Source organism: Felis catus, chromosome E2, assembly GCF_018350175.1.
Source record: "Felis catus isolate Fca126 chromosome E2, F.catus_Fca126_mat1.0, whole genome shotgun sequence".
Taxonomy (NCBI): Eukaryota; Metazoa; Chordata; class Mammalia; order Carnivora; family Felidae; genus Felis; species Felis catus.
In genome coordinates, this window is record NC_058382.1 from 18,282,941 (window position 1) to 18,538,697 (window position 255,757).

The 255,757-nt window shown below is 48.0% G+C and overlaps 7 protein-coding genes, 6 long non-coding RNA genes, 1 other non-coding gene and 2 pseudogenes across 44 annotated transcripts; 7 read left to right on the forward strand and 9 right to left on the reverse strand.

Annotated features, from left to right (window-relative positions):
- Nucleotides 1-15,054: 15,054 nt before the first annotated feature.
- HPN (hepsin) lies at nt 15,055-32,399 on the reverse strand. Of its 5 annotated transcripts, none has more exons than XM_045046038.1 (13): nt 32,229-32,399; nt 31,606-31,675; nt 25,820-25,921; nt 25,690-25,731; nt 20,467-20,596; nt 20,271-20,393; nt 20,136-20,176; nt 19,717-19,882; nt 19,437-19,627; nt 16,303-16,398; nt 15,967-16,109; nt 15,620-15,808; nt 15,055-15,401 (listed from the first exon to the last, which is right to left on the reverse strand). In XM_045046038.1, the coding sequence occupies exons 2-13, from the start codon at nt 31,619-31,621 to the stop codon at nt 15,363-15,365; spliced, it is 1,278 nt and encodes a 425-aa protein (XP_044901973.1). In that variant the 5' UTR covers nt 31,622-31,675; nt 32,229-32,399; the 3' UTR covers nt 15,055-15,362. The 5 variants fall into 5 exon arrangements, with proteins under 5 accessions (XP_044901973.1, XP_019674370.1, XP_044901975.1 ...); XM_019818811.3 differs by having other exon boundaries at nt 15,620-15,784; nt 32,229-32,398; XM_045046040.1 differs by lacking the exons at nt 31,606-31,675; nt 32,229-32,399 and adding an exon at nt 30,364-30,593.
- LOC111558048 lies at nt 31,591-38,729 on the forward strand. Its single transcript, XR_002738542.2, has 2 exons — nt 31,591-31,832; nt 37,925-38,729. It is a non-coding gene; the product is annotated as an uncharacterized LOC111558048 (long non-coding RNA).
- Nucleotides 33,718-42,506, reverse strand: SCN1B (sodium voltage-gated channel beta subunit 1). Of its 2 annotated transcripts, none has more exons than XM_023245493.2 (6): nt 42,300-42,506; nt 40,425-40,591; nt 39,396-39,636; nt 34,861-35,002; nt 34,441-34,517; nt 33,718-34,358 (listed from the first exon to the last, which is right to left on the reverse strand). In XM_023245493.2, exons 1-5 carry the CDS (start codon nt 42,337-42,339, stop codon nt 34,451-34,453), a joined length of 657 nt encoding a protein of 218 aa, XP_023101261.1. In that variant the 5' UTR covers nt 42,340-42,506; the 3' UTR covers nt 33,718-34,358; nt 34,441-34,450. The 2 variants fall into 2 exon arrangements, with proteins under 2 accessions (XP_023101261.1, XP_023101260.1); XM_023245492.2 differs by having other exon boundaries at nt 34,446-34,517; nt 42,300-42,504.
- A 3,067-nt stretch (nt 42,507-45,573) lies between these two features.
- On the reverse strand, nt 45,574-70,145 carry GRAMD1A (GRAM domain containing 1A). Of its 8 annotated transcripts, none has more exons than XM_023245428.2 (20): nt 66,443-66,631; nt 59,734-59,944; nt 59,625-59,645; nt 59,076-59,160; nt 58,834-58,937; nt 58,661-58,756; nt 57,845-57,925; nt 54,532-54,644; nt 54,211-54,361; nt 53,435-53,633; nt 52,410-52,553; nt 50,698-50,816; nt 50,474-50,616; nt 49,668-49,771; nt 49,409-49,582; nt 49,225-49,312; nt 48,378-48,389; nt 47,941-48,048; nt 47,737-47,857; nt 45,574-46,031 (listed from the first exon to the last, which is right to left on the reverse strand). In XM_023245428.2, the coding sequence occupies exons 1-20, from the start codon at nt 66,448-66,450 to the stop codon at nt 45,939-45,941; spliced, it is 2,175 nt and encodes a 724-aa protein (XP_023101196.1). In that variant the 5' UTR covers nt 66,451-66,631; the 3' UTR covers nt 45,574-45,938. The 8 variants fall into 8 exon arrangements, with proteins under 8 accessions (XP_023101196.1, XP_044901745.1, XP_044901740.1 ...); XM_045045810.1 differs by lacking the exon at nt 66,443-66,631 and adding an exon at nt 65,838-66,141; XM_045045805.1 differs by lacking the exon at nt 66,443-66,631 and adding an exon at nt 60,951-61,082.
- Nucleotides 66,913-69,348, forward strand: LOC105261258. The gene is made up of 3 exons (XR_891167.4): nt 66,913-67,193; nt 67,329-67,478; nt 69,158-69,348. It is a non-coding gene; the product is annotated as an uncharacterized LOC105261258 (long non-coding RNA).
- Nucleotides 70,146-72,194: 2,049 nt separating the features above from the next.
- On the forward strand, nt 72,195-76,969 carry LOC123382209. Of its 2 annotated transcripts, none has more exons than XR_006590239.1 (2): nt 72,195-73,283; nt 75,759-76,969. It is a non-coding gene; the product is annotated as an uncharacterized LOC123382209 (long non-coding RNA). The 2 variants fall into 2 exon arrangements; XR_006590240.1 differs by lacking the exon at nt 72,195-73,283 and adding an exon at nt 73,292-74,785.
- Nucleotides 76,970-91,418: 14,449 nt separating this feature from the next.
- On the forward strand, nt 91,419-92,362 carry LOC101080598 (annotated as a pseudogene).
- A 6,033-nt stretch (nt 92,363-98,395) lies between these two features.
- Nucleotides 98,396-110,452, reverse strand: LOC109494622. Its single transcript, XR_002149613.3, has 3 exons — nt 110,295-110,452; nt 100,739-100,801; nt 98,396-99,289 (listed from the first exon to the last, which is right to left on the reverse strand). It is a non-coding gene; the product is annotated as an uncharacterized LOC109494622 (long non-coding RNA).
- Nucleotides 110,453-111,205: 753 nt separating this feature from the next.
- On the forward strand, nt 111,206-147,536 carry ZNF792 (zinc finger protein 792). Of its 8 annotated transcripts, none has more exons than XR_006590791.1 (7): nt 111,207-111,617; nt 114,795-114,921; nt 115,404-115,526; nt 116,405-119,159; nt 131,003-131,100; nt 146,651-146,742; nt 147,262-147,536. XR_006590791.1 is itself a non-coding variant. In XM_019818735.3 (4 exons), exons 1-4 carry the CDS (start codon nt 111,582-111,584, stop codon nt 118,018-118,020), a joined length of 1,860 nt encoding a protein of 619 aa, XP_019674294.3. In that variant the 5' UTR covers nt 111,206-111,581; the 3' UTR covers nt 118,021-119,868. The 8 variants fall into 8 exon arrangements, 2 of the variants coding, with proteins under 2 accessions (XP_019674294.3, XP_003998036.3); XR_002149582.3 differs by lacking the exons at nt 146,651-146,742; nt 147,262-147,536 and adding exons at nt 145,656-145,745; nt 145,991-146,254 and having other exon boundaries at nt 130,955-131,100; XR_006590789.1 differs by lacking the exons at nt 146,651-146,742; nt 147,262-147,536 and adding exons at nt 145,656-145,768; nt 145,991-146,254.
- LOC123382416 (zinc finger protein 30-like) lies at nt 140,053-141,062 on the reverse strand (the record flags this gene model as incomplete). Its single annotated transcript, XM_045047013.1, has 1 exon — nt 140,053-141,062. A coding segment is annotated over one exon (672 nt), but the record flags the coding sequence as incomplete, so codon positions are not given.
- On the reverse strand, nt 141,767-161,502 carry LOC123382428 (endogenous retrovirus group S71 member 1 Env polyprotein-like). 4 transcript variants are annotated; one of them, XR_006590793.1, is made up of 9 exons: nt 160,702-161,495; nt 158,605-158,751; nt 157,507-157,657; nt 156,318-156,457; nt 154,839-154,989; nt 149,463-151,110; nt 147,532-147,579; nt 146,943-147,041; nt 141,767-142,370 (listed from the first exon to the last, which is right to left on the reverse strand). XR_006590793.1 is itself a non-coding variant. In XM_045047123.1 (6 exons), exon 6 carries the CDS (start codon nt 150,138-150,140, stop codon nt 149,193-149,195), a length of 948 nt encoding a protein of 315 aa, XP_044903058.1. In that variant the 5' UTR covers nt 150,141-151,110; nt 154,839-154,989; nt 156,318-156,457; nt 157,507-157,657; nt 158,605-158,751; nt 160,702-161,499; the 3' UTR covers nt 148,356-149,192. The 4 variants fall into 4 exon arrangements, 3 of the variants coding, with proteins under 3 accessions (XP_044903058.1, XP_044903059.1, XP_044903060.1); XM_045047123.1 differs by lacking the exons at nt 141,767-142,370; nt 146,943-147,041; nt 147,532-147,579 and having other exon boundaries at nt 148,356-151,110; nt 160,702-161,499; XM_045047124.1 differs by lacking the exons at nt 141,767-142,370; nt 146,943-147,041; nt 147,532-147,579; nt 160,702-161,495 and adding an exon at nt 159,140-160,236 and having other exon boundaries at nt 148,356-151,110.
- A 4,703-nt stretch (nt 161,503-166,205) lies between these two features.
- Nucleotides 166,206-187,261, forward strand: LOC111558049. Its single transcript, XR_002738547.2, has 4 exons — nt 166,206-166,360; nt 166,668-166,993; nt 168,603-168,727; nt 180,580-187,261. It is a non-coding gene; the product is annotated as an uncharacterized LOC111558049 (long non-coding RNA).
- On the reverse strand, nt 186,789-221,144 carry ZNF599 (zinc finger protein 599). 7 transcript variants are annotated; one of them, XM_045047121.1, is made up of 6 exons: nt 221,122-221,144; nt 219,382-219,499; nt 216,416-216,519; nt 197,695-197,821; nt 197,249-197,344; nt 186,792-189,338 (listed from the first exon to the last, which is right to left on the reverse strand). In XM_045047121.1, the coding sequence occupies exons 3-6, from the start codon at nt 216,461-216,463 to the stop codon at nt 187,813-187,815; spliced, it is 1,797 nt and encodes a 598-aa protein (XP_044903056.1). In that variant the 5' UTR covers nt 216,464-216,519; nt 219,382-219,499; nt 221,122-221,144; the 3' UTR covers nt 186,792-187,812. The 7 variants fall into 7 exon arrangements, with proteins under 7 accessions (XP_044903052.1, XP_044903053.1, XP_044903056.1 ...); XM_045047120.1 differs by lacking the exon at nt 221,122-221,144 and adding an exon at nt 220,312-220,914; XM_045047119.1 differs by lacking the exon at nt 221,122-221,144 and having other exon boundaries at nt 219,382-220,914.
- On the forward strand, nt 205,206-205,369 carry LOC111558156. Its single transcript, XR_002738749.2, has one exon. It is a non-coding gene; the product is annotated as a U1 spliceosomal RNA (small nuclear RNA).
- Nucleotides 221,145-227,325: 6,181 nt separating the features above from the next.
- Nucleotides 227,326-230,876, reverse strand: LOC123382410 (annotated as a pseudogene).
- A 12,391-nt stretch (nt 230,877-243,267) lies between these two features.
- LOC123382326 lies at nt 243,268-254,764 on the reverse strand. Of its 2 annotated transcripts, XR_006590547.1 has the most exons (4): nt 254,709-254,764; nt 254,199-254,237; nt 253,061-253,183; nt 243,268-245,970 (listed from the first exon to the last, which is right to left on the reverse strand). It is a non-coding gene; the product is annotated as an uncharacterized LOC123382326 (long non-coding RNA). The 2 variants fall into 2 exon arrangements; XR_006590546.1 differs by lacking the exon at nt 243,268-245,970 and having other exon boundaries at nt 250,221-253,183.
- Nucleotides 254,765-255,757: the final 993 nt, after the last annotated feature.

The following is a 255,757-nucleotide window of genomic DNA, read 5'->3' on the forward strand; positions in this document are numbered from 1 at the left end:
TTGCCTGCTGTTGGCCCCAGCCCAGCATTTCCCCCAACCCAGGCCTCCCTGGCCCAGCGTGGCCACTCACCTAGGCTCTCTGTTCTGGGTCTTCCAGGCGTTGCTGACATTGGTATTTCTGGGGACAGGTGCCCCACTAGAGAGTGACTTGTCATCACTGCGGCCTCTGTGGAAAATTGCCCCAGAGGCCACGGAGGCAGCCGTAGTATTTGGGCCCCACCCACACAAACAGTATGTTGTGGCCTTTGAATCAAACCTGTAGCTGGGTGCCCACCCGCAGTAGCATCTGGTCTGCCTCCCACCACATTCAGACCTCAGAGCACTGGGTGTCCTACCCCCAGGTCCTCCACCAGCGCACGCGGTCCCTCTCCTCCTGCCACGCCCTCCCCTGCCCAGTGCCAGGCACACATCCCTTTGTAACCCCCACAATAGTCACAGGGGGACAGAGAAGGCACTAAGGGACATCTCCAAGTGCACATGTCCAAGTCTGAGCTCCTCAAGCCCTGTCCCCTCACTTCCTCCATCACAGGCAGGGGCAGCTCTACCCTTCGGCCTGCAGAGCCCAGCACTCAAGTCCTCCTGGAACCCACTCTCTGTCACCCCACGTCTGATTCTTTCAAAATATTTCCAGAATCCTACCACTCCTCCCCACCTTCTACTACCCTCTCCCCGATTCCAACCACGGCCACTTCCCGCCTGGACTGTGCATCAGCTGCCTCTCTGTCTACCTGCTCCCACCTGCCTCCAACAGTCTGTTCCCCACATGAAGCCACAGGGAACCTCACCCTATTTAAAATTATAACGCCCACCCCATACATACACGCACTCCCAATGTTCCTTTCATGTTTTATTTTTCTAGGACTTATTACCATCTGATATGTATTTGCTTTTTCATGTTTGCCTTCCACTTTATAATCTGAGGGGACCTGTCTGCTTTGTTCTCTGCTGTGTCCTCAGAGCTTAGAACAGGATCTGACACAAAGTCAATGTTCAGTAAAGTCTTGTTGAAAGATGGATGGATGGATGGATGGGCAGGTGGATGGATGGATGGATAGATAGATACGTGGATGGATGGATGGATGGATGCATGGATGGGTGCATGGATGGACGGATGGGAGCATGGATGCATGGATGGATGGATGTAGAGATGAATGAATGGATAGATAAATGGAGGAGTGAATGGAAGAATAGAAAACTGGATGGATCAATGGCACGCTACATCATTGGAGATGGTTTGATGCAGGGGAATTTCAATGAAGGGATGGATTGATGAAGGGGTGGGTCAACTGAGGCATGGAGGGATGAAGAGGTAGAGAGTTGGAAGGATCAGTGAATGGGTGGAAAGGTGGATGGATGGGTGGATGCAGCACGGGCTTGACTGGATGAGGGCAAGATGAGGGAGCGGCCTGGACAGAGCTGAGTGGGCTTGCCTTTTGCCCTCTCAGCTGGACTTGCAGCCCTTCGGGGCCACGTGCATCTTCGGTCCCGGGCTGCTGAGCTCCGCCTCCACAGTGTAAAGAAGAAGGACACACACTGACAACAGTAGTTGCTGTTGGAAGCATCCGCACTGAAGGAAGGGCCCGGGGAAGGGACGTGGCCCACCGGGGTGGGCCAGGTGGTAGGTGCAGGTGCTTCGGAAGTGGACCGCAGCCCCACAGAAGGTGAAGTAATGAGGGTCTCCGGTGACCATACAGGTGCCTAGAGGGCTCTGGCAGCCCCACCGGTCACCCCACAGCCCGCAGACATCCCCAACAGGGCAGCAAGCTGGGCTGTCGTGAAAACACTCTGCTCTGTCCCTGCTGCAGCAGTGGGGGTATCATTCCAGCCAGCCAAGGTCTCCCACCTGGAGAGAGAGAGGCCACATGAGCATCTCCTGCCCAGGCGGCCGGACCTGACCGGGCACGGTGGAGCCCTGGAGCAGGCAGAAGTGTGGGCCTGGCAGCTGGACCCGAAAGAGCAGAGATTGAGGAGCTGGCTCAGCATGAGGATGGTCAGGAAGGGAAGGTGATGCTCAGAGGCAACCACAAGGCAGGCCTGGCACCCGTGACCGGCCCAGGCAGCAGCAAACTGTGAAACCTGCTTCCCTCCGCACAAAGCACAGCCCATCGGGAGAGTTGTTGGGAAAAGGATCTTGGCATCTCTGGGCATCTCAGGTCAGGCTCTCCAAGGGTGGGAAAGGACAGCCAGTCCCCTTGACAGGGAGGCAGGGAAGAACACAAGGAGTCATAGAGTCCGCCCAGAGGTGGGATTAAAACGTATGCCAGTCAGTAGAATGCCAGCTCCAAACCCATCAGCACGCATCCAGCTGGAGCCTGGAAAGGGGGTCTGGAAGCCCCTGCGACGCCAGGCTTCGGAACACGGCAGGAGGTGGGGGCAGTCAGGAGTACAGACGCGTTTCTGTCTGCTAACAACGGGCTCGCAGATGAGTGCCCACCCCGCTCAACCGTGACTCACCACAGAGGGAAGGATTCTTCCAGAGCCCAGTGGTGAGCCCGGCATGCGTCTGCGGGGCCAAGCAGAGGGTGCGGCCACCGCCCTCCGCGACGCACAGATCCCTGACACAGCCGGACACTCACGGGTCCGGGGTGCGGGAGCCAGTACCTCCTCCCCGCTGACGCCGTCTGCCCCCGGTCCCCTCGCGCTGGACAGGCAGCCCACAGTCATCCCCATAAGCCTTGCTTGGCAACCTGGGCCCCGGTGTCAGCACTGGGGTCATGGTTGAAGCTCCCGCAGAGCCCACACGGGTGACCCGCATGGGGCTGTGGCAGGGGGAGGGGAAGGGGGAGGCTGTGGGTGACATCGGGGCTGAGCCACTGGCCACAGTAGGACTGCAGCACAGGGCAGAGGTCGTTCTCGTACACAAGGCTGCCTCCGTTCAAGCCCACGGGGAGGCTCACCGTCTCGCTGTTAGCCTGAGGGGCGGACAGAGGAAAGGAAGGTTCAGGACAACAGGGCCAAGTTCGTTTGGGCCCAGTACCGCTTGGCACATGGTAGGTGTTCAAATGTTCAAATACATGTGAAATATTCCTCAGTGAGGGGGGCAAAGACAAAAGTGTAATGGTGACCATCTCTCGTCCAGTCCTGCTCAGCCTTCTTTGCCCTTTCTCTGGGTTTCCTCGGGGAACCACCCCGCCAATCCACACAGTGGGGAAGTTCACCCCCCCTCCCCCCCCCCCAGTAGCTTCCAGCACCTGACCCAGGCCCAGCAGTCAGCTAGTCCACGTGACTGGGCCGGAGATGGTCACATGACTCAAGCCGGGCCAATGAGGGACAAGCCCTGGGGCTTCAGAAAGCGGTCCTCTGTCCACCAGCACTTGCTAAACTGGCCACCCTCTTCGTGGGGCCGCATGCGCTGAAAATGAAGCCCCCGCAGAGGAGAGTAGGGCCCAGAAATGGGCACAGATTCTAGACACATTGTTTGAGCACTTGAATCCAGCTGTGCCTGAAGCCAGAGACTTTTTTTTTTTCAGTTATATAAACCAACAAATTCCTTTTTCGTTCTTAAGCTGATTTGAGGTGTGTTTCTATTTTTTTTTTTTTTTACTTATTTTAATTCTTTTAATGTCTATTTCTGAGAGAGAGAGACAGAGCATGAGCAGGGGAGGGGCAGAGAGAGAGGGAGACAGAATCGGAAGCAGGCTCCAGGCTCCGAGCCGTCAGCACAGAGCCCGACACGGGGCTCAAACTCACAAACTGTGAGATCACGACCTGAATCGAAGTCAGACACTTAACCGACTAAGCCACCCAAGTGGCCCCGTTTCTGTTATTTTAAACTGAATGTGTTCTGGTGGATATAGACAGAAGAGTAAGTATCGTCAGAATAGAGGTAAAAATGAGGAAACATTGGAGGGAAAATTTTTTCCCAAGGGCCTGGGATTCCTAGAACCCACAGGTCCCCAGCCAGGCCTGGGCTGTCCCTCTGGAGGTGGACCCCGTTCTCGTTAACCTGGATAGACACCTTTCAGATGAGCATGATGGGGCTCTGGACCTGCTCCTGCCTGCCCCACCCCCACCCCCTGGCGTCGCAGGGGGCAATGAGCCAGAGGAGCCACAGGACTCAGCAGATAGATACATGGGTGCCCGGGAACTCAACAGTCCCACCGTCGAAGACGGTGATGTGTGAGTGCCCAGATGCCAGAGGGGAGCAGGTGGCCCGTGAAGATGCCCCTCAGGGTCCCACACTTCTGCCCGGACCCACAGGAGGAGGGGGAGCCCATGGTGTGGTTGGGCAGTGGCAGAATCGCTCCCAGTGCTCCCCAGCCCAGACGGCCTCCCCGGCCACGTGGTGCCTGTCCCTGCCTCCCATGGAGCAGCCACACTGGACAGGGGACACACACTCAGTGACATTGAGCCTGAAGCTCGTGTCACGCTGGCGCAGAGTCAGGCAGCTGTCGGGCAGGGCAGGCTTGGCGTAGGAGCTGGGACATGTGAGAAGCCACAGACCTCGTCGTGGCTGTTGGGAGGGCAGGCCAGCTCTGGAGGGACACAAGTCACAAGGACACCGATTCACTGCCCCAAGATCAAATTCTGTTGCCTGCTGTCTCTCCAGCACCCAGCACAAGGCAAACCTCCGTCAATATTTGTTGAGTCAATGAACGTATCGAGGCCCCTCTCTGTAGTATTTATTTGTTCAACTTCGAGTACCTACTATACGCCAGGTGCCAGCCTCTGCCCGAGCTTACCTGTACCTTCCCGGACTCTGAGCCTCCGTCGTCACCTTTACCCCACCTGATCTACGGCGTCCCCGTCATACCAGCCGTGGGGCTTAGGTGCTCACTGTCCTCCCGCCCCGTAAACACCGGTGCCCCGCCCACTCAACAGGTGCGGCCCAGCACATAGCAGCAGGCCCCCCGCGGGTTGTGAGGTTTGCGCCATCAAAGGTGCGGTGGTGGCGGTCCCCTGACACCCTCTTGGCACTCCACGGTGCCAGGCCCCAGCGTGCAAGGGGCATGGAGCTCCATCTCTGCCAGCTCGGGGGCGACAGTGACGTGGTCCCCTTTCCTTGTACTCACACAGCTCGCAGCAGAGGGGGCTCAACTCTTGAGCCCCTACGGGCAAGACGTGGCCTTGCTGGGGACAGCCACAGAGAGCCCGGTACCTGCACAGAACAGGTAGCTGGTGTCATACATGCAGCCCCCACGACACAGGCTGTGGCGGGCCAGAGGCACCTCCGTACAGGGGCAGCTTGCCTCACAGACACCGGCATGTGTCTGCCAGAGGCTGTTTTCAGGGCAGGATTGTTCTGCAGTTGGATTCAAAGCATTCTCCTCACCCCTCACTCTGACTCAGGTCAGGGTCAAGACCCCTCAGAGTCGCAGTACTGTGTTTTCCTCAGAACCACCCCAACATGTACACCCACACACACACGCACATGCACACGGGGTAGGGTTGTGTCCTCTCAGACCCCAAAGCAAGAACAGGTGTTTCTGTGCAGTGCACAGCCTGTGCAACTGTACACAGTAGTTCTAGACACAGCGCCCACCCTCTTCTTCACTATCTCCCTCCAGCTCACCACCAAAGCCAGGACAACACCAGGCACCCCCAGGGATGTCAATAGTTTGACAGGCCCAGGCAAAGGCAGCCAGAGCTTGACAGCCAGGCTCCCGTTGGCTGCGCGCTGCTTCTCCACACAGCTGTCCACGAATGGGCCCACAGAGGTCGAGGCACAGGCTGCAAAGGGGCCCGTCAGCTCTGAGAGCTGCCACAGGCCCTGGGGCCTGCATACGTAGCCTTCCTTTGGGCTGGGCGTCTGGACCATTCGGAGCTGCAGCGTCCCACCTCCTGTCAGCTGGCCTGGAACAGCCCAGGCTCCAGCTGGGGTGTTCCCGGGGAGGGGGGTCAAGGCCTTGGGCCCACACGAACCCCCCCACCCCCCACGACAGCGACCTCAGCTTCGGGTCCCACAAGTTCCAGGCGCACATCCTGGATCCACAGTTCAAGGCCGGTGCCCGTGGTCAGGTGGGTGACTGAGTACCGTGCGTGGACAGCAGGCCCAGCCTCAGGGACAGAGGGGGCGGAGGAAGCAGACACCCTTCCAGCTGTGGGACAGGACACAGCCCGGGGTCAGGGGACCTCAGCAGGTTCACTTCTGGGGGAGGCGTGGGCGTTAACAGCAGACCATGTGAAAGCGTCGCTCTGGGGAGTAGGTGCAGGTGGGCAAGGAGGAGGCTGAGCTGAGTCCCAGGCAGGCACTCAGTGGGTGTCCGGGTGGCGACTGCCGGAAGGTGGGAGGAGAACCAGGAGCTTGGGGTCCTGGACTCAGGGAGAAAGTGCTTCAGGGAGGAGGGAAGGGTTGGGGTGTCTCAAGCCACGGATGGCCAAGCAGGATGTGGGCTGAGGATGGGCCGCTGGGGGGATGGGGGGGCTCATCAGGACCGGTCTGGCTGGTGTGAGCTTGAAGGCGGACTAGAAGCCCCAGCAGAGAAGCTTCACAGAATGGAAGGGGAGGAATCGGAGGCACTGAGCACAGGTAACCCTGTGGGGGGTTTTGCTCTAAAGGGTTTCGAAGGCAGGGGGTAATCGCTGGAGGGGCTGAGGGATCAAGGCAGGTTTGTTTGGGTTTTTTTTTAACAAACGTAAAGAAAATGTTTAACGTTTATTTATTTTGGAGTGGGGAGAGGTAGGGGCAAAGAGAAAGGGAGAGAGAATCCCAAGCAGGCTCCACACCGTCAGCACAGAGCCTGACGCGGGGCTCGAACCCACGAACTGTGAGATAACGACCTGAGCTGAGGTCAGAGGCTCAACCGACTGCGTCACCTAGGTGCCCCTAGGCAGGCGGGACAAATCGCAGCCTGTCGGAACAAGGTGAGAAGGATCCAGCAGAAAGGGGCCAACTGTGGGTGGACTCAGACCAGTGTGCATCAGAGTCCCCAAAGTCTGGCTGAAACAGACTGCTGGGCCCCACGGAGTGGTGGCCCGGGGTGGGACCCAAGAGCTCCCATGTCAACAAGTCCCCAGGTGTTGCTCATGCTGCGGTCTGGGGACCCCAGTTCGAGAACCATCGACGCAGAGGCGAGAGAACAGAAGGATCTCTGGGTGAGACCCGGGAACAGTCGCAGGGATGGAGCTTAGTCAGGGACCAAGGCCACCGTCACCACAGCTGCTGGGACTCAGAGGGGGCCCCAGAGGGTTCCCACGGTGTTTCCCAGCGAAACAGGAGGCGAGACTGGGGCAGCGCAGCTGAGAGTGGGGTTCGGGAAAGGAGGTGTGAGTGCTCATCCAGGAGAGGCAAGTGAGGGTAGCCGGGAGCTGGGCAGGTGGCCCCTCAAGTTCACGATCACAGATGTGAAGCCGGCCCAGGGGCGAGTGCAAGAGGACAGGGGAGCCTTCTGAAGTGGGGTTTGCCTGATGAGTGGGAGGGAGGGGAGGGTGCCGGCCGGCCGGAGTCACAGACAGAGCCCGGAACCGGAGAAGGAAGGGCGCGGGGAAGCAGCAGTAGGGTCAGTGGGTCCGTGGGCTGGATGGCCAGTGAGGTCGGCCAGTGGCTAGACTCAGGGGCAGCCAGAGACTGGCTTGTGCAAGAAGGAACATGGCGGTGAGTAGGGGTGAAGCTGAGGCCTTGGAGGGCTGCCCCTTGGGAGGGGCCGCGAGAGGCCTGTGGTGAGGACCCAACCCTGGGAGGCTCCACGTCTCCCGTGACCCTCTGCTTCGGGAGAGTCCGCCGCGCGACTCGCCATCCGCCCACCGTTCGTCCACCTGTCCGTCTGTCTCCCCGACTTCCGTCTCACCACTGCTTCCTTCGGCCCAGTATCATTCCGGCTTTCCGTTTTTCCGTCAGCCTGACACTCTCTTGGTCCACCTGCCCGTCCGTCTGCCTGACGGTCTGTCTTCTCATCCCTCTCCCTCTCGGCCCGCCTGTCACCCTGCGGCTCGCTGCCTGCTGCCAGGCTCTTTGACGGTCAGTCCCTGTGATGCCCATTTTCCCACTGTGCCCGTGGCTCCCCGGGTGCCCCTCCTTGCTCCACTCCTTGCCCAGCCCCCAGCCTCACTCATTCACCAGCCCGTGTCCTGTTGGGCCTCGGGGTCTCACCACCACGTCCTGGCCGTGGACCACCCGCCCCACTTCCACATGGACGTGGACGCCAGGAAAGCAGGGCCGGGACAGCCTGACAGGGCGGGAGCTCGGCCGCTTCTCAGCAGTGTGTGTAGACGGCCCGGTGGGGGGGGGGGGGGGAGGGGAGGGCACCCAGGTGGCGGGAGGGGCCGGCAAGGGAAGGGCTGTGCAGATGCGCTTTGCCGACCTGCCCGCTTCAGCCGGCAGTGCACCCGGCCTTCCCGCCCACAGTGGCACCGGTGGCTACAGGCATTACTGTTCCAGAAAGAGGCACAGAGAGGCAGGAACTGGACTGTGGAGAGAGTGGGGCTGGGGCCTGGACTCCAGGTCCTGAGAGAGGACAGGACAGGGGCACCCTGACTCCTGGATTGGAGAATGGAATGGGTGGGGGGTGTGGACCCCTGGTCCTGGAAGAGGAGAGGGCTGCGGCCTCGGGCTCCTGGTGCCCGTGGGCTTGGACCCGGGAGCAGGCAGGTCTGGGATAAGAGCCCCCACCGCCTCACCACTGTAGGCACAGCCATCGGGGACCACAGAGGTGTCGGGGCGGCAGGCCCAGTACCCGGGGAGGCCACATTGCTGCTGTCTGCCACCGGCGGGATGTCGGGGGTCCCGGATCCTGGGATGGTGACACAGTCCCTCTGCTGGCCACTGTCGAAGCCCACGTGGTGTGGGATTCAGGACAGGGTCAGCCAGGCCATTTCCTCACCCTGAGGACCCTGGGCAGCCGCTGTTGGTTCCCCACCCACGTGGGCAGCCATGCCCAACCCCCCCGCCCCGGGCCATCGTGGGGCTCCCACCGCTGGCCACAGCCACGGCCTACTGGATGTCCTTGTAGAGAAATAGCGCCCGGGAGGCACCGCTGGCCATGGAGCACCACCTGGAAGGTGTTCACCTGCAGGGGGCACTGCGGCCTACAGCCCCGCTCCTCAGCTGGGCTCCATCTGCCCCACGGAGCTGGCTTCTTCCCGGCTCCCCGCTGTCCCAGTCCCCTGTCCACGTGGGCCTCCCTCTCGCCTACACTCCTTCTCTATTTTTCTATCTCTCTTTTTGCTTCAACCCTCCCTTCCCCCAACCATCTATCTTTCACATTTTCTCACTCTCTGTCTCCCTGTTCTTGCTCTCTCTCTCCTTCCTTCCCTATCCCTCTCCCAGTCTGTGTCTTTCCATCTCTCTGCCACCCATTTTCTCTGTCTCACTCTGTCTCTGCTTGTCCTCTCTCTCTCCATCTCTCCCCATGTCCCTCTCGCTTTTATCTCTTGCTCTCGCCCTCTGTCTCTGTCTCCCACTTGCCAGAAATTGGACTCTTTCCCCTGGGGGTGGGGCCAGAGAGCCCCAGCCTGGGCCCTTCTCCCCTCCCCCATCCTCACCTCCATCCATCCCCAGAAAAGGGAATCGGGTCCCAGGTGGCCACGAGCAGGGCTCCTGGGCTGGGAGACACGTTGGGGAAGGCGTAGGCCAGATCTTGGGGGCCCGCTATAGTAACTCTGCCTGTGATTCTGCAACATACACAGCCCTGACTCGACGTGGACCCATCTGCCCAGGACGGGGCCACAAAGGCCTGGCCCAACTCCCAGGGAAATGCCTCAGGTGGGAACAGGGCCACAGCCTCCCCAGAGGACACCAGCCCATCGAGGCAGACCTGGGGGAGGCGGGAAAGGAAGAGTTGGGCTGGGGATTGTCATCAGGTCAGGGATTGGAGGGACAGGGCCCAGGGCCCAGAAGGACAGAGGAAAGGAGCAGATATAGACAGGATCAGTCAGGGACCTGTGGTCAGGGGTCAGGGCGCTCACACTGGCCGTCCCGTGCATGACCTCAGAGAAGCCATCATCTGTCCTCTGCAGGGAGGGCCTCATCTCCATGCTTCAGCCCGTGCAGGGGCAAGGCTGGGGACATCGTGACCTCTCAGAACTCCCAGGGAAGGGTCATGTCCCCTCATGTCCCTCATGACATGGGGGCCCTCAGTCCCCAAGGGCGGGGCTCACCAGATTGGGAGCATGTCCCACCTCACCTCTGATCGCCTGGCTCCAGGTCACCTGGCTCTGCGTGACTGAGGGGAAGGGGGTTCGGCCAAAAGCTGGGGTCCACCTGCCACAGCTGACCTACCTCCAGAGCCCTCACTGCCCCCTGCCCACCAGCAGCAGCCAGAGCATCCCCATGGTGGCCTCGTGTACTGGGTGGCTGCAATGGCTTATCTATCCCCAGGGCTGAGGTGGGGGCCCGGGAGGGGGCCGAGGTGGGGCTGGGGGGACTGTCAGTTCTGCTATCCGTGGTTCATGGACCCAGCAGGCCTAGGAAGCTCCCGGGGATCCTGGTCCTCATCGGGTCTGGCCGGGGCTGGGCCAGGCCTGTAGGTGGGGGTGGGGCAAGGAGAGCCGACAAGATGGTTTCCAGGCCCTCCCCGGGAGCAGGGTTGCCCCAGGCCCCAGGGTGCAGGAGGGGCTCCCCACTCCATTAGCAGGCCTCGGCATGAGTCAAGCGATCCGCAGACAGAGAACTGGAGCTCTGCTGCCTGGGGAGCTGACGATGCAGGGGCCTTTCCCTCCCTGGACCCCGCCGGCAGTAGGTTACAGACCGTCTCGCAGCCTCCCGGGACCGGAGCCAGCAGGTGCGGACAGAGTGGTCAAGATGTGCACCTGGGGAGATGGAGCGGCTGCAGGCCCGACACGGGGCCCACAGGGGGCGTCTGCAGAGAATGATGGGGGATTCTGTGGTAGAAAATCTCAGTTGAGCATTTGGGAGCATGGCTGGGGGACATACCGGCCGAAGGAGAGGTGCACCTGGAGGGGTGAATGAGGAACCAGCAAAGGGGGCTCGTGCTGTGCACCTTGGAGACCGGTGGGGGCTGCCTGGCAGGGGAGGTTCTGAGTTAGGCAGTGGGGACCCCATTGTCAAAGTGGGGGGGTCCCTGGGACACTGCTGTAACGCCCCAAATCCAAGCCAGCCTTCACCTAGTCAAACCAGGTGGGACAGAGGGGTACTTATACAGGCCCTGATATGAGTGGACCCCTCACCTTCCCCCCTCTGAGGAATCTCGGTTAAGGCCTCCCATCTACATCCCCAGAACACCCCAGCATGGGGCCCAGGGGACCCCCTGGGAGCAGTGTCCAGGCCTGGTCAGCGGTGGGGGGGGTGCTGGGAGTGGGGGCACTTCTGGTCACATTCCCAGCTTTGCCCCCTCAAATGCACCACCTAGTAGAAGGTCAAACCCCACAGCCCCTGCCTCCTGGCTTGTACGAGGATTAAGCCAGCATTTCCCAACGTGTGACTCCTGGGCTGCAGTCCGTGCAGGAATTCTGGGAGTGCATAGGAGAAAGTGAGGAAGCATTGGTTATTATTTTACTCGTATTTTTCAATCTAATATTTTGTATTTATGTTGAAAAACATATGCCACTGCCACGTGAAGCCTACAGTTTTAGAAATATCGCCACTAAAGTCAAGGCTAAGTTGGAAAAAGAGAAAGACAAAAAGAAGAAGCAGAAAGACATGATCTAAATAAAATAATAATACAATACAAATAATAATAATAATACAAGTGGGACCAGTGGCCCAGGACTTGTTGCTGGCCTGCCTCCCCCAAGACACCCCCAGAAGAGCAGGGTTTTGTCTGGTCTCCAGTTGTGTCCTCAGTGCTTAGAACCGCGCTTGCTTGGCACGTAATACGTGCTCAATAAATACTAGTCGAATGAATGAAGGAAGGAAGGAAGGAATAATACAAATTAAGAAATCCACACTCAAATGTCTGACTTTGAGGAAATAATGAGAGAACATACATAAAACCCTTGGAAGCACCCAGACATAAGTGCTAAAAAGTATTCATACATACACTTATTATAAAAAATTATTATTATGTACAAGTGCACCAAATAGACATTCTGGGAAAATGCTGACTGGCTGAGCATGAAAATCAAGATATGGCCAGGGCACCTGGGTGGCTTAGTCGGTTGAGCATCCGACTTCGTTTGGCTCAGGTCATGATCTCACAGTTTGTGAGTTCGAGCCCTGCATCGGGCTCTGTGCTGTCAGCATGGAACCCACTTCAGATCCTTTGTCTCTCTCTCTCTCTCTCTCTCTCTCTGCACCTCCCCCACTCATGCTCTCTCTCTCAAAAGTAAATAAACATTTAAAAAAAACTTTTAAATAAATCAATCAAATCAAATCAAGGTATGCCCAAAGCTGAATACCCCCATCCTAGGACAAACTTTTGAGATGTAAAAGCAAATCTGAAAATGTATTAAACATTTCTTGCTGTCACAGCCTCATTTTCCACAATCACAACAGGCAAATCTTTCAGGTTGAACACTTCAGGGAGGGATAATTTCCCCACTTTGTCAGCTGCCAACATGCTCCTCCGGTCAATAAGTTTCTGTGGCGGTTCTGGAATGCGGGTCCCGAATTCTTATCAACGGACTGAGAGTTGGGGTCGGTCTCTCTCTGCTCTTCTGAGTCTGGATAGGTTTGTGATGGCTTCGACCAACTGAGTCGAGCAGAGGGGAGGCTGAGGTGTAAGAGGCAGTGTTTGTGGAAAGGCTCACTGCGGAGCCCGAGACACCTGGGAAGTCCAAGTGTCCTGGGGCAGCCATGCTCAGAGGCCAGCGAGCTCATAGCTGAGCCTAACCTCTGAGCTGTTCCAGCCCCGGCACCAGACATGGGAATAAAGCAGCTCTCCTAGTCCAGTCTCTGTCCACCGACTCCTTCCTTCCCATAGATCTTCCAGCTGAGGGTCTGGACGTCACAGAGCAGAAATAAGCTGTCCCTGCTGTTCCCATTAGACCTTCTGAACCACGGACTCCATTAGCATGACGAGATGGTTGCTACTTAACCCCCCCCCCCCCCCCCCGCGATGGTTGGGGTGTTTTGTTATGCAGCAAGAGGACGGAACAGCTGCTCACTTAATAGCTGACGCATTTAAATAGTATTACTTCTTCTGCAGAAACTAAAATCCGCTCCCGACTCCCACCACGCCTTGAACGTTCACAGTGATTATTTCCGATCATCGCAATCATTGTTAATCAGGGTGGCATTTTCCTTGTAAGAGAGCTGTTGTGGAAGTCTGTACGTTCCTCCTTCCGCTGGACGGGGAGGAAGCCAGCTTACAAACCACACGCGGGGCTTTCCACCCCAAGTCATCCAGAAGGCTTTTCTATATTTGAAAGCGAATATTCAGATAAAAAGTCTATGAGCGCAAACCCCTGCTTGTGTCCCAGATAGGCTTGCACCCGGTGGGCCGAATAGTTCTGGCTCGGAGATGCGTGCCAATGACACGGAATTAAGAGTGTTGATCTTCGACTTTTCTGAAGACCAAGACCTCAGCAGAACATCAAAACAGTCCTGTGTTGTCATTAGTTTTCTCATATCTGCGTGGCTCCTTGGGGAGGGGGCGAGGTGGGTGGGGACAAGAGGAGAAACTGAGGCTCAGCGACCCTCAGCAAACAAAGGAAACTGGTAAATGGCTATTGAGTGAGCGGGCGCAATAATGGTCGCAGAAGCCAGCGCCGCCCCATGGCTGGCATGTTTTCAGTACACCTGCTATCGGCTTTTAATGCCCAGACGTCCACTAGATCCGCGAGAGCAGGGCTGTGTCCCCTCAGAGCCCCAGGGCAGGCCGTGCCCTCTTCAGTCCCTTGCGGAGCAAGGTCATGTCTGCTCTGCCCAGCCCCTCGTGCCAGGGTAAGCTCCTCCAGGACTTGGCTCCACCTGCTCAGGACCCCTACGGTGGGCCATGTTCTCTCAGAAGCCCTGAGCTTCATAAAACACACGTACGGGTCATTTCTCAGCTAATTGCAAAAGAAAATTTATGTTCACGATGTGCAAGTCGAGGCCCAGATGGGATGGGTAGGATGGTCCGTTCACATGCGGACATTTGGAAAACCTGCCTGGAGCTTGTGGATGAGACGGGAGGAGGGGGTCGGGCGGGGCTGAGGTGTTCCCAAAGGACAGAGCAAAGTGATGGTGAGGATCAACCACACTAAGGGTTTGGTATCCAGGGAGTGAGGCTCGAAGCATTTTCCAAACGCTCAGTTATCCAAAGGCACTTTCCTGTGTCTATTCATGTTTTAGGAAATTGCTCGGATGGACAACACATTATAATTTTTATCACCGAAAGTCATGGGAAGCAGGCACCCGTGAGCATTTTCCTGCAGACCAGCTGGTTGTCAGCAACACATGGATGAGACCAGGGCAGAAAACACTGGATTTCTCCCAGTTTAGGGGCAGCAGCACCCCCTGGTGGCCGGCAGGCCTCCAAGAGATCTGCAGATGCTCTAGGGAACCCCGGGGAAGCTGGGACCCGACCTCCAGCCCAGACCAAGGAAGGGGTGGTTGTCTCAAGTTCTGCTCACAGGGCCTGGCACTCCTGTCTCCATCCTACAGGGACCCAGTTTCCTGTGTTGGCCTATGATGAATGTCTTTTTTCCCCCACTGGGTATCCACATCATGTTTTTAGAAAAAGCGCCCCATTTTCCATTGGGGAACCCCCTATACTCAAGTCATATAGTTCTTGAGGGTCAACCTTCCTGACTCCATGCACTACGTGCACAGTGATTTGATGAGGGATGAGGATATGACCCGAATCTGTCCAGAGAGAGCCAGGCCTGGACCTTGCTGTAGCTACTGGTTAAGAATTCCCTTTCCACTGGGGCTGCTAAGTGGTCTGTGAAGATAAGCCTTGTGTTTGGGTTGAGGGGGGGACATCTCTGTCTCTGGTTGTAGTGGAGTCTTCTTGGAAATAAAGCTGGCATGGAGAAAAGTAGATGTGAGAGAAGAAATGAGGCACAGTCCCGATAAAAAAGTATATGAGCAGCTGGATCCAACAGTACCTGAAGCCGATTGCTCCAGGGCAGTTTCAGTTAAGTGAACCAATTATTTTTTTTTTTTTTCTCTTAAGCCAGTGGGGACTGGAGGATAATGCTCCCTGCCTGATTTGTGCCAGTCCCTAACTTCTCTCTTCCCTCCCCCACAAATGTCCTCATTGCTGTTGCCATTTGCAAACTCAAGAGGCCACGTTAATCAAAACCATCTTTATTATTTAAAGAGCATCCTGTCATCAGGGGCACCTAGATGGGGGTCCCCGGATGGCAGAACAATATTTACATGGGGGTCAGGAGGGTGAGGCTCGGGTGGTCCCAGGGCTGAGTGGGCCCGCCACTGTGGAAGAGAGGAGCCTGGAGGGAGGGTATCCTTGGACCTGTGGGCTCAGCCCAAGAAGAAAAATGTCCCATTCCAGGCCCAAGGTGAACCCCACCAGGTGGGGCTGGAGCCACCTAGGCGAACTTGGGCCCTGGAGGCGTGCACATCAAGGAGAAGCCGCAGGTCAGAGCTGGGTCACCATGCCGCTGGCTTCGGAGTGAGTCTGGGGAAAGACAACTGGGGGCTTCTGAGGACTGAGAGGTTTCCCCAGTCCCACAGCTCACCTCCCCTCCCCAGAAGCCCTCTGAAATCCATCTGTTCCCTAGGCCGCCCTCTTCTAGGCCTGAGCATAGGTTTCCAGAAAACCCCGCCTTCTCCCTTTTCCCCATTAGAGTCCCAAACACTCCCGCCCTCTGGCTCCCATCTGGGCCCAACGTTCACCTTTATGGCCTGGAAGATCCACTCCCGGAAGTCACTGACTTTGGTGTAGACACCTGGCTTCTGGGCCAGGGCACAGCCAGTGCCCCAGCTCACGATGCCACACAGCCGCCAACGTGGCGTCCGAGAGATGCTATCCTCACACACGAAGGGGCCACCGCTGTCACCCTGGTGGGGGAAGGGGAGGCCTGGCTGGAGGCCGAGAGGGCATCCAGGAGGCCCTCTTGAATGGCCAGCGGCTGTGGCCACAGAGCCCCCTGGGCCTGAGATAGGGAGCCCGACCGCCCCCTGCCCTGGGTCTCCATATCCGGAGTGGCAGGGGCTAGGGGCTACCCCACACTGTCCCTCACCTGGCAGGCGTCGATGCCACCCTCAGGGTAACCGGCACAGAACATCTTGGGCTTGATCTGGTTCGCGTAGAAATCGGGGCCATTGCAGACATCGTTGCTGATTATGGGGACTCGGGCCTCCTGGAGTACCCCAGCCTGTTGGCCTGGGGGTGTGCGGGCAAGGCTGGCCAAGGCTGGGGAGCGTGCGCGGCCCCCTTCCCTCCTGGTGCCCCCCGCCCGGGCTCCTCAGCGTCCCTGTGCCCCGGGGCCCAGAAGCATTTGACCAGCCGGACTGCTTTTTCCCAGCCCAGCTCAGTCTCCCTGACGGCGGCCCCGCAGACAGAGGACAGGACTCACCGTAGTACTGTGTGTTGCCCCAGCCGGTTACGGTACAGATCTTGCCATCCACCAGGGCCTGGCCGGCAGCCGGGAGGCACACGGGCTGGATGTATTCTGTGAGAGAGACCACGCGGTACAGCCTCTGCCAGCCTGGCCCACCTTGTACCAAACCCCTGTCCGGCGGCCTCAAGCGCCCCGGTACACCCTTTCCTCGGTTCTTTTTTTTTTTTTTTTAATTTTTTTTTTAACGTTTATTTTTGAGACAGAGACAGACAGAGCATGAATAGGGGAGGGGCAGAGAGAGAGGGAGACACAGAATCAGAAGCAGGCTCCAGGCTCTGAGCCATCAGCCCAGAGCCCGACGTGGGGCTCGAACTCACGGACCGTGAGATCGTGACCTGAGCTGAAGTCGGTCGCTTAACCGACTGAGCCACCCAGGCGCCCCTCCTCGGTTCTTTTAAAATAACCACGGGAAGAGTTGCCATCAACTGAGTTAACCGTGTACGAGGCACTTTCCTGTATCCTCCAAACTCCCATCAGCCCGGGGGGAGGGGAGGGGCACCGTTAGCCCATTTCCAGAGGAGGGACATGAAGCCCAGTCACTTGTCCAGAGTCTCATAACGACTCAGTGACAGAGCTAGAACTGGAACCCAGGTCGGCCTGATTCCGGAGCCGGTGTTCTTAACCCCAGCCCACAGGGCCAGCCCCTGCCGAGAGGGTGCCTTTGTGAGAAGTAGGAAAAGGCATCCCTATCTTTACATACTTGACTTCCAACTGCCAGAAAATCATCACAGTAGATACACAGGTCTACGCCCACAACAGTGACAATGGTGCCCCTGAGACGCGATGTCCTTGTGCCGTGCACAACACGCACAGAGGGTTTGTCTGCTCCCTGCTGGTGATTTCACGGGCCTCAGCCTCGGAGCTCTACGCTATAAAATGGACAGAATAATCTTTTCCCCCAGAGGGTGTGGTGAGAAACTGGCGAAGCACTGAGCAGCCCACCTGACACATAGGAAATGCTCACATGAATGAGTCACAGTAATAAACGACAAAAGCGGTGACTGCTCACACGAACTGGGTGCTCACTGTGTGCTGCCATCGCTCGAAGCTCTTTACTCACATTCCCCTTTTAATCGTCTCAAAAACCCTAGGCGGTCATTTAATGGATCAGGGAAACTGAGGCACAGACAGAGGTGAAGCCACACACTCAAGATCCCACAGACGGCAAGCCCCGGAATCTGATCCCAAATCCTATGCTGTTACCCCCTCGGCCTCGTGTCTCGAACCGAAGCCACTCCCACCCCCTCCTCCTGTGCTTCCACAGACACTTCTTTACTTCAGTATTTGTAACCCCCAAAGACAAGGCTTTGTTTTTTTAAAAAAAAAAGTGTATCTGGGGCGCCTGGGTGGCTCAGGTCACGATCTCATGGTTCGTGGGTTCAAGTCCCACATGCTCTGTGCTGTCAGCGTGGAGCCCAATTTGGATCTCTCCCCCTCTCTCTCCTCCACTGGTGCATGCTCTCTCTCTCTCTCTCTCTCTCTCTCTCTCTCTCTCTCAAATAAATATAAAAGAAAAAGGCAAAATGTGCATCATCCCCTTCGATGGGAAAACCAATAACACGGACCATTCAAAAGAAAATAGGCATAAAAATAAGTATAATAGAAACCACAAAACAGTCCCAGCAGCACAGCCTGGGGGTTACACGCACAGATTCCCACGCCAGGCGGGCTTGGCTCGGATCTTTGCCATTCTCCAGCTGCGGGACTTTGGAGCAGAGTTCCCTTCTCTGTGTCGGGATCTTTCCCCATGTGGGAACGAAGGATCAGAGGAGGACCCACCCTCCCCAGGCTGCCGTGGGGGCTAATTGTACTATTTCATTATCATTGTACCGCTGCCTGACGGAGGCTCATCGTCGTCATTACTACGACTTCGTGGCCATTGTTTTTATGATTCGTGTCACCACACTGTGGCCTGCTGAAAGCGGAAGCCCAAGGTCTGCTCTCAATCCAGAGGTGGGCCCTGGAGAAGCGTCCTGGCCCCCAAGGGGAGTCTTGCCCCCTGACAGCAAGGAGATGCCCCAGAGAACTGCAGAGGGGCTAACTTCTCAGTCCCTCTCTGATTCGTCTGTGTATTTTAAAAGCCTTCTTCATTTCATCTTTTTCATTTTAATTTTTTTTTATGTTTATTTATTTTTGAGAGAGAGGGAGAGACAGACTGTGAGCAGGGGAGGGGCAGAGAGAGAGGGAGACACAGAATCCGAAGCAGGCTCCAGGCTCTGAGCTCTCAGCACAAGAGCCCGATGCGGGGCTGGAACTCACGAACCACGAGATCATGACCTGAGCCGAAGTCGGACGCTCAACCGACTGAACCACCCGGGCGCCCCTCTTCATTTCATCTTAACTATATTTGTATATAGTTATGTACACTATGGTGTGTTATAGTAATGCACACACCATGCACACACCATGCAGGTCGCCCTCTTCGAGTGTATGAGTCAATGGCTTTTTAGTGGGTTCACATAGAGTTGGGTGCCTGGCGATCCATTTTAGAACAAAAGAGATCCTGTATTCTTGACTCATCCCCTCCCAATCTCCCCACCCCAGCCCCGCCCCTACCTCACACCTCCCTTACCCCCTGGTAACCACCGATCTTTCTCTGTCCCCACACCTGCCCATTCTGGAATTTCATTTTAACGGGATCATAGAGCGGCCTTTTGTGTCTGACTTCAGTTTAGCACAGTGTTTTCAAGGCTCATCTGAGTGTGTCTTGTGTCGGTACCCTGCCACTCCTTTCGTGTGTGGATGGACCACGTTCTGTTCATCCGTTTGTCAGACGTGTGGGTTGTCATCTTTCGCTTGTCGTCAACCGAGCTGCCTTGAACATCTGTGTATGAGATTCTGTGCGGACATGTGTTTCCACTTCTACTGGGCGCGTACCCTGGGGTGGAATTTGCTGGGCCCAATGCTAACTCCATGTTTGACTTTTCGAGGAATTGCCGGGTGGTTTTTCAAAGTGGCTGCACCAGTCGTCCCTGTTTGACGTGTGCCCGTCAAGATCGTTTCCCTTACCCCCACGGATTTCTATGGCTCTGTCCTCTCTCCTCCCAGCCTCTGGAGTCCCCAAGGCCAAGGCTCATCTCCAGACTTACCCGTGAGGGGCAGGGGGCTGGACAGGTGGACCAGGGCGATGTCATTGCTGTTTTCCTCGCTGTTGGGGTCTCGAAAGGGGAGGTAGCCCCCGTGGTACACCACCGCCTGCACCCCCAGCTGCAGGCCATGGGGGGAGGCCTGGGCCACAGCTCCGGCAAACACCCGCCATCGGGACAGGACCCGGTTCCGCCTGCCAGGGGACAGGAGAGGAGGATGGCAGCTGCCTGGACACGGCCCGTCCCACGTCGCCTCTCCCCCTCAGCGCTATGGGACGCTCACTCAGGGAAGCAGTGGGCAGCTGTCAGCACCCAGTCTCCAGAGAGCAAGGACCCTCCACAGAGGTGAGCTCCATCGTAGCGAAGACTGACTTGCCACGGCCACCTGCCCAGGCTGGTGTCTCGGCCTCCCACGATGCGATCCACAGGCAGTTTCCGACGGCCACAATCTGTGGGAGAGGCGGGGTCACAAGGGCCCCGGGAGGGCCTGGAACCTCAGGACACAGCCCCATCCTTGGGGATCTATGGAGACAAGGTCCTGCCATCCTGAGGGAGTCTGAGAGGACACAGCTCTATCCTTGTAGGGTTGGATATGGCCAGTGTGGGGGGCGGGGGCGGGGGGGGGTGCCTGATGGGACATGGCCCTGCTCTGGGTTTGGGGGGAGGGCCTAAGGGAGAGGGTTCTGAGTTTCAGGGTCTCACCTTGGCAGACAGTAGCCAGGAAACGGCCCCTGGGACAGTCACTGTGAGGCAGAAATAAAAAGAGAGGCCAATTAAGACGGAAGAAAGGGCACCGACCGCGGGCGGGTGGGCGCCCCTGCCCGCTGCCCTCCTCACCACACGGAGATGACCTCGAGCAGCCTCCGGGCCAGCGGCAGCCTCCCCTCATCCACGCAGAAGAAGCCCGACGTGCCGTTGGCGCCCGCCGTCCGCACGTCCAGCTCCGAGTGGCCCAGGGCCCTGGGCAGGCAGGGGTCAGGCCTGCTCCTCCCGCCCCACGCCGCCCGCCCACCCCCCGAGGGCCGCCCGCTACCTGAGGAAGCCCATGTCCTCGCAGCCCAGGCCCGCCACCCCAGCGTTGGAGCGCGAGGAGCACAGCAGCCGCCACGTGCCCTCCGTGTCGTCGAACACCATGAGCCGGGAGTCGGCAGGGCTGACCTGCACTGCAGGGCGACAGGACGGCCGCCTGGGTCACCTCCCCGCCGTGCCCACCCGCTTGCCCGCCCGACCCTGCGGGGCTCCAGGCCAGGGTCTCCGCGGAGCCAATAGGAGCTGGGGCGCACCTATGGGCTGGGAACCCGGGGACCTTCCTGTGGCCGCCGGGCTGCCTGAGCCGGCTGCACAGGCACCGCTAGTCTGACCCTTTGCTCGGCCATTTGGGAAGAGGGAAGCGGTTTCCAGCGAGCTCCGGAGAGGATGGGCGTGTGCGGCTGGATCTCCCGGGGCCATCTTTACCCCCAGGAGGGGAAAACTCAGCCAACGTGGAGGAAAGCCAAGATCTGCCCCTTGATGAAGCCAGGCTTGCCAGACCCCCAGAACTGTTGGAGAAGTAAGTTCATCATTTCCCTTTCTGTTTAACCAGTTTGTTTCTTTTTTCCTTTTGTCTTCTGCAGCCTGAAGGCCCTTGACACATCAGATTGCCCAAGTATCTAGAGACCCTATAGTTTTTTTGAAAGAAAGAAAGAAAGAAAGAAAGAAAGAAAGAAAGAAAGAAAGAAAGAGAAAGAAAGAAAAGCTATCTTTTCTGCACGACTTGTCCAAGCCTTGAATATAATAAAATGCATATGGCACTTCTCCAAGTAGTATCCATTCATTCATTCATTCATTCACCAGATAAGTTTTAACTAGACGTATACTCCGTACCCAGTCCTGTGTGGGGTGATGCTGGGGGCACAAAGATGACCTAGGCAGCCCTGGGTTGTGCCCTCACCAAGCCCAAGTCCAGGGGTGGGAAAGACAGACAGCAGAAAAAAAGTCACTCAACCAAACACCTCATCACAGGCTGTGAGAAGAGGTGGGGTGGAGACGCAGTAAGGCTGGAGAGAGCCCATGGGGGGTTCCTCATGTCTGGGGCCGGTTGTGTTGAGAACTGAAGGCCCTCTGAGCCCCTCCCAGGCTGCTCCCCACATGGCCAGAGGACCCCTTTTCACATCTAAGCCAGGTCACAGGCCTCAGGCGTATTTATTTACATTTACCCCTCAGCACGGCCAGGCTCTGTTTTGGGCAGTGGACAAATTGCCAAAGCAGTAAGCGAATCAGACAAAACCCCTGCTCTGTGGAACTCAAAGGCCAGTAGGTGAGACGGGGAAGGAAAGGGACAAATGAGTCACAAAAGGAGCCGGGGAGACAAATCAAGCCTGACAGAGGCAGGGGTGTACCGGCGTGCGGGGTGAAGCTGCCATTTTCCATAGGCGGGCACAGAGAGAGCTTCGTTAAGGAGGTGGAGTGTGAATGTAGATCTGAAGGAGGGGAGAGAGTTGTGAAGGCAGGTGAGGGAACAGAGAACTAGGCCACAGGACCTGCGAGTACAGAGAACCCAAGGCTGGTGGGGGGTGCGGTGGGGGAGGACCAGCAAGGAGGCCGGAGCGGAGTGAGCGAGAGGCAGAGGAGCTGGGAGGCAGGCTGGGTCAACACCAGGACTTTGCTTCTCCCCGAAGAGAGGGGCAGCCAGGGGAGGCTCTGAGCCGGGAGGCCCTGACCCGACTCGGGGGTTCACAGGCTCCCTCTGCCTGCGGGGCCGGGAGCAGAGCAGCGGGGGACCTGGGGAGGGGCTGCTGTGGTGTCCAGGAGGGGGTGGATGGAAGCTGGGCCAGGGCAGGGACGGTGGGGGCGAAGGGTTTAGACTCTGGGTCGCAGGGACAGGGTTTGCTGGCAGACTGGGGTGGCAGGGGTCAAGGACAACTCCACGGTGTTTGGCCTGAGCCATAGAAGGATGGAGCTGCCACTGACCAGGCTGGGGAAGGGGGCCGGGGGAGCAGGTCTGGGGAAGGACCAGCTGTGACCTCCTGGGTCCTTTTCTCCTGAGCTTCCTGCATTGCTGCTGCTCCAGAGCACATTCTAAGAAACCAAATCTGGGGCAAACTCAGTTTGCCAACCTCTCAGGAGGAAGCCGGCGAGGCCGTACCCAAGCTGAGTGGTCTTCCCATAGCCCCATGGATCTGGACAAGGTCGTGCTGAGACCCTGCTAGGTGCCCAGCACTATGCCTCGTGCTCTCCCTGACCACCAACAGCAGGGCCTTGCCACACCACCCCGAAGCCACAGAGATCCCCATTTTGGTCAGAGGAGGGGCTCAAGCTCGGAGAGACAGGGTGACTTGTCCAACATCACCGGGTGAGTGAGAAGCAGAGAGGGTTCGCACCCAGGCTTCACCACTCCAAACCCCAAGCTGTGAATGTTGCCCTAGGCGGCCTGTCCATCCACTTCCCCTTCTGAGGGTCAAACAGTGACAGCGGGGGGACGTCAGTGGGTTGGACCATGTTATGCTATGTCATATCTGGTGGGGGGGGTGGCTTTTGAATCTCACAACCATCCTAGGGCATAGAGACCCCTTCTATGCCCATCTTGCAGATCGGGAAACTGAGCCTCAGAGAGGACATACTTGCTCAGGAACCTACCGCTAAGAACCAGCAAAGAATTTGATTCCAGGCCTGCCAGCGTACATACTCACTGCTGCTTCTGAGGGTCTCACCTGGACTTTCACTGGCCCCACCCTGGGCACACTTCCCCCAGCTAGCACTAAGAGCCTCCTGGCTGTCCTGCCTTAATTATGGCCTCCTGCTCTGAGGTGGGGGCAGGCGATGCCTGGTGCCTCTGCTGGATGGCGCCCACCACCCCACATTCCAAGACCAAGACCTGGGGTTCAAACCGTCAGCTGGGGGTGAAAAGTTTCCAAGTGTTCCAGATAGGGTGAGGCCTTAGGGAAGAAATGATCACTTTATGGATATGGGTTGGGGGAGATGCGGGGAGGGAATATCAAATGCCCCCTCCAATTATTTTTGAAGCCACGTTCTGTGCCACCGTTTCTCACTTTTCAACTCTTTATTCTTGTTTGAATTATTTGAAAAAAAAAAAAAATGTGTTCCGGGTCACCTGGCTGGCTTACTAAATTGTGTGATATAGTTAGAGGTGTGAAAATCCCAGGAAAATGAGGTGGGGATATAGTTTTGCGTCTGTTTTTGTTTGTTTGTTTGTTTGTTTTGTAATTTCCCAGCAGTTTTGGAAAACCCAAGTATAACTTGAGCAGTAGTGCTGACGTTGGCCGGAGCTCGGTCTGAATCACGGCCTAGTTACTTTCCAGCTGAAGGCCAAGAACAAGGTGGTTCATTGGCAACTTGTGTGGTTTCATTTAAGCAAAGACTCCCTGAGCACCGACTTAGATGCAGGACACCGTCTAGGACAGCAAACAACGTGCCCCTGCCCTCCTAAAATGCACCAGAAGTACATAATTATCAGTGTGAGGAGAGTTTTACTGCGGCAACACGGATGGTGGTGGGGTCGGGGGGAGCATGAGGTCTGGGGTGCAGGAAGGCCTTGCTCAGGAACGTTAAAGCCTGAAGGTGAGACACCAAAGCAGTATTTACCAAGTGGCTGAGAACCAAGCACTGTAAGGACCTGTATCATTCTCCCCCGCGCCCCTCGCCGCTTACAGATGAGGCTATTGGGACTCAGGTGGGGCGGGACCGGTAGGAGGCCCCAGAGCTCAGAGTGACGGTGCGGAACCTTGAAACTGCTTCTAGGTGTGAGCTGGAAAGAGATGAGAAGCAAAGACTGCGGGACCGGGAGGGTTCTTCAAGGGCATGAGAGTGGACCCTGGCGAGTGCCGGGCGCAAGCGTGAGGTGCGGGCGGAAGAGGGGGATGGACCCTAGGAGCCTTGGAGCCGCAACGGGTTGAGATTTTAGCCCAGCGGCAGTGGGGAGCTATGGAGGGGTTTTCGGCAGGGGCACGATCCCTGTGTCCTGCCGCTTATTCGATGTGTGGTCTTCACTTCACTGGGCCTCAGTTTCCCCCATCTGAAAAATGGGGATGATAACAGCTCCAAATTCACAGGGTATGGTGCAAAATTTACAGCCAGGGCCTGGCAGATGTTAGCCGTCACTATGGCCAGTTGCTTGGCTATTTCTCGAGAAACAACAGAGTGTAGTTGTTCTGCACAAAAGCAGATCTAGGCTACCTGGGTTTAGATCCCAGACCCCGCCGCTTACTAGCTCTGAGACCTGCAGTAAATCACTGGGCCTTTCTGTGCCTCGGCCTCCCCACATTAAAATGAGCTTTAGGGGAAGGTTAACGAATTGACAGCATAGAGCCCAGGGGCCTGCGCCCGGCACCTGTAAATGCCAAGTGCTGAGATGATGACCAACATGGACGTAGGCTTCCCTTGTCTGGATTTTCATTTCTTCTCTTGACGTGAGCAGAGCCCTTTATGGAATTGATGAGGCTCACGGGAGTGAAAAATACATGCCGACACTTAAGTTCCCCTTTCTTCCTACTGCTCTGGGCCACAGAACGGCAGCCTGGGGCTGGCATCTGGGAAAATTCATCCATTCATTCCACATTTAGTGTCTGTATCTATTATTAGTGTGGCCGTTCATTCTCAGCTGCCTGCAGACACAGCTCTAGCAGGCAAGTCTAACAGCTATTCCTGGCCTCATCATCTACCAGCTGTGTGCCCTCTCTGGTCTCATTTTCCACATCTGTAAATGGGGGTCATAACAGCAGCCGCCCCCCCAGAAGAACTAGAATGGGTCGCCGAATTCATACGGCACCCCTCAGACAGGTTTTGACCTCGCCTCGCAGTAAGGAACACATTTTACATCACAGCGTAGCCCTGAACCTGTGCTTTCTGGGGCGAATCATTGCGTTGCTCCGAGCCTCAGTTTCCCCATCTGTAAAACAGACTGATAAACGGTACCACTCTCGTAAAACCAAAACAGAAGATTAACAAAACTTTTTCTTACGGAGAGAGGTACACTGTGGTATTTTCTAATCTTACCTATTTTTTAAAATGCGGTTTTCAACTCCCTAATTTAATTTCACGATGCACCAAGCGGGTAATGCACTTAGAGTCTAAGAGACACAAGACAAGTGAAGTGCTTAGAACAGTGCCTGGCCCAGAGCAGGCCCTCCACACGGCACAACATCACTGCTAACTTCTCTGCACAGGCTCCCGCAGTCACTCAGGACCTTTTTTCTGGAGCTCCCACCAGGTACATGTGTCCTCCAGGGCTTCCCAAAGGGTCCCAGCCTGCTTTACTCACCCGGATACAGCGGCTCCTGATCACTCTTGAGTAGAAAGGTCACTGCAGAGAAGGTAGAGGTGAGGGCAGGCAGGCGGCCGGGGGGGCTGCAGGGGGCAGGGGAGGGTAGAGGCCCAGGGGCCACTCTCACCAATGGCCCAGGATGCTGCCCCGATGGCCGTCAGGAGCAGCAGTGTCCCCGCAGCGAGAGCTGCCACCTTGGGTCCGGAACAGCATGGCACAGTCCGGCCACCTGCAACAGACACCGTGCTGGAGCCACCGCCAGGCCTGTCCTCGTCATGGCAGGGTCTGGGCACGGAGCCAGCTCTTAGCCCCCAGGGCTAACTTAGCACGCCTGAGCCTGCCATGCCCTGGGCCCAGTTTCTCAGGGCCGTCCCTCCCCTACAGCGTGGACAAACAGGTGTCCAGCTCCACAAGGCTTCCCGCTGGGAAGGGGCGTGGCCGGGACAGCCGCACTCCTGCCACGTAATGATCTCTCCTCCCCGGTGTCGGTGACACATGACAGGCGCTTCCACACTTTGCTATCTCCTTCATCGTGTTGCACCCTTTTCTCGAAACTCTCACTTCTGATAACTCTCTCAGAGGTTCTTGTGACCCTTGACCTTTGCCCCCTTGGCAGCTCACTTCCCTCCTGTTTGGCATTTCCTCACCACCAGTCTGCTCCGGTCCCTCCGTCCTTGGGTATTCTCCCAAAGCCAGACCTCTCCCGCAGGACCCAGCTCCAAGGTCAAATGTGCCCCTGGAGGGTAAGAACCTAAGTTTGAAAATTCGCAAGCCCCACTTTGAGCTTTGTGCTGACAGCTCGGAATCTGGAGTCTGCTTCCGATTCTGGGTCTCCCTCTCTCTGCCCCTCCCCCGCTCATGCTCTGTCTCCCTCTGTCTGTCTCTGTCTCTCTCTCAAAAATAAATAAACATTGGGGCGCCTGGGTGGCTCAGTCGGTTAAGCGGCCGACTTCAGCTCAGGTCATGATCTTGCGGTCCGTGGGTTCGAGCCCCGCGTCGGGCTCTGTGCTGACTGCTCAGAGCCTGGAGCCCGTTTCAGATTCTATGTCTCCCTCTTTCTCTGACCCTCCCCTGTTCATGCTCTCTCTCTGTCTCAAAAATAAATAAACGTTAAAAAAAAAAAGAGTTAAAGAATCCATGCTATAAACAAATAAATAAATAAATAAACAAACATTAAAAAACATTTTAAATGTCGGCCTTACCCCTCCCTCCCTGGGACCTTGGACAGGTGGCATCACCTCTTTGAGCCTCAGCTTTCTCATCTATTTAATGGGCATCCTCCCAGCACTCACCTAAAAATAATACTTTCAAGTTCTCTTAAATAATAGCCAAACTCTAATCACAGGCCTATTTTCTCAAGCACTGCTCTAAATGCATTCACTTACTCAGGCCTCATTTCAATTATGGTTCCCATTCTTCAAGCAGGAAGCACTAAGGCTCAGAGAAGTGGAGTCACATGCTCAGAGTGACTCAGCCAGCAAGAGGCAGTGCTGAGTCCTGAACCCCGGGCACGTTTGGTGCTGGGGCCCAAGTGTAGAACCACTAAGCCATGCTACCTCTCCCCGTGCTATAATGCCCGGCATAGAACAAGTTCTCAATAAATGCTTTTACATCATTAGAGCTGTGTGGTCCTGGGCAATACCCTTCACCTCTCTGGGCCTTATTTTTCTCATTGGTAAATGGAGCTCTATTCATTCATTGTCCTGTTGGAGCAGCCACTGTACCTGGCCCCATTCTAGGCTCAGGAGACACATCCCAAAACCAAACAGGTGAGATGCTCGCTCTCGTGGGGCTCACATTCTCATATGTGTAAGGTTGAGGGGAAAACATAAACAAGTAAGCAAACTCGATCATTTCCAGACTGTGACGAAGTCTATGAAGGAAATAATGCAGGTCAGGGCAGCAGGTGGCCTCAGGAGGGTGCTGAGGGAAGGTCTCCCCAAGAGGGGACTTTTGAGCAGAGACCTGAAGGGTGACACCAGCCACGTAAAGATCTCAAGGAAGAGCGCTGTGGGCTGAGGGAACAGCACAGGCAGAATCCTTGAGGCAAATATAAGCATATGATCTGTTTGAGAGAGGCCACTGATGTGGCCAGAATGGCATGAGCTTGGGGCAAGGCAGGCACCGAGGCTGGGACCAACTAGGGAGGCCAGTAGCCTGAGGAGAAGGTGGGTTTCATTCCCAGTGTGACAGAGGCCCTGGGGATTAAGAGCCAACCCCTTTTGCTAGGGATCGCGGGAGGGCCGAAGATGCAGGGCTGCTAAAAGCCTTTGGCAGGGCCTGGCGTGTGCCCAGCTGTCCCAGGCACCTGCAGGCCGTCCCCAGGGCAGCAGGAGCTCCCAGCTCTCCCCTCCATGTCGTGGTAGTACAGCTGGTGGGCACAGGGCCAGACCAGCACCCAGAACGGAGCAAGGCCTGGTCCAGGATCCTCCTGGGACGGCCGGCGTCTGGGTGTCTTAAGAATTTGAGAAGCCAGCAGTTCCCGTCAAGGCATGAGAAAACAAATACTCCCTCCCTCCAAAGAGGCCACAGTGGGCCAGGCCAACCCTGGCCTCCCGCCCACGCCCGCCTACCGGCGACTCTGCCCCCAACCATCTTCCTGGTTCCGGTGGGAGGTCTTGACTCCCTGCAGCCATGAGGCTGGTCCTGGTCCCTTTGTTTTCAGGTGCCTGTCAGGGCTTTGGGCCCGGCCCGGAGGCTCTGGTGTGCCTGCCGGGGTGCCGAGCGCTGCCACCCCGTGTCTCTTGGGGTGGGAAGAACCTCCTTCCACGCCTTCTGGATCTGGGGACTTCGAGTAACCCCAAAACAGGTGCCCCTGGTGGGACAGGAGGCGTCTTCACTCTGGGTCCGCCTGTGTGAGAGGCCTCCTCACAGCTCGTCTTTGCGGAGGCAGGAAGTGTCCTCACTGTGGGCGTGAGGCAGCCTCCTTGCCCTGATTCCCGGGAAGCAGGGGAGCCTCCGGGCCTGGGAGGCAGCCTGCCCAGCCTCTGCCGCAGGCACTGCTCTCTGCCCCCCAAGGGCACTAAGGCCGCCCTACCTCAGGTCTTCTGCCCCCACCATTTGGCTGCAAACCCTCACAAGTGACATCTTTGGTTCCTTGGCTTGGAACTCAGGCTCGTGGCTCAGCCCTCACCCTACCCAGCTCCCACTTCCTGAATGGAGGGCCCTCCTTTGGCCTCCGGGATACGGCACGTGCCCGATTTTCCTTCCATTTCTCCAATGGGGCCTTCCCCATCCCCTGACCCTCTTCTTACTCCCTGAAACCTGGGGTCCATAGGGTGGCACATGGCCTCCCCCCACTCAGGCCCCCTGCTCCCATATCTGTCTCACACACCTCCACAGCCTCAGTTTCCCTTTTCTGTCCTGCAGCCTCGTAGATGTCCCCGCCCACAGGATCCTCCTGGCCTGACACGGGCCTCGATGTCCTCCCAACCCCCAGGCTCCGTCAGAGGCTCTCATCCTCAGGACTGTCCCTCATCTGCAGGATGCTTCCCCCTGCCACACACACAGCTTGCCAGCTCACAGTCTGCAGGCCTCCTGAGCATCTCCTGTCCACCCTCTCCTTCCCTGCTCCCAGCCCCACCTGGGCTCAGCCTCCCTTCTAGTCCAGCCTCCACACAGAAGCCCGAAGATCTTCCTCAACACAAAATCCATCCTGTCCCTTCTTTACCTAGAACCCTCCATGGCTCCCCAGTGTCCCCAGGACAGAGTCTTAGACCTTCAGCCCTGTGGTGCAGCTGTTAGAGACTCGGGGATTGAACATGTTTCCCCAAATTCCCAGAGAGTCTTATGGGGCTTTCTTTATCAGACACCCAATAGTTTCCAAAGAGCAGTCAAAGCCCCAGAACTTGTAAAACACAAGTCAGTATAAGAGAAACGAAGACTAACCACCAGCGCCATCTTGCGGAGAGACCCAGCACTGCCAAGGCATCAGCCAGCCCTTCAGCAGAAATAGTCCTAAGAGACGTGGCTCCAGCTTGCTCACCTCACCGCTGCCCCAGCTCCACTTCCGGTATTACCTCCAGAAATAGCCGAATTACCCATGTGCCACTGCACACCCAGCGCCTTGTCAGCCCCTGCCTTTAGCCGCTCTCCCCTCTGCCTGGCACACCCTACCTATTCCCTACTCGTCCTGAGTGTCAGCCCAGGTATCGCCTCCTCCAATTCTGAGTCCCCAGGGAGCACCAAGAAGCCTGCCTTGGGCGCACTTCAAAGTAACACAGATGTAGCAGCCACAAGGCAGGGATGGCTCTCAGCCCCGTCCTAGCCCCGTCCTGAACTTCCCTTACATCCTTGCACCAGGTGTTAATAAGGACGGTATCATTATCCTCGTCCCCAGTGTACAGATGAGGAAAGGAGGCCCAGAGAGGCGCAGCCACCTACCCTGGGTCACCCAGCAAGTCGGCGCAGCACCAGAACCTCTAAGCATCTGTATCCAGGTTTGACCGCCGGCTCCAGCCCCGCCAGCAGGACCCCGCGACGGGACCGGCTTGAGCTGCCCGGGGGTGCACCGGAGCCCCACTCTGCCTTGCTTCTCTCTGTAGCCAGACCATCTCCGGCCACCCCTCTGGGCATGACCTGTTTTTCTCCCCGGTTCATTCACACATGGGCCCCGGGCCCGGGGACCCCAGGAGAGATGCCGTCCCTGAGGTTCCAGGCTCCGTCACCCACCTGCTCAGCCAGGACAAGTGCCCCCTCCTGAGCCACTGCGAGCCTGGGCTCGCTCTGGGCCACAGCCGTGCGGCTTGGGGCTTGATCTGCCAACGGTGCTGAGACCCCACAAGGGCAGTGTCCACACTGATGGTTTCAGCCAACACAGCCAGCCCTTCCTGCCGAGCGTGCCGTTCAGACCCTCATGCCACCCTGCGAGGCGTGCCTTCGTATCATCTCCATGCTACAGATGAAAGTTTGAGGACCAGAGAGGATAAATCCGGGGCCTCCCAGCCAGAAAGTGCCACCACCTGGGACCAAACCCAGCTAGCCTGGTCGCAGGAGGAAGAGAGGGAGCCGGCCCCCACTGGAGAGGCAGGCAGGAAAGGCCGTCCCCTGATCGGGCCCCTCCAGCTGGCCCCCAAGCGTGGAAGAGGTTGAGGGAGAGGCGGGCTGTTTGGAGCCCCCACCGGGGCCTGCCAAGAGCCCTTCAGTGCCAGCCACTCGGGCACGTGTTTTCCCCCATCGTTCCTGGAGTGCTTTCTCTGCGACCTCTCCCCTCTCCATCCATCCTGGCCGAGTCCAAAGTCCTCCCTCTGCTCTTTTGCCCACAGTGCGGGGAGGTGGGAGGAATGTCTGGAATCGGTGGGGGTCTCGGGTCCCGGGGACGCCAAGTCGGCCGACCTCTGTCATAACCGCTCCAGTTCATGGCATGTGTCTCACATGCTAAGCCCCACAGTGGTGCCTTGTGTGTGCTCCGAGCTCCCAACAACCCCCGTACATAGGCAGGTAGGTAGGTTGGTAGCATTAGGATCCATGCTTGACCCAGGGGTAAAATGAAGCCCAGAGAAAGGATGTCAGTTGTACAAGACCACACAGCAAAAAAGTGGCAGGTTCAAGTACAGGCCTGTGTGTTTAGCTCCAGAGTCTGTGTCCTTAACCATGATAGCTGGTCTTCCCACCTTAGCCCCAAGGAGAAGACGGTCCAGGGTTCGCTGAGACATCACTGGGGTGTGAGGGGAAACTGAGGCATGGAGCCAGGCAGGTCATATGGGGTAGCGGGAAGGCGGGTGGTGGCACAGCCCCACAGAAAATTTGGTTAATAGTTAATCAGGTGGAAGAGACTTCCTAAGGGGCTGGGGGTGGGCCCAGGAGGGGTGCCAGAGCAAGGGGGCTCTGAGGGGGTGGAGGGCTGGGAACAGAGCACAGAGGGAGGGGCGCGAGGCAGAGCCAAGGTTGGGACTCAAGGAAAAGGGGACTCACCCTCTTTCTCCGCCATGTCACGGCCTCTTGTTAATGATTCCCCGGCTGACTTCCTGGGCCGGGGAGGGACCTGTGGGGAGATGAACCGAGAGGCAGGGCCTGGGGGAGCTGAGCCCAGCCCCGGTGCCCCCAGTCCCAGGCGCCCATCCAGGGAGGCTGGAGGGACTGGGCCCTGGCCAGAGCACGCCGTGATCAGGGACGCAGATCGGGCCGGGTTCAAGGATGGGGTCAGTGTCTGACCAGCAGCCAGGGGACGCCTGATTTGCAGGGTTGGGGGCCCCCCGTGCCTGGGCCTTGGTGAGGAGTGGGCTGAAGGTCTGAATTCCTGGGGCTGAGGGAGTAGATGAGAGCTGGGGACCTGAACTCCTGGGTCCTGGGGAAAAAGGCATTCGGGGGCTCTGAACTGCTGGGTATGTGGGAGGAGGGGCGTAGGAGCCCAGACTCCCGGGTCTGAGGGAGGCGGAGACTGGGGCCCCATCCCTGTGTCTGAGGGAGACGGGGTTGGAGCTCCAAGGTCCTTGGAGGGACGTCTGGGAGCCCCTCTACTGGGAGGTGGGCGCTAGGTAGGGTGAGGATGAGGGGACCCGTGTCCCGGCCTGGGAACTGAGGGCCCCGGTCCTTACCCTGGGGTCCGGCAGGTGGGGGCGGAGCTGAGAGATAGTGCCCTTGTCGGGTCAGTCTCCAGGCCTGGGCAGGAGCATGGTGGCCCCGCAGCAGCGGTGGCCCGGAGGCAGAGGCAGCCGCGTGGGGCCTGCTAGGCCTGGCTGCCTCACCTGAGGAGGAGGGGGGCTGGGCCGGAGGCGGGGGAAGGGGCGGGGAGGGGCAGGGCGGAGGGATCGGCAACGCTGGAGGCCACCTGGCTGGTGGGGCAGGGTTTGCAGGGGCTGGACCTGGCCGGCCTGCCCCCGCATCGCCTCCTTCCGGCCTGGAGGGGGCCCAGGTGTGCCAGTCTGAGGGGACATGGAAGGGGGGGGTTGGGCAGACAGACAGAGCAGGCCGGGGATGGGGGGTGGGGCTGAGGGGGTGCCCGCAAGGATTGAAGGATGGGCCTTTGAACTGGAGGCAACCAGACAGAGGGCCCCGGCTGCCCCAAGCCCACCCTGCCCCTGCCTCTGCCCCTACCTCTGGCCCAGCCCCCGCCCTACCCGCCCCCCCCCACCTTGCCCCAGCTCAGGCCTAACTCCCTCCCTGTCCTCCCCTGCTTCCTCTAGCACCTCCTGCCCAGCCCCAAGCCTGCCACTGCCCCTGCCACTTCCTGCCCCCCATGTGCAGCTCCTGAACAAGGCAGTCCGGGTCCCTGCCCCAGCCCTGGCCTCGGCCCCCTCCCCCCAGCTGCCTTCCTACAAGTCACGGGGGCTGGTTTGCTTTGGCAGCTTCCCTGCTGCCTGCAGCAGTGACCTCTGGAGCCTGGAAGTCCTACACAGGGGGGATGGGGGGCTTGGCCCGGAAAAGGCAGCACTGAGTGCTGAGGCCCAGGCCAAGTGGCCGGAAGTGTCCACAGGCAGATACACACTGTCCCGCCAGCAGCCAAGAGCGATCCACGTCAGACCCCAGCGCCAGATAAACACCCAGACACACAAGGGTCACCATCAGACACCTGCTTGTGGACAGCCATGCACCCAAACACAGACCACAGCTGCTCGCCCCACACACTGGCTCCACTCAGAGCCACAGCCTCTCACAGGGGGTCGTGCTGGCGGGGCCCCGCTGCTGCCCAGCCCCTCATCTCCCTCTCCCTCTCCCCAGCTCCCATCACAGCAGAGACTCACACTGCTGGGAAGAGACGGCTGCATTCCCTCTCTTCTCTCCAGAGCACCTTCTCTGCCCTGCTGCCCCCTGCCCTACCCATGGCTCCCCTCTGCCCTCCCCCACCCTCCCATACCACTCACGGTCCCCACTGAGCTAGTGACCCCCCAACCCCAACTAGTCAAGTACTAAGTGGCTGTCCCCGGGGAGGGCGAGACCCACCCACCTGCTCCTTCCTCATCCTTACCCCTGAACATGCGCAGAGAGGTCCCACTGCCTGCCCGGGAGGGCGGCTCCCCAGGAGAACTGAGGCTTTGGGATTTGAGGGGTGTAGAGGGTGATGGGGCTCACGAGAAAGACTATGAATCAAGTCCAAGAACCTTTATTTCATGAACAAAACTACTTGTGTGAAGAGAGACGAGGCTGAATGGGCCCCTTTCTAAGTGGCCACGATCCAAGGCTGGTGAGAGAGGGCAGGGTTGGGCCGGGGGCAAGAGTGCATCACAGGGAGAGGGGACCCCAGGTCCAGCCAGAGGAAGGAGGGGAAATGTTGCTGGGGGTCGGGGTGGGCCCCAGAACCCCCTGCCCCAAACCGTGCCAGCCCATCACGACCCCCCACCGGGTGGGGGCTGGGGCAGGGAGGGGCTGGGCCCCAGTAGTGTGCATCTGAAGCGGCCAGTGTGTGCAAATCAGCAAGGAGGAGGGGTGCGGAGCCGCTGCCCCCACCTCACCGCCCCCCCTCCCAAACAGGCAGCAGAAGCAGGGGTGGGGGCAGCGGCAGTATTGCTTTACCCATCATGCATGGCGTGGGTGGGCAATGGAGCAGGAGGAAGTAGGCTGGATTGGGGGTGTGAGCCAAGCCCCCTGCCCCCTCCCACCCTGGCGGCTCCGTTGGCAGGACTCTGAGGCTCGTGGAGGCCCGGGAATGGCCAACCCCCACTGGGGGCAGGCTGTGCCCAGATGTTCCCCATTTAGGGCTGGCTCTTCCTTGAGGTGGAGCCCAGGGCCTAAAGGTGAGGGAGAGACAGGTATCAGGGACCTAGTGGGCGACACCCTCCCGGGCGCTGCGGTCCCTGCCCACCCACCTACCTTACCAGGGCTATTCGGCCACCTGGACGCCCGTACAGTTCTCTTTGCTTTCTGAGGTGATGGCCAGGTATTCCGAGCTGTGGGGGCAAAGGCCAGAAGTACAGCGACCCCCATCATCAGTCTGGCCCACCCCCAGGAAACTGAGGCGGGTTGGGGTCTCTGCCCCAAGTGTACAGGGTTCTGGAGCTAGAGAGAGGAAGAGACTCAGGGAGCAGGCTGGGCTCCCAGGATCCACAAGAAGTCCAGGCTGGGGCCCGGAGTCCTGAGTCTGAGGGAAGAAGAGTCTGGGGGTCCAGACTCCTGGGTCCTGGGAGGGGAAGGGGCTGGGACCTGACCTTATCCATCTCTGACAACAAACATCCCTCTCGGGGAAGCCCTGGTCTGGGTCGCCTGACCCCCCTCCCTACCGACCCCACTCACGCATTCTCTTGTGCAGCAGCCTCCGTGGCCGCGGCGATCTTCTTGTAGCAATAAACCATCTCTGCCACGAGCCATATGGTCAACACCACGATGAGCACATACATCATGATCTCTGACACGATGGATGCCATGTCTCTGTTGGCTGCAAGTGCCAGGCAGGGTTAGGTGGCAGTCAAGGCTAGGCTCAGGAGGCATGACAGCCTGAGGCGCCCCAAGCCTGCTGTGTGAGCCTGAGCAAGTGGCTTGGCCTCTCTGGGCCTGGTCTGCAAATAGGACCATGCAGATTTCCCTAGAGTCATCATCGTTACCGTGATTCTTAATAACCAGCCTCAGGTGGGCCTTGAGGTCCCCCTCACCCTGCCTCCCTGTGTGGCTTGAGGGGGTACCTGTGTCATTCAGGTGACCGTAGGTGCCCAAGAGCCGTGGCTTTGCAACCAGAAGGCTCGGGTTCAAGTCCCGGCTCTGCCACTTGCCAGCTGTGTAACCTTGGGCAAGTGACTCATCCTCTCTGGGTGTGAGTTTCTCCATCTGTGAGAAGCTGATAATGACAATAGCTCCTTCTTGGGAGTGCTGTAAAAATAAGTCCGCTTCAAAAATCCTTAGAACAGTGCTTAACCTATAGATAGCATTCAATAAATGCTTACTATTATTAATACTATTATTACTGTTAAGAGTGGGGGCTCTGGGGGCAGACTGCCAGGGTTCAGATCCTGCCTCTGCCTCTTATTAGCTGTGTGACCTTAGGTAAATGACTCCGCCTCTCTGGGCCTCAATTCCCCCTCTGTGAAATGGAGATGATGAGACTCATGCCTTCTCTCAGGGTGGCTGGGAAGAGAAAACAAGTTAATATCTGTATTAAGCACACGCTTAAAATCCAAGCACACGCTTGGATGTGCTCCCAGTCAGCACTGCCTAAATGTTGGCTATTCACTGACATTTTCCGGAAACCTTCTATCCTTTCCACGGCACTGCCTCTTGCCATTGCCAGCTTCCTTTCATTGAGCCTAAATTTAAACTATGAGGGGGATGCGTTCAGCCAGGGAACTAGAGGTGGAGGCCACTGTGGCGTCATCGGCCGGATTTCACGGGTGTCCAGTCCGTATCCCCGGGCCTTTCCTTCCTGATGGCCGGGACCTCGTTTCCCCCCTGTCCTCACATGGTCTTTCCTCCCCTGTCCGTGGGCACTTTCTGCTGCTCCAACCGGTGCAGATGGCACCGATGCTTTCTGGGCCAGAGTGAGGGAGGGTGCGGGCCGGATGCTTCTCCCCTGCCTCTCTGCCGGAAGGAGCTGGGGAAAGGGTTCCACACATCATTCGTTCGTTGGTCCTTTCGTTCATTCATTCATTCATTCATTCAAAAGATACGAGTGTATCTCATATGGTGAATGCACACTTTCAGCCAGGCTCTGTGCTAAGTTCCTTATCTGGGCATCTCTCTGAGTCTTTGAAACACCCTGAGGATAGAGAGAGTTCTGGCTTCCCATGTCAGCTGACCTCAGGAAGCACACTGAGTTGGATATATGTTGGATAAAGCTTACACCATCGGGTTCTCATCCCTGCTCCTGGAACTCAGTGCCCAAAGGGATTTAGGTAATCTGGTGTCTCCTGCCCTCCCAATCAGATTAGGACAGTGACAGGCACGGCTCTGTAACCCGTTTTCCAGACAAGGACACTGAGGCTCAGAAAGTGGACGGTGCTAGGCAAGGAGGCACAGCCAGGATTGGACTCGGAGCCAGGATTCAACCCCAAGCGTTAGCAGCTGCAGGGTCTGGGCTCTTATCTGCCCTGGGAACTACTACAGCCGAAGAAAGACTTGGTAAAGGCTGCTGTATATCAAGTGCAGTTCCCATCAAGCTGTATAGACATCCCAGGAGGTAGGACTGTGGTTCCCCCACTTCACAGATGAGGAACTGGGGCAGAGGGTAATAGGCACCTTGCCTGGGGAGAACTCTGATTTCTTCAAAACCCCCCAAGTCTTCTAAAAGCTTCACCTGCCTGCCCCCAGTAGAAGCCCCCAGATCTGAGGCCCCCGCCCGCATCTGTGCATGCCTGGTTTCTCCCTCGCCTCAGATGCTGCTCTACCTCAAGACATTCTCCACCCATGCTGGGTATATCCAAAATAGAATTAGCCCTCTGGTCCCTGTTTGCTGGCTCCACTCCTGGTGGGGGACTCCCGGGTGCTTCTCTGGTCTCCTGCAGCTCTGCCAGCTCGGCAAAGGTCCCACCACCAGCACCCATGGGCCCTCCTTTGGAAATGACTCCTTGGAAAACCCTCCTTGGGGTTACTACCAGGAGGCAGTATTGGCTGATGGGTCATGTTGAGAATGCAGTACGATTGTGGATTATAACAAAAAAAGAATATGGTAGGTGCCTGGGTGGCCCAGTCGGTTGAGCCTCCGACTCCTGATTTTAGCTCAGGTTATGATCTCGAGGTTTGTGAATTCGAGCCCTGCATTGGGCTCTGCACTGATGGTGTGGAGCCTGCTTGGGATTCTCTCTCTCCCTCTCTCTTTGCCCCTCCCTTACTTGCTCTCTCTCTCTCTCTCTCAATAAACTTTAAAATTTTTTTAAAAATTAAAAAAAAAAAAAAGAAAAAATATGGTATGGCCAGCAATACTAACAATGCAATATAATGGGTAATGAAAGACATACTGTGGTGGGATGAGTAATGTTAAAAATACTACAGTATGCTGGGTAATGCTGACTATATTATAGCATAACGAGTAAAATTTTAAAATACTACAATGTGATTAATTTAAAGTACTACAGCATGGTGGGTAATGTTAAAAATACTCTTGTATGATGGATTATGACAAAAACGTTGTATGTTTGGTAATGTTAAAGAGTATAGTATATAGTAACACAAAATACTTTAATACGGTGGTAAAAAACACTAGATCCTGTTGGATAATGAAGAAACCACAGACTCTGGGAAAACAACATAGCTCTGCCTATGGTAATTGTTAAGAACACCGGCTCTGGTGGGGAGGAGAATATGGTAGATAAAGTTTAAAAGAGGCTCTGCTGGGACGTGGGCGCACCTGACCCCCGCCTCCCCCTTACAGGTGAGGACAGCATCCCGAGCAAGGGCCAAGCCACAGGATGGAAGAAACCCGGCTGCCTGAACGGTATCATGGAGCCTCCCTGCCCTCCTGACCCCTGGCGTCGGCGCCGATTCAGGAGACAAGACTGACACAGATTTTGTTCAGCTACAGTGTTTGGGGGCGTTCTTGCTACAGCCACTCCCTCGGGCGGGGCTCCATCTTCTACATCCGTGGGTGGCCACCCACCCAGCATCGTGACCTACACCAGCGAGTAGCTCCGACACGTCTCCTGTGTTGAATCCTGCGGGATCACTTTGATAACAAGCGTAAAAATGCTAATTATCAAAAGAAACCCACAGGCTCTGGCTGACAGCAGAGTATAGTGAATCATGCCAAGAACAGAAACGGCAGTCACACACGCTTAGTTGCGTTCAAATCCGGGTCCCAGCTCTGTGATCTCGGCCACATAGTCTTAGCTCCCTGAGCCCGGGGTTTCCCATCTGTAAAGTGGGGGGTAGTAAGAGCCCCTAGCCAGGAGGGTGGGTGGGAGGGTTCAATGAGGGACTGCACGTAGGCTCTGAGGCTGGCACCCCCCTGGGGGAAAAGGAAGGACGATGCACGGTCCCCGTGACAATGCGCGTGCGCCGTGGGCCCCACGGGGCGTACTTGCCATGGCTCTCGGGTGGCTCAAGTTCTGGGATATCTTCCTGACTCTAAGCCAATGGGCCACTGTGCCCTGGAAAATTCCAGTTTGCACCCATCAGAAGATGGTTCAGAGAAGGGATCCAAGGCAGCTGGAGCCAAAATGATGAAATGTTCAAAAACACCTTGCATCCTTGCTGTTCAGTGTGGCCCCAGACCTGCAGCGTCGGCTTTGCTGAGAGCTCGTTAGACATGTGGCCTGAGCCCCCGCCCCAGGCCTGCTGGCTCGGAGTCTGCACATTAGCAAGACTCCCAGCAGGTCCACGCACACAGCAGAATTTAAGGAGCTCTGCTCCAAGGGACACACTCTTAACTCTTCCCTCACGGTCACAAAGGGAGGAGGGGCTGAGGCTCTCCGACAGTCAGAACCTCCACCGTCATCCCCACTGCTGAGGCCCCACTGCGGGCCAGGCACGGGGGCAGCTGACACCCAGCACACCTCCCCATAGAACAGTTCAGACAACGCCCTGGGAGGTGGATACCATTATCGACCTGCATCCTACAGGACAACCCTTCCTCAGAGAGGGGAAGGCACCTGCCGGAGGCCCCACAGCACAGGTGGCAGAGTTTGGCACCCAGAACGTCCAGAGGAGAGGCCTGCCGTGGCCCTTGCCTGGGGTTGAAAGGAAATGGAAGCCGGAGCTGGGGAAGGAGGTGCGGCTCCCCCCACCGCCGTGGGCGTTTGCCTGGCCCAGGCGTGGAGCCAGCCTGTCCCCTACCTGCCATCTGTCCCGCCATCTGGCTGCCAGTGGGCAACAGGGGTGAGGGGGGGAGGCAAGGTCTGACTCACCTTTGTCCACCACCTCAAGGTGGATCTTTTTGACGACGCTGGTGTTGTGCTCGTAGTTCTCAAAGAAGAGCAGCCGGTAGACGTGGCACTCGTAGTCGCCCGAGTGGTTGTAGGTGACGTTGGTGATGAAGATGGACAGGTCCTGCAGGTCCTTGGTGCCCCGGCTGCCGTTCCACACCACGCGGCCCTCGAACCGCTCGTCCTCCTCCAGCTGCAGCACCTCGTTCTCATAGCGCAGGATCTGGGGGCGGCAGGGCCGGTCACTGCCTGCGCCCGGCCCCCCACCCAGAGTATTCTGTCCCTTGCCCTGACACTCAGACAGTCAGTGGACACACACACGGGCACCGTGACCTCAGGCAGGGAGGGCGCAGGGGAGGCTAGGATCAGGCCCCGGCCCGCCCCCAACGCCGAGTGTGTCCCTGGAGCTGACACGCACACACACGCACACTCACACACATATTCCTCAGGCGTCCTCCGGAGTACCCCTCACCCCCCCTTCCGCTTTCCTTCCTGGCTTTCATTCTCTAAAGTTCTTCCCGGCCACCAGGCACACTCCTCAGGCAGGGACAGAGGGGTCCCATCTCAGCTGCGGCAGACCCCAGCTCTCCAGCAGGCGCCCCCTCGTGTGTAATTCAAAATACGTGTAACACAAAGGAGGCCAAAAAAGTTCTGCTTGTCTTCCATAATGACCGCCTGAGACATTCTTGCTGGCACTAAATAGTTCCAACAACACTCACTCTGTGCCACCCATGTCCCAGGAGCAACAGCCACGTGGACCCTCACACACACCTCGGAGCTAGAGACCATCACCCTCCCATCTTTCCAGAGGAGGGAACTGAGGCTCGGAGAAGCTCAGCGCCTTGCCCAAGGTCACCAGCTGGTCACTGGGGGAGCCGGAGCTCGAATCCAGGCCACCAATAGTGGCACGTTATTGAAAACAGACAAGCTACCCCCTCCTGGCCCCTGGCCCCTGCCCGCCACCAACCCCCACACAAATGCCCACCCTCCCGCAGCCGTGCGCCCGCACACCTTGACAAACTCCTCCGTGCCCTTCTGGCGGAAGGTCCACTCGGTGAAGGTCTCGGCGGTGGTCTCGCTGCGGCGCTTGCAGGAGATGCACAGGATTTTGAAGGTCATCCCGTACACGGCCTCCGTCTCCGAGTCCACCTCCACACAGCCCCCCCAGGCTGAGGACACTGCGGGGACAGCAGGCTCAGGTCGCACAGGGCCACCCATCGCCCTAGGCAGTGCCAGGCTCACTGGTTGTTGGCTCTCGGAGACCATCTGTTTCCCCTCAATAACATTATGAATGGACAGACCCAGACACTAAGCCTGGCCCTGCCACTTGCCGTGTCCCCTTGGCGAGTCTCTCAGAATCTGTGGCCTCAGTTTTCCTCTGTGAGGGGAGGGAAACCATCGTCTCTGCTTCTGGGCGTTGCTGGGCAGATTCCGTGAGTTAGGTAAGGCCCCAGCAGGGGGCCTGCCACACAGGAAGCTCCCCCCCCCGCCACCCACCCCTTAGCAAAATAGGGCTGTCACTATGGTCAGGAACTTCGAGTCTTTGCTCTCTACCCAAGTAGCCACCCAAGTAGCCCTTCTTAAGAAATCCACTTGCCCAGGGTGCTGCAGCATTTGGGTGGTGGGACTAGAATTCCAGATGGGTTAGAAGTTCAAGGTGGCAGAGTCTTTTCTACCATTACTGCTCTGCAAAACCAGTCAGTCCCAGACAGTGGGCCAGGAGAAGGCAAGGCCTCGGGGGGCTAGGTGGGCACTGGAAGCAGGGCCGACCTGCGCTCCAGCCCTGTTCCCCAGGTCCCCAAGTTCTGGTGTCATCCACTCCCTACCCAACTTCGGCCTCTGGCCCCTCTGCCCCCAAGGCTCCTCACCTCCCGACTCCTGTCCTACCTCCTGTCAGCTTCTCAAAACTCACTGAGCTCTCTGCAGCCTCAGGGACTTTGCGTCCGCACTGGATTCCAGTCCCTTTGGGTGCCTCCTCCACATTCTTACCTGCCACCCCCTTCCCAAGGCCCAACGCTCATCAGCGAATGCTATGCCTCTCCCCCTCTAGCTCTGGGTGTTCTGTTGTTTGTTCGTTTGTTTTCCCCCTGAGTGTCTTCGTCTAGGAATCCTGGGAACTTCTTGTCCTCCTTCTCTTCGGTCTCTCTCCAACTCCTTACGCACCTCTGTGTCTGTCTCCCCTACTTTATATCTCTCAGGGAGTCTCTCTGGAGGGCCCACGCCTCTTCCGGTCGGTCTCTCCATCTTTCCCTGCCTCTTTTACACCCCGTCTCTTCCTGTGTCTACCTGTGTCTCCGTCTGGCCCTGCCCCTCTCAAGTTTCTCTCTCCAGCGCTCCGATTTCTAACTCGCTTCTCGGCCTCTCTCTGGCACCCTCTACATCCCTCTCGGTCTCCGTCTCCCCCCTTACTCCCGATCCCCAGTCTCCGCGGAGCAAGCCCGAGTACTCCGAGTGGCTGTGTCTCTCGCGCCTTTCCTTCCGTCCCCATCTCTCCCTGTGTCTCGGTCTCCCCCGTCCCAGTCTCCGGGCGCCGCCTTCCCCCACCCCCTCCCGCGGCTGTGGGTGTCACATTGCAGCCTGCGGGGCTCCGAGAGCAGCTGACTCCGCGTTTCCTCGCCCCCGGCTGGGCGCCCGCAGCCGCCGAGCTGTGCCAGCCCGGCCCCCGCCCTCTCTCGCCCACCCGCACCTCCACCGCCCTCCCCCGCCCCGCGCCCGGCGCTCCGCGCTCACAACTTCGGAAGCGGACTTAGCCGCGCCGGGGAATGGGCCGGGGGCGGCCCTCGCCCCGCTGTCCCGGGTCCCGCGCGCGAACACCGCCGCCGGGCCGCTGCCCGGGCTGTGCCCTCCGCCGCCCCCCCCCCCCCGCCCAAGCCACCGCGCACTCACCCAGCGCCGCGCCGACCACCAAGGCCAGCAGTGTCCCCATGGCTGCGCTGCGCGCGCTGCGCCCCCCTCCCGGGCCGCCGGTATTAATAGCGGGGCAAGAGGCAGCGGGCCCGGGCGGCGGTTAGAATGTCCCCGGGAGCGCGCGGGCGCAGCAGCTGCGGCTCTGGGACCGGCAAGGGGGGGGGGGCGGAGGGGGGGCGCGGCCCCCCCGCTCCGGTTACCGCCGGGGGCCCAGCCCCGGGGCCCGGCGTCCGGGCATCCCCGCCGCGCGGGCGGCGGCCGCTCCTCGGGCTCCTGCGCTGGCGCGCGCGGCCGGGCGCATTCGCCAGGTGCACCGACCCCGGCCCGGCTCCGGCTCGGGCGCGCTGAGGCGCGGGCCGCGGTCTCCTGCGCACTGCAGCGGCGGCGGCGGCGGCGGCGGCGGCGGCCTGGGGAGGGAGGAGGGAGCGGGAGGGGGCGGGATGAATCACCGCGGGGGGAGGGCGCGGCCGCCCAGCCTTTGCCGCAGCGGCCCGGGAGGCGCCCGCCGCACCGGCCTCTCCCGGTGGCGCAGGGACCGCGGCTTCTGGGCATGGGCGGATGGCCTGGGTGTCCCCTACCCTTCCCGACGCTGGGGACCCCCAGCTTCGGAGTCTGGAAAAGGTCACCCCCAGAGTCCCAGGAGGGCTTAGAGGGCGTTTGAGGGGCAAGGCTTCCGACTTCAATTTATGGAGGTCATCCTCCTGGGATGGAGGGGGACTTGGTTGGGACCTCCAAGTGACCTCCCTCTCAGATCCCTGGCATCTGGACCTGAGGGGTCACTGTGCAGGAACCCAAGTGGGCGTGAGGTGGGGGGGTGTCATGCTAGGGCCACGAGAATACTTCAGACTCCACCCAAGCAGGAGGGAGGGAGGGAGGGCCATGCCGGATCTACACCACAGAGGCTTCTCTGGGGGTTTGGGGGTACCTGTTTCAGGGGGTAACTTGGTCTCTGATGTCATTCACCCACCTGCGCCTCCCGCGGCTCAGTCCCCCCCCACCCCCACCCCAGGCCCCTGCTGCTGTTCCCAACACAGCAAACTTATTCCTGCCTCAGGGCCTTTGCCCTCTTGGCTCTTCCCTCTCTGCCTGCTCTGCCTCTGCTCTTCCCCCTGGTAACCAAAAGGCTCACTCCCTCTTCTCCAGCACCTCCTGGCTCCAATGTCACCTTCCTCAGGTCTTCTGTCCGTTCCCAGGAAACTGCCTCCCCTGTCCCTTACTTGACCGCAGTTGTCACTACCTGACATTTTTGTCTTCCTTTATTTAGATCTTCCTTTCACCCCCTGTTCCTTCAACCCTGGGATACAAGATCCCCCCAGGTGAGGACTCTGTCCTGGGCACCACTGTATTTCCAGCACCAGAACTGTGCCTGGCACATTATAGGTGCTCAATAAATATTCATCAAATGAATAAATACATGCCAAAGCTCTAGCCCTTCGCGTACGCTGGATCCATTTCTACCTCCCCAACATTGGCAGTAAGTTCTACTATTATCCCCATTTTACAGAAGAAAGGGAGGCTGAGAGTGGCTCACACCCTTGCCTAGGGTCATGTAGCTAGCCTCAAGTGGAAGGATCTGGAATCCTGCCCCAGCAATAGTGGGTGGCTTGTCCTTTTAGTAGGTTCTGCCAAATGGAGAGGTTGGGGGTGGGAGCTCTGGGCTGTCAGGACCAGGGTGGGAGTGAGACTTTTGGCTGGCTGCTCAGGTCCCGGCCTCTGGTTTTGGGTGGGGTGAAGTTCCAGAATCCCCCTGACCCAGTCCTGCAGAGGAAGAGGAACAAGGATGTGGGGCAGGCTCAGGGCAGAGGAACAGGAAGCCAGGGACACTGGACACCTTTGTGGTCTGGGCCTCTGTGCCAACACCTCCTGGGCTGTGAGATTCCTCTGCAGAAAATAACTCTCTTGCCGTTCCGAGCCCTCCCTCTGGCAGCCCGTGACAGGCAGAGAGGCAGTGAGGACAGGCCTTAGGCACTGGGCAGGGGCATCTGCTCACAGCCCTATAAGCCGGTGTTCACTGAGCACCTACTATGGGCTTGGTGCTATTCTAAGCACTTTACTAATAGGAACTGAAATTCTCCCCACATGATGGGTATTACCATTATTCCTAATTAACAGGCACGGTAAACTGAGGCCCACAGTGGGTGGGTAACCTGCCACGATCACATAGTTAGAGGAGAGCCTGGCTCTGCCCTTTGCCACTTACGGCCCCTCCTGCCTCCATCCAACCCTTCCTCCAGTCCTCTCCCTCAAGCCCTCAGTCAAGAACTTTCTTACAGGCTGTGTCTGACATGTCAAAGGTCTCTCCTACCCCTCACTATGGAACCAGAACAGGGCTGTGTGAGACAGACCTGGGTTCTACCTGGACCAGAGACTTTGCCTCTAAGCCCATTTCTTCATTGGTAGGTTAGAGGTCCGGATGGCCTCAGCCTGGACAGGCTGTTGTGGGGTCCCGCAGGGGTAGGACCTTGCATCTAAATGTGGAGACACCATGGACTGGGCCTGCAGCCCTCGTCTTCTGCAGAGTGGCCTCAGTCATGTAACTATCCGTCTGTGTCTCATATGGAGTCGCCGGGAGACTTAAAGGAACACCAGACCCTGGCATGGAGCCTGGTGCACACTTGGTGCTTCCTACAGGACTTACTTTTTTCTCCCCCCAATTCTTCCACGATGAGTAACATTATTGGAAACTTCCTGAGCCAGGCCCTGTTGTAAGCGGCCACGTTTATGAACTCCTCGACTGTTGTAGTAGTCGTGGCTCGCAAAGCAAGGTCCCTGAACAAGCACCATCAGCATCCCTGGGAACTCGCTGGCGGTGCAGACCCTCAGCTCACCCCAGATCTGCAGGCTCAGAAACTCTGCGCGTGGGCTCTGGCACTCTTTCAGTAAGCCTCCAGGAGATTCTGGTGCAGCTCAAGTTGGAGAACTAGTCACTTCCAAGAACGCTGGGAGACAGGTGCCACTCTTATGCCCGTTGTACAAAAGGGGAGACCAAAGCTCAGAGGGCTTGACCCCGCTCCATGTTACATGACTGCTAAAAATCAGGGGTAGAACTTGAACTCGGGCCTCCAGGCGCCTGACTCTGTCCTCACAGCCTGGCACTGGACTCTGATGACACAAGGCTTGTGGAAGATGCTAGAGAATCCCAGATCGTGTCGGTGACTTAGGCCCCAGAAAATGGACCAACCCCCACCCCCCGCCCTTCTAGTGCAATGGGAGGCTCCCACCCGCTCCCAGGGACCTCACAGGCACAGCCACAGCCATTTCCAACCCTTTATTGGGGCTCTGTCAGCCCCAAATAAATATAATACATTAAACCCAGAGCTGAGGGCATCGTGCACCCCAGAGGCACCCCCCACAACCCCAGCTGGGCAAAATAAGTTAGCGAGGGGCCTGCCGAAGGCCAGGCCAGCTCCCTGGCTAGGCAGGCGATGGCAGCTGGACTCGCACACGCTGATCTAAAGTGCATCTCGGTTCTGTGGTCCCCATGTCTGTGTGGCCCCTGGCTGGGCCACTGGGAGGGGCGGGCGGGAGGCTCCCGGCGCTCACACCGTGCCAGCAGTGGCCGCCGAGGCTCTGTGTCCATCTGTCCGTTAGGGGGGTCGGCCACATGGCTGGGTGTCCTCAGGAGAAGCTGTCGTCGGGCCGTGGCTGGGAGTCAAAGGGCGGGTCTGAGACCGTGATGCCTTGATGCAGCTTCTCCAGAGAGAACTTCATCTGGAAGGAGGAAGTGGGCAGGGTAGGGGGTGAGTACCGGCAGGGGTGACGTTCCTCCCCTTCATGCAGTTGAGGGACTGGACAGGGTCCAGAGAGGCCACATCCCCTGCCAAGGTCACCCTGTGACAATAGCGGAGCCACACTCCACCCAGTTTAACTTCCAAGGTGCTGGAGATAGAAGGGGCCCAGGTGGCCCAGGTTCAAGTTGCAGCTCTGCTACTTACTGGGTAGCCTCGGGCAAGCCCCTTAACGGTCCCAAGGTCCCTCAGCTGAAAGACAGGTCAGTCACAAACCTGCTTCACAGGATTATTTCAGGGATCCGATGGGCAAACACCTGGCACTTGGCACACAGGAAGTGCCTGATGCACATCAGCTACTCTTGTTCCCCGCTGTGTGACCTTGAGCAAGTCTGAACTTCTCAGACCTTAGCACCCCCATCTAATAGATGGGGAATAACAAGAGCATCCCTCTCATAGGCTGGCCACGAAGAGCAAATCAGTGGGTCACAGCAGCACATGGAACAGTCCAAATCAATCTGTGGCTGCTGCTAACAAGTCTATGAAGTTGACCCTGTGCCCTCGGCAGTTAAGGGAGGAAAATAATGGGACTTTAACTCGGGACGGGGAGGCCCTGCCATCCCTCTCTGTGAGTGACGTGACCCCAGCCTCAATGCCTTTCCACCCTGTTCTGCACGGCCCTTCCTAGCACGAGCGTCTCCCCGCAAGTATGACCTCAGGGTGCAACGAGGCCCCTAGACGCGACTCCATATCACGGTCTACGGTGACCACACGTGATTTCACCATTACCCACCAACTTGGGCTCTGATACCCTTGGGCGTCCAGCCAATGCCAGCCAGCTCTCAGCTGCCCACACAGCCCCCTCCCACCTAAGGCACTAATCCAGGACCTGACATTTATGTTGACCCACCACCACATGAATTGGGCACCTACTGTGTGCAGGCACTGGGTTCACACTAATGACAGCAAACGCGTGTACAGCGTTCACTCTGAGCTTGACGTTGTTCGTACGTGAACTCACTTGATTTTCACAACAGTCTTTGAGGGAACAGCAATCATTGTCCCGCTCGCAGAGGAGGAAGCCAAGGCTGGCAACGGTGAAGTCACTCGCACAAGGTCACACACCAGAATTCGAACCTCAACATCTGAATAGATGCTGCCACCGTACTACAGACAGTGTCTGGAGCAACCCCTTCTGGAGATCTGACCCCAGCATCCTCTGGAGAAACTCTTTCCCACCTTCACGTGACCCTAGTCACCCCACAGCGGCCGTGGGGTTCAAGGACCAAGCCTCGCCTACCCCCGGCCTCTCTGACTGGCTCAGGGACAGGCCTGTGACCCTAGCAGCCAGTGAGAATGAATGCTTTCCTTTACATGTCAGCCTAGAGCTGCAGGTACCACCCTGGTCAAGGGTGGGAGAGGAGGATGCCCAAAACAAAGCCAGCCCTGGGGGTGAACAGAGTCAAGACATGGAATGAGGGTGGCTGGATCCAGCCATGCCTGAGGTCAGACACCCGTGGATATTTTTCCTGGGACGAGGGCCAATTCTTTCTCCGATTTGTCCAGCAACCCCGGGAGCTGGGGACTATGAATGGCTTCCTCATTTTACGGAGGAAGAAACTGAGGCCCAGATGTGTCTGCCACATGGTGGGATCTGACCACAGGGCCCTTCGGCCCCAAAGCCGCACCTCGTCTAGGAGCTCCACGGAAGCCCTCAGGATCTGCCTCCACTTGTGCACCTCGACGCTGTGGAACTGCTTCTGCAGGGCTAGGATCTCCGCCCACTCCGTGGCCGTCTGGGGGAATTTGCTGTAGGGAATGCAGGGCTTGAGTGGGGCGGTCGCCTTTCCCAACCTACCCAAGTTCCCAACCCCCTCAGGCCACCCACTCACCCCTTGGCCAGGGCCAGACTGTGCCAGGACTCGAAGGTATGGGCCGTCCTTTCCAGAGACCAGAGGCGGTAAAAGAGGAGGACATTGAGGGCGATGAGGACGATGAGGCTGAGGGCAGGGGTCAGAGGTCAGAGGTCAGAACCAGCACGCAGACACTCCCATAAGTCAGCACCCACACAACCCCACCTCGAAGGAGCACCACAATTACCCCCTTCTCAGAGGAGAAAGTGAAGGTTCAGAGAGGGTGAGAGACACGCCTAGGGTCACACAGTCCACAAGCAGCAAAGTCAGGGTTCAAATCCGGGCCTGACACCCACACCCCCTAACTTGCACAGCAGGCTGCCTCACTGGGAGAGCTGGGGGCACTGAGTGGGGAGAAGGGGCTGCGGCTGGGACTGAGGCGAGGGGTGCCACAGATGCGGGATGCGGGGCCCTACCTCACACAGATCCTGAGGCGGCAGCAAGGGGGAGACAAAGAGGTGAGAGCCGCCCAGCCCTGAGAGCCGCCCCCGCCCCTCCGGAAGCATGCTGCGCTGCCCCGCTCTGGACTGCCTGTGCTGGGAAACTGAGGCCCAGAGTGTGTGACCAAGTTGACTGTCACTCCCCAGGGTCTGCTGGGAGCTCGGACCTCACTTCCAGGTCCTCGGAGTGCCCTGCCCCCCACGTCCCCTACCGTCCCCCACGTCCCCTACCGCCCCCCCAGGCCTTTGTGCACGTTAGCGTCCCCGCCTCGGCTCTCTGGGGTCTCAGCTCAGGAATCCTCCACTGTCCCAGGAAGCCTTCCCCTGCCTCCCACAGCTTTCCCGTCCCGGCCCTGTCCCCCAGCACTCTGGCCTGGTGTGAGGTCCGTTTGTCACTACCGTGTCCCCAGTGTCACCCAGGTTAGGGTTGGGTACAGAAAGTAGGAATGAGATGTTGTCAGTGACAGTGCTCCTTTTCCGTATCTCTCCTGGAGCACCTCATTCCACCTCCTTTGGGTGCCTGCTCCCCCAGAATGCCCTCCCTGCCCTCTGGGTGAGGGCAGGCCCTTCCGACCTCCCAGAGCCCCCAGGGCTTCCCTCTTCCGGCAGGACACGCTTCTCCACGACCCACTGAGCAGTACACCGTGTAAGGAGCTCTGGGCACCTTCCAAACATCCTCTCCTTTCGTCTTTGCCCGGCTAGGAGGTGTGCCCATGCTCCCGCTTCAGGAGAGGCCCAGAGAGGCCCGGCACCTGCCCGACGTCACACAGCCAGAACACAGATCCAGGCCTGGGTGACCCCAAAGCCCGGGCCCCTTACTCACACGACGCTGATGAGAACAAGGGCGCTGGGGATGCCTGCCCCGGGGCCCTGGTCCACGGACGGTTCCGAGAAGCGCGAGCTGAGGGAGCCTGAGGAGAGCACCATGGAGTCAGACAGACCCATCCCGGCATGACCCCCCGAGCCCCGCTCCTCCGCCTGCCCTGCCCAGGCCTGAGGGGACACACCCGAGGTGTGCATGCCAGCCCGGGCACAGGGGTCAGGGTCCGGGTGCTGGGGCCCATCGCCGTGACCCCTCCAGCTCAGGGGCCGCTTCCGCCTCCGCAGGCCTGACAGCAATCCCCGGGCATCCTTCCCGCCTTCCTCCAGGGACAGCTTCTCGGCTTTGGCAAGCTCTCGCTCTGTGGACACAGGAGAGGCCTCTGCACGGCTGCCCCTCGCCAGGCTCCGAGCCCGTCCCTGCCCTGGCCAACCTCCGGCCCCTACCCAGGTGGTGGAAGTAATCTTCGATGCCACTCCACGAGTTCTTCTCGATGAGTGACTTCACTAGGCTCCAGGGCTGTTTCCGGTAGCGGATCTCAGAGGACACTCTGGGGTTGGGGAACAGGGCGAGGGGGTCGGGGTCTGACTCCAACCTCGCAGCCCCACTCCCCAGGGGGAGCTCTCCTTCCGCCAATTCAGAGAGGGCCCGTCGTCACCCATAGACACACACCTTGACAAGTCTCCCGACCTTAGCAGCGCCCACCCACGCCGGCAGCTGACCCCGCACCTCCTTCCCGACTTTTCCATCCTGCCGCTGTGCCCCAGCTCCACAGGGAGTCTGAGACAGCTCAGCACATCCCACTCCTGATCTTCCCCTGAAACCTATTCCTCCCCACCTTCCCCATCGCAGTCAATGGCAGCTTCATCCTTCTATTGGCTCAGGCTGGACACCCCCAGGTGCTCCTGACACGTCTCCCCGAGAGAAGGGATTGTCTGGTTTGCTGCACCCCCACCGCCTGGAACAGTGCCAGGCACAGAGCACATAACCCACAGCCAACAAACAACTAAACCGATCACCGTGCACTCAGTCACTCGCCTCCGGCTCAAACCCCTTCCACGGATGGGGGAGAGGTCCCCGGGGCTGCCCTCATCTACCCTCCACTGTTCAGGGTTCAGAGAACTCAGGGACCCAGAACGTCTGCTCCTCTGCGGTGGTAACCCACGTCGTGCTGCGGGCTCGGGGTGGGGACAGAAGGGCGGGGACCCCGGGAGCAGCAGGGTGGCCAGTGAGGGGCCAGGCCGCCGCTTACCGGAGTCGGGCCTTGTTCCGGGCAAGGCCCAGGATGCAGTAGCGGTGGGCAGTGTAGAAGTAGTCCTGGTAAGGGATGCCCTGCGTCAGCACCTCGGAGTCCACCACACATGCGCCTGCCTGCGGGCCGCGCCGGAACAGCGTCTGCGGGGACGAGGAAGGAGGAAGCGGTCAGGGGCACGCCACCCGGCCACGGCACCCAGCCCGCCGCTCTGCCTGGCCCACCTGTGTCTCCACCACAGAGGCGCTCTTGGGGCCCAGCGGGTTGCTGATGGGAATGGTGTAGGTCAGCACTCGGCGCTGGTGGCACTTGCTGTCCCCGCTCCAGGGACTCAAGGTCACATCTGGGGGAGGCAGGAACAGGATGAGGAGACCATTCTCCAGTTTCTGCCCACAGGCCATAGGAGAAAGCCTTTTCGGGTAGTTCCGGTTCTCTCGGGACTTGCCCCCAAACCCACCCCACCTCCAGGCCCCCCACCTTGGTGTCTGCCCCACCTTCCTTCTAGACACCTAAAACTTCAGATGTCGGTAATTCAGAGCTGGGACTTCTCCCTACGCTTCTCACCCATCCTGGGGCCTTCTTGTCCACTCTTGCAGCCTCAGCTTCCCTCTCTGTACCAGTCCAGGCTTCTCCCCTGAGCCTCAGACCTAGGGTCCTGTGACCTCCTGAACACCTTCTCTTGGAAGTTCTCCAGATATCTCACACCCACCAGTTCCCACGCTGGCTTCCGCATCCCCCTCAACCTCCCCTCCTCTCGGGGTGCCATCGCAGGGGCAGCCCCACCATCCCCCACGTTCCCTCCGGAGGCCTGGGCCTGCCCTGGACACTCCCTCCCCTGGGTATCCACTTGACCTCCTGAGCCTTGCTCCTGCTTCGGCCCACCCCTGCCCACCCAGAGTCCCGCTGCAGCCCCCGGGAATTTCTGGCCTCAGTCTCCACCTCTGAGGTCCAGGGGGGAGCTTCTTAAAGCCAAGCTTGTGCCCTGCCCCTAACCTGCCTAGAATACTCCCTGGCTCTCCAGGGCCTCTGGACAGAATCGGAGTTCGTCAGTCTGATGTGTCAGTCTCTCCGGGACATAAGCATAGTTTTGAAGACCGTGGGGCCCCAACTCAAGGCATGGTCTTACTCATTCTGCAGGGGATTTACATGGTTCATTTCCATGGACAGAGGAAAAAGAAACAGAGAGAAACTACCTTCTGACTAGCCCCTCCCCGGCCTGAATCTTTCAACTGGTCCCACAGTCAACCCTCCCACCCGGCACTGGGGCTCCACCTCGCCACACCTGGCCACAGAGGCCCGGCCTCAAGGGACTCTCCCGGCGCCTGCCTCTGGTCTCAGGACCTCTGCAGATGCCTTGCTGGCCTCCTGGGTTTCTCCTCCATCTGCTCCCCCTTCCCCAGAAGAGTTCCTCCTTCAGGCCTTGGTCTCAATTTCACATCCTTCCAGCTGCTTTTCTGGATACCCCTCAGATCACAGCTACCCCTCTGAACTCACAGTCTCGGCACATCTGTGACTTATTTTGTGTACCTATTTACCTTCGTTCTCACGAGATTCTCGAGTTCATCTGGCCTGGCCTCTGCACAAATCTGACAGACTAGGCACTAAAGGTGTGATCGTGAACTTGTATTTATTAAGCGCTTACTATATACTACCGTTCTAAGGCACTTTTCTAGCATTAACTCACGTAGTTCTTAGGAGACCTGGATACAACAGGTACTATTATCACACCCCCAACGTACACGAGAAGAAACCGAGGCAGAGAGGCTCGAAACCCGGCGCAAGGTCACTCAGCTAGTTAAGAGGCAGAGCCAGTCCGGTCTCACGGCATCTGCTTCTAAGCCCGCAAGGGCGCCACATCTGCACAGCAGCCACCCGCTGTCTCCTGCTTCCTCCTCCCCACCCCCGCCCCGTGCCTGTGCAGCCTCAGCCCCCTGACCTGTGAACTTGCACTGCTGCAGGAAGCCCTGCAGGAAGGGCGAGTCCGAGAAGAGCATCTGCTGGAGCCGCTCGGCACCCACGTGGAAGACTGAGTTGATGAGCAGACGGCCAGAGAGGTCAGGAAGCAGGGCGGCCAGGTCAGCTGGGTGACAGAGAAGGGGCAGTGGATGACGCATTCCTCCCACCTCGGAGCGGCTCTGGGTGGCTGCCCCCTTCCACTCCCAGGCCTTGTACGGTGGACGGACAGACCCACCCTCCAGGGCTGAACGCAAGTGGAGCGCCCACTGCTCGGCCCCTTTCAGCCACAGGCTGGCTTTAGGGTGGGCATGTGCCCCAGGGTCAGCCAGTCAGAGCCACCAGGATTGGTTCAGGGGTGGGCCTGGGCTCTCAGCCACAGTGATTGGCTCTGGGCTGGGCTTGTTGCCCAAGTTGGACCAAACAGAGCCAACCCTAGAGCTTCTGGTGCAGCCCCTGGGAAAAGCGTGCTTCTTCTCAACCTAGGCTTGTCTGGGGCGGGGCTGGGGCTCTCTGTGCCCCCACAAACACAGAGGCTACCTGTGAACGAAGCTGGCACAGAGAAAATGGAAATAGTCATAATAACAACAACGACAGCAGCCAACACTAACGGGCCTGAGCTCTCTACGGATGTTAACCCATTTTAGCGTCCTTAACACCAACCCTATGAAGTAGTATGATTATTGCCAACCCCACTTTTCAGGTAAGTAAAATAAGTCTTGAAAGAGATTAAACAATTCGCCCAAGTTACACAGCCAGGAAGCCGTGTAGCCAGAAATTGGACCTTGGCAATCTGGCTTCAGAGTCTGCGTTCTTATCTGCTCTGCTCTGCTGCCTTCAAAGCACCGCTAAAGACACACAGATTTCTAACACCGCCATCTGTGTGCCTTACCTGCCTGCCCACCCCCTGGATTTCAGTCCCATGAGCCAGCAAATCCCTTGCTCACGCAAGCCTGTGTAAGGTTTACACACATAACCGAAGAGAAGGACTCGGGCCACCTGTCTCACCTTCCTCCCCTGTGGACGAGGAGGAGTTACTCGTGTCTGTCAACAGTTCCTCACTGGGCAGCAGGTCCAAGGGGCCCAGGGAGGTGGGCCCATCAGGCGGGGTAGGCTCTGTGCTCGGGGGTTCAGCCACCGGGGTCACTGTCTGGCTGGAGGAGGCGTCGGGCTGGCTGTCTGTCTGCTCCTCCTTGTCCTCCTCTGCCTGCAGAGAAAGGGCTTAATCCAGCTTTGTCCCACCGCCATTCCAGCCCGAGGGCCCCCGTGTACCCACATTGGCCATAAGGACACAGCGCTGTAGGGAAACCAACGCTGGAGAGTCACGTGGGCACGTAAAGCTTCCAGCTGAGCATGTCACAAGGGGCCTGGGGCTGCCCGGATAAGGGCCCCCCTCAGTCCCGACCAGGCCCATCTTGGGTGCCTGGGCCATAAGCCTTCTGATGCCCCTCCTGCCCACTGGTCCATCCTGTCCATGCCTTGTCTCCTACTTCATCTGTCCATCTGTATACCCATCTGTCTGTCCATCCGTCCATCCATCCCTTGCTTTTTCTGTCTCTTAGCTTTTCCCTGTCTGTCTGCCCTTGAGCTGATCGCTCTCATTCCCCGTTTTCTCTGCCATCTTTTCAGGTCCATCCCATCCCTCCATCCATCCCCTCCCCACCGCCCCCCTCAGTCCGTCCCTCTCCCTGACCCCGCCACCCGCCTTCCCCTCTCTCGTCCCCACCACCCGCCTTCCCCTCTCTCGCCATCAGCATCCTCTCTGTCCCCCATCCTCCGCTCACCCCGTGGTCTGCATCGCTGCTGGCCCGGGAAAGGTTGGGGGTGATGCGGCCACGGCGCGAACCCACAGGGCTCGGCTCCTGGCTATTGTCAGCTGCCCCAGAGGGGGTGATGTCACTCAGGGCGATCACATCTCCCACTTCCTTGGGGTTCCTGTGGGGTAAAGGAGGGTGTGAGATGGCTGTATCTCTGAGACCCCCGACACCCTCCTGGTCGCCCGGACCGTACACCCACCTCAGTCCAGCCAGGACTCCCAGGAGCTCTGCACACAGCCCCTTCTGTCTCCCCCTGCCCCAGGAGCCAGCCACCAGCCCCTGACTCACCCCAGACCGTTCAGCTGCAAGGGGCAGACGTAGTCCTCATCCTCGCTGGTGAGGCCCAGCTCTGAGCCGTAGCACTGATGCACCAGGTGCCAGAGCTCGCGGGGACTCAGCGTCTGGGCAGGCAGGACATGGGGTTGGCCTGAGTTTCCCTGGGCCCAGAACCCTTGTTACCCCAGTCCCCACCAGCCCTCTGACGCGGCGCTCCCCCGGCGTCCACAAGGGGGCAGCCCTCACCCAATCTGGCTCCAAAAGGTCCGGCACCAGGAGCCAGGGCCATCTGGACTTTCCCCCTGGGTCCTCACGATACTCCCGCGTCTACAGGTTAGCATCCCCAGACTTACAGAGGAGAATATGGGGGCCCAGGGAGGGGAAACCACGCGCTGAGGTCACACAACTGACTGGGGGCGACCCAGGGATTCAAACCCAGCCCGACCCCAGAGCCAACGCACCCTCCGCCAGGCCATCCTGCCCCTATCTTCCTTAGTGCTCCTGGCCAGAGCAGCAAGGCCGGCGACGAAATGATAGTAAAAAGTTAAGAGCAGCAGCAGCAGGGGCGGCCATCCACTGAGTTGTTACCAGGCGCCAGGCACTCTTCCAACCCCCTCCCGCGCACTCACTGAATCTTCAAAAACAATTCTGTGAAGCGCTAACGCCGTCAGTTTAAGGCAGTGACGCTGAGGCGCAGAGGTGCTCAAGTGGCGGGGCTGAGATGGGTCCCGGGGAGGGGCCGGTCTGGCACCCTGGAGCTCACCATTGGACGGGTCTGCCCCACAAGAGCTGACCCGACTGAGCACGGATTCTGGGCTCAGCCCTGGAGCTCTGAAGTAGGGAATGTCCCTATCTGAAGGGATTCAGCGACCTGCTGGTCACTCAGCTCCTCAGGGATGGGGCTGGAATCCCAGCGCTGGCAGGCTGGCTCCAGGCCCTGAGCTTTGAAGCCTCCTCTGCCCCCACCCTCCCTGGAGACCCTGCCGCTGCACTGTCCCTCCCCAGGCTCCTACTCCAGCACCCTGGCCCCTGAGGACGGGTGTGGCTGGAGCCGCCCCAAGGGGACAGGACAGGAGTGCAGCCAGAGAAGCAGGCTTGGCCTTCTGGGGTGCCGCAGGCCAGCAGGAGCAGCCTACCCGACACCTATCCGCCCTCCCTCCCTGCCGGCAGAACCCCAATGTGTTTGGGGGGAGAATCTTCCCCACCCCTAGGGATAAATTATAACTGGCTTACATCAAGTTTTCCATCTTTCCTTTGCAACTGAGGGTGGTCATGTCACCCAGTTCTAGCCAAAGAAGTGCAGAGCCCCCCTTTAAAGGGGGTTTTCCCTCCCTGATAAAGGAAAGTCCCCTTTCTATCCACCTGTTTCTCCTTCACATCTGGGACACTCACGTGAGGGCATGATGCCTTATAGCTGTAGCAGCCATCTTGCAACCACGAGGCAAAAAGCATGTGGACAAAACATCAATATGCAGAGGGTGATAGTACGGAGGAACAAACAAGAGCTTGGGTCCCTGATGACATGGGGGAGCCCTCAAATCCACCCTGGACTGCCTGCCTCCAGACCTCTAGTTACATGAGCGTCAGCTGGAGATAGAACCTAACCGCAACAGGTCAGAACCCCAGCTCTGCCACACAAAAACCCTTGTGGCCATGGGCAAGTCTATCGCTCCATGCTTCGCTGGTGAAACAGGTAATAACCACGCTGCCTCGTAGGGTGGTTGTGAAGATAAGGTGAATGAAGTCATGTAATGCTCAGATCGGCGCCTGCCACCCAGTAGCACCATAAGTATTAGCTGTTATTATTACTTTATGAACTCAGTATCTGTTTGCTTAAAGCATGTTTGGTTGAGTTTTCAGTTACTTGCAGTCGACCGTATCCTACGTAAACTCATGCAACCACGGTGGGCACTGTGGGAGGGTCTGCTCAGGCTGGCGCACAGCAGACCATCAGAAGGCGGGAAGTCCAAGGGCACCTGGGGGGCTCGATCGGTGAGGCGTCCGACTCCTGATTTTGGATCAGGTCATGATCTCACGGTTCGTGGATTCGAGCCCCACATCGGGCTCTGCGCTGACAGCTCAGATTGGGATTCTCTCTCTCCCTCTCTCTCTGCCCCTACACCGCTCTTATGTGCTCACTCTCTCTCTCAAAAATAAACTTTAAAAAAAAAAAAAAAAAGGGATGGGGTCAGTCTAAAAGCCCTTACTCAAAACCTGTGGGGCAAGATGTAATTCAAAATTAAGCAGTTTGGGGGTTTAAAAAAGCTAATACAGTGCCTATACTGTATATAGCAATACGGTATCAATAACGGTTAACTGTATTATGTTTAGTATTCAGTGCGGTATATACCAAAGGTTCTCAAAGTGTGGTCCAAGGATTTCTGGGGGTCCCCAAACCCTTCCAGGAGATCCATGACACCAAAATTATTTTCGTAAGAATGTTAAGTGCTACTAGCAATATGAGATGCTACTCGCTTTTGTCACTTTTATTCTCATACTGGTACACGGTGGAATTTTCCAGAGGCTACATGACATGGGATGCTGCCTTTTTCCAGGGGCCAATGCAATATGTGCTCCTGTATTCTTGTGTCTGAGAATTCCCCAGTTTCAATTTCTAATACAGTAAATATTGGTAGACATAGCCCACCTAAACAAAAGCTCTTTGGCGTCCACAATTATTTTAAAAGAGGATAAAAGGTTCCTGAAGCCCTACAGTTTGAGAATCACTGGTATATTCTATATTGGATAGATATTACAACTTTGTATTGAATTCCAATTATACCTAAGGTGTATCTCAGTCATGCATATTGATATTTTTTGTCCTGAAACACATGAACAGTCACACTGAGATAAATGGAGGCCTGAGCTATACAAGAAGCACATGCGGCCATTTAAGTATAAATGAATTAAAACTTAAAATGCAGACATTCACCTACACTATCCACTTTTCAAGAGTTCAACAGGCACATGTGGCCAGTGGCTACCATATTTTGACAGCATGGATGGAGAATACTTTCATCTTAGCAGAAACTTCTATCAGTGCTGATACAGACTACAAATAACCATGCTAGCTCAAGTGAGGTTTTGCAGCCACACATACAAAGATACCTCCCTCAGCTGAGAGCAGTTTTGATTTGTGGACAGTGAATAAAAGGCCATGGATACACGTACATGTGGACAGGCCTGGCACTAGGGCCCGTGGTGGCCCCCTGGTGGAGTCCATAGATGCTGCAGGTACGGCAGGCCTGTGCCCATTCCCCAAGTTCTGGCCCTCCCGGCTCCATGATTTCCCCTAATCCCCCATCCAGGTCCCGTCCAGACCCACCTTCTCAAGCAGCGCATTCTGCCAGAGGCGGAAGATAAGGAGGAAGCAGCGGTCCCGGGCCCCAAAGGAGGTGAAGAAATGCTGCAGGAAAGAGAGGGGTGTGATGGGGTGGGGGACAGACATGGCCTGGATCTCCATCCTGATGCATCCGTTCATTCACCCCTTCATTCACCCCACAGAATGTTTATCCTATGCCCAGCCTGGCAGCGGACGATGCTGGAGTCACTGTGTTGAGGACACGGCCCCCGGCCCTGCCCCCAGAACTCACAGTCCAGGGCGAGAGACAGGTATGACCCAAAGTGGTTGCGCTGTGATGGGGTGAAGCCCAGGGCACCTTCCCAGTCTCCTTCGGCCAGTAGGGGTGGTCACCCAATCCATGTTTGACCAACAAAACACAAAGGGGAGTCTTCCCACCGTTCCCTTCTCCCTTTCTGTGTCATTAGTGAGAGGCAGCCATCTTGGGACCATGAGGCAACAATCATCAGGACAGAACGGAGTGTCAGGGGAGGCTTCCAAGGAGAGGGGGCATCTGAGTTGACAGATATGGGAACTCACGAGGGAAGAATTTTACTAATAATATTATCTCCGAGCAGCTGTGTGAAAGGACAGACTGACTATAGGGACTGAGACGAGGGGCTGGTGCGGGGGTTCCGGGTCGGTGGTGATAGGAGCCCAGGCCAGGCCGGTGGAACGGCAAGGGGGTAAAGAGAAAGCGAGGGATCTGAGAGTTCTGGGTGCAGACTAAGCAGGGCTTGGGGCGGGAGGGGCTGGCTAAGACCAGTGACCACAGCCCCCCGAGCAGGTGGTCAGGCTCACCTTCTCGCTCTCAGTGCAGATCTGGATGGCATTGGGGATCAGCTTAGCTGTCTTTTCCTTCTTCAGACACGTCACTTCCTTCAGCTGGATGGAAATCTGAGGACGACAGGCCAGTCAGAAGAGGCCAGGGCCCAGACCGCCCGGAGCCCCTCCCTGACCCTGAGTCGGCTCACTGTTGTTTCCCAGCGGAAGATGTTGCTGTAGAAGCAGATCCAGTTCTCAGAGAGGTAGAGGCGGCCCTGGAGGAGGATCTCGCGCTGCAAGGCACAGGAGTAATCTGAGGCGGCCGAGGGGAGAGACGGCAGACACCCGAGTCACACACGCTGTGCTGGCCAGCGAGGGCGGGGAGAGGCGGGAGGGCAGAGCTGGGAACCCAGGGCCCGGCCCAGCCCTGGGTCTGGGCGTCAGGACTCACCCACAATGAGGCGTTCAGCCTCAGGGAGTTTGCTAAACAGTTTCCGGAAGTCCTCGTTCCGCTGTTTGTATGTGGGGCTCAGCATCTGGGGGAGTTTGGAAGGTGAGTACCCGGATGTGGGTTCACACCCCTACTTCTGCCCCACAAAGCCCCCAGAAGCCCCTGAGTCTCCTCATCCCCAGACAAGCTCTCTGCGGTTTCAAGTCTAGCTCACGTCTGGCCTCCGCTGCCCATAACCCAAAACTAACCATGACGAGAGCTGTCATTCGTGGATTTCCACGTAAGCCAGGCCCTGCAGCAAGTACCCACCAGCACCACGGACTCTTAGGGCGTGTTCCCTCCAGCCTTGAAAGGTTGGGACAGTTGCTCAGGAAACAGGCCCGGAGACGTTAAACAGCTCGCTCAAGGTCACACAGGAAGTAAGGAGCGGCACAGAATGTGACCCTAGGTCAGCTGACCCCCCACCCACTGCTACAGCCTGGGGCTCCCGGCCCAGCACCTGCCCCCCTCCCTCGCTCCCCTCCAGCAAGCCCCCTGCCCCGCACTTACACTGTACCAGCTCTGCATCTTCTGTAAGAGAAAGGAGCGGCGTCAGAACGAGCCCCTAACTCCCCCACCCTTCCACTTCTCTCCCCACCCGACCTGGGCTTGCACCGACCTTGCTATTGCGGATGAAGTTCCTGCTGCCCAGGCTCTGGGTGCTGGGGGTCCCAGGCACGCCGCCCTTCTCCGAGGAGCTGTCTGACCCCTTCTCCACCATGGTGCCTGGTTCAGGCTCGGGTGGGGGCCGGCTTGAGGGCAAGAGCTGCAGCCGCTTACGGAGAGACGGGGAGCTGCTCGGCGTGCTCCGGCCGGAGTGGGGGGTGGTGCTGGGGGAGGAAAAGAGGGGCATCAGGGGGGAAAACAGGCTAGGTGCGGGCACAGGCTTATTTTAGGAGGCCACACAGGGGCCCGCTGATCCCCACCCACAAATTTCTCTCCCCTTCTCGCAGGGTGACCGAGCAGTTCCCTAACTCTGCAACTCGGTGACTTCATCCGTGATCCAGGGGAGATAATACTTGTCCTCGTCTGCTTGTTTGGACAGTCAAGTCAATCAACACGTATAAAGTGCTTTTAGTAGAACCTGGCATATAGGGAGGTCTATTTTTAAAATTAACTTATCAATTCATTTGTACGAACATTTATGGAGTAGCCCGTTTCCAGTCCGTTGGCTTCAGCTAAAAAGCCTAAGCGTCTTATGTTTCCTGTTCACTCTTCATTTCTCATCTATCAGCAAGTCCCACCTGCTCTACCTCCAAAATCTACTTCCGTTATTTCTATTATGCCCATTTCCCCTGCTCCAGCACCCTAGCCCAGCCTCCACCCTCCCCCTCCCAGACACCACAGCAGCCCCTCCCTGGGCCCCCTGTCCCCATCCCCACCCCCCTGCAGAGGGTGAACCCGAGTCAGGTCAGGGACCTCCTTGTAAAGGCCGAGCCCCCCCCCCACCCCCCCCCCCGCCTTGGCACCCAAGGCCCTGCTGTGGCCTGTCACACCCTCCACTCCAGCCACCCCAGCCTCCTTTTTTCCCTAAGCATCACTGACAGCATTCCCACATCAAGGCCCCTGCACTTCCGTTCCCTCTGCCCAGAACATCATTCCACAGCCCAGCCTAACAGATTCTGTCTTATTTGGCTCAAATGCTCCTCCTCCCCTGGGGGCCCAGCCCCCCCGAAGCCCACCTCACACTACCTCAACTCTTCCTGTTGGCTTATTCGGTTTGCCTATTGTTGCCTCCAACTGTGTGGATTAAGGAGGTCTTGGTTGCCGCTGTGTCCCTGGCACCCAAAACTGTACCCAGCACGCAGTGAACTCCCAACAAACAATGGTGACTACCCGAACGATCCGTGCACCGGCTGGAGCGGGAGCAGCAGAGGGACACTTGGCTCTGTACCAAGACTCCGGCAAGCTCTCTGTATCATTACTTATTCCTCCGGCAACCCTGTGCACGTGACACTATCACCATCCCTGCTTTACAGAGGAAGAAGCTGAGGCATAAAGCAGCAAACCACTTGTCCAAGGAAACACGGCTGCTTCTTTTAAAAAAAAAATTTGGCGGGGGTGGGGGGAGTGGCAGAGAGGGGTGGGGGCAGGGAGAGAGAGAATCCCAAGCAGGCTCCACACTGTCTGTGCAGAGCCCAATACGGGGCTCGACCCCACGAACTAGATCATGACCTGAGCTGAAATCAAGAGTCGGACACTTAACCGGCTGAACCACCCAGGGGCCCCTTGCACAGTTGCTTTAAGTCAGGGCAGGGTTCTACCTTGGGGGCCTTCTATCTACTCCATCCCAAGTCCCTGGACCACTCAGGGCTCCTCAGACTTCCCTCTCTTGCCTCCAAGCCTCGGCACACGCTGTTCTCCCAGTGGAGACTGCCCTTTGCCTTCTTCGCCTAGTGAATTCAAGTGCATCCTCCAGGATTCTTGCTCACCACCCCTCCCTCCCGGACAGAGCCTCCCTGCTGTGCGTCCCCATTCCCACAGACCCCTGGCAGCTCCCATCCTTTCCCGAACCACTGCACCACCGCCACTCTGCCTCTGCTTCCCCCATCCCAGCCCTGACTACTCCTGGGCTGTCACTGCCTGGTGACAGCTCCATTTCCCCCACAGGTCCGTGAGCTCCCTGGTGGCCAGCCTGTTGTCCCGGTCACTGCTCTGTCCCCAGGATTGCTTGGACCAGGACCCAGGGTAGGCATTCATGTCACACTTGTGAATTTGTGGAAGAAAATTGTAAGTAAATAAATGAGATAGGTGGTGACCCAAGTGACTGCCGTTCCCCCTGGACTACTGGAGCTGGCTTCTCCCAGACCTCCCTGACCCCTATCCCCTTCCCGTGTTCTGCTCCCCACCTGCAGCCGGAGGGGGGCCTGTGAACACCTGAGTCAGGTGGGAACCCCCCCCCCCCCGCTGTACCTGACTCCAGCTAAAAGCCCAGGGCTGGACCTTGTCATCAACCCCTTGCTCACTCTTCCCCAGCTCCTGCCTTGGCTGTTCCCTCTGCCCAAACGCCCTTCCTCCCAGATGTCTGGAGGGCTCCTGAGCCTCCTCAGGTCTCTGCTCCTTGGATGCTTCTCCAAGTCTCGACTCTCTATTGAAATCACACTCCCCGCCTCTCCAACCTCCTCCCTCTTCCTCTTTCTCCTCAGCCCTACCCCCACTTGAACTTCTGGAATCTCTCTCTCCATGCTCCACAGGGGAAGGGGGTTTGTTTCCAGCTACATCCCTACTGCCTAGAACTAGGCACAGTAGGTGCTCCAAAAGCATCTGCTCCCTGTGGACTGAATGAATGGCTGACCCTCTCCCGCCCCTCAGGGAACCCAGATTCAAGCCTGTGTGAGACTTGCCCAACCCCTCGGCGACCCCCCGGCCACTTGCTCCCTGTGTGACTTTGGGCAAGTGTCTGCACCTTCCTGTACTTCAGCTCCTTCCTGAATACAATGGGCATAATGGCGTCCACCTCACAGGGTTGTCTGGGGGAGAAAGTGAGGTAATATACAGTTGACCCTTGAACAGCATGGGCTTGAACTGCACGGGGTCACTTCTATGGGAAGTTCATTCAACAGATAAGGTACACTCTTGTACATGTATTTTCTTTATGTTTTTTTTTTTTTCTTTTTAAGTAGGCTCCACGCCCAGCCTGGAGCCCAAGGTGGGGCTTGAACTCACAACCCCGAGATCAAGACCTGAGCTGAGACCAAGAGTCGGTTAAGACTGAGCCACCCAAGCGCCCCATTTTATGATTTTCTTAATACCATTTTTTCTAGGTTACTTTATTGTAATAATACAATATCGTAATAATATAATACAGTATATAATATAGACAGTAAACAGAATAACGTGTTAATCGACGGTTTATGTTATCAGTAAGGCTTCAGATCAACAGGAAACTAAGTAGCTACGTTTGGGGGGAGTCAAAAGTTACACACCAATTTTCCACTGCGCGGCAGATCAGCCCTCCCTAACTTCTGTGTTGTTCAAGGGTCAAGTGCACATGAAGCCCAGCGCGTGGAAGGCACTCCGTTCTGATCAGTAGGGACTAGGACTAAAATGGAGGACAAGGACCGGCCATCACCCCAGCACACCTGTGTCCAAGATGCAAACGCTGACCCCAACAGGCACCATATAAACACCTCAGCCTGGGGCTCAGAGCCCAAACTGACCCCCAAGCTCCACCATTCACTAAGCATGCACTGAGCACGTGCCCTGTGCCAGGCACTGGGGACACAGAAGTGAGCAAAACGGATACCTTCCCTGCCTGCAGGGACCTGACATTCGGTTGGGGAACAGAGATGACCGACAAGAAAACATGTAAATGAAGACGCTGATCTCAGACGCTGGTCTGTGCTATAAAGCAGCACAGCTCGCAGCACCGGCAGAGCAGGAAATTGTGAGAAATGCAGATTCGGGGACCCAGGACCCACCTCCAGGTGGGGCCTAGGAGACTGGTGCATGTTCAGGTTTGAGGACCACAGAAATAAATGAGGGCTAAGTGGGAGGGTGGGTGGAGTCCGGGGCACACTTGAGCTGAGCCTGAGGACAAAGGGCAGCTCTGGCAGGGGAAGACTGTTTTAGGGACAGAAGCATAGAGTTCAGGGACAGGACAGAGCCTGGCAGGTCTGAGGAGGACTGAGGTGGCCAGCGGGGCTGGGGAAGGAGGACAGGAGGGTACAGGCCCACCTGCAGGCCCCGAACCTTGGTCAGGAGCTTGAGCTTCACCCTGAGGGCACTGGTGAGCTATGCAAGGGTTCTGAAGGAGGGGGTGACCACATTCCTCCCCTGTCTCATTTTCTCACCTCTCTACCCTAAAATGCAGACCCTCTCCCCTTGTCCTACCCTCCCACAGCCCCAGGTCTAGGGGGCTGGTCCTTAGGACTAGGCCAGTAACAGGGCCAATAACACACAGACGGGGCAGGTCTCTCACCCCCCAGATGTGGCTCTTTGTAGGAGGAAGAGGAAGTGCTTGAGGGCAGGCACAGCCCTGAGGCTGCCCAACCAGACAGGCTGTAGCAGAGGGAAGGGAAGAGCCCGTCGTGGCTGAAGGACCGTTGGCGGGGGGAGGGGGCAGGGACTCGGAAGAGAACCGGGTTTTGCCCCTGCAGATACGGACTTCCTGGGCCTAAACAGCCCTGAGCTCTCGTCACAGAGGAACAGACGCACACGCAGGTGTGCATAAAAGGGAAACCTGGTGTGGGTCCCACAGAGCCAGCATCACGGGCAACCGTACTTCCCCACGGTGCAAGAAGTCTCCCCCACCCCACACCATCCCAGACACGTATGCACACACACCACAGAGTCACAACCGGACACACAGGCAACTTACAGTGACACCTGGAGCCCACACATGGCAGCGGTATCAGGGTATGTTACCCTCACGCAGGACCACAGTGTGCCAGCACTGACACACGCAGCTGCAGCACGACAAGTACGCTACAGTCACAAAGTCCCAGACGTCACACACACATGCATGTGCGTGATGCATACATGCAGCTGCAGAGGGTCACAGAAACCATAGAAAGTCCCGGATAAATTACATGCACACATACAGCCTCGAGAAAGTCTCAAAGAGGTGAAAGCAAATCACATTCTACAGAGAGCGCCATACAAGTAGAACAGCCGCAGAGGAACAACGTCAGTAAATTTAAGTCACAGGCTCAGCTCGACTCTCCCGATGTTCACCAACTGGTGGGGAAGACAAAGGGAAGGCCTGCTGTAACGTGGCAAGGGATGGAAGTGCCAGCTATGTCACCGCCAGAGAACCCAGACACTCACAAAGCCATGAAGGACCCAGGAGGTCACGGCCACATCTTAATAGCACAGTGGCCAGGTATTGAAATAACGTGTGGGATGTGCTTTCTCAACCGCAACAGGGGAACAATGCCAGTTCTTACTGCTCCAGAGGGTCAAGGGTACACCCCAGGTCTCAGGAAAGAGGGTCCCAGGCCCACTAAAAGCCACAAGGGATTTCTTCCTCTTGCTCTTCACACACATAAAGCCCCAGAGTGTCTCAGCTGGACACACAAAGCCTAGGCACACGCAAAACTGTCACATATGAATACACTCCGGAACCTTCACACAAAGATGGAATCAGAGGTAAATTACAGGCACAACCCCCCAACCCCAGGGGGATCCAGCCACATATGCCAGGCCCCAGACACACAATGTCACATCTGGACACACACAGGTAACTTACATTTGTACAAAGAGCTAATGCATTCAGAGATGAATTACAGGCACCCAGACAGAAAGTGACAGCTGTAAGCATCGTCCCAGACATGTACGCACACACACCACAGAGTCACAACTGGACACAATGGCAACTTGCAGTGACACCTGGAGCCACAGATGAAATGAGAGGAAAATTTCACAGACACACACACTCAACCAGGGAGGAGCACAGCTGTCTGCACACTAGGAGACCCAGACACATGTACACACACTCCAAAGTCACAACCAGATATGCACAGGTCCGACGGGATGTGATAATACTTCACACCCATACGACCACAGAAGGTCACAGGCACACACGCAGAGCCCCCCCCCCCCCCCCCCCCGACACACACTAGAATCACTGTCAAACATCCTCAGGGAACTTACAGTAACACATGGAGCCACAGATGGAGTTTGACGTAAATTACACACACAGTCAAAGAGGATGCACAGTAGGGATACAGGCACGCGTACACACATTTCCAAGACACCTACGATTCATACTGGAAAACATACCCGGCCCAGGGAGTAGGAGGTCAATTCTGGGCCTGCAATCCCAGAGAATTTCAGGCACGAAGCCCCCACCATCGACAGTCCGAGGCTCACGGAGCCCCGCGACAGACAAGGGCGGTGGGAGGGGGCCCAGACCGGGAGGGGCTGCTCACGTTCCCGCCCGGGGCTCAGTGGCCTGCGAGGGGGCCAGCGGGGGCTAGAGTCCGCCCAGCCTCCACCCCAGGCCCAAAGCCCGGGGTCGGCCTTGCGCTCACCCCCCTCCTCCCGGGCCGCGGCCAGTTAGGCCGGGGCCCTCCCCGCAGGCCACGCTCCCCGCGGGATGAGCCCGGGACCCCCACCAAAGCCCCGCCACCCCGGCGCGTCGCGCCCCGTCAGTGACGAGCCAGCCCTGGAGCCTCCCTGCCTTCAGCGCCCTGCCCCCAGGGCGGCCCCGGCCCCCTCCCCGCCCCCACCCGGTAGCCCGCCACCCCCCACCTCGCAGACCCCGCGAGCCCCAACCCCCAGCCTCGGCTCCGACCGCGCTACCCGCAAGCCGAGCGCGCGGAGCCGCCGGCCGGCCGGCCGGCCGGCCCGGTCCTCCCGCCCGCCCGCCGCGCCCCGGTCCTTACTCAAACATGGATGCGGCGCGGCGGGCGCGCCCGGCCGCAGGGCACGGCCGGCCGAGCGGGGATGGGCTGAGCTGGGCGTCCCCGCGGGGCACCTGCCTCGCCTTCCGCGGCCGCCGCCCCCACCCGACCGCGCCGCCCGCCGCCCGCCGCCCGCGGCCCGCACAAAGGCCGGAGCCCCGGAGCAGCGGGAGCCGCCGCAGCGTCAGCTCACCCCTCCCTCCCCCGCCCCCGCCCCGTCGCGTCACCGCGCCGCCCCCGCCTGCGCGGGAAGGGGGGCGGTGCGGCCCAGAGGGAGGGCCCTCGGACCCGGGCGGGGGAGGGGCGGGGGGAGGGGCGCGGGCCGGCACCCCGCGGCGGGGGCTGGCCTAGGCCCGGGAGGCCCGGCGGGCGCCGCCAGGCCCGGAGCCGGAGGCCCGCGGCCAGAGTTGGAGATGCTGGGACGGGGAGGGGAGGGGGGGTGCACCGGGGGAGGGAGGGCGACGCGGGGAACCGAGAGGAGCAGCTGGGACGCCGGAGATACCGAAACAGGAGAGAGGAGGAGAAAAGATAGAGACTGAGAATCGGAGGAGGCAGAGAAACGATCAGAGGAGAGAGAAGGATAGAAAAGGGAACAGTGGATTCAAAGGAAACCCCGCCATGGCAGTGCCTTGGCACCGGCTGCGACCCTCTCCTCCGGTACCCGGAAAGGGTCTTCGGCTCCACTTCTGCCCCCGGCCGGGAGCTGCCGGCCGCCCGGGGAGGAACCTGAGAGGTGGGACGAAGTTTCTGGGAAGCGGAGGGGTGGGGGCTGCGAGCACCGAAGAACGGCCTCTGGCGGGAACGGGGTGGGGCCCGTAGGCCGCCTCCCTCTTCCCATCCGTTTCCGCCCCCCCCCCCCGCCCCCCAGTGTTGGCCCAGGAGGTCCTCGACATCTGGGGACCCTTCTCCATCCCAGTCCCCGTCAGCAGACCAAGTTAGAATCCAGCCTGCCTGGCTCTTAGCTGTGTCGTGACCTTGGGCAAGTCACCCCAGTCCTGGAGATCCCACGAACTGTGTGGTAAGGGGCTTTCCCATGGGGCAGCGCTGGGGTGGGGGACAGCAGCCCTTTCGCAGATGGGGAAGCCCCTCCTCAAAGACGGGAAGTGGCTTGGCCCAGGTCACGCAGCGGGTAGGCTGCAGAGTTGGCCACAGCCCTGCTGTGACGCGGTAACCTGCGTCCATCCCTGTGGGGCTGTCTGTCGGTGTCCCGGACTCCTTGCAGGAAGACAGGGAAACGTGAGTCCAACCTCACAGCTCCTGGCCGGAGGCACCTCAGCACCTCCACCCTTCCCTATGACATTCTGTTCCTAGTCTTGAAAAAATTCCATTCCCATCTCTCTCTGCACCTTTGCAGCATCTCCCCGCACGCCCCCCCACCCCCAAAACCACTCCACTTCTCCATTTTGGTGGATGGCCGGCCCAAAACTTCCATCTTCCCTGACCCCTCTGTTTCCCTCACACCTACATGCAATCTCTCAGCAATCCCTGTCCACTCCACCCACAGAGTCTCTCCAGAATCTAAGGACCTGGTGGCCCTTGTCACCATTCTGACTTCACCGCCTCCTCCTCCTCCTTTTTTTGCATTCCCTCCCACCACCCGTTTTTCCTCTAGCTCACCAGACACCCCCACCCCTACCCGGGCCTTTGCACCTGCTGTTTCCTCTGCGTTCTTCTCTCAGATCTTAGGCGCTCCTTCCACCATCCCCCTCTGTTTCATTGCTGTCATTCTCTATACAGGTGATCCTTGAACAACATTTGAATTTGTTTGAATTATGTGAATCCATTTATACATGGATTTTTTTTACAGTATAGTACTGCACCTGTATTTTGTCTGCTTTATGATTTTCTTAGAAACATTTTCTTTCCTCTAGCTTACTTTATTGTAAGAATACAGTATATAATACAGGTAACGTACAAAATACGTGTTAATTGATTGTTTATGTTATAGGGAAGCCTTCTGGCCAACAGGAGGTTATTAGTGGCTAAATTTTTGAGGAGTCAAAAGTTACACTTGGATTTTTGACTGAATGGTGGGCCAGTGCCTCCTAACCCCCCCCCCCCCCCATCGTTTAAAGGTCAACTCAACTTCTCTTTACCTGTTTCTTCTTTTGAAATACTTTTAAATTTTTAATTAGGGAATATTTATTTCAAACTGGAAAAAACAAATAAAACAATCATCCCCACCATCCATAGACGGTAGATGTGGATATTTTGCCATTTTCATTTCAGATCTTATTTTCTCAGGCCCAGCCAAAGGCCCAGTTCCCCATCCCTCCGTTCTCTGGTCTTACCCCCAAGGTACCCACCTCCCTGAAGCTGTGTTCCTCCTGTGCCCTTTCTCATCCTTTTTTTGACATCAGGATGCATCTGTCAACAATATAGCCTATTGTTCAGTGTCTTTTGAAAGATACACACGATTAGTCTCCTACTGTATCATTTTGCAACTTGTTTTCTCCATCATCGTTGTTTCTGAGTTTTCTCCACACTGATACACAGAGCTCTATTTCATAAACCTTAACTCTTATCTAGCATCCATTGTTAGAAGAAACCACAGTGGATATTTCTACTCAGAGCCAATATAGTTCTGTCTTCTTTTCCCCTTGCAGCCTTGAACTTTCAGTTCCTGTCTCCCTGTGCCAGAGGCAGCGTTTATTCACAGAAGTTTTGTTTAAGTTTCTTTTTTCTTTTTTTTCCCAGGAGCTACAGCAAGACATACCTTTTACGCTGGTCTCCAGTACAAGAAGTACCTGTAATATGTATATAACATATATATAAATACATGTAATGTCACAAAAGTTGCAGGAAACCCCACTTACTCACTATGCCTCAAACATTGTATTTTAAATTCTACCCTATTTCTGTTTGGAAAAAGTTCTGTTCGCAACGCACTACCTTGGTTTCACGGCCCTTAAATGGTCATGATCCACAGTTTGAAAAACACCAGATGGGCACCTGGGTGGCTTAGTTGGTTAAGCTTCCGACTCCTGATTTTGGCTCAGGTCACGATCTCAGTTTGTGAGTTCGAGCCCCATGTCCGGCTCCACACCGTCAGCAGGAAGCCTGCTTGGGATTCTGTGTCTCCTTCTCTTTCTGCCTCTCTCTCTCTCTCTGTCTCTCAAAAAGAAATAAACATTTTTAAAAATTAAAAAAAAAAAAAGGAAGGAGAAACACTGGGTGTGTCGAAAGGGGTGTCCCCTTAATAGGCAGTGCTCTGCTGAGAGCAGGGAGCTCAGAATCAGTTGTCTCAACACATAGTCCCAGTTGCCTGGTTTTATTTGTGTACCTATTTCACAACTTCAGTCCAACTGACCTTCAGCTCCTGCACCTGGACGGTGTCAGCCACCCTCGAGCACGAGTCCCTAGAGAGAGAGCACCTCTCTTTTGTCCCAACACCGGGGTCTGACCTGTCCTGGGGTAGACTCTCCAGGTCTGGGGTCCTCGGCAGCCGTAGGCGCTGGGGGGTCGGGGTGCAAGGGGGTGACTCTCCATCACTGGATGGTGTTATGTGAATGGAAGGCACCTCCGGGAGCCTCCAGGTCTCAGGGGATGGGCCCTCTGCCCTGCCATCTCGTGGCTGCTGGTTCTGCCACTCGGCTGCAGGAACTGATGAGTCCTGGACACCACCCTCCACCGATGGGGGCCAAGGCAGCTGGGGCAGGAGCTCAGCCATGGGAAGGGCTCCACCTGCCGGCTCTGGAGCCTTGGATAACTGCACAGTCTCTGGGGGAGAAAAAAGGGAGGTGAAGGGAAGGGCCCCTGTTGAAGCCTTGCCTCTCACCACCCCGCACTGCTCCACAGCCGAACTGAGGTTCAGAGCACAGTGTAGGGGTCAGAGAGGTCTGGGTGGGAATCCCACCTCTGTCTCTGTCAGTGTCCTCTCTTCCTGACCCTGAGCCTCAGTTTCCTCTTCTGGAAACTGGAGATCCTGATGCCCACCTCCTATGGTGGCTGGGTTGCATCAGAGAGCTCTGACATGTGGGGTGCCCAGCCCAGGGCCTGGCACACAGTAAGTGCTCAGTGAACTTCTGTTTGTGCTCCTGAGTTGGGGTTTATTTTGTCTGAACATTCACCAAGGCCAAGCCCTGGGTTTTCTATACACCAGTCACCCTAGCTCCTTTCCACACACACCAGGCCAGGAAGGAGCCGGGCCTGAGCGGGCCCCAGAGGCCTCCAGGCCTAGGTAACGGCTGATCAAGCTGAGGAGACAGAATCCAGGATTTCCCTTCCCTGTTTGCTCAGCAATTGCCCCTCCCAAGACAAACAAAGGGAGGGTGGCTGGCTGTGGCCTCCTCAGCTGGGAGGAAGCCAGGCCAGTTCTTGCAACGCAGATGTGACATTACAGGCCACCTGGGTCTGTGGAGATCAAATCAGTGTCTGTCCACACGGCAGAACACAGCAAGGGCTGCTTGGTGTCCAGCTGCCCAGGGAGTAGGGAAGGGAGACCTGTGGGACCCAGAGAGGGTGGCCGCTGGCTTGGGGAAGAGACCTTGACCCTTACAGGCCAGGCCCGGACCCCAGGGTCCTTCCCAGGCACCCCAATACCCTTACCTTCTGGTTTCCTCCTCCTTCTGTCCCCACGGGGTTCGGATTTCCAGGACAGGAGGAAGGACAGGAGACCAGGCCCTTCCCTCTCCCCAGGAGTCCTGGCTGGACCGAAGAGTCACAACCTTGCGGCCAGAATAGCATGTCCAGCTGGAGTCGTGTTCCCCTCTGACCAGCTGTTCCTGGGAGAAGGGACAGAGCGGGGGTGGGGGCGCCCGTACAGAGGAGGGTGAAGTCAGCCGCCTTGTCTTGCCCTCGTGACTGCCCCACTGAGGAAGGGGCTGTCTTCCCTAGGCTTCTGCTGGCCCTTCTCTCCACAGTGTAGCTCCCGCCTGTCCCCCATTATTCCCCCAGGGGGAATGATGCTCCTCCAAGCCCAGGGGTCACCCCTGGGTGGCCAAATCCGGGACACCTTCCAGTCCTCATCTTCCCGCCCTGCTCTTAGAAGCCACAACCTGGGACAGCCCTCTTCCTTCTGGGAGCTTCTCTTTGCCTCTGAGATGCCGCAGTTTCTGGCTCTCCTCCCACCTCACTGACAGCACCCCCTCACACTTTTGTGCACACCCCTCTCCGCTACCCTGTCTGGAGAAGCTAGTATTCCCCACGACTCAGGTCTAGGCGCTTTTCTCTTGCTTTTCCATTTTTATTGCATAATAATTGACACATACTAACGAGTGTCTGCATCATAGACGTGAGTTATAAATTATAACAGTAAATGGGCCCTTTAGCCCCCCACCCAATTCGAGAACCAGCACATCACTGGTGATTGCCTTAGGCTCCTCCCCCAGCCCACCCGGCTTCCCTTCCAGAATTCTCCATCACCCCTGCTGGATGGTCATCAACTCTTCACATTTTTAATAGTTTAAAATTATTTTTTTACTTTTTTATTTCTTTATTATTTTATTTTATTTTTATCTTATTTTTTATTTTATTTATTTATTTATTTTATTTTTATTTATTTATTTGTATTTTATTTTATTTTATTTTTTATTTATTTATTTACTTATTTTATTTTTATTTATTTTATTTATTTTATTTATTTTTATTTTATTTTATTTTATTTTATTTTATTATTTATTTTTTTGAGTAGCCTTCATGCCCAGCTCAGAGCTCAGTGTGGGGCTTGAACTCATGACCCCTCATGATCAAGACCTGAACTGAGATCAAGAGTCAGACGCTTAATTGACTGAGCCGCCCAGGCACCCCTTTAATAGTTTTTTTTAATAGTTTTTTTTTAAATCACATTGCTATACAACCCTAAACAATGTATTTTTTTAGTTTTTCTTGCGTCTGAGCTCTTGAACCATACCTTGTGTCATCTGTGACTTGCTTTCCTCGCTCAACGTGAGTTCTAAGATTCAGCCATAGGGGTAGCCCCACTTATCCTGTTTTTGCTACTATGCTACCTTCCGTTGTCGGAATATACCACACTTTCTTTATCTTACCTGCTCATGGACGGCAGGTTGTTTCTGGTTTTCTGCTCTGATGAATGACGCCATCCTGACATTCCCCGCATGATAGTGTTAAAGTAAGTCTTGATGTCTGGTGAGCAAATCTTCCTATCTTGTTCCTCTTCTCCCAGAGTCAGCTTGTCAAGTTCCAAGGGGGAAAAATCAGTAAGAATTCCATGGTTATGCTATAACCAACAATTGATATCTTTACTGACTTCTCCAAAATGTCCACATGGGGTCACTCTCCTAGTACTTAGGTCACTCTCTGGGCGTTTAGGAATTTTTCTTAATTGTGGCAAAATACACATAAAAGTTACCATCTTAACCTTTTTTAAAGTAGGCTTTAAGCCCGACGCAGGGTAAAAAGATTATGACCCAGACACTCCACTGACTGAGCCACCCAGGCACCCCCCCATCTTAACCATTTCTAAGTGTAGAGTTCCATAGTGTCAACAATACTGAACATTATGCAGCCATAATCATCATGTGTTTAGGTACTTTTGAAAAATAATTGTTCTTTTAAAGTTCTTTCATATCTTTTTTTCCCAGTTTTATTGAGAAATAGTTGACATACCTCACTGTATGGCTTAGGAGGTACATACAGCATGATGGTTTGACACATATATTGTGAAACAATCACAGTAGAGTTCAGCTAACAATCATCTTCTCATATAAATACAATAAAAAGAAAAGGAGGAAGAAAAGAAGAAAGAAAAATAATTTTCTCCTGGTGGTGGGAATGCTTAGGATCTACTCTCTTGAGAACCTTCCTGTCTGTCACACAGTGGCGTTGACTATGGTCGTCATGTTGTACATTGCATCTCTAGGAGGTCAGTATCTTATAACTGGGATTTTGTGCCTTTTGGCCCTTTCCTCCAATTCTCCTTCCTCCCACTTTCGTATCTTTTGTTAGATTTTTTTTCCTTTGGTATTTCATGTTTACAGAAGTTCTTTTGTGACAGATAATACACACGTGAAAGGGCATAAAATATAAATGTACGGCTTAATATATAATTATGAAGGAAGAACACATGGACCCACTACCCAGGCCAAGAAAAAATATGCCAGCATCCCCAGAAGCCACAAATGCCTTCCCAGCCAAACCCCTCTCCCTCCACCCAGTCATCCATCCATCCATCCATCCATCATCCATCTGTCCACCCATCCACCCACCCATTGAGCCATCCGCCCATCCATCCATCCATCCATCCATCTCTGGGTATTTCAGAGCTTCCTTGGTCTATTTGTCTATCCCTGTGTAAAACCCACACTATCTTAATTATACACACATTGACTTCTTTGAAAATTCCTTCCTTTGCTTTTCTTTGGTTTTACCACTTAAGCACATATTCCCCAAAACCCTGGTTTAGTTTCTGAACTTTGTACAAATAGAATAACACCCTTTGAACTCTTTTGTATTTTGCTTTTGTTATTTAACAGTATGCTTGTAAATTATTCACCTTATTGTGAATAACTGTAATGTGTTCATTTTTAATGTTGTATAGTATTGATATAGCATCAATGAAATAAGTTGTGGATAAATACCATTACTTATCAATTATATTGATGGACAGTTGAGGGCTTCCCAGTTTGGGCTATTAAAAATAGTGCTGCTGTGAACATTCTTTTACATGTCTCGTTGCATTCCTCTTTGTCAGGCATCAGGTATCTATCCATCCATCCATCCACCCATTCATCCATCCATTTATCCATCCACCCATTCATCTACTCACCTGTCCGTCCATCCGTTCATCCATCCATCCTCTCATCCATTCATCCAGCCATCTCTGGGTGTTTCAGAGCTTCCTTGGTCTATTTGTCTATCCTTGTGCAAAACTCACACTTTCTTAATTATATATGCCTAATTATCCTAATTATATGTACAGTTTTATAATTAGTCTCGATATCCTCCCACCTTGCTCTTCTTCAAGAGTCTCCTGGCTTTTCATGTTCGATGCTTACCTCAGCTGTGCACGATCCTTGCCTATCAGTTCATGTATAAGAGTGGGGCCCGGTGTGAGGCTCAGCCTGTAGTGTGAAACTGAAAGCGCAGTGGAAGATTGAAATAAGAAAATGTTTTGCTGAAACACATCAAGAGTCCTATGGAAAACTTGTTGGAGATGTGCCTACAGAACCCCTAGATGGACAGGTTCAGTCGGCAGCTGGACAAATAAAGATCAGCGCTGGTCTGGGCGTTCCCCAGCGTGTTGGCGGAGGTCACTCACCCCAAGAAATCTAGCTGTCAAATGTCCCTCACCTCACCTGGCACATCTGTTTCCAGAACCCACCCTTCTCTCCCTGCACAGGATTATTGTCTTCAAGAAACATCAAGGTTGGCATAAGATTCTTTCTTAGGGGTTGAGGTTACAGGGGGGAATTGGGCTTGTGGTCAGTGTTTTTTTTACCTTTCCTGACCTCTGCCTTTGCAGACAGATTTCTCAGTCAAGTTCATGGCTGGTGGAGAGAAGGAAACTCATTAGAACCTAATGTCCTTGGAAACATGGGCAGGGCTGGTGTGTGGAAATGAAATCTCAAACAGAGCAAGGCTACAGAAGAACACCCCATGTGTTCTCCATCCTAGAAGCTCTGTGGCTGAAAACCGCCTGCTTCTTGTCCATTATTTCCGCCTTCCCCTCATCCAGGGGAGCACTGCCCACTGGAGTCTCTTCCCAACTGGAACGAGGAGTCTGGGCTGAGGAGTCCAGACTCTGTGCTGTTTCTGTAGTATTTTTCCACCTGGAGATTTCGTGTACAGATAGAATCTATGCTCACTGTTCCATTTTCTACCCCTACGTGGGTGCTCCAGAGAGTGTGGGCTTATGTATCTCTGACGAATAATAAGCAATAATGTGATGTTTGCACTCCCCAGATACTTCAAGATTTCCTGACTGTATCTATCTGTTTCCAGTGAACTGTGACTTCTTGTTTCCTCTCTGACTGTGCCCACATGGGCCTGGTAAAATTTGACTTCTTACCAAATCTCTCCCACACTCTCTGTATACGTAAGGTTTCTTCCCTAGTGTGTCTGATTTTAGCAAATTCCTTCCCACACTCTCCACCCTGGAAAGTCCCAAATTCTCTGATGTCCTCCCCTTCAATGCCTTGTTGGCATCCTGAGACTTCTCCCTTTGGGCCAGACTGAGTTCCATTTCTACAACACAGATGTGCACCAGGTGGTGACCCGCCACTGTGGGGGGGGGGGGGGCCAAGTTGGACAGTTCCCTGCCCGCCGCCCTCTGCCTTGACCTCCCAGTCAGTGCTGTTGGGGCCTCTGTGTCTCATGAACTTCTGCTTTGTCTTTCCAGCATCTTGGATGGAAGTGTCAGTGCTGCTCCCCTCAGGCAAAGACACCCAGGCCAAGACCATTTCCTGCCCTGAAATTTGGGGCTCTCTGAGGAGAAAGCTTGGTGTACCTCGAGTTGTCCGAGGATGGGCACCTTGACAAGACTAGGACGAGTGATGAAGGTGGATTTTTGTCATCCAGAGACTCCCAAGGGTTTCTTCCTTCTCCCAGCTTCCTTCCCAGTACCTAGTTTTCCATTTTGCCTTCTGATTTTGTATATTTTACTCCCACCCCAAAAAACCAAAAGGAAGGGCCCAAAACACGGTCTAAGAAAAAGTGGCCTGCTCTCCTTCTCAAAGCCTGAAAAATCACATTTTTCTGACCATTTGGATTCATTTCCGCAAGGACTTGTCGGGACCAAATACAACATTTCCTGTAGAAAATACCTGCTTCGGGAGGGATCTGTTCTGCCCGGTGGCCCTTCCATCTCTGTCTCACCTGGACTGGGAACTCTTCAAGGAAACGTCCAGATTGGGGGCTTCCTTTCAGCAGGGATGATGGGAAGTCTTTTGATAAACTGCAATGATTTCCAGGCTGCCCCCCACCCGCTGATGTACACACTGTTGGCTGCTCTTCTGGAAAATGGGGATTAAGCTACGGACAGAGACACAATCCCTGTAGTCAGTGAGTTTCCAGCCTTCCTCTGGGAAGTGTGGGAAATGCTGATGCCCACCTCAAGGGGTTCTGAGAGAGTCTGATGAGATAATGCAAGTAAAATGCTTAGGCTGGGCTCGAGCACACAGCGAATGCCCAATCAGTGTTTTAGTTGCTATTATATGTTCGGGGGTGGGGGGCGGTGTTTGAAAGAGCATCTGTGGCTCAGGACTTCGACAACCACACTACCAAGATGCTGGAAACCAGGTGCTGGGGGAAGTAGGGCCGGGAGGAATGCAAGAATTCTAGAATGCTGGTCATGTCCCCATGTCGGTTTGGTTTAGCTCAGGGTGTTTTTCCACATCACTTATTAGGCAAACTTTTAAAATGAGAAACTGACATTCCCTTGCAGAGGCCGAGGGAGGAACTAGAAAGATTTCATTTCGCTCCCCAGTCAGGCCTGTGAGGCGGAGAGCCCTCCAAACATGGCAGCTTTGGTATGGTTCGTTTTTATTTTTTTCTGTTTTATGTATTGCAATTATGTATAATATGTAAATATAAAATTATGTATAAAACCTTTTTTGGTTTTATTTAAAAATGTTTTTGGGGCGCCTGGGTGGCGCAGTCGGTTAAGCGTCCGACTTCAGCTCAGGTCACGATCTCGCGGCCCGTGAGTTCGAGCCCCGCGTCGGGCTCTGGGCTGATGGCTCGGAGCCTGGAGCCTGTTTCCGATTCTGTGTCTCCCTCTCTCTCTGCCCCTCCCCCGTTCATGCTCTGTCTCTCTCTGTCCCAAAAATAAATAAACGTTGAACAAATAAATAAATAAAATAAAAATAAAAATGTTTTTTAGGGGCACCCGGGTAGCTCAGTCAGTAGAGTGTCTGACTCTTCATTTTGGCTCAGGTCATGATCCCAGGGTCAGGGGATCGAGCCCCCACTTCGGGCTCCGTGCTGAGCATGGAGCCTGCTTAAGGGTCAGTCTCTCTCTCTCTCTCTCTCCCTCTAGCCCTCTCCCCCACTCACATGTTCTGTCTCTCTCTTTCTCTCTCTAACAAAAAAGATAATAAATAAAGATTTAAAAATAAAAATAGTTTTTAAAAGTTAGGTATAGCTAATTTAAATTTTTTTAATGTTTATTTTTGAGAGAGAGAGAGAGAGAGAGAGACCGCAAGCAGGGGAGGGGCAGAGAGAGAGAGGGGGACACAGAATGTGAAGCAGGCTCCAGGCTCTGAGCTGTCAGCACAGAGTCAGATGCGGGGCTCAAATCCACGAACTGTGAGATCATGACCTGAGCCGAAGTTGGATGCGTAACCGACTGAGCCACCCAGGTGCCCCAAGTATAGCTAGTTAAATGGGAAACAACTGGCTTTGCCCCCAGAAGCCTGCGGAAAGGAAGGATGGGAAGAGGGAACTGGCTGCACGAGGGAGGCACAGGCCACTGTGGGGATGGCTCTCAGAGTGGCCCCGCTGAGACCGAGGAGGTTCGCAGATCCACTCCACAAGCCTGTCAGGGCCACTCTCAGCTCTTTCAAACACTGAGCAAAACACTACCTGTTCTCAGAAATGGGAGAAAAAAATCGGTCTGACTTGGGAAAGTCTGCACGCAAAACATTTTGAAAAATTTCAGTTGGAATGTTGCACACATCACAAGCGAGTTTAAATAGGTGTCGATAAAGCTGAATTTTAAACGACACCTGTATGAGTTTCCTGGAGCCGCCAGAACAACTGCCCATGAACTTGGGGGCTTCTAACCACAGAAATTCATGGCCTCAGAGTTCTGAAGTTTGGAAGCCTGAAGTCGAGGGGTTCCGGAGGCTCCAGGGCAGGATCCCTCCTTGCCTCTCCCGGTGTCCTTGCGTTGTTCAAGGGGAATAAAGGTACCGATAAGAAACTTTGAAACAGTAAGCATGCATCTAAAATAAGAGAGAATGTCTACCATCTAAACTAGTAGAGGGAAGAAAATGGAAAAGAAAAACCTTCGATCCAAAACGTGAAAGAAGCATGGAAAAAGTGGAATAAAGAGAAAGTGTAGACAATATTATGGCTGAAATCTAACAAGCATATCAATTATTATAATCCAAGTCAAAAGACTACTCCTGTCAAAGCACAAACATTGCCAGATTAGACCAAGAAAAACACGTAGTTACATGCTCTTCACAAGACAAATAACTGACAAATAAGGATAAAGAAAGGTTGAAAGTAAAGGGGTAGACAAAGATTTATCAGGAAAATACTAACTAGAGGAAAGGTAGTGTAGCTGTAATACATCAGACAACAAAGATGTAAAGCAAAAAAACACTTTTAAAGGTAAAGACAGCTACAACCTAACAGTATAAAAGTTCGACTCACCAGGAAAATATAACAGTTCTAAGCTTGGGTGCACTAATAAATTGTATTCAGTAAGGAAAGAATAAACATTTTTAAAACTTGAAGTATTTTTGACACACATTAAATTAGTTTCGGGCGTACAACATAGTGATTCGACAAGAATATACATTCTTTTTTTTTAATGTCTATTTATTTTCTGAGAGAGAGACAGACAGAGCATGAGCAGGGGAGGAGCAGAGAGAGAGGGAGACACAGAATCCCAAGCAGGCTCCAGGCTCCAAGCTATCAGCACAGAGCCCGACGTAGGGGCTTGAACTCACGAACCGCGAGGTCATGACCTGAGCCAAAGTCGGATACATAACCGACTGAGCCACCCAGGCGCCCCTAGGATATACATTCTTTATTTTTTTTCAATATATGAAATTTATTGTCAAATTGGTTTCCATAGGATATACATTCTTCAAAGCACACATGGAATATTTACAAAATTTCATCACAGTCTGACATAAAAAAAAAAAAGTGCCAGTGCACTGTTAAAGTTTTTAATGGCAAACAAATTCATTCTCTGAGCAGAATAAAATTGTCAGAAATTAATAACTAAAATATTACTAGGAAACTCACCTGTCTGGAAATTAAAGACACTTCTCAATAATTCACAAGTCAAATAAGAAACCATAAGAGAAATTAGAAAATATACAGAACTAACAATAATGAAAATGCCATGTATAAAAACTTGAAAAACAAGGAAAACTACAGCCTTAAACGCTATTTAATAAAGTGAGCAATCAAATTAGGAAGACGGAAAAGAGAGGGGAATAAATCCCAAGAATACATGAGGAAGGAAACAATAAAGGTAAGAGCAGAAAATAAAATAGAAAACTAGGATACAATAGAGAAGATTGGAAGTCACAAGTTGGTTCTTGAAAAAGATAAAAAAAAAAATGGGGCACCTGGGTGGCTCAGTCGGTTGAGGGTCTGACGTTGGTTCAAGTCATGATCTCATGGTTTGTGAGTTCAAGCCCCACATCAGGCTCTGTGCTGACAGCTCACAGCCTGGAGCCTGCTTCGGTTTCTGTGTCTCCCTCTCTCCCCCCGCTTGGAGGACTCAAGGAAGAAAGTGGGAGATGGTGGGAGGGAAGCAGTGGGAGAAGGGCGAGTGTAGCTGGTGTGTGTGTGGTGGGGGGAGCCAGGGGTGGGGCCTCAGGGCAAAAACACGGGGTGAAGGCAGAGCACACCGTTCCCCATCCCTCCTCAAACATCAGGGGGTGGAGAGGGTGCCTGGAGCCCAGGGGAAGGAGAAGGGTTTCTACCCAAGAGGAGTAAGGCACTTGACAGAGGAGAGCTGGAGGGCCCTCATGGTAGGAGTCCACATCTGGAGGTTCGCTGTACTCTTCAAAGAACTTCATAGCATTTCGCTTGAGCAGGAAATGCTCACAGAATCCTGCAGTTGGGTTCATGCCAGGAATGTAAGGATGATTTAACAAAGAAAATCAATAAATGTAATTTAACATATTAAGAGATCAAAAGATGCAAAAAAAAAACATATTCCAAAAAATTCAACATCGATTCATAATTAAAAACCCCTAGCAAGCTGGGGACGCCTGGGTGGCTCAGTCGGTTAAGCGTCCGGTTCTCGCTTTCAGCTCAGGTCATGATCTCACGGTTTCGTGAGTTCTAGCCCCATATCGGGTTCTGTGCTGATGGTGCAGAGACTGCTTGGGATTCTCTCTCTCTCTCTCTCTCTCTCTCTTTCTCTGCTCCTCCCCTACTCACACTGTCTCTGTCTCTCTCAAAATAAATAAACTTAAAAAAAAAAAAAACTCCTAGCAAGCTTGAAATAGAAAAGCACTTCCTTTAACTGATAAATGGCATATACAGTAAAAGTGTTGAACCCAAAGAAAAGCTCCTAGAAAGGAGAATACAAGACAAAATGGATAGTAAGAGAAAAGACAAGAAAATTAGAGGATAAATCCAGAAATTCAAAAAAAAAAAAAAAGCAGAAAACACAATAGTGAAGAAAGTATTAAAGAAATACTACAAGAAAAAATCCCACAACTGAACACTGGAAGGGGCCTACAGAGTATGGAGCACAATTGTTAAAATACAATAATGATACTTCAGAACATCAGTTCTAAAAGTTTCCAGAAAGAAAAAAAAAAAAAATCACAGTTAAAGCATGATAGGGGGAAGGACCTCTAACTATCAATCAACGGGAAACAGGATTAGAAATTCTCAGACACATAATGTCTCAAAAAATTGCCTCCCAAGCTCTCTTTCTCAAGAAGCTTCTAGAAGCTATTTCCACCAAAAACAGAGAAGTGAACCAGGAGGGAGAAAACGGGGGAATCAACCTAGCAAGATGGCAAAGGAAAGTCCCAGGGAGAGAATTCTGCACTCTGTTAAGGAGCATCCATCTCCAGACTGGAGCAGAACAGTGATGTTGGAGGTTAAATTATTCTAAGTGGGGGGAGGAGAAGGCAATGTTAGCTCCAGTTGTAAAGAGAAACCAGAACCTTGACTGGAGACGCTCTGCTGTGAATCCCAGCACACTACATAGCTCAGCTCTGACTAACATTTTACTAATCATAATCATAGAATCACTGAATGTTGATTTCATAAAAATCATCAAAGAACAACCCTGGGAGGATGGACAGAAGGGAAGGAAAGAGGTGTGTGGGAAAGGATGTGTGTAATAGGTAAATATGTGTGTAAGAGCTAATTTATCGTCATCCAGTAAAAAGTCCGTGGGTAATACATACAATGAAAAAATCAAGACTGTGTATGAACTCGCTGTTTGTAAACATGAAGATTTCGACAGAGGCACCGGCGAAAAGGGAGTGGCTGATTCTGGAGAGTGGAATCAAGGGTGAGAAGGCATGGAGTGGAGGAGACAAAGGCACATTGAATCATTTTATCTTTCCTACTATGTGTGTGTATAACTGATCAGCATGAGAATTTAAGAAGCCTGCCTTTGTTAGGCCCAAGAACTTTAATTCTAAGAATCCAAGTGACAGAACTACTAATAATGAACATAATAAACATCGTTATGCATTTTGCAACTTCCCCAGTCGGAACACTCTGTCTTTTCATCCACGCACTCACGGAACCTTCCTCCCTGTGATCTGTGAACGGAGACACAAAGCTTTTCTCTCCTGCTGGGATGCCCTTCCCCACGCTTCCCTTGGCTCCCGTCGCCAGTCCTAGGTGTGGCCGGTGCCAGCCTCTTCACCTGCCATCGCTCGCCCCTCATGAGGCCCGGAGCAAGAGTCAACAGAAGGCCTCCTGCACTGTGGATGCTGGACCCTGAGTCTCAGTGCCAAGGGCCGAGTGGGGCTGAGCCCGAGCCATGCCTCGGGGCCTCAGCACCGCCCTGGACAGGCCCTGCAGCCCCTTGGAGGACTCAAGGAAGAAAGTGGGAGATGGTGGGAGGGAAGCAGTGGGAGAAGGGCGAGTGTAGCTGGTGTGTGTGTGGCGGGGGGGGGGGGGGGGGGGGGGGGGGAGCCAGGGGTGGGGCCTCAGGGCAAAAACACGGGGTGAAGGCAGAGCACACCGTTCCCCATCCCTCCTCAAACATCAGGGGGTGGAGAGGGTGCCTGGAGCCCCGGGGAAGGAGAAGGGTTTCTACCCAAGAGGAGTAAGGCACTTGACAGAGGAGAGCTGGAGGGCCCTCATGGTAGGAGTCCACATCTGGAGGTTCGCTGAACTCTTCAAAGAACTTCATAGCATTTCGCTTGAGCAGGAAATCCATCCAGACTTAAAGTTCCTTTTTCTGCACCATAGAGAAGAACAGGAAAAGGGCGTAGGATGCAGAGCGTCGGCCATGATTGGAGAGGATGAACCCAGCTCCCTCCCCGAGGTGTCTACACTGCACCATCCTCCACGGCTCTGGGGTCCGAGGTTGGCCCGCCCCCGACTGGATTGGTTTTCTCTATCGGCTTCCTCTCTCCCTCCCATTTCACTTGGCAAATCCCTCCACTTCATCCGTGATTCATTCATTCCACAAATATTTTGTGAAAGTGCTGGAGACACAACAGGAAATCAGTCCTTTGCATTCAAGAAAGCGATAATGAAATCGTTGTCGTTGTTGTTAGTCTGTATTGAGACTTCGCTGCCCCCCCCCCCCCACCGTCCCGGGAAATCTTCTATCGAGCATGAGAAATCGTAGAAGACAATGGACATTTTTAATAGGAGATTGAGAATTCCAGAATGAAAAAAACAAACCCTCCGTTGGGGGGAGGGGAACGGAGAAGGAAGAACAATGATAAAATACCCAGAAATGCCCCCAAACGGTGAGGAAAGGACAGTCAGAAGTCGGATATTGCCACATCCTGGAAATAGCACTTAGCAAATGAGGAAATTTCGTAAGGCGATTTCTTGCCCTAGTTCGGCCTGTCTCATCCAGCGAACTTCAGCATACCCATTCACCCCTCGGTCACTCCGTTTCCCACATCTGCACCGTTAATCCGGTCTAAGCTAACTGGGTGGGTGTAGGTAGAGTACAGTGAAAATGAGGCGCTGTGCATAAAAGTGCACTGGGACTGGGAAACGCCATATAAATGGTGAGGAGAAAGGTTTTTAAAAGTCCCTCCTAACACTGCTGAGCTCCTCCGCCCTCCAGGTACCGTCTTTCTTGAAGTCAGCTCCCCGGGGTCCACCATCAGCGGAGGGGGGGGCGGGGAGGGTAAGGCGGGGGTGGGGAGGGGGGCTGCTCAGGTCAAGGTAGGGCTGTGGATGGTGCTTGGTGGAGCAAACATTTCCTGTTCTCAAGGCGGCCGCCAGGAGGCAGCATCATGATCAGAGGGCACCCATCAAGTAGTGTTCTCACCAAGCACCGGGCAGAGAAACTGGAGTTTCCGTCGGAGGAATTGGTGTTTGCCCCGGGTTTCAGACGCACTTGGAGTATGAGAGAACACTTCCTCAGCGTTTCACACTTCCACATTTGTCCCGACTTGGTCTTGCATCCCAGGAGACCCCTGACCATGGGGCTTTGCGTCCTTCTCCTGTGTCTACACCCAAGGTGGTGAGCCCCGGTTCTGGCCCAGCTCGGTTCCTACACCAGGTGCTTAAAGCCAGGAATGAGCCAGACTTGCAGAGAATCTCATCCTCGGAAGCGCGTTACAATTTTCAGGGCGCCCTTTAACAATCTGGCCTCAGGGCCGTTAAAATCAGAATCTGGGCGGGGGGGAAGGGAACCCTTGCCCCAGGAATTTTCAAAGCTCCCGAGGCTGAAACATGCAGCCGAGGGTGAGAACTCCTGAGCTGCAGTGCCCATCCAGCTTTCAAGCGCACACAAATTGCCTGGGGGTCTTGACAAAACCTAGATTTTGACTCAATAGCTCTGGGTTTGGGGCCCGAGATTCCACTTTTCTTTTTTTTTTTTTTTTAATTTTTTTTTCAACGTTTATTTATTTTTGGGACAGAGAGAGACAGAGCATGAACGGGCGCGGGGTAGAGAGAGAGGGAGACACAGAATCGGAAACAGGCTCCAGGCTCTGAGCCATCAGCCCAGAGCCTGACGCGGGGCTCGAACTCCCGGACCGCGAGATCGTGACCTGGCTGAAGTCGGACGCTTAACCGACTGCGAGATTCCACTTTTCTAACAAGTTCCTGCGCGTTGCTGACGCTGCAGGTACGTGGGCCAAGACCGGAGCTGGAACCCAGGCGACAGGGATTAAGGTTCTTGCGCCCTCTGGTGGTCAAAAATCCCCCTAGCGTCACCCAGCGGAGAATGATGCGAGACGCCTTCTCCAATAGATTCAATTTCTAGAATGTTTGCAGATTTTTCCCCAGAGACTGGCCACTGACATCTTCATCTCAGAGTTGCGATAACCTGAATGCAAACCTGCCTGGACTCCTCACCTACGAAACCGTGAAGTAATAAATGGGTACCGTTCAAGCTGCTGAATTTATGGTACTGTGTTACGCTGCAACCAAAAACTAACACAGGGAGTTTTACAGGCTTTAGGATAATAGGCCAAGTGAAACTCTCAAGCCCATAGGCTTGGCTCAGTGGCCCTGCACGATTGTCTCTGATGGATCTGTTCCCAACCTCCCACTCAATGGGAGAAGAGGCAGAAAGGATTGTATTTCTTATTTATCAGCATTACACCTGCTGTCTTATTTCCCATGACCACACACCTCCTTTCACCCTGTGAGGTCTGTTGTCACTGACACTCGTGAAAGCTCAAGGACGGGGTGGCGGCTGGTCTGCTCTCGGTGGCGGATTGTATTTTCCAAAGATGAATCCCATCCTATGTGCCCTTCTCACAATAGGACCTTCTTACGGTGGAGACACTCCTCGGTCAAGATGTGGGTTCTATTAAAAAGGGGGGGAGGGGCTCCTGGGTGGTTCAGTCGGTTAAGCTTTGGACTCGATGTCAGCTCAGGTCTTGATCTGAGGGTCATGAGTTCAAGCCCCATGTTGGGCTCCATGCTGGACGTGAAGCTTACTTAAAAAAAAAAAAAAGATGTGGGATCTGCATTCCGTCCCCTTGAGCCCAGCAGACGCAAGACCATGGTGGGGGTGACAGTAGGTGTCTTTCAAGGCTATGTTGTAAAAGGCGGTACACCCTGCCTCAGTTTCTCTCAGGACACTCATCCTTGGAGCCCAGGCCCCATGCTGCGAGGACACCCTAGCAGCCACATAGAAGGGCCACCTGTAGGTGTCCTGGCCAGAGCCCCCCATCCACTGCAGCGTCAACTGCAGACATGTGAGTGAGAGAGCCTTGAGAAGATTCCAGGCCCGCCTTCAGGCCGCCCCAGCTGATGCTGAGTACAACAGACCTGAGCTGCAGGCACCGAGCCCTGTCCAGATGGCAGATCTGTGAGCAATATAAACGTTGTTTAAAGCTACTAAACTTTGGCTTGTTTTTATGGGGCAAGAGGTAACTGGAACCCTCTCAGACTCTCCCAGGGACAAGACTCTGAATTTGGCCAGGTGTGGGGGGTGGCGGTGGGGAAACTCTGGTTTCAATTAATTACAGGTGAGTTACCTATTTTTCGTTATTTACTATTTGTACAAGGCCATCTCCTTAGAAATTAAGTTCAGTGCTTATAAACTGTTAGGAAATCAGCCCCTCGCGTGTGTTAGAAAGCCTGGCATTTTGTGTAACGTTTCTTCTTTGCCATTTAATTCACTTAAAAGTTTGTCTCCTAAAATACTTCTCCAGAGTATTTTTCTGCAGATTCTTCCCCACCTGCGGGAGGCCAACTTCTAAGAGGGCCTGCGGTGCCCCTCCCCCACCTGTCATTGGTGCCCTTGTGTAACTGCCTTCCTTGAGTGTGGGGCCTGACCTTGTGACTTGCTTCTAATGGATAGAATATGGTAAGGGCAATGGGCTGTCGTTCCCATGACTAGATGACAGACGTTGTGACTTCTGTCTTGCTAGCCGACTCCCTCAACTGCCTTCTTGGCTCATACGCTTTGACATCACAGCTTCCATGTTGGGGAAAAGCACCCGATGGTGGCCTCTGGCCAAGAGCCAGTGAGGAACGGAGGCCCCCCCGGTCCAAGAGCTCGTGAGAAAGGAATGAACTAGAAAGCGGCTCCTCCTTCCTGGCTGAGCCAGGCGATGAGACATCAGCCCTGGCCGGCATCTCGATGGCAGCAACAGGAGAGACCCCGAGGAGGGGACCCCAGCTACACTGTGCCCGGACTCCCGACCCACAGAAACTGGGGGATAATAAATGTGTGTTGTTCTAAGCCACTAAGTCTTGGGATAATTTGTTATGCAGCGACAGATAACGAACGTACCACCCCTCCTCTGGGTGCCGAGCGTCACTTCTTTATCAGAATCCCCAATCACTCTCAGGCTAACAACATGTGTCTAGACTCACCGCACACAACCGGGGTTTTCACCCAAGCGTGCTGACCTGCATCCAAGTGAAGGAAGTGTTTCAGGTCCCCCCAGCCAAGTGGCTTCTTTCCTGTGTGTCTGTACCTGTGTTTGCTGAGCCTGTCTTAGAACACTGACCGTCTTCCTCACCCCTGTAAATCTTCTCCCCTGGAGCCTGGGTGGATCCTGTCTGAATCAGGCAGAGCCTCAGATATATGTTCCATCCCTGAGTACTGCAAATTCACGTTCTCTCCCCCTGGGCCAGGCTGAGCTCAGACTCTGCAAATATGTGGCTTCCTCAGGATGTACTGGCTCTTCCTGTGACAGGAAGAATCATTTCCTCCAAGTCAAGGGCTTTCTTTCATTTGAGCTCCTGCCTCTCCTCTGGCACGTCTGGCCCGGGATCCTCAGATCCGAAGCTGTTTATGCTCCTTAGCGTTGGAACCTGAGAAGTCTTGCCCCTTACTGATTGATTGGAGCAGCCGGAGGGCAGGAGGAGAGGAAGTGGATTTCTGGGCTGAGTTTTGTTGGAAAAAGAATATTTTAAGGCAGAACAGTGGAAGTTGGGGCCACTTGGGTGTTTCTGCCTGGCCTCTCTGCCTCCCCTCCCTGCCCCCACATCCACCCCCTTATATCACGTAACAACATAAGCTGTTTTCCCCACAAAGGTGGCCTTCATCCCCCTGATATTTCCTTCTGTCTTCACACATTGCATTTTATTTATTTTTCTAAAGTTTTCTTTTTTTTTTTTCCTTAATGTTTACTATTTTTGAGAACGAGAGAAAGTGGGGGAGGGGCAGAGAGAGAGGGAGGCACAGAATCCGAAGCAGGCTCCAGGCTCGGAGCTGTCAGCGCAGAGCCCGACGCGGGGCTCGAACGCACGGGGCCGCGAGATCATGACCTGAGCCACAGGCCGACACTCAACCGACTGAGCCACCCAGGCGCCCCCACCAGTTACATTTTTTTTTTTTAATTTTTTTTTCAACGTTTTTATTTATTTTTGGGACAGAGAGAGACAGAGCATGAACAGGGGAGGGGCAGAGAGAGAGGGAGACACAGAATTGGAAACAGGCTCCAGGCTCTGAGCCATCAGCCCAGAGCCCGATGCGGGGCTCGAACTCACGGACCGCGAGATCGTGACCTGGCTGAAGTCCGATGCTTAACCGACTGCGCCACCCAGGCGCCCCAACCCACCCATTACATTTTAAATTTGTGTTCTATAAACAGGAACCAAACACTGCGCACGGAGAAAAAAAAGACCTGCTCTGGTTCTCCAACACCAGCCTTTCCCAAGACTTTTGGGTTCACATCTTCAATGGTTTTCAGTGCCAGACCTAGAAGAAGAGGTGTTCCATGCTCTGGAACCAGGCATATTTTAACTCCAGCCCCACATTACAAAAAGGAATTCAGTCAGGCTGGTTAGGTAACATGTTGGAGCACACAGTGTGGAAGGTCTCTGAGATGCCACAAAGCACCACAGGCAGCAGAAAATGATGGTTTCTGGAGAGGGTGGATTGGCAGACCTGAGTGTTAATTTGCTCATCCGCTCAATAAATATTCCTTGAGTCGGGGCGCCTGGGTGGCTCAGTCGGTCAAGCGTCAGACTTCGGCTCAGGTCATGATCTCGTTGTTCGTGGGTTCGAGCCCCGCGTCGGGCTCTGTGCCGACAGCTCAGAGCCTGGAGCCTGCTTCGGATTCTGCGTCTCCTTCTCTCTCTGCCCCTCCCCCACTCGTGCTCTGTCTCTCAAAAAATAAAAAAACATTTAACACATTAAACATTAAGAAAGAGAGACATGAAAAATAAAAATAAATAAATAAATAAATATTCATTGAATATCTATTAGGTGTCAGGCACCGTCTTAGAAAGTGGTGCCACAGAGGAAGATAAGACACAAAGAACCATCATCTCAAATCAGGATCCATTCCAAATGACGCAGAGTTTGCCTAAACATAAGGCATGGAAACCATGAAATGCAGACGTAAGCATGGAAAAGTATTTTTAAAAATTAATCTCAGCTTTGGCGTGGTCTTTTTATGTATGACGTCATAAAAATAGGGACGCCTGGGTGGCTCGGTCGGTTTAGCATCGGGCTTTGGCTCAGGTCACGATCTCTCTGTTTGTGAGTTCGAGCCCTGCATCAGGCTCACTGCTGTCTGCACTGAAGCTGTCAGCCCAGAGCCCGCTTGGGATCCTCTGTTCCCCTCTCTCTCTGCCCTCCCCCACTTGCGTGCATGCACTCTCTCTCTCAAAAATAAACATTAAAACATTTTTAAAAAAGCGATGCCTGGGTGGCTCAGTTGGTTGGTTCAACTGAGTTGGTTCAACTTCGGCTCAGGTCATGATCTCACGGTTTGTGAGTTTGAGCCCCGTGTCGGTCTCTGCGCTGACAGCTCGGAACCTGGAGCCTGCTTCGGATTCTGTGTCTCTCTCTCTCTCTCTGCTCCTCCCCCACTCACGCTCTGTCTCTCTCTCTCAAAAATGAATAAACATTAAAAAAACGTTTTTAATAAAAATAAAGAAAAACATTCCCACATTTAAAAGTGCCATAAATAAAACACAAGTGCTAAAAATAGGGGTTCCTGGGTGGTTCAGTCAGTTAAGTGTCCAACTCTTGATCTCTGCTCAGGTCATGATCTCAAGGTTCATGAGATCCAGCCCCACATTGGGTTCTGCACTGACTGCACAGAGCCTGCTTGGGATTCTCTCTCCCTCTCTCTCTGCCCCTCCCCCACTCACACATGCACCTACCCTATGTCTCTCAAAATAAATAGACATTTAAAAAATGCTAAAAATGCTTGCTCTTCCCATAACAAAGGGTTACATATATATAAAGAGCTCCTAAAAATCAATAAGAAAAAAAAGCAACCATCTAGTTTAAAAATGGGCAAAGAGGGGTGCCTGGGTGGCGCAGTCGGTTAAGCGTCCGTCTTCAGCCAGGTCACGATCTCACGGTCCGTGAGTTGGAGCCCCGCATCAGGCTCTGGGCTGATGGCTCGGAGCCTGGAGCCTGTTTCCGATTCTGCGTCTCCCTCTCTCTCTCTGCCCCTCCCCCGTTCATGCTCTGTCTGTCTCTGTCCCAAAAATAAATAAAAACGTTGAAAAAAAAAATTTTAAAAAGCCGTCTGCTCCAGATCAGCACAACCAGATAAGGCAGTAGGCACCCCCACGCCCACGAAGTTTTCCTCTCAGAAAACCCTGGACGACCATGAAAACGGACACGCCTTGAGTGGCCCTGCCTTCGGTCTCCTGTGCCCTGAATCCCACTCTTAGGCTTCAAATCAGTCAATATAGAGTGACCTCATGAGCCCCCAGGAACCCCCCCTCTCAGACGCTAATGAAGGCAGAGCCCCAGGTCTGCGTTCTGTCTGCCTGTGACCTCACTCGGTGGCCCCGGCATGCCAGGACTTGGGAGTAATTAGCCTTGTTCGTCAAAGTTCCCTGGTGGTTTTCACTGACGCACATCCTGCAGTCGTGACAGGAGCCGCGAGATCCAGTCCACTCACGACACGGGCCCTGCTGGGGGGAACGTCTGCGATATGGGTCTGGCGAGTGCCTCAGGTATTCCCAGCTGGGAATATCACCTTCGAAATCAAGAGTCGGATGCTTGGGGCGCCTGGGTGGTTCAGTCGGTTAGGCGTCCAACTTCAGCTCAGGTCATGGTCTCATGGTTTGTGAGTTCGAGCCCTGCGTTGGGCTCTGTGCTGACAGCTCAGAGCCCGGAGCCTGCTTTGGATTCTGTGTCTCCCTCTCTCTCGGCCCCTCCCCGACTCGTGCTCTGTCTCTCTCTTTCTCTCTCTCTGTCAAAAATAAACACATTAAAAAAAAAAAACAATTAAAAAAAAGAGATGTTTTACCGACTGAGCCACCCAGGTGCCCCCGGTTGGTTGCTTTTAAGTGCAGAAAGAAAATGAGCTCAGGGCTTTAAATTCTCAGCTCAAAGTCAAGGTAAGGGATAGGAAGCCATTAATGACCATCCTAAGAGAAATCCTTATCTCCCTTAGCTCCCGAGTTGAGATTTCTGGAAACTAAACCCACAGTCTAATCCTTTGGATGGCTGAATTGCAATACAAATCGAATCCCGGCTTTGCATGGTGTCATGTTAAGGGAAAGGCGTCTCAGAAGTTATAAGAAAACAGCTAGTTGACTCAGGGGATATGCATGTGCTGTGGCTGAGTTGTATGGGAGGGAAGAGTAAGATACAGAATATGGGTGAATAGCTTGGTGGCTCCATTTAATCCTCGGTGGCTGGAACCCAGAAGAGCAGTCCTGGTGATGGTGGGATGGCTTGGCCGAGCTTCTGGAGAGGACAGCAAGAAGCCACACGATGCTTGTATGTCACTTGGGGTTTTCAAGTCTGGGACACCTGTCATACGTGTAGAGTCAGAACTGATGCGGCTGTCATTTGAGGGAGTTGTGGTCGAGAACACTTGTAAAGGACGGATCCGTATTTTGGAAGGACCAACATCAGAAACACTCCTCGCCTAAAACAGACAACTGGATTACTAGTCACTTGATGGCTTTATATACATTTTCTTCTTAAAGCTCACCTGTAGGCTGTTTGTGGGAGAGGCTTGCAGAGGCTGAGATAAGCCAACAACCAGCTGAGCCAGGAATCCAACTGGTGCCTGAGTTCAGACACCTCAATATTAAAAAAAATAAAATTTTTTTTTTAATGTTTACTTTTGAGACAGAGAATGAGTGAGGGAGGGGCCGAGAGAGAGGGAGACACAGAATCCAAAGCAGGCTCCGGGCTCTGAGCTGTCAGCACAGAGCCCGACGCGGGGCTCGAACTCACAAACCGTGAGATCATGACCCGAGCCGAAGTTGGTCCCCCAACTAACTGAGGCACCCAGGTACCCCGAGAATGGCTTTTAAATAGAGGAACAATTCAGCTAGTCTTGGACGTAAAACACAGGCGGCTCCCGTGGAAGAAAATGTAACTCAGAAACTCAATCACCTGCAGATCTGTGCTGATGAGTTCTCTGGCTCCTCAGCCAGCTCCCGAACACTCGAGGTCGGTTGTGGCGTAAGAGACACAGTCTTTCTGATTTTACAGACTGACCGGGATCCAGGACTCTGTTTACTGCTGTGAGTTTTCTTCCACGGCTGTAGAACCGGCTCAGACAAATTTAGCACAGGATCCTTGCCGGTGTTTTCCCTTTGTTCACAATCCACGTGATGAAGATCAGAGTTACCCGGCGCCCACGGCTAGTCTCGAGATTGTCACCCTCAAGACAAGATGCAGGAGGCTCTCAACAGGCTGAGCAGGCTTCTGGAGCCCAGAGGGATGATGCCTCTTCGAGATCATGGCCGCTATGACACGGCTTAGCTTGGGTTTAAAAAAGGTCAGTGTCGGGGCACCTGGGTGGCTCAGTCGGTTAAGCGGCTGTCTTCGGCTCAGGTCACGATCTCACAGCTCGTGAGTTCAAGCTCCGCGTAGGGCTCTGTGCTGACAGCTCAGAGCCTGGAGCCTGCTTCGGCCTCTTTGTCTCCCTCTCTCTGTCCCTCCCCTTGCTCACACTCTGTCTCTCTCTCTCTCAAAAGTAAACATTAAAAATAAACAAGTAAATAAATAAACATTAAAAAGAAACGATCAGTGTCTGTCTGAAATTTCCATGTGACAGGCAATGGTACTAGAGTTTAGTTCTTCACACAAGGTGAACTGGATACACTTTTCACTACTGCTGGACCGGAGAAGGTCCAGAACATGGTGGATTGCCGATTATAAGCGACCCGACAGAGCCAACAATGTACTGAGTTTGGATTCGGTGCAAGCATCACAAGCCTCTTCTGTCCAGCGCTGGCTGAGAGGAACCTGTTCCTGACACGGGAGCTCACTGGAGCTTTCCGAAAAGAACACTCACAAATGGTGTCTTGATGGTGGGAAGTTTAGGGATTCAGACTTGAGCCTTGGATTTAGGAAAAATTGCCTTTTATTGTGCTTCATATTTGTGAAGCCCTTTAACATATCCTTTCCTCAAGTTTTTTATTTTTTTTAACTTTTTTAAACTTATTTAAAGTTTAAATTTATTAAAGTTTATTAAAATTTTATTTTATTTATTTTATAAAATTAAAAGTTTATTAAAATTTATTAAAGTTTAAAGTTTAAAGTTATTTTTTTAACTTATTTATTTTTGAGAGAAAGAGACACAGAGAGAGAGAGACAGAGCGTGAGTGGGGGAGGTGCAGAGAGAGAGAAGGAGACACAGAATCCGAAGCAGGCTCCAGGCTCCGAGCTGTCAGCACAGAGCCTGACGCGAGGCTCAGATTCACGAACCACGAGATCACGACCTGAGCCGAAGTTGGACGCTTAACTGACTAAGCCACCCAGGCGCCCCACCTCAAGTTTTTTCTTACTTCAAGATCTCCAAGAACTTTTCTTGCCATCCTGTAATTTACCATAACTGAAATGTTCCTGGGAATCATGAATGCGCAAGGCATGAAGAATTTATTTCCAGGTGAAGGTATTATGCATGATAAAGTGTCATTTGTGAGTTGCATTGAGATATTTCAGAGTTCGAGTACTTGCGCTAGACAGTTGATACATACAAAGGTGAATAAAGGTGTTGTTCAGCGAGAAAGCACATCAGGAAGAATCATCTTTCTCTGGATACTTTCCCAACTCAAAAGTACTGCTTTAAAGAGCATAAAACATGTCTTGGTTACACATTTATTTGGTCATGGCCTCCACTTAACCTTAGTGCTATAGAATTTTAAGCACTCTTCCCCCTCTAGGTAACCCCTCCCTAAAGAATTTAAAGGATCTTCCCTTTTAGCAAAATTGCCTTATTTTTTTTTTATTTTGCCCTTAAATGTTTGACACAAAAGGAACCAAAAGAACTTTATTTTAGCCACATGACAGCACAACTGAATGTGAGCATCATCAATATTACTTCATGTCGTTTTTTTTTTCAGTTACCACTTTCACATGTTTCCCTCTTGGTGGTCCATGAGTTATACAATGTATTCTTAATTTTACCAAATAAAGAATTTTCTTTCTTTTTTTTTTAAGTTTATTTATTTTGAGACAGAGTGTGTGTGTGTGTGTGTGTGTGTGTGTGTGTGTGTGTGCAGGGGAGGGGCAGAGAAAGAAGGAGAGAGAGAGCATCCCAAACAGGCTCCACACTGCCAGCACTGAGCCCGATGCGGGGCTCAAACCCACGAACTGTGAGATCACGACCTGAGCTGAAACCAAAAGTCAGACGCATAACTGACTGAGCCACCCAGGTGCCCCCCAAATAAAAAATTTTCAATTCTTCTTACGTTTTGGATTTTCAACTAAAAAAATGTGGTATTTATTTAAAAAAAATTTTTTTTAGAGAAAGAGAGCATGTACAAACAGGGGAGGGGCAGAAGAAGGAGACAGAATCTTAAGCAGGCTCCACTAACAGCACAGAGCTCGGCTCAGGGCTTGATCCCACGACTGTGAGATCACGACCTCAGTCAAAATCAAGTCAGACTCTTTTTTTTTTTTTTTTAAATTTTTTTTTTTTTTTCCAACGTTTATTTATTTTTTTGGGACAGAGAGAGACAGAGCATGAACGGGGGAGGGGCAGAGAGAGAGGGAGACACAGAATCGGAAACAGGCTCCAGGCTCTGAGCCATCAGCCCAGAGCCTGACGCGGGGCTCGAACTCACGGACCGCGAGATCGTGACCTGGCTGAAGTCAGACGCTTAACCGACTGCGCCACCCAGGCGCCCCAAAATCAAGTCAGACTCTTAACCGACTGAGCCACCCAGGCACCCTGAAGATGTGGTACTTATATACAAGAATGAAATCTTGCCATTTGCAACAACATGATGGATCTAGAGAATATAATGTTAAGCAAAGTAAGTCAGTTAGAGAAAGAGAAATACCATATGATTTCATTCATATGTGGAATCGTTTTTAATGTTTATTTATTTTGAGAGAGAGAGAGAGAGGGCAATCAGGTGAGGGGCAGAGACAGAGAGGGAGAGAGAGAATCCCAAGCAGGCTCCAGGCTGTCAGTGCAGAGCCCTATGTAGGGCTTAATCCCATGAGCTGTGAGGACATAACCTGAGCTGAAACCGAGAGTCGGACGCTTACCTGACTGAGACATCCAGGACCACTCCTCGTACGTGGATTTTGAGGAACAAAACAAATGAACAAAGATAAAAAAGAGACAAACCAAGAAATAGACTCTCTACTATAGAGAACAAACTGATGATTCCCAAAGGGAAGGCGGGTGGGGGGATGCGTGAAACAGGTGATGGGGATTAAGGAGAGCACTTATCTTTTTTTTTTTTAATTTTTTTAACGTTTATTTATTTTTGAGACAGAGAGAGACAGAGCATGAACGGGGGAGGGTCAGAGAGAGAGGGAGACACACAGAATCTGAAACAGGCTCCAGGCTCTGAGCTGTCAGCACAGAGCCAGACGCGGGGCTTGAACTCACGGACCGCGAGATCATGACCTGAGCTGAAGTGGGACGCCCAACCCACTGGGCCACCCAGGCACCCCAGGAGAGCACTTATCTTGATGAGCGCTAAGTAATGCCCAGAATTGTTGAATCACTATATTGGACACCTGAAACTAATATAACACTATATGTGAACTATACTGGAATTAAAATAAAATAATAACAACAATAATAATAAAGTAATGAAGAGGTGCTTACTGTTCCTAGCATATAAATTAGGAAGCTATGGTAATTTAAAAAGAATGGACTTGCATTATATATGAATATGTAATTCAAAGAAATAAAGCATTCAAGTATTAGAAGAAAATCCAAAGAACATCCATTTATTTATTTTCTGGTTGGGGAGAGGGATGACTTTTGGAAGACAGGCAGAGATTCCATCTAATTAAAGATCCAGGAACAAAGGGGGCACCCAGGGGGCTCACTCGGTTGAGCGTCCAACTCTTGATTTCCGCTCAGGTCATGATCTCACGGTTCTCGGGTTCGAGCCCCACATCAGGCTCTGCGCTCACAGTGAGGAGCCTGTTTGGGATTCTCTCTCCCTCTCTCACCCCCTCCCCCAGTCACGCCGTCTCTCTCTGTCTCTCTCAAAATAAATATATAAACTTAAAAAAATAAAATATATTAAAAAAATTAAAGATCCAGGAACAAAGAAGAACGTATGTAGGAGAGGAAAGTTTTTCCAAAAACCTATTTTCTAGATTGAACAATGATCCAAATTCTCAGCTTGAAAGCATCTGCTGACTCCTGGCTGGCTCAGTAGGAAGAGTGTGCGACTCTTGATCTCAGGGGTCACGAGTTCGAGCCCCACGCTGGGCGTAGAGACTACTAAAAAAATCAATAAGTAAAACTTAAAAGAAAAGAAACAGAAAGGATCTGCTGAACTCAAATACTAAACAAACACATGACTCCTCTGGAGGAAGGCGCCTTCACCATAGGTCCCAGAGAGTTCCCATAAATATTTTAAAAGTAGGATGAGGGTATGCCATCAAAACAACCAAGTCGACTTGCACTTCCCACGGTGGTTGACTGGGTCACTTCAGATCAACCTTTCCACAGAAGAACACTCGGAAAGCTGGACAAAATATGAAAAGTTGAAGGTAGTTCAGAGGGTCACCGAGGCGGTACAAATCTCAATTATACTGAGAAGCCAGCGTGCCTGCCGTACGATTCCGTCTATTTACAATTTTCGTAAATGCAAATGACCAATCTGGACAAGATCCCTGCTAACTCGTTCTGACCAAACTGGTCAGGCTTCTCTCCTCTCCACAGGCCCTTGAACTTCAGCCCACCCTTGAGCTGAAGCAAGCATTAGAAAGCAGGACAACCTCAACGGCACCTCCCGAGGATCGAGGATCGGGTGACGGCAGAGAAAGACATTTCCTGTTCCTGTTCGGGTGCTTGACGACACCACTTGCTTACCTCCCTACCCCACACCTGGCTCTTTCCAGCCTCATCTGTGCCTCCCTATAAAAGAAATGCCATTTCCCCACAGCCTCCTCACGTGCTTACAGATCTGATGGTCTGTCCAGACTTCTGGATAGTCTGGATAGTCTGGATTTTTTTTTTTTTTTTTTTTTTTGACAGTATTCTGGTGCCGTGACTCGGAGGGAGTGCTGGCTCAGGTCCTTCTACCGTCACCCAGGTGCTCATGTCAGCCTCTCGTACCCCTTGTGTCCTTTCCACATTGGGGAGATCTGGCTCCACACTGTCAATCACGACCCCTAATCCAGTGCTCCAGACATGTGCCGTTGTAGCACAAGCAAGGAGTTACTTTGATTCTCTTTGAATGAAAACTTTTTCCTTTGGCTCTTGAGTGGGCATCCGATCTGCCCGTTGAACAGGAATCTTGCAAGTTTGGGGACGGGTGAGAATCTTCCCAGCTCTTGGGGGAAACCTCTTTTGTTTATTTGAATAACATGTCTAATCCCATGGGAAATTCTCGCTCCCCTGGATCCCCCCCTTTCCTCCTCTGTTCTTGATTACACGCTCTGCCTCCATAGCACTAATTCAGTCCGACATTCCAGAAAAAGGTAAAATTTCACTAAGGATAATTTGGAACTACAATCATCTCTCTGGAGTTCTTGGGGTCTCCCCAAATTGGTTTATCTCCAGGGGACCTTGAATCCTCAGGATCCCAAATCCCCTCTAGAAAATGGTCCTCGGGGGCGCCTGTGTGGCTCAGTTGGTTAAGTGTCCAACTCTTGATTTTGGCTCAGGTCATGATCTTATGGTTCATGAGTTCAAGCCCCACGTCGGGCCCTGCACTGATAGCATGGAGCCTGCTTGGGATTCTGTTTCTTTCTGTCTCTCTCCCTCTCTCTCAAAAATAAATAAACGTTTTTTAAAAGTGGTCTGCTAGTTTCTCCTAGTATGAAATTGAAAAATGGCCGTTTTAGGAGCACCTGGGTGGCTCCGTTGACTAAGCGTCCAACTTCAGCTCAGGTCATGATCTCGCGGTTTGTGGATTTGAGCCCCGCATCGGGCTCTGTGTTGACAGCTCAGAGCCTGGAGCCTGCTTCACATTCTGTGTCCTACCCTGCTCACACTCTCTCTCTCCCTCTCTCCAAAATAAACATTAAAAATTTTTTAAAAGAAAAGAAAAATGGCCTTTTTAGTACAACCCTCATCAGGTCATTCAACAGTCTCTTCGTACCTTACCTGAGGCCATGTAACCTCTCAGAGTTCACCTCCCCTCTGTAATTGTTACTCCCAATGACTTCCCTTTAAGGAATCTGTTCCTGTCTTTCCCCAGACACCCTTGAATACACGGGGTGAGATGATCACCTCAGTCAATGGGCACACTGCCACCTTTCTGGTGGGGTCACATACTCCACCCTCAACACCTCAGATGGCCCTACTATAATTCCTCAGGGTGCACAACTCACCTCTGTAGTGAGGTTAGATAATCCCTCACATGATTAGATAATCAGTCACATGATCCATCCCTTAAAAAAATAAACAAATAAACAAACAAAAATATCCTTTCTTTGTCTCTTGGACCCCATGATGCCCAACAAAGCTTTTCTCTTAAGCCCCCCAACCTCTTTTAAGCTACGAGGCAGAGACTTGATTTCTCATTGTAATGTTAATATTTAACGTTCATCCAAGGGACTCACCTTTGAAGTTCCAGACTCCAACCTCACGCACTGTGCCCTCTGACAGCTTTGATAGATTACCAAGGTTTTCTTGACCCCTCAGAGCTCCCCAAGCCCTTGATAAGGGCTGCATGCAGGGACACACTCATTCACCTTCCTGACTCACTTTCGCTCATTCACATTCCTGACTCACTTTCGCCTAAAGGAATGGCAGGTGTAGGACGCCGCTGAGAGGTAGAGCCTTTAAAGGTGGATGTAGACCTCGCTATGTCTCTCTCTAAATTAACTCAAGACGATACCTTAAAAATGAGGTAATTTATGGTCTCGGACCTATTACTCATATATTACTTGACAAAGGGCTTCTGATCTCCACATGGAGCCCCTGCAGCACATCTATCCTACCCATAAAGAAACCTAACGGAAGGGGTTACCAGTTTGTCCAAGAACTGTGAGCCATAAATAAAATTGTAAAATGCATATTGTTTTTTTCCCAAATCGCAACACTCTCTTTGCTCCTATACCCTCTGACACTATTCATTTCGCCATTGTTGATACGCTCTGCTTTCTTCAGCAGACCCCTTTATCTAACTCCCAAATACCTCTTCACCTCGCATGGGAAAACCAACAGCATACCTGGATCGTCGTGCTCCAGGGATGTTCCAAAGTCCCCGCTTATTTTTGCCTGAATATTAAGTGTAAATCCAAAGAATCTAGGCTTCTTCTATAATTCAAGTCAATATCCGGATGAGCTTCTTTGTTTTACTAGGTTCAGTAACTCACAGACACTTGATACTTATTAGAAGCTCCGGCTTGTGTTAACCTTAAAAATAAAACTGTTAATTATTTTACCACAAAAACTGATTTATTCGGGAGCAGCAGAGAATTACAATTCAAGCCACGCAAGCTACAGCAAAACCACAAACAAGTCCAAAGCACAAAGGAGAAGTTGGCTCTTTCATAGAGAAAAGGGGGGTGGGGGACTTGGGAGGAGCTGTTGTAAACAAAAAGTCCATTGGAGTAAACCGGGAGTCGAAAGTGTAGTGGCTTTTCATTGGTTGAGTTGTGTGTGACAGTCTCTCATTGGCTAGGCTGTTGCTGGGCTGGGGGAAAATCTTTCTTCCTCTGCTGGGATTGTAAAGCAGGCTGCTTCTCTTTGGGAACGCAGGTCTGTCTCTTTTTGTTTGCTCTGCAAAGGGCTGTGAGGAATGGTACAGCGTGAGAGCTCCCCCTTCTGGCCTTCCAACTCCACTTTAAATGAGACTTTCTTATAAAAAAAAGATAACTGACATTTTCCTTATTCAGTTTCACATTTAAGAGGAGCATAAGGTTTCAAGGGGCAAAATACAACTTTGCGGTCCAGGTGCAATATTTAGAACATGGTATCTAACCCTGAGGGAAAACCCTTGTCCTCAGAACTAGCAAGACCATCCTTCATTACCTTCAGCCTGAAACCAAAAGACAGCTCTGGGGCTTTCTAGGATTACCTGGCTGTTGTAGGAAGTGGATTCCAAGTTTTTCTAACGTAGCGTCCCCTTTATATGGCATAATTTAGGAAACTATGCCTCACCTTCTACAATGGGACTCACTTTCCGTGATGTATTCAAATCCTTAAAAACTTCCCTTTCCTGTACTTCCACCTTGAGGCTCCCAAAGCATCCTTTGCCCTTCTCACTAGTCATTCATTCATGAGAGAGAAGGACATGCTTTAGGTGCTTTTTCAAGCAGAGGCCAGTTGGGTATTTTAGTCTCGCTCTGGACTGCGTGGCTGAAGCCATTTCTTGTTGTAGAGCAGTCATGGCAAGAGCAAAGTTGGTTCAGGCGACAACGGATCTTGTGTTAGGTATGTACCCCGTGTGCCCAAATCCTTCTCCTAACTGAAACACCGCATTTTTTTTTTTCACCTCTCATCTTGCCTCTCTTGAGATCCTTTTGCTCGCTCCTTCTCACATTACCACCCCCCGTTGTTCGAAATCTTAGCGTTGCTGGTCTTTTTCCTTTCCTGACTGGAGGGGACCCACGTGACTGCAAGGCAGCCACCTGAACTTAACCCTTCTGCACTCCGGCCTTTCAGAGCTTCCCCTAACAGACCCAGACCTCACCTTCTCTGTTGATGGATACTAGCTCCTCACTTCACAAGGAACATTTCAGGCAGGATCTGCCTGAATCTGTAGGTTTCCAGAACCCCATGAATATGAGTGTCAGCCTTACACCCAATCATCCCAGATAACAGAATTCATTCCAGTTGGCGGAACTTATGGTTCTCACGCGGGGCTGCACGTTAGTTAAGGATAGATAGGAGAATTAGTATCTGGACAGATAGCAGATACCTTTTGAGTTGGAACTATGGAACTGAAAAAAGGGAATGTCGTTTTAAATGGAGTTGGGAGGTCCCTGCGTGGCTCAGTCAGTTGAGCAGCTCACTCGTGATTTCAGCCCAGGTCAAGATCTCAAGGTTTACGGGTTTGAGTCCTGAGTTGGGCTCCACGCCGTCAGCATGCAGCCTGCTTGGGATTCTCTCTCTCACCTCTCTCTCTCTCTCTCTCTCTCTCTCTCTGCCCCTCCACTGCTATCTCTCTCTCTCTCTCTCAAAAATTAATAAAGTTAAATAAACTAAACTAAACTAAAATGGAATTGGGAGGGGGTACCTGGTTGGCTCAGTTGGAAGAACATGCAACCTTCAATCTTGGGGTCATAGGTTGGAGTCCCACCTGGGATACAAAGAAATAAAAAACAAAACTTCAATTTAAAAAAAGGGGGCCCCTGGGTGGCTCAGTCGGTTAAGCATCCAACTCTTGATTTCAGCTCAGGTCATGATCTCACGGTTCGTGAGTCTGAGCCCCACATGGGGCTCTGAGCGCTGACGCTGTGGAGCCTGCTTGGGATTCTCCCTCTGCCCCCCCCCCCCACTTGCGCATGCACTCTCTCTCTCTCTCTCTTTCAAAATAAATAAATATTTCTAAAAAGCAAGGTTCCCTAGAAATGAATAAATAAATAAGGCCGGAAGGGGGAACGCTCACGCTGTACCACTCCTCACAGCCCTTTGCAGACCCCACAAGAGACCTTCCTTGCATTTTCCCACAGGAAGAAGCCTGTTTTTACTACGCCAGCAGGCGGAAGGAAGATTTTCTCCCTGCCCGCCAACAGGGTCTCCTATGGTTTTGCTGTAGCTTGCATGTCTTGAGTTGCAGTTCTCTGCTATTCCTGAACAAGCCCATTTTTCTGGCAAAATAGTCAACAGTTTTACTTTTAAGGTTAGCGATACTTGATCGGTATTTATGACTGCACGTGGCACAGCAACTCAAAACGGGAAATGCGTGGCTGATCACTTCGAGGATTTATCGGCGCCAAAAGAAGTGGGCGTATTTAAAACAGAAACTCATATGGGCGATAAGATCCACAAGCAAAGGGGGAACTTGCTAAAGCCAACAGCTCAGAAACCTGCCCCCATTCCACAGCAGACAGAATGTTAAATCTCCTCTGCCTACGCGGATCAAAGCTTCCCCGCATAAGAGGGCTACTGCTTAACCACTGTTGCTAAATTTCTGCTGGAACAATTTTTCTCTCTCTGGGATGTTGCTTTTGCCCTGTCTTGACTGAGTGCATGAATGGATTATTAAATCTAAAATTGCAAAACTCTCAGAGAAACTTGGCCTTCCATGATCCGAGGTTTTATCTTCGGCTTTGATGACTTTCGAATCTCCACCCACATCAACTCTTCTTCTATGAGACACTTACTGGAGCATCTGTGAGAATTCCACACATGGCATGGGCTACAGAAGACTCTGGTCTGGGCATTTCAGACCTTCCCAAATATTGCAATGGACTGACTGACTATGCCCATGCCTTATCAACAGGTTAACACTGTTTTTCCTCCAGTCTTCCCATCTAAACTAGTCCACATATAAAAGTTGGGGATTTGGCTCTCTGGAAACCTCACTATCAAAAGATTAACCTTGAACTTCGTCTGAAGGGTTCATATATGCAAGTCTCGGTTTTCCTACCTGCACCCAAGAACGCTGTAGATCTGATTCTCCATCCCACACGTTTCTTGGCATATCCTCTGTCCACAATCACACCTGTAAGCTCTAAATATCCCAGAGTTTTTAAACTTAATAATAGACTTTATGTTTTTGAGGAATAGTTTTAGATTTACAGGGGAAAAATGAGCAGGTAAGTACAGAAGGCTTCTATATACCTCTCCCATATGCACATAACATCTTACATTATATGATACGTTTGTTACAATGAATGAATCAATGTTGATACATTATTATTAGATGAAGCCCATAGTTTATCCAGACTTCCCAAGCTCTTAACCTAATGCCCTTTTCATGTATCAGACTCCCATCCAGGATGCTGCATTCAGTTGTCCTGTCATTGCAGGCTCTGCTTGCCCATGATAGTTTGTCAGACGTTCCTTGTTTTTGATGAACTTGGCACTTCTGAGTAGTACTGGTCAGGTATACTGTAGGACGTGCCTCCATGGGAATTTATCTCATGATTTTCTCATAATTAGACTGCGGTTATAGGACTTGGGTAAGAAGATCATAGAGGTAAAGTGTCATTTTCCCCACACAATATCAAAGGTACTGTGCTGTAATAGGAAATATATTTGGTCTTTGTCTCTGGTCACTGAAAAAACTCCTAGAACCCACGGAATTCCCTGAGTGATGAGTGTCTGTTATTTATAAGGAGCCCCTTTTGAGTACACCCGAGTTTATGCTAGTAAGCTGGCTTAGAAGGGATCCCTAGACAACCTCGGGTTGGAACTGATCACCAGACAGATCAAGTGATTTAAGGTCGAAACTTTCAGCTCCAGCCATTGATCTCTGGGAAGAAAGGGGGGAGGGGGAGTATCACAGATTAAATTCTATAAAAACTCTTGAACAACAAGATTTGATGAGCTTCCAGGTTGGTGAACTCATCCACATGTCCGGAGGGTAGTGCACCCCAGTTTCACGGGGACAGAAACTCCTGCACGTGGGACTCTACCAAACCTGGCCCTACGTACCTCTTCATCTGGCTGTTCATCAGTATCCTTTATAATATCCTTTATAATAAGTACTTAATTATATACTTTATAATAAGTACTCACTGGTAAGTGTAAGTCAATGTTTCCCTGAGCTTTGTGAGCCATCCTAACAAATGATCAAATCCAAGGAGGAGATTGTGGGAACCTCTGATTTATAGTCAATCAGTCAGTGGCACAGGTAACAATCTGGACTTGGAATTGGCATCTGAAGTGGGGACAGTCTTGTGAGACTGAACCTTTAACCTTTAGGATATTGATGAGGGAGCATGAGGCAAGCTGAGACCCCGCAAACACCCTGCAGCCTCCCGCCTCGCCTCCGGTGGGATACATGTGACAATCCTCAAGCACTCCTGGCTGCCTTAAAGCTAAGAGAAGGAGAAAACAAAGGGCTAACTGATAGAGATCACAGTCCCGCAGGACATGAGTCTCCGTCAGTTTACAAACGTCTTAGTAAATTACAAGAAAAAGGCAATCTTATCAATAGCCTAACCTCCAGAAACCCATAGACTCAATTTCCTGGAGCCCTAACATCACCTTCCCCTCCATGGTGATGTAGGGAACAAAGGCAAGACAAAAATGTAATACAATTAAATTTCTTTGTAACCTGCAGCCCACTGACAAATATTTGAGATAGGCAGAGTAAAACATTCCTCCGATAAACTCCCAACTGTCTTGTCTTACCGAAAAACAATCTGTGAAAGAAAAAACTGATTACTGGACTTCATTAAGATTAAAAACTTCTGCTCTGTGAAAGACATCATCAATAGAATAAGAAGACAGGCTTCAGATTGGGAGGAACTTTTTTGCAAAAGGTGTATCTGATGGGGTGCCTGGGTGGCTCAGTCGGTTGAGTGTCCGACTTCGGCTCCAGTCATGATCTCACAGTTCGTGGGTTCGAGCCCCGCATCAGGCTCTGTGCTGACCGCTTGCTCAGAGCCTGGAGCCTGCTTCAGATTCTGTGTCTCCTACTCTCTCTGCCCCTCCCCCATTCACGCTTTGTCTCACTCTGTTTCTCAAAAATAAACAAATGTAAAAAAAAATTTTTTTTAAAGGTGTCTCTGATAAAGGACTGTGAGCTAAAACAAAGGACTATTAACAGAGAAAGTAAACAACCCAAACCCAATAAAAAATGGGCAAAAGATGAAACAGATACCTCACCAAAGAAGATATCCAGAGGGCAAACAAGAATATGAAGATGCACACGAGATATCATTAGGGAAACGCAAATTAACACAACAATGACATACCACTACCCACCTATTAGAATTGCCAAAATCCAAAACACTGACAACACTGAATGTTGATGAGTTTGTGCAGCAACAGAAACTCTCATTCCTGGCCGATGGGAATGCAAAACGGTCCATTTGCTTCGTAAGACAATTTGGCAATTTCTTCCGAAACGAAACTGACTCTTAGCCTACAAGCCAGCAAATGCATTCCTTGGTATTTCCTTGAAAGAAGTGAAAGCTCGTGTCCACACAAAAACTTGAACGTGGATTTTTATAGCAGCTTTATTCATAATTGCCAGAAACTGCAAGTCATCAAGATGTCCTCCAGTAGGTGAACGCATAAACTGTGGTACGTCCAGATGGTGGAATATTATGCAGTGCGATAAAGAAACGAGCTATCAAGCTATGAAAAGACTTAGAGGGAACTTGAATGTATATTCCTAAGTGAAAGAAGCCAATCTGAAAAGACTACATATGATTCCAACTATATGAAATTCTGGAAAAGGCAAAATTATGGAGGCAATAAAAAGTTCAGTGGTTACCAGGAGCTCGTGGGGGCCGAGAGGGATGGATGGATGAATAGATGCAACACGGGTTTGTTTTTTTTTTTAGGGCCGTGAAAGTGTTTTGTATGAAACTATAATGGTGGACACATGACATCATACATTTGTTAAAGCCCAGAGAAAGTGATGCAGGCAGGGCAGGTGCGATGACCCAGAGGGGGTCCCATAGGTCCAGCCAAGAGGGTGTTTGGCATTGAGCAGGATGGAAATCAAATGCAAACCAGCAGGAAGTAAGAGCAGAGTTTATTGAAGATGTAGTGAGAACAGATACAGACAGAGCATCTGGAAGAGACTCAGAAAGGAAAATAATGACTCTCCTGTTTGTTTGGGGTCTGGAGTTTTTACTGAAGAGTGTGGTCTGGTATACATGCCCTCTTGGGCATCCAGGACCTAGTCAGATAAGGACGAGTACCTGGGTGTCCTCCATAAGTCACTTATGCCCTGGTCTCGGTGTCTGGAGTCAGTTGTCTTGGAAACCTACATGAAACCCCACCTGGTCACCCCTTTAGATGTTAGCTATTTGCTAGAAGACTCCAAAGAAATCATTAACTCCTTGCCCTCCACAAGGAGGACATACAATAGGCATACATAAGCTGGGGTGGGGAGGGGGGGTGGTCCTCACAAGAATAGAAGCAGGAAAAGGAGTTTTTTGGGGTTTTTTTTGTAAATTTTTTTTTCAACATTTATTTATTTTTGGGACAGAGAGAGACAGAGCATGAACGGGCGAGGGGCAGAGAGAGAGGGAGACACAGAATGGGAAACAGGCTCCAGGCTCTGAGCCATCAGCCCAGAGCTCGACGCGGGGCTCGAACTCACGGACCGCGAGATCGTGACCTGGCTGAAGTCAGACGCTTAACCGACTGCGCCACCCAGGCACCCCTAGGAAAAGGAGTTTTTTAATAGGGTCCTTTCAGTCTCCCTGTCTCAAAAGTACAACACAGTGAACTCTAATGTAAACTGAAGGTTAATTTTGTTTGATAACGATGTGTCAATGTTAGTTCATAGATTATAACAAATGCACAACACTCTGCAGATGTTGAGGGAGGAGAACCTAAGTGCACATGTGCGGGAAGAGGTATAATGGGAACACTATACATTCTGTTCAATTTTGCTGTACCTAAAACTGCTCTAAATATACTGTCTATTAATTTTCAAAATTTAATCCTTTACCTTATGCCTGTTTGATAGTCTAAAATAAAAAAAGACAGGGGCACCTGGGTGGCTCAGTCGGTTAAGCAACTGACTTGGGCTCAGGTCATGATGTCATGGTTCATGGGTTTGAGCCCCACATCGGGCTCTGTGCTGACAGCTCAGAGCCTGGAGCCTGCTTGGGATTCTGTGTCTCCCTCTCTCTCTGTCCCTCCCCCATTTGTGCTCTGTCTCTCTCTGTCTCAAAAATAAATAAAATGTAAAAAAAAAAAAATTAAATTAAAAAAGACAGGAAATAACAAAGCGTTGGCAAGGACGTGGAGAACAAGGAACACTTGTGCACTGTTGGTAGGCATGGAAATTGACATGGCCACTGTGGAAACAGTACGCGGGCTCCTCAAAAAAATAGAAATACCGTATGATGCAATAATTCCACTAACTGGGTATTTACCCAAAGAAAAAGAAAACACTAATTTGAAAAAGATATAGGCACCCCTATGTTTATTGCAGCATTATATACAATAGCCAACATATGGAAGCAACCTAGAAGTCCACCGATAGATGAATGGATAAGGAAGATGTGGACAGAATATTATGCAGCCATAAAAAAGGATGAGTGTGTGCCATTGGTGACAACACGAATGGACCTAGAAGGTACTAAGCCAAGTGAAAGAAATCACATTGAGAAAGACAAATACCATACGATTTCATTCATACGTGGAATCTAAAAAAAAAAAAAAAATCCCAAATGGATAAACGAAAAGCAGAATCAGATCTATAAATACAGAGAACAAACTGATGGTTGCTATAGGGAAGGGAGATGGGCAAAATGAGTAAAGGAGAGTGGGAGATAAAAGGTTTCCAGTTATAGAATGATTAGGTCACAGGAATGAGGGTTGTAGCATGGGAAGTACAGTCGATATTGTGGTCACATTGTATGGGACAGATGGTAGCTCCCTTGTGGTGAGCGCAATGCATAAACTTGTATAATCACTACACTATACACCCGAAACTAGTGTGTGTCAGCTACACTCAAATAAAAAAAAGAATTAAGACGAATCCTTCAGGGACATATTGAACCATTAAAAATCTCTGACTGCTGGGGCGCCTGGGTGGCTCAGTCAGTTGAGCGTCCAACTTTGGCTCGGGTTATGATCTCGCAGTTTGTGGGTTTGAGCCTTGCATTGGGCTCTGTGCTGACAGCTCAGAGCCTGGAGCCTGCTTCGGATTCTAGGTCTCCTCCTCTCTCTGCCCCTCCCATGCTCATGCTTTGTCGCTCTCTGTCTCTCAATAATAAATAAACGTTAAGGAAAAAAAAAAGAAAAAGAAAAAAATCTCTGATTGCTAATCTGAATATTTATTCGATAGCAACTTAGTGTAAAAGTTGATGCATTTGGGTTCTCTGCTTTTCTTTGCCTCCCTTCTTCTTTACCCACTACTTTTTTTTTTTTAATTTTTTTTTTAACGTTTATTTATTTTTGAGACAGGGAGAGACAGAGCATGAACGGGGGAGGGGCAGAGAGAAGGAGACACAGAATCTGAAACAGGCTCCAGGCTCTGAACTGTCAGCACAGAGCCCGATGCGGGGCTCGAACTCACAGAGTGCAAGATCGTGACCTGAGCCGAAGTCGGCCGCTTAACCGACTGAGCCACCCAGGCGCCCCTTTACCCACTACTTTAAAAGTACTGTCTACTCATTTACAACCCCCAAATTTTTCTACTTTGGAAAGTATTTTCTTTGATTTTACTTATTTTATTTAAGCAAAAAATTACAAATAACTTATTTTAATCCATTAGCGCAGAGTTATAAATACCTTTACCTTCCTTCTAGACAATATAGGGAACTCGGAATATCCATCACTTTGTCCCATTTCGATTACTATGATTTTTATGGTATGCATGGCAATGCCATCATTCTAACCCCACAGGAGATAGTATTTCTGTTTTACACAGAGAATGAACAGTTGCATGAGCCCACAAACACACCCCTCTCTCAGATCCTCATTCCTTTCACCCTGAAGATTTCACCTGGAATCACTTCTCCTTGTTCTTAATTATAATCATTAGCATTGAGTTTTATGTGGGTTAATTTCCCATTAACCTTTTCTTTTTTGGCTTGAAGTAATCTTTTTTAAGATATCTTTTTTCTTGAGAGACACTTTTGCTATGTATAGAAATCTAGGTTGGTGGTAATTTCTTCAGCAGTTTGAAAAGATCCTTTCACCGTGTCCCTGAACCACAGCTATCTACAGGGAGTGAGAAGTGATAAGTAACCTATTTTGCTGTAGTCTCCTGGTATGAGGTTAGGTTCGGAGTGTAAATACTAAGATTGAGATTGAGGTGGTGATGGGATGGGGTTTTGGGTTGTCAGAGAAACGAGGGGCAGCAAGTGTTCATGCATAGGAGAAATACAAAATGAGTATTTGGTTACCAAACTGATGGATTGTTTTTGAAGCCAGTTATATTTGCTCACTGATCTCTTTTTCTCTTTCTGTACACCCAGCTTCCCTGACATTTAATTTGGACCATTGCAAATTAGTTTGGGGCAATGAAAAATGGACAGGTGTAACCGTGAAATTGCGTCTTCATTATGTCTTCATTTTGTGCCCCTTCCTGGTATGGCCTCCTTGGACCTCAGTTTTCACCTCTCCAGGATTTAGTGCTCCCTGGTGGGCTACAGGCCCAGGCGGTGGTGGGCTGATTCTGTCTTGATGAGGACAAGGGCCTCCAGCCAATGGACATCAAGCTGGGATGTCTTGCGATCATGTATTTGTACCTGGATCTGGCTGCTCTGAATACGACAGTCAGGAGAGGGGCAAGTTTTGGTTCCTGTGACAGTGATATTCTCTTTGACCAACCTCTACTTAGACACTTCTGAATTCTTTTCTCAACTAGGCCCTGGCTTTCAGACTTCCATGTTTCTCTCTGCATTGTCTAATTGTAGCAAGGACCCTAAAGTCAGTTTGACCAGAACTACCCTCCATATCGGATCACGGGTGATATCTGATCCAGTCCCTCATTCCCCAACACGCCCCAGGTCTGATCATCCTGACCTGCCTTCAGCAAGAATCTTGTTAAGTCGGTTCAGTTGGAACCCCTCTTATCCCCTGATGTATCCTCTTAGTAATTTCCCATCCCCTCCCTCCCACCTGCGCCTATAAATTCCTACTTTTCCTTGTTCTTCCTGGAGAACAAGGAAACTCTTGTTCTCAAACTCGTTCTCACTACAAACTCCTACTGCAGTGGTCCCTATACTTAACATGATAGGGCCTGTGAAGAAAGTCCGCCTTATCATTCTCAACAAGTGTCTTGAATAACTTTTTCTTTAATGCCTGAGAACCAGAGATGAGTAATGGTATCTCATCTTATGTAACAAATGTGAAACCATGTGAGTTCCATTGCCCACTTAGGCCTGAGGGCATCTAACCCTGCTGTTCTCAAATGTTGTCATGTGGCCTGTAAGTATCTGTCCCTTGTGCAGTAGGCCTGCCTGTAGTTGATGAAACTCTCCTGCATAATGTATTTCAAAGAATACAAAAAAATAACCAAATGGTAAAACGTGTGCTCTCATGTAAGCATTATCATCATTACCTCTGCTGCTACTTGCTGAATGAGACTCATTATTTTGACAAATAAGTTACCGTGCAGAGAACGGTCTCTGATTTGCCCTCTCACAGCAGGGTTTGTGACTTGTGATAACAATGATGATGATGAATCTTTTTAAAAACATTATTATTTTGAGAGAGAGAGAGAGCGACTGGGAAAAGGGCAGAGAGAGGGAGACATGATCTGAGCCAAAACCAGGAGTCAGACGCTTAACCGACTGAACCATCCACGCACCCCCATAACACTCTTAAGTATGCAGCAGTAAGCACACCCTGGGCCCTGTTACTTACCAAGACTCCTTTTTCTCAAATTGGAGTCCCCTGGACGGCTTGTTCACATGCAGAACGCTGGGCCCCACCCGCAAAATTTCCGAGTACCTAGGTTTGGGCTGTTGCCCCCCAAACGAGGATTTTTAACAAATTCCCAGATGATGCTAATGCAAATTCCCAGATGATGCTGAGAAGCACTGAATTAGAGCTACATTCCATGTTAGCACACAGACCCCGCAGATCAGGTGCTACCTTCAATTGTCAGTGTGAACCTGGGCCCCCCCAAAAGGTCTGAGAATTGCAGGACCAGCCTCTGTCCCCGCACGCAGAAATGGGTATCCCGTGATACACACCTGAGGGCGACTGGGACTTGGTTCCAGAAAGAGAAGTCTGGAGACAGCCCCGTTAAGAGGAAAAGCTCGCGCTCCGCTGTCACAGAGAACCAGCAGGAACCAGCGAGAAGCAGGTAACGGAGCGCGTGCCAACATCCCCCACCTCCACCCGGCACCGCCCCCTCGCATCGATAACCCCCACCCAGAGTCACCCCCTCGCACTACCCCCCCCAGACTCCCCCAAGTGCCACCCCAGCACCGCCCCTGCGCTCCGCCCTCCAGTTCCATACCACCACCCCGCACCGCCCCTAAGCACCACCCCCTCGCAGTGCCCCCCCGCGCCACTCCCAAGCACCGCCCCCAGAATCCCCCCCAGCACTCCACCCCTCGCTTCACCGCCCACAATGCCGCCCTCTCCCCAATTGCCGCCTCCTCTCACCACACCCCGAGCACCGCCCCCTCGCCCCTCCCAAGCAGCGGCCCCCAGCACCATCCGCAGAACCACCGCCCAGCACTCCCTCCTCGCTCCGCCTTCAACACCGCCCCCCTAGCATCACCCACCCGCGCGCTCTCCCCAGTACCACCACTTCTCATCGCCCCCAGCACCGCCCCAGCTCCGCCCCCTCGCACCGCCCCCAGCACCACTCCAGCTCCATCTCCTCGCACCGCCCCCAGCACCGCCCCAGCACTGCCTCCTCGCACCGCCCCCAGCACCGCCCCGGATCCGCCTCCTCGCACCGCCCCCAGCACGGCCCCAGCACTGCCTCCTCGCACCGCCCCCAGCACCGCCCCCAGCACCGCCCCAGCTCTGCCTCCTCGCACCGCCCCCAACACCGCCCCAGCCCCGCCCCTTCGCACCGCCCCAGCTCCACCTTCTCGCACCGCCCCCAGCACCGCCCCGGGGCCGCCCCCTCGCTCAGCCCTCCGGCAGGGCCGAGCGTGGGCGGGACGAGAAACGCAGGTCCTTGGAGGCTGAACCAGGAGTCCGCGCCTGGCGCCGGGCCAATGACAGCCCTTGAGCTCGGCGCCGCTTCGGGCCGGAACTTCCTGCGTTCCAGGCCAGCCAGTCCTAGCCCGGGCCGGGTGTGCGCGCCGGCGTCACTCGTGGCTTTTCCGGAGCCGGGGGCCGGGACCCTGCTCCGTGCCGCGCCCCAGAGACGCGGGTCCGCCCGGTCCGGCTGTGCCCCGCGTCCCGCGCGCCTGCACTAGCCGGGAGCCCGAGGGCCCGCCGCACCTGGGGCCAGGCGAGGGAGGGGGGCACTGGGGGCCCACTCGTCTCTGGCGGCTGCTCTGCGAGACCGGGTCCCGATGGCGGCGGCTGCGGCGCTCAGGGACCCGGCGCAGGTGAGTGCCCAGGTGTATGCTACGTTCGCGTGCCTCGCACCTGGACCGCGGAGGTGGGCCTTGTCTGTCTTCTGTCGTCTCCCACCTCTCTCCGGGTTTTGAGTCTGGGAGCGCTGGAGGGGAGCCACGCCCGGTCCGGGGTGCTGAATCCAGGCCGGCGATTATATACAGAGCGCTTCCCATTTCCGAAATCTTAGGACGCGAGGAAGGGTTTTCTAGGCACGGGAATCGGCGTGCACAAATGCCTGGAGGTGAGATTGACCTGAGTGTTCGGAGAGCAGCTGGGAGACAGTGAGCCCCGGAATGGCGGGCTGAGGAGCTTGATCTCTATTCTGACTGTGTTGGGAGCCATAGATGGGTTAGAGTAAAAGAGGAAACACCTGACTCGGGTCTTGACAGGCTCCCTGTGGATGCAGAGTGGAAAATTGACTTGAGGTAAGGGTGGAGGCAGGAAGACCAAGGAGTCCGCTATTGCAGTAGTTCGGATAAGTAGTGCAGGTGGCTGGAGGTAGAAATGATGGGGTTCTAGATCCGCCTTTTAAGTCAGGCTGACCAGATTTTCTGATGTGGAAGGTGAGAAGGAAAAGGGGTGGTTTTTGGCTTCAGCAGCTGGAAGGATGGATTGCCATCAACTGAGATGGGGAGGTTGGGTGTAGAAGGAATATTCAATATAAAAGTAGAAGTGAGGCTTTGGCCCTTTTGAGCTCTGATGTTCTAGAGACGCCTGAATGGAGTTGAGTGGGCAGGTAGACACCAATTTTGGTGTTTTGGTGAGGTATAGTTAAGGTTATGAGAGACCGAATACACAAGAGGACAAAGGCTAGACCATACATAAAAATAGAATTCTGACCCACAACCTGCAGGGACCTGCCCAGGAAACCAACCTCTTTATCTACAATAAACAACCCAGGAAGCAGCCTGCTTAAATTAGAGTTCAGGAAGCCAGATTGCTATCTCTAGTGACAATCCAGGAACAATAGCTTCTGTAACAACTGCCCCCAAATGACCAGGGCTTGATTAATAACTGACAGCTTCTGTAATTTTTGTCCCCGCTTCCACCTTGGGACCAAGGAGAGAAAGCCAAATATGCACCCCTAACCCATCACATAGGACGCCCCATTTCTAGTTAGCCTGCCTGCCGCTTCCCCGTGCCCACAGCCCCCAGTCAGGGCACATCTGAAGCCTTCCCGTTTCCTCTATAAAGCTTTCCCACGCCTCTGCCTGCCTTCGAGGTGGCCAAACATAAGTGATGGTAGCGCTCTCCCTTGCTATAGCAAGCTCAGTATAAATACCTTTGCTTGGGGCGCCTGGGTGGCCCAGTCGGTTAAGTGACCGACTTCAGCTCAGGTCACGATCTCACGGTCCGTGAGTTCGAGCCCCGCGTCGGGCTCTGGGCTGATGGCTCAGAGCCTGGAGCCTGTTTCCGATTCTGTGTCTCCCTCTCTCTCTGCCCCTCCCCCGTTCATGCTCTGTCTCTCTCTGTCTCAAAAATAAAGAAACGTTAAAAAAAAAATTGGTTAAATACCTTTGCTTTTCTTATTTGGTTGCTCTTTGTTTATTTCCACAGTTAAAATATCTAAAATGTGGCATCTGGTATGTGGACGAGGGTGTGGTTGTGTGTCCAGTTCAGGAGGGTGAACTTTCAGGTCATGGTGGCAGTGACACTAGAGGGAAAGAGGAAGGTGGGGCCTGAGAACTGAGAACAGGGGACTATGATTGGCTTGTTTGGCATTATAAAGACAGACATGGGGACACCTGGGTGGCTCAGTCAGTTGAGCATCCAACTTCAGCTCGGGTCATGATCTTGTGATTCGTGAGTTCAAGCCCCACAGGGGTTCGCTTCTGTCAGCCTGTCGGCACAGAGCCTGCTTGGGATCCTCTGTCCCCCTCTCTCTGCCCCTCCCCCACTTGCGCTCTCCCCCAAACAAATATTTTTTTAAAAAGACAAACATGAAGAGTAGCGCTCATGGTGGTGGGGGACAGCTGGTGGGCTGTGTAAGGAGGGAGGAGTCTGGCAGGTGGTGTGGATTTGGGTGGGATGGGGAGGCTCAGTAGTAATGGAGCTGTTGTTACACTGAGCCCTGGGCTGTGCTTATTCACCCCTTTGCAGGCCTTTGTAGTGATCCTTGATGGGGCCTCGAGGTTTTCAGTTGGGCTGGGGAATTAGCTCAGGGGCAAGTGGGGTCAGCTGGGAGAGCCACTAGACCCTGAGTGGGTGAGAACCAGAGTCACAGAGTATGACTGATGAAGGGACAGGATGTGCCATACCGAAGTGGAGGAGGCCCAAAGGTATCTGATGTCTGTGTGGTTCTGCATGGCTTAGATTGAAGCCAGAAAAGGGCCGGGCGGGGAGACCTTCAAATCAACGGTCTGTGTTGCCCTTGGCAGTGGGAGCCACCCAAGGGTCTGGGTTGTATTTGCTAAGAATTTCTGGATGCCATGTGCAGAGTGACGTGTGAGGGTCCTTGGAGGTGGCTATGATGTGGGCTTGGATAGGGGAGGGTACAGTGACAATAGGGATACAAGGTGCAGTCCAGGACGTGTTATGTGTATAGGAGTAAGTGTGAGGGGCACCTGGGTGGCTCAGTCAGTTAAGCGTCTGACTTCGGCTCAGGTCATGATCTCACAGTTTGTGGGTTCGAGCCCCATGTCGGGCTCTGTGCTGACAGCTCAGAGCCTGGAGCCTGCTTTGGATTCTGGATTCTGTGTCCCTCTCTCTCTGTCCCTTTCCCGCTCACACCGTCCGTCTCTCTCTCTCTCTCTCTCTCTCTCTCTCTCTCTCTCAAAAATAAATGGACATTAAAAAAAATTAAAAAAAAAAAAAAGGAGTGAGTGTGAGCTGTTGGCCCCAGGGGCCTGGTACTGGGGATTAAGGGAGAAGACTGAGTCCATGTTTGTATGTGGAAAGCCTGAAGTTGGTGGCATGGGAGGGGGCCCACAGAAGAGGGTGGGGCCCTGCACTTCAGGCCCAGAGCTTAGCTGGTGTCTCGCTGCTCCCCCGCCTGTGGGGGGGCTGACGCGGGTCAGGTGAGGCATGAGAAAAGAGCTGACATCCGTGGAACCAGGGCCTGGGATCTCCTCTGAGTTGGGAAGCTGGGGAGGTGGGGGAGCAGGGGACAGACAGGGAGTCCTGAGGAGAGAAGCTGATCATGGAATGGACTGTCCCCATCATGGCAGGGCTGTGTGACCTTTGAGGACGTGACCATTTACTTCTCCCAGGAGGAGTGGGGGCTCCTTGATGAGGCTCAGAGACTCCTGTACTGCGACGTGATGCTGGAGAACTTTGCACTTATAGCCTCGTTGGGTAAGGCCTTCGCACCCACCCGGTGTCCCGGGCCCATTTCTGCCTGTCCCCTTTTCCTTCCCGTGGCCAAACCATGGGCAGTGCTTCCTTCCCCACTCTCCCGGGATACGTGCTGCAATTTTCAGGGCTAAGCTGTGTGCAGGGTTCCCCTCCCCTCCTGCCCCCCCACTCCCTGAGCAGCCCCAATACCTGCTGCCCCAAAACCTTGTGGGGGAGGGGCTGGAATGAGGAATCTTGTAGGCAGCCCAGTGGACCCCGGCCAGCTTGGTCAGCGTCCACCTGGGTGACCATTTCCTTCGGCTGACGTTTCCTAGGTCCTGACTGCTAGGAATTCTAGGCCCTGCTGTGACCACTGGGATTTTCCGGCCATACCTCCCCAGTGTGTTCTTGTTTGTAATATTTCACTTTCTTTCCTGTGGTCTGTCAGCAGGTAGTTCACCTGGCCAAGTGCTGGCCACTCACCTGCCCCGTCTTTCCCGTAGGACTTACGTCTTTCAGGTCTCACATAGTTGCCCGGCTGGAGATGGGAGCAGAGCCATGGGTGCCTGACAGAGTGGACATGACTTCGGCCATGGCAAGAGGGGCATACAGTGGGCCCGGCTCTGGTGAGTCGGGGATGGGAGCGCGTGTGACGTCAGCGCTGTCTGCAAATCATAACTGCAGTCTTTCTCGCGTTCGTCATTGTTTGGGTGCCAGAGCCAACGGGCACACCTCTCTTCGACCTTTCGTTTCCCATTCTTGACGCATCGCCCCCCTGTCATTTTCTGCTGGCTTGGGGCCCCTGGCTGGGCCCCACCTGTCTGGCCTTCCCATCTCACTCTCGCCACAGCTCCCTCTGTGACAGTCTCCCGCATGGACCTACACTCCTTATGTCATGATATGCGAATCTTCCCTTCAGTAGGCCTTAAACACCAGCTACTTACTTGCAGTCAGATTTTCCTGGGCCTGGACACACCTTCTGCACAGGGCTCGTGTGTTACCAACAGCCAAGGCCCTGCCGAAAAGCCTTTATGGAGGAGTTGGAGGGGCGCCTGGGTGCCTCAGTCGGTTGAGCATCCGACTGGCTCAGGCCACGATCTCCCAGTTTGTGAGTTCGAGCTCCACGTTGGGCTCCGTGCTGACAGCTCAGAGCCTGGAGCCTGCTTCGGAATCTGTGTCTCCCTCTCTCTCTGCCCCTCCCCTGCTTGCACTCTCTCAAAAATAAATAAACATTAAAAAAAAATTTTAGAGGAGTTGGAGACCCCACCTTTAGGCTCAATACGTGTGCCCCGTCCTTGTGTCCTTCGTCCTGGTAAGACCCCCCTGTTTTGTGACCTTGCCAGACACAGTACTGTCGGACAGAACCTTCCTCACCCTGGCCTCGGGTTTCTTATCTTGCCAGCAATCCTGTGGACTCATTCCTGGGTCAGGCATGCGTTTGTCACGGGGCCGTTTCCTTCCAGCGGAGTTCTTGTTAACTTCACCAGCATTTCTCTGCTTTCAGATTTTTGCTCTGGAACAGAGGGTGAGCATAGTGCGTCTGTAGGAGTGCCACGTGACCGGAATCTCAAGGCAGCTCTGTCTGGCCAGAAGGACTACTCCTGCAACATGTGTGGCCTACGCTTGAAAGACATTTTGGCCCTGGCTGAACACCGGGCAGCACATCCCAGGCAGAAGCCGTACGTGTGCCAGGCGTATGGGAGAGAGTTCAAGTCCAGTGCGTACCATAACCAGCATCAGATGCAGCAGGGCGTAGACAAGCCTATCAGAAGGGATGAGGACAGGGCCTCCCTCATGAAGAGCTGCAGAGATGATGCATCAAAGAAACCTTTCACAGTCAGGGAGGGTGGGAAGGACTTTGCGGATGGGAAGGCCGGGTCCGGCTTTCTGCCGCCTCAGGTCCCTCACAGAGTGGAGGAGCCACCCCGGGACACTGGTGTCGGGGATCGTCACACCGTCCAAAGCCATAACAAGTGCAGCGAGTCTGGGAACACTTTCAGTGACAAACGCGCACTCGTTCAGCACCAGAGAACCCACGCTGGAGAAAGGCCTTATGAGTGCAACAAATGTGGGATATTCTTTAGCCATGCCTCCGGCCTCCTTCAACACCAGAGAGACCACAACAGAGGAAAGCCTTATGAGTGCCGGGAATGTGGGAAGTTCTTCAGCCAACACTCCAGTCTCGTTAAACATCAGAGAGTTCACACCGGGGAAAGCCCCCACGTGTGCAGCGAATGTGGGAAGTTCTTCAGCCGGAACTCCAACCTCATTCAACATAAGAGAGTTCACACTGGAGAGAAGCCTTATGAGTGCAGCGAATGCGGGAAATTCTTCAGCCAGCGCTCCAACCTCATTCATCATAAGAGGGTTCATACTGGCAGAAGCGCTCACGAGTGCAGCGAGTGTGGGAAATCTTTCAACTGCAACTCCAGCCTCATCAAACATTGGAGGGTTCACACTGGAGAAAGACCTTACAAGTGCAACGAATGCGGGAAATTCTTCAGCCACATCGCCAGCCTTATCCAACATCAGATAGTCCACACTGGCGAACGGCCTTACGGGTGCAGCGAATGTGGGAAAGCCTTCAGCCGGAGCTCTGACCTCATGAAGCATCAGAGAGTCCACACTGGGGAACGGCCTTATGAGTGCGTCGAATGTGGGAAATTGTTTAGCCAGAGCTCCAGCCTCAATAGCCATCGGAGACTTCACACTGGCGAGCGGCCTTATCAGTGCCCCGAATGTGGGAAATTCTTTAACCAGAGCTCCAGCCTCAATAACCATCGGAGACTTCACACCGGGGAGCGGCCTTATGAGTGCCTCGAATGTGGGAAAACCTTCAGGCAAAGGTCTAATCTGAGGCAGCACCAGAAGGTTCACAAACCAGACAGGCCATATAAGTGCAGTGAATGTGGAAAAGCCTTCAGCCAGAGGCCTACCCTTGTCCGGCATCAGAAAATTCACATCAGAGAAAGGAGTGCAGAGAATGTGCTTCCTCCTCCAGCACAACCGTGCGCACTGGACATAAGCTCTGAGGGCAGACTTTATGAGGGGGCCATCAGCGAGAGGTTGAACCTTGTTCATCCCAATGTCCACACTGGGAAGATTCCCTATGAATGCTAGTTGTGTTGAAAGCTTTCTGGAACAAAGTTGCATTTTTCTCGCCACGGACTTTACCAGACCTTTGTCACTGCGAGTGTTTGTGGTAGGAGCCCTTTCAGCATTCCCAAGGACAGCAGGTCTCCAAGAGTGTGTCTCAGCCAGTCCCTGTGTTCAGACCTCTTCTTGTTTCAAGAGGGAATCCTTGAAATCCTGTGGAGCCTGAGGCCAAAGGAAGATGTCATTCCCTCCCTCTGTGACCAGTGTAGCTGTGGACATGACCCATCTTTGACCATGAAGACCTGAGCTGGATTCTGCTGGCAGCTTGCAGAAAAGGTTTCCCTTTTGTCAAGGATGGTTGATCTCCTGTGATGCTCGTGATGGATTTATCCAGACTCCACATTACCTATCCCAGCAACTACCTAGTTCACATTGCCTTATTGTAAAGCCACCTTTAGTATGTTTTGATCCTTGTGAAGTGGGTTGAGGACACAGTTGAGGTCTCCCAAACTAAAAGGGTCTCCAGACATTGCCTCAGAGGGGACGTTGCCACAGGATGGTGGAGAACACCTCTCGGTCCAGATTTGGCCTCCTTTGTGAGTTGCTATACAAGGCCTCCTGGGGAAGATTGTAGGACTCTGTGGGACTAATGTGATCCGAACGGCATGAATTTTTGTGAAGTAGAGATTACCCTGAGGACGGGGCAGTTGTGACAACCTCCACTGCATCTGGGAGCTGCATGAATAGGGCCCCATGTTTCCAGGGGATGCCTCACTTTCCCTAGCACTGTTAAACAGGCACCATTTACCTGGCCCCTGTCAAGGAGCCATACGCCTTGAAGTCTAGCATCTGGTATACTGGTGTCCTAACTAAGCCTTACTGGGCCCAGTTGAGAGCATAATTTGTATGACAACGGAGTAGGTGAGGCTGCAGCAAACTAGAGGGAATGTACCTATTCTAAAAGTGCATCCACAGGTGTCTCCTTGAATGTGACTGTGCAGGATTCAGGCTTTGCAGAAATTCTCAGGACCTCCAGACCTCTGTCCCATGACTTAGGCCACTGGCAGAGCAAAACTCTAAAGGTTTTGTGGCCACTAAGGCTCTCTGCACCATTCATGCCACAGCCATTGCTGCCTTGGCAGGAAAATGGAGGCTGAGCGAAGGTAGGTCTTGTATTCCAGGGATGTAGCATTTGTGACATAGCCAGCCATTTTTGCTGCCAAGGCATGAGAGAGCGAGAATAGAGTCAACATAAAGTTACCAAACCTAATTTTCTAAAATGAATGTGCAACAATTTCCTTAAATGCTTTAATGAGATAGGATTGTCATGCAACAGTTGTACATATTTGATGTGCACAATTTCATAAGTTTTTCAGTACGTGTTACGCTCAGGGAACCAACACCATCATGATAACGAACGTATCCATCACCCGCAAAGCTACCTCGTGCCTTTTACCGGCCCTCCTTGCCTTCCCAGGAAACCATAAATTTACCTTTTCTTTGTTTCACCATAGATTTGTTGGCCTTCTTAGAATTTTATACAACTGGAGTTATTAAGTACTTATACCCTATATTTGGTCTGTTTTCCTTCACGGCATAATTTTCTTGAGAATTATCCATGCTGTGTGTAGGAATAGTTCATTCCTTTTGCCACCGAGTAGTGTTCTGTTGAGTGAATCCATCATAATTTTTCATGCTTTATTTTTTTAATTAAAAAATATCTGGTAAAATACACTTAACAGAATTTGCCATGGTAACTATCTCTAAGTGCACAGTTCAGGGGTATTAAGAACATTCATATTGTGCAGCCATCACCACCATGCACATCCCGAGCCCTTTTCATCTTGTAGAACAAAGTCTGTACCCGTTAAACAATAACTCCAATGTCCCCCCTCTGCTGAGCCCCTGGAAACTTCCATTCTACTTTCTGTCTCTGTGAATTTGACTACTCCAGATACCTCGTATGAGTGAAGTCATACAGTATTTGTCTATTTGTGACTGGTTTATTTCACTTAGCATAATGTCCTCAAGGTTCATCCATGTTTTATAGCATGTGTCAGAATTTCCTTTTTTTTTTTTTTAAGGCTGAATAATATGCCGTTGAATTTCTATGTCATGTTTTGCTTATTCATTAATCTTTCAATGGATGTTTGGTTTACTTCCACCTTTTGGCTATTGTGAATCATGCAGCTATGAACATGGGTGTACAAATATCTCTTTGAGACCTTTCTTTCTGTTCTTTTGGATATATACCTGTTAGTGGAATTACTGGATCATATGGTAACTATATGTTTAATTTTTTGAAGAGCCTGCATACTGTTTTTCACAGTTGCTCTATCATTTTACATTCCTACCAACCGTATACATGGGTTCTAATTTTTCTACATCCTCACCAACACCTGTTTGTTCTGAAAAAAACATTTTTAAATTTTTGAGTAGCATCTATCCTGATAGATATGAAGTGGTTTCGTGTTTTTATCATGAAAGGGTGTTGGATTTTGTCAAATTCTTTTTTGTATCAATTGAGAGGGTCATATGTTCTTTGTTCTGTTAATGTGGTGCATTACACTGATTGATTTTCATGTGTCGAACTATCCTTGCATTCCAGGAATAAACCCCGCTCCCACTCTTTCAGTATGCTGCTAAACTCTGTTTGCTAGTATTTTGTTAAAGATATTTACATCAGTGTTCATAAGGGATACTGGTCTGTACATTTCTTATAGTATCATTTTCTGGCTTTGGCATCAGGACAACTAAGTTAGGAATTGTTCTCTCCAAGTTTTTGAAATTTTCTTAACAAAGATCACTGCTACTTCTTTAATGTGTAAAATTCACCAATAAAGTCATTGGGTCCAGAGGTTTGTTTGTTGTGGGGAGGTTTTTAGTTGCGTATACATTATACTCACTACTTACACGTTTATTGAGATATTCTCTTCATGATTCAGTCTCAATAGGTTTTGTGTTTTTAGGGAGTAGTCTGTTTCATCTCAGTTCCATTTTTGTGTGTGTGCACACTTGTTCTTGGTACTCTTGTAATCCTTTTTATTTCTGTAGAATTGGTAGTAATGTCCCCACTTTTATTTCTGATTTTAGTAATTTGAGTCATCTTTTTTAGTCACTCTAACTAAAGGTTTGTCAATTTTGTTAATCTTTTTAAAGAACCTTCTTCTGGTTTTGTTGAATTTTCCCTATTGTATTTCTATTCTCTTTAATCTCTAACCTTTATTATTTCCTTCTTTTGTCTAGCTCTTGGTTTAGTTTGTTCTTTTTCAAGTTCTTTAAATTGTAAAGTTGTTGATTTGAGATCTTTCTTTTTTAATGTAAGCTTCCTCCTTCATACTGCTTTTGCTGCATTTCATGAGTTTTGGTATGTTGTGTTTTTGTTTTCTTTCATCTCCAAGTATTTTCTAATATTCCTTGTGATTTCTCCTTTGTTCCATTGATTAAATATGGGTTAATTTCCACAAATTTGTGAATTTTCTAGTTTGCCTTTTATCAATTTCTAACTTCGTCCTATTGAGTTTGGACAAAATACTTTGTATAATATCTACCTTTTAAAATCTATTAAGCCTTAATTTGTGGCCTAACATGGTCTATCATAGAAATATCCCATGTGCACTTGAGAACAGTGCGTTTTCTATTGTTGTTGGTTAGAATATTATGTAAATTTCCATTAGTCTGATTGGTTTATGTGTTGTTCAAGACCTTTATTTCCTTACTGACTTTTTGTTTATTATTGAGAGTGGTCTCCAACTATTGTAAAACTGTCCACTTCTTCCTATCAATTTTTGCTTTTTATGTTTTCTTGGTCTGTTATTAGTTTCATAAATGTTTATAATTGTATATCCCTTCTTACTGGACATTTTATTACAATATAAAAATGTCCAAATTTGTCTCATAACTTTTTAAAATTTAAAGTCTGTTTTGTCTGATATTAATATAGCCACCCTTACTGTAATTGTTTATTATTTATATGGAATATGTTTTTCCATCCTTTCACTTTCAACCTACTTTTGTCTTTGGCTATAAAGTTAGTCTCCGTGGACAACATATAGTTGGATCTTTTTTTTTTTTAATTATTTTTTAATGTTTACTTTTGAGAGAGAGAGAGACAGAGAGTGGGGAGGGGCAGAAGAGAGGGGGACAGAGGATCTGAAGTGGGCTCTGTACTGACAGCAGAGGGCCTGGTGTGGGGCTTGAACTCACAAACTGTGAGATCACGACCTGAGCTGAAGTCTGACGCTTAACTGACTGACTGAGTCACCCGGGTACCCCTAGTTGGGTCATTTTTAAACATCCATTCTGTCAGTTTCTGTATTTTGATTGGAGAGTTTAATCCACTTACATTTAAAGTAATTACTGATAAGGAAGGACTTCTGTCATTTTGCTATTTGTTTTCTATATGGCTTTTGGGTCCCCATTTCCTATAGTACTGTCTTCTTTTGTTTTTGATTGTTTGAATGTAAAATGTTTTAACGCCCTTCTCATTTCCTTTTGTGTGTATTCTATAGCTATTTTCTTTGTGGGTACCATGGAGATTATGTTGAACATCCTAAAACTATAACACTCTAATTTGAATTTATATTAGCCTAATTTCCATACCATACGAAAACTCTGCTCCTATGCAGTTCCACCTCCAACCCTTTCAGTTATTGATATCACAGAATTACATCTTTATACATTTTAGGTCCAAAATATATGCTAATAATTGTTTTTTAAAATGCATTATCTTTTTAAATCGTGGAAATTAACGAAGTTATAAACCAAAGTTACAATAATAGTGGTTTTAAAAATTGCACTTGTATTTACCTTTACAGGTGATCTTTATTCCTTCACACGGCTTAGAGTTAGTCTAATGTCCTTTGACTTCAAATGGAAGGACTCCCTTTAGCACTTCTTGCTAGGCAGGTCTAGTGATTGTAAACTTCCTCGGATTTCGTTTATCTGAGAATTAATTTCCCCCTTACTTTTGAAAGACAATTTTGCCAGATACATGATTCTTGGTTATCATTTTTCTTTTCTTTCAGCACTTTGAACATACCAGCCCACTGTTTTCTGGCTTCTAAGGAATTTTTTTTTAAGTTTGTATTTATTGTGAGCGAGAGAGAGAGCTAGTGGGGGAGGGGCAGAGAGAGAGGGAGAGAGAGAATCCCAAGCAGGCTCTGCACGGACAATGCAAGCCCGATGCAGGCTTGAACTCACGACCCTGGGATCATGACCGGAGTCGAAACCAAGAGTCAGACGCTTAACCAACTGAGCCATCCAGGCGACCCTCTGGCTTCTAAAGGATCTGATGAAGACTCTGCGGACAATCTTACTGAGGATCCCTTGTGTTGACAGGTCACCTCCCTTGTTCCTGTCAAATTTCTCTGTCTTTTGACAGATTGTAGTTTGTCTTGATTTGGGTCTCTTCGAATTCATCCTTTTTGGAGTTCATTGAGCTTCTTGGGTGCTTATATTTACGTATTTCATCAATCCGGGGGAGTTTTCAGCCATTAAATCTTTAAGTTATCTTTCCTTTGTCTCATGTCCTGAGACTCCGACAAAGTGCGTGTTGTTCCTCTTGAAGGTGTTCCCGAGGTGCCTTATATTCTGTTTACTTTTCTTCACTCCTTTTTCTTTTGATTTTCCTATCTTGAAGTTCACTGATTCTTCCATGTTCTCAAATCTGCTTTTGAATCCCTCTAGCGAATTTTTCATTTCAGTCGTGGTAATTTTAGCACTAGAATCTCGTTTTGATTCCTTTTTATGTTTTCTATGTCTTGTGTGATATTTCCATTTTTGTTCATACAGCATTTCCTTGCCTTCCTCCATGTCTTCCTTTAGTTATCTGATCATCTATAAGATAGGGGTTTTTTCTTTTTTTTTTTTCAATATATGAAATTTACTGTCAGATTGGTTTCCATACAACACCCAGTGCTCTTCCCAAAAGGTGCCCTCTTCAATACCCATCACCCACCCCCCCCTTCCACCCCCCATCAACCCTCAGTTTGTTCTCAGTTTTTTTAAGAGTCTCTTATGCTTTGGCTCTCTCCCACTCTAATCCCCTTTTTTTTTGTATTCCTTCCCCTCCCCCATGGGTTTCTGTTAAGTTTCTCAGGATCCACATAAGAGTGAAAACATATGGTTATCTGTCTTTCTCTGTATGGCTTATTTCACTTAGCCTAACACTCTCCAGTTCCATCTACAGTGCTACAAATGGCCATATTTCATTCTTTCTCATTGCTACGTAGTACTCCATTGTGTATATAAACCACAATTTCTTTATCCATTCATCAGTTGATGGACATTTAGGCTCTTTCCATAATTTGGCTATTGTTGAGGGTGCTGCTATAAACATTGGGGTACATGTGCCCCTATGCACTCCTGTATCTCTTGGATAAATTCCTAGCAGTGCTATTGCTGGGTCATAGGGTAGGTCTATTTTTAATTTTTTGAGGAACCTCCACACGGTTTTCCAGAGTGGCTGCACCAGTTTGCATTCCCACCAACAGGGCAAGAGGGTTCCCATTTCTCCACATCCTCTCCAGCATCTATAGTCTCCTGATTTGTTCATTTTGGCCACTCTGACTGGCGTGAGGTGATATCTGAGTGTGGTTTTGATTTGTATTTCCCTGATGAGCAACATTGAGCATCTTTTCATGTGTCTGTGGGCCATCTGGATGTCTTCTTTAGAGAAGTGTCTATTCATGTTTTCTGCCCATTTCTTCACTGGATTATTTGTTTTTCGGGTGTGGAGTTTGGTGAGCTCTTTATAGATTTTGGATACTAGCCCTTTGATATGTCATTTGCAAATATCTTTTCCCATTCCGTGGGTTGCCTTTTAGTTTTGTTGATTGTTTCCTTTGCTGTGCAGAAGCTTTTTATCTTCATGAGGTCCCAATCGTTCATTTTTGCTTTTAATTCCCTTGCCTTTGGGGATGTGTCAAGAAATTGCTATGGCTGAGGTCAGAGAGGTCTTTTCCTGCTTTCTCCTCTAGGGTTTTGATGGTTTCCTGTCTCACATTCAGGTCCCTTATCCATTTTGAGTTTATTTTTGTGAATTGTGTGAGAAAGTGGTCTAGTTTCAACCTTCTGCATGTTGCTGTCCAGTTCTCCCAGCACCATTTGTTAAAGAGACTGTCTTTTTTCCATTGGATATTCTTTCCTGCTTTGTCAAAGATTAGTTGTCCATACTTTTGTGGGTCTAGTTCTGGGGTTTCTATTCTATTCCATTGGTCTATGTGTCTGTTTTTGTGCAAATACCATACTGTCTTGATGATTACAACTTTGTAGTAGAGGCTAAAGTCTGGGATTGTGATGCCTCCTGCTTTGATCTTCTTCAAAATTCCTTTGGCTATTCGGGGCCTTTTGTGGTTCCATATGAATTTTAGGATTGCTTGTTCTAGCTTCGAGAAGAATGCTGGTGCAATTTTGATTGGGATTGCATTGAATGTGTAGATAGCTTTGGGTAGTATTGACGTTTTGACAATATTTATTTTTCCAACCCATGAGCATGGAATGTTTTTCCATTTCTTTATCTCTTCTTCAGTTTCCTTCATAAGCTTTCTACAGTTTTCAGCATACAGATCTTTTACATCTTTGGTTAGATTTGTCCCTAGGTATTTTATGCTTCTTGGTGCAATTGTGAATGGGATCCTTTTCTTTATTTGTCTTTCTGTTGCTTCATTATTAGTGTATAAGAATGCAACTGATTTCTGTACTTTGATTTTGTATCCTGCAACTTTGCTGGATTCATGTATCAGTTCTAGCAGACTTTTGGTGGAGTCTATCGGATTTTCCATGTATAATATCATGTCATCTGCAAAAAGTGAAACTTAACCTCATCTTTGCCAATTTTGATGCTTTTGATTTCTTTTTGTTGTCTGATTGGTGATGCTAGAACTTCCAACACTATGTTAAACAACAGTGGTGGGAGTGGACATCCCTGTCGTGTTCCTGATCTCAGGGAAAAAGCTCTCAGTTTTTCCCCATTGAGGATGATGTTAGCTGTGGTCTTTTCATAAATGGCTTTTATGATGTTTAAGTATGTTCCTTCTATCCCGACTTTCTTGAGGGTTTTTATTAAATGTTGCTGAATTTTGTCAAATGCTTGACAAAGCATTTGTCGATTGACAGGTTCTTAACTTTTCTTTTATTAATGTGATGTATCACATTGATTGATTTGCGAATGTTGAACCAGCCCTGCATCCCAGGAATGAATCCCACTTGATCATGGTGAATAATTCTTTTCATATGCTGTTGAATTTGATTTGCTAGTATCTTGTTGAGAATTTTTGCATCCATATTCATCAGGGATATTGGCCTGTAGTTCTCTTTTTTTTTTTTTTTGCTGGGTCTCTTGTTTAGGAATCAAAGTAATACTGGCTTCATAGAATGAGTCTGGAAGTTTTCCTTCCCCTTCTATTTCTTGGAATAGCTTGAGAAGGATAGGTATTATCTCTGCTTTAAACGTCTGGTAGAACTCCCCTGGGAAGCCATCTGGTCCTGGACTCTTCTTTGTTGGGAGATTTTTGATAACCGATTCAATTTCTTCGCTGGTTATGGGTCTGTTCAAGCTTTCTATTTCCTCCTGATTGAGTTTGGAAGAGTGTGGGTGTTTAGGAATTTGTCCATTTCTTCCAGGTTGTCCAATTTGTTGGCATATAATTTTTCATAGTATTCCCTGATAATTGTTTGTATCTCTGAGGGATTGGTTGTAATAATTCCATTTTCATTCATGATTTTATCTATTTGGGTCATCTCCCTTTTCTTTTTGAGAAGCCTGGCTAGAGGTTTGTCAATTTTGTTTATTTTTTCAAAAAACCAACTCTTGGTTTCGTTGATCTGCTCTACAGTTTTTTTAGATTCTATATTGTTTATTTCTGCTCTGATCTTTATTATTTCTCTTCTTCTGCTGGGTTTAGGCTGCCTTTGCTGTTCTGCTTCTGTTTCCTTTAGGTGTGCTGTTAGATTTTGTATTTGGGATTTTTCTTGTTTCTTGAGATAGGCGTGGATTGCAACGTATTTTCCTCTCAGGACTGCCTTCGCTGCATCCCAGAGCGTTTGGATTGTTGTATTTTCATTTTTGTTTGTTTCCATATATTTTTAAATTTCTTCTCTAATTGCCTGGTTGACCCATTCATTCTTTAGTAGGGTGTTCTTTAACCTCCATGCTTTTGGAGGTTTTCCAGACTTTCCTGTGGTTGATTTCAAGCTTCATAGCATTGTGGTCTGAAAGTATGCACGGTATGATCTCAATTCTTGTATACTTACAAAGGGCTGTTTTGTGACCCAGTATGTGATCTGTCTTGGAGAATGTTCCATGTGCACTCGAGAAGAAAGTATGTTCTGTTGCTTTGGGATGCAGAGTTCTAAATATATCTGTCAAGTCCATCTGATCCAATGTCTCATTCAGGGCCCTTGTTTCTTTATTGACCGTGTGTCTAGATGATCTATCCATTGTTGTAAGTGGGGTATTAAAGTCCCCTGCAATTACCACATTCTTATCAATAAGGTTGCTTACGTTTGTGAGTAATTGTTTCATATATTTGGTGGCCTCCATATTCGGTGCATAGACATTTATAATTGTTAGCTCTTCCTGATGGATAGACCCTGTAATTATTATATAATGCCCTTCATCTCTTGTTACAACCTTTAAAGTCTAGTTTGTCTGATATAAGTATGGCTACTCCAGCTTTCTTTTGACTTCCAAGTATGATAAATAGTTCTCCATCCCCTCACTTTCAATCTGAAGGTGTCCTCAGGTCTAAAATGAGTCTCTTGTAGACAGCAAACAGATGGGTCTTGTTTTTTTTTATCCATTCTGATACCCTATATCTTTTGGTTGGCACATTTAGCCCATTTACGTTCAGTGTTATTATAGAAAGATATGGGTTTAGAGTCATTGTGATGTCTGTAGGTTTCATGCTTGTGCAGAAGGTCGATTCAAGTTATGTTGGAAGGGAGTTCTCTGTGCCTCTTTGATTTCAATGCCTCTTTCCTTCCCCAGATCAGGCAAGTTCTCAGCTATTATTTCTTCAAGTACACCTTCAGCACCTTTCCCTCTCTCTTCCTTCTCTGGAATCCCAATTATGTGTAGATTATTTCTCTTTAGTGCATCACTTAGTTCTCTAATTTTCCCCTCATACTCCTCGATTTTTTTCATCTCTCTTTTTCTCAGCTTCCTCTTTTTCCATAATTTTATTTTCTAGTTCACCTATTCTCTCCTCTGCCTCTTCAATCCAAGCCATGGTTGTTTCCATTTTATTTTGCAGCTCGTTTATAGCATTTTTTAGCTCCTCCTGACTGTTCCTTAGTCCCTTGATCTCTGTAGCAAGAGATTCTCTGCTGTCCTCTATACTGTTTTCAAGCCCAGTGATTAATTTTATGACTATTATTCTAAATTCACTTTCTGTTATATTATTTAAATCCTTTTTGATCAGTTCATTAGCTGTTGTTATTTCCTGGAGATTCTTCTGAGGGGAATTCTTCCGCTTGGTCATTTTGGATAGTCCTTGGCGTGGTGAGGACCTGCAGGGCACTTCCCCTGTGCTGTGGTGTATAACTGGAGTTGGTGGGCAGGGCCGCAGTCAGACCTGATGTCTGCCCCCAGCCCACCGCTGGGGCCACAGTCAGACTGGTGTGTGCCTTCTCTTCCCCTCTCCTAGGGGTGGGATTCACTGTGGGGTGGCGTGGCCCGTCTGGGCTACTTGCACACTGCCAGGCTTGTGGTGCTGGGGATCTGGTGTATTAGCTGGGGTGGGTAGGCAAGGTGCGCAGGGGCGGGAGGGGCAGGCTCAGCTCGCTTTTCCTTCAGAGATCTGCTTTGGGAGGGGCCCTGCGGCACCGGGAGGGAGTCAGACCTGCCACCGGAGGGATGGATCCGCAGAAGCACAGCGTTGGGTGTTTTCGCGGTGCAAGCAAGTTCCCTGGCAGGAACTGGTTCCCTTTGGGATTTTGGCTGGGGGATGGGCGAGGGAGATGGCGCTGGCGAGCGCCTTTGTGCCCCGCCAAGCTGCGCTCTGTCGTCTGGAGCTCAACAACTCTCCCTCCCATTGCCCTCCAGCCCTCCCGCTCTCCGAGCAGAGCTGTTAGCCTATAACCTTCCAGATGTTAAGTCCCGCTTGCTGTCCGAACACACCCTGTCCGCCCCTCCACTTTTGCCAGCCAGACTCGGGGGCTCTGCTTGGCCGGCGGGCCGCCCCTCTGCCCCGGCTCCCTCCTGCCAGTCCGTGTAGTGTGCACCTACTCTCTGCCCTTCCAACCCTCTTCCATGGGCCTCTCGTCTACACTTGGCTCCGGAGATTCCGTTCTGCTAGTCTTCTGATGGTTTTCTGGGTTATTTAGGCAGGTGTGGGTGGAATCTAAGTGATCAGCAGGACGCGGTGAGCCCAGCGTCCTCCTACGCCGCCATCTCCCTCAGGATCCTAAGATAGTTGTTTTAAAGTCTTTGTCTAATGGGAGCTGACATCGGGGTTTTTTTTACAAGACAGTTTCTGGTGATGCTTTCCCCCTTTGAACGGGCCATGCTTTCCTGTTTTTTTTTTTGTTTGTTTGCCTTGTGATTTTTGTTGTTGAGCACTGGACACTTAAATTTAATTATGTGTTAACTCTGGAAATCAGATTCTTCATCTTTTCCCAGCGTTTGCCATTTTTATTTAGAAATGTTTTTAACCGTCCTAGGCCGTCTCTGCCAGGGATCAGCCTGAAGTGTATCTATCTCAGGTCTCTTCTGAGCCTGTTAACTTGACTTCTAAAATTCTCCTGTATATGTGATTGCTTTGGAATGTCTTAATCCTAAGTATTTGACTCCCAAAAGGAGAAAAAGAAAAATGAAGGGGAAGAAATGTGCTGGCACCTAAAATCCCCTGGAAGTCACCTCAGCCAGAGGGGTAGTAGCTTGTAACAATTGGACAAGAGTTGCACAAATGGCCGCCCACTTCCGCGATTTCACCTCTGCGGTCAGATTAGAGCACAGATCCTCAATATTTGGAGAGTGGGGTCCTGCCCAGTCTCCCCAAAACTGCATGCAAGCTGCTCCAGGGACACACAAATAGCTGCCTGCCACAGGGCAAGGGGATAAGGGATAGGTAGCTGCTACAGTGCTGAGGACATACACTGAGCAAAATTAACTGCAATTTACTGCTTAAGGCTTCCTCTGTAAGTTGTAAGCCTTTGAATAGACCCCAGAGTTCCAAAATAGTTACAGTAGACATATTCTAGCAATACAATTGTTGTGTAGATAGGGAGATGACTTTCTAGTGCTTCCTATTCTACCATTTTACCAGAAAACTTACTCAAATGCACTATAATTTTTTAAGCTTTTTATATGTTAAATAACATGAGTTTTTGGCTGTTACAAACTAAGGTATGGGCAGGAATGTACAGGTATTCATATGGGCCTATGCCTTCATTTCCCTTGTGATAATATCTAGGAGTACAATGTCTTTGTCAAGGGCAGGTGAATATTAAAAATTTTTGGAAACCGACAAATTGTTTTCTAAAGTACTAATACCATGTTACTTTCCCCCCAAAAGTGAATGAGTTCCAGTTCTTCCGTATAGTAGCCAAGTATTGATATGATCAATGTTTCTAATGTTTGCCATTTTAATAGGCCTGTAGTAGTAGAATCTCGCTGTGGTTTTACCTGGCATTTCTCTAATGACTCATGACCTTGAGCATTTGTAAAATGTTATTTACTACCCAAGTATCTTTGGTAAAATGCGCATTCATATCTTTTGCCTATTGTTAAAATGTTGGTTGAAGAATACAATGAAACAGCAAAGAAATTTTTGTTGGAATTTCAGTCATTTATCAATGATGTTGGTAACTTGTTTACGTAACGGGGTAATACATTTTGAATACTGAAAACGTGTCCTCAAAATTTTGCGCTGTTCCCAGTGGGAAACTATAGACACAATGTACTTTTAAGTTGAATTTGAATTAACATAGTGTCTACTTTCTTGCGTCTTCACAGCTAATGAAAAAGTAAGTCAAGCTCTGAGTTCTAGTATTTACCTTGCAGCCATTTTCAAGCTCCGTGCGGTCTCTGAATGTGAAGTTGGCAAATATGTGCAGTAGGACAACATTGTATCCTTTGTCCAGCATAGAGACGCAACAGATGTAAGTAACTTTATGCAAAGATTTCTAATTCAAAATTTAATTATAGATATAGGGCTACATAGGTTATCTATTTTTTTATCTGTTTTTGTAAACTTTAGTCATTTGTGTCTTTAAAGGAATTTGTTAATTTCATTTAAATTGTTTATTGGTAGAAATAGGTTCATGATTTTCCCTTTTTCCCCTCTCAATATTTGTGTAATTGTAGTGATATCTCCTTTCTCATTCCTGATATTGGTAATTTGTGTATTTCCTTTTATAACTTGATAAATCTTGCATAGAGGCTTATCTATTTTATTATTCTTAAGGCTTTTGGTTTTACTCTTTTATTTTGAGAAAGACAGAGTGAGTGAGTGGGGGAGGGGCAGAGAGCGGGAGACAGGATCCAAAGTGGGCTTTGTGCTGACAGTAGAGAGCCGGATACAGGGCTTGAACTCACAAACCATGAAGTCGTGACCTGAGCTGAAGTCAGACACTTAACCGACTGAGCCACCCAGGTGCCCCTTACTGACTTTCTCTATAGTCTGTTTACTTCACTGATTTCCATTTAGATCTTTATTATTCTGCGTTTTTAAAAATTTTTATTTCAAGATTTCAAGTAAACTCTATACCCAACCTGGGGCTCAAACTCATAACCCCGAGATCAAGAGTTGCATGCTTCACCAACTGAGCCAGCCAGCCCCCCCTCTTTTTTCCCCTAGTTTTAAAATGTGGAAACAGATCCTTGATACTTTTGTTGTTGTTGCTTAATGTTTGTTTATACTTCACATAGCCTTCAGTCCTGACAATTTCCTCTTGTATTTCCTTCTAAATATTTTGGTGGGGCGTTTGTTTTTTGAGAGAGAGAGGGCACAAGTGAGTGAGGGGCAGAGAGAAAATCCCAGGAGGGGCGGGGGGGGGGGGGCAGAGGAGCAGGGATCATCGATGCAGGGCTCGTGCTCACCTAATGTGGGACTCGAACTCACCAACCATGAGATCATGACCTAAGCTGAAGTCTGACACTTAATGACTGAGCCGCTCAGTACCCCTAAATATTTTGTACTTTTGCATTTTATTTCAGTCTGTGATCTATTTTAAGTTCATTTTTGTTTGAAGGTCAGAGGCATTTCTTCCTCTTGTGCCTCACATCTGGGCAGACTGATGAGAAAAGCCCAGGGGTTCCTTCTTTTGCAAGATTCAAACCCTGCAAGCCCTGCCCAAGCAAGGAAGCTTTACCTCAGCCCCATGTTCAGGTGTTCTGGGTATACTGGTGTGTTTCTATAATAATAAAAAATGTTCTGTATTTTGGAAATTTTAATAATAAAAAGTTGTAAAATTAATATAATTTTGTCCAGAGACAAAGAAGTGAGCTACACCTCTGGCCAGTTACAAGTTGAGCGTTGGGGCACCTGGGTGGCTCCCAGTGGTTGAGTGTCTGACTCTGGATTTCTGCTCAGGTCATGATCCCGGGGCCATGGGATCAAGCTCTGTGCTGAGCACAGAGTCTGCTTGGGATTCTTTCTCCCTCTGCCCCTCTCCCCCCCACTCATGTTCTCTTTCTAAAATAACAAAAAAAATTTTTGAGCAAAGAGAATATGGACTATTGTGGGTTAAAATACATGAATGAATAAAAATGAGCCCATAATGAGACTTCTTAGAATAGATGAGCTTAAACTCATAAGATTGTGCAAAGACAAATAAAAATGCAAGTGAAATTATAATAAAGTAGCCTGAGGATACATACCAAATTCACACTGGCTGAGACTTTTGGGGAGGCAGAATAAGTGACTAGGTATTCAGACAAAAAAAATTTTAAATCACCTGTACCATTCTCTCCATTCTCTTTCATAATAAAACATATAAAACATAACACAAGGAGCTATTGAAGTTGATGACTGACAAACATAAGCGGTAGAGGTATGTCCTTTGCACTTTTTAGCAAGTAACAGATGGGATTGTTTTTGATAATTTTTTTTTAATGAAGGGTAGAAATAAAAGTACTTACTATGATGAAAAAAACTTGGACAAATTTATCATACTATGTAGGAGAGTATATTTACTTAAGTCCAATTTTTATTCAATGAAATAACACTTTCTCATTGGAGGCAGAAGTAGCCTCTTCCATGGAGAACAAGCTTGGCTGTCTTGTCACGGGGATCATTGCTGAAAGTCTAGTCTAGAACTCATTCCTATTGTTATTTCAGCGATTGTGTTAAACCCCAATTCTCTTACCATTTAGCTGCTTATTTACTCTGTTTCCTGAAATCGAACACTAATTTATAGAGTGTTTGGTGCTGGAATGGGTTATAGGCAACAGATCATGAGCATCTGGGAATGTTTGTCAGACCTGATTGCATTTAAAGGTAGGAAGATCCAGTTAACACTGGAAAATACTCGTGTTCTGACCAGAAATGGACAAAACAACTGGCACACAGTGCTTGGGGCATGGTCAAATTAAGTGTTGGAAGACCGTTCTTCCTGGATTTTTTGGTGTTCATGCACTGTCTGGGTCTTCTGAGCAGCAAATATTGACACTGTAATGATGGACATGTCTCCCCTCACCAGAGTCCTATTCTAAGGGTAAGACAGTCTGGAGATACCCTTTTATCTCCCCCAGAGCCAGTTGCTTACATTCTGGGCTAGAGACCTTTCCTTTGTCCCCCAAGGGACCAGATGGACTCCCTCCCTCCCCCTCTTTATTTCACATTCGAATCCAAAGCAGAATACACATGTCTTCTCAAGTGCAGAAAACATTGTTCAGGACAGGTCATACACAAAATGAATCTCAATAAATTTAAGACGACTGAAATCATACCAAGCCTCTTTTCATACCACAATGGTATAAAACTAGAAATCAATCACAAAAAGAAAACTGGAAAAATCACAAATATGTGGAGATTAAACAACATGCTACCGAGTAACCAATGGATTATTTCTTTTTTGAATAAATCAGAGGATAACTCAAAAGTACCTCGAGACAAATGAAAATACAACGTATCAAAATCTGGGGGATGCAGAAAAAGCAATTCTAAAGTGCGTAGCAATGCAGACCTAACTGAAGAAATGAGAAAACTCTCAAATAAACAATCTAACTTCATACCTGAAGGAACTAGAAGGAGAGGAACAAAGCCCAGAGTTAGTAGAAGGATGGAAATAAAGATCAGAGCAGAAATAAAAAAGACTAAAAATAGGAAAGATTAATGAAACTAAGAGTTGGTCCTTTGAAAAGATAGTCTAAAGGTTTATCAATTTTGTTTAAGAGAAGGCTCATATAAATAAAATCAGAAACGAAAGAGGGAAAGTTACAACTGACCCCAAAGAAATACAAAAGATCATAAGAGACTACTATGAACAAATATACACCAACAAATTGAACAACCTAGAAGAAACAGATAAATTCCTAGACACATACAATCTTCCAAGACTGAATCATGAAGAAATAGAAAATCTGAATAGACTGGTTACTAGAAAGAAGATTGAACCTGTAACCAAAAACGCAGCAAACAAAAGTCCAGGACCAGACAGCTTCATCAATGAAGTCTACCTATCCTTCCCAAACTCTTCAAAAACAAAACAAAATAACAATACAAACAAAACACCGAAAAAACAAAGAAAAAGAAAGAAAGAAAAAATCTGAAGAAAGGAAATCCTTCCAGACTCATTTTATAAGGCCAGCATTACCCTGATACCAAAAGCAAAGACACCACAAAAAAAGGAAATTACAGGCCAATATCCCTGATGGACATAGACACAAAAATCCTCAACAAAATATTAGCAATCCAAATTAATCCATTAAAAAGATTATACATTGTGATGAAGTGGGATTTATTCCAGGGATAAAAATATGGTTCAATATCCACAAATCAATGTGATAAACTACATCAACAAAAGGAATAAAAATCATATGATTATCTCAGTTGAAGGAAAAGCATTTAACAAATTAAACACCAATTTGTGATAAAAAAAATTTCAACAAAGTGGGTAGAGTGGAAATGTACCTCAACATAATAAAGGCCATTTAAGATCAGCCCACAGCAAACATACTCAACAGTGAAAAGCTGAAAACTTATCATCAGGGACAAATCAAGGATGCCCACTCTCTCCACTTTTATCCAACATAGTATTGGAAGTCCTAGCCAGAGCAACTAGGCAAGAAAAAGAAATAGAAGGTATCCAAACTGAAGAAGTAAAACTATCACTATTTGTGGACAGTAAGATTTTATATATAGAAGCCCCTAAAGACTCCACCAAAAAACTATTTGAATTAAAAAACAATTTCAGTAAAGTTGCAGGATACAAAATCAATATACAAAAACCAGTTGTGTTTCTATATACTAACAAACTATCAGAAAAAAATTAAGAAAACAATCCCATTTACAATTGCATCAAAAGGAATAAAATAACTAGAATAAATTTAACCAAGGAGGTAGAATGCCCTTACACTGAAAATTTTAAAACATTGATAAAAGAAGTCAAAGACGACACAAATAAATCTAAAGATATTCCATGCTCATGGATTGGAAGAATTAATATTGTTAAGATGTCCATATTACCCAAAGCAATCTATGGATTCAGTGCAATCCCTATCAAAATCCCAATGGCATTTTTCACAGAAATAGAACAATCCTAAACTTTGTATGGAACCACAAAAGGTACTATATCACCAAAGCAATCTTGAGAAAGAAGAACAAAGCTGGAGGCATCACACTTCCTGATTTCAGACTACATTACAAGGCTACAGTAATCAAAACAGTATGGTATTGGCATTGAGCAGACACACAGAGCGATGCAGCAGACACACAGACCGATGCAATGGAATAGAGAGCCTATAATAAATTCATGCATAGTCAGCTAATTTATGAGAAAGAAGCCAAGAATATACAATGGGGAAAGGACAGTCTCTTCAATAAACGGTGCTGGGAAACCCAGAGAGCCACATCCAAAAGAATGAAACTGTACCACTATGTTAACACCGTACCCAAAATTTAACTCACAGTGGATTAAAGACTTGAAAATGGGAGACCATAAAACTCTTATAAGAAAACAGGCAGTAAGCTGTTTGACGTTGCTCTTGGAGATAGTTTTTGGATCTGACTCCAGAGGCAATGGCAACAAAAGCAAAAGTAAACAAATGGAACTAGATCAAACTAAAATGCTTCTGCACAGCAAAAGAAACCATCAACAGTATAAAAAGGCAACCTACTGAATGGGAGACGATATCTGCAAATGGTACATTTGATAAGGGGTTAATATCTAAAAAAAAAATAACTCCTACAACTCAGTAGCAAAAAATCCAATTAAAATATGAGCAGAAGATCTGAACAGAGATTTTTCCAAAGACATAGACCATTAGGAAAACGCAAATTAAAAACACAATGAGTTACCACCAGACACCTACCTATTAGAGTCACTGAAAACAAAAACAAGCTGACAACACCAAGTGCTGACAACGATGTGTAACTGCAACTCTCATACATTGACGATGGGAACGTAAAACGGCGCAGCCACTTTACAAGAAATTGCCAAACTTTTCCAAAGTTAAAACCATATTTACCATACAACAGCACTTCGAGTCCTTGGCATTTACCTAAAGAAATGAAAATGTCCACACAAAAGTGCAAACAGTGCCTTTATTCATGACTGCCCATCCTGGAAACAACCCAAATTGCTATCATCTGGTGAATGGGTAAACAGATTGTGGTTCACCCACAATGGAATACGACGCAACAATACAAATGAACAACTTATATACATAATAAAATGGATGAATCACAAGTGCACTGTGCTAAATTAAAGCCAGAAACAAAAGTCTACTGACTGTATTTGTATGACATTCTGCAAACAACAAAACCATAGATTAGTTGTCATGACCTGGGGTTGGGGGAAGGGAACTAATTATCCAAGAGCATGGAGGAACTTTTTTTGGGGGGGGGGGTTGCAAATATTCTGTATCCTGGTTATGGTTATATGACTGTATATATTTGTCAAAAAAATATAGAACTGTATACCTAAACAGGGTGAATGTTACTATATGCAAATTATGTCAACCCCCAAATAAAAAACAAAAAATTCCCTCATCAACATAGATGTGAAAATTCCTTAATAAACATTAGCAAAATGAAAGCAGGAATGTATGACAAGTACACTATGATCTTGGGAATGAAAAGTGGAGCCAACTGTTGAAAATCAATGTAAGTCACTGTATAAAAAAATGTTTATATTGTATGAGAATCTCAATTGCTGAAAAAGAAAGCATTTGACGAAGTGCAACTCACTTTAATGATAAAAGGAAAATCCCTCACCCTGATAAGGGACATGGATGAAAAATCAAAAGCTAACATTATATTTAACGGTAAAGAACTGAATGCTTCCCTCAAGATTCGACAAAAGCCAAGGATGTCCATTTTCATCAGCTCTATTCAACACTGTGGTGTACTGGACACCATAGGAAATGCTGCAAGAGAAGAAAATTCAAACTGGGCAGGACATAGTGAAAGTGTGTTTGCTCACAAATGACACTGTTGTGTATACAGAAAAATCTAAGCAATCTATGAAAAGCGACTAGAACTCAAATTTAATATCATAGGAAACAAAGTCGAGACACAGAAAAAAATTTATATATTCAGCAACAGCATTTATCGTAATATCAAGAATTATGACACACTAAAGGATAAGCTTAACAAAATACGTGGAGGACTGAAAAGTACACAACATTGCTGGGAGAAATTAAAGACCTAAGTAAAAGGAAATATATGTTTATGAATTAATGGAAGTGAATTATCTCCATATTGATCTATAGATTCAATACTCTCCACATTATAATTCCCCAAAACGTTTTCTCCCATGGCAATTGACAACTTGATCTGCAAAGATGTAATTGAAAAAAAGACTTTCAACAAAGCAGTAGCAGTTCTGAAACGTGCAGTAATAGTCTTCGGTATTGTTAGAATAATGGACACATGGTACAATGGTATGAGAAGTGTATTTGGAAATGAATATATTTATGTAGTCTACTGATTTCCAAAAAGCAACTCAATGGAGAAAGATAATTCTTTTCAAGAAATGGCCCCAGAACAAATGTATATGATTGTTTCCTCTTTTCACAGATTCGTTCATTGTATACATGGTGACAATAATTTTCTAATTAATTTTGTTGTTTTAAAATTAATGTTCCAATTACAGTTCTGGCCTCACATGAAAATTTCTGATACACAGGCCTCTCATTACCTTTTCTGAGTAGACCTCAATTTCATAATTTTTGGTTTTCTCTTTAATCCCAAACTTATGCATACATGTGGTGACTTCCCGAATCAAGATGCTAAAACTATCACTATTCAGATCATTAATCGCAAGAAGCCTCCGTACAGTGGAAAGCTCCAGCAGTGACTACCCTATCCGAGTTTCAATACTTAGTTATGTGTTTACAAAATCTGCAGCATTACCTTGGAAGTGTTCTTCAGAACCCAGTGAAATCTGTGTAACTTCCAATTATAGAGAAAAATCTGGGTAGAGGAACAAGTTAGGTGACTGAGAAAAATACAGAATGTGAAGCATTCTCTAACACAACTTCCTTGGACTTTCCCCCCAAAATCATGTAAAAAAGGTGGGACTCAAGAGTATATAGGGGCACCTGGGTGGCTCAGTTGGGAAGCATCCGACTTCGGCTCAGGTCATGATCTCACAGTCTGTGGGTTCGAGCCCCGCATCAGGCTCTGTGCTGGAAGCTCGGAGCATGGAGCCTGCTTCGGATTCTGTGTCTCCCTCTCTCTGCCCCTCCCCCACTTGTACTCTGTTTGTCTCTCAAAAATAAACATTGAACAATTTTTATAAAAAAAGTAGAAGGCTATTATTTAGGAGTGAAGTCTACAACTCCCTCTTACATGCAGAAATAACATGTATACATGGACAGATAAGTAAAGATAAAGGCAAAATGTTACCAAAAATGTGGCAATTTTACTATTCTTTCAACTTTTCTCGGTTAAAATTTCTTTTTTTTTCAACGTTTATTTATTTTGGGGACAGAGAGAGACAGAGCATGAACGGGGGAGGGGCAGAGAGAGAGGGAGACACAGAATCGGAAACAGGCTCCAGGCTCTGAGCCATCAGCCCAGAGCCTGACTCGGGGCTCGAACTCACGGACCGCGAGATCGTGACCTGGCTGAAGTCGGACGCTTAACCGACTGCGCCACCAGGCGCCCCTCTCGGTTAAAATTTCTATTAACAAAAAAGTTGTAAAAGAAATTTCCAAGTGGACAGTATTTTTCTCTCATTATTTCCAACTTACCCTGAGTTTTGGACAAAGAATGAGGATTATCGGCTATTCTCAACAACTTCACATACATTGAAAGACTGAGTATCTTTCAAGCATTAATTCAATTTAAGGGATGAGTTCAAAGTGAATATCCTCTCATTTCTTTCTTTCTACAAAGTTTTATCCAGAGAGATTTACCTAAAATTGTAAAATGGATACACAAATATAAAGGCATTTTTTAACTTAATATTTTTTTTAATGTTTATTCATTTTTGAGAGACAGCATGAGTGGGGGAGGGGCAGAGAAAGAGGGAGACACGGAATCTGAGACAGGCTCCGAGCCGTCAGCACAGAGCCTGATATGGGACTCGAACGCACAGACTGTGAGATCATGACCCGAGCCGATGTCGGTGTCTTAACCTACTGAGCCATCCAGGTGCCCCAGGGCATTTCTAAATTAACTACACCTGTAGGGTCTTACTCTCAAAATTTCACCAGCAGTTGAAAAACATGCTAATAGTAAAATTAATAAATATCAGGCGTAGGTTTTTACGAGTATGTAGGTTCTAATACCACCATTTGAAAGCAATGCCCTGAAATAGCACCTGGGGTCAAACAGGTGGGAAGGCGGTGGCATGACAATGATGGGAGCTGATGTGTGCTTTCCAATGTACATTAACTGGTTTTGTTTGTTCGTTTTTTTAACTAGGATGGATTATCTGAAGTTCAGCGATGATTTAAGAGTAACTGGAAGGTTTTTTTTTTTATTCACTAGTTCATTCAACCATAGTAGAATAGGTCATATCAAATTTCATGCTACCAATGCTGTACTAAAGTTTCCTACCTTTTCTGAATTGGCCACCAATCCCGAATATTCTGATATTGTAAACACAAGAGTGACAAATGAAGGCTTTCCTATTTATGAATTCTGTAATACGAGAATATTTTCTAAAGGCCTACAAGATTTTTTACACACAGGTTTTTCATTAGCATAAATTCTGATGCTAAATAATGTTTGAGTCATACATAAAGGACTCCCCAAATTCCTTAAATTCTTAGGGTTTCACACCCATATGGTTTCTCTGATTGCTTTAAGGGCTGAACTGTATCTAAAGTCCTTCCCACATTTTTTACACTTAAAGGGTTTCTCACCAGTGTGCAACCTCTGATGTTCAGTAAGGAAGGAATTAAGGCTAAAGGTCTTGCCACATTCCTTGCATTCAAAGGGTTTCTCACCAGTATGAATTCTCAGATGTTGAACTAGGTAAGAGCCAGAACTAAAGGCCTTCCCACACTCCTTACACTCATAGGGTTTCTCACCAGTATGAATCCTCTGATGTTGAACAAGGTATGAGCCAGCACTAAAAGCCTTGCTGCACTCCTTACACTCATAGGGTTTCTCACCTGTATAAAGTCTTTCATGTTGAACAAGGTATGAGGCACGACTAAAGGCTTTCCCACATTCCTTGCATTCATAGGGCTTTACCCCTGCATCAATTCTCTGAGGCGCATTAAGAAATGAACTAAGTCTAAAGGCCTTTCCACATTCCTTACATTCATAGGGTTTCTCACCAGTATGAATTCTCTGATGTTTAACAAGGGGTGAGCTACTACTAAAGGCCTTCCCACATTCTTTACATTCATAGGGTTTCTCACCAGTATGAATTCGCTGATGTTGAACAAGGTATGAGAAGGTACTAAAGGCCTTCCTACATTCTTTACACACAAAAGGTTTTTACCAGTATGAATACTCTGATGCTGAAGAAGTTTTCCATACACTATAAAAGCTTTCCTACATTTCTTACATTCATAGGGTTTCTCACCGCTATGGATGACATTGAACAAGGTATGAGCTACTATAAAAAGCTTTTCCACATTCCCCACATTCATAAGCTTTCTTAGCAGTATGACTACTCTGATGTACAGTAAATTATGGCTATTGCCAGAGGTCTTCCCACATTCCTTGCATTCATATGGTTTCTCGCCAGTATGAATTCTCCCATGTTTAACAAAGCCTGAGCCTCTAATAAAAGCCTTCCCACATTCTTTACATTCATAGACTTTCTTAACAGTGTGAGTTCTCTGATGTTGAACAAGGTACGACTTGTTCCTTCCCACATTCCTTCCCACATTCCTTACATTTACAAGGTTTCTCACCAGTATGAAATCTCTGATGTACAATCAGCCGATGTCCATTACTAAAGTTCTTCCCACATTCTTTGTATTTGTAGGGTTTTTCACTAGAATGTGTTCTCTCACGTTGAACAGGGTTTGAGTACTGACAAAAAGTCTTCCCACATTCCTGATATTCATATGATTGCTCTCTATTAAGAATTCTCGGATGTAAAGCAAAAGATGTGTATTTCTCAATGGTGGGCATTTCTTTATTGCTGTCTCATCCTTCGACTGAAAATCTGAAAGAAAACAAACAAAAAACAAATATCTGTTTTCCTAAATGAGAAAATACAGGAATAGATTTCTCTGGAAGAAAAGAGACTAAAAATATCCATTAGATGTCAAAAGCCTAGATTATACTAAAATACTGTTATAAAAAATTTTTCAAGGTCAAAGAGAAATGCAGAGATTAGTGAGTTTATTTAAAATAGCAAGGTTGGGGATAAAATAGGTTTCATTTCTGATATTTAAGTGTGGATCAGGATCTTTGAGGAGCATGTTGAAAAACTGTACCCACACACCATCCCAGACCTCCTGAATCAGAAGACACAGGGCAAGTTCTGGGCACGAATATGTTTAACATTTCTAACAAATGTTTCTGATACAGATAAAATTTCATTTACCCCCACTGTGACTTCTCTTTACACTTTGAATAAAATCCATGTATCTTTCATTGATATGATTCCTGCTTACCTATCAGCCCTCATATCAAGTCAGAATTTTCTTTGTTCCCTCTTTACCTCACTTTCCCCTTTCAGCACTTGGAATGTGTCACAAGTTTTCTCATCGTTTGGTTCCATCTGCAGGTGATGGTAATCTCCTCCAAATTCTCTGGCATGTGTTGTTTGCGGACTGGATCTTTCTCATCCTATATATGTTTAAGGTGAAATATCACTTTATCAGGAATACTGTAAATTGCTGACCTTGTCTAAGGATGCCCATGTCTTTAGCTTCTGTTATAACACTTAATTCTTGTAATTCCAACCTGTTTTCAATTACACAATTATTTCTCTTTGCTAAAAGTTTTATTTCCCCCACACCTACCTGTGGTTGATAGTATTTTGGTCTTCATGGCCTTTGCCATTATCATGCCTGTGAATATGTTGCATCACATGACAAAAGATATATAATTAAGGTTACTAATCAGTTGATTTGAGATGGAGAAATCAACCTGGCTTACCTGGATAATTCCCTAAAGAGCAGAGCTTTCTCCTGGCTGAGGGCCGAAAGGGAGCCAGGGACATTCAAAGTGTGAGAAGGACAAGACTTGCTGGTTGCTGGCCAGAAGATGGAGGGGACCACATGGAAAGTGTGAGAAGGAAATAAATTCTGCCAATAACCAGTGAGCCTAGAAGACCCTATGCCCTAAAGAACTGTAGTCGCAGCTGATACTCGGATTTAGCCATCCTGTGCTGAACTGGTCTACAGAACTATGTGATGATAAATGACTGTAGTCTTAAGCTGCCGAATGTATGGTAATTTGTTACAAAGCAATAGAAAACGAACACTTTCCCCCAAAGCAGGCCCAATCCCTGTGTCATTCAGCACTGAACTATAACCCCCGAGCACACAGCAGAAATTGATTGGAAAAAAAAAAAAAAAAAAAAGAATCTCCAGACAAAAAAAAAGAATTAGGATATAGTTAAAAGACAATGTCATACAAATAATTCACCGATAATCCATTAATATAAAATAGAGAATCCTTTACGAAATAAACAATTTCTGGAATGAGGCAGGGAAGGTGTAAGGTATCTTTGCCAAAAAGTCAGGTACATTTCCAAGACTCCTAGGTTTCTCCAAGAAACAGAAGAGACTTAATACGGAGCTCTGGATGACAAATGCAATGACAAAAGGGATACATGACTGATTATCTTGAATTATACATTCTGAATCAGTGATAATGGATGGATAAAAGATGAGTCCATCATAATTCTTGCAAGAGAACAGAAAAATAATTTTTAATCTCTGTTGTTGAATAATCTCCTACTTAGAAAAAGTATTTACTAGTGAAGACTCAAATAATTCCTCTTCCTCTTTTCACTGGAGCTATGTTTCCAGTTACCCAAAGGAACTGGTTTAGAAAACTAGTAAATATTTACACAAGAAATACCAGTAACGAAGTATCTACCTACAAATAATGATATTTTCTTATTTTTTTAAGGTTATTTATTTTGAGAGAGAGAGAGAGAGAGAGAGAGAGAGAGAGAGAGAGATTGTTTTTGAGAGCAGGGGAGGGGCAGAGAGAGGGAGAGGGAGAATCCCAAGCAAAGCGGGGTCTGCACGACAGCCTGTCATCGCAGAGCCGGCTTCAGATCCTCTGTCCACGCCCCCGCTCCTCCCCCGCAAGCGCACTCTCAAAAATAAATAAACATTAAAAAAATACTGCTAGCAATTTGAAAACCATGTCACAGTGTTGCTGTAAGAATCAATAAGGCAACACATGTAAAATACCGAGAACGGTGTCAGGCATAGAGTACAGATTTCGTGTTACTTTACTGCAGTCACTTCTGCTGTTACCACCGCCACCAGCACCACCACCACTGGCTGCATAAGAGACAATGATCAAAAAGGGGAGGGGCTCCTGGGCGGCTCAGTGGTTGGGCTTCCGACTTCGGCTCAGGTCATGATCTCACGGTTCTTGAGTTCAAGCCCCGCAACGGGCTCTGGGCTGACAGCTCAGAGCCTGGAACCTGCTTCGGATTCTGTGTCTCCCTCTCTCTCTGCCCCTCCCCTGCTCATGGTCTGTCTCTCTCACTCTCAAAAATGAATAAACGTTAAAAAAAATTTAAAAAAAAAGGGGGGGAGTCTGCATGGCATGAGCAAACTGAACAAGATTTCATACCTCCCCTGACAAATTTTCAGTTAATGACTTTTCTTCTTAGGTCTACGAGAAAACACAAAATGAAGGATACTTACTCGTTCCTCTACTATATCAACTATCTACATCCAAATCCACTGTCACCATTTTTTCTTGCGCACAAAATTCCACCATCTTACCCCTCCAGGTCAAGGCCGTTGCTGCTATAATAATTTCCTCCTCCCAATTCACCCATTTTGACCACTCAAATGGAACCGTTCCCGTCATTAATCATGCAGGTGTAACCCCATGTCCCAACCAACCCCATCTCTTCGTGAGCAAATGCCACTGCAGAGCCCTTTCATGGCTGCCTCACCCCGTTCTGCTTACACCGGGCCTGTCCGGCTTTCACTCCTTGATCCCGCTGAGAATTTCCCCTTCTGCGAAGGCCACACCTCAAACTCAACGCTCATGTCTTAATTCATGTTTCAGTAATCATTCCTCCATCTTGAAACGTTTTCTTCATTTGCCTTTGCTGGGACCACTTTCCCGTTTTAATTCTACCTCAAAACATGCTTCTCAGTAGTCTCTCTTGTGGCACTCTCTGACGGACGTAACCGTGACACTCCTCTTCCCGCCCTGGCTCTCTGGGAGACCTCATGCAGCGCCATGGCTTTAAATACCAGCCACAGGAGTGCCGGGTGGCTCAGTCGGTTAAACGCTGGACTTTGCTAAGGTCATGATCTCACGGTTCGTGGGTTCGAGCCCCGCGTCGTGCTCTGCGCTGATAGCTCAGAGCCTGGAGCCTGCTTCGGATTCTGTGTCTCCCTCTCTCTCGGCACCTCCCCGGCTCTATCTCTCTCTCAAAAATAAATAAACATTACAATTTTTTTTTATAAATAAGTAAATAAATGCCAGCCATAAGCCAATAAAACTCAACTGCTATTGTGAGCCCATCTTCTCAACTTCAGGCTTCATATTCAACAGCCTACTCAGCCTTCTAATCGGATGACTTACGACCATCTCAGACTTAACATATTCAAAGCACACGTATTTCAATTGGCTCTCCATCCTGCCTTTTCCCTCTTTCCCATCTGAGGCAACTGTGTCACCATTCGCCTGCTCAAGCCAAAACGCGCTCATCCTTCTTAACGTCCCTCTTCCTCCACACTCATTTATAACCCACCAGCATGCTGTGAGTTCTATGCTCAAAGTAGCTTCTTGCCACTTTCCACCACCAGCACTCGAATCCAAACCACTAGCACCCCCAGTCTGCACTACCGAAGTGGCCTCCCAGCAGCTTTTCCTCTCCTGACCCTCGTCCCCATTCACGCAACCCTCTCTGCATCTGTGCAGGAAAAAGCAGAAGGGAGTGATGGTACCTGCAGACCCGAGAACCTCAAAATAGCCATTTTCATCCGAAAGATTAGCAGACCAATTGGAGAGGTACAAGCAATCTGGGGTGCTTGGTAAGGTTTGACGTGGTTGGAAGCTGATTTATCAGGGAGGGAGGAAAGAGGGTTGTGATTAGGCGGAGGCAGCTAAAGGGCTTAAGGGGTAGTTGGAAAAGGTTTATCTCCTCATTTGGAGAGTCTGGGTGAAGAGTAGGTGAAAATTCTTTAGATAGTTTTGCAACTTCTCTGTAAGTCTGAAGTTATTATTTTAAAATGTTTTGCTTCTTTCTGCTCAAGGTGTTTATAAGGATATCTGCCTGGAGTACCTGAGTGGCTCAGTCGGTTAAGTGTCCAACTTCGGCTCAGGTCATGATCTCGTGGTTCGCGAGTTCGGGCCCCACGTCGGGCTCTGTGCGGACAGCTCGGAGCCTGGAGCTGCTTCAGATTCTGTGTCTCCCTTTCTCTGCCCCTCCCCTGCTCACGCTCTCTCTCTCTCCCTCTCTCTCTTAAAAATAAACATTAAAAAAATTTTTATAAGGATATCTTCCTTATAGTAATTCATTAAGCTGTGTATTTTAATATGGTTTTCTAGTTTTTATCTCATTTAACAAAAGTGGTTTTTTTTTTATTTAAAATTGGAAAAATATAAATTAGATCATGCCTTCTAGTCACTTTCAGGAAAGAATCCAAATTCCTGATAATTAACCAAAATATATACAAGACTTGGCCTCTTCCGACATTCTCCCTTTTTTCTTGTTGCTTACCCCCCTCATTAATTCTGTTCTGGTCTGTTTATTGCTCCCGAGTCACCCAAAGCTCACTCCCACCTCAAAGCATGTACATTTGCGGTTCACGCTGCCTGGAATGTTCTAGATAATCATACAGCCTACGCCCTTCTTGTTCTTGTCTCTGCTCCGTTATCACCACCTCTGAATATACAAATAAATCTAAATGCAGGAGAGGAGCTGAGAGCAGTCAAATTCAAGATGCAGTGGAAATACTGCCCTATGAAAGAGAAGAGGCCCAATAAAATGACAGGGAAATAAGAGGTGAGTGAGTGTTAAAATTTGCAAAGACAAAGTTTCTTTGGACATTTTGGTGAGATATTCCTCTTTCTCCCAAGTTTCAGGCTTTTCTATGCAGGCCTTGCTTGGGCTCCCTTTGAAGGGACAGTTCCAGGCAACATCTCAGAAAAGTGCCTCCTCCCCGACCCCATGAGGGCTTCTCTACCCGATGGGATCTTACTCACCTGTGCGTGGTCCTCTTTGATCTTCCCTCACTATCATCCAGGGCTCTTTCCATCACTCCGATAAAGTAAGCACATGTGGTTTAGAAAGGGAATGTCCAGCTTACAAGGTGAGAATGTCATACAAGGTAGAAAAGAAATAAAATATGAATTCACAAATACTTTGAGCTTAGAACTTGGAATAAACTAGAGGTCAAGATGATATTGGTAAGTATTTCTGGGAAGGGCAAGGGGATTCAAGAATCCAGACAGATGGGGAAAAGCTTTTAAGTGAAATCTACTTCTCTCTCTCTCTCTCTCTCTCTCTCTCTCTCTCTCGCAGCTTGACAGAAAGCATGACCTTGTAATTGAGAACACAGACCATGGAACCAGAGCACTTGCATTCAAATTCCTGCTTCTGCCTCCTACCAGCTGTGCGACCTTGGGAAACTCACTTAAACTCACTGTGCTCCAACATGCTTATCTGAAAGGGTTACAAAAATAGTACCCATGACACAGGATGGTTGTGAGGATAGAGATCAGTTAATACAAATCAAACACAAAAATGTAGGGTGTAGAATAGTGATTGGTACACAGTAAACAATACACTCACCTGTGTATTGTCTTCTTGTGAGTTATTAACATTATCACTGTTATTTTTCTAAGAGAAAAAACAAAGATTCTTGAGACATCTCTAAGATACTCATTCAATCTTAAATGCAAAGTTCATGAATTATAAATTTTAACTATAAAATCGGGGTAATTATTTTGTTTTTGTTTTTGAGAGAGAGGAGAGAAGGCTCAAGTGAGCAAGGGCAGAGAGAGTCCCAGAAGGGGCAGAAGGAGAGAGGGCGGGGGAAAGAGGAAGATAGAGAGATAGCAGGGCTTGAGCTCACCCGATGTGGGACGCAAACTCAGAAACTGTGAGATGGTGACCTGAGCCAAAGTCAGATAATGACTGAATCACCCAGGTGCCCCCGGGTAACTGTTTTGTACGAAAGAAAATGCAGTAACTTCAGTTTTTGTTTGTTTTTGAGAGAGACAGACACACACGGTGTGAGTGGGGGAGGGGGAGAGAGGGAGAGAGAGAGAATTCCAAGTAGACTCCATGCTGCCAGCACAGAGCCCAGGCACAGGGTTTGAACCCACAAAGCCCTGAGATCATGACCTGAGCAGAAACCAAGAGTTGGAGGCTTACCCAACTGAGTCGCCCAGGCGCCCCCCCCCTTTTTTTTTAACGCTTATTTTTGAGAGAGAGAGAGAGAAAAAGCATGAGTGGAGGAGGGGCAGAGAGAGACGGAAAGAAAGAACCCCAAGCAGGCTCCACACTGACAGCAGAGAGCCCAATTTGGGGCTTGAACTTGCAAACTACGAGATCATGACTGAAACAGGGTGCTGTGAGAAAACAAAAAACAAAACAAACCACCAGACGCCGAATAGAAGCAAGGCAAGGTTTTATTCATGGCCGGGCCAAACCTGATCTCCTGAGCTTAAGGAGAAAAGTGCAGAGAACAGCCCCCAAACAAAGGTAGCAGTGAGCTTATATGGATTTTAGCAAGTCAGAGTACGTCATTATTTAGTTAACCAATTATAATTTACAGCATTTCATGGTAGCCAATCATACTGTGACACACAGACGTTAGTCTTGATGGGAACCTATCAATTTAAAGTTCTTTGTCCTAACGGATTTTAAAATGACCAATCATAATTAGACACCTAAGATACCGTGGGGCAGTGAGTTCTGACTTTTTACATGTTGGTCTTGACTAGGCTAGATCTTGGTAGAAGGGGTGGGGGGAGCGTTTTGCAACCTAAGTTATCTATTTAGCAAGCAGGCGAAGTTACAGAAGCGAGATAGGGCGGTTAGTAATTTCCGATAACCCTAATAGGGAACTACATAAGCTTTTATCTCAATTATTCATGAAAGGGGAGTTTAAGCCGAACTTATATACAATAAGCTTTCTGATATAAGTTGACCTATTACATTCCCCACTCCTGTTTGTTAATTATTCAAACCTTTGAATAGCCTTATTCTGGCATATGAGCTAGTGGGACGTATGGGCTACATAATACCATACGCTTTATAGATCCTATTTTTTGATTTATGAACTGAAGTAGTAATTTTATCAAACGGGGTCCTATAGTTATAGCTAGAAAGAGAAAGATAAGGGGTCCCGCAAGGGCACTTAGGAGAGTTGTTAGCCAAGGGGACCAGGAAAATATAGACTCATACCAATTTTGATTAATTTGTCTTTGTCTTTCTCTTTCCTCCAATCATTGTCTGACCTGACTCAAGGTCTGCTTGATGATTCCTGAATTATTGACATAAAAACAGCACTGTTCCCCAAGGGCCATACAAAGCCCTCCTTGTTGTAAAAATAACAGGTCTAAGCCCCTCCGATTCTGAAGTACCACCTCTGCTAAAGAGTTTACAGATTCAGACAGTTTATCAATATTCCTTTCTAATTCTGATATATCCTGATCAATTTGTTTGCTTAGTAATTTGAAGTTCTGATCCCCGGTGATGAAAGCGGCAGTACTTACGCCAATGGATCCTGCAACCCCCAGTCCTACAAAGAGGGGCACTAGGATAGGAGAAATGGGTTCCCTCGGAAATCGAGACTGGGGAATGAAACCGAGGTGTTCTTTTCCTCCTTCACCTGAAAAGTAGAAGACCTGGGGTAGGAGGTGGACGAGAATGCAGAAATCAGACCTCTTGATTATAAGGTGGAGGTTTAAACAAGGGGTTAAACCCAAGGAGCAAGCGAACCAAGTCCCAGAGGGCGGTACAAGGAAGTAAAGGGTACCCCCCACATGAGTATTATTCGGCAAGTAGATGGTGCTGTTACAATAAGCCAAATACCTGGACCGTTTTATCTGGTAATTTCCAGCATAGAAACAAGTCCCCATTCCTTCTAGATCTCCTAAGGTGAGACTTGGGTTCTGCCCCCAGGTACAATGACCCTCTATCTGGCCATGGCTCAAATTCCTGACTTGGTCTTCCCTCATTCCCAAAGGGACCGGAGCACCTATTCCTATGTAGTAGGGGGGCCTAGGATTCAAACATAGCCAACAATTCCAAGTGATGTTAGGGTTGGTGGCATTTAAAAACTTAAAGGTATAGTACAAGGCTTTAAAGGTATCGGTCTCTCTTATTTCAGGTTTGTTCCTAGCGGGGGAAGAAGTCAACATAAGGGCAGTAGTGGTGGGTGAATGGGCCATAGACTTAGCTGATGACCGGGCTAGAGGCCTGGGGGGGCAGTTTTCCAGGGTCAGGGAGAGGGTTAATTACAGGATTGGGCCCAATGGACGCTCTAGGGGTGACTCTAAATCTCTGAATGGGGAACTCAGTGCCGGGATCAAGACCAGAAACGTATAATCTCAATCCCCATGTTCTCCCCCTATTCCATCGGGGATCTAAACCATTTTTAATGATGACAGCGACTAGGCGTTGGCTCTTGGTCATAGACACTGCTCTTATAGACAGTATAAACTGATCCTTTTCAGTAACCCAGTCAGCTATGGTTTCACAACCCCATGAGGCACAGTGAAACTGGCCTCGTCCTTGACAGCCGGGGGGCGTATCAGAGGGACAAGCATAAAACTGTACTCCTTTGAAACTTAGGCAGTCTGGGGTTCTCTGGTAAGGCAAAACTCCGGTAGCACCTTGATATCATGGTTGTTATTTCCACTCAATGGGGAACAGAAGACACAGATTAAAGGTCAAGGCAGGGGAAGCGTAAGAGGTAGAATTTGCTAAAACCTGTCCCGTAGTGGTTTTGCTAACTATCCAACGGTACTGGGCAGGGGCGTGGTCAGAAAATGTCCCTCCAGCCAGGGAAATTAAGAACAAAATTACCCAGCAGATTCTTTTACCAGCCAGACCTCCAAAGGATTTTCAGTCCGTTTGACAGTCCATTGTAGAGGAACGTGGTCAGGGTGTGCCGCTTTGAGAGCGATGCATCCTGTGGCTCCGGCCAGCAACTGTCACAGCAGATGGGGTGGACAGGATGATCGGATAGGGCCCAACCCAGCGTGCCTCTAAATTTGGGGAGGTGTGACGTTGCACCCAGATCCAATCTCCAGGTCCGAGTCCTTGGTCTGATGGTTCGACTGCAGAGGGTGGTTCCTTCCGGCTTTCTTTTACTAGGTTATGGATGGCTGGAAGTGTACTTTGTAGAGCCTGCAAGGACTTAAGGAGATGTTGGTTTGAGATCTCCACCCGTTGTTCATCTCCCAATCTTGGAAGCAAGGGAGGTAGTCTTCCAAATAGGATTTCAAAGGGGAGAATGCCTCTTATGTAAGGTATACAGCGTCCTCTGAGGAGGGCAAAAGGAAGAAGGCCTACCCAGTTTTCGCCAGTTTCTGGAATTAATTTAGTCAAGGTTTCTTTTAAAGTTCTATTCATTCTTTCTACCTGCCCTGAACTCTGGGGGTGGTGGGCACAACGTAATTTCCAATTTATTTGTAAGCTTTTGGCCAACATTTTAGATATCTGGGCTATGAAAGCCGGGCCATTATCTGACCCCAGACCAATAGGGATGCCAAATCGGGGAACCAATTCATTGAGTAATTTCTTAGCCACTATCTGAGCGGACTCTGTTCTAGTGGGGGAAGCCTCTACCCATCCAGAGAAGGTGTCCACTAGTACAAGGAGATAATGATAGCCATAGGGTCCATGTTTCATCTCAATGAAGTCAAGTTCCCATACTTCTCCAGGCATCTGTCCATGTAGTCTCTGTCCTGAAAAATTTAACTTGGGAGATGGGTTAGTCTGAGCACAGGCTTTGCATTGGTCTCCTAGGCTTTTTACAATTTTATTAAGGTCTATTTATTAATAGTCTCTTTGGGCTAGTTCAGACAACTTGGTTGCCCCTAGATGCGTGGAGCTGTGGACTTGAGGGAGCCAGGTCCGTCCTATAGCTTCTGGTATGAAGATGCGTCCGTCCTCGAGGTGGTCATCTCTTTTTGCCCTCAAGGTTTCTATCAGGCGTAGCTCTTCTTTGGTCTAAAACGGTTCCGAGGGGAGAAAGCGTGGAGGCAGCAGAGGCAAAATTTTAGTCGAGAGAACCTCTCTTTCTGCTGTGGCCTTTGCCGTTGCGTCAGCAAAGGCGCTTCCTTTCGCTCGGGGCGAGTCTGCCTTTTGGTGGCTCTTGCAATGTACAATGGCCACCTTTTTAGGAAGCCATAAGGCTCCCAGTAGGGCCAGGATTTCTTTTTTATTTTTAATTTCCTTCCCTCCTGATGTTAACGGTCCTCTTTCCTTATATAGAGCTCCATGAACATGGGCGGTGGCGAAGGCCTACCTGCTATCCGTGAAGACGTTCACCATTTTTCCCTTTGCCCATCTGAGGGCCTGGGCTAGAGCCATCAGCTCTGCTCTTTGGGCAGAAGTGTCATGCTCAAGGGCTTGGGCCCAGATAACCTGGTCCTGAGTCACTACAGCTGCACCTGCGTGTCTGAGTCCATCTTTGACAAAACGGCTGCCACCTTTGGCAGAGGTTGATCTCTTAAGTCCCTCCTCACTCCCGTCAGAGTACTCCCAGTTTCTAAGCAATCGTGGCGTGGGGCCTCGGAGTCGCTATCAGGCAGCAACGTGGCTGGATTTAAAGCCTCTGTCTTCAGGAAAGCGATGCGTGGAGGGTCCGGTAGCAATACCTGATCCTGGAGGATTCGTGCGTTGATCCATCGGTCTGGTGGGGAGCGCAGCAGGGACACTACTGCGTGAGGTCCTGTGATCTGAAGGTCTTGCCCAAGTGTTAGTTTGGAAGCTTCTTTAACCAGTGGCAGCAACAGCTCTGAGGCAACTGGGCCACCCGGTGGCAACAGAGTCCAGCCGCTTGGACAAGTAGGCTACGGGTAGTTTCCAGGGGCCCAAAGTTTGAGTAAGGACCCTTTTCGCAATGCCCCGGATCTCATGTACAAATAGTTGGAAGGGTTTGGTAATATCAGGTAAAGCTAGGGCTGGGGCTTGGGTAAGGGTGCTCTTGATTTGCTCAAAAGCGCTATCTTCTTGTTCTCCCCAGACCATCTCAGTTCCTTCACCCCCAGTAGCAGAGTACAGGGGTTTTGCCATTTCAGCGAAACCCAGTATCTAGAGGCGGCAATACCCAGCGGCCCCTAGGAACTCCCTGATCTGCCTTTTAGTTGTGGGTTTAGGAATGTTGAGGATAGCTTGGATTCTTTCCGGCCCCAGCGATCGCTTGCCTTCATGCAGTTGGTAGCCCAAGTATATTACAGAGTCCAAGCAAATTTGCGCCTTTTTTTGCAGAAACTTTATATCCCAGGACATCTAATTCCTTTAGCAGGTCCTCCATAGCCTTTGTGCAGTTCTCTCAGGAGTCAGTGGCTAGGAGCAAGTCATCTACATATTGTAACAGCATAACATCTGGGTGGCTCTCCCAGTAGGGGACCAAATCCCTTGGAAGAGCCTCATCAAAAAGAGTAGGGGAGTTTTTAAACCCTTGGGGGCAGTCGAGTCCAGGTTAACTGTCCGTTGTAGGTTCCATCTGGGTCTGTCCATTCAAAGGCAAAAATAGGCTGACTGACCTTTGCAATCGGCAAAGCAAAGAATGCATCCTTTAAGTCCAGGACAGAGTAAAGGCGGTAATTCGGAGAGTTCACTCAGGAGAGTGTAGGGGTTGGGGACTGTAGGATGAATTGTCTCCACCCTCTTGTTAACTTCTCTGAGGTCTTGTACCGGCCTATATTCTGAAGTCCCAGGTTTTGGGACAGGAAGCAAGGGAGTATTCCAGGGGGAATGGCATGGCATTAGGATCCCAGCTTCTCGCAAGCGGTTGATGTGTTTGGCAATTCCCTCCCTCGCTTGCTGGCTGATGGGATGGATATTGCCTCACCCGGATGGGGGTGGCTGTGGCAACTAGCGGCGCTTGTTGAATGGCTAGTCCAGGGGGGTTAGTTTCAGCCCAAACTGTAGGAATTGTCTCTTTCCACTTTTCTATTAATGGAGAAGCTTTCCACTCTGGTTTTGCTAAGAGTAGATACTCCTCTGATATAGGGCAGGTAGCTAGAATGGCAGGTGGCGGTAGGTTCAAGTCTATAGAATTTCCGGTAAAGGAGATTTGGGCCTTAAGCATGTGCAACAGATCTCTCCCCAGAATATGGGGAGAATGGGCAATCAGGTATGAGCACAAAGGAATGAGCTAGGTCAGTGATTTGGGCATGAGTCCGTGGGTAGCCTTGCGTTTGTCCTGTGGCTCCCTGAATGTATACCTTTTCTTTAATCACAGGTCCTAAGGGTTCTTTAAGAATGGAATACATAGCCCCAGTGTCAACCAGGAATCTGGGTTCTTTCCCTTCTACGTTGAGGGTAACCACAGGCTCCTGGGGATTCAGGCAAAGAGGGGAGCTGTGGTGGCGTCATTATTCTTGGGCGACCAGGATGGGAGGCTTTTTGTTGGGGCATTTATCTTTCCAATGTCCTTCTTCCTTACAATAAGCACATTGATTTTTTCCCAATGTTGCTCGGGGTCCTTTCTGACGGGGTTGAGGCCTTCCCTGTCCTTTGCTGTTGCCTGGGGTTTTTCCCCAGGCTGGTACGAGGACTTTCCCTATTTCCTTCCCCTGCATAATGGCAGGGCTGTCCCTGCCCTGAAAAACTCACTGGGCTATTTCTACCAACTCTGAAATTACCCTCCCTTCGAATCCTTCTAATTTTTGGAGGTTTTTATGGATGTCTGGGGCCGACTGAGAAACAAAAGCCATGTTAATGGCTTTTCGGTTCTCTGTTGCCTCGGGGTCAATAGGAGAATATAAGTGGTAAGCCTGGTAAAGCCTTTCAAGGAAGGCTGCAGGCGACTCATTCGGTCCTTGGACCCTTTTTGTCAGAAGGGTGGGCTTTTGGGCCGCTGCGCGAAGCCCCTGTTACAATCTGGCGATACTGAAGTAGACGCTCCCTACCATTATCCGTGTTAGGGTCCCGCTGGGGCGGTGCGGAAGGGAAAACACGCTCAATTCTGCGAAGGTCTGTGGTAGGCATTCCATCCGGGCCAAGGACTGCTCTCGTGGCTTCCCGGAGCACTCGGGCCCTTTCCTCGGAAGTCAGTAAGACCTGCAAGAGTTGGTGACAATCTTCCCAAGTAGGTAAGTGAGTGGTGAAAATGGAGCTCAATAAGTCAATTAGGCCCTGGGGGTTTTCAGAGAAAGGCAGGTTCTGAGTTTTCCAGTTATAGAGGTCCGTGGTGGGGAAAGGAGTGTAGACAAGCTTCGGGCGTGTTGGCTGCCCGTCAGGATCGGGAGCCGGAGCCATTGGCCTAAGAGGAAGGATGGGAACTGGGGCATCAGAGGACGGGTGTTCTCCTCTACAGAGGGCTCCTGACCTGGTGTGTGGGGGACTAGTCAAAGGGTCACCTGCGGCTTTTGGTTCCTGGGGAGCTAGTGGAGTCTGGGGATAAGGAGGTGGTCTCTAAGATCGGATAACAAGTCCCTCCCTTGGGTATCTCCTGAAGCACCGGGTAAAGCCTCTTTGAAGGCTGAGTGATGGGAAGCAAGGGTTTGGAGTTTGGAGGAGAACAGGAAGGGGAGTGGGAAAGGGAGATGCCGGATGACAGCTTTTGGCCCTGTTTCTGGCACTCTCTCAGCCAGGAAGGTGGGTCTTCTAGGAGGTCGACCCAAGTCACAGCATATGGCTCCTGGTGGGGATGAACATCATGACAAACCCTACGGACAGCATAAGCAAGGTTAAGATTCTAGGAGCCCTCTGGGGGCCAGTCAACCCCAGAGAATGTCAGCCAGTCCGGTTGGCAATATGTCCGCAGCCAGGATGGCTTTAGGTTACAGCCATAGTTCCTTCCTCTTTTTCTGAAACCAGAGAAGTTATTTAGCATGCATTTAAGGGGGGAGCAAGGCTCGGACAAAGACTGACCCATGATGGAGGTTAAACAGTGGGTCACACCAGAGATAATGATAGGTTAACAGGAAACATTTAACAGGGCACACAGAGCACTGAACGTAGAACAAATGGCTGGGGTGATCAAGCCCAACCCAGACGGTCCGAAGACCCGGATGGTCCGGAGACCCAGATGGTGCTGGGGGCATCTCCACCAGACACCAGCTAGGGGGAAGTTAAGCCACGCCCAGCCTTCCCTCCTAGAATCAGATCTGGCCAGTAACAGAAAACAGGCGCCACCCCGCATACCTTACTTTTTTTTTTTTTTTTTAATTTTTTTTAACGTTTATTTATTTTTGAGACAGAGAGAGACAGAGCATGAACAGGGGAGGGGCAGAGAGAGAGGGAGACACAGAATCTGAAACGGGCTCCAGGCTCTGAGCTGTCAGCACAGAGCCTGACGCGGGGCTCGAACTCACGGACCGCGAGATCGTGACCTGGCTGAAGTCGGACGCTTAACCGACTGTGCCACCCAGGCGCCCCCCGCATACCTTACTTTTAAGCCAGGTCTGAGAACGGAAGGCCGGGGCTGAGGAACGTCTCTCAGAGCTCTCCCCTAGCTGTTCCGCTTCAGCCTCCGAATCTTGGGTGGTCACAGAATCTCGGTGGAACCTCCAAATGAAACAGGGTGCTGTCGAGAGACAAAAAAAAAAAAAAAAAACAACCAAAAACCAAAAACCAACAACAACACCAGACGCTGAATAGAAGCAACACAAGATTTTATTCACAGCCGGGCCAAATCTCATCTCCTGATCTTAAGGAGAAAAGTGCAGAGAATGGCCCCCGAACAAAGGTAGCAGCGAGCTTATATGGATTTTAGCAAGTCAGAGTATGTCATTATTTAGTTAACCAATTATAATTTACAGCATTTCATGGTAGCCAATCATACTGTGACACACAGACGTTAGTCTTGATGGGAACCTATCAATTTAAAGTTCTTTGTCCTAACGGATTTTAAAACAACCAATCATAATTAGACACCTAAGATACCGTGGGGCAGTGAGTTCTGACTTTTTACATGTTGGTCTTGACTAGGCTAGATCTTGGTAGAAGGGGTGGGGGGAGCGTTTTGCAACCTAAGTTATCTATTTAGCAAGCAGGCGAAGTTACAGAAGCGAGATAGGGCGGTTAGTAATTTCCGATAACCCTAATAGGGAACCACATAAGCTTTTATCTCAATTATTCATGAAAGGGGAGTTTAAGCCGAACTTATATACAATAAGCTTTCTGATAGCTTATAAGTTGACCTATTACAACGACCTGAGCGGAAGTCAGATGCTCAGCTGACTGAGCCACCCAGGCGTCCAGTAACTTCAGTTTTAAATTTATTTGTTTATCCAACCGACCACTGTGTAGGTTGCACAGGCTCTTCAGATAGGACAAACCAGGACCCTCTGTCCAGCTGTTCTGCTGGCAGGTGGCTCAGATATTAATGGAGCACTTATAGCAATTTTGAGCATAAACATAATAGGAAATTTGGCCTTTGTCAATGTTTATGCAATAAACACCCCCCGGTTCTAATCCTGCCATTTCATCCTTTCCAGCCCAACAAGGCTCAAACCATTTCTTTGGGAACAGAGAGAAGAAAGTACATTCACTTCTTAAGATAGCCCTAAAAGGTACAAGGGAGAAAGTGTTTGAGGGAGAAGACTCTAATTTACTTGAAAGAGGAAAACTTACCCAGTGAGACCAAGTTACTACAGTTCTCCAACATCACATCTCTGTATAAGTCCCTCTGAGCAGAATTCAGACTCTCCCACTTCTGCTGAGAGAAGGCTATGGCCACATCCCTGAATGTCACTGATCCCTGAGATGGCAAACCCACATATTTCTGGTGCGGTTAAAAAAAAAAAAAAAAGATTTTAAGATGAAAGAAGAGGAAATAAAAAGTTTCAATGTGGCAAGGGAGCAATCAGATCAAGTAGGTTCAAAGCTTATGACCTAAAACGTATTATGAATCAGAATATCTGCATGTTCTGGAAGAACCCTGTTGCTAGGGACAAAATTTTCTGTATGTTGTAGGATACCACGGGACTTCAGACCTGTTGAGAAACTGACAAAATAATCCAAGTTTCTCTGTTAAAGTAAATAACAGACACAAAGACACTGCCTGCTCAGTACCCAACCTAAAATATTCTCAAGAAATATTAATCTCTGCACTATTTTCCCTTTAAGAGAAGGTTTTTTTTTCCCCAAGCATAAAATCTTTATTTTAGAAAATAGGTATTATACAAATTTGCTAATTTCTGAAACTTCAAGATTATGTCAGATTACATCATCAACATTTTCCTTTATTAATAGAAACATTTTCATGATGAAATAAAAGTACCTTTCATGAATATATATCAGAGTTAGGCATTATTTTATATTTTTATAAGACTGGACCAAATGTCTCAGATTTCCCCAATGCTGGCAATCTATGTTAAGCTACTGTTTATGATAATATGCTCATAGTGTCATTTAACACTCATCACTCAACACTTCTGCTGTTCCTCAGTGGACTACGATGAAGGGGATTCAAATCAAACGAACGCCACCCGAGTCTAGCAGGTCCCCCGCCACCACAAAACTGACCTAGCACACGCTCTCGGGCATCGCCTCGCAGGAACGGTATCAATGTTTCCAAGTCATGGTTATGTCCCCACTGTGTCCCTAAAAGCCTCACAGAGCATGCGATCTCATCATATTAAGAGACCAATTGGTACAAAATTGGTAAGTCTGTGGAGATTTTTTAACCTTCTGACGTATGGCCAAATGAGGCCAGTATCTCAAACTCACCAAACCACTGACACAAAGGAGCTCCAATAATTCACGAGGCTTCACATCTTCACTGCTCCATCACAGTCCTTTAGCAAAGACTCATCACGTAGGGCCTGTTCCGTAATTTGCTCGATGAATTAATGAACACCAGTCAGAAAAGGCGACCTTGTAAGGAGGAAGCAATCGTTTGGCAATGTTTCAAACAGAAGGAACCAAGCAGGTAATTAGATAGTCCCCGCTTAGGAAGAACGCCTCAGGTTAATTAATGAAAATATCTACGTAGTCTAGGGGCGCCTGGGTGGCTCAGTCGGTTAAGCGTCCGACTTCGGCTCAGGTCATGATCTCACGGTTCATGAGTTGGAGCCCCGCGTCGGGCTCTGTGCTGACAGCTCAGAGCCAGGAGCCTGCTTCGGATTCTGTCCCTACCTCTGCCTCTCTCTCTCTCTCTCTCTCTCTCTCTCTCTCAAAAATAAACATCAAAAAAATTTTTAAAAAGAAAAGAAAATATCTACGTAGTGTAAAAATCCCAGTATTTCAAGGAGTAACAACTTACACGGGCTATGCTTTTAGAAATGTAAGAACCGATCAGTCTTCCTGGGGATTCCTCTAGTAGAGAAGTTCAAACTCTAGAAAACCCAGAGCTGAGAGAAGAAAAGGAGGTTTTAGGGCTCCCAATAGCTTCAGCCAGTAAGCCTTCTTGTCCCTCCATTTCAGCTTCCACGTTATGCTACAACCACCCTCACATAAAATTTTGGAAACAGAGGGATTCTGGATAAAGCCGAACCCCAGTGAACCGAGCTGCACACAGCTGGATGCCGAGCCAACAGCACTTCTTCAAGGAAGACAGAGTTAGACCTTCAGCAGGACGCTTTCTGGCTAGGCCTTCATTCTGGGGACGCTGATCTGGAGCTAATATCTGGCTACGCAGTTCAGCTTTGAACAGATTCTCCTCCTGACACTCCTACACTCTTTTTTTTTTTTTTTTTTTTGGTTGGAATTTTTTTTTTGTAATTGAAGTGTGGTCAACATGTAATGTCAGTTTCACCTAAACAACACGGTGACTTGACATTTATACACATTATGAAATAATCACGCCAATAAGTCTGGTTATCACCTGCCACCAAAGTTATTAGAATATTATTGCGTATATTTCCTATGCTGTACTTCACATCTCTGTGACTTGACTGGAGGTTTGTACCTTTTGCTGTCTGTCACCAATCCTCCCCCCACCCCTCCCCCCTGCCAGTCAACCACTAGTTTGTTCTCTGTTATTTTTGGGTTTGTTTCTGTTTTGTTTGCTTGTTGTCTTGTTTTTATATTCAACATACAAGTGAAATCATATGGTATTTGTTTTTCTCGGACGTATTTTACTTAGCGTAATCATCTCTAGGTCCATCCATGTTATCACAAATGGCAAGATTTTATTTTTTATGAATGAATACTATTCCATTGTATTCCAAGTATATACACTTCATCTTCTTTATCCATTCATCTATTGATGGATGCTTGAGTTGCTCCCATATCTCAGCTATTTTTCTTGGGCCGCCTGGGTGGCTCAGTCGGTTAAGCCTCCTACTTCGGATTTCGGCACATCTCCTGGTTCATGAGTTCCAGCCACCGCATGGGGCTCTGTGCTGACAGTGCAGAGCCTGGAGCCTGCTTGGAGTTCTGTGTCTCCCTCTCTCTCTCTCTGCCCCTCTCCTGCTCACGCTGTCTCTCTCTCTCTCTCTCTCTCTCTCTCTCTCTCTCTCTCTCAAAAATAAATATTTAAAAAATTAAAAAATAAAATAAAATAATTAAATTAAATTCCCATCTCCAGATCAGCTCCGGGCTTTCCGGCGGGTCCTGCTGGGAAGCTTCATTCAGGGGCTCCCTAACCGACCTCCCTCTGGGGGCCTCCAGTCTAGGACAGACCACGTGGCTGCGAGGGGAGAGGGGCCGCAGGAACCTGGAACACGGGTCACAATGATACCCCTCCTAGCCTTGGCGGGAGCACACCCCTGGGCCAAACCACACAGTCCCCCGCCCGCCCCCAGCTGTTCCGGCTCACGCACGCCGGGGATGCGGGCAGCCTCGGCCCGACCCCTCGCCGCTCCCCGCACGCCCCACACTCACTGTTTCCCTTCACTGAGGTCCACGTTGCCCTGTGGGCGGGTCTGACTCTGCAGAACTCTCTCCACGAGGCCGGGTGCTGGTTTTCTGCCGCGCCAACAAGCACGAAACAGTGGGGGGGTGGGGGGAAGGCTGAGGTCCAGGTTGCCCCCGCGGCCTTCGGGAAGTGTAATCCCAGGCTTCTTTGGCCTGAGCGCAGTAGCCTGCGGGAAACGTGGTCTGGCGCGCTAAAATCGTAAAACCTACGCGTTCCCGCCGCCCACAAGGACCACCCAACCCCGCTCCCCGGGAGCCTGGGGAGTTCCCATCGGTCCTCGGATGGCGCAGGCGCAGGCTCCCGCTGAGCTGACGACCCGACCTTTTATGGGGCTGGGCGAGTTTGATGGGCTGCGGTCGCGGCGCAAAGGACGCGAATAAGTACCTGACCCCACCTGGGAAGGCAGAGTTGAGGATTCAGGTGTTCGCTATCGGCGGACGCTTGAGGCCCGAAGCAGAGAGCCAAGCCAGGGCACTGCCATACCAGACCTCCCAAAACCATAATAATGTATTCTAAATTGTGTTTTTAGTTTAACATAATAATATGAAAAACAGGTGTTTGAAATTATTTATCTTTCTGTATTGTTTACTTTTCTATTACAGAAATGTTATTAAATAGAACATCAATAGAACTACTACTGGTGGCAATTAATAAGGGTAAGACAAACACGTGTGAGGGGCACCTGGGTAGCTCAGTCGGTTAAGCATCCGACCTCTTAGGCATCCCACTTGGGCTCAGGTCATGATCTCGCGGTTCGTGGGTTCGAGCCCCATGTCGGGCTCTGTGCTGACAGCTCAGAGACTGGAGCCTGCTTTGCATTCTGTGTCTCCCTCTCTCTGCCCCTCCCGCACTCTGTCTCTCTCTCAAAAATAAATAAGCATTAAAAAATTAAAAAAAAAAGACAAACACGTGTGAGAAAAATGTTTCCATCCTCTGATACAGCAACTTCTTACTAGATATTTAAACTTTGTATGCTATATTATTGTGTATTTTTGTATTATGTATTCTTAAGATACATAAATGTAAGAACTTTAAAATGGAAAATGTAAACACAATAGGATTAATTAAACACATATCTTTAAAAGAAATGTTTCTGTACCATTATACATTAGGATATCTTTACTTTTTTCTCTTTTCCAATAATACTTGTCTGAATCTGTAGCCTTTATGGCATTCTTTTCTTTAATGTAGTGGTAAATCTGCATACAATCAAACAAAATTCGCTTTGACTTGTAGATCTGGTCTCAGTAAGCCTATATTATACTCATTTTTGGTGTTAGCTCAGTGTTATATCAAGCTAAATATCCTTTCAACAGTGTTTGCGTATAGGGTACTTAGGATTTTACTAATGAACAACAGTACATTTTTAGCCTTGTAGGAATTGGTTTCCAGCTGCAAATTAGTGGAAAAATTAAAGGGTCTTATAATATTTTTAGTCTCAAAATAACTCTCCCAAAATGTTTACTAATTAGACTACAGTTGTTTAAACATGTGATACTCCTCTCTTCCAGGTGGCAAAACCTAATTTGTCTCCCATGGGGATTGGGCATAGTGACTGGAATGTAATAAACAATATGAAAAAGGAAGAACATTAACTTTACAGTGGAGAAATCTGGCAGGTACTGCCTTAACTAAGTGATCAGGGTTTGTATCACTGGACGTAAATCATGTTTATATTATGCATCCCTTGATATAATGAGGTGAAGACACTTCCCCTGTGTAGCGTTCTTCCCCAAAATATATAACATCAAATAATAATGAGAAAACATTGGAGAAACCCAAACTGAGTATCCTATTTTTTCTGTTTATTTTATTTATTTTGAGAGAGAGAGTATGTGTGTGTGTGAGCAGGGGAGGGCCAGAGAGAGAGGGAGAGAGAATCCCAAGCAGGCTCTGTGCTGTCAGCCCAGAGCCTGATGTGGGGCTTGATCCCACAAACTGTGAGATCATGAGCCGAAAACCACGAATTGGATGTTTAACTGACTGAGCCACACAGATGCCCGAGTATTATTCTAATATATATATAGCCTCTATATAGCCCCCTTCTCTCTCTCTAATATATATTATTATACATATCCATATAATACATACAATATATATGTGTATGTAGATAGGTAGATACAGATTACTATTCCTCAAAAGTATACAGGTCATGAAAGACAGTCCTGGAACAGAAAAGGATATTAGTGGAAAAACTGGAGAAAACCAAATAAAGTCTGCAATGTATTAAATAGCATTAAGCCAATATTAATTTCCTGCTTGGATAAATGTACATGGTTATAGAAGATGTTGACAATGGGAGATACTGGGTGACAGGCATAGGGAACATTCTGTATTATCACTAAAACTATTCTGAAAATAAATGTTTCAAAATAAAAAGGTTTTATTTATCAAATTTTTTTAATGTTTATTACTTATTTTTGAGAGTGAGACAACGTGTGAGCAGGGGAGGGGCAGAGAGAGAGGGAGACACAGAATCCGAGGCAGGTTTCAGGCTCTGAGCTGTCAGCACAGAACCTGATACAGGGCTCGAACTCATGAACCGTGAGATCATGACCTGAGCTGAAGTCAGACTTAACCAACGGAGACACCCGGGTGCCACTAAAATAAAAAGTTTTTAAAACTTCAAAGAAATCTTAAAAAAAAAAATTTTTTTTTTAACCTTTATTGATTTTTGAGACAGAGAGCATGAATGGGGGAGGTTCAGGGAGAGAGGGAGACACAGAATCGGAAGCAGGCTCCAGGCTCCCAGCTGTCAGCACAGAGCCCAACGTGGGGCTCGAACTCACGGACTGTGAGATCATGACCTGAGCCGAAGTCGGACGGTCAACCGACTGAGCCACCCAGGCACCCCAAAACTTCAAAGAAATCTTAAATTGTTGTGTATTATCACATTAACAAAATTATTAGAATTTTTATTTGTAAAAAAGTTATTAGCTTAAAGTAATAGTAGATGCAAATATAAAATCATAGATATTGAGTAGAAATTCTGCATTTCTAAATTGGTTCAAAAATATCAGCATAAACTTGAAGCATAATCTTTAAAAAATAGGTATATTAGCCCTTTCCACTGATAAGTTCTAAGTACAACCCAGTAGTTATAAGTCCCCCCTCAGAATGTGGAGGGAAATATTTATTGATTTATATGATATTATTTATTAAAATTTACAGTTATTACCATTACATTACCATATTATAATCAAACATTTTACACAATAACCATTTTTATAGTAATCCAGAATTTGGAGCTTATTCCAAAGCATTGGTGATTAGATTAATTTAAAGGACTGTCTTTCTTTTGGGGCTCCTGGGTGGCTCAGTTGGTTAAGCTCTCCATTTCGGCTCAGGTCATGATCTGAGTTCGTGGGTTCGTGGGTTTTAGCCCCACATCGGGCTCTGTGCTGACAGTGCAGAGCCTGCTTGGGATTCTCTCTCTCCCTCCCTCTCTACCCCTCCCCTGCTCTCTCACTCACTCTCTTTCAAAATAAATAAACTTAAAAAAAAATAAAGAACTATCTTTTTCTTGAAAGCCATATCAAAGTTGCTCCTGGTATGTTAAATGCCTTATGTAATTTAACTAAAATGTAAGGATGACATCAATGTTTTTAGTAGAAAACAATAGACTTTTTATAAACAAACAAACAAACAAACAAAAAATTCAAGTAGTTGGAACCGAAAAATTGGGGCATGGAGACACAGAGCTGACCAGCAATGATCTTTCGGGCTTCCGTGGACACCAATGTTATACATCTCATAGAGGGGTACAAGATGAATTACCACGAGAAGGTCAAGTAGAGATTTAAAGGAGATTTCACTGAGAAGTAATAAATGAATAAAAGCCAATATTCTTTTTTTAATTGAAAAGCGCTTCTTAAAGAATATATAACAGTTAATGACACCGTTTACTCTTTGGATTCTTGAAATAGGAGAGAGGAACAGGGAACTTAGATAAAGAATATTCACATTAACTTTGTAAACATATGGATTTGTTAAAAATGTGAATATACTTTTTATGACAGCAATTAATATTAGAGTGAAAATTTCAGACTAATAGAGAAGAAGCAAAGTAAGCCAAAAGACAAAGAGAAAGAAGCAGAAATCATTCTGAAGATGAGCAGGTAAATAACAAACAGGAAGTCACCTGACTTGGAGTGAGAACTCACACAGCTCATGTAAATCAGAGACAACTTTGCAGAAGCCTGTGATTCCAGAACCAGCTGTTTTCACTGATTGCTCCTGCCCTGCGGGAACGGGAGATATTCGAGGACAAATAAAGACCCATTGCATTCATTCCCCTGATCACAGGACTTTTCTCGGAGACTGTTAGAGCCTACATGTGTACATTTTGCTCCCTGAGGTGGCGATCTGGAAATATCAATCAATACTTATCAGGACAGGAGTTTTATTTATGAGAACAAACTGTCGGACTAATGTGTTCAGGGGTAAGGGGTGAGCACATTAGCAATTTGTATTTGGCAGAGGGGAATGTGAGTTCCTTGGTGGGAAGAAATGCAGTCAATTAGAAGGATAATTCTTAGATCAAAGAAATTTTAAAATCACAAACATTTTTGGGAAACAATTGTTAGTCTCATTTAACCATGACAGTCCCAATGGTGGGGGGAGCCTCCCCCCAACATACATACAAACTTATGTACATATCAGAAAATGTCCCTCAGACACCAAGTAACCGTTACTCCAGAATGAACGGTCATCATCTTATTGTTCTTCACTAGTGTTTAAAGAGTTCAGCATGAGCATAGTGATGTTATAAGTGTTTGATTAGTCAGGGGTAAGGTGCAGATTTTGGACAAAGCTATGTCAGGGAGGAAGGATGCCTAGAAGCCAGAAAGCAGGTAGAAAAGCCCACAGCGTGTCTCAGAAAGCTCTCTGGTCTTTCTTTCTCTAACCCAGGAAAGCAGAACTTTTTGTCTATCTCGTGGTGTTTTTTTTTTTTTAATGGCGTTTCCTGAAATATATTCTATTTCATCTAAGTTCATATATTTGTCTGAAAAGAACAGCCACTTATCAGATTGTGTTTCCTGCTAGGACAGTGGCTGCAGTTGTGGTTCATCTATACTTTCAGAGAATTAAGATGGTCTCTGAAACACATTTGAAAAGTGAGCCATTCCCAGCAGATCATTAATGTTGACTCATGAAGTTATCTAGAAAGACAGACAAGAATAGCTTGTCTATTATAATGTCTATAGCATTATTATCCTTATTAATAATGGAGGGGCGCAGGGTCGGCGCTGTGATCCCAGCCAGCCCGGGGAAGCGCTGGTGGCCGGTGCGGCGTCGGGGCAGAAGGCGCGAGCGGTGTCAGCCTTAGGAAGGAGGTGGCAGCGAAGAGCAGGTGCGCGCTGCGGAATCTTCGGAGCGCGGGGAGACGCAGGCGAGGGGGTCTCCTCGCTCCCGCCCCTCCACCACCAAGGCCGCGCTGCCCGGCGAACGTTGGGCTCCATCACCGCAACGGATGACAGAAAGGGTGCGCGAGCCAAGGGCGCGAAGAGCTAGCGGCTAAGGGCAAAGGGCGGGGTCCAACGGCCAGAGCCCGGCTGACTCGCTTGGGTTTCGAGCCTTCCGTCACCTAGCTCCAGACGTTGGGCACCAAAAGGGCCCCTCCAGGTGGGAGCTGTTCAGGAGGCTCTCGGGGCATCCGGCAGCCAGGCCTGTGAGCCCGCCAGCCCTTCCTCCTGGGGTCCCTGGAGGCAGAAGGGCCTCAAAGCCCAAGGCGGGAGCACTCCTGATCCTCCCACGGGGGGTTGCGGCTTACAGGGAGGGTTAGGGCGGTGCCGTCTCGCTGGGTGACCGACTGCGCCGTGGGGGGCTGGGGTGCAGCGGGCCAGGGCTAAGTGGGAGAGGACAGACCCGAGCAGCCGCGGCGCAAGAACAGCCGTGGAGCACACGCTTTCCCTCCCTCATCCCCATACAGGTAGTTCAGGCTCCCGACACCGCGGCCTCCAGGAAGGAACTGGTCTGGCGCCTCGCCGCGTCCCGCAGCCGGGGAAAGTACGAGCCGACAGCATCCCCGTCCGGCAGTGAGGTTTTGTGAGGCGGAAACAAGATGCCCCCGCCAGCCCGGATGCTGCTTTCCACATCTCTTCCTAGCAGGCAGGTCCTCTTCACGGCCTTTTTGTCAATTTGGTAAAACAGCACTTTCCCCAGGTTGTACAGGTGGCGGAGCCCCCATTTGAACCCAGTCCGTCTGATTCCAGAGTTCCTTAATTTAGCCACTGGATTGTGGTGCCTCCTTATCAGGTAGGCATCATGTATTACCATTACTTAGAGTCCTCGGGGTACTTAGGACACCTGTAATGAGCCCATGGGCTGCCTACTAGGCCTCTGGATTGGTTCACCTCTTAAGTGGGCCCTTGGCTACACTGGGCTCCAGGCTCTTGAGAAGATGCTGGGCAGAGACCCCAATTGCCAGCATATCCCCATAGGGCATTTCTTTTCTTACAGATCCTTGTAGCCGACCACATCGCTGTCTGTGCAGGGACAGGAGATACACATCAGATGAGTAAAGGATCCATCCTGGCTTAAAAAAGCCTTGTGCCCCAAGGGCACCCATATCCGTAGACCAGTTTTCAGGATCCTGGTCGAAACTGGCAATTTAACAATATTAATTTCTGCAGTCCACTGCATGGGACAGATCTGTATTAAATTAGGTGTTTTGAATTTTCTCTCCGCTATATTTTGAAGCAAGGGTCAGCAAATTACAGCCTGTGGGCAAAATTCAGCTCATAGCCTGTGAAGCTGAAGCCTGTTAACACCCTAAGCATTGTGTTAACATTTTTAAAGAGCTGCAAAGAAAAATATGTGATAGAGACTATATGTGAGCCACAGAATTTATATTATTTGCTATCTGGCCCTGTACAGAGAAACTACTGTTTCGTAGTTTTGTGGGTACAGGTCTTGAATAGCTTTTGCTAATTTATTCCTAAGTATTTTACGAGATTTGTGAACATTATTTTTTTTTGTGTTTGTTTTTGAGAGAGACAGAGTGCAAGAGGGGGAGGTGCAGAGAGGGAGGGAGACACAGAATGTGAAGCAGGCTCCAGGCTCTGAGCTGTCAGCACAGAGCCTGATGCCGGGCTTGAACTCACGAGCTCTGAGATCATGACCTGAGCTGAAGTCAGATGCTTAACAGATTGAGCCATCCAGGCACCCCTGTAAATGTTTTTTTTTTATTTTATTTTTGAGTAATCTCCATACCCAACATGGGGCTCAAACTCACAACCCCAAGATCAAGAGTTGCATGTTCCACTGACTGAGCCAGCCAGGCACCCTGTAAATGTTATTTTAAATGATCTCTTTATTCTTATTTATTTATATTTGAGAGAGAGAGAGCATGGGCAAGCCAGAGAGAGGGGCAGAGAGAGAGAGAGAGAGAGAGAGAAAGAGAGTGTTTTAGGTAGGCTCCATGCTCAGCTCAGAGCCTACATTGGGACTGATTCCCACAACCCTGGGGTTATGACCTGAGTTAAAATTAAGAGATGTTCAACCAACTGAGCCACCCAGTGGCCCCCAAATGGTTTCTTTTAAATAGGTTATTGGTAGTACATGGAAAATACATTTATCTGTTTATCTGTATCTACACAACACTCACACGTAAAATATACACACTATATAGATATATGGATGATATATACATATACATATACATATACATATACATATACATATACATCCAGATATAGACCTTGCTAAATTTACTTTTTACTTCTGGTGGTTTCTTTGCAGACTCCGTTGAGTTTTCTACATCCACATAGTATTTTCTGTAAATCACGTATCTCTGAATAAACATAGCTTTATTTCTGTATGATCTGCATGTCTTTTGTTTCTCTTTCTTACCCTACATTTGCAGAGACCAACAATTATCCGCACAGCAATACTGGGCACTTCTCTTCTAGTTGAGCTTTGTAGCTGACAGCACAGCTGTCTATGAGTGATCTTATCCCCTCTGGGAGAAGGAGAGGAGCTGCATTTCAGGTGGGTACAGTATCCACCCTGGCTTAAAAGCCAAGGACTGCAATATATCTTGTAATAATTGCATAACCAGCTTTTAGGGGCCTGGCTGAAAATGACTACTTACCAATATTAACTGGTCCAGTCCACTCGTATGATATATGGAGATATAGGTACAGCTAGAGATGGAGACATAGATGCAGATGATATATAGACATAAACATCTGTGTTTGTATCCGTATGAAGATAAGGTCTTTGCAATGATTTTTTGCATTTGACACCAAGAGCAAAGGCAACAAAAGCAAAAATAAACAAGGAGGACTACATCACACCAAAAAGCTTCTGCACCGAAGAAAGAAGGCAATGAAACGAAAAGCCAACTTGCTGAATGAGAAAAAGTAATTGCACATCGTATTCCTGATAAAAGATTAATATACAAAATATATAAAGACCTCGTACAACTCAATACCAAAAACACGGTATGATTTAAAATGAGCAGAGGACCTGAATAGACATTTTTTTAATAGGTACATGAAAAGGTGCTCAACATCACTAATCATCAGAGAAATGCATCAAAACCACGATGAGAAAAAAAAAAAAAAAAAACCGCCTGACACCTGTTAGAATGGCTATCATCAAAAGACAAGGAATAACAAGTGTTGGTGAGAGGATGTAGAGAAAGGGGAACTTGTGCATAATTGGTGAGCATGTAATTAGTGCAGCCAGTATGGAAACAATTATAGACATTCCTCAAAACATTAAAAAATAGAAGGGCGCCTGGGGGGCTCAGTTGGTTAAGTGTCTGACTTCGGCTCAGTTCATGATCTCACAGTTCGTGAGTTCGAGCCCTGTGTTGGGCTCCTCGCTGCCTGGGCAGAGCCTGCTTAGGATTCTCCCTATCTCTGCCCCTCCTCGACTTGTGCTCGCATTCTCTCTCTCTCTGATAAATAAATAAACTTAAAAAAAAAAAAAAAACAGAACTACAATGTGATCCTGCAATTTCACTTCTGGATATTTGTCGAAGAGAAGGAAAACACTATCTTGAAGAGGTATCTGCATTATTCACAGTAGCCAACCCATGGAAGCAACCAAGGTGTCCATCAATGTATTCATGGATAAAGAAGATGAATGGATAGGGATATTATTCAGCCCTAAAAAAAAAAAAAAAAAAAAAAGAATTAAATCTTGCCATTTGTGACAACATGGATGGGCCTTGAGGGGCCATTATGCTAAATGAAATAAATCAGACAGAAAAAGGCAAATAGCATTATGATCTCACTTTTTTTTTTTAACGTTTATTTATTTTTGAGACAGAGAGAGAGCATGAACAGGGGAGGGTCAGAGAAAGAGGGAGACACAGAATCTGAAACAGGCTCCAGGCTCTGAGCTGTCAGCACAGAGCCCAACGCGGGGCTTGAACTCACGGACTGCGAGATCATGACCTGAGCCGAAGTCAGACGCCCAACCGACTGAGACACCCAGGCGCCCCTATGATCTCACTTCTACATGAAATCCAAAAAACACTGAACTCCTATATAAAGAGAACAGATTGGTGTTTGTCAGAGGTAGGGGTTGAGGGTGTGTAGAATAAGTAAAGGTGAAGGTAGTCAAAAGGTACAAACTTCCAGTTATAAAATAAATAAATCCTGGATATGTAATGTACAGCATGATGACTATAGTTAATCATATTATATTGTATACTTGAAGTTTTCTAAGAGAGTATATCTTAAAAGTTCTTGTCACAACAACAAAAAATTATAACTATGTGTGGTGATGATCTCACCTAGACTTGTGGTTATCACTTTGCAATATATATAAATATCAAATCATTATGTTGTACATCTGAAACTAATATAATGTTATATGTCAATTAGAATTAATTCATTGCCAGACACCGTATCAATAGAATTTTTAAAAAATCATGATCATCTCAACAGATGCAGAAAAAAGCGTGTGACAAAATCCAACATCCTTTCATTAGAAAAGAACAAAGAATAAAAGTGAATCTCCTCGACCTGGTAAGGCATGGACAAAAACCCACAGCAAATGTGTACATAATGGTCGAAGATGGATGCTTTATCCCTAAGATGAGGAACAAGATTAGAAGGTCCACTCTCCCCCCTTTTACTCAATATTTTACTGGAGTCTCTAGCCAAGGCAATTCAGCAAGAGAAAGAAAAAAAATGCCATCCAAACTGAAAAAGCATAAGTAAAACTGTATCCACAGAGATATGCATCTTATATAGAGAGTATCTAAAGGAATACACTAAAAATATTTTTTAAAATGTTTAATGTTTATTATTTATTTTTGAGAGAGAGACAGACAGACAGAGTGCAAGCAGGGGAGGGGCAGAGAGAGAGGGAGACACAGAATGCAAAGCAGGCTCTGGGCTCTGAGCTGTCAGCACAGAGCCCGATGCAGGGCTCAAACCCACAAACCACGAGATCATGACCTGAGCCAAAGTTCGACACTTAACTGACTGAGCCACCCAGGCGCTCCAATACACTAAAAAAATATTAAAACTAATAAACAATTTCATCAAGATTACCAGATACAAAACACTATACAAAAATCAATTATCTTTCTATATACTTATGATGAACCAATAAAAAAATGAAATTAAGAAAACCATTTCATTTTCAATACCATCATAAAAATAAAATATTTAGGAATAAATTTAACAAGAAGTTTCCTGTTTATACTCTGAAGACTGCAAAAACACTGTTGAAAAAGATTTTGAAAGATATAAATAATATGAAAAACAACTCCTGTTCATGAATAAGATTTGATTTAAGGTGGTGAGACTTCCCAAACCAATCTGCAGATTCAACATGATCCCTGTTAGAATTCCAGTTGTCTTTTTTGTTGAGATTTACAATCTGATTCTCGAATTCATAAGGAATTGCAAAGGACCCCAATTAACCAAACGTCTTGAAAAAGAAGCACAGCGTAAGACTCACGCTTCTTTATTTCAAAAGCTACTACAATGCAGTGGCAATCAAGACAGTGTGGTATTGGTGTAGGGTAGATAGATGATGGAATAAATTAGGAGTCCAGAAATAAACCCATATGTCTATGGTCAACTTTTTTTTGATAAGGGTGCTAAGACCATTCAATAGGAGAAAAATAGTTTTTTCAATAAATGGTGGTGGAACAGCTAACTGTACAGCCACATGCAAAGGAATGAAATTGTCTTCTACCATTACCATTATCTTTTACCATATACAAAAATTAACTCAAAATGGATCAACTACCTAAATGAGTTAAAAACTTTATAGATAAAACTCTTAGGAGAAAACATAGGAGTAAATCTTCAGGACCTTTTGTTTGTTGTATTTGGCCAAGGATTCTTAGGTAAGATATCAAAGCACAAGCGAAAGAAACAGATAAAATGGATTAGATGAAAATTTAAAAACTTGTGCTTCAAAGGATACAATCAAGAAATTGAGAAGAAAAACCACAGAATGGAAGAAAATATTTATACATCATATATCTGATTAGGAACTTGTCTCCATATGCATGTAAGAAACACAACTCAATTAAAAAAAAAAAAAACAGACAAAAAGAAGAATCAAAAAATAGGCAAAGTACCCTCATGACCAATTTGCACATGAGATGTTCAACAGCATTAGTCATCAGGGAAATGCAAATCAAAACCACAATGATATACCATTTCATACCAACTAGGTTGACTAGAATCAGAAAGTAAGATAACAAATGTGGGGGAGAATATGGAGAAATTGGAAGCCTTAAACACTGTTAATGGGAATGTAAAAGGGTGCAGACACTTTGGAAAACAGTCTGTCAGTTCCTCAAAATATTAAGCATAAGAGTTATCCTATATCCCAGCAATTCTACTCCAAGGCATGGACACAAGAGAAATGAAAACATATGTCCACACAGAAACTGTATATGAATGATTATAGCATTATTTATAATGGCCAAATGGTGTCAACAATCTAAATGTACATCAACTGATAAATGGATAAATGAATGTGGTGTATTCATACAATAGAACATTATTTAGTCATAAAAAGGAACGAAGCATCGATACATGCTACAACATGGATGAACTTTGAAAACATTATGCTAAGTGAAAGAAGACCATCACAAAAAAAACCACATATTATATGATTTCATTCATATGAAGTGTCCAGAACATGGACTCTCTTGACACAAAAAGTAGGTTAGTGGTTTTGCCTAGAACTTGAAGGGGTAGGGAGATAGAGAGTTGTAGCTGAACAGTAGGAGGTTTCTTTTTCAGGTGATAAAAAATCTAAAATTGATTTTGGTGATGGTTGCTGGCCCTTGGAATTTCCTAAGTAAGGAGAGTAATAAAGGCGACTTTTGTCATGTTAATGATGTGGCTTTTGGAAAACCCCCAGGTAACCTCAGGATGGGGGGGAAGTATGTCAATAGAGAGTTGAAAGTTTCAGTCCCTCCACCTACCTCTGGGGAGAGGATCTGGAGAAAATCAAGTTCAATCACCAATGACCAATGATTAAGTCAACCATGCCTATGTCACAAAGCCTCCATTAGAAACCCAAGAAGGACAGGGTTTAGAGAGCTTCCCTGTTTGTGAATCAGAATGCATTTATGTGCCTAGAGGGTGGTGTACCCAAATTCCACAGGGAAAGAAACTCCTGTATTTGGGACCTTTCCAGACCTTGGCCTGTGTATCTCTTCATCTAGCTATTCATTCATATCCTTTAATATCCTCTATAGTAAAGTGGTAATCTAGTAGTGAGTAAACTGGTGTCCTGAGTTTTGTGAGTTGATCTAGCAAATTAATAGAACCTCTGGAGAAAGTCATGGGAACCTCCAGTTTATAGCCAGTCAGTCAGAAGCATGGGTAACAACCTGGGGTTTGTGACTGGCACCTGAAACAGAGGCAGTCTTGTGGGACTGAGCCCTTAACTTAAGGGATCTGACACTATCTCCTAGTGGATAGTGTCACAACTGAGCTAAATTTGTAGGACTCTGCTGAGAATTGGAGAACTTCTTGGTGTGTATGTAGAAAACCTACCCATCTGGTGTCAGAAGTAATGTGGCAGTGTAAATAAAAGTAGGAGAGAGACACACAGGAGCATGAGTTTATCCATTACAGTTGCACATATCTGTGATTCTACTGCAAACCATTGAACTATATACACTTTAATTGAGTAAATTGTAGGAGCATGTGAACTGTATCTCAATAAAGTTTTTTTTTTTAAAAAACCCAAATAACTACAAATATGAATAAAACTACAGCATGAATACAGATCTGACAGATATTGAAAGGATAATAAGGGACTAAAAAAAACCTTTCTAGGGGGTGCCTGGGTGGCTTAGTCGGTTGAGCGTCCAACTTTAGCTCAGGTCATGATCTCACGGTTTGTGAGTTCGAGCCCTGCGTCAGGCTCTGTGCTGACAGCTCAGAGCCTGGAGCCTGCTTTGGATTCTGTGTCTCCCTCTCTCTCTGCCCCTCCCCACTCATGCTCTGTCTCTCTCTGTCTCTCAAAAATAAATAAATGTTAAAAAAAAAAAAAAAAAACCTTTCCAGGAAAAGAACTGCAGGCTCAAATGGGTCTACTGGAAAATTCTATCAAACACAAGGAAGAAATTTTGCCAGTGTTCTTCTTCTGCACATTCTTTCAGAAAATACAGAAAAAGGAATATTTCCTAGCTTGCTCTGTGTGGCCAGCATTACTCTAACACCAGAATTTAACAAGAAAAGAATACAACGGATTAGTAACTCTCTTGAACGGATATTAAAAATTCTTTCACAACATTTTAGGAAATTTAAATTCAGCCAAATAGTAATTTGTGTTCTCTTTCTCTCTTTTTCTCAGTTGGTCTGGTTAGAGGCTTATTGATTTTATTGATATTTCAAAGAACTATCTTTTGAATTCACTGATTTTCTCTATTTCCTGTTTTCAATTTCATTGATTTTTGCTCTAATTCTTATTTCTTTTCCTGTGCTTACTTTGGATTTAATTTTCTCTTTTCCTTCTAGCTTCCTAAGGTTGAAACTTAGATTATTGATTTTAGATCTTTTCATCTTTTTGAATATAGGCACTCAATACTATACATTTCCCCCAGGCACTGCTTTCACTATATCCCAAAATTTTTGATAAGCTGTGTTTTCATTTCCATTTAGTTCAAAATATTGTTTAACCTGTCTTGATATTTCTTCTTTGATCTATGTGTTATTTACAAGTGTGTTGTTTAATCTCCTTGTATTTGGGGATTTTCCAGTTACATTTCAGTTATTATTTTCTAATTTAATTCCAGTGTGGTTTAAGAGCAGACATTGTATGAATTATAATCTTCTAAATTTATTAAGCTCATTTTATGGCCCAATATATGGTCTACCTTGTTGAATGTTCCATGTGAGCTTGAGAAGAATTTGTATTCTGCTGTGGTTGAATGAGGTGGTCTGTAGATGTCAATTATATGTAGTGAATCTATCATGGCATTGTGTTCAACTTTGTCCTTACAGGTTTTCTGCCTGCTGGATTTGTCCACTTCTGATAGAGGGGTTTGTTAAAGCCTCCAACTATGATAGTGGATTCATTTCCTTCTTCTTACTGTTTTACCAGTTTTTGCCTCCTGTGGTATAGCATGTTCTTGTTATGCGAATATATGTTCAGGATTATTATGTGCCCTTGGAGAATTGACCCCTTTATCATTATATAATGCCCCTTATCCCTGATAATTTTCCTTGCTTTGACATCTGCTCTGTCTGAAATTAATATAGCTACGCCTGCTTTCTTTTGATTGGTGTTAGCATGGTATAGTTTTCTCCATACATTGACTTTTAATCTATATGTGTCTTTACATTTAAAGTGCTTTTCTTGTACACAACATCCACTTGGGTTATGGTTTTTGATCCATTTTGACAATCTCTGTCTTTTAATTGGTGAATTTAGCCCATTGATGTTAAAAGTGATTACTCCTGTGTCAACTGAAAAATGTTAGGAGGCAATAACTAAGCAAAAGCCTTCATTTGGGATCAAATAATTACAATTTGGGGTACCCAGATTTGGGTAGCAACCCAAATAGTGTCCCACTAAGTAGGAGAAACAGGGGTGTTTGAAAGACAAAAGGAATGCATGTACATGTTTACAAAGAGTTTGTATTGGTGTTGGCAGCAGAAAACTAATCTTGGCCAAATGTAATTGCTTGCTAAAGCTATCACTAAGCAAAAACAAGTCGTTTCTGCAGCCAATTGTAGGTGTTTGTGCAGAGTCCTTGGAATATTTGCAGTTTGGCCCAGTTCAAGAGTTCACGGTTCCACTTGGTGAGGCCCTGCACATTGAAGCCCATTTTGTTAAAGGCTCCTTTTTAAAACTCCTTGACATAAATGACTCCATTTTATTTCACCTTTTATATAGTTGGATTAACATTTACTTTATTTGGTACTGATTTCCTATTTATTGCCCTCTTTCTATGTTCCTGTTTTTTGTCTTCTACTCTCTTCCTGCCTCAACTGAGCATTTTATATTACTCCATTTCTTTTTTTTTTTTTAATAACAAGTGTATTTCTCTTTTTCCCTCTTAGTGGTTGCCCTAGAGTTTGCAATATACATTTACAACTGACCCAAGTCTACCTTCAGGTAACACTATACCACTTCACAGGTAGTGTATTTTCTAATAACAAAATAATCCAAATTACTCCCTCCCATCATTCGTTTCATCTATATACAAGCATGTGTAATGATAGATAGATAACATAATCCCATATAATCAAATTATTATTATTTTTAAACAAACTGTTATCTGTTAGAACAATTAAGAATGAGAAAAATAAAAACTTTTTTTTTACCTTCACTCATTCCTTCTTTGATGTTCATCCTTTCTTTGAGCAGAACTGAGTTTCTGTCCTATATTATTTTACTTCTCTCTAAAGAACTTCTCTCTCTATATATATATATACGTGTGTGTGTGTGTGTGTGTGTGTGTGTGTGTGTGTGTGTGTGTGTGTATTTGCAAAGCAGGTCTACTGGAAACAAATTCCCTCAATTTTTGTCTGAGAAAGTCTTTATTTCTCCTTCACTTTTGAAGCATAATTTCACCGAATGTAGAATTACAGGTTAGTGGGTTTTTGTGTTTTTTTCCTCTCAACACTAAATTTTTCACTCCATTCTTCTGTTTGCACAGTGTCTGTGGAGATTCAGATGTAATTCCTTGTTGCTCTAGGTAAGGTGTTTTCTCCCCACACCCTGCCTCTTTCAAGATTTTTTCTTTTTTCTTTTTAAATGTTCATTTATTTTTGAGACAGAGAGAGAGAGAGAGAGAGAATAAGCAGCGGAGGGACAGAGAGAGAGATACACACAGAATGTGAAGCAGGCTCCAAGCTCTGAGCTGTCAGCACAGAGCCGGATGCGGGGCTTGAACTTACCAGCAGTGAGCTGAAACCAAGAGTCAGACACTTAACCTACTCAGCCACCCAGGTGCCCCTCAAGATTTTTTCTTTATCTTTGATTTTCTGCAGTTTGAAAATGATATGTCTAAGCGTAATTTTATGGCCTGTTGTTTTCTGAGCTTCTTGGATCCCTGGTTTGGTGTCTGACTTTAATTTGGGGAAATTCTCAGTTACTGTTTAAAATATTTCTTCAGTTACTCTCTTTCTTTCTCCTTTTGGTACTCCCATTGTGTGTATGGTACACCTTTTTAGTTGTCCCACTTTCTTGATTATTCTGTTGTTCTTTTTTTTTTTTTTTTTTTTGTCTTTGTTCTTTTTGCTTTTCAGTTTTGTATGTTTTTATGGAGATATCCTCAAGCTCGGAGATTTCGGTCTTCAGTTGTGTCTGGTCTGCCGGTCAGCCTAGCAAAAGCACTCTTCATTTCTGTTACAGTGTTTTATCTCTAGCATTTGTTTTGGTTCTGTCTTAGGATTTCCATCTGTCGGCTCCCATCACGCATCTGTCCTTGTATGCCGGCTACTTGATCCATTAGAGCTCTTAGCATATTAATCATACTTGTTTTATTGATAATTGGATCTGATAATTCTAACATCCTTACCAGTTCTGGTTCAGTTGCTTGCTTTCTATCTTCAAGCTGTGGGGGGGGGGGGGGGTGCCTTTGGTTTTGGTTTTGTTTTGGCCTTTTAGTAACGTTTTCTTGTAATGCCTTATTTTAGTAATCCTTGTAATGTTTCCCTGATAGGTGAACATGAGGTACTGGGTAACACGGAGCTGCTGTAAGTAGGCCTTTCGTAATGTGGTGGTGACGTGTCGGGGGAAGACGAGCGTTTTAGAGTCCTCAGTTGTCAGGATTTTAGGAAGCCCGTGCTTCTGCACGGTGAACTTCACAAGTGTTCCTCAGCTTTTTTCTCCCCTCTCAGGTGGGACAGGATGGCTGGAATAGGCTGGAGTTGGGTATTTCCCTTCTCCCACGTGGAAGGCTTAGAGTGGACTGGAGCGGGGTATTCTCTTCTCCAGTAATGTGGAAGCTGGAGCTGACTGGCGTTATGTCTTTTCCTTGTTCAGATCACTTAGGCTCTGGTTAACTAGTTTCTCTGGAGGGTGGGCCTTGTTAAGAACAGAGCGCTCTGGGGTGCCTGGGTGGCTCAGTCGGTTGAGTGTCGGACTTTGGCTCAAGTCATAATCTAACGGTTTGTGAGTTCAAGCCCCACGTCAGGCTCTGTGCTGACAGCTCAGAGCCTGGAGCCTGCTTCGGATTCTGTGTCTCCCTCTCTCTCTGCCCCTCATTTGCTTGCTCGCTCTTTCTCTTTCTCTCTCTCTCTCTCTCTCAAAAATAAAACATTAAAAAAGACTTTTTAAGCATTTCAAAAAAAGAACAGAGTGCTCTGGCATATTTCAAAAATAATTCCTCATTCCCTCCTCACCCCACACACATCAGAGTACAAGGGGATTTTTCTCTGCTATTGACTATGGGGACCTGGTCAAGTTCCCGGAAATACTACTCACTGCAGGGACCTCCCTGTGGAGGTTCTCCAGGAGTTTTTAACTTACAGATTTGTCCACATTGTGCTTCCAGTAATTTGTCAACAACGGTTCAGGTTTTCCACCCTGGCACTGGTTCCCACAGTGGTTCCCACTCATGAATCTCTGCTCTGGTAAACCACGACTCCCCATATTCACTTGTCTCCCCAACCCTGGACAGCTGTTTTCCCTGGGTCCTCACCTCTCTCACAGATCGAAGAAGAGTGGTTGATTTTTTCTAAGTTTATTTATTTATTTTGAGAGAGAGAGAGTGGGGGTAGGACAGAGAGAGAGAGAGAGAGAGAGAGAGAGAATCCCAAGCAGGTTCCATACTGTCAGCGTAGAGCCCGACGGGGGGCCTGAACTCACAAACCACGAGATCATGACCTGAGCCAAAATCAACACATGCTTAACTGACAGCCACCCAGGCACCCCAAAAGTGGTTGATTTTTTAGTCTGTTCAGCTTTTTTCCTTATTAGGATAGAGTAATGACTTCCCAACTCCTTAAATGTGGAACTGAAAGTCCCCTCATCTTCTTTTTTGGGTGGGGTTTCTGAGGAATAGGTATTCGTAGTTTTATGTCTTTCTTACCTGCTCCCAAATCCCTATCAGCAACCCCTCCAGTCTTATTCTTCTGTCTCTTCTACTATATTGTAAATTCCTTTGGGGAAACTCTATGTTATTAGGCTCTCGCAGCACAACGTCTAGTGTAGAGTCATCACTGAATAAATACTTAATAAAATAATATGTAAAAGATGAGGAAAACACTTGTATTTTTCTTTTTTCCCCAGCTTTAGATAGTTCTTATAGTATGAATTGTCTTAGAAAATACTACGTTTTTAAGAATGAAGTCTACTGAAGACAGCAAGGACTCTACAGCCAGCCAGGACTGGGTGATATTATAACTATTGTAATTTGCTATTTTAGGGACTTAGAGTAATGCCAGGCCAATTATTTCTTCCAAAAAGACTTATTATAACTCGTTATTCCCTGGAAAAGAGACTCTTTTCTGAATTTTTATGGAGCATGAAAACACTCCTATACAATATGAGACATTCTAGACCTAAAATTTCCAATAATTACAAAGCAGTAGTGAGCTTTTTCTTCCTTTGTTCTTCTAGGTGTGAGAGCCCAGATGCCACATCCTTCCTCTCTCGTAGAGTTATTGAATGTGTGGGAATGATTGCCCAAGTCCAGATTAAAGAGAAAGATGCCAACGAGACACTTAATTCTTTTTATAAATTATTAAATGTGTTTTCTGAATGTACATTAGGGATGACCCGACCTACAGTGAAATCAGAGTGACGGGACAGCAGCACCCGCCTCTCCTCTGAACTTCACTTCCTTGTTTCAGACATTGGCAGATGCAATAGTAAAGTGTGGCTATACCACATCCATATATATATTTTTTCTTGTTCTCATTAATTAATCTGCTGCTTGTACATTTTTGTTCTTTTACTCAACTGTGGAGGAAAAATTGACCTGTATGAGTGGTGATGTGTTGAGCCAGGCTTAACTTTTCAAAGTTCTGTGGTTCAGCAAATAGGATGTGGTATATCCTTATATAAGATAAAATACTACATGTGTATTGGAGAAGCCTGCACCATAGATAATATACATATATTACATAATATATGACTATACACACGTGTGTATATATATATATACACATATATATATAACATGTCATATTATATACTATTTATATATATATACACATATATATATACATATATATATATAACATGTCATATTATATACTATTTAATCTTGGTAAGAAAAGGCTCATTGAGGCAAATGCAGAAGAAGACAGCTTTAGGCAGCGAGAGGTCCTGCCCATCCAAGAATAGAGGAAAACTGGCCCGCAGCTTGAGTTTGCCAGGCTAACAGTTGCAACCAGGGAGGACATGGTTGATACTTACTGATCTCTTTCTTCTTTCCACAGCATAACTTCTCGTGGCCAGCGTGTTGACTTCTGATCAGCCTCATCTGAGACGACACCGTTTTACACATACACAAATGCCCCGAGATATCGGGCTTCAGCTTGCTCTAGAAGAACAGAGTGCGGGTTAAGTTTGTTTGACATAACTGGAAGGACCGAGCCTCTTCCCATTAGTGGCAATTAGGGGTCCCGCCCCATTTCTAGATAGCTTTTGCGGAGATATTGTTTCTTTCAGGAGAAGAAAATGAATGGGTTGGTGATCCAATACTTCTGTCTCTAAAGAAACCTGGACAGGTGACAAAGGTGCCCCAAGGCAAGAGAGCTGCGTGCTGTGCTCTAAAAGACAGCAGCAAAAGTGCTGAAGTTCAGCTACTTCCTTAGTGGTGTTCATACTCCACATCAAAGAGAGTACTCTGTCTAGGCAGACCCCAGATGTTCTGAATGAAAGGGAAAATAGAGAATCCTCTTAAAATTCTACGGTGCTGTCCCTTGAGACTGCAACAGATGTACTCTGACCATGAGTGCCCCAGCCGCTCAGTGTGACAGTGGGAACAGAAATATCCAGGAGTGCAGGTATGACGCTGTCTCTTTCTACCGTGTCACCTGTGTTTGGACCGTGAGCCTCAGGTGCTCTGACATTCGCATTTCCAGTCACAGGTATGATGCCAGCCCCTCAGACAGCAGTAGATGTGCTCTGGCCAGGTGGACGCTCGGTGTCTGCTGGAGGGTGGGAACAGAAGGGTCTCGTGGCACGCATGCATTTCTTCTCAGTGGTGCAGCCTTCTCCAATAGTAACAGGGTTCCGTGATTAGATGGGTTCCAGGTGCTCGGACAGGATGCAGGAAGAGCAGTCCAAACACAGTTATGGGGTTGGGGTTGGCCCCTCCCATTGCAAAACACCTACTCCTTCAGGTAGGACCCAGGAGCCCTGACTGCAGATAGGAACGTAAAGGCCCCCAGGCGGAGCTATGGAGTCCAACTGACTGCAATAGACGTACCCTGCTTGGAGGGGTCCCAGGTGATCTGAACACAAATGTCTTATGGCACATGTACCTCCTCAGTGATGCTCTCTCCTCCAGTAGTAGTAGGCATGTCATGGCTGGGCTGGCTCTAGGTGCCCTCATTATAGGTAGGAAGGAAAGCGTTTCCAAGGACAGATTTGCCGTCTACAGTGCCGGCCTCTCCGATTGCAACAGGGATGCAATAGGCTGACAGCGTCTCCCAACACGAGCCATGGCGCTGGGTGTCCCACAGGGTCTTGCTCCAAAGCTGAGTGTTCCAGACAAGGAGCTGCAGCCTGGGACATACACACTGGCCCCAAAGCTGCCACGATCTCAAAGGGCGCGCAAGCCCCGTAACCCCAAGTGGGTCTGAAGTGCTACTGGCAGAAGGTGAGCTGCAGTTCTCAGTGCTGTGCGCGTCGGCGGCAGCTCCAGAGCAGGACAGAGCGGCCGTGCCAGTGGGGAAAACAACTGAAGTGTCACCAAAAGCTGGCTGGGTGTTGACAGAGATGTAAAATTTGGAATATGGGAGCGTCGGACTCCCCAGAGCTGACTGCCGTTGGGTTCCAGGGCCGCAGTTCGGGCTAAGGAAGGAGGTCCTGCTGGGGCTGCCAGGATTCCCAAAGGGAAAGAGCTGTTAAAGCTGTCAAGAAGAGGCCAGAATCAACAGGCTGGGAATTGAGGACGTTACCTATATTGACTTCATCAGAGTCCAAGGCAGGCTTGGAGGGTGCGTCTGAAGAGTCCCGGAGTGAGGCTACTGCAGAGGCAGTGGTGGGTGGGCCAGAAAAGACAGGGGCATTGAAGAGAGTAGCTTCCTATTGCTGCCCGTATAGGCTCCCAAACTGCAGCTAAAGGGTGACCCCTGCCCCAAAAGGAAGGGCCGCTGGCCATCTAAGCAGGTGGGCTGGTGGCAGCTGTGGCCTTTGCAGGGGTTATTTGCGCCACGCTGAGAGCGGCCTGGTCACGTGGGAGGGAGCTCGCGCTGGATCCTGGTGGAGACCTGGGGATGAAAGCCTGGCAAGGCAGAGTGCTGTCTGTGGCCGTCATACCAAAGTCCAAAGCACCCTCTGAGGTCCAGTCCGCAGATGGGCTGACTGGGCCATTGAGGGGGACTGCAGAAGCAGTGATGAGCTGGCTGGTAAAGACAGGGGACACTAGTGAAAGAGACTTGAAGAGGAGTCTGTAAGGAAAAGGGAAGAGAATCCACACACATAGATGTAGGTGACTCGGTTCTCCAGAGGGCAGGCCTGAAGGAGAAGGTGCTAGGAGGTGGTAAGCGAAGTAGAAGACCCTGCAACTGTGACTGCGGAACTGGAACGCAAAGGGCCTCTATTCTCATTATTAAGCAGAACCCCAAAGATGGGCCAGAATCTGTAAAGAGCGACGGTAGGAATAGCAAAAGGACGGTTAGACCCTCTGCGTCTCATTTCGTGATGGAGATCTGGTGTGGGGGTAGGTAAAAGGGCAGGTAGGATTGGGGCCAAACAGACAAGCAGGGCAGGTCAGTGACTGCTGATTTGGTAGTTTCTGGAATCTGCAAGGGGAAGGTGGCCAATGGCGAAGTAAGCGCATTCCCTGTGAGAGCGGGCACGCCGAGGGGAACTGCTGTCTGAGGTGGTCTGAGTTGTATCCTCCAACCCTGTGGCTGCATCTTCCTTGCGGTGCTGTGTTTTCTCCAGGCTGATGTCTTCGGCAATGACCGTACAAGGAAGGTGGGGGGGCGGAAGCCTCTCACTTCGACCCCACGGCGGTGGCAGTAGCAGCAGCAGTGGCAAAACTCGTGGCGTTGGCATTTTGTTTCTAGGACCTGCAACCAACCGGTGTGGCTGGGGAATTTCTCCTTGACAGACTCCCTAAAAGCCTTTCTCTCTTGAGTCTTTTTCTTTGACTTCATAAGGTTAGAGAGCTGAGTCCGTGGCCTTCATCAAGTTCGTCCTTCCTCACCCTCTCTGGTAGTAGGGGCAGGAAATGGCAGGGCTAGACACACCTGCCGCCCCTCTGCCTCACTCCTGCAGACAAGCGGGAGGCCTCCAACAGGGCTGTACCGCCTTTGGGTAAGGAGTTCATGGAAGGCGTCTGTGGTGTCTTACCCAAGCTACCTTCTTGGAATAGAAGTTTCCCTTCTGAGGCTCAGGATGCTCCCAAACGTGCGACAACTTCTTCTGTCGCCAGAGACCTAGATCTTGATGGTATGTGCTCACCCCTAAGGGGGCCCCTTTCTGGAAGTCCCGGCTTTTGCACGCTTTTCTATGGTCTTCTTTTGATATCCCCTTCCTTCACGCCCCTGGTGACTTCAGCTCAGTTTTTTTTTTTTTTCTTAAAGTGAAAAAAATTTTAATTCCTTTCTTTCTTCTGAGAGAGGGAGCATGTGGGCACAGCAGAGAGAGCAAGACAGAGAGAATCCCCAGCAGGCTCTGAACTGGCAGTGGGGAGCCCGATGTGGGGCTCAAACTCACAAACTGTGAGATCATGACCTGAGCTGAAATCAAGAGTCGGATGTTCAACCGAGTGAGCCACCGAGGCGCCCCTTTAGCTCAGTCTCCTTTAAACAAGGCTCTGGAGGGTGACTGGATGGCCCTGGCCTTACAGAGGTGACTACCTGATTAGATGACAAAGGAGGAAGAGAGTCAGTGTGTGTCCAGGAGGAGGGATCTTTAGCATTCCCGAGTGGACAGACACTATGAGGCACACGCAGAGAGCAGCGGCTCCTTCCGAGCGTCCCCCCAGGGCCACCAGAGAGGAGCGCTGAGGCTGCCTGGTCCGATACCACCCATTTGGCAAAGGGCCAGACCCAGGCAGAGATGCCTGGGGCAAGGGCCAAGGAGAGGTGCAGGGTGATCTCAGCCGGAATGAGAAGCACATGTGTGGGAGGGTGGGGGGACAGGGCGAGAGAGAAGCTTGCTGGGGCAGTTGCCCATGAAGGACGATTTGTGTGCTGTTGGGAGTGTGGTATGAAATGTGGAGGGCTCTCCTGGCTCCGCGCTCCTCCTTGGCAAAACGTGCACCGTTCGGCCTGAGGCTTGTGGCGCAGCACTGGAACCTGGGACAAAAAAGCACACCAGCTAAGCCCACACCCACAAAGGGCATGAGGAAAAGTTGCCAAAGGCAAAGGGCAGGGCCCAGAGACCGAAGCCCGGCAGGACTTTCTAGCATTTCCTGACCTCCCACTGCTGGGTGCAGGTTCCAGACGGGCCTGGCAGTTTGGTGAGACTGTTAAAGACTCTAAATTCCGAGAGCCCACAGGACTGCCACCTCGGTGCCTAACTGGAGGGCAGAGGCAGAGGCAACCTGTGGTTGGGAGTCAGCCGGCCCATTTCCCTACGGTCACCAGAGGACAGAGCCTGCTCAGGGCCACGGCAGGGGAGCATCCTAGATCTTGCCAAGAAGGCTGCGACGTGCCTGAAAGAAAATGCGTATGTTAGATAGATGAGCTTCATTCAGTCATGAGTCATACTGCTATTAACTCTGAGTCCAATGTTAATGAATCAACAGTATAGCACATCCAAAAGGAGGAAGAAACTCACTGGTCTGTAGATGAAGCCGCTCAAGAAAGTGTTAATAGTAACTTGTATAGTGTGTGGTGAAGCAATGAGAAAGATATGAAAGCAGCTGAAGTTGTGGATTTGTGAGATGAAGGAAAAAAAAGGATAGGAGAGCATTATTGTGAGCTGAAAGCCAAAACTGAGAGTCATGTTACCCAGATGGGGAAAATGTTAAAACCCTGATCCGCCAGTGCTAGTTGGCTTGCACATTTCAAGAGGCAATACATTATAAACAGTGTTAAGGCAGGTCCTGCAGATCAGGAAATGTTACAGGAAAAGCATTAGGGGGAAGAGTAGGTTTCAATGCCAACGAGACTGGCTTGTTTTACTAGGCTTTTGGCAAAGGAACGTATATAATGCAAATGGCCTCCAAATCACCAGTCTTCAAATTATTCAAGTATTGTGCAATCTTGCAGTTGTGTGTCAATACCAACAGCAACCAACTTTAAGTACGAGCCCATAAAGGTGTAGAGAACTTCAAATCCACCAGAACTTAAAAGGAAACTCTGGTTCGGGAGTTCGGCATATGCCATACACCAGTCCGCTGCAGGTGGAACAAAAAAAAATCTGAGAGATGTCAGAAGCATTCTGGGATGCTTCCACAACTGCTCATCCAAGAAGCTGTATTTACTGCTATCTCCAGGGCAAATACTTTGCCTCCAGGGTCGTGTTAATTTTGGAGAATGCCCATTGGCCCATTGTTACGAACTCGCAAATGCCCACCCCAACCTAGATGTTCTTTTCATGCCCCTAAACACTGTCATCCAACCTCTCAATCAGGACATGACATAAAAGCTTTCGTGGTACGCCACATGAGGGAGCTTTATACTAAAGCTTACAACACCAACAAAGAAACATGGTGGTTACCATGACGGACTATTGCAGTCGGTCACTATGCGAACTGTCACTGGTTACTGTGTTGGCACAGTCTGGAGACTGTCCCAACAGCGGCACAGCTTGGACAGCTTGTCCCAACAGCTTGGCACAGTCAAGCAGACTACTTTCAGGAACTTGGGAAAATGGCAAAACTGCCTGGAAATTTTCAAAGGCTTTGAAGGTATTACATAAAACATAAAGAACAGTGTCAAGTACATAATGCCTATCACATGGCAAGTAAGTGGAAAAACTCCCAATGACGTGAGGGAAGATGTGGAAGAAATACTGACAGAGAAGGTGGTAGAACCCACAAATAAAGACCCAGGAGAGATAGCCAAACAAGGCACTGAAGTCAGTGATGATGAGGATGGTGATGAAAATCACTCTACCACTGAATGAGTCGCCTTTCTCGCAGCAGCCATATATCAGAAATTCTACTTTGGAAAGATGTTCCATGACATAAAAGAATGTGACCCAATGGTTGAATGAAGCCTCATGCAATTTTTCAAGCCACTTCACAAAAGGAAACTGCTGATGTCGACAAATGACAAGAGTCAAATTCCTGAGGTAGAACTGATACCCCACACTCACTGTCTTCCTCTTCTGCAGAATAAATACCATCAACTATGCCAAGGTCAAGAGGTTTCTTCCGAGTGCACTGCTCTATCACCACATATCCAACAACTCTATCAAAATTAGTTTTAGTTAATGTCAATCTTTGATTAATTTTAACTTTTCCGGACTTTCTTCGCATGACTGTACACTATAACACAGTGAATGTGTTCACGTTACTGCTTACTGTGTTTATTGTGTGTGAATACTAAATTATGTATACTTTCTGTGTGTATCACTGAGTTAAAGCAGTATAGTAACAGACTAAGTTACACAAAATGATGTAATTGAAATATTTTTATTATAAGGAAATACTGCATATAATTTATTTCTAGGGAACATGTATTAAATAAATGTCTTTTAAACAGAAAAAAAAAATTCCATAATGGGTTACGCATTGATTGGTTGATGAAAATGTGAACAGAGGCTCACAGGAACCTAGGAGCTATGGCTCACTATTCACCAATTCAGTGTTTGTGATCAATGTATAGAATACAACTACAATGAATAACAAGAATTGACTCTGTGCGTGTGTGTGTGTGTGTGTATTTAAGTATTTCATGACTCAGGCCTCTACATCTCTCACAAACATTTATGCTCAAGGGTAAAAATCACAATGTTTTCGAATAAAAAAAAAAAAAAAAAAGCTGGCAGCAGAGCTGCCTTCAATGGTCCAACTCTCCTGACTACGGGTATATAATAAACACATAAAGGAGATGAGGTATTTTTCATCTCTCATCCCCCCCGCCCATATCCCCACCACCCCCCAATGACAAATTATCACAAGCTTGGCAGGGAAATTAGAAGCCATACACGCATTTTGTTTTCCTTTCTTTTCTACATCTCCTTCACTATGTCTCATTGTACTTTTAAGATACTTTTGATATGGTTCTGTAGTATAAACATGGGAAGAATTCTTGACATTTTTCCTAAATGCATAACCACTGGGTCTCTCTTCTGGATCAACCTCAGGGGTAGTTAAAGCTCTAGGCTTGGTCAATTTCTAAGACGACCTTTGAGAGGACCTGCCACAAAGAAACTTTCACAGGGATGACGATTATGATGTTTCTCTTCAGTATGAATTATCAGATAGGAAAATACTTCTCTGGCCAAAATGTTTTCCTGAATAGTTATATTCAAAAGAAAAGGTATTTCACCAGTACGAGTTCCTTAAAATTGAAGTAAATGACTTGCAAAGGCCTTTACACTCTGGTATGAATTTTTCGATGGTGAGTAAAGGATGAACTGTGGCTGAAGGTTTTTCCACATACACCACATTCGAAGGGTTTCTCTCCAGTGTGAGTTCTCGTGTGTTGAGTTAAGGCAAAGTTGTCACAAAAGGCCTTCTTACAGTCTTTGCATTCATATGGTTTTTCTCCAGTGTGGATCCTATTATGACGAACAAAATTTGCCGGTTGGGTAAAGGCCTTCCCGCATTCTCTGCATACATAGGGCTTTTCGCCAGTGTGAATCCTCATGTGTCGAGTAAAGGAAGAACTATAGTAAAAAGCTTTTGCACACTGTTTACACTCCAAGGGTTTTTCTCCAGTGTGGGTTCTATTATGTCGGATAAAAACCGAGTGGTGTGTAAAGGCCTTTCCACATTCACTGCATTCGTAGGGCCTCTCACCAGTGTGAATCCTCATGTGCTGAATTAAAGAAGAGCTATCACAAAAGGCTTTCCCACACTCCTTGCATTGAAAGGGCTTCTCTCCAGTATGAGTCCTCTTATGCCGGACAAAAGTGGAGCGGTGAGTGAAGGCCTTTCCACATTCACTGCACGCATAGGGTTTCTCTCCAGTGTGAATCCTCATGTGTTGAATAAAGGATGAGTTGAGGCAAAAAGCTTTTCCACATTCTTTGCACAGAAAGGGTTTTTCTCCTGTGTGGGTCATATTATGCTGGATAAAAGTGGAGCGGTGAGTAAAGGCCTTTCCACATTCACTGCACTCATAGAGTTTCTTTCCAGTGTGAATCCTCATGTGTTGAGCAAAGGAAGAGCTGTAGTAGAAGGCTTTCCCACATTCTTTGCACAAAAAGGGCTTTTCTCTAGTGTGCGTCATATTATGCTGGATAAAAGAGGAGCGGTGGGTGAAAGCTTTACCGCATTCTTTGCACTCATAGGGCTTATCTCCGGTGTGAATGCGCTGGTGCTCTGTGAGGTGAGACCTGCGTTTGAAGGCCTTCCCACACTCCACACACTTGTATGGTTTTTCCCCAGTATGAAACCTCGTATGTCGAATGAAGTCGGCCATATAACGACAGGCTTTCCCACATTCGCTGCATTTATAGGGCTTCACTCCGGCGTGAATCTGTTGATGCCGAACAAGGGCCCAATTCTTGCTAAACCCTTTTCCGCATTCTTTGCATTTATACAGGTTATTCCTTGCATCGGTCACAGGGTCTTTTCTGGGTCCTTGGCAATCATGTTCATGTAGATCATCTTGTATAGTGACTCGCTCCTGTAAAATGGTTAAACACAAACTATCATCTGTCTCCAAATCATCATGTTTATGGCTCAACTTCCTAGGGCATGTCTCCTCGTGGGGATCTGTTCCTGGCCTCAAGTTTCCTTCCTGCATTTCTGATAGCTTTTCCCGATCCCTGGCTTGCCCCAACCTGGAATCCCTCGAGGCTCCCTGTGTCATTTGTTCCTCAAAAGGGGCTTCCTCAGTGAAGGCCAGCTGAGAAGCAGTAAACTCTGTGGTCTCAGGTTTTGCTTTTTCACCTGAAGGAAATCCAATACAGAAAGGTGTCTATTAGCGACGTCAATGCAGAGCAAATAAAATTACCATCTGAGTGGAAGAATGAAGATGAAATCGAATCCTTCTGACGCCTGTGGCATTTACACATCTATCACGCTCAGGTTTACAATTTCTTTCTTCGCTAACCCACGCACTCTTGACATCTTTAAAAGCTAACCCGGGAAGAAAAACTTGGGCACGGCATAGAGAATGCGGAGTGGAGACGACTCCTCACTCCCCAGAATGGAGGAGGGTGGGCAGAGCAATGACTACACTGTGCGTAACGACTGCGCCCTAACACGTCATGGTATGACAGCACAGGGTACACATAACTTGGCCCACGTGGGAGACGGAAAGAGATCAGTGGAGGCTACCCAGAAAAGGTTCTATGGGAGCTTATTTCCAGAGGAGAGTAGGGGCTCCCTGACAGAAATAGGACAGAAACTGCAGTGGATGACAAAGTACAAGTGTGCAGTGTCTTGACAGAATGCTGAATGCCAGGCAAGGTGAGGAGGATGAGAGCACGGTGAAGATGAGGATGGAGAGGCAGGTGGGGACAGAGGAGACACGAAAGCTCGCGGTTCTGGGCTGTGCGATAGTGGGGGATGGTGAGAAGCTAGCGGGTGGGCATACAGAGTCTACTTTGTCTGGGTAAAGACTAGGTGAACAGATGCCAAATAGATATCATCTAGATGAAGAGAATTATAAATGTATCACATTAATGAAGATCTGTGTGAAAAGGGAGATTAGTCATATAAAGTTCTCCTTAAACTCACCTACAAATTCTATACAACTTCAGATTAAGCGTTTAGCTTATAGAGTTTTTCAAGGATAGTGACAAGCTCATTGAGGAATTTATATAAAAGAATAAACACACCAGGATATCTCCACAGAAGAATAAAGCAGGGAGATTTGCCCTTTGAGGAATTAGGATGATGATGATTAGATGCATCAAGGCAGTATGATGTAGGCATAGATTTAAGATAAACTGCCGAACTATCAAAGGAAAAAACAGAATTGAGAACTCAGAAATGTACGTATATACTTTGATATATGACAGAAGTAGCAGAGCGGCCAATGGGAAAAGGAGGGACTATTCAATAAATGGATCTAGAGAAATCATTTGCCATATGAAATTGCATTCTTAACCTCACACTGCATAAAAAACTAACTCCAGACTGGCTAAGACCTTACTGTCAGAAGCTCAATATTAACAGTTTTTAGTAAATAGTATAAACGAATATCTTTTAGATCTTGGGAAAGTGAAAGATTTCATAAGATACAAAAGCATTAACTGTAAAAGAAAAGACTAGTCAAATTGACTATAATTTTTTAAAAGGCAAACAAGGGTGTCTAAATATCAGATAAAGTAAATGAGAAGAAGAGGGTCATTATAGAATGATAAAAAGATCAAAACACCAGGAAGATGTAACAATCCTAAAACGCATGCAACAAATATCAGAGCCTCAAATCAACCCAAAAACTGAGTTCAAAGGAGAAATAAACAAAACCACAATTACAGGTGGGAAATTCAACACTCCACTTTTTCATCGCAGAAGATACATATTGGCCAATGAACACATAAAGAGGGGCACCTGGGTGGCTCAGTTGGTTGGGTGTCCAGCTCTTGATTTTGGCTCACGTCGTGATCTTGTGGTTCATGGGATCGAGCCCCGTGTCGAGCTCTGTGCTGAAACAGAGCCTGCTTGGGATTCTCTCTCTCTCTGTCTCTCTCTCTCTCTCTCTCTCTCTGTGCCCCTCCCTGGAGCACATTCTACCCCTCTCTCTCTCAAAAATGGATGAATGCACATTAAAGAAAAAAAATATGAAGAGGTGATCACCTTTCTTGGATATGAGGAAAGGGCAGAAAGACCACAATGAGATACCATATATTTACCTGACTGAAAATAAGAACATGACAATATCAGGTGTTGGAAAGGATGTGGATCCATGAAATCGTTATTATAGTGCAGGTAAAGAAACAGCAGGGCAGCATCTAGTAACGTTCTCCCTTTGCTTACCTGATAATAATCGAAAAATTCTAGCCCTTGGGAACACTACTAAGAGAAATTCCTACACATGCATGAGGATATAGTGTATGTGAATTTTCATGGCAGCACTCTTTGTGGGTGTGAAAAACTGGAAACAAGAAAATGCCCATGAAGATAAATGAATACACTGTGTTATATTCATGCAAATGACTACAGAAGAAAAAATAAGTGAACTATACCAACGTGCCGGGTGAGTCTTAGCAATACACTGTTGAATAAAAAGTACAAATCACATAAGACAATGTAAACTATGATATGCTTTTTATAACATTCAAATAAAAAAGCAAAATATACACAAGTACAATGAAGTAGTTTTTAAATTTGTTTTGAGAACGTCAGTTTATAATGGTATTATAAAAATGTGTGCATGGGATACACGAACCCCTATGTTTATACCAGCATTATTTACAATAGCCATGGTATGGAAGCATCCATCGACTGATGAATACATAAAGAAGATGAAATACACAAACACAAACACACACACACACACACACACACACACACACACACAATGGAATAAATACTAAGCCACAAAAAAGAGTGAAATCTTGCCATTTGCAACAACATGGATGGAACTAGAGAGTATAGTGCTAAATGAAATAAATCACTCAGAGAAAGACATATACCATATGATTTTGCCCATATGTGGAACTGTAGAAACAAACGAGCAAAGGGAAAAAAAGAGACAGACAGAGACAAACCAGGAGACAGATTCTTAACTATAGAGAACAAACTGATGGTTACCAGATGGGAGGTGGGTGGGGGGATGGGTTAAATAGGTGATTGGGATTAAGGAGTGCACTTGTGGTGATGAGCACCAAATGATTAAGATAAGAGTGTAAAAACATATGTGTATATCTTGCATTTATTTACTTACTGTGGTAAAATTTATATAAAATTTACCATTTTAAGATGAAACAATCTTAAAATGTAATAGAATAATTAGATGAAGTGGAAACATTCCTTGAAATATTCAAATTACCAAAACTGACACAAGAAAAAACAGAATATATGAATAGCCCTATATTTACCCTCAAAGCAAATCTTGTTATGGATGGAATGTTTGTGTTCCCCCAAAATTCATGTGTTGAAGCCCTAACCTCCAATGTGAACTTGAAGATAGGGTCTTTGATAGAAGCAATTAAGGTTAAATGAGGTAATAAGCATAGGGCCCTGATCTGATAGCATTAGTGTCCTTATAAGAAGAGACACAAGAGTGTTCTCCCTCTTCTCCCAACCATCCCCAGCACACACACCACATCTGGAAAGACTATGGTCTCCCTTTGTCTTCTTATGAGGATAAGAAGCTCCATCATGGGAGCTCCACCCTCATGATCTCATCTAAACCCAATCATCTCCCCAAATCCCGACCTCCTAATATCACTCTGGGGGTTAGGGTTCCATCATATGAATTTTGGGAGGACACATAAAATGTTCCTAATGGTGTTACATGAGAAAAATCATACAAATCAACTAGCCCAGTATATGGCAAATATTCAATAAGGTGTAGACCACCATTTATTATCATTATTATAGGTGTTACATTTGCCAGTCAGAATGTCAACAGTAATGTAAGAACATTTTCAGTACTGCAGTGCTGAGAAACACTACTGAGTCTCAAAGAGTAAAGGGGAAGATGCCACCTGCTCCCCAGTATGCACAGCAGTGAGGACTACTGGGAATGTGAAATGGTGCAGTCCCTTTGAAACTGTTTGGTGGTTTCCACTGAAGCTAATCATATACCTAGACCATGATCCAGCCAGTCCACTCATTTGCATATTCCCAACAGAAATGTGTGCTATATCCAACAAAAATATCAAGAATATTCGTAGCTGTGTTCTTCACAATATTCCAAAAAATGGAGCCCAAGCCAAATAACAGTAAAATGGGTAAATGAAATCTATTCATTCACTGAGACACTGCACAGTAAGAAATAACTCCAAATTTGCAACCGCATGACAGACTTCGGAGCAATAATGATTATCAAAAGAAGACACACATAACAGTATCATGTATTATGGGGATCCATTTATAAGTCTTCAAAACTCATCTACAGTCACTGGGTTGAATGCCCATTATTTTTGTAGAAGGAGATATTAACAAGGAGGGAGCACAAGAAGCCTGTGAGGCACTGGAAATACTGTATTTTTTTGACCTGTGTGGTGGTACTCGGGTTTATATGTGTAAAACTTCAGGAAGATGAACCTTTAAGATTTGCACATTCACTATGTGTAAGTTACACTTTAGTACAGCAATTAAAGAAAATAGTAAAAAATAGTAAAGGGGAGGCCTAGACATCCTGTGTAGATGTCTCTTCAGAGAATGAGAAAACTCCTCCTGGAAGCTTGGTTGTTCAGGTGAAAGAGAGTCATCAACATTTAGATGCTGTTGGAGAGCCAAGAGCAATTTTTTTTCATGTTTCCCCCAGGGTCAGAAACTTCACTGTGTTTTCTGAGAGAAGATGAATTAGGTGAGAAGGTGAAGATACAGAAGAGGCAAGAAATAAGTTGAAGACTCAAGGTCCCTGATGCAGCAGACTCTTGTTTGGCTTCCTGTAATTCCTAACTTGTGATGCTTGCAACCTATTATGATCCCTCTAGCTAAATGCTACAGGGCCTTGATTTTGCTTCTAAAGAACAGAATATGGCATTTGTAACAATGTGGATGGAACTAGAGTGTATTATGCCAAGAGAAACAAGTCAGCCAGAGAAAGGCAAATATCATATGATTTCACTCATATGTGGAATTTAAGAAACAAAACAGATAAATATAGGGGAAGGGAAGGAAAAATAAGATAAAAACAGAGAGGGAAGCAAACCATAAGAGACCCTTAAATACAGAGAACAATCTGAGGTTGGGGGGTGGGTGGATGCGCTAAATGGGTGATGCGCACTAATGAGGACCTTTCTTGGGATGAGCACTGGGTGTTCTATGTAATTGATGAATCACTAAATTCTATTCCTGAAACCAATATTACACTATATGTTAACTAACTTGCATTTAAATTAAAAAGAATAGAATATGCAAAATGACGGAATGTAAGAGATGAGGTTTTGTGTCCCATCCATCTTGCTGGAGTCTCTCCCACCATCACTTGATCTGAAGAAGGAAGCTGACGTGTTGTGAGGTGCCTATGACTGTGGCTTGTAGCCGACCCCAAGTTGTGCCTGGACCTCTGACCCACGAAAGGAAAACAGTAAATGAGTGATATTTTAACCTGCTATGTTTGTGGTAATGTTGCCACACAGCCATAGATAACACATCTGAAAAGGCAGGTGAAGGTGGGATCTAGATCCATGCTGTAGATAAGAACTCTGCTGCAGAGGTGAGTCTGTAAGGGTGAAAGAGCAAGAAAACCAAGCACGTAGCCTCTATTCTGTGTGAAGTAGGCCACAATGCTGAGTTATCAGTAACGAGGCAGGTGGTGATATCTGGAAGAAGGGGAGTGGTTGGAAGCAGACGGAAGACACAGAGCAGACCAGAGGCACACAGCAGATCCGGGAGACCAGTTAGACTTCTGTTAGAGTCATGCAGGCAGGAGACGACTACAGCTTGGACTAGGGTGCTGATGCAGAACTGACAGAGTTGGTGAAGGTGACAGAGTCAGGAGACATGGATGATGAAACGTGACCAACATTCAGGAATGGCTGGATAGAGGGTATGAAGAAGGTAGAGGTGTCGCGGGGTCTACTTTTGTTGCTGGCTTTCTTGACTTATTCGATGGTAAGACCATTAATTGAAAATTGGGAGATGGGAGGCATGGGCCAAATCGTGAGGTCCCTTTTAGGATGACAGTGTGAAGTACCTCTGGAACATTCAAGTGAAGATGTGGAACTGCAGAGGGGGGTGAAGATGTGAGATAGATTCTAGGGGTGCGGAGGGGGTGGCCAGATACTCACTGGCTGAGCAGCCAGAAGGAACACGAGAGGAGAGAGATCATGAACCGGCATTGGCACGTCTCTATCCACGTGATGGGTCCACCTGCCCTGAGCAGCTCAGATGTGGGGCTGACAAGGCAAATGTCTCCCTGAAGTTTTATAAGACAGGAGGGCAAGAAGACAACAAGGCTAGGGATTGTTTCTGAATATGTTTCACAAACGGATGGACGGATGCATGCACGGATGTACTGAGGAATAAATGAATGAATAGGGAAGGTGGAAAAGGGAGGGATGCAAGGTACAGCTGGAGGTAGTAATCTGCAGCAAAAGAAAGGACTATCTTTTCTGAATTCGGAAGGGAGTCTGAGATAACATTATTCATTATGACTAATAATGCACGAATATTACTCACCTGTAACCTTTCTCACTTTGTCACTTACTTTGGGTCAGGCAGTTAATAAACTTGTTAATTACAAGTTTCCTGCTATCTAATTACATTTCCAAACGATCCAATGATGCAGAAACTATCATTACTGTGTTTTCTAACGTAGGCTAGTTTAGCAGACCGAGTGTATGTTCATCATATTGCTGGCCCCTTCCTCTTGGGCACAAAGCTGAACCACATTTCCCAGTCTGATGCAACATGTAGCCTAATACCCAGCTCTTGTCAATGGGATGTGAATGGAAGTGAAGTATGTGTGCAGGCGGATATGACTACAGATCTTCCTCAACCTAGGATGGGGTTACGTCCCAATAAACCCATCAAAATGCCTTTCATATACCTAACCTACCACACGTCATAGCTTAGCCTGGATGACCTTAAACATGCTTGGTACACTTACATTACCCTACAGTTGGGCAAAATCATCAAAAGGAAAGACTGTTTTCCAATAAAGCGTTGAATATCTCGTGTAATTTACTGAATATTATACTGAACGTGAAAAACAGAATGGTTGTGGGGCGCCTGGATGGCTCAGTCAGTTAAGTGTCTGACTAGCTCAGGTCCCGATCTTGCGGTTTATGAGTTCAAGCTCCACGCTGGGCTCTGTACTGACAGCTCAGAGCCTGGAGCCTGCTTCAGATTCTGTGTCTCCCTCTTTCTCTGCCCCTCCCCTGCTCACACTCTGGCTCTCTCTCAGTCTCTCTCTCTCTCTCTCTCTCAAGAATAAATACACATTAAAAAAAATTTTTTAAGCCAGAATGGCTGTAAGTGTACTGGTTGTTTACCTGCAGGATTGCATGGCTAACTGGGAGGTGCAGCTCACGGCACTGCTCAGCATCGGGAGACACTACCCTGCTGCAGTATCACCAGCCCAGGAAAAGATCCAAACTCAAAATTCCAAGTCCAGTTTCTACTGCATGTGTACCACTTTCACACCATTTTGAAGGGGAAAAATCCTAATTTGCACCACTGCAAGTTGGAGGCCGTCTGTCCTCTCCTTCTCTCCTATTCCCCTTGGTGAGTTGGATGGTGCCAGGGCAACCTCATAGCCCCATACCGACAACAGAATGCACCTGGGTCCCTGAATACGTGGTACAGAGTTCCCCTGCTGATCCACATTAACCATGGCATGAATGAGAAAAAAACTCGTTATCTGTTGACTCACCTAGATTTGGGAGTTTATCTTTTATAGCAGAGAGTTAACTTAGCCTAACTTGTCTATCAAAGGTATAGTGAGGTCATGCAACTTCCCCAGGGTCATGAGGCTGGTGAGTGGCTAAGCATTTAGAGCCGTGTCTTACTCAGTATACCACATTCTAACCCTAATAAAGGCAGAGTGTGATGAGGAGGAAAGACAGGGGAAATATGGCTGGAGTACTCCATCATCAACCAAGACCCCAGGAAGGCCACAAGAAGCAGCTACCCATGGAATTTCAGAAACAGAGATCCCCCGGTAATCTGTCAGTTGCCATGAAACCCATCTGCCATGACACCCACCTGCCAGATTCTCAGCCACCTACCTGTACAGGTGCTTTTGGAGACGCCTCTCTTCCCTGTCCATAGTTCTTGCCCAGGCTCCAGTGGGTAGATCAGTTCTGGTTTGGGAACAGGATGTCCTGTGCATGGAAAAATAAATGGGGCATGGGTATATAGGTAAGGACAAAGGAAAAATTCTCAAGTATACAGGGTTCAATCTCATGAACCATGAGATCATGACCTGAGCCAAAATCAAGAGTCAATCCTTAACCAACGGAGCCACCCAAGCACCCCGGAGAACTATGTTTCTTATACAACAATCCCTGTCATAGACACAGGGATAATAATCAAAAGGTTAGACCAGAGTTATGGTGAGGCTGTGAGGAGAGAGGAAGTTGGGTCCCAGAGGCCTTCTCAATCAGCCATGCTTAGAGAAAGAGGATGGAATGAAAGTCCATGGGTATCACTCAGGAGAGTGATGAGGTCTTACCCAGTGAGACCAGGAGCCCACAGGTCTCCAGCATCACCTCCTGGTATAAGGTCCTCTGGGCCAGATCCAGTTGTCTCCATTCCTCTCCAGTGAAGGTCACAGCCACGTCTTCGAATGACACTAATGCCTGCAACGTCAAAGAGAGGTGGTGGGTGGCTGTACATCTAATAAATGAGATGATAACCAATTGCCTGGCCACCAGCGCAAGTCCAGAAAGACCTGAGGCCTGAACCCCTGAGTAATTCCTGAGAACCTAGTTCTGTGCTGGGCTCAGGAGAGAGGCAGAGAGGCAGATGGTGCCTCTGACAGAATAAAAGGTGTAGGAGAGAAAAGCCTCCTGTGTAGGAAGCCACTGGAGAAAGACACAAACAATGCTTATCTCATATGGGTTGTGAGCAGCAGATCGAAAGTGCTCTGGGATGTTGGAAGAATGGGGAAAAAGAACTCAAATAATGACAGTAGCAGCAGAGCCTTTCTGGTCCACACTGCTTGCCTGCATCTGAGGGCTTCAGATGCTGTATTAAAGCAACCAAAAGCCCGTAGGTCTGGAGCTAGACTCCTGGAGTTTAAATCCAGTCTTGGGGGCACCTGGGTGGCTCAGTCAGTTGGGCGTCTGACTTCGGCTCGGGTCATGATCTCACGGTTCGTGGGTTCGAGTGCCGTGTCAGGCTCAGTGCTGACAGCTCGGAGCCTGGAGCCGGCTTCGGATTCTGGGTGTCCCTCTCTCTCTGTTCCTCCCCTGCTCATGCTCTGTCTCTGTCTCTCTCTCAAAAATAAATAAACATTAAAAAAAATTTTTTTTTAAATCCAGTCTTGTGAACCAACACATGCTAACTTCTTTCAGCCCTGATTTCTCTATCAATACAGTAATAGTTTATGCTTCATCAGGCTGGTGTGGGAATTAGAATGTTCTAAAAGCAAACACTGCAAGAGTCCAGCACATGCAGTGCTCGATGGATTTGTGAATTTCTTAACTGTTTCACAGCCCACGAGGTAAGCGGCATCTTCTCCGTTTTTCAACCAGCAAACTGAGGCTCAAGCCACGTCAACCAGAGTTGTCATGCCTAATGAGACGGGGCAAGATTTGAACCCAGGTCCCTCTGGTCCAGCCATGGTGGGGGGGGGGGGTTAGATTTAATCTAAGTATGAAAGAGTCCCAAAGGGAAAAATCTTTCTTTCTTTTTTTTAAGTTAATTTATGTATTTTGAGAGAGAGAGAGAGAGAGAGAGAGTGCACACATGCGTGAGTGTGATGGGCAGAGAGCAAGGGAGAGAGAGAATCCCAAGCAGGCTCTGCACTGTCAGCACGGAGCCCAAATTGGGGCTCTGTCTCATGGACCGTGACATCATGACTTGAACAGGAATCATGAGTCAGAGGCTTAACCAACTGAGATCCCAGGCGCCCCAAGGGAAAAATCTTTCACTCATCAATCACTTATTGGGCACCGGTGCAGGCCCAGCACTTTCTAGGCCTAGGGACAGAACAGACAACAGGACCTCACATTCCAGGGCTGGGGAAAGGTCCCCAACAAGAAACTAAATAAATGAGCAAGATCAAGTCACACGGCCCTAAGGGCTCCAAGAACCAACAAAGGACAGTGAGGTGACTGAAAACATTAGGGGACTTATGTCCCCAGGGCAGGGCAACCCGGGAAGGCCCCCAGGGCAACCGGGGAAGGCTCCCCTGAGGGGTCACTGGAACAGGCGGAAGTGAAGTCGGGGAGCGGGCCAGGTAAGAAAAGATAAATAACTAAGCCAAGTGGTCGGAGGCAGGATGAGAGTAAACAGGGTGATGTGCTAGAGAGTAACTGAGGGCCTGTTGTGTGTTTACATCCCAAGAGACACAGCATTCCTGTACACCGTCATTAATGAGAGTCATTTCACAAGCACAGGTTTTCCCCACTATCTGAAAGCAAAGTGTTCCTATGAAAACTTTTCTACGCCAAACGGGCAGTAAAGTGAAGAGTATCCCTCACTTTCTGGAAGTTCCCTTTACTGCCACTTTGCTTTTAAGAAAAACTTACATTGGCAACTCTTTTCACCAACCAAAAGAAATCCAAAGAGGGTTTTTGTGTTTACCTTACTAACGTAGGTCTCTCCTAAAAGCCAGTGGCAAAATCCACACCTTTGGAAAGTGTAGGAACCTGTATAAGAAAGTGTGTTCAGCAGGAAAATGGATTCACTGCAAACCAACTTCACTTGTAATACACAGGCGGCACCTGCAGAGTTCAATCCAGGGACTGTCTTGTCTTCCCACCTGTCCAGGGACGTTCTACTGCTATCAGAAAAGCAGCAATTCAAAAAACGCGACTCCCCCCCCCCCCCCCCTTACCTCTGCTCTAGAGCTCCCATCCCCTACAGACCTGTGGCAGGGACGGGCCAGACTGTCCCTGGAGTGAGCCTAAGAGCAGAGCAGGACCAGGGAAGTCCCTCTCAGAAGCGCATCCAGAGTGATGTTCTCTGGGTCATGCTGAGCACTGAAGGGCACGCGTCACAAGTGTACCCTCTCTGATTCCCTCAACTGAGAAAAATCGTTAATACACGGTATTCCAATTTCAGATTCGACGGAATGGAGGCCAAGGGCAGTGAAAGGCAAGCTGAGGTCAGAGGCAGAAATGGGGGTCTCCCCTGACAACCCCTGGCCTGGATTCAGAACCCGGGGTTGGAAGTAAGTAAGATCTGCTCCTCTCCCGCCCCATTCCTCCAGATCCAAGAGCATTAAGAAGGAACGGCCAGGAGTCCCAGGATCTATATCCCATTGAGTGGAACCGTGCGAACACCGACTGCAGCGCGCGTGGGCATGTGGGACCCACCACTCACCAGCGCCGGCGCCGCCATGGGGCCCACGGCCGAGCGAGACTTCGCGAAGCTGCGACTAACGCCCGTCCCAGCGGGCTCAGCCGACCCCTCGCCCCAGCCCTGGGCCGGGTGGTCTGGCACCTCGGTCTCCGCTGTGTAAACGCGCAACAAGGTCCAAGGGGCCGCCTGCGGGTACCGCAGGGACGAAGGGCTGGTGCCGAGGCGGGGGGCAACCCCGTTACAGGTGGAGTCAGGGCTCAAATAGCTCAGTCTGGAAGCCCCTTCTGGGAAGCAGCCTCCCTCGGCGCTCCAATTACAAGCTCCGCTAAGCACAGACCCGTTACAACCAAATGAGGTCCTAGAGAGGACGCCAGAAGTCCCGCCCACTCTGCGGCAGGAAACGCCCCTCTCCGCTCTCCGTCATTGGCTGAGCGCCCGCCTCTGACGTCAGAAACACTCCCTGCTGGGTAATGTAGTTTCTGACTGAATCTTAGCGATGGGGAGTGTACTTCCCATTCTCTGAGAAACGTGGTGTTTAAGTTCCAAAGACAGCGCTATGGCTTTTAAGAGGTTGAAGGAGAAGCACATAGAGTTCAGCAGCCCTTGAGCCATACATAAAAAACAGATCCAGAATCCAACCACTTCTCCCACTTCCATGGCCCCCATACTAGTCCAGCCACCACCAAAACTTACCTGGACTAGTGTAATAGCCTCATCCCTTGCCTTCCTGCCTCCTCCCTTACTCCCAGAATCTGTTCTCCACTCCGCAGCCACAGAGGCCACATAACTTCCCTGTTCCCATCACATTCAGGAACACATCCAACCTCTCGGGCTACCACTCCACACCCAACTCTTACTCTCCTGATCTTCCAGAAAGAAAAGAGAGCCGTGATTCTCTGAACATTCCCAGCTCAGCCTCACCAAGTATTTGGACATGCTGGTACCTTTGCCTGGGATAACTTTCCACCGGTTGCCAGACATACAAACTGTTCCATATAAACTCAGGCCCTTGGGCTTGGGGTTTCCATCAGCATGTTCCCAGCTGAGGTCGAAGAAGATGAGACTCTGCCTTCTAATTTCAGCTCAATGCTGTAAATAAGAGTCCTATGAATGATATAATTACTGCCACATTTTTAGTGAGGTTGAGCTTTTAGTTGGTGATTTTGCTGTTTAAAATGGGCCGTAGACACAGTGCTCAAGTGCTGTCTGGTGTCCCAAAGCACAAGAAGGCTGTGATGTGCCTCAGGGAGAAAACACATGTGTTAGATAAACTGTGTTCAGGCATGAGTTACAGAGCTGTCAGCTATGAATTCAATGCTAATGAATCAACAATATATATTAAATAAAGTGTCTCTAAACAGAAACATATATAAAATGACATTAAACATTGATCTATTGATGAAAATGTTGTGCAGGGGCTTACAGGATCCTAACCCTCCAATTCCCCTAGGAGCAGTGATTCCATATTCACTAATTCAGTGTTTGGGGTGACTTTACAGAACATAAGCTATGGCAGAAAATGCGAATAGACTGTAGCTGGTTTCCAGGGACTATTTAGGGGCACATGCAAATGTACGTCGGATCATGTGTAGGCCAATGTTGGAAAGTGCTGCAGAGAGAACAGTGGAGAATAGGTGAGAGATGGAGGCCAGACAGGTGGGGGAATCAACAGGGACCAGAAGGCAGAGTAAAAATGACAGGCTGGCAAATGGGGGAGCAAAGGTAGAAATTTGGTGTGGCTAGTGACTTTGATAGGGAAAAATCTGTTATGAGATGGCCAACAAGGACTGATAGGGGAATTCCAGTCCCTGCCCGAAGACCCCTGTTCCAGGTTTTTCCTCCTACCCCGCTTGCCTCACTCTCGCTCTCGAACAGACTATAAATTGTCCCTGCTACTGATGCTCTGGGCTCACACCTCTGGAGAATGATCTCCTCTGAGCCCACCAGTGTAAAATAAACCTCCTGCCTCCCAAGATCTCCGAGTGCTGCTTGGCTCTTCCGCCCAGTGATCCAGACCACTGTCTGTTACAACTTTGATACGAAACAAATGGTAGACATGGGGCAGTTTGCCAGTACATTTGAACTAAGCCTTAACATTATACCCTCCCCGGGTCCCCACTTAGCAGGACCTGGCCCACTGTGAACTTCCCTGGCTGCAGCTGTACTTGTGTCTGCCTGGCCAAGCGCTGGGGGCTTCCGCCTGACCCTGCGCCAGTCGGGAAACTAAACGGGACCTGGAGGACACACAAGTCCTAAGGAAACATAGGGAAGATGAACAACCTAGCACACACAGAACGTGGGAACTACAACTAACATAAAGAACTGTTGAGGAAGTATCTCTCAGGCATAGCCTGGCAGTCCCTACAAGCATTGACCATGTCAGTGCCCAAATTCTTGGCACAGGCAGACCTCAGAAATATCAGGCGGAGGGAGGGGGAAGAACTTGGGGTAGAGAGGTGCCGCACATCCGGACACAGTCACCTGACTAGAGAGAGGCCAAGCTGGGTGGGAATCATTGAGCAGACTGGAAGAGTTCTGACTCCTAAAACTTCTGCTGGGCTTCCAGGCAGCAGACAGCAGGGCTGCTTGAGAGAGGCAACAGTGGAAATAGCCTATCCCGGACACAACACTTAACATAGGGAATCTGGGAATGAAGCAGTCCTCATTCCCATGGTCTGACTGTGGGAAGGATAGAATAGTATCTGGGTAAAAGGGGAAGTGAAGAGCCCTGGCCAGGATGGGGTGAAAGTGAGGGCCTTAGCAGGTGAGACTATAAGGGCAAAGTTCTCCAGCATCATGTCATGGTAGAAGTGTCTCTGAGCCTCATCAAGAAACTCCCACTCTTCCTAGGAGAGGGACACAAACACATCCTCAAACATCACATGGTCCTGCCATGATGGAGACAAGCAAGCCAGTGGTCAGCCTCTCTCCAGAGGAACCCTGTATTACCCTCCACATGCACCCACTGCTCATGCTTCTGCCCAGATCCCCAAATCAGGAACATGGGCCGACTCAGGCCCAGGCACTCAGGCCGTCTCAGGCCCATGAGAGGTGCCCACTCTCTCATCATGGTGATATTGACCGCTGTGTCCAGCCCACAGCCTCAAGAGGCAGGGGGGAGATGGATGCCATCTGAGCTCTGGGCCGTCCCTTCCTGAAAAGAACTGAATTGCCAGGTCCGAGGTTGAAGATTTACCCCTATGCTTCCTTCTAAGAGTTTTGTAGTTTTACCTCATATATCAGATCTATGCTCCATTTTGAGTTGAACATTTTATACGGAGTCAGGTAAGGTTCCAACTTTATATCTTTCATGTAGATATCCAGTTGTCCCATCACCATTTGTTGAAGAGACTATTCTTTCCCCATGGAATGGTCTTGGCCATCTTGTCAAAAATCAATTGATCATATATATATATATATATATATATAGGTTCATTCTTGGACTCTCCTATTTTACTGCCAGTACCACACTGTTTTAATTACTATACATTTGTAGCAAGTTCTTTTTAAAAAAAATTTTTTTTAATGTTTATTTATTTTTGACAGAGAGACAGAGAGAGAGACAGAGCATGAGCAGGGGAGGGTCAGAGAGGGAGGGAAACAGAATCCGAAGCAGTCTCCAAGCTCCGAGCTGTGAGCTGTGAGCTTCGAGCTTCCAGCACAGAGCCCGACGCAGGGCTCGAACTCACAGGCCGGGAGATCATGACCTGAGCCGAAGTCGGACGCTCAACCGACTGAGCCACACAGGTGCCCCCATTTGTAGCAAGTTCTGAAATCAGGAAGTATGAGCCTTCCAACTTTGTTCTTCCTTTTCTAAGATTGTTTTAGCCATTCTTGGTTCCTTGAATTTCCATATGAATTTGAAAATCAGTTTGTCGATTTCTACAAAGAAACTAGCTGGGATTTTGTAGATAAATTTAAGGAGTATTGCCCTCTTAACATGGTCACATGAGCACGGATGTCTTTCCATTTATTTAAGTCTTCTTTAGTTTCTTTCAGCATGTATGTGACTTTCCATATACAAGCTTTGGTTACATTTATTTCCAAGTATTTCATCCTTTTTGATGATTTTATAAATGAAATTGTTCTCTTAAATCCATTATGGGTTGTCCATTGTTGGTGTTACCAACACTCAAAATCAGTTGGTTGATTATGGATTGATTTCTTTAGCTTTTTAAGATGTTATCCTACTGCCTTGTGGTATCCATGATTTCTGATGGGAATTGGCTGTTGATCTCAGTAAGAATCCCTTCTACCTTTTGCACTGCTGGTGGGAATGCAAGCTGGTGCAGCCACTCTGGAAAACAGGATAGAGGTTCCTCAAAAAAATTTAAAAAAATAGAACTACACTACGACCCAGTAATTGCACTACTAGGTATTTATCCAAGCATTAGAGGTGTGCTATTTCAAAGGGGCACATGCACCCCAGTGGTTATAGCAGCTATCAACATAGCCAAAGTATGGAAAGAGCCCAAATGTCCACTGATGAATGAATGGATAAAGAATATGTGGTATATATACACACACACACACACACACACACACACACGCACACACACAATGGAGTATTACTCAGCAATCAAAAAAGAATGAAATCTTGCCATTTGCAACTACGTGGATGGAACTGGAGGGTATTATGCTAAGTGAAATTAGTCAGTCAGAGAAAGACAAATATCATATGACTTCAATCATATCCAGAGTTTAAGATACAAAACATTTACCTGGCAGGGGAGATACCAAGATCATGAAAGTGGTTTTCCCAGGGCGAGGTCTACCCATTGCACTCAGAATGTGCCGACCCCTGTGATTTTCCTAAATGTGGGACACTCGACTGCATAACTTGTGGTAGTGGGGGACTGTGTTTGTGCTTTCCCCTAAACAAAAAAAAAATTTTTTTTTAAGATACAAAACAGATGAACATAAGGAAAGGGAAGCAAAAATAATATAAAAATGGGGGGGGGCAAAACATAAGAGACTCCAAAAAATAGATAACAAACTAAGGGTGCTGGAGGGGGTGTGGGTGGGGGAGATGGGCTCAATGGGCAAGGGACATTAAACAGGACACTCGCTGGAATGAGCACAGGGTGTTATATGTAGGTGATGAATCACTGGATTCCACTCCTGAAATCATTATTGCACTATATGCTAACTAACTTGGATGTAAATTAAAAAAAAAAATCCCTTCTACATGATGAACCACTCCTCTCTTGGCTTTCACAATTTCTGTGTTGGGTTTATGACAATTTCATTATAATGTTACTGGGTGTGGATCTCTTTGAGTTTATCCCATTTGGAGATTTGTTGAGTTTTTTGGTGTTCAGATTCCTGTCTTTCTAAAGTCTGGGGAATATTCAGCCATTTAAAAAATTTTTTTAAGTTTATTGATTTATTTTTCAGAGAGACAGAGACAGTGTGAGCGGGAGAGGGGCAGAGAGAGGGGGGAGAGAGAGAATCCGAAGCAGGCTGTGCACTGTCAGCCCAGAGCCCAACGTGGCGCTCGAACCCACAAAATCATGAGATCGTGACCTGAGCCAAAACTGAGAGTTGGACATTTAACTGACTGAGCCACCCAGGTGCCCCAATATTCAGCCTTTTTTCTTAGGATATTCTTTCTGCCTCCTCTCTCACTGTCTCTACTCTCCTTCTAGGATTCCCATTATGTTAGTATCCTTCATGTTGTCCCACAGATACACAAGGTTCTGTTCATTTTTCTTTGTTCCTTTTACTTTCCTTAGACAGCTTAATTTCAATGGACCGATCTCTAAGTTCACGGATCATTTCTTGTGTCTCCTCAAATCTGCTGTTGAAGCTCTCTGATGAAGTTTTCATTCTATTATTTATTGTGGGTGGTCACTGAAGTCTCTGTTTTATTAGCTTAATGGTCAGATAGCTATTTGATAGGGACTTCTTTAAATGCCTGGAGACAAAGACAAAAATATACTCTCCTATCCTTTATAAATTTCTTGGAGTAGGGCCTCTCCTTCACTGCTTAGTCATGCCTTTTACATTTCAGCCTTAGCCTTCATTTCCTTTATGTGGAGCCTAAAGATCATCCAGAGGTGAAACCCTGGGGTCTTTTCAGGTGTCTTCTAAGCACATACTTGCCCTGGGAATGTACATGGCCTTCTAGATTCTCTGGTATATGTGGGAGCTTTTCAAAGCCCTTAGTCCTCCTTGTATCTCCTCCAACAGGCTTCTTCTAGACATTCTGGTCTGTCTACTGCTTCCAATGTCCGTTATCCCAATCCCCTGGCACCAGTGGCTAGTATATGCTTTTAGTTGTTTTTGGCAAGTGCTGCTTGGAAGACTACTCCAGCCTTGAGAAAATCCCAAGTTTGCCAAAAGAAAGGCAAATAAACCCCCATGTCAAACCCTCAGAGAGCTGCAGTTGGGTCAAAACGCACAACCACAATTCTCTGAGAATGGATCCATATGGCCCCCTTCATAGGAAAAACACCCATCCCCCTCTGTCAGTAGAAGCCAAGTTGACATCAACCAGAAAATGTTTCATTCCCAAAGTTTCCATTGTCTGAAGGATCCTAATGGCGAACAGCCAAGACCCGTTGGTTAAGAATATGGTCTATGGGTCTGAGGTTGTCTCTAGTGAGCAAACTCATGTTATAAAGAAAAAATGAGGGTGGAGTTTTTTAGGATGCCAGCTTTCTTTTTTTTTTTAATTTTTAATGTTTATTTTTGAAAGACAGAGAGACAGAGAGACATAGCATGAGCAGGGGAGGGGCAGAGAGAAAGGGAGACAGAGATTCCAAAGCAGGCTCCAGGCTCTAAGCTGTCAGCACAGAGCCCAACACAGGGTTCGAACTCATGAACCGAGAGATCATGACCGGAGCCAAAGTGGGACGTGTAACTGAGTGAGCCACCCAGGTGTCCCCCAGCTTTCATCCAAGTGAGGAATATAATCCACATTTCTAAGTTGGTCAAATCTATCACATGAATATCTAGGGAATATGGATTTTAATTGTACTCATTGAAATCTAGAGAAAAATCAAAATAGACATACTAACTTCTTCCTTATCCCCTCATAGTTAACTCATATCTCCCATTTAAAATTAACATTGATATGTCCTAGAACCATACAAATACTTGTTCATTGAAGTAATATCTCAAAAGTAAAATAAACGAGAAACCACAGAAATGTTCAATGACAGGGAATTTGCTGAATAAACAAAGCCTCATTCACACAGTATATGACTCAGTACAGCAGCTTCAAGCCATTACAAAAGGAGGAGAAGGGAAGGGGGAGAAGAGAAAGAAGAAGAAAAAGATGGAGGAGGGGGAGGAGGAGGAGGAGGAGGAGGAGGAGGAGGAGGAGGAAGAGGAGTTGTTAATATATTCCAGTACAGTCTCTCAATTTTGCAACTACTTTTCTAAAGAAGCAGAAACTAATGTGTTTGGGAGTGTCCTTACATAAAAAGAAAACATTTCAAAAACAAATAAAATTAAAACCTAATATATTGGGAAAGAGAGGGGACATACTGAACATAGTGAAGGGGCACATTTGAGAGACAAACCTTTTGGAATCAAAATTGTTTTACAATTTTTGCCTTGGGTAAACGTAGCAAACAAAATTAACCTACAATAAAAAGAGTTAACCTACAATAAAAGTAAAAATGGGTCATAATAACATGAAGCAGAATTTCAAACTGACAACACGTTGCAATAAGTACTTTTCCTCTGCCCACAGAAAAATTATGTCCTTCTATTGTATAAAAGAGAAATTTGATTACACATCTGTGGGAGAATATAGCTCTCAGACAACAAAAGATGCAGATTCAGGCTTCTGCTCTAGGATGGAGGAGAACATTTCTACAACAAAAAAGCTTGGTGAACATCAAATTTGTGACTATTTTCAAACCCATCAGAGAGCTACCAATGCAGAGCAAATAACTGGCCTAAAATTTAAAAAGAGACTTTGCCTTAACAGAGCAGATTTGGACACGTGCTCCCCTTGTGTAGATGCACTAACCAAACACCCTGCTTCGACCAGACTGTCTTGATCTCAGCACTGAAAGTCCCATGTACTGGAAGTGCCTTTCCTGGGACAGAAGTCCCAGTGTTCCGTGACAGGTGCAGAAGTTTGCAGCAAACCCATACACTAGCCAAAAAAAAATAGGAGCTGAAAGCAAGACCGTTTTTAATGCCAGGTATGGTAGAGATTATTGGCTCTCTGTAGTTGCTGTGGCTGGCCCGGTTCACACCTGAGTGATTCTGCGATGAGGCGTCCCGTGTAAATTATACCCTAACCTAATGTATTTTGCCACAGAAAGTGAAGCAGTTTCCTTATCCACGTTGGTCCCGCCTCGTATCATTCTTCTGTCTCAGTTCTTTCCTCTTGTCGCATGTCTATCCCTGTATTTGTTTTCTGTCACTGCTCTAAAAGAGAAATGACCACAAATTCTGTGGTTGAAAACACATGATTTATTATCTTGCGGTCTCTGAGCACTTGAACTCCTGATCAGAAGTTCGAGGGCTCTGCTGGACGTTCTGAATAAAAAATTCACAGGGACAAACTCAAGGTATTGGCAGGGGCTACAGTTTTCATCTGGGGCCCTGGGCCATCTTCCGCAATCACTGTTTTGTTTTTATTTTCAGAATTCGTGTCCTGCTCAGGGTTTCCATGCGTCCTCCTTGACTTTGAAGCCACAACAGTGGGTCGAGGGCTTCTCTCATGCTTTGAATCTCTCTTACTTCCTTTTTGATCAACCAGCCAAAGAAACTACTCTGCTTTTGAGGGCTCCTGAGATTAGAATAAGTCCACCCAGATAATCCAGGCAAATCTTATTTGAAGATCAACTGATTAGTAATTTACTGACATATACAAAATCTCATTTGCCACATAACACAGCATTCATGGGAGTCACACCTGGGGCAAAATATCATGGGTTTCAAAATTCAATCTACATGTTCCCTTTGATGTATACATTTGTTTATATCAAAACATATAGATATATCTACAGCTTCTTTAGCAGATTTATATGTATATTTTAAATTTTTTATCAATTTTTTTAATGCTTATTTATTTATTTTCTTAACGTTTATTTTTGAAAGAGAGAGACAGAATGTGAGTGGGGGAGAAACAGAGAGAGAGAGGGAGACGCAGAATCCGAAGCAGGCTCCAGGCTCTGAGCTGTCAGCACAGAGCCCGACGCGGGGCTCGAGCTCACGAACCACGAGATCATGACCTGAGCCGAAGTCAGATGCTGAACCAACTGAGCCACCCAGGTGCCCCAGATTTATATTTTCTTATTAAGAATAATAAGAAATTCTTAATAAGAATAATAAGAAAATATAAGTAGGTCTGAAATTATTTGTATGACTGTAATAATTTTCCACACAACTCAGCTAACGAGTATCTTCACGTCACTGTTACAGGCTCTAGATGCCCGGCACCTTTACACAGCACAGCTTGACTCCGATTATGGTTTGTCTAAGTTCCAAACAAAGACCTTAATCACAATACTTTGCTTCTAAATAATGCAGATTTTCCCTGGTTTTTGAAAGCAAGTGAATCATTTTGGAGACGTTTTTACTTACTTATATGGGTATTTTCTCTGTTTCACTTGATAGTCACCTGGAGGCTTACATGCTGGGTCTGTGAGGAATGAATCCTGGCTTGACGTCTTACCCCTGTCCGTGACAACAGAGATCTCATCTGTAAAGGACCTGGGATTGAAGCCTAATATCCAGACTTTCTTAAGTGTTACATTTACGTAACTCTAGTTATTTCTTGTTTTCCGTGCAGTCACGTATTTTCTTAGCTGCATTAAAAGTCACGTATTTGTGAATGAAGAAGTTGGATTCCATACGGTTGCACTTCTGTAAGAATACACTTACATTTGTCCCAAGTTCCTCTTAAAGAAACTCTTAGTACGTGCATAAGTTCGCTAGGGTTGCCATGACAAAGTATCACAGATCGGGTGGCTTAAACAACAGAGATTTCTTTTCTCACAGCGCTGGAGGCTAGAAGTCCAAGATTAAAGTGTTGGCAGGTTTGGGTTCCTTCGAGGTCTCTCTCCTTGGCTTTCAGACAAGCTACCTTGTCACTGTGTCTTCACAGGGTTGTCCCTCAGTCTGTGTTGTCCGTGCCCTAATCTCCTCTTCTGATAAGGACACCAGTCATATTGGATTAGGGTCCACCCATATGAGCTCCCTTTACCTTCATTACCTTTCAAAAACTCTATCTCCAAATAGACTCACATTCTGAGGTAATAGGGGCTAGGCCTTCAACTTATTTTGAGGAAATACGATTCAGTCCGTAACGTTGTGAATTATGGCACAGCTCTCAGAAATTTAAAACTATTTATGTAGGTTTTCATGAATCTTTTTACAGTTGATACCTATGCAACCACCACTAAAAGCAATGCAAAGAATATTAGTCATGTCCATAGTCCTGACAACTCCATCCCAGTCACCATGTGCTCCTCCCCCAACACCAAGAGGATTTCCATATCCTGACTTGGAAAGTCGGTATTACCTTCCTTGTTGGACAGGTTTTCCTATTGGGTATGAGTCCCAAGAATATGGTTTCGTTGTGGCTGTTACTGACCTCTGTGTGAAGGGAATTATAATTTATGGGCTCTTTTTGGTCAAAGTAAACATAAGACGCACCCATGTTATCTCGGGTGTTTGCGCAGTATCCATGTTCATTGCTGTTGAGCTAGCGAGTTATTCATTCCGCTGCTGATGATGCTCCTTTGTACCACCCTGTTACCAGTAACACACCCACTGGTTATTTGGTTATAACCACTGCTGCCGTGAGCTTCAGTCCATGTGCTCTGATGCACACAAAGTGCATTTTGTACCGCAGTAGTTTGCACACTTAAAAATGTTCACCGGGAAGACATAAATAAATATGTCCAGGAACTTAATTGCAGGCTTTCAATATGTAAGGCCAACACTGACCAAACTAAAGGATAATGCACAAATTACAATCGTGTTTGGGGATGTTAATGCTTCTTTCTTACTAGTTGTCAGACCAAGTAGACAGAAAGCAAGTAAGAGTTCAGAAGATTTATCTTGACTTATTGGCATTTGTAAATCACTATATCCAGCAGTAGCTGAAATACTTCTTTCTCAAGTGAACGTGGAGTGTTCATAAAGTTGGCCTATATGGGGTCAAAAACTAAGTATCAACAAATTTCCAAGGATTGAACATATAGAGGGAGGTTTTTTTCCTGAACACAGTGGAATTAAAGCAGAAACTAATAAAATATCCACAAAATCTGCAAGTATTTAGAAATAACATAAAACATATGGTTACGTGACCAATGCATCAAAGAAGAAACAACCAAAAAATTAGAAAACAGTTTGAAATGAATAGTAATTAAAGTGGAGCAAATTAAACTTTATGGAATGTGGTTAAAGCAGGGCCTAAGAGAATGTTACAGCACCAACTGTTTACATTAATCAATAAGATGTAACAACAGTGATTCAAGTTTCCGTCCTAGAACCAGAGAAACAGAAAGCAAGTTAAATCCAAAATAGGAATGACAGAAATCAGAAATAGAAAATAGACAGCACAGAAAATCAACAAAATTAAAGTTAGATTTTTAAGAGACTGATAAGATTGATAAAAGTCTACTGAGATTAATTGTAACATCAAAAGTGAAAATTCAAATTACTACCAATATCAGGGGGAAAGGAGGCATTGCTACAGACCAGGAATTGTTAAAAGGATAACAAGTGATTATAAACACCTTTTCAGGAAGAAAATTGCAGATGCAAATAGTTTTCCTGGTGAATCTCATCATACACATAAGCTATTTTACCCATGTTCCACAAACTCTCAGAAAATAGAGAGGGGACAGACTCTCCTAATTCATTCTATGAGGTTAATACCACCTTCATACCAAAACATAATAATAAATGTACAGATTAATATACCTCAGGAAAACATATATGACAATCTTTAATCTTTTAGGAAATCAAAACTTGTCAAATGCAAAAAGGTAATCAAGAATGGCCAAATGGAATTTGTAGCAGGAATTCGAAGTTGGTTTAATATTTAAAATCAATCAGTGTAATTCACCACATTGAGAGAATATGCACATCTCAAAGCTGTGGGGAAGTAATTGATGAGGCTTAACATAGCTTTCAAAAAAATCCCTCAGTACGGTAGGAATCGGAGGGAATTTCCTTCATCCCAAGGCAAAGCAGGGTTAAGGAGTTACCACAAGAGATTATGCCTTGGGACACAGACTTTTAAGCCAGAGTGGATTCTGCGCCCAACTGCAGTGCAGCTTGGGTCCTTGCACCCGGGAGAGATTGCTCACGGACAGCTGTGTGGTTTGCCACAAGGCTAAGACAAATGCCCCACGGGATATGCTGGCAACCGCTGATCTCTGTCCTACACCTTCTGAGGACACTGGAGCCCAGGGTGGCCTGTGGGTGCCTTATGAGTGCTACCAATTCAGACCTAGTAGGCAGCGTGTATGATGCTTAGAGGTGTGCCAAGGTGCTGAGCGCCTGACTATAAAAATGGTCGTCCATGATGCCCACATGATGAGGGGGCACCATAGTCAGGTGGTGAATGCATGAGCTCTGCAATCAGACAGACTGGGTTCAAATCCTGGCTGCACTGCCACATGGGGGACCTGAGCAAGGTTCTAAGGGTTAAATGCTGTTTGTAATTTGTAAAATTTGTAAAAAGAGGTGAAGAGAACCCGCCTGCATGGAAGGGATATTGTGGGGTATGGCATCGGGGCACATTAGGGCACCCCATCCGCCCCCACCTCAGGACATTTTGCAACCCAGCCTGTGATGCTTGGGACTCACGCTTTTCCAGGACCGCCACAAAGGAGGTCTGTCTTGCTCCAGGACTGGCACCAGCCTCCTTAGGAAAGAGCCAACCTCATATCCTCCCTCCGTCAGGTTCTCTCTTACACTGACCTAGAGCGAGCCAGGCCCCCACCGCAGCAAGACGCAGCTTGCCCCAGTGCTGGGCTCTGAGCAGGCTCTGCTTCCTCTGACCCCGGGACAAATGGCCAGGGGACCCAGAGGCAGGGATGGCCACAGCTTCGGCCCTGGGCCAGGTGCCGAGGGGGCTGTAGACCCCAAGCCCCGGCGGTCCCCGGGCCGCTGGCAAGAAGCATCTGCAGTCCTGAGCTGTGCCCGCAGAGTGCAGGGGCACATCTGGTCCCCAACACCTGCAACCAGGTGCGGCTATCCCAAAGGGACTGCAGAAGGGACACCGGCCCTGCCTTTTTGCTCTCCGGTGCCCTTTCTTCCACTCATCCTGGCCAGTCCTTTCTCTGTCACACATTCCAGGGAGGAGTCACCAGCATCAGGCTGAACAGTGCATGGTTTGCCTCGGGAGAGGCGGTAGTTGGGAGGCACGTCAAATTACGTATATTCGTTCACGGGAGCAGACGTGAACACGCTGCTCTAGGTGGGCAATTTGTTAAAGCAAGCTTCTGCCCTTCCGCAACCCAGCTCCTGTCCCCTGACCAGCTGGCACCCACCCACTCGTCCAGTCCCGGTGTTCCTGCCTCACTTCTACCGATACCTCAGTTTTCACTGGCCAGTCCATCACAGATTCCCTGTCACTTCCACTGAAGCAGTCAGTGCATCCGCAAACATGACCTCCAGCCTCTTTTGGAATTGGCCGTAACCAACATGGGCTCGGCTCCCCATTTCCAGGCATTCACCTCCTGATTCCCCCGGGATCCGCTGTGAGTTATCTCCTCCTGATGCAGGAAAATTCAGTGTGCAACATGTCCAGTCTCTACTAGTCCACTGCATTTACGACCAGGAGCCCTACCCCCAATTCTGAGCCTTTCCTTGAGCCTAGGAGCCACCCCTCAGTCACACTGGGAGGCCCTGATGGGCAGTAGCAGAGAGGCACTCTCCCCAGTGTCTGTCTTTACCAGTCGATCCGTAACTGGTTTCGCAGTTACCTGCTTTCCAGCGGTCAGGACCTCAGCCACCTGGGCTTCCAAGCAAGCCTGCCTTTGCCTCTGATGAAATTGATATGGCCACAAAGCCCCTCCCAGGGTCCATGTGACATGCCCCCCCCCCCCCCCCCCCCCCCGCTGATAGATTTGCTAGCTCTCACCCTATGGGCAATCTGGCAGTCCCAGTACAAGCTCCAGACTTAACCTCTACTGACGCACAGGTACCCAGTGGGAGCACAGTTCGGTCAGCTTCTGCACGCCTGACACGCCCACGTTCCCCCTTTGGCATCTGTCAGCCGGGCTTTGGTGGCACCTCCGGGGTTGTCTCCATTTGCACAGCTGCTGCTCCCCGTGACCTGGAGCCATCATCAGGACGCCCAGCACTAGGCACGGCTCAGCTTTGGCTAACATCACTCCAGGCCCCTTTCTTTGCAAGGGACCCGCAGCTCTTTGGGTAAGGACGCTCTGGGGTCAACATGTCCGCCACCCGCCCCAGCTCCATGTCTGAAGCGCTCAGCTTTAGGAAAGGCCTGAGGGCCACACCGGGCACCTCAAGTCTTGTTGAGGAGGCCAAGGCCTGAACATCAGAGTCCTGCTAGCCGGTAGCACCTCTGTTTCATCTGCAGAGGATAAGGCTCCCCTGGGAGACACGTTCCTTCTTGCCCCACGTCAGACCACCTGGAACCCCCAGGCACCCACACCTGTTCCTACTGGAGGAGACGCCATCATTGACAACACACGTGCCTGACGACACTTCTGTTCCTTCCTGTGTTCCAGGCACCCGACCACCATCTGGTGCAAACGCATCACTGCGGTAAGGGGGCAGCACCGCACCTGCGTGTGGAGGTTCTCCTAGTCCCACCTGGAATCAGAGCACTTGGGTTCCACCTGGCCGGAGCACAGGGACACTTCCAGTGAGAGGGGCCGGGACAATAACTGTGGTGGAGAATCAGTCGTCTTTCCAGCGGCCGGCCAGCACCCTTGGGCCCCATATGACCACAGCAAACCAGTCACTATTGGAGAAGCCTGCACCCCTGAGAAGAAACACATGTCTGGAGATACTTCTGTCCCTGCCTTCTGTCACTCCTCAGGACCGGCTGGCCAGGGCACCACATGTGTGGCCAGAGGAACTGTTGTCCATGAATACAGTCAGGGCGCCTGGGGTCCACAGGTCCACAGGACGGGGAGTGTAGTAGTGGGACAGGACAACCGTAGGGTTTGGGGACACTTCTGTTTCCAACATCGCTCAGAGCAGCTGGCTCATGGCCAGGGCACATCTGTTGCAGTCAGATGGGACGACATCACTTTTAGGAAGACATTTGCAGTCTTGCCCTCAGTCGGAACACCTGGGCCTTCCCAGCCAGGATCCCCCCCCCCCCCCCCACCTTGACTTCGTAGAAGCCACCACCACGGAGAAAACACCTGTGCTTCGGGCACTTTTTTACGAACTTTTGAGCAGGTCATATGTGCCTCTTCAGTGGGTCCGGCCAGGAGCAGCCTTGCTTTGGGGTATCCTTGTCACCTGCCCAGGGATTTCTTGGGGACACAGCGTGGGGGCAGCAACCCAACCATTGTCTTCTTGGGCGAGAATAGGATCTCGGCAACCAGGAAGCAAAATCCTCCTCTCCAAATGGCGGGCAACCACCGGCCCCGCCTAATGGATTTTCTGTGCTGGGAACGGTCTCAGGCCCAACTAGTTATATCAAACAATCTTAACCTGTTTCATTTCCCTAGAGCAAGCGGGAGCCCCACCAGCTCAGTGTTTGTGTAGGTATCGAAGATTGTGGATTCCGCTGAGACTGGCCAGAGGTCAACACACTGCCTTGAAAGGTCCACTGTGGAGAGAAGGGAGAGATCTACGAATGTCAAGCGTGCAACACTCTGGTTTCGACTGTTGGCTTGGAAGAATCCAGCTCTAGGCCAGTTTTCCTCTAGTCTCAAAACTGGCAGGACACCCGCTGCTGCCTACAGCTGTCCCTCTCCTCTTACCCATTGGCTTCAACGGGTCCTTACCTTCTTTCCCAGATGTAATATCCTTACACATACGTCGTTCTTGTCCATTCGACCTCCGCTTACATATTTGGCGGCTTTAACTCCACGAGGGAGGAAGAATTGACCTGTAGAGGTGGCGATGGGTTGAGGTGGCGATGGGGTGAGTCTGCAAAGCTCCGGGGCCCAGGAAACAGGGGATGGAGGTGCCCCGCTACTGACAGCATGAGCTGCCCTCCGAAGTCTGTGTGGTGAGTGTGAGGGACAGCAGCCCAGGAGAAAGCCAGGTGCAGACGGGGGAGATAGGGCGCGACTCTCTCTCTCCTCTTCCTCCTGTGCTTCTCCGAATACCTGCCCCCACTGGAGGCCACGTCAGCCTCACCAAACAAACCACACTGTTCAACTTTAGTCATTTAGAAATAGTCTTGGAAGCATTTAGAATCTTGGACTCACTTAGACATGAGTCTTCCTTAAATTTTGACTCTGCCAATAATCCCCAAGCGTTCACACTTTGCACAGTGAGCACGGGCTTGGCGGGAAACAGGAAGACTCATGCCTGCTTTATAATTTTGTAAAATTTAAGTCGGGGGTCAACATACAGACATTGCGCTCATGCTGCTTTAAAGAAACAGAAATGGGGGCGCCTGGGTGGCGCAGTCGGTTAAGCGTCCAACTTCAGCCAGGTCACGATCTCGCGGTCCGTGGGTTCGAGCCCCGCGTCAGGCTCTGGGCTGATGGCTCGGAGCCTGGAGCCTGTTTCCGATTCTGTGTCTCCCTCTCTCTCTGTCCCTCCCCCGTTCATGCTCTGTCTCTCTCTGTCCCAAAAATAAATTTAAAAAGTTGAAAAAAAAAAAAAAAAGAAACAGAAATGGTTGTCTTTTCAGGTTAAACAACTGCATAAGTTCTATTTGGAAAACCGGCAAGTCTTCCCCTCCTCTGACCCATGGAAATATCAAACTGCAAGATATACAAAGTCACTCAAGCGTGGCTCACCTTAGAGTCATGCTGTGTGGCCACTAGACTTTACTGCTGAAAACAGAATCTTTTCTAACACATTTCCAACCCACGGAAACCAGCTTAAGATGGGGGAAAGAAAAAAACGCTGGCATGTCCCTCAGTCTCTTACGTATATGTTATTAAACATTTGTTTGGTGGTGACTCTGTCCTACACATCGCGGTTGACCCTAGTGATACAGAGTTTACAGGTGTCCCTTGCTGCACAGAAATGTACAATACGGTGAGAGTCGGATGAATCAACCGAATATCACACGGGAGGGGCAGTGGTGGGGGTTTCGGAGCAGGTAGGAAGGACGTAAAACGAAGTCTGGGACGGATGGGACATCAGTTACACCTTAAGAAGAAGAAGGAAGTGGCCAGGTAGACACGGATTACTATCAGGTTGGGGAAATGCCACATGAAAAGTCAGGGAAGGAAGAACAATCATGACCCAGTGGACACCAGGTAGAATGTTCTCTGCGACTACAATATAATTAAAGTAGAATCAATAATAATATGAGTAAGAATTCTCAAATATTCAGAAAGAATACAAAACACACTTTTTCATCACGAATGTGTCAAAGAAAAATAAGGAAAATTGGAAAAAATTTTTTCATTTTTTTTAATGTTTATTCATTTTTGAGAGAGAGAGAGAGAGAAAGAGACAGAGACAGAGTGCGAGCTGGGGAGGGGCAGAGAAAGAGAGGGAGACACAGAATCTGAAGCAGGCTCCAGGCTCTGAGATGTCAGCACAGAGCCTAGCATGGGGCTGGGACTCAGGACCGTGAGATCATGACCTGAGCCGAAGTCAGACACTTAACCCACTGAGCCACCCAGGTGCCCCAGGAAATATTTTAAACTGAATGATAATTAAAGGAGACCAAATAAAACTGTGTGAAATAAATAACACAGCTAAGCAGAATGCTTCAGAGAATTTTGCAGCTTTAAGTGTCTATATTAAAAAACAAGAATAATCAAAAACAATGGTTCAAGATTCCGTCCTAAGAGCAGCTAGCGTATATTAAATCCAAACGAAGTGGAAATGAAGAAATAATAAAACTAAGAGTAGAAATAGAGATTACACAGCCCTGAAAACTAAGCTAAAGGAGGAATTTTTAAAAGGTTGATGAAAATTTATAAACACCTACTTAGACTGCAAAAGAAATCAGAAAATTCAAATTAGCAATACTACCAATACAAAAGGGGGTCTGGCTGGCCATCTGCAAGACAGGAAAATGGTAACAAGAGATCATAAACACCTTTCAAGGAAGAAATTTCCACCTCCAAGGGTTTTCTTTCCCCCCGGATGAACTCTATACAACCTAAAATGGCATTATTTTACCAATCCTTTCAGAAGGGAGAGAAGGAAAGTTTGCTAAGTCATTCTAGGTCCCAATCGCAAAAGAGAAGAAAATTACAGGGGCACCTGAGTGGCTCAGTCCGTTAAGCATCAGACAGTTGATGTGGGCCCAGGTCATGATGCCACAGTCGTGGGATCCAGCCCCGCATCAAATTCTGTGCCAATAGTGCACAGCCTGCTTGGGATTCTCTCTCTGCCCCTCCCCACTTGCTCTCTCTCTCTCTCTCTCTCTCTCTCTCCTCTCTCTCTCTCTCTCTCTCAGATTAAATCTATAAACTCAAAAAAAAAAAAAAGAAGGAAAAGTGCCTTTAGGCATAGAACACGATTGCCCACGTAGAAAATCCAAAGGCACGTACAAAGAAACTATCAAGAAGCACGCAATGAATTGAGCAATGAATTGAGTTTCCAGTATAAAGGCCAATACACAACAGGCAATTGTTTTGTCTGTGAACCAGCCAAGACCACCACGTGTACACGGCCCATTGCACAATATATGTGTATATGCACACATCACACTTGTCACTGGGAAATATTGGTAAGTTGTCATTTTCAGTCAGGACCCTGACAGCCGGTCTACGGAATTACTGTAAGTGATGTGGGTGCCCTTGGGTGAGGCTTGAGACCCTGCACCCACCTGCCGTGTATTGCCTGTCCTTGTACCCACGGGGCCATTCACAGACAGCTGTGTGGTCGGCGGTGCGTCTTCATTGGAAAGAAAAGCCTGACGGTGCCGTGCTGACAGCTGTTGCTCTCTGCAAAGGTAAAAGTAAGAAAGAGAAATACCAGGCGTGCAGATTGAAAGGGAAGGAAAACTAGCTCTATTCATAAAATCATGATTCATAGGAAACATATATTGTAGAAAATCTTAAGGAACCTACAGAGAAACCACCAGAAGTGAGGTGATTTTCGGAAGGTCCCAGGCCACGAGATCATATAGAGTATTTCCTGAAAACCACCAATGGACTATTGAAAAATGAAATTCACAAACCCCATCGAGTACTTACAAACAAATTGGCAAAAGCCCTGGAAGACCTACAGTCCCAAAACCATAGAGCAGTGGCTTCAAACTTTCTCGAAAAAAAGCCCAATAATACATATATATTATAGCTTTGTGCATGACAGATCTCTGTCACATATTTCTCTCTCTCTCTCTCTCTCTCTCTCTCTCTCTCTCTCTCTGTGTGTGTGTGTGTGTGTGTGTGCGCGCGCGCGCGCGCGCGCGCGCGCGCGTGCAGGGGTGTTACAACTAAAGTTGCCAGCACGGTTCTTAGCTCTGGGGTCTTACAAACACAGGCCATGTGTGGAATCTAGCCCACAGGCCTCAGTGTTATCCTAGTACCAAATATTGCCGAGAGAAAATTCCAAAGCCCTGAACAGATGGAGATACAGAGCATCTTTGCCGCCTGGATAACTTAGCGTTAGTAAACTGCCGAGTCGGACTAGGATTCCGAAGCCTGGTCTATGGACTGATTCTAAGAACTGTCGGTGCCTTCCGGGCAGGAGTTTCCGGGGCAGGGGACCGTGGGCCCCTCCCCGTCCCCCGTGTGCACCCCAGTCCCTGCACCTGGGAGAAGACGCTTCACTGACAGCCGCGGGGTTTGCTGCGCGACTCAGTTCCGGGAGCAATCTGCCACCGAGATGTTCTGACCACGCGTGGCCCCGCCCTCATCTTCTGAGAGACGGACGCCCGGTGTGCCCAAGGCGCACTTGCAAGTGCCCCGAGTTGGCCCTCCGGGGCGCTCATCCATCACTCGTGTGCCCCGGCGCCGAGAGCCCTAAGGACCATCGAAACAACACAACGAAGTCATTCGTGACGTGCGCTTGACGAGGACTCGCCAGGATCTGATGGTTCCAGGTGTGCCAGGCAGCCCGGGTCAAGCCCTGGCAGGGCCACCACCACCTGGGCGAGCCGAGGCAAGTTCTGGGCCTTGAAGACCGTGTGCCCACATGCGTAGAGCTAAGTGAAGAGGCCCTGCCCTCCGGGACCGGCTGACGTGGGGGCGGCGGGCGGGCAGGTCGGGGCACCTGGGTGCCACCTCAGGATCCCGGCGGCCCAGCTGCGGGTGCCGCGGGCTCAGCTTCCCCGGGCGGCCGCGCCGCCGCCGGCTCCGGGATGCCGGGCCACCCCGTGAAGCATCTGGAGGTGGCTGTCCCGGGCCCTGGGCCACCCGCACGCGGCGGCGGGGCGCCGGCCTAACAACTGCTGTCCTCTGCGGCGGCGCTTGGAGAGACGCGCCCGGGGGCTCTGGCGCCCGGGGCCGCTCTGTCCCGTGTCGCTCAGCACCTGGACGCTGGCCCCGCTGCCGCCTGTCCGGCGACCTGGGGCTCTCCCTCCCGGGGCCAGCTCCTCCACGTCCCCCGCATCCGGCCGAACCTGGCTGGCCCCGCCGCTGAGCCCGGTCCCCCATCGGAGGGTCCCGGCTGCCGGGACTCGCGTGCGACATGCGCCACCCTCGGAGACCAAGGGAAAGGGCGGAGGACCCAGGGCGCTGAGGCAGCGGTTGGGCGCCCACGCCGCGGTCGTGGCCGGTCCCACCGAGCGAGGCGACGCCTGGTCCCTCCAACTGCAGCCCGGTGCGCGCGGCCAGAGGCTACCGGGTCCCGCGGGGCCAAACCGTTGGCCTCGCCCTTTGCCCTCGTCGACTTTTCTGGAGCCCGTGCGTGGCCCCCTGCGCTCCCGTTCTCTGTCACCCGGCCCGGTGGCCCTCGCGAGCCTGGGGCGAAGGGCGCGCTGGCCGCCGAGGGGTCGCAAGCTAGGACACCCCGCTGACTTTTCTACAGAGTCCAGGGATTCGCCCGCAAGCGGACGGCTCTTCGTGACACCTTGTGCAGGCAGCTCCCCCGCCCGCCGGTGCCCCCCAGTGTCCCCATGGATCCTGGGTCACCCCTGCCCCGCCCCTCACCTCGGATGCCTGCAGCCTCCTGGGCCTGCACCCCTCGCTGTTGGGTCGCCCCCCAGAGGCCGTATGTGACCCCGCGGCCCCGCGGCTCCCCTCGGGGTCCCTGCTCGGTGAGCAGGCGGGACCCCCAGAGAGAAGCCACTGTGTCTGCTGGCACCTCCAGTGTGTTCACCGCTCAGGAAGGATAAAGATCCTTCCCCAAGGGCGCAAATACTCTCCTCGGCCAGCCCTCCTGCCCCACTGGGGGAGAGGAACTTCTGTGAAGCTCTGCTGTCCCAGTCACTCTCCCAGACCCTCGTCCAAAGGAGGCTGACCTGAGAGACACCTGGAAGGGTGAGGACGAGGATGAAAAGTGGCAGTGGCAGTGGCAGGATGATGAGAGGGGCCACACCAGAGCTGGAGCACATCCCATCCACGTCTAAGTCCTTGGAGACCACATCTTTCTGGTGAACTCCTGGATTTCAAGGGAAACCTCCATTTCTAAGAATACTCTGTGGTAAGGGTAGATGAATTCCAGACCATGGGTCAGGTATATGTGTCATCTCCGGACCCTCCAAAAGCTCATCACATGTCCGGAGATGACAGCCAAGGAAGAATTCTAGAAGACACCTTTGGTGCAAAAAGGTGATTGTATTAAAGCACAGGACCGGGCCGTGTTGGCAGGAAGGGCTGCGGTGGGATTGTGTAGAAAGGCTGGTTATATACCATGGACTTGAGGGAGGTAAAGTCAAAAGGAAAGTTTCCAAGGACTTTCATATGCTAAAGACTCAGAGATCAGTGCAGGCCTGCTGTTGCCAAGCTAAGGTGGTTTTTCCTCTAGCAAAGCATTAACATCAAGTAGGTAGGGAGTCCCTGGAGAAATGTTTTCCTCTGCCAGCCTCAAGCATTTGTCAATGGGCCCCAGGTTACAAGGAAATTCAACACTGTCTGCCATTCCCTTCTTGCCTTTGTTCCCTACCTCACTCTGGAGGGGAGGGTGAGGTGGGGGCCCCAGGAAACTGAGTCTATAGGGCTCTGGAGATAAGATTGCCTTTTTCTTGTAATTTACTAAGATATGTGTAAACTAATGAAGACCCCCCCCCCCCCATCCTGCAGGACCGTGATCTCTATCAGTTAACCATTTGTTTTCTTTCCTTTCCTTTGGTCTTGGGCAGCCAGGAGTGACTAAGGGATATCACACAGATCCCACCTGTGTGGGAGGGGTGTGCTAGCTTGTATGTTGCCCTCATCCTGCCTTATGCTCCCCCATCTCATATATATTCTTATATATATATATATATATATATATATATATATATATATACATATACATATACATACACATATATATATATTCCTTTTTAGACAAATTACAAGAACAATAAGAGATTCACATTCTTTTTAAAATTTTACCTTTCATTTTATATGTATGTTTAATGTCTTTAAATGCTCTTAAAAACATTTTCAATATTCCACCATTCTCATTTCACTTTTAAGTGGCTTTCTTTTTTTGCCGAGTTAGATTACATTCTCGGGCTGTATTTAGGAAGTGGCCATCATTGTCATGAAGATGCTTTCCTTGCTGGTGGTAATGATGTGAAATGTTCAGGTCCGGAGCAAATGGTCAACAAAGAATTCTTGCAGGGTTTTCGGTGCAAAAAGGGAGGTTTTAGGAAAGCACAGGGACAGGACCGTTGGGCAGAAGGAGCTGCACTGGGTTGTGTGAAGTGGCCCATTATATACTTTCAAGTCGGGAGGGGGTTAGGGATAGCAGAAGCGTAACGAATTTGGAAGGAAAGTTTCCAGGTGTTCACTGGTGTTAGGAAAAGGTCATTTATTACTTTCTAGAAACACCTCAGTCATGAGATACTTCAGATGTATGTCAGCGGACCATATGCTTGGAGGATGATTGCTAACATACATCTGGGGGAGGGTGGGTAGAGATAAAGGAAGTTTCCAAGGGAATTTTTATTATGTTAAAAGAGACTTACAGGATCCAGGAGGTTGGACTAATGTTAAGCTAAGATTGCTTTTTGCCCTTAGCAAACTACTAACATCCAGGCAGCTGAGTTCCTAGAAGGTCACTGTCTGTCTTCTCAAGGACTCGTCAATGGGCTGTAAGTTGTAAGGCTGTTCAATTGTTTTTCTTCTGCCTTTGTTTTCCACATCAGTAAATGTGGCCTGGAAGCTGGAAACAGGAGGAGGAAGAGGTGCTTCGTGAGCGTCCCCTGGGCCCTGGGCAGGGCTTCCCAATCCCCTCAGAGGAGCAACCACAGCCCCCTGACAGACCCCCTTCTCTCCTGTTCCTCAGAGTTAGTTTGCCTTTGGCACAACGGAACAATGGCCAAGGTACACAGAACATTAGACCTGCTTTCTTCAAACTTAAAACATAGTGAAGGCAGATCATTCCAGGTAGAGTCCACATTTAAAAAAAAAGTTTTTTTTGTTTATTTGTTTTTGAGACAGAGAGACAGAGCGTGAACGGGGGCGGGTCAGAGAGAGGGAGACAGGGAATCTGAAGCAGGCTCCAGGCTCCAAGCTGTCAGCACAGAGCCCCACGCGGGGCTCAATCACACAGATCGTGAGATCATGATCTGAGCCTGTCAGATGCTTAACCGACTGAGCCACCCAGGCGCTCCGGTAGAGTCTACATTGTAAACAATAGATGGCTTTCAACGGGAGATGGCCACACTTTACAAAAGCAACCAATGTCTTGGCTAAAGCCCAACGTGAGAAATGAGAAGGGATAGAGCCACAACCCTTTGGCTGTTCCTTTGCAGCTGAGTTGCGAGGTCAGAGGTGGGCATGAGGCCTCTGGGGGTAGACAGGGCTTGAAAGGTCTGAGAGGCCAGCTCTGGGAACCCCCTCCACTCTGAAGATGTGGCTGCAGGACAGAGGGAGGAAGGGGACAGGAAGGCCTGAGAGCAGGATTTCCTTCTGCTGCCACGGGGTCTGAAGCTCCACTAGCCCCACAGGGACACTGCAAGTTTGCATTAGGGACTGTAATGGGTCAACTTATGAGATATCAGAAAGCTTGTTGTATATAAGTTCGGCTTAAACTCACCTTTCATGAAAAATTGAGATAAAAGCTTATGTGGTTCCCTATTAGGGTTATCGGAAATTACTAACAGCCCTATCTCCCCTATTTCCCTTCTGTAACTTCGCCTGCTTGCTAAATAGATAACTTAGGTTGCAAAACGCTCCCCCACCCCTTCTTCCAAGATCTGGCCTAGGCACGACCAACATGTAAAAAGTCACGAACTCACTGCCCCTCCGTATCTTAGGTGTCTAACTATGACCTCTGTAAGTTTAGAAGGACCCCTGAGTATGAGATCCTGAACCAGTGTTTGTTTTGGGCTTTCACAGAAGTGCTGTTCCTGTTCCCTAAATATTAGTTCTGCTTAAAACCACATTTGCTGAGTTACTGAGAAATAAGACTTCCTCTTAACTGCTTGTTTGAGCTTCTGTAAACCTGCTCGGCGTAATCACCCTTCCCCATTTTTAGGCACAGCATCCTGTTCGAACTAGATAGAAGACTAATATTGTAAACCACGTGATTCAGCATTCAACTAGCTAGAGTCATCAAGTTATATTTTAAAATTCTTCAGGACTGTGTGATTGGTGCCCGCCTTATATTTTAAAAACCTACAACATCGTGTGATTGGTGCCCGCCCTTTCAAACTGCCACCCTTCACAACCCGATTGGTCGATACAGGCTTTATAAGACATTCCCAAAGCTTGTTCGCGGCCAGATTTTCAGGACCTGTTGTATTTCCCTGTCTGGCCTGGCCATAATAAACTTGTTTTGATCCTGTTTTTGCTGTCCGGAGTTCATAAGTGATCGTGACCTACAACAGGGACAAAATACGTTCCCGAATGTTCTTATGGAAAATTGGTTACTCAGCAGTGGCACAGAAAAACATACAATTTAGAATTAGAGTTTAAAAGCAAGAAAGATAAAGATAAAAATAATAATAATAATAATAATATTAAAAAAATAAAAAATAAAAGCAAGAAAGAGCCACTAACATTAGGAAAACTGAACAACCACAGAAGAGAAATAAAGATTGCTAGTGGTGACTTCCCTCTGTGTTTTGCTTGTGAAAAGGAAAAAGCAGGTCAGGGAAATGCAGGATTCCAGGCTCTGGATGAAGGACAGTGAAATCCTTTCTAAATAAGAGAGGTTTCCGTGACAATTATCATCTAAAAGTACATATGTTTTCAGAAAATAGGGAACTGGCAAGTCCCCAAAAGTTACTAAATTGCTACCTTGAGTGTGGGGCAAGGCAAGCAGGGAGGGGTTGGGGGAAGCCAGGAGAGACCTGCTTTGCTCCACTGGACAGACAGCAGCGCTGTGGAATGAAGAAACCAAACGTGAGGAAAGGGGACCTTGGTGTGGCTTCGTGGTGCCCTCCCATCTGTACCCTAAAGGGACTCTTCAACTTCACAGGTTGTTTTCAGCTTCTGAAATGAGGTGATAATTTGGCTTAAAGCCGAAGACTTTTACCTACTGCTCAGAGAAAATATTCGTGCATCATATATTTGAAAAGGGTTAATATCCAAAATATATAAGGAACTGTTACAACTCAATAGCAAAACAAACAAACAAACAATCCGAATAAAAAATAGGCAGAGGATCTGAATAGACATTTTTCCAAAGAAGAAATACAGATGGCCAACAGACACATGAAAAGCTGCTCAACATTACTCAGTATCAGGGAAATGCAAATCAAAACACAATGAGATATCACCTCACATCTGTCAGAATGGCTGTTATGAAAAGGACAAGAAATAACAAATGTTGACCAGGCCCTACAGAAAAGGGAACGCTTGGGCATTGTTGGTGGGTATTTACCTCCATCAGGTACAGCCAGTAAGGAAAACCATATGGAGATTTCTCAAAATATTGAAAACAGAACTATCATATGATTTGGCAATTCCACTTCTAGGTATTTACTGAAGAAAATGAAAACACTAACTCCAAAAGACAGCTCTACCCTGCTTCACTGCAGTATCATTTACAATAGCCAAGATTTGGAAACAACTTAAGTGTCCATCCATAGATGAATGGATAAAGATTTGGTATATCTATACACACACACACACACACACACACACACACACACACACACTCAGGACTATTTCTCAGCCATTAAAAGGAATGAAATCTTGCCATTTGCAACAACATGGATGGACCTTGAGGGCATGATGCTAAATTAAATTAAGTCAGACAGAAAGGTAAATACTGTATGATATCACGTACATCAGGAATCTAAAAAACAAAACAAACACCAACAACAAATCAAACTCACAGAGACCGAGAACACATTGGTGATTGCCATAGCGGGAATTGGAGGGTGTGCAAAACCGGTTAAAGGGGTCAAAAACTATAAACATCCAGTTAGAAATTATTCATGGTAGGGGCGCCTGGGTGGCGCAGTCGGTTAAGCGTCCAACTTCAGCCAGGTCACGATCTCGCGGTCCGGGAGTTCGAGCCCCGCGTCAGGCTCTGGGCTGATGGCTCAGAGCCTGGAGCCTGTTTCCGATTCTGTGTCTCCCTCTCTCTCTGCCCCTCCCCCGTTCATGCTCTGTCTCTCTCTGTCCCAAAAATAAATAAACGTTGAAAAAAAAAATTAAAAAAAAAAAAAGAAATTATTCATGGGGATATAATGTACAGCATATGCCTATAATTTGTATTGTATTGCATATTTGAAAGTTGCTAAAAGAGTAGATCTTAAAAATCTTCACCCCAAGAAAAAAATGAAAACAAATTTTTTGTAACTATGTATGGTGAGGGATGATGTTGACCAACCTTATTGTGGTGATCTGTGTGTCTGAAGACTTCCTACCTTGTTCTGGAAAAGATCTCATCTCTGATCCTCTGTCAGGACAGACTCAGACCGCCCACCTCCTCCATCCTGAGGGGTGGTGGTATCACACAGTGAGAAGCTAGAGGTGGTGGAAACCCTGGGAATTTGTGTCTGAATCCAAGAATCAGGCCAGCCTCAACGTGTGTGCATTCGGTGGTTGCAGGAGGGGTGGGGAGGGGATGGTATGAGGCCTACGTTAGGAGAGGTGGTTCTAGGCCTCCATCAGGTAGGAAAAACAGAGTCATACCCTTTGTGCTAAAACTGGTTTAACGAAGAATACCATGCCAGAAGGAAGGAAGACTCAGGCTAGCTGAGCATTACCTCTCTCCGAGCCCTTCCTAGAAGTTCTGCTCATCAGTCTTTCAGTTGGTAATTCATCTCTAAGACCTTAAATCTTCTCCACTTTATGATTTTGGACAAGTTAAGTTGTTGTGGTTTAAAATAATACGTTAGCTGCTGATTCCACAGGTAGTCGGGGGAGAGGACCTTGGAGGGTTTGTGGTAAAGCAGATACTCGTTCCGGTGGCTCTCACCATGCCTCGCAGCTTTGATGTGGTTGGCTTGGTCGGCCATTTGTGCCTCGTGGCGGGCCTTGCCGAGCCTGTACACCTCTGGCACTGACCCCCCAAAAAGGCCCCTGTGTAACGAAAGTCCCCCTCATCTTCAGGAACATGGGCTTGTGACTGAGGCCAACGTTCATAGGGGAAGTGGGTCCGACTGAGCCCACGGTAGCCAGGATGCAGGGTGCGGAACAAGGAGGAGAGGATCTCCACGCCCGTGTGGTCGCTGAACTTCATGTCCGCATCCACACACACAAGGTAATCCGCTTCCTGGTGGAAGCGTTGCTGGGGAAAATTGATGTGCGGTGCATGGAGATGTCCTCCCAGCGGGCATGGCTCTGGACCTTAAGGATGATTGTCTGCCTTCCTTTTTGGAGGTTAATGTGAGGAACGTGGTCTGGCCGGTCAGTGAAGACGTAGTCGTTCACCCTGTGTCCCGCCATGAAGTACGTCTCTGCAGTTCCAGCAATATCTTCAGGTGGGTTTGGGGTTTTTTAGCAGGAAACGTGATGAATCCAATGGTGGCATTCTGGAGCCGGCACTGCTCATTCAGGATGTCAGTTTTGAAAGTCCCCTCCCAGAGGATGGGAGCCAGCCGAGGGGTCATGACAAGGACGTCCTTCCTAGAGGGTGTTAGCACCTGTGGCTGTCGATACACCATCCTTGGTAATTTTACACTTTTCAGGCCATTGTGGTCTCTAACAGCCATGCTTGCATCAACCTGGACGCTTTCCAGCTTCTGGCTTCTTGGGTTCAGGTAACCCTTAGACCTGAAGATAATGATGATAAGAGCTAGGAGAAGAAGAAAGGTCACTCGATGAAGTGAACGGCATTTCTGTGTTGCAGCCAGTATGGGCATTAGCTGGGCCATGTCTGCGTGACCCAAGGATGCACCTCTTGTCTCCTCCAAGATACAAGGGTACTTGTGTCTCCTAACTTTCCCCTCTCGGTAGTTGAGGCAAGTTGGAGCTGATCGCCTGACCCTAAAGCACCCACACTCCCATTTTCTGTTCACTACTCCAGCAACCCAGGTTCCCCTGGGGCCTGAACCGGTGCAAGTGAGTACCTGAGCACAGGGATGTCCTGGATGCCCTTGGAGAAAGGAAGGATCCGAGGAGACCCTAATAAATTTAGGTTCCTTCTGAAGTGCTGTCAAAGAAACCAGGTGTCAGGACTTAGCCAACAGACAGCTAGAACTTAAGGACGAGCAGGAAGAAGACAAGTCAGGGCCCCCGAAACAGATTCAGGGGACTGGCTCAAGGCAGACCACTGAGCAGGTAAAGGCCAGAGACTGTGATGAAAGCAAGGCAGGGCAGTAGTCACCAGTGATGCCCTGGTCAGGACTTATGGTGTGGCCCTCCCTTGTTAACAGCTGAGAGCTAAGCACCGAGTTTCCTGAAAAAATCCTCAAGGTCAAGATCAGACTGTTTTCAAGATCATATCCATACAGCTAACATGGGCAATTGTTCGGAGGCCTGATTTGGAAGCCATGGTGGAGGGAACAGAAAACCTACAGATTAGAAATGCTTTCCTTCATTCTCTTAATAATTACTTAAAATCCACTAGCATTTGCTTTTTATGCTACAGGCCTCACACCGTTGTTAGGATTAGGCTGCTGAGCTTAATGTGCATTATCTTGTTCAATCCTTACAATAAGCTTGGGGGATGGGTGCTATGTTACCCACGTTGTACAGGTGGGTGACTGGCCCACAAGTACATGGCTGGCGGGTAAGTGCTGAAGCTGCCTTAGCAGCCCGATTTGAGAATATTCTGTATTCTGACCCTTCGTCTCACTTGTGTCTTCAAGGTTTCCCTTATTGGGTTCTTTCTAAAGTCAGGTTCTTTGGTTTTCTCGCTGAGCCTTCACATGTCAGCTGTTCCTCAGACAGACGCCTCAAGACACGGCCCTTTGTTGACGCAGGGCTTATCCTATTGCCACTTCATACACCTCCTCCCGCTGATGTCCTGGGAAACTCCAAACATGTGCCTCCTAGAAAATGAAGCCTCAGACACAGACTTCTGATGCCACACTGGGGAGCCAACAGCAGGTGAAAAAGGGCCCCTTGGTGGAGAAGGAGCACCTGCCACCTGCACCACGAAGTGGGCTGGTGCTCTCACGACACCTTGCTCTCTCTGTGACACCTTGCTCCTGCTTTCATGCAGAAGTGCTGGCTGGAGATGTGGGTTTTCGGGGGTTAAAAAGTCTTCTTAGAACAGTTCTTATTGTGTTGGAAGAGGGAGGGAAGAGTGTTCTGAGTGTCTTTTACTGCAGTCATCTTCTCTTTGCGGTGTGGATCATGACATTTGCCTGGCTGTGCATAAGAATGACAGTGTACCGCCAGCCTCACGACCCTTCTGCCACAGCACTTCAGGGGGTCCAGCATACCATTAGTGGCCCAGCGTAATTTTTTCCAACATCTCTGACCTGCTCACAGTTCCCCAGCAGGTCTGCCTCCTCAGAGATAACCTGCCTGGGTCCCACTAACACCACAAAGAACAAGCATAGCCCATAACAGGCAGAGAGTCCATGCAGATGACTGCAGTGAAAGGAAAAGTGACTCAGACACAACAGCAGGGCATAATCAACACCCAAAGGATACTCTCCTGATGTGCCAGGTCTGGGTGGACAAGGGATACTGCACTGCAAGGTGCTCTAGGACCTCTTCTTCATAAAATCACAAACTTCGATAGCAGAAGACACCGCTAACTTTCTTAACACATAGAAAGAGACACACAGAGGCAGACAAAATAAGGAGACAGAGAAATTTACCCCAAATGAAATAACAGGACAAGGCCACAGCCAGAGATCTAAGTGAAACAGATATACGTAACATGCGTGATAGAGAATTTAAAGCAAAGATCATAGGATACCCACGGACTTGAGAAAAGAATGGAAGGCATGAGTGAGATCCTTAACACAGAGAAGGAATAACACAGAAGAGATAAAGGGCACAATTAAACAAAATGAGAAACATAGTTGATGGAATAAACAGCTGGATGGAAGAAGTGGAGGAATGAATTAGTGACCTAGAGATAGAGTAATGGAATGGAATGAAGCTGAACAAAAAAGAGAAAAGGCTTATGTAGAATGAGAATAGCCTTAGGGAACTCAGTAACTCCATTACACAATAACATTCATGTTGTAGGAATCCCAGAGGAAGAGAGAGAAAAGGGGCAGAAATTTTATTTGAAGAAATAATAGCGGCAAACTTTTCTAATCTGGTTAAGGAAACAGTACACCAGATCCAGGAGGCACAGAGAACCCCCAACAAAATTGACAAGAACAAACACACACCAAGACATATTGCAATTAAACTTGCAAAATACAGTGATGAAGAAAACATTTTTAGAGCAGCAAGACAAAAGAAGTCATTAACTTACAAGGGAAAACCAATAAGGCTAGCAGAAGGTTTTTCAGCAGAAATTTGGTAAGCCAGAAGGGAATGGCATGATATATTCAAAGTGCTGAATGGGAAAAATCTGTAGCCAAGAATACTTTATCCAGCAAGACTATCATTCAGAATATAAAGAGAGATTAAGATTTTCACAGACAAACAACTAAAGGAGTCATAACCACTAAACCAGCTCTTCAAGAAATATTATAAGGGACACTTTGAGGGGAAAGGAGCGACCAAAAGTGACAGTATGAAGGTAGGAAACACAAAAGCAGTATAAATGAATATTTCTGTAAAAAATCAGTAAAGGAACACACCAAAAAAAAGAACATAGAGTATAATAACATATATCTAAAACATGGGGAGGAGAGGAGAAAAGAATGGGTTCAAACTTAAACGACCATCAACTTCATATAGACTGCTATATGCAGAGGAGATTATATACAAATTTAATGGTAATCATATATCAAAAACCACTAATAAATATGCAAAGAATAAAGAGAAAGAAATCCAAATATATGACTAAAGAAAATCAGCAAAACATGAAAGAGAGACAAGAAAGGATCAGACAAAATCTTCAGAAACAACCACAAAACACGTAATAAAATGGAAATAAATACATATACTATCAATAATTACTTTGAATATAATTGGACTAAAAATTCCAATCAAAAGAAGGGTGACAAAATGGATAAAAAAAACGAGACCCATCTATATTCTGCCCACAAGAGACCCATCTTAGACCTAAACACACCTGCAGATTAAAGGTAAGAGGACGGAGAAACATCCGTCATGCAAATGGATGTCAAAAGAAAGCTGGCGTAGCAATACTTACTTTGAACAAAATAGACTTTAAAACAGAGACTGTAACAAGAGCCAAAGAAGGACTCCATATAATATTAAAGGGGACAATCCAGTGAGAAGATATAACAATTGTAAATATGTATTCACTCGACATAGGGGCATCCAAATACATCAAGCAGTTAATAACAAACATAAAGGAACTAATCAATAACAGTATAAGAATGGTAGGGGACTTTAACACCCTACTTACATCAATGGACAGATCATCTAAACAAAAATCAACAAGGAAACAATGGCACTGAATGACCCACTGGACCAGATCGATTTAACAGATATATTCAGAGCATTCCACCCTAAAACAGCAGAACACACATTCTTTTCAAGTGCACGTGGAACATTCTCTAGAATAGATCATATATTAGACCACAAAACAAACCTCAGCAAATTCAAGATACAATTCATACTGTGCATCTTTCCTGACCACAATGCTATGAAGTTAACCACAAGAAAAAAAAATCTGGAAAGACCACAAATACATGCAGGTTAAATAACTTGTTACTAAAAAATGAATGGGTCAACCAGGAAATCAAAGAGGAAATTAAAAAGTACATGGAAACAGAGGCACCTGGGTGGCTCAGCCAGTTAAGCGGCCGACTTCAGCTCAGGTCATGATCGCACAGTCCGTGAGTTCGAGCCCCGTGTCAGGCTCTGTGCAGACAGCTCAGAGCCTGGAGCGTGCTTCGGATTCTGTGTCTCCCTCTCCCTCTGCCCTTCCCCTGCTCACACTCTGTCTCTCTCTCTCTGTCTCTCTCTCAAAAATAAACATTTAAAAAAAAGTTTAAAAAAAAAAGTACATGGAAACAAAAGAATTGAAAACACAATGGTCCAAAATATTTAGGATGCAGAAAAGGTGGTTCTAAGAGGGCAGTATATAGCAATACCGGCCTACCTTAAGCAAGAAGCAAGAAAAATCTCAAACAACCTAACGTTGCACCAAAAGGAGCTAGAAAAAGAACAACAAACAAAACCTAAAGTCAGCAGAAGGAAGGAAATAATAAAGATCAGAGCAGAAATAAATTATATAGAAATGAAAATAACAATAGAACAGATCAATGAGGGGCGCCTGGGTGGCTCAGTCAGTTGAGCGTCCGACTGCGGCTCAGGTCATGATCTCGCGGTTTGTGAGCTCAAGCCCCACATTGGGCTCTGTGCTGACAACTCAGAGCCTGGAGCCTGCTTCGGATTCTGCGTCTCCCTCTCTGCCCCTCCCCGCTCATGCTCTGTCTCTCTCTCTCTCTTTCTCTCTCTCTCTGTCAAAAATAAATAAACGTTAAAAAAAATTTTTTTTAATTAAAAAAAAGCCAGATCAATGAAACCAGAAGCTGATTTGGTTATTTAAAAAAATGAATAAAAATGATAACCCCCTTCCTAGATTTATTAAAAAGAAAAGAGAAAGAACCCAGATAAATAAAATCACAAATGAGAGAGGAGAAATAACAACCAACACCACAGAAATACAATTATAAGAGAATATTATACAAAACTATATGCCAACAAATTGGACAACCTGGAAGAAATGGATAAATTCCTAGAAACATATAAATAACCAAAACTGAAACAGGAAGAAAACCTGAACAGACCAATAACAAGGAAAGGAACTGAACCAGCAATCAAAAACCTCCCAGCAAACAAAAGTCCAGGACCAGATGGCTTCACAGGCGTATTTTATCAAACATTTGAAGAAGAGTTAATACCTGTTCTTCTCAAACCATTCCAAAAAATAGAAGAGGAAGGAGAACTTCCAAATTCATTCTATGATGCCACCATTACCCTGATTCCAAGACCAGACAGATACAGACTCCACTTGTAAAAGAGAACTGCAGGCCAATATTCCTGATGAACATGGAGGCAAAAATTCTCAATTCAAACACTAGGAAACTGAATCCAACAATACATTAAAAGAATCATTCGCCACCTTCACGTGGGATTTATTCCTGGGCTGCAAGGGTGGTTTAGTATTCACAAATCAATCAATGTGATACACCACATTAAAAAAAGAAAAGAACCATATGATCCTTTCAATGGATGCACAAAAAAGCATTTGACAAAATACAATATCCATTCATGATAAAAACCCTCAACAAAGTAGGGTTAGAGGGAACATACCTCAACATGATAAAGGCCATATATGAAAAACCCACAGTTAATATCATCCTCAATGGGGAAAAACTGAGATATTTTCCTCTACAGTCAGGAACAAGACAGGGACATTCACCCTCACCACTGTTATTTAACAGTTTATGGGAAGTCCCAGCCACAGCAATTAGACAAAAAAAAAACAATAAAAGGCATCCAAATTGGCAAGGAAGAAGTCAAATTTTCACTATTTCAAGATGATATGATAATCTATATAGAAAACCTGAAAGACTCCACCAAAAAACTGCTACAGTTTCAGTAATGTTGCAGGATACAAAATCAACGTATAGAAATCTATTGATGAGGGGCGCCTGGGTGGCGCAGTCGGTTAAGCGTCCGACTTCAGCCAGGTCACGATCTCGCGGTCCGTGAGTTCGAGCCCCGCGTCAGGCTCTGGGCTGACGGCTCAGAGCCTGGAGCCTGTTTCCGATTCTGTGTCTCCCTCTCTCTCTGCCCCTCCCCCGTTCATGCTCTGTCTCTCTCTGTCCCAAAAATAAATAAAAACGTTGGGAAAAAAATTTTTTTTTAAATGGGCAGAAGGTCTGAATAGATATTTTTCAAAGGATGATGTATAGATGGCCAAAAGGTACACAAAAGGTACAAAGTCAGTAATCATCAGGAGAATGCAAATCAAAATCACAATGAGATATCACTTCACACCTGTCAGAATGACTGTCATCAAAAAGATAAGAGATTAACAAGTATTGGTGAGAATGTGGAGAAAAGGGAATCTTTGTGCAGTGCTGGTGGGTGTTTAAATTGGTGTAGCCACTATGCAGAACATTATAGAGATTCCTCAAAAATTATAAACAGAACTACCATTTCTGGGGATATATCTAAAGAAAATACAAAGAGGATCTTGAAGAGCCATTTCTACTCTCATGTTCACTGCAGCATTATTCACAATTGCCACAATATAGAAACAACCTAAGTGTCCAGCAATGGATGAAGAGATGAAGATGTGACTATATATATATATATATATATATATATATATATATATATATAGGAATTCTAAATATGTATTTAATTCAATATATTTAATTCAGCCGTAAGTAAGAAGAAAATCTTGCCATTTGCCACAATGTGTATTTCACCTTGAGGACATTGTGCTAAATGAAACATGTCAGGCCAAGAATGATAAATACTGTATGATATCACTTATATGCAGAATCTAAAAAAGTCAAACTCATGGAAACAGAGAAAAGAATGGTGGCTTTCCCGGGGCTTGGGGGTGGGAGAAATGGAGATGAAGAGATGTTGGTCAAAAAGTAAAAACTTTCCATTAGAAGATGAATTAGTTCTGGCAATCTAATGTACAGCATGGTGTTATAGTTAATAATACTATATTATATACTTGGCAGTTACTAAGACAGATCTTAAATGTTCTCACCTCAAAAAAAGAAATGGTAACTTATGTGATGAGTTGGAGGTTTTGGCTCAGGCTGTGTTGGCAATCATGTTGCAATATATAAGTACCAATTCAACAGGTCGCACACTTTAAGCTGACAAAATAGTATACGTCAATGATATCTCAATCAAGTTGAAAAGAAGATAAAATTCAATTAGTTTTCATAGTAAAAAAGGCTGCATCTTGTATGGTTCCAATGGTCTAACATTCAGGAAAAGGCAAAATTGTGGAGATAGTTTTAAAAAAAGTGGTTTCCAGGGTTTGGGGGAGGAATAAATTAGCAAAGCACAGATTTTGAGAACAGTTGAATATTCTGTATAATAATATAATACAATGCAGTTGGGCTCTGTGCTTACAGCGTGGAACCTATTTGGGATTTCTCTCTCCCTCTTTCTCTCTCTCAAAAATAAATAAATAAATGAATAAACAAACAAACAAACATTAAAAAGGGGGGTTCACATCCAGGACTTATAAAGAATTATAACCCAACAACAACAACAACAAAACAAGGCAACTAAAAAATAGGCAAAAGGCTTGAATAAACACTTCTCCAAGAAGATATACAAATGGCCAGTAAGCACATGAAAAGATGTTCAACATTAGGGAATTGCAGATCAAAAACACAGTGAAATACCACTTCACTACCCTTAGGACAGCTACTACCAAAAACAGAAAATAAAAATTTTGGATAAAGAACATGTATCTATCTATCTATCTATCTATCTATCTATCTATCTATCCACACACACACACACACACACACACACACACATATATATAGGAATATTATATATATATAATATATTATATATGTAATGGAATATTATTCAGCCATAAAAAAGAATGAAATGTTGCCATCTGCAATGATGTGGGTGGAGCTAGAGAGTATTATGCTAAGTGAAATTAGTCAGTTAGAGAAAGACGAATACCATATGATTTTACTCACAGGTGGGACTTAAGAAGCAAATCAAATGAGAAAGGGGGAAAAAAGAGAGAAGCAAACCAAGAAACAGACTCTTAACTACAGAGAACAAACTGATGGTTATAAGAAAGGACATGGGTGGAGACAGATAAATAGGTTGCGGGGATTAAGGGGGCACATGTTGTGACGAGCACCAAGGGTTGTATGGAAGAGCTGAATCACTGAATTCTAAACCTGAAACTACTATTTCACTGCGTGTTAACTACCAGGAATTTATTTTTTTAAGGCTATTTATTTATTTTTGAGAGAGAGAGAGAGACAGCATGAGCAGGGGAGGGGCAGAGAAAGAGAGGGAGAAGGAGAGAATCCCAAGCAGACTCCGCACTGTCAGCACAGAGCCTGATGCGGGACTCAAACTTGTGAACCGTGAGATCATAACCCAAGCCGTCATCAAGAGTCAGACCCTTAACCGACCGAGCCCCCCGGGTGCCCCCACTAACTGGAATTTAAATAAAAACTTTAAAAAATTTTTGGTGAGGACATGGAGGAACTGCAACCCTTGTATAAATGCTGGCGGGAATGTAAAACGGGGCAGAACTATGAAAAGTAGTATGGTACCTCCCCCTCCCCCAAAATTGAAAATATAATTACCATTATGATCCAGAAATTCCACTTCTGGGTACTAACCCAAAGAAGTAGGGACTTGGGGGGTGCCTGGGTGGCGCAGTCGGTTGAGCGTCCAACTTCAGCCAGGTCACGATCTCGCGGTCCGTGAGTTCGAGCCCCGCGTCGGGCTCTGGGCTGATGGCTCAGAGCCTGGAGCCTGTTTCCGATTCTGTGTCTCCCTCTCTCTCTGCCCCTCCCCCGTTCATGCTCTGTCTCTCTCTGTCCCAAAAATAAATAAACATTGAAAAAAAAATTAAAAAAAAAAAAAGAAGTAGGGACTTGGAAGTTATTTGTACACCCATGTTCATAGTAGCATTATTCGCAATAGCCAAAAGGTGCAAGTGCCCGCTGAAGGATGACAGGATTAGCAAAATGTGGCATATATATTCAGCCTTAAAATGCAAGGAAATTCTGCCACGTTTCAACATGGATAAAACTTGAAGACATTATGCTAAGTGAAATGCCAGTGATAAAAGGACGAATACTGTATGATTCCACTTATAGGAGGTAACTAGAGCAGTTAAATTCATAGAGACGGAAAGTGGAATGGTGCTTGTCAGGGGCAGGGGATAAAGTGGATGGGGAGTTATTGTTTAATGGGTAGAGTTTCAGTTTGGGAAGATGAAAACAGTTCTGGAGATGGATGGTGGTGATGGTTACACTTATGTTAATATACTTAATGTCAAGGAATTGTCTCTTAAAAATAGAGTGCAAACGTTGTGTTCTGAATATTTTACTACAATGAATAAAACGATGCCTGAAGCCTCAAGTGTCTCCCATACCTGAATGTTTGCACAGTAACAGAAAACGGATGCACAGACCAAAAGTGAAAACAATAAAGTTTGCTTTTTTTTGCATCAGAGGGTAACTGGGGAAGTGTTCTGGGTAAGGATGAAGGATTTCTGGGCATTCCTCAGGTGACCTCAAAAAGAATTCTGTTGAATAATAAGTTTATCCTTCTTTTCTACTTTGAAAAGAAAAAAGGCATCAAAGAGAATCTTCCGGCTAAGATAACGGCCAACCCAATGCCAATGTGCATTTGCCAATGCCAATCTTCATCACAAGACCTGGCATGAGTACTGTGTATAACTGGGGTAATGGATCTAGGATTTTTTCTTTTTTTTTTTTTTTTTAAATGAGACCAACTGTTGTTTTTTTTTTTTTCAACGTTTATTTATTTTCGGGACAGAGAGAGACAGAGCATGAACGGGGGAGGGGCAGAGAGAGAGGGAGACACAGAATTGGAAACAGGCTCCAGGCTCCGAGCCATCAGCCCAGAGCCCGACGCGGGGCTCGAACTCACGGACCGCGAGATCGTGACCTGGCTGAAGTCGGACGCTTAACCGACTGCGCCACCCAGGCGCCCCATAGGATTTTTCTTTTCTGAGGGACATATCTCAATTCTGTTGCCTCTGTAATGGGAGGCACCCAGAGTTTTTTCCGTATATTCTCTCTCTGCTCGGGTCGTAGGCCCTGAGCAAGTGGCTAGTGCATCCTTCTGCCTGGAATCCCAAGGATTCCCATGGGCTGAGGCGAGGAGTGTGCCATAAGAACATGTTGGCAGCACAGTCTGGGCATCTACAACGCATGGCCCCTAGATAAATAAAAGATAAAAGAAAACCTCTCTACCCAACCAAGGTTCCCTCGGAAGATCAACAGCCATGCCCTGCCCCCACCCTTCACCCCCACTCTTCACTGGCCTTCTATTTGGCTGCCTTTCCTTCCTGCTTAAGAAGCTGCACCTGGTTCACTATGTTAGTTGTGTTCTTGCCAAAGCAGATTCTGAGACAAAGTTCTGGGGACAGGATGTTTATTTGGGGTGTGATTTCAGGGTGAACAGGTATGAAACTGGGAGGGGGAAAAGCCGCCGCTATTAGCAACTAGGTCTCAAACCTGCGGCCAGCCCTCTCAGAGACAGTATGAAACGTATCTCAGAATTGATCTGCTAGAGATCAAGGAGGTGTGTATTTTTTTAAAGGCTGCTCTGTGGATATTAAGTTCCCCTGCACTTTCAGAGTGAGCCTGACAATGGCCTGCCAAGCTCCCACGTGGCGGAGAAAGCTGCCAAGCAGTAAGAAGACATACAAGTATTTGAGGAGGCACCATGTCTGCTGGGGGGCGGGGGAGGCTGTCCACTATCGCTGCACATGAACTCGGGCAGGTGAAAATGGGGGGGGGGGGCTTCATGATTAATGGAGGAAATGACATGTCAGCAGCAGACATGAAAAGACAAATTGTGGCTTTCATCTCCAAATCCTAAATTTTGGTATCAGAGATTTTAGAAGGATGTCCTGTCATGATAATTTCCCCAACACCAGATTAGATAAAGATTCTACAGTTTGGAAGAGGGAAGTGAGAGGGGAGGCAGCACATGGAAAGCACCGGTGCTACTGATGCCTAGCAGTCCTCAGGCAGTTCTGTGGAAGTTGGGCAACAGCCAAGATATTATCTGTGTTGTGAGAACAAACTACCCTTCATCATCTCTCCTCGTCTTTAGACAAGGCACCCATCATACCTGTACGCTTATCTATAGGTGAGAGTACTTATCAGAGACGTTGCACCCGTCCAACTCATCTGGATGGCTAGCACCATTCCAGTAAGCCCCCGGAATGGGTGAGCAGTGGAACATAACTCCTGGTTCACATGCACTTGGCTGGAGTGTAGATTCTCTGCCCACAACCTCCCTGTGCCACCTTCTTTCCCCTTAGCTTCCACAGAGACAGAGGCTCGTACCCCATTTTAGAAGCAGCCTCTACCCATGATGTGGAGTGGGGTTGAGGGGTGAGGGCAGCCCCAGGGCCACCTCTCATCCTGAGCAAGGTGGCCTTCCACTGCCACCAACAGAGCACACATCACAAGAAGATGAGTGACTGCCAGTGCATCCAGTTTAGGGAGGATCCCATAGGCTCCTTGCCACGAGGATCATAGGAACACTCATCCTGAGAAGGTCCCGGTGGTGAAGGCCTCGCAGGCTCTTTCCTCAGGCAGCTCTCAGTGGGCCATCACTGAACGAGGCGAGAGTGGGGCAGTTAGACTCCAGAATCACGGCTACGGAGCAGAGCCACAGGAGGAGTTCTGAAGCCCTGGGATCCAGGAACCCAGCTCTGTATATAAGACCCACTTTGTAGTAAGAGTATGTGGAGGCAGCTCAGTCCACCAAAGAAAAAAAACTGAAATGTAAGAGGCAGTTTCTTGGTCCTGGCCAGGCTCAGCACTTATCCTGCAACCAAGAACCGTATCTTTGTTCTTTTTCTCCGTGTCAGTTGCTTGGGACAGGAGCCCCTTCGTACCAGTGATTTTACTTTGCACTCACCACAGCCATGGAAATGGGAGGTACTTTTTCCCATTTTTTAGATGTGTATCAGAGGCCCAGAGGACTGTAATATATGCAGACACAAGTGAGTTCACCGAGCCCGTCTCTCCAACAGGGGGCGGTAGGAGCAGATTCTGCTCCTCAGGAGCCATCAACATTTCTTCACACACTTTCTCTCTCTGAGCCTCCGTTTCCTCACTTCTAAGACTGTGAGGATCACTCCCATTTCTCAAGGTGGCTGAGAGGCTGAAATTTGGTAGATAATGCATGTGACCTGTGGGTCCTGGTCCACAGAAGTGCTCAGACACTCTAGCTGCTGTGATTGCCGTCTTCCCCACCTTCCCAACCCTATAACAAGTTCAGTTGAGGAACTGCATCCTGAGGGCATTCACATCCAGCCCCAGCCAGAAGTCACAGGTGTGGTCCGTGCGGTATCCCCCCAAAGAGCCCAACCTCTAGCCCAGGGGGTAAGCACTTGCCGGCAGATTTGCAAGGCTTTATGGGAATCCTCCAGTCAGACATCTGGACGCGGCAGGTTGCTGAGACTACCTATATCAGGCAAATGGCTTCTTTAGGGCTCCGGCCAGGATGGCTCCAGTAACACAAAGGACATGAGTATGCTGCATCCTAAAAAGAAAAGGTCCTACGACCCGATGAGGCCTCAAGGAGAAAGAGACACCAAGTTGCACGGCAAAATCATTGGACACTTATGGAAAGGGGCCTGACACCTTGTTTGGAGTGTGGCTTTTGGATCTGAGCAAGTAAAGGTGGATTCCTCTCAATCTCGTGCATAAGAGTATCCAAAGGTATGCCTGAAAAGCTCTCTTAAGGCTCCCTCCAATACAGCAAAAAGAGGAGGAAGGGGTAACTCGTCCCATCTGGAGGGATACGAGTGGGTATTCTGGGGCAGGACAGAATGAAGTTGCTGAGGAGGTCTTGCCAGTATTCCAGATGAGTCTATGGGTTCCTGGGAGAGGATGGGGGCTGCAATGAACCTGCAGCAATTTATTGTTCCAGGTCAGCTTCCTCCTGCTGTTTTTCCAGGGACTAGCAGCTTGAAGCAGGGCCTTGTCCTCATCGGGTATGACAGCAATTGAGAGAGGATATGTTCTAGTCCTTGTCTTGGTGTGTAACAGGTCTAGGGAGCAGGGGGCCCTTTGGAGAATGTGTCCTGGCGTGTAAGCCACAGAATAACGCCCTAGATTCTACAGAAAGAAGTAAAATGAGGATATTAGGGAAGCATGGACAAAGGGTTGGGGGTGCTAGGATAAAGTCTGGACAATGTAAGTGGTCAGTGGCAGTGGTGACAGTTTAAAGAGGATCCAGGCACTTGTGTTGCTGAGGCTGGAGTCAGGAAGGCAGACATTTCTAGAATGTCATGTAGCGGGAACCATACAGTGTGTAGCTTTTTAGATTGGCTTCCTTCACTTAGCAATATCCATTAAGGGTTTCTTCCATGTCTTTTAGTAGCTTGGTAGCTCATTTCTTTTTATCACTGAATACTATTCCATGTTATAGTTGTATCAGTTTGTTTTTCCACTCATCTACAGAAGGGCATCTTTCTTGCTTCCAGGTTTGGGAAATTATTCATGGGAAGTATTGTGTGGGGACATATGTTTCAACTCATTTGGGTAAATATCAACTGGATCGTATGGTAATAGTGTATTTAGTTTTGTAAAAAAAAACTGCCAAACAGTCTCCAGAGTGACTGTACTGTTTTGCATTCCCAACAACAATGAAGGATTCCTCTTGTTCCACACACTTCCTTTGTTTGGTGTTTCTGTTTTGAATATTGGCCATTCTAATTGTTGTGTAGTGGTATCTCATTGTTTTTTAATTTGTAATTTCCTAATAACACGTGAAGTTGAGTATCTTTTCAGAGGTTATTTGCCATCTGTATATATTCTCTGGGACTATGTCTATTCTGACATATTATACCCTTTTTAATTGAGTTTTTTGTGTTATTATTGTTGGGTTTTAAGAAATTTCCATATTTTTAATACCAGTCCTTTATCATATATGTGTTTTGCAAAGATTTTTCTCCCAGTCTGTGGCTTGTCTTCCCATTCTTTTAACACCATGTTTTGCAAATCCTGAGTTTTCAATTTGAATAAAGTTTAAATGATGTTTTCTTTCACAAACTGTGCATTTGATGTTATCAAAAAAAAAAAAAAAAAGTCATCACCAGGGGCACCTGGGTGGCTCAGTCGGTTAAACGTCCGACTTCGGCTCAGGTCGTGATCTGCAGTTTGTGAGTTAGAGCCCCTCGTCGGGCTCTGTGCTGACTGCTCGGAGCCTGGAGCCTGCTTTGGATTCTGTGTCTCCTTCTCTCTCTGCCCCGCCCCCACTTGTGCTCTGTCTGTATCAAAAATAAGTAAATGTAAAAAAAAAATTTTTTAATAAATAAATAAAAATAAATAAATAAATAAATAAATAATCATCACCAAACCCAAGGTCACTTTAATTCTCCATCTTCTAGGAGTTTTTGTGGGTTTTTTGTTTGGTTTGGTTTCCTACATTTAGGTTTGTGACCATTCTGAGTTAATTTTTGTGAAGGGTATAAGGTCTGTGTCCAGATTACTTTTTTTTAGATGTGGATGTTCAATTGTCCAGCAGCAACTATAGAAAAGACTATCTTTTTCCCACTGAATTACCTTTGCTGCTTTGCCAAAAATCAGTTGATGATATTTATGTGGGTCTACTTCTGGGCTTTCTTTTCTGTTCCATTTATCTGTCTGTTTTTTCACCAATACCCTACTGTCTCGATTACTATAGCTTTATACTACGTATTGTCAGTCCTCTGTTCTCCTTCAATATTATGCTGGGTATTCCAGATCCTTTGCCTCTTCATACAAACTTAAACTTAAGGATCAGTTTGCCAATATCCACAAAATGACTTGCTAGGATTTACACTGTGATTGCATTTCATCTATAGATCAAGTTGGGAAGAACTGACATCTTGACTATACTGAATCTTCCTATCCATGAACATGGAGTATCTCTACATTTATTTAGTTCTTTAATTCCATTCATTGGTTTTGTAGTTTTACTCACAAACATCTTATATATATCTATATATATAGTTACATTTACACTCAAGTATTTCATTTTGGGGGAAGCTAATATAAATGGTATTATTTTTAATTTTAAATTCCAATTGTTCATTGCTGGTATATACAAAAGCAGTTAACACTTTTGAATATTAACTTATATTCTGAAACTTTGCTATAATCACTTATTAATTCCAGGAGTTCTTTTTTTCTTGATTATTTAGGATTTTCTATACAGACAATATAGTCACCTACAAACAAAGATTTTCATTTCTTCCTTCCCAGCCTAAATATTTCTATTTCCTTTTCTTCCCTTATTGCCTGAGTTAGGACTTCCCATACTATGCTGAAAAGGAATGATGAGAAAGCATATTCTTACCTTGTTTCTGATCTTAGCAGGAAAGCTCCTAGCTGCTCGCCATTAAGTATGATGTTATTTGTAGTGTTTTTGAAGTTGTTCTATATAAAGCTGAGAAAGCTCTCCTCTATTTCTACTTTGCTGAGGTTTTTTAAAATAATGAATGAATGCTAGATTTTTGTCATATGCTCTTTATGCATCTATTGATATGATCATGCGATTTTTATCCTTTAGTCTGTTGATGTGATGGATGACACTAATTGACTTTCCAATGTCAGACTGCATCCTTGGAATAAATCCCACTTGGCTGAGGTGTAGAACTTCTCATACCTTGTTGGATTTGATTTGCTAATATTTTGTTGATTTTTGTACTTATGTTCATGGGAGATATTGATCTGTAGTTTTTTCCTTGTAATGTCTTTGTCTAACATTGGTATTAGGGCAATGCTGGCCTCATAGAATGAATTAGAAAGTATCCCTTCTGCCTTTATCCTCTGAATGAGATTGTAGAGAAATGATATAACTTCTTAAATATTTGGTAGAACTCACCAGTGAAACTACTTGAGGCTGGTACTTTCTGTTTTGGAAGATTATTAAATATTGATTCAAACTCTTTAATGGACATAAAAAGCCTATTCAGTTTGTTTTTTCTTGCGTGAATTTTGGCAGACTGTGTCTTTTAAGGAATCGGTTCATTTCATCTAAGTTATTAAATTTGCGGGCATAGAGTTGTTTATAATATTCTTTTATAATCCTTTTAGTATCCATGGAGTCTGTAGTGCTGTGAACTCTTTCATTTCTGATATTAGTAATTTGTGTCTTCTCTCTTTTGAACTAGCCCAGTTAGAAGCTTATTGATTTTGTTGATATTTCAAATAATTAGTTTTTGGTTTTGTTGATTTTATCTGTTGATTTCCTGTTTTCAATTTCATTGACTTCTACCCTCTTATTATTTCTTTTCTTCTTACTTTGGATTTAATTTTCCTTTCTTTCGTCAATTGCTAAAGTTTCTGGTTTAGATGACTGATTTTAGATTTTTCTTCATCCCACAAATTTTGGTAGATTGTATTTTCATTTCACTTATTTCAAAATATTTTAAAATTTCTCTTGAAAGTTCCTCTTCGATCCACGCATTGTTTAGAAATGTGTTGTTTAATCTCCACATATTCTGAGATTTTCTAGCTATCTTTTCTAGTTTAATTCCATGGTAGTCTGAAAACATGTTACATGATTTATATTCTTTTAAGTTTAAATTGTGTTTTATAACTCAGAATGTAGTCTCTTTGGTGAATATTCCACATTTGAGAAGAATGTGTATTCTACTACTGTTGGATGACATATTCTATAGATGCTATGTATACCAGAATAAATAACTAATGGTGCTCTTAAGCTCAGTTATGTCCTCATTGATTTTCTGCCCATTAGATCTGTTCATTTTTTTGTAGAGGGGTGTTGAAGTCTTCAACTATAACAATGGATTCATCTATTTGTACTTGCAGATGTATCAATTCTATATTGGATTTTCATTTTCATTCAGTTAAAAGTATTTCTTAATTTGCCTTATTATTCTGTGTCTGAGTCTTCATTAATATGTTGTCTAATTTCCAAATGTTCATGGATTTTCCCAGATCATGTACTTTAATGATTTCTAGTATAATTTCTTTGTGACCAGAGAAATACATTCATGATTTTAATCATTTTAAATTTGTTGAGATTTTAGTTCCTAGAATATGGTGATCTTGGTGAACATCTCTTGGGTACTTGAAAAGAAAGTGTATTCTGTTGTTGGATGGAGCAGTCTAAAAATAAATGTGAATTAGTTCAAGTTAGCTGACTGATTTCTTCAAGGATTCTATATCCATACCAATTATTCATTCAATTGTTCTATCAATTATTGAGAAAACTGCAGAAATTTTTTATTGTAATTGTGGATTAGTCTATGTTTTACTTTAGCTTCTCACTTATTGTTTAAATAATTTAAGGTTTGTTGTTAGGTGTATACACATTTATGATTATCATAATCTCTTAGAAAAGGCCTCTTTATCAGTCTTTTATATACTTATTTTACTTCAGTAATATTCTTTGTTGATAAACCTACTTTGTATGATTTCACTATAGGCATAATAGTGTTGTTTAGACTAGCGTTAGTGTAGCGTATCTTTTTCCATCCCCTTACTTTCATTTAACTTTTCATTTTGAGGTCACTGTAGATTCACACACAGTTGTAAGAAACAAAGAGATAACCCATAAGTTTCCCCCTTGGCATCAACTTGCATAACTATAGTACAATATCAAGACCAGAAAATTGACATGATACAGTTCACCAGGCTAATATTTCAAGTTTACGTACTCGTGTGTGTTTATATCTACACAATTTTGTCAAGTGTAGATTTGTGTGACAGTCAAGACACAAAACTCTTCCATCACAAGGATCCCTTTTATAACCACAGCCACCTTCCTCCCTCCTTAGCTACCTAGTTCTTCTCTGGCCACCACCAATCTGTGATTTTAAAAATATTACATAAATGGAACCACACACTATGTGCCCTATTGATATTGGCTCTTTGTACTTAATTCCCTTGAAAACCATTCAAGTTGTAGCATGTATCAATAGTTTGGTACTTTTTATTGCCAAATAGTATGGATGGACCACAGTTTATTTAAGCATTCACCTACCGAATGACATTGGGGCTATTATGAATAAAGTTGCTGTAAACATTTGGGCACAAGTTTTTGCATGAACTTAAGTATTCATGATCTGGGGCATACAGTCAAGAGTGCAACCGATATGTGAAATAAGTCAACCAAAGAAAGACAAATACCATATGATATCATGCACATTTGGAATTTTTAAAAGCAAAGGAACAAACAAAGAAAAAAAGAGACAAAAAAACAGATACTTCAATACAGAGAACTGGTGGTTGCCAGAGGGGAGGTGGTGAAAAGGATTAAGAGTACACTTAGAGCACTGAGTAATGTACAAAATTGTTGAATCCTTATATTGTAACACCTGATACTAATATAATGCTGTATTTTAATTATACTTCAATTTAAGAAAGAAAATTTAAAAATACAAAAATAATAAAAAATAAAAATAAAGCAATTTCACTTCTATACAGTACAAAAGAACAACTGGAAATTGACACAAAAAATACTTTTTAAAAGAGCCTCAGACATGAAGTTTTTGGAGATAAAATGTAAAAGAAATATAAATAGAAAACTAGAAAATACTTCTGAGAAAAATTAAATATCTAAATAAAGGGAAATATACTCTGTTTTTATGGACTGAAACACTCAATATTGTTAATGTGTTAATTATCTTCAAATTAATCTAAAGCAATCCCAGTCAAAATCCTAGTATGTTTTCATTAGAAGTTGACAAGGGGCTCTAAAACCATATGGAAATGCAAGAGTTAGAATAGCCAACACAAATTGGAAAAGAAAAACAGAGTTAGAAGACGATATTACCCAATTTCAAGACATATTATAAAATCATATGAGGACTTTAAGATACTTGCCAAAGTACAGATAAAGAGATGAATGAAACAGAATAGAAAATCCAAAAATAAGGTCATGTAAGAGCAACTGATTTTTTAAGAGAGGTGCAAAGCCAATTCAGTGAGAAAAGATACTCTTCAACTAATTTAGATGGTGCAATCAGATGTCCTTTTTTTAAGAGAACTTTCACCCCATGTTTCACACAATAAAGGAGAATTAACTGAAAATGAATTATAAATCTAACTATAGATCCTCCTTTACATTAGAGATTTTTTTCTCTTGAGTTATACAGATTTCTTTTATATAACTGAAAAAATGGGTTCAATAAAAGAAAAAAAAAGACAAATCTGACTTCACTAACATTAAAGATTTCTGCCATAGGAAAGACACTGTTAAGAGATGAAAAGACAAGCCGCACACTGGATGCCTATATAGGCAAACCACATATCTAACGGGTTTCCCATATCCAGAATTTATTAAGAATTCTTAAAACTCAATAAAATAACAAAACAAATGTTTTAAAATGAGGAAAAGATTTTAACAGACAATTCACTAAAGAAAATAGGAGAATGTCATAAATCGTATGTAAAATTTCTAAGAACACTAGTTGCTAAGGGAATACAAGTTAGAGTCACAATGAGATATCACTACACACATCTGGGAATGGCTGAAATTAAAAAGATTGACCTACCAAGTGTCGATGAAGCTCCAGAGAAGCTAGAACTCTCATCAGTTGCTGATGGGAATGTAAAATGGTAAAACCACTTTGGGACAGTTTTGTCAGTTCACAGAATGACAAACACTCACCAATCCCTTGATTCAGGCATTGCACCGCTAAGTATTAACCCCCCAAAAAGACTGGTTCATGAATGTTCATAACAGCTTTATTTATAATAACCTCAAACTGGAATCAATCCAAAGGTTCATTAACAGATGAACAGAATAAGAAATTAGGGTATGTTCATACCAGAAAACACTACTCAGTAATAAAAAGAATGAAGTACTCAAACATATGACTTGAATGAATTCCAAATAATTGAACAAAATGCAAAGATGAAAAGAGATAACAAACAAACAAGAATAAATATTTTATAATTCCATTTATATAACATTCTAGAAAAGGCAAACAAGTCTAGAATGAAAGACAGTTAATCTCTGATCATGGGGATAAGGAGCCAGGAAGGAAGACAGGGACTATAAAGGGTCATGAGGTAACTTTGAGGGTGATCTATATATTCATTATCATTATTATGGTGGTTTCACGGATATATACATATGTTAAAATATCACATTTTAGGTCCAGGCTCATACAGGCACCAGTAGCAGGTGGTCCACACACTGCTGCATCATGAGACTCTGGGAAGACTGATGTCATCAAGATGGCTGGGTAGGAGCTACAAGCCTTCATCCTCCCACAGAAAAACAACAATTAAAAAAACTATCCACGACTAAAAATAGTTTGGAGAGGACTCAAGAGTTCAATTAAGAACCTACAGGGGCACCTGGGTGGCTCAGTTGGTTAAGCGTCTGACTCTTGATTTCAGCTCAGGTCATGATCTCATGGTTTCATGGGTTCGAGCCCCACATCCCTCTCCTTCTCTCTCTACCCCTCTCTCTCCCTCTCTCTCTCTACCCCTCCCCTGCTCACGCTTTCTTTCAAAATAAATAAGTAAACAAAACAAAACAAAAAAGAACCTACATTAACACAGTAGAGCAAAAAAATGAAGAATAATCTCACAGGATGGACTGCCGGGGAGCTCCGCTTACCTGAGATGTCCGGAGATGGCTAGCAGAAGAGAGAAGGGGCAGAGACCTTTCATCGGTATCAACCACATGGTGGGTGCCATCATTGACCCCCAGAGCCTGCTCTGCAAGGAGCCTGGCAGCCCTTGCCACCGAGAACTTAAACATCCCCCACATCAGCCACACCTGCAGCTTTTATGGCAGAGAACCTTGCGTTAATCAGCACAGAACCCATACTCCGTTCCAGAGGGGACACCAGCAGTTTTTGCCACAGCTGTGCCATGCTGGAACCCTTGGGGAGGGCATCGCTGCTGCAGGTCCTTCCCTCAGAGGGAGCTGCTATTACGCTACCCCGGGACCAGGGCTGCCAGCCCCCACCCCCCGCCCCCCGCCTACATATACCCCGGATCCCAGAGTCCTTGCTGCTCTGCGTGTGCCGACACTTCAGATCTCAGATGCGTAGCTTCCCCACATGTGCCCACATCTCGGGCAGGAGAGCCACTGCTGCTTCAGACCGTCCAACGCCCAAAGCCACTGTTGCTCCACTGGTACATGGGCTCCAGTCCCCGGCTCTGTGGCTGCTCTGCACATGCCCGTGCCTCAGACACCGGAACCACTGCATCCGTAGGCTAGCCAGTTCCCAAGACCCCAGAGACATTGTTGCTCTGTGAGCACCCAACTCCAGACTCCAGGTCCATGGCTGTTCCATGGCACGTATGCACGGGACACCAGTGCTACCACAACCGCAAGGGTGCCCGAAAGCCACACCTGCTACCAAGAGGGATCCCCCTGGCCACAACATGGGCTATGAGAGGAAAAGAGACGAGGTGGTCCTCAGCACTTTTGCCACCAAAGATCCCAGTGGTCTTCGTCGGCCCTGTGGACACCTTACAACACTGGCTGTTGAGGACTGCGGCAATCCTCACTGTCGCTGCCTCAACTGAAAGAGCTTCGTGGAGACTATGCAGCTGGGCCTTCCCCAGAGCTGGAACCGCCACACCCCACCCAGGGGGCACCCTTGCACTCACCTACCAGGGAAGGTCTTTCCCATGCAAACCAGTCTGTAAAGTCTGGAAGGGGTGACTTTCGACCAAATAAACAGATGCTAATGCAGGCTACAGGAAACACGCACTTCAAACGAGACACAGTAATTTCTGATAAGTGACCAGGAGGAAAAATGGAGATTTATGAACTGCTGAACAATGAATTCAAAATTTTAAGGAAGCTCAGCAATCTATAAGAGAACACAGAAAATTCAATAAATTCAAGAGAATGATACAGGAGCAAACTGCGAAGTTCAACAGACAGACTGAAATAATAATAATAAAACAAACAGAAATTCTGGAGCTGAAGAATACAATGAATGAAATGAAAATGGCAATAGAGGTTATCAACAACAGACTTGATCAACCAGAAGAAAGAATCTGTGAACTCAAAAACTGGTCATTTGAAATTCCCCTATCAGAAAGAAAAAAAGAATGAAAAAGAGTGAAGAAGGCCTCTGTGCATTATGGGACACCAACAAATAAACAGTATTTGCATTATGGGAATCACAGAAAAAAAGAGAGAGAGGGAGGCAAAAAGCTTATTTAACACATAATGGCTAAAAACCTCTCAGGGAGGAGATATGGATGTTCAGGTACAGGAAGCTCAAAGGTCCCCATATAGATTAAACCCAAAGAAAACTTCACCAAGCTGTATTATAATAAAACCGTCAAAAGTCAAAAACAGAATTCTGAAGGCAGCCAAAGGAAAAGGTCATCTCATCCAAAGGAACCCACATAAACCTACATCCCTATTTCTCAAAAGAAACCTTGCAGGAAAGAGTAGGATGATATATTCAAAGTGCTGGGGGAACATGTGATAACCAATATTGATACTTTACCCAGCAAAGCTGTCCTTCAGAATGAGGAAGAGATAAAGATTTTCCCAGAAACACAAGGCTGAGTGTATCCATGACGGCTAGGCCTACTCTACAAGAAACACCAAAGGGAGTTCTTCAAGCTGAAATGAACAGATGCTAATTAGTAGCATGAAACCATATAAAAGTATCAAACTACTGGTAAAGGTAAATATGTAGTCAAATTCAGAATACTCTACTACTGTAATAGTGATGTATAAATCACTTAACTCTAATACAAGGGTTAAAAGAAAAAAAGTATTAAAGATAATCATAGCTACATAACTTAGTTAATGGATATACAACATAAAAAGATGCAAACTGTGCCGTCAAAACATTAAATGTTAGGGGATGCTCTTTTATTTAGAGCAGAAACGAAGAATGAAAGAGCCTGGTCAAGGACACCGGGGTGAGTGTGAAAGACTTACCCAGTGAGGCCACAAGTGCAAAGTTCTCTAGCACCAGAGCACGGTACAGGAGTCTCTGAGCCCTGTCAAGGAGCTCCCGCTCCTCCTGAGACCAGTCCACAGCCACATCCTCCAAGGTCACAACAGCCCACCATGATGGGGAGAGCAGTAGCCCTGAGCCACCTCTCACTGGGACCCTCCGTCTACCCCCCAGACATCCACTCCATGCACATCCCCTCACAGGATCGACAAGGCCCGGATGCTCCTGGTGCTAGCTCTCTCCTCCTTCTTACTGATTCCTGTGTCACCTCATATCGTTCCCACACAGGCATGATGGCAAATAAATAAATGTCATTCAAGCACCAGGCATGGCATGAAAGGCTCCACCTCCTCTGCTGCCAGCAAATTCCCCAGGGGTTCCCAGATCATGCCTCTGAGACACAAGCAAACATGGGTTCAGCTTTCTCCCTTAAGCTGCTAGGAGTGAGGCCCTGGGACCCTCAGTTCTCCCTCTCTCCACCGACTTATCACTCCATGGACCATATTGCCCTCCCATCCATCACCCCCATGGTCACGGCCACCTCCTCCACCCCAGCCCCCATCCAGGGTATGTCCCTGGCCTCCCCATGTTCCACTCTGCCCTTGGCACCCAAAGAGCACTTGGCAAATACAATGAAGATCCATCCTGCGCTGGCCCCCGGGTGGCCCACACTGGCAGGGGAAGCCCCCAGCCCTGCTTTAAAGGCCTCTGCACCACATCCTTTCCTGCTTCGGCCTCACCCACTGGAACCACATTCAGGGGTCCACACCTTAAGGCCCTTGTGCTGCTGTGCTGCACACACTGTCCCCTCACTAGTCTCCGCCTCCCTCTTTCCAGTCAAGCCTCACCCAGCACTCCCACCACTGTCCCCTGGCCTTGTGTGTTCCTGAGCTCGTCTACCAGCCTGTGTAAACCTCTCCAGGCCCCACAAGGTCACCACAAAAGCCTGGCCAGCCCGCAGAGGGCTGAGGAAGCACTGGCCTTGGCCTCACTGTCATCTCTCTCCCGTTACTGTTGTGCTTCCACATCCATCCCATGTGCACTCCTCTGTGGAAGCCTCAAACCCCCACAAGCCCCACCTCCTCCCCCACAGCCACCACCCTCCCTCAGCTGTCTTTGTGATGCTCACCAACACCACTCAGGTGCCCAAGGTACAGACCCAGTCCTCTGGCCTTGTCCTCCCCTTCTCTGCCCCTCAGGCACCATGACCTGAAGATGTCCCTTCCCAAATGTGACTCACAGCTCTACCCTGGTCCCCATATAGGACATCACCTCGTGGTGTCTGGAACTTGAGCCCTTACCCTCAAATCCAGACATGGGCATCTCGCCGTCCATTCAATGCCTCCACTCAGAAGTCTCCGGAACTTCTCACACTCAACAGGTTTGAACCAAACTCCTGATATTCCCTCTGAAAATTATTCCTACTGTTGGGAAAATGAATAAAGTTTTATACCATAAGATGGCGACGGGACTAAAACAAGCTCTGGTCTCTAGCTTAGAGACCCCTCTTCCGGGTTCTTCTTGCCCTGTTTGCTGTGCGGGAAAACCTGCCACAGATATGGAAGCTGACAACTATAAATTACCCTTCCCCCCTTCATCCGGGATTCAGATCTTTGGAGAAACGGTCTCCTCTGAGCCCGCCCGCCGATGTTAAATAAATCTCCGACCCACCAAGATCTCCGAGTGCCGCTTGGTTTTTCCACCAGCGTTCCAGCCTGGTTCCATAACGCTACAAATGACTTCTCCATCTCAGTAGAGGGTAATTCTTTTCTTCCAGTGCAAAAGCCACAACCCTTGGAATAATCTCCAGCTCCTCTCTTTCTCTTTAACCATCCATATCACAAAGTAGTCAGACCTACTTTACAAACCAACCCAGAAGCCATACGTTTTTCCCCTGCCTCCACAACCAACATCCTGATCCAGTCATTACCAATACTTATCTGGACTATTCAGTACCTTCCTCCCCCACCCCTACTCTCTGTTCTCCAGTCTGCAGCCAGAGGAAGTCTGTTAAAACATGATTCAAATGACCTCCCTTCTCTACTCTTAATGTTCCAACATTCCTAACATCCTCAGAATAGAGGCATAGTTCCTGAGACTGCCATTCTAGACCTGATTCCTACATTTTTGCTCCTTGGTCCCACCAGACATATTGGAGACGTGCAGTTCCCTGAATCCTGCCAACTCAGTTTCACCTCCAAGTATCTGCAAATGCTGATCTCTGTGCCTATAACACCCCTAAATAGCATCCTCTTGGTTGTCAGAAATGGAAACCCCTTCATATAATGCCTGGTGTGGGTTCAGGACCTTGAATCTCAAGGAATCCAGGGGCCCCAGTCCCAATAGCCATGAGGGTGGCAGGTACAGCATTCCAGGACACCCCAGAGACTATATGGGTAAAGATGGGGTGGGTGAGGGACTGAGATACCCCCCACTCACCTGTGCATGATCCACAAACATTTCTGCAGCCATGGGTCCCTGTGAGAAGAGTAAGACTGTGAGTGATACGTATCCATGGTAGGGTCTCAAGGGTTCATCCAAACCTTCATCACTGCCCTGAATCAAGGTGACCTCCATTTGAATGTCTAATTTAGAAGCCTCAGTCATTAGCTTGACCTCATTGGCTGTGTGATTTGGGACAATTCAACCTCTCCTTGCTTCAGTGTCTTCTTCTGTAAAATGGGGATAGTTAAGGGAACCGACCTCATAGGGCTGGTGTTGGGATCAAACACATTAGTCCATATTAAGTGCTGAGTGTGTGCTATGACTATCATATTTGTCATTGTTCTCAATGCAAATTAGGTGATGGATTTTGAAATTCTGAATGTTTCGGGTATTTTATTCATTTAAGAAAATATGATATTTAACACTTTTGATTTTAGTATATTAGTACACTGCTTAGCTGCGTATTAAGGGTAAACCAAATATTAATTGCTTTTAAAATTTTACCTTGCTCGGGGCACCTGGGTGGCTCCATTGGTTAAGCATCTGACTTCATCATGATGTCACGGTTTGTGAGTTTGAGCCCTGTATCGGGCTCTGTGCTGACAGCTTGGAGCCTGGAGCCTGCTTCAGATTCTGACTCCCTTTCTCTCTGCTCCTCCCCCGCTCACACTCTGTCTCCTTCTCAAAAATAAACGTTAAAAAAAATTTTTTTTAATTTACCTTGCTAAATCCATTTTAAATTTTAATTGACTACCTATAGGAACACATTTAGAGAAACAGTGATTGCTTAATTTTAAAACAAATGGTGTTCCTTAAGTTCATTAAGGTAAAAATAGGGGGTAGGGAGGATAGGCCTTGGCAGGTGGGCAGATGATAGTACTCTATACTTAAAATAGTCCTCTTTCCTTAGGGTCTACCTTGTATCATTTCTACCCCCTTACCAAGACAGCCTTAGCATTTCCTCAAGTGTTAATCAGGTTTCTTCCTGACTATAGGCTCCTAAACTCCCTTTTCTTAGAGCATTTACTTTAGGAAACTTGCAATTGTAAATTCTTTCTCCGTTTTTTTTTTCCCCCAAATATATGTAAATCTTCTCCTGGCCCAGTTTTCAACCCAGGAAATGACTTTCTCAAGGACTTGGGAACCATCTCTTTGCAATGTGAACACCAAAAAACACAGCAGCCCTATCTCTCAGTCTCCGTGGGCCAGGAGAAGCCTAACTTCTACAAATACCAGTTAGAAAACACATACGTCTTAATCACAGAAAAAAGGGCGTGCAATCTCAGGAGTAACTCCCTGTGCCCCGCATATCCCACTGATCAACCTCCCCATCTGACATCCTCCAGCACTTTTCCAATGGCTCACTCCAGAACGTAAAAACCCTCCTGCCTTTCATTTCATTGGAGTTGAATTCAGTCCCTCTCTCCTACTGCAATAGCTTTGAATTGTCTTCCTTGCTTGTTTCAACTTTGCCCAGGGGGGAGTTTTACTTTGACAGTCCTCTGGCTACCCCTCTGGTCCAGCCTCATGATAACGCTCCCAGACTCTGTTAC

What these genes read in the sequence shown, in the direction of transcription:
- SCN1B (XM_023245493.2), bottom strand. Translation starts at nt 42,339, where the DNA reads ATGGGGACACTGCTGGCCTTGGTGGTCGGCGCGGCGCTGG. An exon ending in CCTTGAGGTGGTGGACAAAG is followed by an intron (nt 35,003 to 39,395) that starts GTGAGTCAGACC and finishes TGGCACTTGCAG; the next exon opens with CCAACAGAGACATGGCATCC. An exon ending in GCTGCTGCACAAGAGAATGC is followed by an intron (nt 34,518 to 34,860) that starts GTGAGTGGGGTC and finishes TTGCCCCCACAG; the next exon opens with CTCGGAATACCTGGCCATCA.
- LOC123382428 (XM_045047125.1), bottom strand. Translation starts at nt 150,140, where the DNA reads ATGGCCCATTCACCCACCACTACTGCCCTTATGTTGACTTCTTCCCCC.
- ZNF599 (XM_045047117.1), bottom strand. Translation starts at nt 219,597, where the DNA reads ATGTTTCCTATGAATCATGATTTTATGAATAGAGCTAGTTTTCCTTCC. An exon ending in GGACAGGCAATACACGGCAG is followed by an intron (nt 197,822 to 219,381) that starts GTGGGTGCAGGG and finishes TTGACGTTGCAG; the next exon opens with GCATTAGTGTCATTCGAAGA. An exon ending in TGGGCTCCTGGTCTCACTGG is followed by an intron (nt 197,345 to 197,694) that starts GTAAGACCTCAT and finishes TTCCATGCACAG; the next exon opens with GACATCCTGTTCCCAAACCA.
- ZNF792 (XM_003997987.6), top strand. Translation starts at nt 111,582, where the DNA reads ATGGCGGCGGCTGCGGCGCTCAGGGACCCGGCGCAG. An exon ending in CGCTCAGGGACCCGGCGCAG is followed by an intron (nt 111,618 to 114,794) that starts GTGAGTGCCCAG and finishes CCATCATGGCAG; the next exon opens with GGCTGTGTGACCTTTGAGGA. An exon ending in TGCACTTATAGCCTCGTTGG is followed by an intron (nt 114,922 to 115,403) that starts GTAAGGCCTTCG and finishes TCTTTCCCGTAG; the next exon opens with GACTTACGTCTTTCAGGTCT.
- HPN (XM_045046037.1), bottom strand. Translation starts at nt 28,287, where the DNA reads ATGGTTGGGGGCAGAGTCGCCG. An exon ending in CCTGGCTACTGTCTGCCAAG is followed by an intron (nt 19,883 to 20,135) that starts GTGAGACCCTGA and finishes CCTCTCCCACAG; the next exon opens with ATTGTGGCCGTCGGAAACTG. An exon ending in CAGCCCCCTGCCCCTCACGG is followed by an intron (nt 16,399 to 19,436) that starts GTAAGTCTGGAG and finishes TCTCTCTCACAG; the next exon opens with AATACATCCAGCCCGTGTGC.
- GRAMD1A (XM_045045812.1), bottom strand. Translation starts at nt 70,130, where the DNA reads ATGGCTGAGCTCCTGCCCCAGCTGCCTTGGCCCCCATCGGTGGAGGGT. An exon ending in CTCGTCCACAGGGGAGGAAG is followed by an intron (nt 52,554 to 53,434) that starts GTGAGACAGGTG and finishes TCTGTCACCCAG; the next exon opens with CTGACCTGGCCGCCCTGCTT. An exon ending in AGTCTGGCCCTGGCCAAGGG is followed by an intron (nt 47,858 to 47,940) that starts GTGAGTGGGTGG and finishes CATTCCCTACAG; the next exon opens with CAAATTCCCCCAGACGGCCA.